This window comes from Polypterus senegalus, chromosome 1, assembly GCF_016835505.1.
Source record: "Polypterus senegalus isolate Bchr_013 chromosome 1, ASM1683550v1, whole genome shotgun sequence".
NCBI classification, from domain to species: domain Eukaryota; kingdom Metazoa; phylum Chordata; class Cladistia; order Polypteriformes; family Polypteridae; genus Polypterus; species Polypterus senegalus.
This window is the reverse complement of record NC_053154.1, coordinates 328688070-328903554: the sequence shown is the minus strand read 5'-3', so window position 1 is coordinate 328903554 and position 215485 is coordinate 328688070. Positions and strand designations below refer to the sequence as shown.

At 40.9% G+C, this 215485-nt stretch overlaps 1 protein-coding gene across 1 annotated transcript; it reads left to right on the top strand.

Moving 5' to 3' along the window:
* Positions 1–2743: 2743 nt before the first annotated feature.
* On the top strand, positions 2744–194750 carry tet1 (tet methylcytosine dioxygenase 1). Its single transcript, XM_039737872.1, has 13 exons — positions 2744–2785; positions 2933–3034; positions 18089–19924; positions 72824–72874; positions 124329–126648; positions 146091–146181; positions 164929–165022; positions 171004–171212; positions 176170–176320; positions 181927–182016; positions 184965–185102; positions 189484–189808; positions 192351–194750. The coding sequence occupies exons 3-13, from the start codon at positions 18404–18406 to the stop codon at positions 193502–193504; spliced, it is 6144 nt and encodes a 2047-aa protein (XP_039593806.1). The 5' UTR covers positions 2744–2785; positions 2933–3034; positions 18089–18403; the 3' UTR covers positions 193505–194750.
* The last annotated feature ends 20735 nt before the right edge of the window (positions 194751–215485 follow it).

Sequence of the window (215485 nt, the reverse complement as noted above, 5' to 3'; positions counted from 1 at the left end):
TGCTCCCGTTAGCTCAACCCTTTAAGTCCATTGCCGTAGTGCCGCCGCCATCCCAGCAAAGTCAGTAGCAGGACAGGATCAAAGTCTGAACAAAGCGCAAGTTTATGGAGGGACCACTCGATTCACCTCATCTGCACGCTTTGGGAGTGATGATGATGATGATGATGATGATGATGACTTGTTAACTTGCAAATATAGAGTTTGCCTGAGTATGTGTATTACAAATGGAGGTCGCTATAAAAAGAGTGACATGGAATACAGGTGCCAGAGAGGCTCTTCAGAGCGATGCCATAAAGGAGCAGTTTTTGGCTCTCAACAGAAAACACCCCATGAAAGTTCTAGAAAGACTCGATATTTATTTAGATTCTTAGATCCTAATGGGATCAGGAATTTAATTTAATAAAAGGACTCTCGCTGCAGACAATGCACACGGGTCAAGTACAGATTTTCTTGATCTATTAGTATCCTCACTCTTAAAAATAACGGTGTCAGAGTGGTCCTTCAAAGCGATGTCAAAGTGAAACTGTTATTGGTTCCCGAAAAATCCAACAAAAATTGACGTTCTAAAAAAGAACTTTGATTTAGACCCGAGGATTCATAAATAACAATAAACAGACGATAACAGAATTGTGAAATACCACCGGGTGAATAATTTTACCGACTCTCGCTGCATACTATAACTCGGAATAAGGTCAGGTTTTCTCGATCTCTTCGTACTTTGCCAGGTAGCCACAATAAACATTAAAGATTAGGAATTTTTTCAAAGCCCAAAGAACCAACTTCATATGCGAGGGACACTTTCTACAATGAAATGTTTTGTTTTGTCAAGCAATGGGTCAGCGAGGAACCACAACACTACAAACTGCTATTATAGGACCGTTACTTTTAAGAATGTGGTCAACGCTGCTGCTTCGCGAACCCCGAGTTCAAGACACCGCGCGGTCTTTGTCCATATGGAGTTCGCACGTTTTCCAGATATCTACCCAGCTTGTCTTCCAGGTACTCGTGAGTTGGTGACCTGTGCGGACCCCGGATGTTTGACACTGCCTCTCGCTCTGGACCCCAGCGACAGCGACCAGGAACCAGCTTAAGCGAGTTTCACAATGTTATATCATAATTATGTACGGTTTGGACAAGCTTGCACTGTGAGGTTTAATTCTGTTAGGTATTTTGGAAGGGTGATTTACATGGATGGCATTATATATAAATATACAGGGTGACACAGAAAAACGGGAACTTTTGAAATGCGTAGTGGCAGCCATGTACAGTTGGCAGCACTGCGGGACAGGGACCTTGAGCTGTAAACAATCTCGGCATTTAGTAATTTAGTAATCAATTGCAAGGCAATCAATGGCAGCTGTGCGAGAATAGTTCGGTAACCGTGTCATCTCAAGATTCGGTGACATTCCCTGGCCCTCAAGATCACCGGATTTGTCCGTTTGTTATTTTTTCTTGTGGGGCTACCTTAAGAGTCAGGTCTACACGACTCGGCCAAGGACACTGAATAAACTGAAACAAAGAATTCAAGACGAAATGCATGGTATGAGATGAGATGTTGCAGCGATCAATGGGATGGGGAACCTCAACAGCAGATTGGAAGAATACATACGTACAGGAGGACGCCATCTACAGGACGTAATTTTCGGACATTAATAATTTGGATTACTGTCTCTTAAAAGGCAAGTTGTAGTGGTTCATTTGCTGTCAATAAATTTTTTTGTTGGATTTCTTCAATTTTTATTGGGTTTTTCAAGTATATATCAAAACGGAGGTTTATTCGATATACTCGTGTTGTTGTTTATTTCGTCTGTAATACACTGAGTGTGATAAACATTTGGAAGAATGTAAATTAGCAAAGTGTTCCCCAATCTTAGTGTGGTCATGACCCCCTGGATAGGGGCGGGATTTGGTCCCCCACCATGACTTTAGCGTGATCGTCTTAGCGGGTGGTTTGTTGTGGTGGGGTATGGGGTCCAGCACGATCATCAGAGCCAAAGAGCGTTAGAGGAATCAAGCGCGATCCACCTGCAATGTCGCCGCCTTGAATCGAGCGCGATTATCGGACCGTTGGATGGGGCTTAGTTGGGCTGAGTAATGCGGAATTAGTATAAGCGCTATATAAAGCAAAGTTTCACTTGGACAGATTTTTTTTTATTCAGAACACATAAAAAGGGTAGGTGGCCAGGTGGCTGAGGTCTTCGGGACTGTGACTTTGTCTTTTACAATTTAAATCTCTGTTATCAACTGGCCGCAGTTCGTGAATGAATTAATGGACAAGTACTGCTGATTTCTGTTTAACCAGATTCCACCTTGTTCTCTGTGTGTTTAAACAAGTCTGTATTTTTATGTGTACCAGTCCTGTATTTAGTAATCGGTATAATCTATACTTGTACTTTAATTGAAAATCGTTCACTCGTTGAAGAGTGCTATACAAGAATAAGTAAGTTGTATTGTATTCCCAGGGTGATGTGTTTTCTGTAAGGGGCGCATGTAAACGTCCATATATCAATCACCGATTGGTTCATTTAGTTCGCTAGATAATCACGTGCCTTTGTAAAACTTTTTTTTGGCCCGCGTGCCAGCGCGACTCCCGCGACCACAGATGCACTTACTTAGCTTCACGTGTCAGCGGTCGCCGCTCCGCAGATCCACGCCGGGATTTCCCCGTCTCTTTTAAACCTCCATTAAAGAGCCGAGCTGACTTGGTTCGAGGTTGTAAGGGCTCGCTCGCCCGTCTGGGAGAGGCACAGTTTTGAAGGGACAGAGGCGGGGAGCTATAATCAATGTGTATATACATATATTTGTAATTTCTTGACGCTTTACGCTCGCGATTTTACTTGGCGAGCGTCTTCTAAGTGTTTTTCATTCGGATCGGACTTCTTCTTTTATTTTTCAGTTTCGATTTTTGTTTTGCATTCATGTATTGCCTTAGAGAAGAGGTGCAAGCACATTTTGGACTAAGCCAGAAGAAGGATCTGAGCATTTCAAGCGTGAGCTGTGCGGCTCGGCGGCGCTCCGGGCGAGGGCTTCACGGGTAGGTAGCCGGCTTTACTCGATGTCTGCGATTACATATTTATTAAACTCGCGAGTGGCACGTGGCTGGCTGTTTTCTTTTTGATTGCGGAAAAGAAAGAAACCACAACTAGTTTCATTTGTATTTACTCTTTAAAGAAAAGAATCCGCACCCCCACCACGCACACACACACATCCGCACACAAACACACACACACCCGCCCCAAAAGTGATCGCTCCTTGAATGACAGGCTCGACAGCGCAACTTGTTTCAAGAAATCGAGAGTCGAGAAAAGCCGCTCCTCCGAGTCGGGAGTTCCACTTGTAGTTTGTTTTCTTGAAAGTTTGCGTGGGCGCCGCACACTCCCCGATGTCTCGTGTAGTTGAAAAGAAATGAGCAGAAACGCGACTTGCTGGAAGGCGTTGGGCGCGAGGCACGAAGGGAGCGGCGCGGTACGGCGCAGTCCGAAAGGCACCACGAGCCGCTGCTTGCGCGGGGGAGGGGAGTCGGATGGGCGAGCGGGGCGGACAGGCTCGCTTCACTGGGATGCCGCTCTGGGCCGCGATCCCCACTTTTTTTTTTAATCTCATTGCTTTGCGCTGTTGAGCGCTGTCGTTGGATGACGGGATCGCGTTTTTTGACAGGGCGCTGCCGTGCCCGCGTGCGCTTTGTGTGAAGGGGGTCACGATCTGCACGCTTTCCGCTACTTTGCAGTTCAAAGCTCACCGAAGTGGCCGCGAAGAAAAAGAAAGCCTGCCTGCGAATGGACGGCATTCCAGATGCAGTATCTGAGCAGACTTTAGGATAAAGAGACGTTCGACTTACTTCTCGGAGAACAATGAAGCGCATTTTCAAAGCATGTTGACGGCACGACTGTCCCAACGCGCTTTGTGTGAAGGGAACCGTCAATCTGGAGCCACTATAGCCGTGGCAGGCTAATCTGGCAAAGAGCGCAAGTTTGAAACTCGTTTGAATTTATAGAACGTCCCGCACTGAGCTCACCATTAAAGCAAAGACGACTACAGTTGACAAGAGTCCCGGATAAACTACAAGAAAACAAAATGTGACGAGCACACGAGCAAATATTAATCGACTCTAGTGTAGGGTGGCATGTAATATGAATTGTGTGCCTTCAAATATGGGAGTGTCAGATGCGCATTATAATCAAAAGCGCGTTTTATTATTTTGATTTTTCTAATTTCATCTGCCAGCTTAGCATCAACTCAGGTCACGGTTTGTGGGCTAAGCCCTCTGCTCCGGCCTCCTGCTAAGCGTAACCATCCAGCCGTCCATTTCCCTGAGGACACTTGCTATGTAACAGTGTCACAGAAAACAAAAAGTGATATTCCAGGGAGGAGAAAAATCTGTGTTGCAAAAATAATCATCATCGACATCATCTAGTAGCAAGTATACACAAATATGTGTGTGCGTGTGTGAGCATGTTTGAGAACATAAGAAAAAGTGTGAGGAGAACGGGCCATTCAGCCCAACAAGCTCATCCATCCTTTTCGACCAGAGTGTCCAAAATCTGAAGGTCTCTCAAGTTCTGCTCTCCACCACATGTTAATTTATTCTCTGTGTCTGTGGTTCTTTGCATCTATAAAAGCTTTCAAACATTTGTTGGAAATCTGCCCTTAACAAGTTTCCAACTGTGTCTCAGTGTTCTGGTTGCATTTTATAGTAAAAGCAGTGATCGACTGTATTGCTTTCATAATATTAAAACACTTCAATGATGTCCCCTTTTAATCTCCATTTTCGTTAAGTCCTGGAGCCTTGTCACTCTTCTCTGGACTTTCTCGCACTCTGCTGCTTTTTCTTTTTTTTTTGAAATATTGAGACCACAACTGCACACAATCAGGGCTGTCTTAACATACGGGCAAAATGGGCACTGGTCAGAGGTCCCAGGAAAATAAGGGCCCGCAATGTTTCTGATGCCTATGCATGTTTCTGCTTTGCTATCAGAACAGGGGACCCCAGCATACTATTTTGCCCAGTGGGCCTGTGATGGTGTTAAGATGGCCTGGAGTGCAACCCCACCAGCGCACTCTGTAGTTTCAACATAACCTCCTTGACTTGTACTCCACAAATCACGCTACGTAACCTAATATCCTGTTAGCCGTCTTGATCACTTCTGAGCATCACCTGGACGTAGACAGTGAGGAGCCTCGATACTCGTGCCAGTGGGATATATTTGAGTTTATTTTTAATAAATTTGCAATAATTCCTAAAATCCTGTTTTTTTTGCTTTGTCTTTCTGAGATTTTGAGCATTGCTTGATAAGGGGAAAAATGAATTTAAATGATTTTAGTACAAGGCTGCAATGTAACAAAATGTGAAAAAAGTGAAGACATCAAAATATTCTGCGAATCCACTATATATATATATATATATATATATATATATATATATATATATATATATATATATATATATATATATATATGGTTGAAATAGTTTACTGTCAAATAATGCAACGAGTATGCGACACGTGTTTCGCCATACAAACAGATTTGTGAGTCAGACTATGAATGCCATGAATATATATATATATATATACTGTATATATAATTTATATATATAGTGTATATACACTAGCTGTGTAAGCCTGTGTTGTAAAATGCCTGGGGTCCTAGAAACCATTGAAATCGACAGAAGAAAAAACTGAAATGTAGAGATGTCAGGTAATTGAAAGGAGCTACCCTGTGCATCTCTCTCCAAGGAGGATTCATTTTGCTGATGTGCTCACGTCACTTGTACATTAGCGGGAGGAAAAGTAAAAGGGATGCTGTTTTGCCAATGTTAGTGGCTAAGCAACTTTGTCTTTCTTCAGAGGTTTCGTTTTGCTGACGTGCTGGTCTCGCTTGTGTTATTAGCAGCTAAGCGAGTTTTCTGTTTTCTCCAAGGTGGAGCTCTTACACCGACTCCATGTCTCACTTCTGGGCCAGACAGACAGACAGACACACTTCCACGTGCAGATGTTTATATATAAGATGTGAAGGGGGACGCAATTATCATGCTTTCTGCTACTTTGTAGTTCAGAGTTTCCCGAAGTGGGGAGCTTTGTATATATATATATATTCATGGCATTCATAGTCTGAATCACAATCTGATTGTATGGGTAGCTACCTACCAGGTAACGCTTGTGGTTGGTCTGCAAGTCGGCTAACATCCGCCATGGTGCCCTCTTTCAGTTGCGAGAAGCAGATCATAGAATGGTTGAATAGTTTTACTGTCAAATAACGCAAAGAGTACGCGGCACGTGTTTCGCCCTAATTCTGGGCTCATCAGGCGTACACACTCACTGCATCCCCTCTCGGGAAATCGAACCTCAGACGTCAGAGGTGAAGCCTCTTTACGTTGCGTCATGGCTTGTAGTTTGTTTATTTGACAGCATGTAGATCAGGGTAATTACAATCATGGCATTCATAGTCCGAATCACGATATATATACTCAGCAAAAAAAGAAACTTCCCTTTTTCAGGACTGTGTATTTCAACAATAATGTTTTAAAAATCCAAATAACTTTACAGATCTTCATTGTGAAGGGTTTAAACAATGTTTTCCATGCATGTTCAATTAACCCTTTTTCAATTAATTAACATGCACCTGTGGAATGGTCGTTAACACCTTAACAGCCTATAGAAAGTAGGCATTTAAGGTCACGGTTCTAAAAACTCAGGACACTAAAGAGACTTGTCTACCGACTGTGAAAAACACCCATAGAAAGATGCCCAGGGTCCCTGCTCATCTGCGTGAACGTGCATTAGGCATGCTGCAGGGAGGCATGAGGACTGCTGATGTGGCTAGGGCAATAAATTGCCATGTCCGCACTGTGAGACGCCTAAGACAGCGCTACAGGGAGACAGGAAGGACAGCTGATCATCCTCGCAGTGGAAGACCACGTGTAACAACACCTGCACAGGATCGGTACATCCGAATATCACACCTGCGTGACAGGTACAGGATGGCCACAACAACTGCCCGAGTCACACCAGGAACACACAATCCCTCCATCAGTGCTCAGACTGTCCGCAATAGGCTGAGAGAGGCTGGACTGAGGGCTTGATGGCCTGTTGTAAGGCAGGTCCTTACCAGACATCACCAGCAACGACGCCGCCTATGGGCACAAACCCACCTTCGCTGGACCAGACAGGAGTGGCAAAAAGTGCTCTTCACTGATGAGTCACGGTTTTGTCTCACCAGGGGTGATGGACGGATTCGTGTTTATCGTCGAAAGGAATTAAGCACGTCTGGGACCTGTTGGATCGCAGGGTGAGGGCTAGGGCCATTCCCCCCAGAAATGTCCAGGAACTTGCAGGTGCCTTGGTGGAAGAGTGGGGTAACATCTCACAGCAAGAACTGACAAATCTGGTCCAGTCCATGAGGAGGAGATGCACTGCAGGACTTCAAGCAGCTGGTGGCCACACCAGATACTGACTGGTACTTTTGATTTTGAGCCTCCCTTCATTCAGGGTCACATTGTGAAACATTTTTAGTTTATGTCTTATGGTGTTGACTCTTTTAGTGTTCATACAAATATTTACACATTAAGTTTACTGAAAGTAAAAACAGTTGAAAGTCAAAGGACGTTTCTTTTTTTGCTTTTTTTGTTGAACCGTCAACCTTTCCTGGAAACCAGCGCAGATCCTTAGCCTTAGAGAGGCACAGGCCACACTTGGTGAGTTTGTTGTGCATTCCACAAGGGAGAGGACCACTGGCATACAGCAGGCAGCTTTATCGTGTGCCAGTGTCACTCCACACTATGGACTAAGCCACTCCATCATGCATTAGAGGCTCCAGCAGATCTTGAGGGTCCAAGATGTGATTGCCTTTGACTGACTAAACGCAGAGCAGGGTGGACATATCAGACTGGTCCATCTGAGAGATCTTTCGGATGTGAAACAGCAGTGGTTAGGAAAAGATTTCATGCTGCTGACTTTGAGCAAAGTGACCTACCAGAGTCCCTCTGCTCTCACCCTACAGCAGGACAATACCAGGCCACATGAGCAATGCATGTTGGAGAGGAGATCTTGCCTTGTCCAGTCGTCTCTCCTGACCTCAACACCTCTGCTATGCCCTACGTCACAACGGTCAGGGTTGTGAACTTCTGCCTGCCAATGGCCAGCAACTTCATCAGGCCCTTCTGCAGGATAAAATCGGACAAGTGCTGATTCAGGGACTCTTTGGCTTAGTGAGCCAGTGGTGTCTGTGGTGGTCAAGGTTCTGAATGGCGACTGTTGTTCATGTTCACATTTGATGTTGTCATCCAGCTTTGTCGTTGTTGCACTGTTTTGTTCTCCTATTATTCTCTTTGCTTGTTTCAACAATGGAGGTTGTGTTGTGTTCCTTTTCCATCTGTATATCCTACTTATCTATCAGCTAGCATGTGGTTGACTAATGGAAATCCTTCATTCAGAAAGTTTCCTCCAGTATGTTAGCAGGCCCCTTTGGTGACTTCTTCCACGGAGACAGACATTTTAGCTCTCGTTCCCTCAAAGTTTCATCCCACCCTGTCTGCTGTCTCGCAGAATTTTTAATCCTGTTGCACAGTGTGTTCTTGTTCTTGCGGTGATCTCCACAGGTAACAGTGACGTTCGTGTAGGTGCTGATCAAAGGCCTTGTCACATTATGTGTCTTTCCAGTGACGTTCAGTCATAGCCTTCATTTGCATAATCTTAGTGAGTCGGAGGCAGTTGGTGGCACATTCCCATGATGCCTAACATAACATGCCCAGCAACTCATTCCAACTAGTGCACAACTGGCTTTGATAAACTCAAGCAGGTTTGATCTTATCATTAGTCGTAGGGGTGGCACTGTGTGCGTGACAGCTGACAACCAATGAATGCTCATCTGGAACTGCAGTGCATAAAGGGGTGAAGAATGTACCACTGGTTTGACTTTGTGTTGCTCATGGAGTCCCGAATGAGGCACATCACCTGCATTGTGAGGGAGCATCAGTTATGGCACTACAGCCATGTGGCGCCATTACCTGAGGGTGACCCGGCTCACAGGACCCTCATTGCCTGGCTGCAGCAGATTGAGGGTCATTTCTGGTGGGTGGGACTGGACTTTGTGTCTGCCTGGGGTGTTACCAACCGGAATCCCAAGCTGTTTTATCGTTCGGTGGGTGCGGCAACCCGCTGTACCAGTGCACGCTCCCGAACCTGACCTGACATAGCAGAAAAATAAAACTTAGTTGTTCCAAATTGATGAATCATTCACGATGTATTTAACTATTTTAATACAGAAATCACTTTCAACTATTCTTGAGAAGAAAAAACACACAATTAGGAGAATGCCCTGAATTTACAAATTGAAAATGCAACTTTTTCCGGATCCTTACTAGAAATACGAAAAACATACATTTTATTGTCAATGAGAAACGTTGCAGAATAAGAAAACGTCTTTCTGTCCAGATTTTTTTATCTGTAATTTTTTTTTTCTTGGCACTGGTCAGCACTTGCGATTCATGGGTTTACAATTCACAGATCCAACATTTCAAGACTTTGTTATCGAAAATGAAATGGAAATTATTTCTCGGGTTTTGTGAAAACTGCAGAGGAAGTAGTCCTGCTATTTAAATGGACTGCAAATCCCAGCAACCCCCCAGAGCACTGCGTCATTGGGCAGCTACTGCGGTTGCCGTGAGGGCTGCTAGGTGAAAGCGTAGGAGTCCAGTCAGTGGTGTCTTTTTGTTTCAACACTTAACTGCACAATTAAACCCACTGGATTAGATTTCTCTGGATTTACGGTCTCGTCTTGTGCCCACTTGTTCATGTGAGTTCGTCTGGGTTGGAAATCGTCTTCGTCCAGCTTCTACAAATCTTCACTTTACATGAGCGTCATGGTAGGACAAAACTTAAAATAACTTTCAGACGGCGGGTCACTGGGGATTTCACTTCATAACTACACCTCCATCATCAGCATCTGCGAAACTGCCCAGTGGCGTCAGTGCTTATCGGTCATCGTTTTGTGCTTGATGTTTTGTTGGACTTCCTTTGTATCAGTAGTGTTAGTCATTTTGGTCATTTACTACCATAAATATACACATTCATTTATTGTAATAATTAAAATTTTGTAAAAACTTACAGTTCACTAAAGAGCTCCTGAGTTACACTCTTTGTCTCGGAGACGCCACACATGGGTAGCCAGTCTCACATATGGGATTTGATTGTGCGGGGATCGTTCCATCTTGCGTTTCTCACAGACTTTTTGCATCGTAGTTAGAGTATACAGTAATCATAGGCTTAAAATGTATTCATGGAATTTCGTATTCATGGGGGTCCTGCGCCCCTAACCCCCCGCTTGAATCGCAAAGAATTACTGTACTTGGATTATGCATTTGCAGGCCTTGTTCTTCCTCCCTGTGGCCTCCATACTTCTTTCACATCACTTACAGGGGTCTTTCTTTTAACTCTGCAGTTTTCTTTATGACTTTTTCTTTTTTTTTGCAGCCCCCACTGCTTTTTCTTATACCTCAGACCGCCATACTGCAGGTGATTTTTCTATTTTGTTTTTTTTCTTCAAACAGTTTATCTTGCAGAGCACACCAGCCAACGTCTTCCCAGTATAATAACTACAGGTCTCCAGAGTGCCCACCGACAGAGGAGTCCCTTCCTCCAAGTGCCCTCTGATAGCCCTCCAGCTGTCTGCTACAGCCAGCCTGCTCCTTCTTCTCCCCCACCGTAGCGTAGCCACCATGTCAGGGTAAGAAGGCGTGGTGGACAGCTCCGGCGTATTCTTCCCTCAGCCCCAGACATGGCACGCTGTGCTCCTCATGTAATCTAATGGGATGTATGACTGAGAGGGTGCCATGTGTGGGTCATTCTGAAGCAGGGCAAAGAAGATTCTGGAGCTGTCGGTTTCGTCCCGTGCTTTCTTTCATTAGTTCCATTCTGCCTTTTCGGTTTTAAGTGCTGAAACAAGCTGGATGTTCCTTTCTTTTGGAAAACTTTTGTTTGTTTGACATCCGATCTTTCATATCCCAATCAATTCCAGACAGCCAACATAATGTTACTGCCTTTCTCAGGAACGAGCTCATTCATGTGAGAAGCACCATTCATCTTATTCTTTGCTTTAATATTATAATTCCTCTTCCCAGGCACAAGGAACAAAACCACACTGCCAGCTCACTGTGCAGAAATCAAGCAATACCAGTAAAAACACTTAAAGAAACACACAATCAGAAACTATTTACAGCCCTCCCATTGTTACAGCCATGGAAGACGCCATCACATTTTGGTCTCGACTCTTTCAGGTTTTGTTTTTTAGCGATTTGTTTCAAAGTCTGCGAGACTTTCACGTGTCGTTGTCCTGCAGGCCCTGGCGCACACACAGATTCACCGTCCAGCTTGGTGTATTATCACCATCCTCACTTGGCACCCCGTTCTCATTCCCCAATCCCTGCCCCTTGGCATCGCGGCTGCTGCTTTGCATTGAGAGTGGGCTGACCAAGCAACACTGGGCATCAGGCTGACACAGATCCTGGACCAGCACCTCCTGAAAACAATGAAAAAGCAGTGCCACTAACTGATGGCAGTTTCAGCACAAAACTAATTTTTTCTCAGTCTCACTCTCTCAGTTGCTCTTGCTCTCCAGGTAACTGTCTCTCTTTCGTTACTCTCTCACTCTCTTGGTGTCTCTTTCACTTTCTAACTCACTCCCTGTCTCTCTCTCCCTTGCTCAATCACTCTTTCTTCTCTCACTATCTTGCTCACTTTTTCTCAGTCTTGCTCTCACTTTCTGTGTCTCTCTTTACTCTCTCACTCCACACTCTCTCTCTCTTACTTTTTCTCAATCTTACTGTCTCACTCTCAGTGCTTCTCTCACTAACACTGTTTCTCTTTCTCACTTACTCTCGCTTGCTCACTTGCTGTTTATTCTCTCACTCAGTTGCTCACTTTCTCTCCCACTTATTTTTTACTGTCTCGCTCTCACTTCCTGAGTTGCTCTCACTCTCAGTATCTCTTTCACAGACACGGTTTCTCTTTCTCACTCACTCTCTCTCACTCTTGCTCACTTTCTCTCTCACTCATTTTTTTCAGCATCACTCACTTTCTCAGTTGCTCTTATTCTCACAAGTTCACTGTCTTTCTTTCCTTACTTTCTCACTCTCAGTGTCTCTCTCACTGACATTGTTTCTCTCACTCACTCTCGCTCACTCGCTCTTTTTACTCTCACTCTCTTGCTCACTTTTTCTCAGTCTCGCTCTCACTCTCTGTGTCTCTCTTTACTCTCTCACTCCCTCTCACTTTTCTCACTCTCTCAGTATCCCTCACACTCACGCTGTTTCACTTTCTCACTTACTTCACACTGTCTCACACTGTTTTTCAGTTGTCCTGTGACAAACAAAACAAAACTGAACCTAAAATCTCCAATCCTCACACTCTCTGGAAAAAAAATAGAATGTTCAGAGAAAAGACAAGATTCTTCTCCTGGAAAAACAAACAAAACATAAGCAGAATCATAACAGAGTTAACTCTTTGGACGAAACAAATCAAAATGGCGGGGCATCTGTGTAAGTAAATTTTGAAAACATACCCCTTACCGGGTTTGTGAGAAAGTGTCATAGCAGCATCCCTTGTGACAAGGAGGGAGTGCACATCCTGGGGGCTGAGACGTTCAGAGAAAACACAAGTTCAGGTAGGAGCTGCACGGTGGTCTTAGTGCTTACTTGGATCACAGTGACGATGAAGAAAGTCACGGTGGTAAAAGAAGGCGATGGAGACCACGATATGCCACGATAATCAGCTGCTTCTGCAGTCCATGCTCTTCATTAACAGAAGTACAGTGGAACCTCGGGTCACGACCGTAATTCGTTCCAAAACTCTGGTTGCAACCCGATTTGGTCGTGACCCAAACTAATTTTCCCCATAGGATTGTATGTAAATTCAATGAATCTGTTCCGGACCGTAAGAACTGTATGTAAATATTTTTTTTAAAGATTTTTAAGCACAAAATTAGTTAATTATACCATAGAATGCACAGTGTAATAGTAAACTAAGTGTAAAAACATTGAATAACACTGAGAAAACCTTGAACAGAGAAAACTAACATTGCAAGAGTTCACACTACAGCTTTATGAACTGTTCGCTGTAAACACTTTTTATTAATGAGTTTTAAGTACAAGGAAAAAAATGAAAATTTGAAAAATCCGTAATTTATACAAAAACTAACCATAAACAACCAAGAAAACTAACCTTGCATGAGTCAAGTTCTGGCATGAAGGAAGTAAGCAGGAAGCTGGGTGGAGAGGAGATTACAGTTTTGAAGGAGAGTCCCTCTGTGCAATGGAGGGATGTTCTCCTTCAGGTGTTTTCTCTCTTGTGATTTCTTGGGTTTCTGGTGTTTTTAGCTGTTTAGTTGGTGGATCAGACTTCGCGAAATAGCGGTCTAATGTGATTTGCCTTTTCCTACGCATTAAAATTTTTCGGAATTGTGAGATAACATGGTCGTTCATCATATTTATCACTCTGTTCACAACCACTTTATCAGGGTGGTTCTCCTCGAAAAGATCCTGGCACCTGTTCCATTTTTCCATGACAGCTTTTATTCCATCACTTTTTATAACCGCCCTTTCCTCTTCTTCCCCTGAGGACTGCTCCTCGGTGAGCAACTTATGCTGCTCCTGCTGGAGTTCAGAGAGTTCCTCCATCGTCAGCTCCTCCTTGTGATCCAAGACCAGCTCCTCAATGTCCTCATTGTCCACTTCAAGACCAATGCTCTTGCCCATGGACATAATCTCATCCACAACAGGAGGCTTAAATTTTTCTAAATCCTGTTCAGGAACGCATTCAGGCCAAAGTTTTTTTCCTGGCCTAGTTCAAGGTCTGGTATGTGACGTCTTCCCAGGCTTTATCGACAAGGTTGATTCAATGAATGATATTAAAATGGTTCTTCCAGAACTCTTTCATGGTCAAAGACGTCTCCTCAGTCACATTGAAACACCTGGCAAGTAGTCCTTTGGTGTACAGCTTCTTAAAATTTGAGATAACCTGCTGGTCCATGAACTGCAGAAGAGGAGTTGTGATGGGGAGGAGGAACACGACCGTGATAAAGTCATACTCCTCGACCATATAATCAACCAAATTTGGAGGGTGTGCCAGTGCATTGTCCATCAGAAGAAGGCATTTTTCAGGCAGATTATTCTCTTCAAGATATCGCTTCATGGCGGGAGCAAAAGCCTTGTGCAGCCATTCCAAAAACAAGGTCCTTGTGACCCAACCCTTTATGTTTGCCCTCCACATCACGGGCAGTCTGGGCTTTGTTTACATTCTGCTGCTTGAAAGCACGTGGGTTCTCAAATTGGTAAACGACTAGCAGCTTGATTTTTACATCGCTACTAGCGTTAGCACACAGCAAAACGGTTAACCTGTCCTTCATTGGTTTAAGGCCGGACATAGCCTTCTCTTCCTTGGTAATGTAGGTCCTCTTCGGCATCCTCTTCGAGAACAATCCGGTCTTGTCGCAGTTGAACACTTGTTGCGGGATGTAGTCTTCGTCCTCCACGAATTTTGTGAAATTTTTCACGAATTCTTTCGCAGCTTCAGCGTTGGAACTAGCAGCCTCTCCATGCCTTACCACACTATAAATGCCATTTCTCTTGCGAAACTGGCTTTAAATTCCTCACCTTCGCCACTCGTAGAAGGATAGTTTTGCAGCAGATTGCCATGAATCTTCCTGGCTTTCTTGCATAACATCGCCTCGCTTACTCTATCCCCTGCAAGGTGCTTCTTGTTCAGCCACACTAGCAACAGTTTTTCCACCTCTTCCAGCACTTGAGGCCTCTGCTTGGTTAACACTGTAATTCCTTTTGCAACATCAGCTTCTTTAATGGCCTCTTTCTGCTTTAGAAAAGTCAGAATCATAGACTTCTTGTATTTGGCGGCAAGATCAGTAACATGAACGCCACGCTCATACTTTTCAATAATTTCTTTCTTTAATTCGATTTCAGTTTTCTTTGAACCTTTCTTCTCACCAACACTACCACTCTTCACTTGCTTAGAGGCCATAGTTAACTGCAAATTTAATGCAAAAGCACATGTGTTTTAAAAATTATATCTTCAAGGTGGAGGCCATCATTAGCGATACACTCTGTGAGACGTTTTCTGAACACTCGCATGACTCTTTCAAGGTGGAATGGCGGCGATTTCATGGTGAATATCATCCTTGAGGACTTCAAGGTTTTGAGGTCGGTGTGTGAATACCTTTGACTTGAGAAAGACCCACAAGAAGAAATTACACAGAGTGAGATCAGGTGAAAAGTGAAGGCCACCCAACATCGCCATGCAGGGAGATCAGCTTCCCCGTAAAGTAAACTTCTCTCGCAAAACTTGCATGGATCTCCACACCATATGAGCTGTTGCTCCATCCTGTTGACACCGGACATCCACCACATCCATTTCTTCCAGTTGGGCCGGCAAAAAGTTCTCTTAGCATTTCAATGTAATATTCTGAAGTGATGGTGACCATTGCTTCTCCCTCCTCAAAAAAGTAAGGGCCTACAATGCCAAATTCTGCAATGACGTACCAAACTGTAACACGCTTACTGTGCAGGGGTCTCTGATGAAGTTCACGAGGGTTGGCTTCAGCCCAATAGCTAAAGTTTGCTTATTTACGCAACCATTTAAATGGAAATGTGCCTCATCACTGCACATGACGATTGCATCTCAATGAACGGTTTCAGAATGTTCACACACAACTCTCTATGGCTCTCCCAGTCTCTCTCAGTAAGTTTCTGCACTACCATCATTTTGTATGAATGGAAATTAAGTTCCTCATACAAAATTCTCCTCAAAGACGTGATGGAATTCCTAAGGCAGAAGTGCCTTGAATGTCTAGGAGGCTGCAAAATTGATTCCCTTACAGCTTGGATGATTTCAGGTGTTCGTACAGTCCGAGGATAGCCTTGCGATTTTCTGTTCAATTTTGTACCCGTCTGTCTAAACTTAGCCACCCACTGAAGAACTGTTTTCTGATGTGGGATGTCACCGTTGGGAAGAATGCTGAAGTGCGTTCTGGAGGCGCGTTGCCACACTCAGGCTATGTCAGGACTACAGCGTTTTTAAACAACTTGATCTCCGGCCACACTTGTGTTTTCACGTCATTTGTCATTTGTTCAAGTATGTCTGTCCACACTAAAATGTCAGAAAACGCATTTGACGAAGACGTTCATCTGCACTGGACTTGTGCACAGCGGATGAAAAATATCCTTGAAGGGACAGTAATGCCACCAGCCACAGGATTTATCACAAAACTGTAGGGACCAAAAGATTATTGGCCTTTTTTTCAGCATTCAAACTGTACAAAACACAGATTAGATGCGTCCAGGTAGGCAACACAACAAGAACCATGGAAAGGAAGACTTCTGTGTCCACTGGGTTGGAATCTTCTGTTCAGGGTGACCATTCAGGGAATGAGATGTGACAATACAATTATAATACAATACAATTTATTTTTGTATCGCCCCAAATCACACAAGAAGTGCCACAATGGGCTTTAACAGGCCCTGCCTCTCGACAGCCCCCCAGCCTTGACTGTCTAAGAAGACAAGAGAAAAAAACCCTTGTAGGGAAAAAAAAGGAAGAAACCTTGGGAAAGGCAGTTCAAAGAGAGACCCCATTCCAGGTGGGTTGGGCGTGCAGTGGGTGTCAAGAAAAAGGGGGTATATACAACACAATGCACAGAACAGAACACAAGTAACCCTCAATACAATACAACAATGCAATAGAATTAATTACAAGTACAGAGCGGAATTCAACAGTAGATGATATCACATAATACGATTTGGATTTGTTCAAAGTCCTGGAGACGTCGGCCATCAAGCTGCCTCCCCCAATTGGCCATTCCACAGCTGAGACAGCGCTGGTCCAGCCAATCCGATGAAAGGAACCCTGATGATTCCTGCTATCCTCTGTCAGAAATGACTTTTACTTAGGCAGGGAAAACAACTTGGCAGGTGGGCCGTGGCAACAAGTGCCACATTTGAGTACAGAGAAGAGAAACTGAATAGGTGAGGGTTAGTAACAATTACAACAATCGTATTACTTATGTTTTAATGCTAATTACTAACAACAGATATGCAGTCTGTACAGTTAATCAGCAGCTCTAGTCAGGGTGTGCTAAACTGAAGTAGTGAGTCTTCAGCCGGGATTTAAAAGCTGAGATTGAAGGGGCATCTCTTGTAGTAGCAGACAGACCACTCCACAGTTTAGGGGCCCTGTAACTAAAAGCTCGACCTCCCACTGTTATTTTATTAATCCTTGGAATCCTAAGCAGACCGGTATCTTGAGATCTTAATGTGTGCTCTGGTTTGTAAGTCATGATAAGTTCAGACAAGTAAGTCGGATTTTGGCCATTAAATGCTCTATATGTTAAAAGGAGGATTTTGAAATCTGCCCTAAACTTAACCGGGAGCCAGTGTAAGGATTTAAGAACTGGAGTTATGTGTTCATATTTTCTTGTAATAATTCTTGCAGCAGCATTTTGGATTAACTGGTAGCTGTATAAAGAACAGCTCAAGCATCCAGTGACCACCACATTGCAGTGAGCAGGATCCAATCAGGAAGGGACTATCTAATAAACATGGACAAATCAGAGCACGGTTAGAGTCTGCATTTCTGAGAGTCTATGCTTTCGACCAGCCACATGGCATGGCCGAGCATCCGTTTTCAGGAATTTATGGCTGCGGAGAGCATTTTCAGAAGTCTCCATTTTCAGAGGTTTGTAATGTCAGGCTAGTGTGGCCAAAAGGTGAAAAACATAAACTACATTTTAAAACGAACGTCTAGTGTTGTGGACGCGGCCTAAGGTGTCAGGGTTCAGCCAGCACTGATGCACTGATTACGATGTGGTTTCTCGCATACCCAGGAGTAGAAGTTAAAGAGGAGGTGGGCAGTTCTGTTCTGGTGAAGACCCTTCAACACCTTCCGTGTTCCAAACACTTTTTTCTTTCATGATCTTCGTTTAGTTTGTTTGTCGGTTGCTCTGAGCTGTTTTTGTCTCTGCGCTTCAGCGGATGAGATGCGTAATCACACGTTGGCTCCTTTAGAGTTAACCTCATTTTCTTTAATTGCAGGTCTGCCACACACACGGTCACCAAAGCCTAAAGGATGAAGCAGTAAGGATGTCGGCTTTGTTTTGACTTTGGACCAAGACGGCGGTCCCATCAGACAGACGACTTCTCCTCCTCCTCCTCCTCCTCCTCTTCATGGTAATCCAGAAAGAAGAGCACAAGGCAGAAGTAAGCAGCTTTCCATTACCAGGCAGCTAACCTCCTCTTCACTATGCCCACCTCTCCCAGCCTGCACCTTCTTGTCTTGGCCCCCTGAATTTGCTGCGCCCATGCCTGTGCCCTTAACTCTTTCCCCTTTCATTTCTTTTGAGTGCAACTATGCCTCGTTCTACCAAAAATTCCAATAAAACGGAACCCAGGGCTAGATCAGATGCCAAGAGAGATGTTTGCACAGTCAAGAGGCAGACCTTTAACTCAAATAGACATCAGGGCAAAGCATCCCTTCAGAGGAACGAAGACAAATGGAGGTCTAAACCATCGGCACAGAGCAGAAGTCAGGCGACTAAGGAGGTGAAGAAAGTCAACCGAGCTCCCAGTGCGGCTCTGCAGGAGTTATACGGCACCATCACAAACACCTCACCTGCATTGGGGGCGGTAAGGACGAGGCAGTCCGCTAACCGGGAGCGCTTTGCCAACTTTCCTTGCTTGAGGAGGTCATGGTGCTTCTCTCCGCTCCTTCAAGGCCTCCCAGATTTGCCAGAGCCTAGCAGAAGGCAACCCTCTAAAGTGAAAAGCAACCTCAAGGCCGAAGAGAAAGCACAAGAGGATTGGGACCTTGCTGCCACAGTTAACGAAGGACAATGTGAGCGGGCTGAAGTGGCACCCTGTGAAGCAGAATCTGGCGCTAAACAAAAGGAAAATGGAGGCACTGGCACAGGCTCTGGAGCCGTCACCATCGTCCACACCCTGGTCGCTGGTTCAAGTCCCTGCTCTCCGCAGACTGGGCCGAGCACCGATGAAGAGCACCAGAAAAGTCAGGCAGCACCCAAGCCAGAAAATGCAGACCAGAGTGACGCTTTCCTTCCAGGCGTATCCTCTGAACAAAAAGAAGACGGTGCCAGAAATGTGGACTTTGGCATTCAGGTGTCCATCAGCACAACCAACACATCAGAATCTCCTCATTTAAGCTCAATGAGCAACGACAGTGATGTCAAAGAGGAGCGTCCCACTGAGGAAGCGGACCCCCGCACAACCTCTTGCTGCACTGACGATGCGTCACAGAGCCATTTGCCTTCTGTGCTAAGCTTCCAGAAGTGGGCGGATGGCGGTGGCACTGAGCCCCCCAACGTGAAAGGAAACCCACCTCCCGGTTCAGAGAGCCAAAGCCCAGTAAAAATGTTGGAAAAATTGAGCAACGCCTTCACACATGTGGCCAGCAACCTGCAGACCTGGCCGATGCAAACGGGTCTTCGCAAGTCAGTGTTAACCTTTGAAAGCGCAACAGAATCGACTGTTCTCCATGCCAAAGCAGATTCCATTTCCAAAACGGGCATTGAAACAAAACCCTTCTTGGGCTTGGAAAGCCCTCTATCCCAGCTCGAGGACAACCAAAGATCTCTGGGCACAGACATCGGGGCATCGGTGGTTTCCTCCTGCTCTTCCTCACGCCCCATGTCTCCTGTGACAGCCTGCAATTCTACTTCTAACCCAACCCCTCCTCATCCTCACGGTCTGGTGAAGAAGAAACGGCGGCGGTGTGGAGCTTGTGAGCCCTGCCTCAGGAAGGTTAACTGCGGGGAATGTAGCTGCTGTCGCAACCGCAAAACTGGACACCAGATATGCAAGCTGAGGAAATGTAATGAGCTGAAGAAGAAGCCGGCACCGTGCTCAGCCGATGAGGTAGGACTCGCCCGACGCTCCGAGGCCGAGTTAGGAGGGGTCGTCCTCAGTGTTGACCCAGGGTCTTGCTTCATTTGCCGTCGATCGGACTCAAAGGTCCTGTTAGCAGCCTAATGTCGCCTCGGGTGGAGATACAGCCCACAGGGTTTTGCTTACTTTTCACTTTGGTTTTCTCCTGTTTCCTCGTTTTTATCCCTAATTGTCCCTCCCTTGTGTAAATGTATACCGTATAGACTCACGTATAAGTCGGGTCTTGAAACCCGAAAAATCGATCATAAAATCAAACCCGAGTTATACGCCCGTTCAAAAATGTGACACATTTTTTTTACGTTTTCTTGCCTCCTCCAATCTTGCACCAGTTTCTCAGACACATTGAATTTTGTTGCAGCAGCAGCTCAATTACCAATTTCTTTTGCTACTTCAATGACTTTTAATTTAAAACCAGCTTCATATTTTCTTCTGATCGAATGCTCCATCGTAGATAAGCGATGCTCTTATGATAAAGGTATATGAGGGGGTGAGTTACAAAAAACACAAAACAGTGCAAACGTTGCTTGGGAATAGTTCAGGTATTACCGTGTGGTCACGTAGGCACAATAGAGAGAAAAACAAGGCTGTGCGCTCTGTGGTTACTCTCTCAGTTGGCCGTTAGCATATCATAATCTATTGGACCAATAGCGTGAGTTTTCCGCATTTGACTTATACAACCGACAAATAGCAGAAATTAATACGGTAAAATCAAGCCCTGAATTATCCACGGGAGAACTTAAACACGAGTATATACGGTTTATATACTAGCCGTCCCCATTGGCTCCGCCCATGTAGTAGTGTAACAGGACAAACTTTAAAAATCAATAAACAAACAGGTATCGCTTACTAAGCAGAGGCAAGTTACACTCCAAAACATGGCGAGAGGTAGAGCGACTCGATTGGAGGCTGGCGCGTGAGTGAGGTGGACCCTGCCCAGTTCCCAAATCCTGACGTCACACTTCCGCCTCCCCTCGGCCCGCAGCCTCTGTCTCGGATTAGCGCGAATATATAATGAACTCTGATATTTAGCACGATGAGAGAAGTCGCAAAATCAACCGGAATGTTCAAGAAAATTCTAGAAAAAAACAGATCGAAATCCGTTAAGTAGTTCTCTCGTGAAAAGAAGACAGACAGACAGACAGACATACGTTGGATTTTATATATTATAGAGGTATTATATTCATTGCATTTGTAGTCTGAGTCCCGACCTGAATTGATATAGAGGTATGTATCTCTCTATTATATAAAAAAAAAACTTGGGACGAGACGTGACCTTCTCAGAGAGACACTTTCACGTCCCGCGAGATAAGACGTTGTGCCAAGAGTTTTGACCACGCACGGGGCCAGAAAAAGACAGAGTAGATGACAAAGTAGAACGTCGTAAAGAATTCAAAAATGTTGGCGATACACATGCAGATTATAGGTTAGAGATGATGAAGATAATAAAATTCGAAAGTCTCAATAAAATGAGAGTAAAAGATCGCATTAATGCAAACAAATGGAAAATATTACTCGGTGAAATAAAGGAACAGCGAAAAGAGATCGAATAGTGTTTGAGGATGTCTGGGGGAGGGCAGCACGGTGGCGCAGTGGTAGCGCTGCTGCCTCGCGGTTAGGAGACCCGGGTTCGCTTCCGGGGGTCCTCCCTGCGTGGAGTTTGCATGTTCTCCCCGTGTCTGCGTGGGTTTCCTCCCACAATCCAAAGACATGCAGGTTAGGTGAATTGGCGATTCTAAATTGGCCCTAGTGTGTGTTTGTGTGTGTCCTGCGGTGGGTTGGCACCCTGCCCAGGATTGGTTCCTGCCTTGTGCCCTGTGTTGGCTGGGATTGGCTCCAGCAGACCCCCGTGACCCTGTGTTCGGATTCAGCGGGTTAGAAAATGGATGGATGGATGGATGTCTGGGGGAGAAGAGAGACAAAGCAGTGAGACAAAAGCAAAGCAAGCAGGGGGCGGAGCCCCCTAATGTTATGTAAAAAACAAATGCATACTTTTCTGAGGTTAAAGACTACTTGACACACTGCTTGAGGAGAGATTTCAGGAGGACACACTCCATTTGCGACCCTAAACAATATTCTGGCCCTTGTTCGTAATCTGCAGAAAGAAGGAAGGGAGCGAGTTGAATGGGTTGATGGTCTGAGGAGGAGAAGAGTGCCGTTTGAAAAGCGTTAGAATTGTTCTTTGTAAAGGTTTTAATATTGAAAGAAGATTGGAGTAGTGGAGGCTGGCGCAGCACATAAAGCGGAGAACATTTTATAACTAAAGTTTATAAATCACATAAAGTAAGAAACACAAAAGGTCATGAACCAGTATAGGAAAGAAGTCAGGACTCTCCATTTATTTTCATGGGGCAAGGAATAAAAATTGTGCGCATCAGTCACGTCTGTGAGATACAGTATCTGTCTCACCAGAACAATAAACGAGTCCAGATTTCAATTCGTTAAGTAACTTCATAAATTGGCAAAGGTGCACACAAGTCAGCCTTCACTGTTTGTGGTTCAGATGTGATGACGGGCTGTGTTTCAACAAATAACTCACACATGCCGGCTCCAATTTATTAAAAGTGCTATGTGAAACAGTTTATTTATAGCATGAGGATAATAAAAGATGGATACTTACAAACAGGTCTACAGTATGCACAGACGTAGGAACCTCACCCTTGGGCTGAAGTGCTAAGTATCACCGTAGCTGCAGCTGTATGTCTCATGTGCCATGCCAAAGAAAAGAAGGCAGCACCACTTTGTCCTGCACACCGATGCACCTTCATCATTAGCCGGTCCCAGTGGGCACCATTGTGGCATTTCTTCTGGGTTGTAAAGCCAAGATAACCAGAGGGCGTGGTGTCATAGACAGGCCAGAAACGGGCGCACAACTTTAGAATTTTCAACCTCAAAATCCTTCGTTTGTGTTCTCTGTAAATTGATCTCCATACGGCTTGCAACCCCTTCACAAGTTTAAGAAACACTAAGTGTTGTGATTTATCTCACAATCTGCCAAGATGTGGTGAGGCTTCCAAAAAACACTCAGGAGAGCAGACCAGAAGAAGAGCAGCCTAGCCTCAGAGTTCAAATCTATATTCTGTAAAGTCCCAAAAAACACTCAAAGTGCCCCACAAAGCAAAGGATCACCGTTAACCCCCTCAGCTTACACTTGATAAAAATTTGGGCAATACTCAAAGTTCACATATATATTCTGTAAAGTCCCAAAACACAATCAAAATGCTCCCCAAGAGAGAGGATTACCATGAACCCCTGGCTTGTACAGAGCAGGGCAACAAGGAATCTTTATAAAGGAGGATGTATTGCATGAAAAGGAAAAATACCAGAAAGGGTTTAAAATAAAAAGGGACTTGCCTAACATTCTATCCAAAGCAAAAAAAAAAATTCAAAAAACACAATCCATAAGAGAACCCAAATTCCAGAGCAAAAAAGGACTAAAGGCAATGAACAAAATCCAAAAAAGGAGCAAAAGCCTTAATAACAGAGGACATTCAACATTAACCATGCTGGACTTTATGTGTCTGGGGCGGTCCCTTAGCAATGATGGACAGGTGGCTCCGCCTCTTGACTAATCCACATCCTTATATATAATTTGATACTATCCGTATGTATGGTGTTTGGGTCAATACCGCGACTCGATACAAGTTAGAGCCATGCAATGGGACTCTGCCTTTGCAGTTAGAACATAACGTAGCATAACATTTAGAATGAGCGTGTTAGCACCGTTATAGGCCCCCTGGCAAAGCAGTGCACTGGGGTCCCTACCTACACAACCGCTCAGCAAGTCACAACATACATAGATTAGCACGGGGCACCCCAGACAACTGCCCAGCAGGCCCATGCATTAAGACGGCCCTGTCCTGGAGCTCCCCATGAGACTTCTGCAAATGTCCACAGGTTGTTTGGCCCACTCTTCCTTAGCAAACTGTTCCAGCTGTGTCAGGTTTGAAGGGGGTCTTCTCCAGACTGCACGGTTCACTTCTTTCCACAGATGTTTGATAGGAAAGGCAACTTTAGAACAGTCCAATGTTTTGTTCCTAGCCACTCTTTGGTGCTTTTAGCTTTGAGTTTTGGCTCATTATACTGATGAAGGGTCCATGACCGGTGACTGACACCTGGGCAGTACGTTTCACTCCAGAATGTCTTGACAGTCTTCAGATTTCATTGTTTCCTGCACAGATTCAAGGCACACTATGCCAGACACAGCAAAGCAGCCCCAAAACATAACCGAGCCTCCTCCATGTTTCACTGTAGTTCTGATGTTCTTTTCTTTGAAGCTTCGTTTTTTCACCTGTGGACACAGAGCTGATGTGACTTGACAGTTTTATCTCATCTGTCCAAAGGGTATTCCTCCCAGAAACATTGTGGCTCGTCAATATGCATTTTAGCAAATTCTAGTCTGACTTTTTTATGGGGGGTGCTCCTGGGTCTTCTGCCATTAGCCCCCTGTCAATCAAAAAGCGGTGGATGGTGTGATCAGACACTGATGGACTTTGACTTTGGAGTTCATCGTGTATCTCTTTGGATTTTTGTCTGCCATTCTCACAATCCCGGCCGCGTCCAAAGAGGTTGGCTACAGTCCCGTCCACCTTATACTTCTTCATAATATTTTTAACTGTCGTCACAGGAACATCAAGCTGCATGGTGGTGGTCTTCTAGCCTTTGTCTTTAACATACCCGTCTATCATTTTCTTTCGATCTCCTCAGACGACTCTCTTTTGCTTTCTCTGGGCCATGTTCAGTGTGGGACACAAACAGCAGAATGACGACTTGTCTCCATTTAAATCGCCTGAATGTCTGACTGCACTATTGGAGACCTCTGTGATATTAATTAAAGAAAACATCTTGTTTGAAAAAAATCCCTCAAATCCAATTCTTTAGGATCTTTTCTAGGGGTACCAAGCAATGTGCCCAGGCCATTTTAGAGTATCTTTGTAGAATAAGCAGTTCTTGATCCCTTGTCACACTCGCTTTGCTTTCCTCTTGACACATCCAAGGCATGCTGGTCTACAGGGGACAATCGCTCTTCACTTCATCAATTTTCAGGGGGCATATGGCACTTTTTCAATGAGCTGTAAGGAGGCCACGTCTCTAAGTGATAAATAAATATAATGGAGGCCAGAATAGCAGTGCGCCATCTCGTAGTCCTGTTCATATTGGGGCGTCAGCACCGAGTGCCACAATGGACCCTCTAGCTCTTTACGTGGCTATTTTAGTTGACTCTCTTTGTCCTTAAAGGATAAGTTTAGCATTTTTCAAGTGAAGGTTATTTCTTCCCGAACATGCCATATATGCATTTGCAACTTGAAATTGTGTTCTAAAGTTAAGCATTTTCTATAATTTTTCAAAAATATCTTGCCCACACTCGCACTTTACAATAAAAGCTAAAGGGGCAACCCCAGAAAATAAATAAACATGGTGGTGGCACCCAAAGAACGAACTCGAGGAATAGAAAGAATGTGAATATAAAATAAAAATAAAACAAATCTGTAGAAGAAGAAAATACGAAGCAACGCAGATGGAAGGTCCCAGCAAGTCAGAATCTGCACAGAATGCAAGCCGAGGTTTGAACGTGGCATTAGAAAGGACCGAGACTCAAACCAGCGATGTCTGCTCATCAAAGCAGAGGGCAAAATGAAAGGTTTGCCATCCACAGTTGGGCTTACCTGATTTGAGCAGAAGTGCAGAATTGTGTTTGGACAACACACAAAAGCCCAGCAAGGTGGTGGAGCATCTGGCGTCTTTACTTCCTCACCAGCATCGCTGGAACCGTCAGGGGAGTCAGGGTGTGCGGAGAACATGGAGTAAGTCAGGGTGTCATGGACCTTCTTCTGAGCTATGGATGAAGCAGACAGGTATGTGATTCCCAACCGGTAGGACACCCTTGCCTTGCTGTGAATAACACTGGTATAAATGCAGGGTGGTCCTAACTCAAAGTCCCAACTGTCCTGCATCAATCTCAGGATCGTTCTGTGGGCAGATGATGCCAAGTTAGTTTGGTCTGTCACGAGTGATATTGTATGCACTCCAAGGGTGTGTCATATTACAGATGACCTCTCTGACAGCCTGTCTAGTAAAGAAAGCCCACCAATGCCTCTAACGTCTTGAGGAGGCTGAAGCGGGGAAGTCTGTGCCCCTTTATTCTGACCTCTTTTTACAAGTGCATGGCGGAGACCATCCTTACCTCCTGTACTGCGGTGTGAGACAGCAGCTGACCGGCCTTAGACAGGAGGGCACTGCAGTGGGTGGTTAAGTCCACCTAGTGGCCCACCCACTGTCCAGGACATTTACACCAGCAGGGGCAAAAGTAAAGCCTCGTCCATCATGGAAGACACCGCATACACTTGACTTGAGCATTGCTAGTTTTCATCTTCCTTCTCTGTACGTTTAGCATTTGTTTGCTCAGAGGTTGATGTGCTTGCTGATTCCTAAGTAGCTCTTCTTTTCTCCACCGTAGCAGCCTACTTCTTCTGTTTTTTCGTCGGCATCTTTTGCGCGTTAAAACTGATTAAGTCCATGTTTGTTGTTGCAATTGCTTAGTATGTTTCCCTTCAATTTTAACTTAAGCCTTCAGTCTGCCTCAAGAATGATTTAAGATATGAAGAGGTAGGGGAAGTGACGGCAAAAGTGGTAGGAATGAGAACGGATCCCATATGCATGCGACACACAGCCACCCTGCTGCCCGCTGCTGAGAGTTGAATCTACAATAAAATAAAAAGAGGAAAAACCTTTGCAGTCAATCATCACCCCAAAAGCAGATAGTAGAGGTCACATAGTATATGAGTACCAAATTTCAGGTCAATAGTTCAAACGGTTTGTGAGCTACAGGTGATTTAAAAAGCTAGACAGACAAACGGACAGCCAATGTAGCGTATCTATATATACAGTACCAGTAACGGCAGACTGCATGATGACGTTCAATGAATACGCTTGACTTGAGCGTTCCTAGTTTTCATCTCCTTTCTCAGTTTAGCATTCGTTTGCTTCCTGAGCAGCTCTTCTTTTCTCCACCCTAGAGGCCCTCTGCTTTTCTTCTTTCGTCGGCATCTTTTCGCATTAAAACTGATTGAGTTCGTTTTTGTGTTGCAATTACTTAGTACGTTTTCTTTAATTTTTAACTTAAGTTGGCACTTACATCTTCAATCTGCCTCAAGAATGATTAGCGAAGGTGGTAGGGAATGAGAACGGCACTCATAACGCATGCGCCGTACGGCCGCCCTGCTGCGCGCTTCCGAGGGGTGATTCTACAATAAAATAAAATAAAAATAATAAGTAAAACCATCACCCCGAAAGCGGAAAATGTGACGTCACGTAGTATATGTGTTCCAAATTTCAGGTTAATAGTTCAAACGGTTTGCCAGCTACAGGTGATTTAAAATCCTGGACAGATAAACGAACAGCCAGGGTAGCGTATTATATAGAAAGATATAAAAGCCAAATACCACTGACTCACTCATCACGAAACCCCCCGAACCATGAGGACTTGGGACTTGAAATTTGGATCGTAGGTTACTCTTGGCCCACAGGTGCTCGCTAAGAAATGGTTTTAAAAATTTCGTGGTCCAAACGCAAAATTTCTTTTTTAGACCCGTTTGTATGCATGTCCGCTTTTCACGAGAGAACTGCTTAACGGATTTAGATTATTTTTTTCTATAATTTGCTCGAACATTCCGGTTGATTTTGCTACTTCTCTCATTGCGCTAAGAATCATAATGTTCTCTTGCAGGAGCGATGTAACCACACTAATCCGAGACAGAGGCTACCGGCCGAGGGGAGCGGGATGACGTCAGGAGTAGAGAGCTGGGCGGGGCCCTCCTCATTGCCCTATTTCACTAATACGCGGGCGAAGCCGCGGGGGACGGCTAGTTATATATAAAGATGTCACTCATCCTGCGCATTTACTGTGTGCCCCCCTTCTGTCATGCTGGAGGTTGCGTAGTTTACGGGTTTAAAATGCCAGATTGAGAAGCGACTTCTTCTTGGATGCTATCAGATTAATGAATACAGCATCACGAAATCTAACTGCACACTCTGCGTGACTTACACTGCATTTTGCATTTTCACTTTCAGTAGCCTCATGAACTAAACTATCTGCTGCTACCTCTTTTATGCTACCTCTCATCTTAGCTACCAAACAGTCGGTTGGCACACTGATATGACTCAGGCGCCGCCTTGAGTGGCAGCCTTTCCAGCAGCTCCGTGTACGACTTTTATCTTTCTACCTTTGTCACTATTTCACTGATCACTCCTACCACTTTCTTTTATGTGGACTCGTTCCCTGGACACTTTTTACTAATTTTGTGAATTTCTCCTTGGGATTAATAAAGTATCTATCTATCTATCTATCTATCTATCTATCTATCTATCTATCTATCTATCTATCTATCTATCTATCTATCTATAGGGTGGTTCAGATCTAATCATGCAATTTTTCATTATGCTATAACTTAATAAGTTTATTACATAGAAAATCACCCAAAAAAAATCCCAGACCATCGAGAAATGTGCGAACTGACGACATGAAGAATCGTCTTTGTGCCGAACTGGAATCGTACCCCCATAAATAAAAGTCATCCAGACGATCTGGATCTGCATAATTAGATCTGGACCACCCTGTATCTATCTTTATGTGCTGCTAATTACTGTACAGGGCGAACTGCAATAATATTTATTTTAACCATAATTATCTTGCTGAGTTTACGTATAGATGTAATTTCGTTCTAATTATCGTTTCTCTGTATCACACAGTCTATCGGGATAAGGAGCTACTTTTTATTATGTAGTTTTTTTGGTGGGGTTATCGTGGGTATTGTTACCGGGACCCGAGTACCGAATTTTGTTTGTGCACACGGATATTGGAATGACAATTAAAGATCCTCGAGAGAGATGGAAAATTAACGTGCAAATCAAAAGCAATGGCTGGCTTCCACCAGGGTCTCCAAGGTCCCCAGATGCGCTGACAAAAGTGTGCCTGGCAGTGGACTCGTATCCTGTCCTGGTCAGATTACTGGCAAAACTGATAAGAAGGGAGTTCTAAAAAATGAATAGCTAGATAATGAAAAAAAAAAAAAGTTTGCGCAAAGGAAGGATGTACAAGTTCAGATGTGTTAAAGAGTGAGGCGAGGGCCGAGCACATCGTGCACCTCCATTATCTAATCACGTCCCCAGTCTGCTGTTTACTACTATAAAAAGAGCATTTGAGGATACGCGGTGAAAGAGAGCCAGTGAAGTCAGGTGAGTTCAAATGAGGCCGGAATGTACCACCTTGACAGGAAGCCGGGGTGGTTTGTGGACGGAATGCTACGTGCAGCTCCTGCTTTTAAATATTTGCTGCCGTTCCTCCCATTTTGTACTTCAGCTGTGCAAACTTGCTTCTGGCTATCAGTGAAGTGGGGCCGGCTGGTTGGGCAGTGCTGGTGCACAGTTTGAACGCTGCATTCCTGTCTCCGCTGAAATCAGAAACTTTTAAGCCCTGGAGTCGCGGCAGGATAACGTTACCCCTTCAGTTGTATCTCAGGCACCTTTTTTTGTGCCGAAAAAATCAAAGCATTCTAAGTAAAGTGTCATCAGATCCAAAAAAATGCGAGCGCAGAAAGGGTGGAGAGAGGCATGGAGGGAGGCGGCCGGCCGTGTATCACCTGTGAGGGGTGAGCAGCGTCGGTGTAGCGGCGTACACATGGAATGCGGTCTGACAGCCTGTGGGATGTTCTGTTTTGGTGTTTTTGTGTTTATTGTTTTCTATATAAATATTCGTAACAGCATAAGTAAGGCACTACCCGCACATGAAGTACATGATGATGGTGGTGTTGTAAACAGGCCTGCGTGACTCGGCACCACATCTTTTAGCAAGTGAACTAAAAATGCAGGGCAGGTTTTAAAATCTCCAATGGTGACTCCGGGGTGAGTCGCTGAGTGAGCATCAATTTTTGCTGCCCTAGGCGAAGCTGTAAATGGCGGCCGGCCTCCCTCCCTCCCTTTGCTTTGAGAACATAGAAAACCTGGAGAGGCGAGAGATGAGCCAGGACTGCAGAGATGTGGAGGTTCTGGAAACAAAACTGTGGACTGACATTTGTGAGAATGTCGAGGTTGCAGCATTTGATTGCTTATCGCAGTGTCTGTGGAATTGGGCTACGTTTATTTATTCAATTACTGTTAATACTCAACCCTCGAAGAAGACGGTGAATGCCCCTCTCATGAAACATGGCACCCTAAGTCACTCTGCCGTGGTTGCTGCGATGACCTTCACTGCCACCTGATGTCACCGCAGCTCTTTTCCTGATAGACATGCTGAATGCACACATGTGGCCATTGTTTTCTTGTCTGTCCCTAAGAACTCGATGCCCAGTAACGTGGTAGAGGAGACCTGCACTTCCAGTTCTCTGGCCATGTATGACTTTGGGTTACATTTGGAGTGCGTGACTGGCGCTTGTGATGAAAGTGGTCAGTCAGCCAGTGCAATGTGCTTCACTCTCAGCAGAGCTCGCTGCGGTTGTTTTCCTGTCAACAATGGCGTGTGCCTGTGCTACCGATGTTTTCCTGCGGTGCCACCTATCATGAGATGGACCTGAAGTGCAAGATCATGGAGGAGTTGGTCCGCATGACCAATCTGTGGATCACATAACGTGTATCACGGCATAAGTTCTTGACTGAGACCACGACCAAGGTTCAAGGCTCGGGGCGCTTAAGTTTATGCGTGACAGACAGAGACCTCCTGCCATTTTATATGTAAAGATTACTTTGCAATTAATGTCTCTAAGGGAAAAAATCAGTTTGTTTCACAAAGTCAGATTACTGCTTAAATCCAGAAGTACTATTTATTTAAAATACTAGCCAAGCAGATGCCTTACAATGGCTTTGGCAGTTTAGTTATCATCTTATAAAAGGCAAGTTACATAGACATAATCATTTCATCTAAATTACTGAAATAAACTGACAACCTTAATATAACCACATAATTCAATAAAACTGAAGTATGATTATTTTCACCCATCATTCCATGCTACCATCCACCTTAAGTGAAGGACAAGTGTCTGTGTATCTGTGTGTTCATCCAGTTGCTATTCTGTTTCTGTTATATGCCATTTGTAAAAGCAGTGCTAATGTTTGCGATGCACCATCTGTTGGAATTACAAATGCAATTTGCATTTAATTACTGCAAATGCTTGTGATGTGCCGTCTGTTGGAATGAAAAATGCAATTCATTCCATTACTACAGATGTTTGTGATGTGCCATCTGTTAGAATGACAAACGCAATGCATTTTGTTACAATAAATGTTTGTGATGCACCGTCTGTTGAAATGATGAATGCATTGCATTTGTTTACTACACGTATTTGTGATGCGGCATTTTTTTCAGTGATAAATGCAATGTAGTTAATTACTGCAAAAGTTTACGATGCATCAACAGTTGGAATGACAAATCCAATGCATTTTATTAGAACAAATGTTAGTGATGTGTCATCTGTTGAAATAACAAGTGCATTGCATTTTGTTACTACAAATATTTGTGATGCGCCATTTTTGGAACAACAAATGCAATACATTTTATTACTCTGAATATTTAATGATGTGCCATCTGTTGGAATGACAAAATGTATTTTATTACTCCAAATATTTGATGCGCCATCTGTTGGAATGACAAATGCAATGCTTTTTATTACTACATGCATTACAAAGTACATTCCAATAGATTTCCCTGAGGTCAACATTGATTACTGTGATTTTAACTCATCTTAGACGGGTAGCACTGCTAGTGTATAAATAATGTAATTTAACTATTCAATCAATGCACGACTTCAGAGTGGTTTTCCTGGGACAGCCTATGCAGAACTGTTTAGCGTGCCAAGAAAGAATGTCATAGATGGTATTACAAGTTTTAATGGAAGCCCACTTGGGAGGAGATTATAGTTTGAATGAAGTCAGCTTTTAACAAGACGTTCAAGGGCTGCAGCCCTGTTGTCATTCTGATTGTTTCATTTTGTTTTGCTTGGTTTGTGTCTTCTGTGTTATGCCAGTTTAAAGATTATTATTATTACTGTTATTATTGCACTGTTGTTAGATTATTAACAGTGTTGTAGCCTATGCAGAGGTGGAAAAATGGCTAGATGGATGGTTGGGTTAATATAAAAATTAACGCTCAGGATAAAATCAATGGTGCTTGTGTTCCGTGTGTTGGAAGACATTCTGACCGCACAGCGCACTCCTAAACATTTGCAGTGATGATTTGGTTGGAGTCTTTTTAGCAGGATCCGCTTTTGAAGTTTAGTGTCGGCTTGTGTGGTGTCAGTTAACGACGCTCATTGCGACGCTGACCTCCTGCCACTTGGGGCGCCTGTTGTTGGATGTTACTGAATTGAACACGCAGGGTCAGGCAGACTTGTCTTCTTACTGCTTCTCCTTGAAAGATGTCAATTCAAACCTTCAGAACTATTTCGATTGCCCAACCTTTTCATTCATGCGTCCTGTCGCCGTCTAGATGACGAGCCGCTCTCTACTCCGCTTGTCCACTTCTGTAAGCTCTGTCTTGTACAGTTGTTTCCAGACACCTGAGGTCACTTCTGGAGTGGCACATGAGAGAAGGACCAGGCCAAGAGAAGGACTAACTGTCATTAGATTTGTAATACATATTGTGGGGAACAGAAGGGGCAGGATGGCCTTGAGGAGTCAAGTCCCACAGCCCAATGGTCTTGTTGTGATATGCACGGCCCACCACTCAGTATTACACCATTAAAACCAGTGACTGTTGAAGTGAATAATGCTGATCATCTTGTTCCAATGGCACCTGCCACGAGCTGGGCTGTGACGTAGCAATGGATTGTGCAAATTGTGCAAAGCACAAGGGCCTACGAATAACTGAAATCACTTGCACAGTTCATTGCATTAATAATTCATAATTTCAACGTCATGTTTGCACCATCACCAGCCAAGTCCAATCTAATCCATGATGATATTATGTATTCGGCAGGCCTACAGTTTACACGAATTTAGACTTAGGGAGTTGGGAGGTTCGGAGGTACAACACGGTGTCACACAAACAGACCACAGACATAAGAAGGTTTGGGGCAGCCACCCATGTAATATATCGTGGCTTCAAAAAAGGTTGAAACGATTGAGTTGTTTACAAGACTGAGTCCAAAACAGAACTGACAAGGCGGATGTAAGATGGCGGCTTTAAAGGGCTGGTGGAGGAAGTGATGTCATTTAAGGCAGAACTGGAAGTGACGTCATCAGAGCTGCCAGAACCCGACAGGATTTCCCGGGAATGGTCTGCAAGGAACTGAGAGAGGCAGTCAGCACATTCCGCCACCCCCTGGTCTGATGTAGAATTACAGTTACTCGAGCCCTTTGGCTGCCTCCTATTCGCATGTGTGTTACAACAGCCTAGTCTGGCTTACAGTGGAGTGCACATTCCCAAATTTGGTGACTTTTGGTGTGCCGTAGTGGAAGAAGTTTTGAAGGACGTCACATGAATAGTGTAAATTGTTCATTATTATTGTAAACTAGCCAACCTGCGGCTTATCAGGCCGGTTTTTTAATGAATTTTAAGCACAGGGAGAAAATCAACATTTGAAAAATCGGTAATGTAATAAATCAGCAAGAAAAGCAACATTGTAACAATGCAAGGAACGAACCAACACACAATCGTCCGTGACTGAAAACTGGCGGAACGTCATCGCTCATGTGCCCACCTCCAACTCGTCGCTTGAGTCGTTGTCGTCTTTGTACAGTCCAGATGCACCAGTGACTCACGCAGACTTTCCGTGTTCCTGCAGGAGCATCTAAAATGACGCACGTTTGTCGCGGATGCGAATTGCTGTATGTAGCATGTAAAACAGTTTGCTATGGTGCACGCGGTCGTGCGTCGTAACCGAAAACTCGTTTTTTAAAGACTGCTCACTTCTTGGAGTTGGTGGGCGTGACTCCTTCCTGCGTGCACCATAGGTGTCTTACTTGTTGGCGGCTTAGTGAATCCACGCCCCTTCCGGTGTGTTTTCCATGGGTGTCTTGCCGTAGTGAATTATATATATATAGATAATTGTTACTTTTTTACTTTGAATTGATGTCAATAGTTTTCAAAATTCGAACTTGTAAATGGTAAATTATAGCAATTCTGTTGTTAAGTTGTGGCCCCCGTTAGTCGGCAAACGCCGAATATTTGAACCATTTGACTCTTTTTATACTCTCGCCATACGAAACCATGTCGTCCAGTAGCAGTGGATCCAGCAAACATTATAAGAGTGGTGCTGCTAAACGTAAGGCTCACCTGAAACATGACTTGAAAAACGCTAAGCTTACCAAGATCTCAACCCTTCTCAAAGCTGAGCAAGCGCCAGCGATAGGAACTGAGAATGCTGATGCTGGTGAATCGTCTCAATGGTCACAAGCAGGTTTTGCAGACAGCGCAGTGAGTGAAATGGTTTCAACTGCCGAGTCTGGAATTATACAACGGCTGCAGATCAGGTGCTATCTGCTGAAACCGTTCAAAATGGAGAAACTAGTAAAGACAAACAAGCAATATGTATGACCAAGCAATTTAATACCGACAAGGCGAATTTCTTGGAGCCATTCACACCTCACTTTATGATGTCCATTTTCTCAGAACTTGTGTAAAACCGGTCGATGGTGTAGTAGTGTCCTGTCAGCCGGTGTTGTCATTTTAATTTGTTACGAACTGAATTGGCTTCATTTTATAGCACTGAACAGTGTCTACTTTCTAGCTTACATTACATTTTAATCGTCTTACATATATTTATGTACTACTACTACTACCCATGCCTTCCACATCCCATTCCCACAATTCACTTTATTTTTGCTAACTTGGAGTTGCTGTAATAAAGAGATTAAAAAGTTATTCCATTTAGAGAGCCAGTTTGTTTGTCACCAGCATGTGATTTGATAGTGACGCGGACACCACTGCCCAGCCGGCCCCTAGGATCTGGTTGTGAATAAATTACTAAGAGTTATGCTAGACAGGTGGTGACCCACCGCAGGGCGCTGCACAGGGGCCTTCATCAAGCTGGCTACGCCACTGGGGCTGGGATGGACTGGGTAGCAGGTGATGAGTGTAAAAGAATACACCAAACAACGTGAAAGGTTTGGGCATCCACGGCGTATACTTGAAATACGGTTGGCGTCTTTACAGACATGAGCTCAAAACAGAACTGAGGACAAAGAGAACAACATGGGGTAACATATATGGCTGGTAGACAGGAAGTGATGTAATGGGTCAGTGGAATTCTGGGCTTGGAAATGATGTCAGATGGAGGTGGGATCTGGAGGACCGGAAGAGGAAGTGATGTGGGCTGTCTTCCGAGGACTGGAAGTGACTTTAGGCTGAGGTTTTGTCGGCTGGTCTGCAGGGAAAGAGGAGAAGGAGATAGAAGGCAGCGCCAACCCCTGGTCTGATGGGAACATGCAGGTTTTTGAGCCCATAAACTGTTTCCGAAATCCGTACATGTGTGACATGAAGTCACCTCTTGAAGGTGATGTGTTGGAAGCAGCAAAAATGGGCAAGTGTAAGGATCTGAGTGACTTTGACAAGGGTCAGGTTGTGATGGCTAGATGACTGGGTCAGAGCATGGCAGGTCTTGGGGGAGTTCCCAGCATGCAGTACTGTAGTTAGTACCTACCAAAAGTGGTTGAAGGGAGTAATGATTGGTGTACCAACGACATGGGCCATGGGTGCCCAAGGCTCACTGATGTGAATGAGGAGTGACGGCTAACCCGTATGGTCCGATTTGGAGCACAAATTGCTCAGAAGCTTAATGCTGGCCATGAGACAAAGGTGTCAGGACACTCCGTTCATTGTAGCCTTCTGCTTCCTCCAGGTAGTTTGAGATCTCCTTCACTGTATGTTGCACCAGAACCATTTCCAGATATCCAAATTACATCTACACATAGGCTGGTGTTGAATCTCCACCCACGTGCGGAGAGGACTTTGTGTGTTCTGTCAAGAGTTTCTGTAGGCTTCCTCACCATCAGACAGCACCTGACCACATTAAACAGTCAGTTCAGATTGTGGTCGGATCTTTCAGTCTGCATTCAGAGCTGGTGAAAAGCAGACGACAACCACAAGTGCGGAGTCAACGTAGATTCTTGTTCTATCTGCATATAACGACCACATAAGCTGAAGCTGACTTGAGTTTTGTGTGGAGAAGGTGACATCAAATCTCTGTCCTTGCACGATGCGAATAATGGAGACGCATTTTAACGGCAAGTGAAGGTGTGATCCATCTGAATTTATGTCGGGGCCCAATCCAGATACGACACACAAATTAATGCCATCTTGTGAAGACGACCTGATTTTTTTCTTCCCATATCCCAGTGACAGGCAGGTTGCGCAGACTGACCACCCTAAACTGGCCCATTGAGAGGGCCATCTGTAGTGGACTGGCACCCCATCCGAGGTCAGTTCTTGCCTGGCATGGGTTTGGCACACCACAAAGGTTAAGCACGTTGTGTACATGGGTGGCTGTGTGTGTGTCAGTATGGTCGCTTAAATCAAGACTGAGCCATTGACGTGAATGGCGTATGTAAAGTAGCTCGAGTTACGACTTTTAACAAGACAACAGCATTTATTTCTCGAGCATTTACTGTACACTCGGGATTTCAAAGGGCCATGAAATAATCTTAGCGTGTCACACTGCCTGTTTGATTTGACTCTCTTTTCTTGGGTTAGAGAAAGAGTGAAAAAAAGAAAGATTTAGGAATTGAGAGACCACCCCCCCCCAGTCAACAAGTGGGTGCCCATCACCTGCACAGGTAGGCATGTACAGGGCTGCTGGGTCTTTTCTTTGTTTCTGGTATCCTTTGTACTTCATCTGCTTCTCCCCTTCTTAACCCCCACCCCCCACTGAAAGGTGAAATAAGAAAGCCCCCACTGCCCCCACAGCAGTTTAAGCCATTGACAAACCCAAACTCTCTCATCATCCTCATCAATGTTATGAGCAAGAGCGACAAAGAAGAAGGTTAATTAAAAAGGGATTTCACTTAGGGGGCACAATTAAAAGCTTAGCTGAAACAAAGCCCAGCAGGCACTGCGGCCCAGTATGGGCAGCGATTGAGACCCCCTCAAACATAAGACTCAGCCTGAAGGAGTTCTCAGGATAGGCAGCCTTAACGTATTTGGACATAGAGTTTGATTTTGATTGGTTGGGACACAATATAAGATAAAGACTGAAGGTTTGATGAGGAATTCTACGACAGCTGCTGTGTCTGCCTCAGTGGTGGGCTGCTGTGTTCTTAAGAGGTCTGAGGTATGTCCTATGAATTGGGTGTTTTATAGCACCTGTTCAGTGCCTTTAAATAGGATTCACATTTTATTGTTATATACAACATTGAATTAATTTGGATGAACTGCAGAAAAAAGGGTCTTCAATGTCAAAGTGAAAAAAGATCCCTGCAGAGTGGTCTAATGAATTACTGTACTACAGAAGCTCTGAACCGCACAGGAAAAAAATGATGGGATAGCCCTTATCTCGTACGGACATGAAAATAGATGGGGGTGACGTCAAACTGAAGCGCCTTAACCTTGGTAAAGGCGTAACTAAGCGACCCCGAAGTGCACTTTTGTGTTTTTTTAGTCTAACTTTATGTCATACATATGTGAAAACATCTCGTGCGTACTAAAAAGTACGGTATTCCCGGACGTACGAGATATTGGCACGTATGTACAAGATAACGGCTATCCCATCATTATATATTATATAAATTATAATATAAATATATAAAATCCAATGTCTGTCTGTCTGTCTGTCCACCTGTCCGCTTTACACGAGAGAACTACTTAATGGATTTAGATTATTTTTTTCTATAATTTGCTCGAACATTCCGGTTGATTTTGCTACTTCTCTCATTGCGCTAAGAATCATAATGTTCTCTTGCAGGAGCGATGTAACCACACTAATCCGAGACAGAGGCTACCGGCCGAGGGGAGCGGGATGACGTCAGGAGTAGAGAGCTGGGCGGGGCCCTCCTCACTGCCCTATTTCACTAATACGCGGGCGAAGCCGCGGGGGACGGCTAGTTATCGGTTGCCATACTGATTTATTTGCGCAAATCTGAGAAACACACAGCGGGCCGAGGGCAGGGGCCTTCCTCACTCACTCACTCGCCAGCTTCAGGGTGTGATCCTTAACTCCACTTAGCTAGCGAACGAGAGAACAATTGAATTCAGCTTTGTTTGATATTTAAAATAAAGTGTTATTTATGTCTTGATGAGTTTGAGTCTGGATATTCTCTTAAGTGTATGCCACACTGAAATATAGATTGCAATTCAGATTGTGGATCGTGATTTTGTGTTAAAAGGGTCGTGGTCCATAAGACTTTGTCCAGTCTGCAGTGGTCCACAGCCGGTATTTCAAGGCCCTTTATTTCCTTTAAGGAATGGCTTTCTTACTGCCACTCGCCCTGTTAAACCCGCAGCACAAAGTCTCTGCTTCACAGTAGAAAGTGACACTTGCTTCCAGCGTTGTGCATGAACTAATTCAAAAGAGTGCATTCATTGGACAAGCTCATTTTTCTAAGAACGGTGAACTTAACGTAACGTATTTGCAAATGACAAGCTTGAACGTGAGCTAGTTCGGTTTTAGGTGACATTCTGGGTCTAGGTCCACATTAAACGTTTTGCCTTACCCTGTAATGTAAGGGTGAAGCCGAATCTGAATACGGTATTCGGAAAAACACAAGTAGTGGATTTTTACAAATATTTATTTCGTACAAATTTTTTGCCATTTATTTGTATTCGGAAAAAATAATATCAAATCAAATCGGCTCTGTGTGTGTCTGCCTGCATGTGCTTACGCTGCACCGCCGCTGACACAAACACACGGTGAAGCTCCGCTTTCACTTTTAGGAAAACGTTGTACTTCGCGAGGCCACTTTATGTTTTTCCCTGTTGGACATGCTATACTGTATGTGACGCGGATTTTGACCAGCAGTGTAATAAGTTAGTTCACCTACACGCTGGTCCCACAGTCACCATTTGTATCACATGGTTGGAAATAGAGCGGTAATTTATATGTATACTTATTTAATTTCTTTTTTGCCTGGGAGGATATTAGCATATATGGTTATACGTGTTTGTTGCTGGGTATAACTGAATAAAGTGTATTTAAATAAAAAAGTCTTCATATTAACTGTATTTTATTCAAGAACACTGTAATAGTCTAATACAGTGGAACCTCGGTTCACGACCATAATTTGTTCCAAAACTCTGGTCGTAAAAAACGATTTGGTCGTGAACAGAAGTAATTTCCCCCATAGGATTGTATGTAAATACAAGTAATCCATTCCAGACCATACAAACTGTATGTAAATATATATTTTTTTAAGCTTTTAAGCACAAATATAGTTAATTACACCATAGAATGCACAGCATAACAGTAAACTAAATGTAAAAACATTGAATAACACTGAGAAAACCTTGAACAACAGAGAAAACTAACACTGCAATAGTTCACGCTATAGCGCTACCAACCGCTGGCTAAAAGCACTTTTTTAAATGAGTTTTAAGCACAGGGAAAAAAATGAACATTTGAAAAAATCTGTAATTTAATAAACTACCAAGAAAAATAATATTGCAACAATGCACGCTACGAACCAATCGCTGGAAACAGAAGTGAAAACAAAATCAAGCCCAGTGCATTCTTTAACTGCCTTCCTACCTTAATGCGTCCAACTCTCTCTCTCTCTGCCTGTGTGTGTGTGTGTCGCAATCTCTTGTACGCTGCTCTCTCTGGCGCTGCCTCTGTGTGTGTGCGTCTCTCTCTTTCTGTGTGTGTGCACGCGCCTCTCTGCGCTGCCTGTGTGTCTGTGCGCTGTCTTTGTGTGTGTGTGTGTTCGCACGCTCTCTCTCCTGCCTATGTGTGTGCCCGCGCTGCCTGTGTGTGTGCGTCTGTCTCTCGCGCGCCGCGCTCTCTCTCTTGCTTGCTGCACAGGAAATGCACAGGGAGAGACTGAGCATGTACAAACCGAAAGGGAAACTGGCTTGTTCGTATGCCGAGTGTGTGGTCGTGAACCGAGGCAAAAGTTTGGCGAACATTTTGATCGTAAACCGAGTTGTACATGTACCGAGACGTTCATAAGGCATGCAAAATTGAAAAAAGTCAACTTATGGGTCAAATGAACTGAACATGAGAGAGAGGTTAGTAGCACAAACTGATACAGCGCATTGCCTCACCCACCACATGACAGACCAACTCAGGATCCAGATTAGGACCTGAGTGCAGCCATACCTCAGCACCACACCAGTTCAAATGGAGTGGAACAGTGTGAGGATTTTATGGTGGCTGGAGTGCCAATTCTGCCACCAACCCCCAAGTTTTTCCCTGGAGGTTCAAGGGCCTACATTCAGGGATGGATGCAGATTAGCGTCATACCCAGGATGGAGCAATTGCAGGGTAAGGGCCTGACTCAAGGGCTCAACAAAGCAGAGTCCCTTTTGGCATTTACGGGATTCAAACCGGCAACCTTCCGATTGCCAGTGCAAATCCCTAACCTCAGAGCCGCCACTCCGGCCATAACTGAACATGAACTAGTTCAAAATTGAAATGGTGAACTATGAACGTGAATTTATTCATTTTAATCTTTGCGTACTGAACTTTGAGCGAGTGCTTGTGAGGTGTGAACTTGCACAACACTGCTGGATTCTGTCCACCTGTGATCACGCATGCTGGTGATCCTCAGAAACTTGTCTTCTGATTGGCTTGTGGCTTTGGGTCTGCCAGATCTCTTCCTATCGGAGTTTCTTCCAGTTTCTAATTGCCTTTGGATTGTGTAGGACACCATTGGACTCATCGACACTTAGATTTTTTTGCAGTTCCTCTACATGAAAGGCCTACATTTCGATGGGTAGCAATGCTCCGTCTCATTTCATATGTCAATTTCCGTTTTCTTGTCTTTATCATTGGAATATTGTCAGAGGGTGTCGTAACACGGTCTGTTCCAGCTCTGCTTTAAGACGCTCAGAAGGTTTTTAAGTAATCAACACAAGTTAGGACACCAGTGCAAATTGCTTCTTTTAACTTGCAAGGCTTAATTTGCTTTAACTGCTGCAGAACATCAGTAGGTCGTAACCTATTAGGCCCATTTCTAATAATTAGAAATTTTCTTTTTTTCAGTTTTTGCTAACCTAAACTTCAAATGTAAACCTCTGGCAGGTTACTGCTCACATTTTCACCATTTTGGGCGATTCAGTGGATTTTTAACTAATGAAATTTGAAGAAAAACTGGAAAAACTGAGGTGTTCTAAAACATTTGACCGGTAGAGCAGGCAGTTTCGACATCATGGAAGTCCCAATCACATGAAAGCAATAATTTCTCTCATCATTGCAGCAATTGAGTAGGTGGAAGCAATCTCCATGAAGTTCTGACCGCGTTGAAGCATGCAGTCTCTGCTTCACGAAACAAGGTTTTTTCACAACTACAATAGTCGGTGGGGAACTGGGTGTAAGCTGATAATTACATCCGATACCGAAAATCCTGAAATGCTGCTATCCTGAAATTTGGGTTTATCGTTACCTTTCCAGTCAGACCGACTCTGCCGTTCAGATGTTCTTCTATGTGTATCGGGGCCCTAATGTCTGCCACTCCAACAGACTGCCTCCACCAACCTGTACTATTGAAACCCGACAGGCTCCATGGACTCATATTGCTTATGCAAAATTCTGTTCCTTTCTCAGCTGGATGCAAAAAGAGCTGAGATTTGTCTGACTAGGCAACTTCTTTTGACTCCTCAACGGTCCAGTTTTGATGTCTGTGTCCACTAGATACACACCGTGAGGTTTGGGGCAACCTCCAATATACTTGGAGTATGGCTGCAAAAATACGAGAAACAAAAAAGATAAATGTGAGCTTGTTACAGATATGAGTCCAAAACAGAAAATGATTGACAGAAGGAATATGGCGGCTTTTAATATCAGGCAGGGGAAATAATAATAATAATAATAATAATAATAATTCAATGATGTCAACTGCACAGGAACCAGAAGTGATGTCATCGAGCCCAGGCAGAATCTCCCCTGTTTGGTCTGCAGGGACAAAAAAGAAGGGTTTAACGCACTCTGCCATCCCCTGGTTTGGCATGGAATCACCTTCTTTCGAGCCCTTTAGCGGCTTCCCATGAGCACGTGTGTGACGACACCTATTACTTGTTTTTCGATGACAACATCAGCACCCACCTAATGTGATCTTCGGCTGCTGTAGCCTATTTGGCACAAAGTCCTCACAGTGCTTGTGTACTGAGATGACAATCTGATATTGAATTATGCGATTCTCCTTCGACCCTCCCACTCACGGGTGGGTTTTTACTTTCTCGTATACGAAGCATAGGGGAATTATTGTAACCGTCCAAAAATTCGATTTCGAGATTTTGGTGAATCTCAACGTTTTAGACTATTTTTGGAATTATGTCTGTGTGTTTGTATGTAAACAGGATATCTTGAGTACGCTTCCACTTGGGTCAACCAAATTTTGCATATAAGTATTAGGTACAAGACGTAGATTTCTATTAACTTTTCAACTATTTCCAGAAGTGGTACTTTACCTTTTATTCATGCAGCTGCAGAGTCCGATTTATTCAATTTTACTTTTGTAATAATTGTTTGATATATTATTAATTTGATTTGATTTGTTGTTGATGGTTCTTTAATGTACATAATCTAGAAATATAATCATTGTCTTGCGGTTTACTCCTCAAATATCTATCCCCATATCCGAGTATATGAGAAAGTCGAGGGGAGAGCCCTCCCAAGTTTTTACTTTCGTCCCCGTTCTCGGTAACCTCTTGACGTGGTTGCGCGTTTAAAGCCTGTGACGGTAACCGTTTGTGAGGTGCTAGAACTGACATGCCTGATGCCAGAGCTCAGAGTCGCCGAAGTCACCATTCACTTGACGCTAGAAGTGCTGGTCTGCCTGACGTTTACGACGCTCTGCTATCACGTGACGAGTGATGTGTGTGAACTGGGGGGTCTACCTAACATACTGGGGTGTTCAGTGTTAATTGTCGGTCCTTGATATTGTAATTTTTTTTCCGTTTAAAGCATGTTGAGCTGCATCCAATATGTGAAATATGCTGTATTAGTAAGTGTATTATTATTATTATTATTACAGCATTCTTGGTTCAGCAAGATCAACTATCATAAAGAGAGCTCTTTCATTTTCTGGAAAAATCAGTGCCAGTAGTCTCATGATGTGCTGCTGGTGACAACCAGGCCTTTGAAGTACAGGAAGGACAATCATCTTTCTGTTGATGCTTTTCCTGCAGATTTGTGAATATGCTGAGGGAATGTGTGAGGATCCTATACGCGACCCCCATATGTGACCGTTCACTTTGAAGAGAATCTAATAATCAGTCTTTATTTTATGTAACGCCTTTCATACACCATTGCATGGCACTTGACAAAGAATTTAACAAAGTATTCAGCAAATTTGTAGATAACAATAAAATTAATAAATTCTCAAACACGCATAGGGTAACCAACATTGTAGCTGAGCGTTTAACACTGACGTGACCTCAAAGCAGAACACCGGACTCCGTAGTTTAGGACTCAGTGCCGCCATCTGCCACTAGATTTTGGATTTCCTAACCCGCACACCCTAGCATGTGCAGATCCTCCATGCTGATTCTCAGTACAGGAACACCACCGACTAGTGTGCTGAGCCCCCTTCTATAAAGCCATCAATACATTTACGGAGGACACGGCCTGATTATCACCAAAGATGAGACGGCGCTCAGAGAAGAGGTCTACCTGCTGAATCGGTGGTGACAATGATCTCGCGCTTAATATCAGCAAAGCCAAGAAGTTGGTCATTGCCTTCAGGCAGCAGAAGTCTGACCACCCTGCCATCTGCCTCAGAGGGGATTCTGTTGAGGGTGAGCAGCTTTAAATTTCTTGGTGTGACAATCACAGATGAGCTGAAGTTGGCACGACACATTCCGGCTCATCAGCACTTCAGCTTCTTCTTCAACAACAACAACAATATTTATTTCTAGAGCACATTTTCATACAAATGATGGAGCTCAAAGTGCTTTACAGGATGAAAAAAGTTTAAAATTAAAATTAGGCAAAGAATAAAAGTAAGGTCCAATGGCCAGGGAGGACAGAAAAAAACAAAACAAAAAAAAAAAACTCCAGACGGCTGGAGAAAAAAATAAAATAAAATCTGCAAGGGTTTCGAGGCCATGAGACCACCCAGCCCACCACTGGACATTCTACCTCACATAAATGATCTCAATCAGTCCTCATGGTTTTCAGGCTTCACTGGAAGAACTTGATGATGACGGTCATGTGGACTTCTGGCCTTTAATCCATCAATGTCATCACGGTGCTTTGAGTAGGTGGTGGTGGTGCAGGTCGCCACCACAGAAAACCAGAAAAAGAACAGCAGAGAAAGTAGGGGTTAGTACGGATTGTGGAGCCACCATGAATGATAATGATAATGAATTTAATATACAGAGCATCAGGATTTAGCTAAGAAGAAGCTGTGAGAAAGCCATGTTAAAGTAAAGTGTTTTCAGCAGCGTTTTAAAGTGCTCCACCGTATCAGCCTGGTAAGCTATTCCAGATTTGAGGTGCATAACAGCAGAAGGTCGCCTCACCACTTCTTTTATGTTTAGCTCTTGGAATTCTAAGCAGACCCTCATTTGAAGATCTAAGGTTATGATTTGGAGTGTAAGATGTAAAACATTCTGAAATATAAGAAATATAAATATAAGATGGAAACATTCGGCAGTAAAGAGGGAGCCAGTGAAGTTGACAGAGAATCGGTGTGATATGTTCAGTGGATTTAGAACAGCAGGTTATTATCCTGGCAGCAGAATTGTGAAGAAATTGTAAGCGATGGATGAATTTTTGTGGGATGCCAGATAGAATATCCATCCATCCATCCAGTATCCAACACGCTATATCCTAACTACAGGGTCACGGGGGTCCACAGGAGCCAATCCCAGCCAACACAGGGCGCAAGGCAGGAAACAAACCCCGGGCAGGGCGCCAGCCCACTGCAGGCCAGATAGAATAGCAGTACAGTAATCTATACTGTATGTGAGGTGACTCGGGCATTAACCGAAACTTCAGTACTGTGTTGTGTAAGAACAGGACGGTCTAGAAATGTTACAGAGATGGAAGAAGGCAGTGCGAGAAATGTTACTTATATGGGAAGGAAAAGAGAGAGTACTGTCAAGAATAACACCCAGGCTCTTAACTTGGGAAGAGATGTTTGTGTTAATATTGTTAATTAAAATAGAAGAATGGCTAACCTTAGCAAGTGTAGATTTAGAGCCAATGAGGAGCACCTCAGTTTTACTGCAGTTTAGTTGGAGAAAATTTTTAGTCATCTTTATGTCTTGGAGTCTTGTCATAAGAGCATCTGGAGGGAACACAAGAGTGGATTTTGTGGAGAAATATAGCTGGGTGTCATCAGCTTAACAATTAAATTAATACCATGGTGCAGGAAGATATTACCTATTGGGAAGATATAAACGAGAAAAAGAAGCGGCCCCAAAACGGAACCCTACGGAACTCCCAGAGTAACGACTGCGTTCTCAGATTTAAAGCCCTTTATTTGAACAAATTGCTTCCTATCGTGAGGCAGGAAGAAAACCCCTGGAGGACAAGGCCAGAGACACCGAAACTAGCTAGTCGTTTCAAAAGTATCTGATGGGATATGGCGTCAAATGCGGAGCTGAGGTCAAGAAGCACAAGAATTGATAAAAGTCCCATGTCAGCTGCCCAGAGAAGATCATTTGTGATTTCGACCAGGACAGTTGCTGTGCTGTGTTTAGGGGGAAACCCAGATTGAAACTGAGGTTCGGCACCTGCTCTGCTGGATGACATCAAGCACTGCAGACGGTGGTGAAACCGTATATTTTCAAATGTAATTCGCACCCGTATCTGATCCACATTTAGTTTTTGCCGATTTCTTAAACGAAAGAAAGTTAGTTTGCGGTTCTAATCCGCACCTTTCCTTCAACCACCCCTTGCCAGTTTGAAAAATCAAACACGCAGCTCCGTCAGAAGTGTGTCGGCTGCATAGAAAGTCTGACGAATAATAAAGACTGATTTTTTCCCTTTTCTATTATTTTTAATTCCATTCCTTTCAGCGAAAGAATTAACCCAAGAGATGTAACAGCTAATAGCTCAAATATAATGTTCTTACGGCGCGTAGAGCTCTCGACTGTGAATCAATTCCACGTGCAATTTCTTAGACCTCTGAAAACGTAAGAAGGGTGCGGATCAGATTTGAAAATATCTGATGTGACCGGCAGCACGCTGCCTTGTATTCATGACATGTTCAACACTCTGTGCCTTAGTGATACGAGGCAGGGTCTGCGAGCTTATCGTGACAGAAAGACGGAGAGAGAGACCGGGAGACAATAACGGAAACCATCTAAAATCTACTGAACAGACAAGGCACTGGGGCCAACCATAATACAAGTCAAAAAATAAATCACCGGACGGGAAGGAACCTCACGCTAGGCCTGCTTGAAAACTTCTGCTAGAGACTGGAGCTTTAGCCAACTGAAGGATACGTTCTTCTTGTGCCGGATTTATACTGGAGCACCCGGTGACGTCACAGCACATCAATAAGAAACAAAATGGAGTAAAACACACCAAGATAACATGTACTGTAAACACTTTCATTAAAGACCTCTGGCATCTTGCACAGCTGCTTTTCTCACGGCTCCCTTCTGAACCTTTGGCACTCACGCCAGTAGATTCGGGAAGCTGTTTTTACCCACAAGGCTGCTGAACACTCAAGCATAAGACCAGCAAGCAGTGTGTATGTATTGTAACAAAGGCGCTATATAGGCGCCTGACCCGACACAGATGGACACGGAGCACGTATAAAAATAAACTAACTTTTACTTACCTTCAGCTGTGGGACACGTCTTCCCCGTGCCACACAGCTCAACACAGTCCCAAAACACACCTGCAACACCAAACACTCTTCTTCTCTCCTCTACTACCACCACCACCACCACCACCACTCCTCCTCCTCCTCCTCCTCCTCCTCCTCCTCCTCTTCCCGACTCTGGCTCCTCGAGTGGTGGTGGCTGGCCCTTTTTATAACCCACCCAGAAGTGTTCCAGGTGCTTGACCACCTGGTCCTAATTGCACCTCCGGGTGGGGCTAGAGATTCGTCCAGCCAGGCTGCTGAGTCCATGCAGCTCCCCCTAGCGGCCATCCGAGCCCCCAACCAGGCTGTGGAGGACTCCATCTCCCATGGCGCCCTGCGGGTGGTTGGGGAATCACCGTCAGCCATGGAGGCTGCCACCAAGCGTCCCGTGGGAGGTACTGGACTGCCCATGGTGGCTCCCCCGGAACATAAGCAGCAGGGGTGTCCCTGCCGGGCATGGAACCCGGCTGTCCTTCACAGTATGTAAGTAATAAGAGGATAAGTGCCTATGTGTCCCTCCGTGTCATTCCAACAGATGACGCATCAGAAACATTTGTAGTAATAGAATGCATTGCAATCCAACAGATGGCACATCATAAACACTAACAGTATTTTTACAAGTCCCATACCACATGGCACGAAACAGAGACATGTTCCTGCAGCACTGGCCTGCTGTGTGAAGGACCTGAAGCTCAATTTGATGGTCGAGGTAGTCCGCCCGATCAATCCGTGGATCGCGTTACGAGTATTACGGTGTAAGCTCTTGACTGAGACCAAGATCAAGGTTCAAGGCATGGAGGTTCACGAGTTTATGCGTGACTGACAATACCAGGCATTTTATTTGTGATGATTGTTTTGTTTTAATTTCTCCATTTGTTTCAAATCATCAACTTACCACTTGGAGCTCCTTATTTAAACTGCTAGCCAAGCTGATGTCTTACAATGACAGTGACGGTCTAATTATCATCTTATCAAGGCAGTTACATAGACATAATCATTTCATCTAAATTACTGAAATAAATTGACAGACTTAATATAATCACAAAATTCAACAAAATTAAGTTATTTTTATTATTCATCCATCCATTCATTATCCAACCCACTATATCCTAACTACAGGGTCACGGAGGTCTGCTGGAGCCAATCCCAGATAACACAGGGTGCAAGGCAGGAAACAAACCCCGAGCAGGGCGCCAGCCCACTGCAGGGCACACACACACACACACCAAGCACACATTAGGGACAATTAAAGATCGCCAATGCACCACCTAACCTGCATGTCTTTGGACTGTGGGTGGAAACCCACGCAGACACGGGGAGAACATGCAAACTCCACGCAGGGAGAACCAGGGAAGCGAACCCGGGTCTCCTTACTGCAAGGGAGCAGCGCCCATTTTTATTATTATTATTATTTTCACCCATTATTCCAATTTCACATCCACCTTTAGGAAAAGAAAAGTGACTGTGTATCTGTGCATCCATCCTGTTACTACATCCCTGTTATATGTCATTTGGTATGGGATTCATAAAAGCAGTGTTAATGTTTGTGATGCGCCATCTGTTGGAGTAACACATGAAACGCATCTTATTACTTCAAATGTTTGTGAAGCGCCATTGGTTGGAATGACAAATGCAATGCATTTTATTACTACATGCATTATATAGCACATTCCAGTATGATTTATTGCAAACGTTAACAGTGAGGTCTACATTGATTACTTAGATTTCAGTTCGTCTTAGATAAGTAGGTGTGCGTATATATAAACACACAGCCAGTCCTCCACTTTCGCCGTGGTGACGTTCCTAGAAAACCACACAATAATCGAATACACAAATGTTAATATATTAAAATATGGAAAATAGGGGTTTAGGTTTCCTCTGCCACTGAAAACTGTAATAATTACTAAAGATATCTTAAAACACACTTTTCTGTATAGAGTTATTTTAGCATGCACTTTTCACAACGCAGTAACCATGAAATAACTCATAAAATGCAATACACAAAATGTAACTGGTGACATGCAAAACGACCTCGATCGTCAGTTCCTAGAAATATGTGAGCTTTTTGTGCTCAGTGAGTGAAAAAAAAATGTATTCGCTGCAGTCGGAAGACACATACACCGCTAAGTCTCAGTCCTTCTCGGCTGGCGGATGCGATTGAAGAGGGTGAAGGATGCACCGGCTTGAAAGTGGACGTCAGCGCCGTGCGCCGCTTGAGAGCCTCAAGAGTCTCGGCATATGGGAGCAAAGCAGAGGCGAGCTGTCTTTTACACTTGAGGCAGCGATCGATGATGGGATCGGCAGCCTCGATGTCTCTAGAGCTGATTGCAGCCGCGAGGGGCTGTCGACATTCCAGCACGAAGTTTATCGAACGCCTTTATAAATTCTCTGTAAGCCGCATCACTGGCTTTGCACGCTTTGGCTTAAAGCACGAAGGACTTGCACTACGCTTTGGGGACATCATTAGAAGACAAACACGAGGAGCACTTTACTCAACAACGGCACAGTGAACAAGACCCGTGAAGCGCCTAGTGGGGTACTCGCTGCCAGAACCACAGCCGACTTACCGTATCGCGCCTATCGTTTGTTTCTGTACTGCGCATAGCCGTGAAGTCCGCGAATGTGTTTTGTCGGTAACGCGAAAGTAAAAATGAGGACACAAATAAAACATCACGTCAATAGTTGAAGTTGCGAAAGTTAAACACGCGAATGTTGAGGATTAACTTGCCTGACAGACCCTTAGCCTCAGGGCCACCACTCCTCCCATAGATAGATAAGGCGCTATACTGTATGATCGATAGATAGATAGATAGATAGATATGGCACTATACTGTATGATAGATAGATAGATAGATAGATAGATAGGACACTATACTGTATAATAGATAGATAGATAATGTAAGGCACTATATAATAGATAGATAGATAGATAGATAGATAGGACACTATACTGTATAATAGATAGATAGATAGATAGATAGATAGATAGATAGATAGATAGATAGATATGGCACTATACTGTAAGATAGATAGATAGATAGGACACTATACTGTATAATAGATAGATAGATAGATAGATAGATAGATAGATAGATAGATAGATATGGCACTATACAGGACACTATACTTTATGATAGATAGATAGATAGATAGATAGATAGATAGATAGATAGATAGATAGATAGATAGATAGGACACTATACTGTATGATTGATAGATAGATAGATAGATAGATAGATAGATAGATATGGCACTATACTGTATGATAGATAGATAGATATGGCACTATACTGTATAATAGATAGATAGATAGATAGATAGATAGATAGATAGATAGATAGATAGATGGATAGATAAAGGCACTATATAATAGATAGATAGATAGGACACTATACTGTATAATAGATTTTTTTAGGTGCCATTCCTGTCCGTGTCCATTGTTTCTTAATGTCATAAGCTATTTCTCTTCTGGACACTCATACATTGCTTCATCTACAACAGTTTAGCTTTCTTCTAACTCTGCCTTTAAAAATCAGCGCAATAAGAGTAACAGAAACATTTATTTATGTTGAAGTCTTCATATGCTTTTCATTTATTTTATTAGGGAGAAGTCCAAATATAAGCTTCATTGTACCATGTGCACATGAAACCAACCCTGGACAGGTCACCTGTCCACCAGAGCACACACACACACTCACACGGCAGCGAATTTAGAGTTTCTTGATTACTTTCCATGGACATCTTTAGGGATGTGGGAGGAACACCAGAATACCTGAAGGAGAAGCCGCACAGCAACAAAGGGAGGGCCTGCCAATGTCAGACCCCACCAGTGGGCCTTGTTAGTAGCTAACCTGAGCAACTCTGAGCCGTGGAGGGAGCTATGAATAAAGCCTCACACACATGTGACGTTGGTTATAATAATTCAATAATATTTTTCATAATGATATAAATATTGCTATTTTAAATTACATAAAGGTTAAAAAATATTTTTATTCTGTATAACAGCAATCTTGTTAAAGTTTTGGTTTAAATTTTTTTTATAAAAACAATGGGTACGAAAATCTGTTGTTTAAAATGGAGTTCCAATAAAACCAGATCATACAGTTTTACATTAAAATATTAGTATAATCTTTAAAATAGGCATTAAAATAAGTAAATAAAATAAGCATAAAACTATATCTAAGTATAAACTCTTTTTTTTAAATTAGGTGTTTTAGAGCATAAATAAATACATTAATTAATAGATAAATGAATATATAAATAAATCAATAAGGTTGGCAGTAGTAGGTGTTGTTCCATGTTAGCCATTATGGGTGCAATAACAAGTCAAGCAGTGCCACCTTTAATTGGTTAACTGAACTGATTACAAGATGCCAGTTTTAGAGGGCAGCTCACATCTTTCCTGATGAAGGGCCCTCAGTTGCCTCGAAAGCTGGCATGTTGCAATCTGTTCAGTGAGCCAATTCAAGGTGTCACTTTGCTTGACTTGTTATTAAATAAAGTTATAAATGGGTAAAATGGGGTTAAATTAGACCCAAAGTATAACTTTTTAAACCTAAAGACCCAAGAATAAGAATTTAAGTTTAGGGCTAAATAGGTTACTGACTTTAAGATTAGGGTTGGGGAGGGAAAGAAGGGTGTGAAAGATTAAAAGATGTAAGACAGCGGTACTTTCCCAATTTTAGAAAGCCAGTCACACATCACAAAACTTACCAGTCGCCAATCAATACCAACAGTAAAGTGCCAGGCTGTGTTGGAGGTTCATGAGAAGGAACACTCAGGGTCTCCTTATGAGACTGAAAGTCTGTACTGAAGGCCACCATCCTGTGAATTCTGGGTTCATTCGGCGACACAACAACTTGAGTTTAGGATTCCACTTGGTTAGGTTAGGGAAAATAGCGAGTCCCCATGAGCTCCATCCACATCGCTGCAATCTGAGCAGTTTGCTGAAGGTCCCATGGCTGCTCAGAAATGCATGAGCCATCAACACTAGTTTTTTAGTAGATTTTTATACCGAGGTCCCCTCAAAAATAACCCCTGTTGTAAACTGTGGTTTAGCTGTTGTTTCCTGTTCCTTTCTGCCTGATTTCTCTCCTTACTTTGTTAAGGTTTGCCCTTCTTCACATGTGACGATGAAGCTGATGATCACGTCAGGCTGTCTGGATGGTGTCTCATGATGAAGAGTTGCAATAGAAAATGAAAAGGTCACAGGCTCAGACCAAACAGTCCTAACCCTTAGTGAGATACTTCAGGGTCCACACTGTGGGATTATGGGAACATTTCTACTAGAATAACCGTGTCAAGATGTCAGGATGGTGGTTGACTATGGGGAGGCGCCATACAAATTTGCGACGTATCTCTGCCTGCTTTGTAAGTTATGAGAGCCCCTGCTGTTGTAACAATGGAGGCCTACCTCTGCACGCACACTGAGATGTGTTTTCGCTGTAGGATGGCACATTAAAACAAAAGCAGATAAGGCGAAAGACGACCCTAAGAGATTCTTTCAGTATTTTAGTAGTAAAAGAACAGTTAAGGAGGAGGTCAAGTTCATCAGGAATAGTAAAGGGGAATTAAAGAATACAGACAGTGAAATAGCGGATGTCCTAAACTTACATTTTTCTGAGGTGTTCACAAGTGAGCAAGTGGACAACCTCCCAGAGGTAAACGCGACTACTAAGGAGGTACTGAGGGATTTGGAAATTGTAGAGAGAGAAGTGCTGCTCAGATTAAATAAGATAAAATCAAACAAACCACCAGGAACAGATAATATTTATCCTTGAGCTATTAAGGTGGTTAGCGAGTATATATATAAAACCCTTGACACATATTTTTAGGAAGTCACTGTGCACTGGAGAGATTCCGAAGGACTGGAAAATGGCAAATATCATTCCCTTATTATAAAAATGGTGACAGGGCAGATCCAAGCAACTATAGGCCAGTAAGCTTAACATGCATCACAGGAAAATTAATGGAAGGAATTATTAAGGATAAGATTGAGCAACACATGACAAGGACAGGAGTTATTAGGAACAGTCAGCATGGGTTCAGAAGAGGGAGGTCGTGTTTTACTAACATGTTGGAATTCTATGAGATTACAACAAAAGCATACAATCAAAGTGGAGCTTATGATATTATTTATCTGGACTTTCAGAAAGCATTTGATAAGGTGCCACATGAGAGGTTGGGCATCAAGTTAAAAGAAGTGGGAGTTCAGGGTGATGTTTTTAGTTGGGTGCAGAATTGGCTCAGAAACAGGAAGCAGAGGGTGATGGTGCGAGAATCCTCATCAGGACTGGCCGATGTTAACAGTGGTGACCAGCAGGGGGCATTGCTGGGGCTGCTGCTATTTTTAATATATATAAATGATTTAGATAGGAATATAAGTAACAAGCTGGTTAAGTTTGCAGATGATACCAAGATAGGCGGATTAGCAGATAATTTGGAATCCGTTATATAATGTCTGAAACTCGACTTAAAGTCATAAAAAGTTTTGGGGCAGCCACCCATGTGTTTGGTATCCTGACTGCAAAGTCGTAAAATTGTATACAGCACTGATGTGCACAAAACCGAGTCCAAAACAGAACTGAGGGGATAGGGAAAAGGTGGAGGCTTTTAAGGGGAAGACAGGAAGTGAGATCAAAGGGGTCGGGCTCATGAAGGTCTTCAGCCATAGGTTCGAGGCCAGACGTGACATCACAGGGGCCAGAGCTGGCAAGGTCTCCTTCCATAGGCTCGATCCCGGAAGGTGGAATCTCCCGTCAATTGTCTGCAGGAAAGGGAGAAAAAGAGTCAGTGGACTCTGCCACATCCCGGTATGACTCGGAACTGCTCTTCCTCAAGCCCTTTAGCTGCCTCCCATGCACACGTGTGTGACAATCATTACAGAAGGACTCGGATAGCATACAGGCTTGGGCAGATTTGTGGCAGATGATATTTAATGTCAGTAAATGTAAAGTATTACACATAGGAAGTCAAAATATTAGGTTTGAATACACAATGGGCGGTCGGAAAATCGAGAGTACACCTTATGAGAAGGACTTAGGAGTCATAGTGGACTCTAAGCTATCAACTTCCAAACAGTGTTCAGAAGCCATTAAGAAGGATAACAGAATGTCAGGTTATATAGCGCCTTGACATGTGGAGTACAAGTCACAGGAGGTTCTGCTCAAGCTTTATAACACACTGGTGAGGCCTCAGCTGGAGTACGGGGTGCAGTTTTGGTCTCCAGGGTACAAAAAGGACACAGCAGCACAAGAAAAGGTCCAGAGAAGAGCGACTAGGCTGAGTTGAGTACTACAGAGGATGAGTTACGAGGAAAGATTCAAAGAGCTGAGCCTTCACTATAAGAAAAAGAAGATTAAGAGGAGACCTGACTGAAGTGTTTAAAAGTAGGGAAGGGAATTAGTACAGTTGATCGAGACGGTGACTTTAAAATGAGTTCAACAAGAACGCAGAGACACAGTTGGAAACTTGTTAAGAGTAGATTTCACAAAAACATTAGGAAGTTTTTCTTTACACAAAGAACGATAGACACTTGGAATAAGCGACCAAGTTGTGTGGTAGACAGTAAGACGTTAGGGACTTTCAAAACTCGACTTGATGTTATTTTAGAAGAATGAAGTGGGTAGGACTGGCAAGGTTTGTTGGGCTGAATGGCCTGTTCTCATCTCGATTGTTCTAATGTTCTAAAAACATCACCTGATTTAACAGAGACAGGTATCCATGAATGATGTCTGACTTCCTATCCGGGGCCGTGACCAGCGGAGCTCCAATATTTTTGTCCTTGACTCATTCACTGTATACAGCTGGCCCCCAACCATAAGACCCCACATTCAGGTCCCCGTCCACACTCTCCGCAAGCCTGCCCTGTGCCATCATTTTATTTTCAGTAGTCCATCTGAGTCTAAAATCTCCACCACAAGGAGTGACCGCCTTTCTTCAGGTTTCAGGCTCGGCTGCCACCAGATGGTTTCTGTTAGGCGCCTCTCCTTTGAAACTCGTAGCGCTTGTGGATTAAACGGTAAAACAAGCGTTTCAATTCATCAGAGGGAAAATAAAACAAGTTTTCTTAACAGGTCCACTTGAAGCACGGTGTGCAGAGTGAAGGTTCAGTTCATTTTTTTTTTTCTCGGATGGGATCATATAGCGCTTCTGTTTATTTATGAAATCTGGCGTGCTTGTCTAACTCCTGGTTGCTTCCTGGGAAAACTGCGGCCCCCAGAATTTCTCTGCAGCCGCTGCAAGACGGGCACAGACAGGGAGTGTGAAAGCCCGACAGCCATCACCTAGTAAAAGCTGCACGCCTGGCCGCGCGCTAACTCCATAGTCTGGAGCTTGGCAGATGATTTCCAGACAGGCTCTGGTGCTTGGAATGCAAAGCAAATGTTTGGGGACTGGGAAGGATTAAAGAAACAAAAGTGATGTTTTTATGCAAAGCTGAGATAGTACAGCGTCAACTACGTCCAGTTTATCAATGAGCTCACGTTGACGTGACATACTGTGGCACCTTCTGCAGCAAACACCTTCATAAGTTGCTTTACAGAGCAAACGATGAAACATTCAAGAAGTAACGGGGGAGCCTTCCATGAATTATTCGCTTCTTGTTTAAATGGATGAATTTGGCTGACACTTTAATCCACAGAGACAGCGAAAACACAAACACACTGACGAGATAAGCGAGTCCCTCGAGGAAACACACCGGGAGCCAGCGACCATTTGTGGCTTCATAACCACTAGGGGGAGACAGACCCAGAAAACAATAGCATAGGGCAGACAGTACGGTGAGTGCTAAAATAAAACACAAGGCACAGCCTTTATTTCACAGTATACACTCACCGGCCACTTTATTAGGTACACCTGATTTGGAGCCCCGATTGCCATGAGAACTGCAGTGATTCTTCATTTCATCGACTCAACAAGGTGCTGGAAACATTCCTCAGGGATTTTGGTCCATATTGACATGATAGCATCACACACTTGCTGCAGATTTGTCGGCTGCACACCCTTGATGTGAATCTCCTGTTCCACCACATCCCAAAGGTGCTCTATTTGGATTAAGATCTGGTGACTTGGAGGCCATTTGTGTACGGTGAACTCATTGTGACGTTCAGGAAACCAGTCTGAGATGATTTGAGCTTTGTGACATGAAGTGTTATCCTGCTGGAAGTGGCCATCAGAAGATGGGGACACTGCGGTCATAAATAATGTTTGTTTTAGTGACTGGTTCGATAATTTTTTCATTTCAGACAGGTTACCAGCTCTTCTCCTCTACTGCTGTTAAAACCCTCTGACAATTTGTTCAGAATGTGTAAGTCCACTTCCGCTCCAGCCGTCCACTTCTGCAGTTTAGTTCCAGCCCCCTCCAGTAGGGATGGCCGATACCACTATTTTTGAAATTCCAATTTTCCAATTTTTTAAGGAGTATAGGAATTTGCATCTTTTTGATGTTTTAAAGCTGTTGATCCGCGCGTGTGCTTTCTGAACGTTCAAATGCGCTGCTTGTTTGGCCACTGGCCTGCCTCTTCTTCTCTCCAATGTGACATCAGGGTTGCTGTATTCTTTTCCACCTGTGAAAGTAGCAACATACAACGCAATGCTTTCAGTCCGCCATTGTCGCAGGGCCGTCTTAGTAGTATTATAGGCAGTAATGTAATAAAACATAATAAAAAGTAAAAAAAATGAAATTACATTAATGCCTCATCAAAAACAATATTATGAATTATTTTATCCACTAACTTACATTCTATAAATTTTGCTTTTTTGCATTTCTGTTCGCATATTATTCGAGATATTTGTCTCTCTTTCATTTATTTGACGGTTCTCCTTGTTCTTGATTTTTATTATATTATATTATATGCAGCTCTTTTTTGTTCATTTTCTTTTTCTCGATGTTCATTATCAACTCTTGCCGCTCTTTCTCTATCACAATCTAAAATTCAATGTTCTTCAATAGATCATTTGCTTCTCTGCCCTGCCATTATAACCGAGTATACTGAAGGTTGAGTTAGCACCGAGAGTGTCACGGGGTGTGACAGACAGAGGATGTGCGCAGCAGGAGTGACGATTGGGCGAGCCGTGTGGAGGGGAGTGGTCAGGGCTGAATAACGCGGACACGACGGATATCTTTTGGAATATAATAGAGAGATTCTTCAAGGTCACTTTTGTTTCTAGCTGGGGTTTTGACAGTAATCCCCCCTAGAGGGCAATTTTTGAAAGTGTTTGTGGGACTTTTGGGGCTCCCAGATCACGACAGCGGGTGGGCAGGCCTGCTTTGTTAGGAGCGTGTCACGGAAGTCACGTCAGGTGATGTCATTGGCACAACATTTTATAAGCCGACTCCACGGGGCTCTCAACGCCCTGGTTTGTGGATATTTAGTGAATGCGCTGTTACACTTTTTCTAATTTTTTTTAGCAAACAATCTAACACTCTGCTCCTATAACTTGGACAGAAAAATAACTTGAACCTTAAAATGTGGGATCCTGACGTTGAATTGCTGTATTTCAGACCAGATCCGTTAGATTCTGAAATTCTGGCACGAAGAGGAGAGATTACAGATCTTGCTACAGTTCTCTATGCCAGGATCAATGATTCAATAATGTTATTAGCAGCAGCACTTATGATAAAGAGTAAGGGCACGTTAAGGGGAAACTCAGAAAACTCAAGAAGTTTTCCCAAAATGCATTAAAAGGAAATACGGACAGCTACAGGTGGAGAACAAGGTAATTTGGTAAAATAATTTCAGTAATCTGAAGAGCCTCCATATGGTATAAATTACTCAAATAGGCCTTAAAGGAACACTCCACCCAAAAATTATCATTTTGTTCCTCTGTTGTTTGCCCTGTGTTGCTTGAAGGTATGGCCGAAAAAAAACTTTAATGTCATGTTTTCATACAGAAGGGAGGTATGCTATGGCCACTTGTAATGCGGGGAGTTTGCTGTGTTCCTCGTATGTATGTGTGGGTTTAGTGCCCACATCCTCTGAGATCATCCGATAGCATGACGGGTCGAAAGGCAAGATAAATGTTGGCTTTCCCTGTTTAGATAGATAGATAGATAGATAGATAGATAGATAGATAGATAGATAGATAGATAGATAGATAGATAGATAGATAGATAGATAAAGAACAATATTAAATTAAAGAGTGATAACAATACAGGTAATAACAGACAATAACTTTGTATAATGTTAACGTTTACCCCGCCGGGTGGAACTGAAGAGTCGCATAGTGTGAGGTCTCCTCAGTCTGTCAGTGGAGTAGGACGGTGACAGCAGTCTGTTGCTGAAGCTGCTCCTCTGTCTGGAGATGATCCTGTTCAGTTGATGCAGTGGATTCTCCATGATTGACAGGAGCCTGCTCAGTGCCCGTCGCTCTGCCACGGATGTCAAACTGTCCAGCTCCGTGCCTACAATAGAGCCTGCCTTCCTCACCAGTTTGGCCAGGCGAGAGGTGTTCCTCTTCTTTATGCTGCCTCCCCAGCACACCACCATGTAGAAGAGGGCGCTCGCCACAACCGTCTGATAGAACATCTGCAGCATTTTATTGCAGATGTTGAAGGACGCCAGTCTTCTAAGGAAGTATAGTTGGCTCTGACCTCTCTTACACAGAGCATCAGTATTGGCAGTCCAGTCCAATTTATCATCCAGCTGCACTCCCAGGTATTTATAGGTCTGTACCCTCTGCACATAGTCACCTCTGATGATCACGGAGTCCATGAGGGGCCTGGGCCTCCTAAAATCCACCACCAGCTCATTGGTTTTGCTGGTGTTCAGTTGTAGGTGGTTTGAGTCGCACCATTTAACAAAGTCCTTGATTAGTTTCCTATACTCCTCCTCCTGCCCACTCCTGATGCAGCCCACGATAACAGTGTCGTCAGTGAACTTTTGCACGTGGCAGGACTCTGAGTTGTATTGGAAGTCCGATATATATAGGCTGAACAGGACCGGAGAAAGTACAGTCCCCTGCGCCGCTCCTGTGCTGCTGACCACAATGTCAGGCCTGCAGTACCCAAGATGAAGACAAGTTTACTTGGAAAAACAAAATTCAATGGCGCGCGGAGGTATTTGGTATTTCTAACAAATAAAGACTCTGCCTACCAAGGCTTCTTTCAGGCTTTTTCGTTGGGATTACAAGAGCTCCGTCTCCTCTGCTCTTCAGTTAACAAATGACGCCTTCTTCTGGTCAGCTGGGCTTTTAAGGTCCTGGGACCAGAAGGGGTGAAGTCAGCTGCCCTCACTGGGTGGTTTCTTAGCACTCCGGAGGCAAAGGAAGATGATAGAGTTAGCGGAAACTCCCCCTCTCGGCCTGCACCCAGATGATGACCCTCTGGTGTGCCTGCATGACCCACAAAAGACCTGAGCTAGTGACCCCAAACTGATCCCACCCACAGGCCCTTGTAGTGGAATGGCACCCTGTCCAGCGGGGCCAGCTCTAGCATTCTGGCTACTGTAGGTGAGGCAAAATCATGCCCAAACCTTATATATCATCATACTGTACATATACGTTATTAACACTAGAATCCCTGAAGACTACGAAAAAACTCGTAATGCTGGCCCACCTTAAATCCGTTCGTACCTCTCCATCAGTGTCTTTTGTTTTGTGTCGATCAGCACAAGCAGCCAGCAGCCTGTCATCCCATCCACCCCCTCAATGGAGGTCAACTTCAGGCAAAACGTTCGCTCAGCTCAAGTCTTGTTTATTTGCGTGTGGGGTGCCAGGAGTTGTAGAGGGTAAATAATAGAGTAGATCGTTATTTGAAATACTTGCACTTCATGTGTGTTCCGTGAATACAAAAACTGGGTAAGTGTAGGATGAAAGGAAATGCGAAAAATGCAAGAAATGCAGAACACATACCTAAAGCAGGAACTTTTTCCATGTTATACTAATAATGACATGAAGTGTATGATGTGGGAAGACTTAAGTACAAATATCAAATAAATGCAAGAATATTACCAAAGAAAAAAAAAATCATTCAATTTACATGTGGCAGTCATTGAGTTATAAACCCAAGCTCAAATGTCAATCGACAGAAAGCTAATACGTATTCTTGGATGGTGCAGAGGTAAGAGCTGCTGAAAGGTCGCAGGTTTGAGTCCCAGCACTTTGTGTTTTGAGTAGTGAGCTGCTAATATTATTATTACTATACTACAATAAAAAGATACATTTGATTTCAATCTGTAACAACCGGTGTAAATTTTGGCTACTTGTAAAAGTTAGCGTTTGTTTTATTCAAGTTTGTTCTCTCAGTGACGTTCGTGTGGTACAACGAACTTGCCTCTCTGAGTTGATGGCATTTATCTCCATTCTTTTCACAAGAGCAGCGCCTTGGCCAATGCCTGCTCAGAAATGTTTGTTGTACCGGCAATCAAAGATATGATGTCTGGTGACGACTATCAGACAGGACAAAGGCAGGACCGTAACACCAGACAGCTTCTTCACAGTGCATTCGCCGGCTAATAGGCTGCTCTGCACCACAACACTACTCTGCTTGGCACCATAAAGTAAAATGGGACTTCCACCTGCAGCTAAAGTCACTTCAGTACACGAGGCGGTGTTTGGAGTGTGGAGATACCTCCTTGCTGATCTTTCACTTGACCAGTAGTCTCGCGGGGAACATTGTATTGGGTCTCAGTGTTTACAAGTCAGCATCTGTAATGGTTAAAGATTGCTGCCTGCCCACATTTAGATGCCTTAGATGACCACCTCGCTTGTCTAAATGGTACAGCCAGCCCTGCTGTCCAGGTTAGGGTCCTGCCTTGGGTCAGACTGTGGTCTTCTGCCTTCTTTGAACTACAATAAGTAGGTCTGATAATCTATGTATGTGTATGTGTGCTCATTTTTCATTTTATGAAAATTCTTTGTAAAGTCCCTTGCAGTGGGATGAAAGGCACTATATGAAATAAAGGCTTACCGAGTATTCATCCCTCGCCTAAGTGGGCATACGTCACATTAACATTGCTCTACTTTTCCAAATGAGTTTGCCACTAATGATGGACGCTTTAATGAACAGCCTTTATTATATGAAAGTGTACATCACGGGTGTCAAACTCCGGTCCTGGAGGGCCGCAGTGGCTGCAGGTTTTCATTCTAACCATCTTCTTCATTAGTGACCAGGTTTTGCTGCTAATTAACTTTCTTTGTCTTCATTTTAATTAACTTGACTCAGGCCACTTAGTTGTCTCTTTTTCCTTAATTAGCAGCCAAACAACAATGAGACACAAAACAAGTCGCCACATAACCAGCTCACCTGTGCCCATCGCACAATATCTGAAAATAAAGAGAGGTGAAGGACTCAGCAAGGTTCATCTCTTAGGTCTTCAGATGGTGTTCTTGGAAAAAAAAAACAGAAAATCTACAGTCTGCTGTATGGATGAGGGCAGCAACAAGCCATGGAATTAAATAACAGGTTTAAATAACAACAAGAATCAGCTTCTCATTAAGGGATTGGTTGGAGTTTGGAAATCCCAGTTTAGCTGGTCATCTGTTTCACATCTCATTTCTGTTTGGCTGTCATTTAACGAAGAAAGGAATCAATTCAGAGGACTGAATCCTTAAAAACAGTGCTATTAAAATGAAGGGAAAAGAAGTTAACCAGCAGCAAAAACAGCTCACCGATTAGGGAAAGGGTTAGAATGAAAACCTGCAGTCACTGCGGCCCTCCAGGCCCGGAGTTCGACACCCCTGGTGTACATTAAGACAAAGTGGTTTACAGAGCAGTCAGCCTTTCTTTTATCTAGTGCCTTTCACAGAGGGTTTGCCATGAAGGAATCGTTCTGATGTGAGCCCATATGGCGGCTCCATCCAACAACACCTTCGCTATGAATGAATCTTTCTGCTGTGTGTTGGTATCTATTCACCAACACCTTTACCATAAACAGATCTTTCTGCTTTGTGCCCGTGTCTGTTCACCAACATCTTACCATGAATGTCTTTCTGCTGTGTGCCCGTATGGCGGCTCTGTTCACCAACACATTTGCCATGAACGCGTCTTTCTGCTTTGTGCCCGTGTCTGTTCACCAACATCTTACCATGAATGTCTTTCTGCTGTGTGCCCGTATGGCAGCTCTGTCCTCCAACACCTTTGAGATGAACGCGTCTTTCTGCTTTGTACCTGTGTCTGTTCACCAACATCTTACCATGAATGTCTTTCTGCTGTGTGCCCGTATGGCGGCTCTGTCCAACATTCACCGAGTGCCACGCTGTATCAGAGATTCTCCAGATGCCCTTGTGCTTTTGAAGAAGTGTGTGCTACAGCGGGGTCAGTCCAACGAGGAGCGAGCGAAAGCGTGTTGTCTAGCAGTGCCCGGGGCTCAGCGATGGCTTTGACGGAGTGTCTTGAGAGCAGGTGGGGAAGCAGTAGGCAGGCAGGCAGGCGAGACGGCACTGAAATGTCCGGATGACCGCGTGGCATCTTCAGGGATCCCAGCCATCCATTTTCTTATTGAATTTATCCATTTCAGGGGCAGCCACAGAACATGCCAGTACTCGGGGGCACAAATGCAGGGATAGTGTAGAAGATGGGTTTTATGAGGACCAGTAAAGAGTTTCAGACTCTTCAGACACTTTCAGAGGCAGTCGGACATTAATCTGTCTTTAAGGTGGCGACTGCAGGTACCCTGCTGACTGAGGTACTTTACTAGAGGGCCCCTGCAAGATTCAGTGGATTAAAATCAGGAATCTGACCGGGATAGCATGCCAGCGTATCAGTGAACTGTGCCAGGTATGTCAGCAGCTGCACATTTTGCTGTCAAATGAAAAAAGAAAAAGAGTTTATAACATGAATTTTGCAGAGTCTATAAAAATATTCAGCAATTTGAACGTTCCACATTTTGTTCTTATTGATTATTAAATCACAGTGGATTTGATTTAGCTTTTTTGACAATGACTCCTTAGTGTAGCTTCAGGTACAAGGCAGGTGGACGGGGTGCCAGTCCCTCACAGTGCCCGTTTAGAGTCACCAGTTAATGTAACTTGCAGGTCTTAAAAGATGTGGGAAGAAAATAAAAGTACATGGAAAAAACAAAATCAGACACAGAGAGAAGGTGCAAAATCCACACCGAGAGAGAAGGGGTGCAGGTTTCACACCCAAGACACTGGACCTGGCAGTCAGCAGCAGCACTAACTGCTCTGCCGCCTTACTACTCTGCCCGACCGTGAATCTCCAACTGTAACACTGTGCTGTAATAAGTAACGAATCGCATCTGCGCGCTCACCCTCACACTCTTTATTGTTAAACTTTAACTTTATGAATAAGGCACTGTTGATTTGCTGATCGGCTTTCATTTCAGTTTTCCTGATATCCCTAACAAAAAGAGGACCGTGCCCTCGCCTCGCCCTGGGGGCCTCATCCCCCAACGCCAACTGCATTTTGAAAAGCGTCCATAAATACCAGATGCCTAATTCATCCCCTCATCATTTATTCATTAAGTCGGCATGGTTTGCATTTGTTCTTAAGTTCAGTGAGTCTGCCTCTCCAGATGGTGCGTTTCAATGTGAAAGGGGCCGAGTCACAGGCAGAGCAGGGCAGCACGTGTGATGGCGGGGGTTTGGGGGGACGTGGCTCCTTGTACTGTAGAAAGTGGGACTGTGGAGTCAGAGCCTGCAATCGGAAAGGAGGACAATTGGGGTCGAGCTACCCTGAAGTGGTCACTTGTGGAAGTCACAGCAGTCGGCGCAGTAACAGCTTGGACCTTCAGTTCAGGCCTCTGTTTCAAGATGAAGTCACTTAACCTGCCGTAAAAGTAACTGGAAACAACTGTACTGTGTTCAGAACCAGCATGGATTTAAGCGTCAGTAAAACAACAGTCAGTACTGCAATAAAAGGTACAACACCAACTCCTTTGATTACAAATTTTCAATCTCAGTGACATTTTGTGCTGAGCGTGGTGTCGGGCTATCAAGCAATGCTGCCACCGCCCCGTCATAAACTTCCTTTATTTTAAGATATTCAAGTGAAAATCACTGTAATAAGGCGCTACATATGCGCCCGACCCGACACAGATTGGGCACGGAGGCACACGTATAACATAAATAAACTTTTATTGTTCTTCAGCTGGAGGGCACGTCTTTCCCGTGATCCCCCAGCCTATAGGACCAAAGCATCTGCTTAATTCTTCCAAAATAACATTCAGGTCCATCCATCCATTATCCAACCCGCAATATCCTAACTACAGGGTCACGGGGGTCTGCTGGAGCCAATTCCAGCCAACACAGGGCACAAGGCAGGAAACAAACCCCGGGCGGAGTGCCAGCCCACCGCAGGGTACACACACCCATACACCAAGCACATACTAGGGACAATTTAGGATCGCCAATGCAACTAACCGGCATGTCTTTGGACTGAGGGAGGAAACCCACACAGACACAGGGAACACATGCAAACTCCACACAGGGAGGACCCGGAAAGCGAACCCTGGTCTCCTAACTGCAAGGCAAACATTCAAATCTTTCGACAAAAGATGGGACAATCACTTGGTTTCGGCCTTTGATACTTTTATTTGACTACACCTCTTTTTCTCGGCGTATTCAAACCATCATTTCTGCCTTTATCTCTCTTCGCAGAACGTGAAAGGACCAGGAGGAGGACTAACCAAAAAACTGTTTGGACAGAACAGGCCAGAGTTGAAGCCAAAAGTCAAAAGCTCAGTAAACAAAGGTCAGGGTGTAATCTGAAAACACACGTAGTCTACAGGAGTACTTATTACATTAATCATCACTAAACACCACGTAAACTCTTAATAGTACCAAATAGCATCACGTTGAGTTATGAAGGTCCCTAAAGGCCTACAGTCTACCACACACCACTTGGTAACTTGCCCCATGTGTCTAGGAATCCCAGTGTGTGTCTATGGAATTGGTTTTAACTTGAAGAGAATAATCGACACAACTTATTCTTCTATAATTAGCTCAATGGCAATGATATTTTTCAATTTAGTGCTTCCCTCTGTGCTGCTCATGCATTCGCCAGCAGGTGGCACTCTGTGCACGTCAAAACGAGACTTCATCACATGGCCTTGCTATCCGGCATGTCTTCTGAAATAAAATCAGTGTTGATTCTATTCATATTTTTTGTCAGTTCTCAATGTAGAAAATGGGAGCAAATGAGAAATACTAAAGTTAAGATGCCAAGGGGGCACATCTGTGTGTGTACTGTACACTCACCTAAAGGATTATTAGGACCACCTGTTCAATTTCTCATTAATGCAATTATCTAATCAACCAATCACATGGCAGTTGCTTCAATGCATTTAGGGGTGTGCTCCTGGTCAAGACAATCTCCTGAACTCCAAACTGAATGTCAGAATGGCAAAGAAAGGTGATTTAAGCAATTTTGAGCGTGGCATGGTTGTTGGTGCCAGACGGGCCGGTCTGAGTATTTCACAATCTGCTCGGTTACTGGGATTTTCACGCACAACCATTTCTAGGGTTTATAAAGAATGGTGTGATTAGGGAAAAACATCCAGTATGCGGCAGTCCTGTGGGCGAAAATGCCTTGTTGATGCTAGAGGTCAGAGGAGAATGGGCCAACTGATTCAAGCTGATAGAAGAGCAACTTTGACTGAAATAACCACTCGTTACAACCGAGGTATGCAGCAAAGCATTTGTGAAGCCACAACACGCACAACCTTGAGGCGGATGGACTACAACAGCAGAAGACCCCACCGGGTACCACTCATCTCCACTACAAATAGGAAAAAGAGGCTACAATTTATACGAGCTCACCAAAATTGGACAGTTGAAGACTGGAAAAATGTTGCCTGGTCTGATGAGTCTCGATTTCTGTTGAGACATTCAAATGGTAGAGTCAGAATTTGGCATAAACAGAATGAGAACATGGATCCATCATGCCTTGTTACCACTGTGCAGGCTGGTGGTGGTGGTGTAAAGGTGTGGGGGATGTTTTCTTGGCACACTTTAGGCCCCTTAGTGCCAATTGGGCATCGTTTAAATGCCACGGGCTACCTGAGCATTGTTTCTGACCATGTCCATCCCTTTATGACCACCATGTACCCATCCTCTGATGGCTACTTCCAGCAGGATAATGCACCATGTCACAAAGCTCGAATCATTTCAAATTGGTTTCTTGAACATGACAATGAGTTCACTGTACTAAAATGGCCCCCACAGTCACCAGATCTCAACCCAATAGAGCATCTTTGGGATGTGGTGGAGCAGGAGCCGTGCCCTGGATGTGCATCCCACAAATCTCCATCAACTGCAAGATGCTATCCTATCAATATGGGCCAACATTTCTAAAGAATGCTTTCAGCACCTTGTTGAATCAATGCCACGTAGAATTAAGGCAGTTCTGAAGGCGAAAGGGGGTCAAACACCGTATTAGTATGGTGTTCCTAATAATCCTTTAGGTGAGTGTATGTTTACAGCTGTATCGGTGATGATTTCAAAATGTCTTATCAAAAAGTATTCATCTTTGAAAAGCATGTCAGAGTTAAACGCCATCAGCTGGAGTGTTTAGTTCTTTTGCCGTTCCCGACTGGCTCTTGACGTGTCTATGCTACAAGCTCTTGTGAATGTTAACCCCAGAATGAGAATTGAAACTAAAGCCTGGCAGGCTGAAGACTGCTGTTTACGTCATAGTGCAGGACGTGCTGCTGGCATAGCCACTGTGTGTCACAGAAACCTTGGGGTCACACCTACTGTACACTTCAGTTAGAAGCGGGTGACAGGAAGAGAGATGGCTGCTGGCCAGGATGTGGGACGGTAAAACAGCCGCTCAGTGTATCTAAAGCCTTGACTAAGGACCCCTAGTGGCCGAGGTGCAGAACTGTGATCTACCCCTGAGCCAGCAGGAGAGCTTCACTTTGTCTGGCTGGACTTTAACTTTGCTTTTCCTTATTTAAGCTAACATCACATGCTGACAGGAAACAGAAAAATGAATATAAAAATGAAACAGACTTTTCTCACAATTTAGCAGACATTTAATAGGGGATATTAGTCACTGCAGTTTCTATTAGAAATGCTTCTATGGTGGAGCACAACCTGTCAACTAAAGGGCCGCGTCACATTAGCTGTCTTTTCATGTGATTTCTGGCCTTAATCTCCATTTACATAATCGTAGCGAGCCCCGTGATGGGCAGTAACGTAATGTGACACACCCAGCGACTCACTCCAACTAACCTGCAACTGGATTGTGTCTCTAGTCCTAGGGGCGGGGATGAGACCTGACAGCCAATGAGGGCTCAGCCAGAAGTACAGTGCATAGAATGCAGCAACGAGGAATAAAGGATGAGTGTGTTTTGGACCTCGCATACAGAAGAGAAGCTCGTCTGTCTGATGTCTCTTGGTTTACCTGTCACAACTAAATGGAAATAAGAAGAAAAAGGGCAGAGATTCTGGCTGAAGCTGCCATACTTGTTAACCCTTCACATAGCAATGGCCCTGTCAGGATAGTACTGGAAGGTTGTCACACAGTCGTTACATTTGATGTGCCCAGCGATTTTCAGATGTGTAAATTGACTAAAGCAGCAACAAGATCAGCAGCTGCAGTTGGCAAGTCTGACATACACTGTGACTAGGCGTCATGTAATGTGACATCGGCTTTAGGTGGTAGTTGTGATTTTATTCTTGGAAAAGAAATAACTATTGAAAAGGGCAAAGAATGTTAATTCCTGTCGCTTATCTTTACCTGTAAAAATTGTAGTTATTGTGTCCTGATGAAATGAGCCACAAGTTTAGAAAATTCAAAGGGATTGTGACAAAGAGAAGGTTTCTTTTTTACTTAATCTATAGATTTATTAGTGTTCTTTTATATTGTAATAAATTTTTATTTTGTTGTTACTTCCATGATGCCATTCTTTTGCTATAGATGCTCTCATTTTGTATAATATTTTCATGAGTGATATTGATAACATCAACAATCCCATTTACTTACCACAGAACCAGACATAGATATAGGGTTGGACTGGTACTAAAATTTTGACATTGGTATTGATACCAGCTTTCAGACCTCAGTAGCAATGTCAAAATGGTTCTGAAGCAAATAACAAAAAACTCCAAACCTCCTGTCTTACTCCAGCCCCCCGGTATCGTTAAACTACGGGAATCCCAAAAGCACAAGTTCAAAAAAACACTTTCAAAAGTTGCCCACTAGAGGGGTAAACACGATCAAAAAACCCTGACTAGAAACCAAAAAAGGGCTGAGAGAGATCTTAATAAAATAAAAGGTTTATTTTTCCGAAGGCTATGAAGGCAGAAGCTCCAAATAGTACAAAAGAATTGCCTGAAAGGGAAGACAAAACACAGCAAAACAAAGTCCCAATAGGGAATCCAAAAACCGTAGACTAAATACAGAGCAGAAGTTCAAAAATCATAAAACACAGCCACCACAAAATTCAAAAAATGTTTTTGAAAAACAGAGCACAGGGTAGAAAATCCTGGATAAGCGATAAGCAATAGCACAAAGCACAGAAAACAAAATGAACCGCCAGGAACTATGGGAGGACTGTTCTTGGTGGTGATTGGCAGGTGGCCCCGCCCCTTGGGGAGCCACCCACAAAACACAGGGCTTATAACCTAGCCATGCCTCTTTTCCAACACACACATAGACAAACGTACATTATACTGTAAATAAAATAAACCTTAATAGAAATAAATGGCATAAAAGTTAACAAACAAGAAGCACTGCTTTAGAACACCAACCAAGTGGAAATGCTGGCTAAAACACGGCACCTGTTGCACCACACAATTGCTCTCCTCTCTACTACGCCATCACGCTGCATTATGCACTACTTCCCTTTTGATAGTCGTGAAGCCCCAGTTGAGTCCAAGCAGTAACAACGATGGTTCCTTGTGAAGTTCCCATTGTGTTGAAACATGTAGTTTCGTTTCATGAAGTCTATGAGATCAATGTTTTTTCACAACTGTAATGGCGAGTGTTGAGGGAATGTGAGTATGGTGGATTGAGAGGAGACCGAAAATCATGAAATGTTGGTAAAGCGCAGTTTTAAAAGCGGGGTTTTCTAGTACTTTTCCAGTACCAGTATACAGCACAACCCTACGCAGATGTGATATAATGTGCGGCATCATCACACCACACCCTATAAAAGATGGTGACCAAACAAAACCTCATTCTCGATACTTTGGATCATCCAAATAAAGACTGGCAATAGTTGAACATTAAGGAAATCAGAGAAGACGCCGGCTTACGTTTGGTTCTGATTTTGTTTTGACTTGATGAATTTTTAATAACGTTTTTCGTTGCGGTAAATGATGCTTTAAACTTCCACAACTGTGCTTTCAGCTACTCTAAAGACCAACCATGGAGCTCAGGGTAAGAATCAAAGATTGAAGTCGGGATACAGTGTGGGTTTTTTGTAGCCGAAAGGGGATATGTAGTCAGTGCCAAATCAAGCAGAAGTTTAACAAAGCCAAAGAACGAAAGAAGAACAGGAGTCTGAAACATCAGACGATCAGAGGACTGCACACACTGACTTTTATACAGTCCCATTAGGGATGTGTCGTGTCGGACGATTGTCTTTCCAGGTAACTGCATCGCAACTGTCGAGAAAAATGGCTGGCGACACCCATCAGAAAACAATACAGCATTGCGAGGGAACATAATTCATTTTCAATCACAGTTAATAAAAAATAGATAAAACCAATGGATTTGAAACCCTGGGAATGATATTCTAATATAACTAAAAAGACCAAGGAACAGTCAGAAAAAAAATCAGACGTGAGCGTCAGTAGGCTTTGGGCCTAAGGAACCAAGTTACCCAAACTATTCTACAATGTTTCAGTAATTATTTTACCGCTCTGATGCTGATCTTTCTGATCATAAAATAGGTCATTACGATAGCAATTGACAAGAAGAATTCATACTTAATTGCAGAATTACTGTATTTGAGGGCTCCTCTAGAGTGCTGCCTCTTTCTCTTGAACGACTTGGCTCAGAAACTAATCAACACATCGTCATCTCATAACAGGCTTACTCTTCGAGTTTGGTATTTTTCTGTCCAGCCATTTTTGGACTGTCCTCAAGAAACTGTAACACACAGACAGACAAACACCCATCATCGAGATATTGATGTTTGTGGTATCAGGGTACCCTAAAACGTCGCAATCCGTCGAAAACCAGAGATCCAAATTTTTGACGAATCTAAAGCTTTCGCTCCTCCCCCACAGGCGAAAGGTTATGGCGGGGAGCAAAAAAAAACAAAGCAAAAATGAAAGTTGACCAGTGAATGGCTTCCTATCACAAAGTCAGACATTTGGGAGAGCCTTTTGCATGAAGTTTTTATGTTTTTTAGTGATCTGCTTTTAGTTAGATGGCCCACACTGGTGAGGCATCTGCTTGAATTTCCTTGAGTGTATTCTGCCAATCATTGTACCTGATACTGCCAGGATTGGCTCCATCTCCACGGATCCTGAACTGAAATATTTACGTCTGAGAATGTGGATTAGAGTTGTTTCACTACTGGGATTGGTTCTTGACCCTGACTTATATCAAGTGGGTTTGAGACAGTATATATTGTGGCCACCAATGGGCACTCCAGCTCCCCAGATACCAAACCCAAGCAGGCCCAGGCACAGATTTAAAAGTAAAAGAGAGTTTTTTATTGTGGGAAACTCTTCATTATAAGCGTTTCCCACCACCACTAAGACAAGTATAACAACATAGCACAGTACACAACAATACTTTGTATTCTCTCTCTCTCTCTTATTCCATTGGTCACTACATCCACTCCTCCTCGCAAGCTTCGTCTTCTTTCCACCCGACTCTGGCTTGTCCATGTGTGGCAGGCAGCTCCTTTTATCCAATCCCTGGGAGTGCTTCCGGTGATATGAAGCTACAGCTCCGAAACACTTCCTGGTGCGGTTGGACTCCCAATTCCCTCAGCTCCTCGTGGAAGCCCCCACGACTCCCGACAGGGCTGTCCTCTGGGACTACAATACCCGGTATGCCTTGTGGGTACTCATGCGGGGAGCCAAATCTGGGTTTGAGTCCTGGGGGAGACAAAACCCTGTATGTAAGCTGTCTCCCCCTGTCCTTCCATCTTGAGGACATCCCTCACAGTATATTAGAAGGATGCAATATACCATCATTCCTAGGCAGAATAGCTTGTAAAGATCAAGATCAATTGAATAGGTGATTGAGTCATGTGATCTTCCAGTGCCCCTAAAACAAAATTCAGACAGATTATACTGGGTAGGAGTCCCACATTGGAATCTCGCCGTTTATTGTTAGGGTGACCGTCTATGGTTGGCAAGCACTGTTGCTCCCATTTGGTCACTGAAAGGCAACATGATGGAGCAGTAATTCTTTTATCCTGAAAACTGGTGGGCATGACAAAAAATGAATGTTGGGCAGGTCAAAAAGTGGTTGCTGTTCTTCCTCCAGGTCAGTGGGACTTCATGAAACTGATATACGAGTGTTTTCCATATTCTCCACATTTTAGTCCCCACAGACCTAGCCAAGTGAACACACTGATCTGACAACTGACTGTACCAGTTACTATACTAAACTTATTGAACTGAAAGTGACTTGAGATGGACACTGCATAAAACGTGCCGCTCATTTCTAATCATTGAATTAACTTTGGGACCCCTGATTCATCTGCCAGGACTCATACTGAATAGTGGAAATGTGGGAAGAGCTGCACTGCACTAGCAGTTTGTACTGTAAGTCACTTTTAGTAAAAGCATCAGCTAAACAAATAAAGTTAGTAATGACAAATCAGTGAATTGAAGTGACGCACAACGTGAGGGACAATAAGGGCCACCAGACAGAGTACATTCACAGGGGGCTGTGCATTCTGTGCTTTTCCCGACTGCCTAATTATCACCCAAGCGGCACGACTTGTTAAGCCGTCGCTGCACCTGTAACAACGCGGCCAGTGGGAAGAAAGGGAACAAGAGGAGGAGGAGGAGGAGGAGGAGGCAGTGGCGGCGGCGCACACGTGTGTGTCTGCGTGGAGAGAGGTTGTGATTTGTGTGCCACGTCTGGCAGACGCTGACGGCATCTGAAGGTGGTTGCACATCACGCCAAATGAGGTGTGGGGGTGTTGGGGGATGACAAGTCGAGAGTGAGGGGGTCCTCACGCCTTAACCCTTGAGTTGCTGTTGTCAAGCAGATATTGCAGTGGCTTTGTTGCTCTTGTCCCACTGGCTACCTTTCTTGTACAGTCCGATTGTGGCACTTCTTCTGTGATTTGCTGGCATCTTTTAAAATGAAGCGCAGGCAAGATGGGCACTGAGAGGTTGGACAAGCCGACAGCTGGGGGGCAGCTAAAGCGTGTCCTCGCTTGAACTTTGGCAGCACATGTTTCAGTTTCAAAGTGAGATGCTAGTGTGTGGATTTGAAAATCAAAAACTACGCCGGCTTGAAGCGTGAGCAGTAAAACTCAGCGCTGTGGTGTCCAGCTCCTAGTGGGCGTCAGGGGCCGTGCATTTGCTCTCCGGTGTCAGAGAGCAGTCCGGGTCCAGGCAGGGGAGGAAGTCCATGACACAGATTAAGTGTGCACTTTCCATGCAGCCTTCTGTTGTGGAGTAAAACCCACATAGGGGATCCTTTGTTTAGGAGGGTCTAGGCATGGAAGATAATTTACAAGCGACCAAAGTCCTCCTGCGATTGGCTGTCTTGGCCGTGGCTGCTTTAGCAAAGAGGCATGCCCAGCACGTCTGCAGGAGCAGAGCAGCAGCGTCTTTTGAGCGTTATGATAATGACACCAAAAGCTGTCTCGAGACTGAACTACTGTAGCCACTTATTCTTTTGAAGCGGAACAAGGCAAGATGGCCACCCTATAGGTTAGGCTGCACAAAGCGGACCCTGTGCTTCTGTCAAAGTGGACCCAAAGGTAACCCGGCATAGCTGCTGTTTGGGTGCTGGATGAACAACTTTCATTTTTGGAAAATTCTACTGCTGTGATTTGTGCGTGTGTGTGTGTATCTGTGTGTGTGTGTGTGTGTGTGTACACATGGAGGACTACACTAATGTATCTCAACATCTTCTTGCAGGTGGGATGCAAGGATGCAGCCAAGACGGCGAAAAGAAAGAGACCTGCCCAGGTAGGCTAGCCGTCGTCCGATCGTTGCTGTGACTGTTGTCTCCCGTGCTGCTTGTCCGACCGCGTGTTGACGGCTTACAAACCGACAGCTGGTCTGTCGCAGAGGGGGGGCACTTGGGGAACTTCAAAGGGGGGTCCCGTACTACCACCCCATCTGCACTCTCATTAAGCCTTTGCATTCAAGCAGATGTGGCACAGCATTCGAAAACAGAAACAGGAAATTCCCCCTGAATGATAACTGCAGCCTCAGGAAGGAAGTTCTTTTCAGGGTTTTTTAGAGTTACCAGCAGAACTGCATCGGCTGGCGAGAAGTTGTGTTTTCACTTGTGAGGCTAATCTCGTGGTGCTGGGTCCCCTTTTTCAGTTCCTCAGGGGTGCCTTCTGCAAGTGGTCCTGGTGGTCAGTTGTATTTCTTCCTACACAGCTCGTGTAAGCCTGGTCAGGAGAAAGCGCATATTGGAAATGGATGGATGGATTATTGGATGGATGGATGGAGGGAGTGTTCATTTTGACACACACATGGTGACTCTAAATGAGCCCAGTGCTTGTGCTGTAACCCATAAAGAGTCCATTGCTGCCTAGCTTCCTAAAGACGTGCCATTAGGTTTGAGGTGGGCATGGCCTTTACGTTACATTTACTTATTTGGCTGATGTCTCTATCCACGGTGACTTACAGCTGCAACAACAATAGTCAAGTCAAGTCAGGTTGGGGAGCATGCACTGGTACAGAGCGTTGCCGCACCCACTACACGACGAAACAACTCGGGACCCCAATTGGCGACCAACCCCCAGGCATACACGCGGTCCAGTCCCACCCTCCGGAAATGACCCTCTATCTGCCGCAGCCAGGTGTTACATGGGCATCCCCTTGGCCTGGTCCAGCCACTTGGGTCTTCAACAAAGAGGATCTTACAAGTCGGATCACCCTCGGAGAAACGCGCCACATGGTCGTAGTGCCGTATCTGATGCTCCCTCACAATGCAGGTAATGTGCCTCATTCGGAACTCCATGAGCAACCGCTCATTCAACACAAAGTCAAACCAACGGTACCCAAGGATTTTCCAGAGAGACACAGTACCAAAGGAGTTCAGTCTTCATCTCAGGTCACTGGATAGCGTCCATGTCTCACAACAATATAGCAAGACAGGAAGCACCAGGACTGTAAAGACTTGGACCTTCATCCTTTTGCATAGATATCAGGAGCGTCACACACCCCTTTCCAGTGACCTCATGACCCCTCCATGCTCTCCCAATCCATCTACTGACTTCATAAGAAGAGTCACCAGAGACATGAATGTCACTGTCAAGGTAAGTAAACCTCTCGACGAGGTCGACACTCTCTCTGCAGACAGACACACTGCTGATGGCCGTGCCCAAGAGGTCACTAAAGGCCTGGCTTTTGGTTTTTATCAGGACACTCACAAGCTGAGACACTCAGACTCCTCACTCAGTCTCTCGAGCACCACAATCAGAGCCTCCATTGACTCCGCGAAGATCACAGCATCATCAGCAAAGTTGAGATCAGTGAATCTTTCTTCACCAACAGATGTTCCACAGCCGCTGGACCTCACGACCTTGCCCAACACTCAGTCCATACAAGCACTGAACAGAGTAGGAGCAGAACTCACCCCTGATGAACCCCAGAATCAACTGGGAAAAACGCAGAGGTCCTGCCTCCACTCTGCACAGCACTCACAGTACTAGTGTACAGGCCAGCCATGATATCCAGCAACAACATTTACCTCTATAGCACATTGTCATACAAATGGTGTAGCTCAATGTGCTTTACAAGATGAAGAAAGAAAAATTTATAAAAAATAGAAATATAAAAATAAGATTAGGCAATAAAATTAATAAATTCTCAAACACGCATAGGGTAACCAGCATTGTAGCTGAGCGTTTAACACTAAAGCAGAACACCTAACTCCTTAGTTTAGGACTCAGTGCCGTCATCTGCCACTAGATTTTGGATTTCCTAACCCGCACACCCTAGCATGTGCAGATCCTCCATGCTGATTCTCAGTACAGGAACACCACCGACTAGTGTGCTGAGCCCCCTTCTATAAACCCATCAATACATTTACGATGAGACGGCGCTCAGAGAAGAGGTCTACCTGCTGAATCGGTGGTGACAATGATCTCGCGCTTAATATCAGCAAAGCCAAGAAGTTGGTCATTGCCATCAGGCAGCAGAAGTCTGACCACCCTGCCATCTGCATCAGAGGGGATTCTGTTGAGGGTGAGCAGCTTTAAATTTCTTGGTGTGACAATCACAGATGAGCTGAAGTTGGCACGACACATTCTGGTTCATCAGCACCTCAGCTTCTTCTTCAACAACAACAACAACAATATTTATTTCTAGAGCACATTTTCATACAAACGATGGAGCTCAAAGTGCTTTACAGGATGAAGAAAAGAGTAAAAGACAAAATTAAAAAATACAATTAGGAAATACTAAATAACATAGAGTAAAAGTAAGGTCTGATGGCCAGGGATGACAGAAAAAAAAAAACCAGGGGGTCCGAAGCCACAAGACCACCCAGGCATTCTACCTAACATCAGTGATCTAAGTCAGTACCATTTCCTTTTTGGTTCTCCAATTGGAGCACAGGCAGGTTAAGAGACTTGTTCATGGGCACACAGTGTCAGTAGTGGGATTTGAACCAACAACCTCAGGGATTGAAGTCCAAAGTCTTAACCACTGTGCCACACTGCCCAAGTGAGTGCGTGCGTGTGCCCTCTGACGGACTGACATGCCATACAGGCCTTGCACCCACCTTCCTTTGACAATAAGACATCCAGTTAGCTTGGCTCAGAGTAAATGAGGATGTGTACTCCATGACGGGCCCAAGCCCCTCACAAGAATGGTTCGTGTTTGGCATCCAACTTCCACCGTATTTAAACAGGTATTTAAACTGGAAGTTACTATTGAAGGCACACTGTTGGGTTAATTGGTGATACTAAATGGGCACCGTGCAAGGGAGTGCCACATGTACCCATTATTGCTTTACTAGCAACTTGCGCGTTGGATGACCACAGTTGAAGGACTCAATCGTAAGGACCTCTCGTCGGGTGTCTCATTGGCACGCTTTTGCCTCTTTCTTTCGCGATCACGGCGTAATCTGTGTTCTCTCTCTGTAGGGGTTTCAGTCGCCTTTCGTTGTGCGGCAGAGACGCGTCGTTGAGCTAATCTGTGTGAATGCTGAGTGTCCGTTTCTAGCGAGCGACTGTCACGCCTTTGCCTCTTTGCTTCGTGATCACGCTGTAATGTGTCCTCTCTCGCAGCAGCAGGTTTAGTTGCGTTTCGTTTCGGCCTTGTTCCGTAAGGTCTCCTCCGTACAAGTGCACATGGGTAGCTGAAGACGGAAAGGCATAGTGGGCATAGTGAAACACACGAATTGGTGACCAGGGGAACCATCCGACTCAGACGCGGGGCTCAAAATACTCAAGTGCACATGTTATTTATAATTTAATTTTTTTTTTGTTATGAACTTCCCCAAAAGAGTTGATCTCTGTAAATAGTTAATAGTATATGAACAATATAATCTGTTGTAGTACGGGCGTTAATTAGCGTCACACCTCATAACCTGCATACACCACGTGTTTGGCTGTAACGCCAGAAGCGCGGTGGACGCTGTAAGGGTAGGTTGTGGTTTCTGTTTCTTTCGTGATTTTTTTATTTCATTTTATTGATTATTTAATAGGCAGAGGGGAGAAGACGTTAATGTGACGCTCTGTCTATTTCTTTACTTTTGTTTTGAAAACATTTTCGGGAACAGGAAAAATTAAAGCAAAGGGGAAAGAACGGAGGGGGCTAAGCAGGAATTCTGAGAGGGGACGGACTGGGGCTTTTCTACGAGGCGGCTATACAGCCAAAAGGAACGCGGACACGGACACCGCGCTGGGCTTTTATTATATAGATTAATGATCCAAAGACATGACATCTCTAAATCAGCCCCTTACAGGACTTGCTACTTATTTCCTTGAGACCCCCACCAGAAATGCAGACATTAAAAATGCAAAGATGAATGTTTTACCCCAAGGGTGCTGGTTTCAGTCTCATCTCTCATTGTTACCATCTAGAAAGAAGTAGAAAGTCCAAAACTACGAGAGACGTTCAGAAAGTTTCCACACGGTTTTTTTCACTCTATTTATTAAGAATTTCAAAAACAAATGACATCGCTTTCTATACAGTCACCTTCGTTTGCGACGCAATTTTCCCAGCATCGTACCAACTTTTTAATGCCCAATTACTGCTCCTTCCGTCTTCACCATTACTGACGAAGATATAAAAGTGCGGAAACATTTTGAACGGCCACCATATAACATAACGTTCTCCAACTCACATGATCCACATCAGGGTTACAGCATAAGGCACAAGGGCAGAACTAGTTCTGGACAGAGGACCAGTTCACCACAGTAGGGACACTCGCGAAGGCCTGATTTGGATCCACGAGTTAACCTTGCTCACGTACTGTAGGTCTTTAGGAAGGAAAACAAGGAGGACTTGTTAACTCCACACAGGAGACTGGACACAGGACTGCAACTCAGGTCACTGCACCACTCTACTGCCCAGTAAATGATAAGACGTCTCTAAATTATCCTGGAGTGAAGCCATTTCAGGGATACATCCTGGCGCTTGACCCCCCAAAGAGAATCCAGGATCTGGAAATGGAATGACAGATGTTTTGTATTTACTGACTAAACTGATTAAATTGTGAAAAGGCCCAGTGTGAGTGAGTGTGCCCTGTGACAGGCTGGCATTCTATCCTGTGTTGGCTCCAGCTTTATGCCATCTATATCTGGGGAAATCCCAAGCAAATCTTTAATCTGTTTAAAAACTAGATGAACTGTAACAAGCAACCTTCCATTTTCTATTCCTGCATTTTCCATTACTGGGTCCCAGTGAGCTGGACTCCATCCCAGTAGCACTGAATACTAAGCCTTAATAGAACTCCTGTCCACAACAAATAATTTAACACACAGTCCTTCCACAAATGCACGGTAATGAGTTTTACTTTGGGTGTTCACATTTATATTTTTTACACTTGAAACACATACAGGTTAAGGGGGCTCAGTTAGTGTCACACAGTGGGGCAGATGCTGGCATTTAACATGGCAGTCTTGTTGTGCCTTACCCACTAGGCCAACAGGGTGCCAGAGAAGACACACACTTCTTTGGAATGTGAGACAACTGCTGGAAATGAAGAGAACGTTCAGTCTCCTCCTGAGCAGTGAGCTGTCCAGGGAGCTAAGCCAACGGCAGTGGTGTCCATGATGAAAAGTGCTGCACTTACTCATTTACTGTGTATGAGGCACCGCCACGTGGCCTCTGATTAGGTAAATTGGCGCACTGCACAAAGTACAGAAAGTGGGACATCAGACCAGGGTGGCATTTCATACGTTACTTTGTGTGACTTTCGGTTTCTTTGCTTTGAAGTGATACATAAAAGTAATACGGTGCTGAGGTTAGGGCTGCTTGTTATAGATCCAGCATACTGCGTCTCCAGCCCTAAAACTGACTGCACTTTCTTTTTGTGTGTGTGTTTGTGTGTGTTTGTGCTTTTCACTTCATGTTCTGTACTTTTCCTCAAACATTCTTAAGGATGTGCATTTCAGGTTGATTAGCCATTTCAAAGTGGCCTTGTGTGAGTGTGTGTGAAATGTATTCTGAGGTCGACTGGCACCCTCTACAGTGCTGGCGCCTGCCATGTGTCTGATGCTGCTGGAATAGGCTCCGGCCTGCCAAGGCCCTGCATTTAAATTTGCAGATTTGGCTATAACATGTCTTTTGGTATTGCACCGTTGGCACTCAGGCAGATGGTGGGAGATCTAAAGCGTTGCAGAGAATGTAGAGTCTTGGACGTTCCATACTCACTCATAGTTCGGAGTATTATCTTAAAATGGTAACTTAGCTATTCTGCAACTGTAAAAATATATACTGTATGGAAACGTTGTACTGCTACCTGTTTTTGTGTCAATTGCCTTGGGTAACAATGTCTGCCATATAAACAATAGTGATCACATTTTATGAACAACAATATTAGAAGCTTGTATTCTCAGATTTATCCTACCCAGGGTGGTTCTGCTTCCTCTGTCACTAGTGTAGCTTTGCTGAAAAACTCACACAGACACACACACACACTTTGATATAATTCAGGGGCGTCAGTGAGCCGCAAACTCCCAAACACGAACACACAAAGAATCAAACAATGGGAGGTTTATTCAAATCTCTTCCACAAAATATCACAAGCAGAAGTAATCTCTCCCTCCACAATCCACAATTCCTCTCTCCACCACACTGCCAGCTGAGTGTTGCTTTCCTTTCTCCCACCTCTGACTCACCTGGACAAGGGAGTGCGGTCCCTTTTATTGAGGACCCGGAAGAACTTCCGGTGCCAGGGCGACTACCAGATGGATCCTACAGAAGTCCTACTGTACGGAGTGCATCACTCTGCAGCACCCTAGGACCCCAGCTGGGCTGTGCTGCCAGACTATACTTCCCAGCATGCCCTATCGGTTCCATACTGGGCACCAATATTCAGGACCGCTGCCATCTAGCGCCCTGGGGGAATAAAGAGTCCCCAACGACGTCTTCTTTCTTCATTCCTTCTTCTCATTTCCAGGTTTGGCTCCTTCGTCTATCCTGGTTGGAATGTCCATCTGTCTGTTTGGAGCCTCCCGTCCAGATAAGGAACCATCCCCTCCTCTGGTCGGGATGCCCATCCAACCCCTGTGGCATTTACAACACACATATATACATATTGTAGTGACCCGTGGTTGAGCCTTAAAGTTTTTAGAGCCGTACTCTGCCGTGCACCTCTCCCAAGCTGTAGGCTAGCGGACTGCCAACGTTATGCACGCAGCTGCACCCAGCTCTTTAGGTAGCGAGCACTCGTGTCCCATACACCGCACGTCTCCGAGTGTCTCGGTAATAATTGCTTCGATAGAAATCTTAGCAATACACAGCTCTGTCCTGTTGTATCTCTTTATTAGAGCAGATAGTCAGCAAAAACAAAGCTTAACTCATTTGCTTAGCCATTGCCAAGGTCATTAATGAAGCCATCTTTCTTATCGATGGTAATTATTTACATTTAAATAACCCCCGGACGGCAATAACCCAACCCACCCCACCAGTTGAGCACAAACACATACAATAATTACAACAGGAAACACACTTAGATTACTTTGTTAATTTAACGAAACAATAATCTCTTACATAAATTACCCACAATGCTATTTACATAAATTACCCATAATGCAACACGCCGCCAGCGCTGCTACCGGGTTGCTACAATATATATACAGTCATGGCCGAAATTATCGGCACCACTGGAATTTTCCCAGAACATGCACCATTTCTCCCAGAAAACTGTTGCAATTACAAATGTTTTGGTATACACGTTTATTTCCTTTATGTGCATTGGAACAACACAAAAATACAGAGGAAAAAGGCCAAATCTGACATCATGTCACAGAGAACTCCAAAAATGGGCCGGACTGAATTATTGGCACCCTTTTCAAAATTGTGGGTAAACCGTTTTATGTCAAGCATATGATGCTCGTTTGAATTCACCTGTGGCAAGAAACAGGAGCTGGCAATATAGCAATCACACCTGAAGTCAGTTAAAATGGAGAAAAGTTGACTCAACCTTTCTGTTGTGTGTCTGAGTGGGCCACACTAAGTATGGAGAACAGAAAGTTGTCTGAGGACTTGAGAACAAAAAGTGTGGAAAAATATCTACAATCTCAAGGCTACAAGTCCATCTCCAGAGATCTTCATGTTCCTTTGTCCACTGTGTGCAACATAATCAAGAAGTTCACAGCATATGGCACTGTAGTTAATCTCCCTGGACGTGTACGGAAGAGAAAAATTGATAAAAGACTGCAACGAAGGATAGTCCGAATGGTGGATAAACAGCCTGAATCAACTTCAAAACACATTCAAGCTGTTCTGCAGACTCAGGGTGCAACAGTGTCAGCTCAAACTATCCATCGACATCTAATGAGATGAAACACTATGGCAGGAGATGAAACGAAGGCGGACATTTCAGCAAGAGAAGGATCCCAAACACACAGCCAAGGAAACTCTCAATTGGTGTCAGAGAAAGAAAATAAAGCTGCTAGAATGGCCAGGTCAGTCAATCAGCCAACTTGAATACAATTGAAAATCTATGAAGATCTGAGTTCATAGATGAAAACCCCGGAAACTTCAAGATTTTAAGTCAGTTTGGGTGTAAGAATGGGCCAAAAATCACACCTGAGTAATGCATGTGACTTGTTTCTCCACACAGAAGACGTCTTGAAGCTGTCATTATCAACAAAGGCTTTTCGACTAAGTATTAAATAAATTTCAGTAAGCGTGTTCAATACTTATACCCTGTGTTATTCCACTTTATTACACATAATTTAATTTATGGACTTATTTGTTTTGATTTCTTTGCATGTGTGGACTACTTGGATTGTTACCGATCATCTGGTGAAAATTTCACGTCAACAGCCCCACATTTACTGCGAAAAACGTTGATGAATTCTATACTTATTTTCTCCGCTGTACATATATACAGGGTGGTGCAGGGAAACGGGAAATTTTCAAATGACAATCAATGCACAAGTGTTTTATAAAATACATTTTGTTACAGGATATGCAATTAATGATGGTAATCAATATTCATTCAATATTCATTTTATGCTTTGAAGAAAACATCATGAAGGTGCCCTCCATTTCTCCGTACACATTCTGCGAGCATGTTGTGGAAATTCTGTATTGCTCGACGTAACATGTCAAGAGGAGTGCCAGCGATTTCCTCTTCAATCCTCCTTTTTAGTTCAGCAATGTTTTCAGGACGTGTGCGTCACACTTGGCTTTTAAGATGTCGCCACGGGAATAAATCACAAACAGTGAGATCTGGGGATCTCGGAGGCCATGGAATGTCACCGTTGAGTTGACGCGACCTCCAAACAATCATCGAATAACTGCCATCGATTGTCGGGCAGTATGCGAAGTGTCTCCACGTGGGGACTTCTTTTTAAAGGCTGAACCCGTTTCTTTGAAATTACGCACCCATGTTGTTATCGCATGAGCAGACAGGACTCGATCGTGAAATACTAACTGGTAATGACGCCGAAATTCCCTTTGCGCAGCAGTGACACTATCACCATTCTTATAGAAGGCTTTCACAGCGAACACTCGGTGCACACCACTCCACTGCTCCATTACAACTAATGGCAAGGAGTTCTAAACGAGGTTACATTGTCCACAAACAACTGCCGAATCCTCTGGGTCGCCAACACCTAGTTCCAAAGTTTCCTGTTTCCCTGTGCCACATATTTTATATGCAGTGCTGATAATACATATACATTTTACTGTTGTACTGTTGTATTGAATCACAGAGGACTTACTGTAATTTAGCATTTTTGATACTGGCAAACTGAAGAAATACTCTTTAATGTCAAAGTAAAAAACGAATCTCTGCAAAGTGGTCTAAATTAATGACAAATATGAAACACCAAATAATCGATGTCATAAGGTTTCACCCCCTTAACATTATCACTGGTGCAGCCAATTAGTGTTAGAAGTTGCTCACCTGTCTGGTTTTTCACTCAATTGCAGTATAAATGCCCATCTTTGTGGAAGGGTGAACTTGTGGTGAGTCAGTATGGTGGTCTAATCTACACAATGAAGACAAAAAGAGCACTCCAGGGAACTCCATGAAAAACATAAGTCAGGGGATTGGAGATAAGAAAATATCTGAAGTCATTGAGTTTCCCCTGAAGAAATGGAGTTTGGCACACGTGCCTAGAGCAGGTTGGCCACAAAAACTGAGTAATTGTAGGAGAAGAAGAGACCATTAAGAGACTTATAGGAACTCTAGAGTTACAAGCTACAGTGGCTGAGAACAACTGTGCTTCACCAGTCATAGCTTTATGGAAGTGTGGCAAGGAGAAAACCACTGTTAAAAAAAAAAAAATGTAGACATCATCTTGGCTAGAGTTTGCCAGAAGGCACCATGGGTGATTCTGAAGTAAACTGGAAGAAAGGTCAATGGTCTAATGAGACCAAAATTGAGCTTTTTTGTAATGAGACTAAACACAGTATTTGAACACAGTGCCCATTATTAAAAACGCACAAACGCCAGCAATGGTTGTGGGCCAGCCCTCCCGTGAGGAGGCTTCTCTGCAGCAGACCCTGGAAGGTTTGTAAGTGCAAAATGAATGCAGCAAAATACGAAAAAAACCTAGAGGAAAACCTGTCATAGTCTGTGAGAAACCTGCGTCTTAAGAGATTTATTTTCCAGCAAGAAAACAACCCTAAGCACAAAGCCAAAACTACAAAGGGATGGCTTAAAAACAGCAATGAGAATGTCCTGGAGTGGCTGAGTCAGAGTCCAGGAGCCTCATGTATAAACAGTGCGTACGCACAAAAATGTTGCGTAAGAACGTTTCCACGTTCAAATCGCGACGTATAAAACCTAAACTTGGCATAAAGCCATGCACATTTCCTTACCCACATTTCGTACCCTGGCGTACTCAAGTTCTCTGCTCGGTTTTGCAGACTGGTGGCACCCAGCATCAAAGAAGTGCTACTGTTCCAGTGTGGTTTCCTTTTCTTTTCAGATTCACATCCCTGACGCGGCTTTATAAATACACTGAAATTAACTGCATGTCGTTTATTAGTTTAATGCATCTGATTGTAATTAACCAGTAACAATATAATAGTCCACAGAATGGCCAAACTATTCTAAATACCATAGCTGCTTTAGCGTTGTTACTCTCACTGCACCTTCTTCTTCTATTTCTTTCAGCTGCTCCTGTTAGGAGTTGCCACAGCGGATCATCTTTTTCCATATTACTCTCACTGCACCACTCAGAGTATTTATATCACTGTATCAAAGTGTGAATCAAAGATCTGCCAAAGCTGAGAAAGAGAATTATCGGTATACAGCATCAAGCACACACTGCCTCAGTCATGCTGTCCATTGAACTGCTCCTCACACAGCAAACGCTTCAGAGCCTTTCCTGTACGGACCTCGCGGTTCAGAAACAGTTTCATCCCAAGAACTCTAAACGCACTCAATCAGTCATCAAGTGCTCCTTGTAGAACTGTTTGTATTTAGAAGTACAATCACCTCACTGTGAACTTGTGATACAGTTATAATATTGCACAACTTGAGCCACTTTATAAAGTGCGTATTTAAATATAATGAAGATATCATTTTTAAGATCAAAAATGCAGCAAAATATGTTCATTATATTATACAGATAAAACTTTAACTTTATTTAAATAATCTATATTGTTAATAATTAAACATGTGAGGGCACAGTGTCATTGCGCTAGCAAGGAGCTGGCGCTCCATTCACGGATTGTTTCTGCCTCACGCTGTATTCTTGCTGTGGCTGGCGCGACACTGGAATGATAGACGGATAGAATAATTAAACACGTACTACGATGATATTTCAATGTTCCTTAAAAGTTTTGAAGAATCTGCGTTCTAAGCTTACAGATGGGTTAACATCTATTACAGAGCTGATTGTATGGCGATTGGGTATTTGGAGAAAGAAAAGTAAGGACAGAAATTGGAGGTTAGTACGTTTGAAAGAGACAGTACTGCTACAATAAAGTATTTCAGCGGGTGTCGTGCACGGCACAGCAAGCATCTTGTGTGAGACATGAATAATCACTGCGCCACCATGTTCCCATGTTTAATAACTTGCTTTAAATCCTATCATCATGAAAATGATATCACATATACTTCTCAGTATTTGAATTATTCTGAGAGCTGTAATATCACGAATGTAATGGATTCTGTGTGCTGTCGAAAGAAGAGAAAGCCCATAAGCACGTAGTAATTCACACACATAAAGCACATAGAAGAGCAAATACAAAGCAAAGCATTTAATGTGCTACTTTAGTTACAATGGAATTTGAGAAACTAGTAAATTAAATGATTTTAAGATGAAGTTTATGATGTTCTACTTTAATGACAAAATAAACTACGTGATTAAAGTGGAAATTAAAGTTGACATTTCATGCTTTTTTCTCACTGTGTGCCTATTTTTTTTCATATGACATTCAGACTTTGGGCTAAGACTTGCCTTTTCACGGCCGACTTTGATATCTGACAACTTCTTTTTTGTTTTGGGCACTGTGCGACTTTGTGAACTTGAGCTTTCGAATTCCTCCGACACTATGCCACTCGATCAACTTCCTTTTGTTGATCATACCACCGTTTAAACCAACAAATAGTACGTTTTTCTTTGCCTCCACTTGGTATTCGCTGAAATTCTTCTATTTTCCCTTGTGCTTTTGCCATTGCCTTTTCACGGAATGCTGAGCTTAAGGGCTATTTATATTGATTTGCATATTCAAAGAGGCGTAACTCTGGGAGGTGTTGGGGTGGGACAGCAGGCGTGTGCACGTGCGTTACTTTTCACGCTGACTGGGATTTATGGAGCAGAAGAACGTAGAAGCTTGTGTACGCACAGATTTATGCATCTGGAATTTTTTGTGCGTAAGCACATTTCCGCTTTTGTCCGTATGCCATGTTATAGTGTGACTTCTACGCACAGCGTTATACATGAGGCCCCAGATCTCAATCCAACTAACAACCTGTGGTTGGATTTGACAAAATCTGTTCACTCGCCATCCCCATGTAACCTCAAGGAGCTTGAGTAGTTCTGCATGGACTTACTTAGACTTAGTGTTTCCTGTACCGTGCAACGCTTTGGGCAACAACTGTTTTCCATCAGGTCCAGTCCCTATCTACAGCTGCCGCATCATTCCATTCTATGTTGAGGGCTTGATAGATCTTCATGAAAAGGTCTTCAATAGACACTCTTTCTTCCATTTACCATTCCTTGATTTCCAATCGATTGGCATTCAGTGAACGGGCAGATGTTAATACATGACCTGTTTGCCACATGTGGTGAGCAGTGACGACGTCTTCCAGCTTCTGTAAACCACTTCGCTGCAGCACTTCTTCATTCGTGGTTTGATTGGGGTAAGTGATACCCAAGATCCACCACACCTGCGCTGAAGAATGGTGAAAAACGGTAGTGATGTAGAGATGTGCAAAACTGATAGAGAGACCTGTGCATACAGACTGAAGGCTGTCATGGCTGGCAAAGATGTATCTAATATACACTGACCTGAAGAGAGTGAATAGTTATGCAATCATATATTTCTGCTCTGTGTGTCATTAATTTTGATCTCTTTGCAGAAATCTCTTTTCATGTTGATACTAAAGAGTCTTTTTGCATTAATCAAATTAATTGCTAACACCCACCAGGTTCACGCTGTAAAACATTCACAAGATCAGGCCCTACAAGATCAGGCCCTATCAGACAACAGTTTGCCACACTGCTTCTGGTTCAGGCTTTGGTCTCTGGACAACTGCAACTCCAGAATGCAGAAGCCTGTCTTGTATTTAACTGGCCGAGACAGACTCATGGCGCTCCTCTCCGCTACATTGGCTCCCTGTCGTAGTATGCATGAAGTACAAATCCCTCATGCTTGCCTACAGAGTAGTCAGTGGGCCAGCACCTGAGTTTATGGAGACACTGGTGAGGTGCTACATGTCTGCTGGCCCACTCAGGTCTGTCGGTGAACAGTTCCTGGTGTTGTCACCTCTGCATGGTATCAAGTCTCAATCCTTTTCCTGTGTAGTTCCCAGTTGGTGGAATGGTCTGCCCACCTCCATCTGAACGGCTGACTCCTTCAATGTATTTAAGAAGCAATTCTGTGAATTTCTGCCAAATTGACAAAAAAATCCTTTGCTCTGTGATCCTTTATATTGTTGGTTAATTTGTTGTCAGTCAGTCAGTCATTGTCCAACCCACTCTGTCCTAACACAGGGTCATGGGGGTCTGCTGGAGCCAATCCCAGCCAACACAGGACGCAAGGAAGGAACAAATCCTGGGCAGGGCGCCAACCCACCACTTAATTTGTTGTTTTAAGTTTAATTGCTTTATCAATTATAATCTATAATTGTAAATTATTAGTTATCACATCTTTTCACTTTTTTGTTACCTGTCCTACTATACTTGCTGAATTAACAGGCCCCAGCCTAATGTTACTCCATTATGTTTACCTCCTGTGTAAGTCACTTTGACTAAAAGCATCTGCCCGGCAAATAAATGTACATGTAAATCCGCTGTGATTTAATGTGGTATAACAATGAAATGGGTGAATGTTTTTTTAGGCACTTTGTAATGTACAGTATATGTACTCTCTGTGCAGAAACATCTTAAGGTGCACTGGGTGTAAGGCAAGCAGCTGATGGGCTTTAGCAGCTCGGGGGAACACATCTGAAGTTCTCTAGCTGTAAGTGCTGTGTCTGCGCCCCCCTCCACTGCTTTTTATAGCTGGTGTCTCTGGGTGTCCGCTCACACATACAGGTCTCGGCCACCAGAGGAGTGTGTCCCGCACTGGACCCCGGGGCGCTACAGTATTTATAAAACACAAGGAAATGACCTGTGTTTCTGACCTGCTTCATTAAGGTTCGTGAGTTTAGGACTTAGTAACAAATGCTGGCCTGTGAATTGTACACATAAAAGAAGAAAAAGTAACATAAGCGCATTACATTTTATAATAAATAACAATGTGACACATTTCGTACTGTTTTGTATTAAAGCAGTAGTGTAAATAAGTTCTTTTTAAGAAGAAGTAAAACTTGTAGTAAGATGTGAGGTTCATTCAAGATGAAATGAACTTATATATTATGTAACAGCAGACCATGTCACTTGCAGAAATTCTCAAGTAGTTCTGCACTTATGGGCTTTACTGATAAGGGGGATGAGACAGGAGAGGAGTTGGGTGGTGCAGAAAGGATTGTCTGCAACTCAACATCAGCAAAACCAAGGAACTGCTTACTGACTTTCACCGCACCAAAGAGCCTCTGTGTCCAGGTCACTAGTCAAGGAGTGGATGTAGAGGTGGTCCGGTCCTACAGTTACTTGGTGGTCCACTTTAATGACAGGTTGGACTGGTCTCAGAACACAGAGGAACGACATAAGAAAAGGCAAAGGAGACTGCATTCCTTTAATGTGGGTAGTGACATCCTTCACATCTTCTATAACTCTGTGATGGCCTGTGGGATTTTCTGCACTGTGGTGTGCTTGGCTAGTAACATAACTTCAATAGAGGACCATCGTATCAAGAAGCTAATTAAAAGGGTAGGTTCAGTTATGGGAGACACTGTGGACACCTTAGAATTCATAGCAAATAAGAGAATTAAAACAAAACTGAGCACCATTATGACCAGTGCTGGCCATCCTCTCTGTGACACCCAAACACGGGACTTTCAGCTAACGAATCCTTTAGCAGAAGTGTGTCAGTAAACATGATGGTAGCTCCTTTATAGCAACAGCAATACGGCTGTACAATGAACACCTCACTGGGACTTTGACTGACAAGTCAGAGGTTGTCTGTCTATTTAAATTCTTTCTTTTTAGTCATTTGGGTGTGTGTTCAGACCATAGTGTGTGTTTATATCTATACTAATAAAAGGCAAAGCCCTTACTGACTCACTCACTCACTCACTCATAACTAATTCTCCAACTTCCCGTGTAGGTAGAAAGCTGAAATTTGGCAGACTTATTCTTTACATGTTACTTACAATAGTTAAGCAGGTTTCATTTCGAAATTCTACGCGTAATGGTCATAACTGAATCCTACTTACGTACATATATACGTCCATAGCCTGCAGCTCGGTCGCCGTGTGAGGTGGCGTTGGGTCCCCCATCCCAACGCCTCCCACGTTGTTGGCTGCCTTCCTATATAAGGCCATCCGTCGCTCCAGTCTCTACATTCCCTTCCTTGCTTCGCCACGGGATTCACGTCTCCCTACTGATAACTGCAGCCTTTTTATTTAATCCACGGCTTCTCCGCTGTTTTATTGTTCGTTTATTACCCTTATAGTTATTGTGTAGGTATTTTAGACTTACTTTACATTGTTCAGGTACCAATTTCCTTTATCGGTCCAACCCCCATTAACATGTATATTGAGGTGATCACCATCGATCAAAGAACTGTCACTTACCGAGTGGTTTCCATGCCCAGAGATGGCACCTGCCTTTTACATTCTCTGTGTTACATATTGCACGGCCATATCAGGCTCACTCTTGATATCCAGAGGAACATTGTGTCTTATGTATTGAATGACTGGGACAGGTTCAAGGTGTGGACTGATGACGGTACAGGAGATAATTATACTACACAGGAGCACTAGAAGAGTGAAATGCTTAAGCCCTTCACCTATGGTTCTGCATGTGAGTTGATGGCTGCCGCTGAATTGTTCGGTTGTCACGTTCAAGTGTACTGAAATGGCCAAATATTTTACACCTTTGGACAACCGCCAATGCCTCTTAAACATCTTAGATTGACAGGTGACGATTTCAGTAGTGGACACTTTGATGTTTATGAATGTTTAAACTCTCAAACACTGGATGCAAAGTTATCGATGAAACCGGTTGTATACTTACAACGCTTGACAGATGCCGAATGTCACTTCAACACAAGTCCTACAAATACTGTCGTAATTGAAACAAACCATGAAACTCAAACCGATTATGACAGCAGCAATCCAAGCTGTGAGAAAACAGTAAAAAGGAGCAGCTAGACGGAAACAACTTTGTGACACTGCCGCCAAATACTCGCAGAAAAATCCACAAGTTAATATAGACACGCTGTCACTAAATATTCACAGGCAAACCCACAACTTACCGGGAATGCCTGTTAAACATCTTAGATTCACGAGTACCGATATGGTTAGTGATCACTTCAATGAATGAAACCTGTTCAAAAAACGTATTACACAATTGAGAAGGCAGCAAAAGAATATGAAGCGAGTGACGCATACAAGCATATTCATAAGTGCAGCTAATGCGGAATCAAAGCACACGGTGGAAAAAGTCAATGTCCAGCTAAAGGAAGACAGTGTAAAAAAAACACATGCATGCAGTTTGTGATGTCTCAAATAACGAGGAAGACAAGCTGTTTATTGATGCAGTAAGAAAGGAATCGATGAATGAAACCTGTTATCTTTACAACGGTTGACAAAGGCGGAATGTAACTTGAACACAACACATCCTCCAAATACGAACCTGATTGAAAGACATAATGATAATCAAATCCTTGATGACAGCAACACTCATAACAGTCACAAAACAATTACATTGACAATCATGTTACGTTATTTTTAAAATGTTTCCTTTTCTTTTTCATAACTTCTTTAACACACTACTTCTCCGCTGCGAAGTGCGGGTATTTTGCTAGTGCATATATATATATATATATACAGGGTGCGCACAAAGTCCATATACCCCTTTCTTTTGGAGGATTTTGAAAGCTAAAGGTTACCTCTTAGGAATCCAAAACATTTGTATGGGTCCCTCCATGATCTCTGCATAACCGAATGCGCCGCCAGGTTCTCCTGCTCATGTTCTGCAACATTTGCGGGGTGACTTTCTGGAATGCTGCGCGAACCGCATGTTTCAGTTCATCGTTCAATGAATAACTGCGCTTCCACACGTCTACTTTGATAAACCCCCAGAGTGCATTATCTGGAGTTGTGAGATCAGGGCTTCTTGGAGGCCACGGAAGAGGAGCGGGATTGTTGTTTGATCCTCGTCCGATCCAACGATTCCCAAAAACTTTGTTGAGGCGATCACGCACGGTGATTGTGAAATAGGCAAACCAAACACTGTCAAGGACGCCCTGGTTTCTCAGTTGCGAGATGAGCCAGCCATTCAGCATTTCCAGATAACTGATTTGGTTAACAGAACCATCAAAAAAATAAGGGCCAAACAAATGCTGTGCTGTCATTCCTGCCCAGATCATCACATGTGGTGGGTTATGCTCAATTTCTTCAAAGAAATGTGGATTTTCTTTTCCCCAGAAAAATATGTTTCGACTGCGGGAGCTGCGATAAATTGTGAACTCGTCAGAGAACATAACCTTTTCCTTCTCAGCATTTGTTGGAAATTGGTGCAGCATCAGATCACAAGCTTCCTGACGTCTGTCCAAGTCAGCATCCAAACGCTCCGCGATCGTGAAAACACTTGTGTCACCTATCACTTCGTCTTGAAACGACTGCCACGTTGTTGCAATTTCTTGAGTGGCAGCAGGTGGCAGCACCAGACAGGATGTCAGACCTCAAAATAACGGGAAGACTTGGGCTGATGTCCACAGGAACCAAATTGTCATGGTTATTCCTGTAAATGCTCCTAAAGATAAGGGTATATGGACTTTGTGCACACCCTGTACTAGGGGGCTTTGCCCTCGCTCGCTTTGCTCTCCCACCCCCTCCCCCCCCAGGGGGGCACTATGTGCCAGCCACTTCACATCTCTGCCACTCGCATTGTGAAGGGGCTGGGGGGCTCAATGCACACTAAGGAGATGCGGTCAGATCAACTGCTGGCTTTATGCTGCTGCTGCTGAGCTGCGTGTTCTGCTTGACGTGCTGCATGTCAATCATTTAAAAGCCTGTACAGCAGCTGTCCTTTTGTCTCACTGCCTTGCCTCGCAGGACGTTAAACTGTCTTTTAATTTATTTAATTAGCTTCTTTAAAAAGTCACATTTGCACAAGGGGATAAATAAAGTTCTATTTGTCGGTCTATTTGGAAGAGACACTTTTACCAGTGAACAAGCCTGCTTTACTTGGCACCTCGGGCTGAAGCTTACATCAGCTTCACTCGATGTTATTTTGAAGGAATTAAGTGGACAGAACTGGCAAAATTTGTTGAGGTGAATGGCAAGTCTTCTTCTACATCTTTCTAATGTTCACAACTTTTCAGAGTGCGCTTTAAGGTAAACTTTTACCAGTGTGGAGTTCTTCACAAAGCCCCACTCATTAAGAAACAAACACAGTGTGCCGGTTGTCACACTCCCTCGGGACATGTTTTAGTGCCGATGAAAATCTGCCTAGCTCTGACTTTTGACACATAACAAGTAACTTTCAAAACTTTAAATAATTCTCATTAAAGTTAAATTGGTTGCAAGCAAGATTTCTACAGCATGAATGAGTGTTAGTTTCTTTGATGTTCTCCTCATCAGTGTGGTGTTTTTTCTCATCAGGTGCTCCACTGCCATGTAAAACACAAAGTTAGAGAGAGACTTTTTCTATTTATTTCTTTTCTTTTTTTTCATACTGTACAAAAGGCAAACCTTCTACTACAAAAAGCCCTAAATCTAATAAAAATCAAGACTTTTATCCCATCCTTTTTCCTACCTAGGGTTGATGAAAGCTGGAGAAGTACACTGCTCAGCCTTGGATGGGGTGCACATCTATTGCTGTGAACCCTCATAAACACCCACACACTCACAGGGCAAGTTTAAAGCTGCCAGCGCATTTGAGGAAAAGAGAGGAAATGTGAATGCTACAGACAGAGCAGGCGCCACCATTAAGGTGAATTAGGCATTCGCCTGGGACGCAAATCATAGGGGGTGGAAAAACCGAGCCACGTGGGTTAGCTACTGAACAGTCAGTTGGTGTACTAATAAGCTTGGCATGAAGTGTGAAATAACCTGGCACTGGCTACAGAGACATGGGAAGAACATGGAAACTCATAGAGGCAGTGACTTTTCAAGATTTGAAACCAGAACTGTAGACAAGACATTCTTAACCTTTTACTTGCTCCACATTTACAGTATCATCATTAATATATGTTATATATTGTAATGGAGTTCAAATTTGAGATGTTCACTGTGTTTACACATTTAAGAATCTTTTAGTTCAAATTCTGAGCATGGCTACAAAATGAATTGGATACACATGTATTTTTTGCACATTTAGACTATTTTCTACAGCCATATTTCAATAAATAGGAGGGTCATGGGAGGCTGAACCCTATCAAGGCAGCACTGGGCACAGGACCGGAAAAAGCACTGGACACAATGCCAGTCCATCACAGAGCACAATCATGAACATCCTTGCACCCACTCAAACAGGGCCAGATATGGAGTCACAATTTAACATTACATGCATGTCTTCACAAACATAGGTGGAAAACACGAGTACCCATGCAGACACTTGAAGAATTATCTTCTTTGCTGGTAATAAGATGGTTCTTCATCCATCCATGACCTCATGTCATTTTCTAACCTGCTTATTCCAGACCATGTTCAGGGAGTAAGGAGCTTATCCCAGTAGGCATTGGGTGCAAAGCAAGGAACAAACCCTGGACAGGGTGCCAGCCCATCACAGGGCAAACACCCACACACCATTAGAACATTAGAACAATCCAGACAAGAACAGGCCATTCAGCACAACAAAGCTCGCCAGTCCTATCCACTTGATTCTTATTAAAAAACATCAAGTCTAGTATTGAAAGTTCATAAAGTGTTACTGTCTACTGCACTAATTCGTCTCCTATTCCACGTATCTGTGGTTCTCTGTGTGAAGAAAAACTTCCTAATGTTTGTGTGAAATTTCCCCTTAACAAGTTTCCAACTGTGTCCCCGTGTTCTTGCTGAACACATTTTAAAGTCACTGTCTCGATCCACTGGACTAATTCCTTTCATACTTTGACTCCTAAATCCTTCTCATAAGGTGTACTCTCGATTTTCAGATCTCCCATTGTGTATTCAAACCTCACATTTTTACTTCCTATGTGTAATATTTTACATTTACTGACATTAAATTTCATCTGCCACAAATCTGCCCAAGCCTGTATGCTGTTCAAGTCCCTCTGTAGTGATTTAACAGATTCCAGATTATCTTGGTATCATCTGCAAACTTTTTACTTATATTCCCATCTAAGTCATTTGACTACACAGACAAAGGGCCAGTTTAGCGTTGCTTGAACCTGAATGTCTTTAGGCAGTGGGATGAAACTGGACCCTCCTTAGGAAATCCACACAGACACAGAGGGAACATGCAAACTCCACATGGACCATCCTCTAACTTCAAAGTATACACAGAATCCTGGGGTGGGCATGCAAAATAGACTTTTTTATTGCAAAGCCGTCTCAGTTCAATGAAGTGAGCGTCTTTTGTTGGGCGAATCTTACATTTATTACAGATCTTATCAGTATCTCTTTTGCACTTGAACATCATTATCTGACTCCAAAAACACAAATCCCTCATTCCTGAAATGTACCCATACCACCAATATTTTCTCATGCTTTATCAGAAATAATTGCGTTTCTGCCCCCTTACTTTGTTACCAAATGGCCTTACTAGAATGTCCTTTCCTCATTTGTCCACTAAATCACTGCTCACATTGCTGACCTAGGGATGGTGGGTAAGGGTGACTTCTCCATGAATTAAGAAAAGTTAAGAAGTACATGCATGAGCCTTTAATGGTTTGTAACTCTTTCACAACTTGAGGCTAGCTAATACAACATGTTCGATTTGAATATGGATTGCGATTACATTATTACAAATGCAATCCTAGGTCTCCCCATACTGCAAAGCAGTGATGTTACCATTGTGCCACCTCCTTCCATTATCAGAAAACAATGTATTTTCTTTTGCCTGTTTGCTGTGAAGGATAAAGAAACTGAGTGTGCACACCTGGCTGCCAAAGCTGCTGACAAAACAACAAAAAGCTCCACAGCAGCCACTCGTGCAGGTTTGGTGGATTGTCAGATCCCAACTGGCCCTGTGTCAGTGTGGGTTTGTGTGTGAGTGGGCCCTGAAATGAACTGGCACCTTGCCCAGGACTACTTTGTGTCTTACACCTATAATGACATATAGTAGTGTCTTCATGCAGCTGCTGGCCACTACATGAATGAATTCAGCACTACGATCGGCTGGGGAACGATCAGCTGATGCTGGTACACTACTTTTGTTTTTTGATTGCCAGATCACTTACATCAGAAATGGCGTAGGAAAAGTCAGAGTTCGATTCAGTAATCTATATATACGGTATAAAAGCCAAATACCACTGACTCTCTCATCACGAAATCTCCCGAACCATGAGGACTTGGGACTTGAAATTTTGAATGTAGGTTACCCTTGGCCCATAGGTGCTTGCTAAGAAACGGTTTTATAAATTTCTTGGTCCAAGCGTGAAATTTCTTATAGTTTTTTAGACCCGTTTCTATGTCTGTCTGCTTTTCACGAGAGAACTACTAACAAATTTTGATTGGGGTTTTTTTTTTTTTTAATTTGCTTGAACATTCTGTTGATTTTGCTACTTTCTCATCGTGCAAAGTATCATAGTTCACTTGCGGTAACGATTTATTAGTGCGAATTCGAAAGAGACTCATCGGGGGCGGGGCCCTCCTCACTCACGTGTCTGCGTCTGGGCGTAACCTTAACTCCGCTTAGTTAGCGAACGAGTGAACTACTTAACGGATTTAGAATTTTGTTTCTATAATTTGCTTGAACGTTCCAGTTGATTTTGCGACTTCTCTTATTGCACTAAGAATCATGGTTCACTTGCGGGAGCGTTATAACCGCGCCAATCCAAGACAGAGGCTGCGGGCCGAGGCGAGGGGGAGAGAGTGACGTTAGGAGGAGAGAGCTGTGCGGAGCCTTCCTCACTGTCCTGTTTCACTAATAAGCGGGCGAAGCCGCGGGGAATGGCTAGTAATACATTAAACATTGAAACATTGTCTAAAGAGTATTTTACTTTGCTCATTCGCTTTACTCTCTCGCCAGATCCACCTTTAGCAGCTGCCTTGCTGCATATTCTTACCCGCCGCCGCAAAAGTATTCATCCTTCAAAGAGTTAGGTGGTTTGGAGAATGTTATGCTTCACCAAGGGCAGTACAAACAGTGGAGTTTGCAGGTTCTCCCCGTGTCCCCATGGGTTTTCTTTGGGTGCTCTGGTTTCTTTCCACAGCCTAAAGAAATACAGGTTAGGTGGATTGGTGACACTATATGTACCCTAATATGGGTGTGTGTGTTTACCCTACGATGGACAGGTGACCTGTCCAGGCATTGCTCCTGCCTTGTGCCCTGTGCATGCTGGGATAGGCTTCAGTTACCCTGCAATCCTGCTCAGGCTGTAGTGGGTTAGAAAATGGACAGATGGATGTTTCACTATGACATCTGCATCCTTTCAGTTGGTATTACTGGCACAACCCTACTTTAAAATAGGGGATATTTGTTTTTTTTAATTTGAACAGCGGATTTAGAAATTGTGATGAATGCTTAAACTCACTTATCTCAAAGTATTTCTTCAGTATGCACATTTCAGAATGCCAACGTCAAAAGAACCTGATTGAACTGAATAATGGGCCTGAAGTGTGCCCCTCTTACTAGTCAAACAACCCCAAGACTATCACATTCACATGCCAATCAGCCAGTGGCTCATCTGGCTAACTGACGTGCCCCTTCTTTAACACAGATGGCTGTCTGCTTGGCATGCCCTTGCAGGAAACCCGTTCCACACTGTGACATATGTGGGACAGGAAATAAAAATAAAATCCCCCTCACTCAGAGCTCTTTGTTAGTGAAGCAAAACCAGCGTACAGTAGTCTGGTCCTAAGGAGCTTTCCCGTTTTGTAGTCTCCTTTACGTGAGAGCAAATGGAAATCCAATCAGACAGAAATGCTTAGATGGAAGAGGAAAAAAAAAAAAAGGGAGAGCCAAAAATAGCAAGTGTTTTTAAAAATAAATCCTGGCACATGCTGCTACAGAGGGAAGACATTGTTGTTTGTTTCAGAGCAGGCTTTTCCTTTTTTAGCAGTTAGAAAAAAAAATAGCTTGCTTCGTTTGAAGGAAAAAAAATCAAATGAGAAAATGGTCATTATTAGAAATGACATTGTACTTGGGAGCATCTATTTTAAAGATGTATTTAGCAAGGTTTTGTTTCTTAACATTCTTACAAATACAGTCTTGGGTAAAATTAATTTTAAAAGGACCTTAGCTACACCACTCTTTACATACAAAAACTGTAACGAAATGTTACATAGTTACTCGTTATAAAAAGTAATTTGTTGCAAACAGTGCATTACTTTTCTTCTGTATATGAAAAACTGTACGATTCAGCATTTGTTATTAGGTCCTAAACACAAAAACCTTCATGAAACTGACCAGAAACGCGGCCACGTTTGATCATTTTCTTGTGTTTTATAAATACAGTAGCACCCCTGGGTCGGGACAGGTGGCAGAGACCGGTCTGAGGGGAGCAAATATCTCGAGAATCCAGCTATTAAAGGCAGCCCCCCGAGCAGAGCAGCACAGACACAGCACTTAGAGAACATATAGGGAGCACTTCAATCGCATCCACCGGCTGTTAAAGCCCATCGGTTGCTTGCCTTACACTCAGTGCCGCTGCAATGAGCACTAGCCCTGTGACCCTAAACTGGCCGGATTAAATCTACCTGGCACATTTAGGACTAAATTTACATTTGTAATGTCTGTTCAGTCAATTTTTTCACTAGATTGTATGCTACACATGTGATTAACCTGCTTTTTCACTTAACTGTCACCAGACAACCGGAGTGTTTGTGCAAAATGTTATGTTTCAGCAACAGCAGCCAATGTCTTTACGAAAAAAGGCAATACTTCTTCAAGATGACGCAGTAACTTTTTTATTTTTGTAGTGGTAACACATAGCAGTAGAGTGTTGTACCGTGGTAGCCATACACCTTGCCTGATGAAGGGGCCTGAGTTGCCTCGAAAGCTTGCATTTGTAATCTGTTTAGTTAGCCAATAAAAGGGGTCATTTCACCCTACTTTCTTCTGTAGTAACACAGTAAAGCATATCTGCTATTTTTTTTTTAAAGTGTGTCATCGACTGAGGAAATGTTGGGGCACCAACCAGGGTGACCTTTTTAATATTTACAAGGTACAAAAAAAAAACAGGCGGTTGATGGCGTGTCAAATGAAGGTAAATCAAAACCCGTGAATACAGAAGGTGATTTCAGCGTCAGTATTCGGTTGGGAGCTTCTCTCTCTGGTCTGCTCACTCCAGAATGAGATAAGCCATGCCAGGAGTGCCTCGGCTTAATAGCCAAGGCACTTGAAGGGGCAAAGTCAGGTCCCTTGGTAGGTGGATTCTCAGGGCTGTGGAATCCCCTCATGTCTTACTTCCAATGAGCCCAGAGCCGGGAAGACGAACCTCAGACGTGCATGCATGACAAGGAATGCATGTAGTTTTACTTCAAGAAAACAAGTATTGTGTTACATTACTAGGATCTTTACCACACATTACTTTTAACACATTACCCCCAACACTGCTACTGAAAGTGTTTTCAGGTCCTGGGGTCCTAAGCCTATCTCCCTGGCATCGATGAAGGTCATGTCTTAAGAAATCACCAATGTTAGCAGTAGTGACGGCATGAGAGGAGATATGCAATGCTGTTGAGTGTAAAATGATGATGCAAAGGTGTGTTATCTCTTTTCATCAGGTGCCCTTTATGGTAAATGCCATCTAAAAGTGCAGTCCATTTTACTCTTGTGATACTCAACTGTGATGCAGACTAAGATGAAGTGCTGTATCTGTTCTTGTCAGGATGGAAGACTCGCTCGTGTCTTGGTTTGGCTGGGACCCCCCTTGTAGATTAGTGTCCCACTGGGGCATTAGCACTTGGAGTAGCCCAATCAAGTTCTCAGGCCTTGTGGTATTATGGTTCAGTTCTAATTTACTTACTGTATTATTATATATGTTGCGATGTTGGATGTATGGAGTAAGAAAGCTCAATTAGATCAGGAAGGAGAGAATCACAGGTACCATTGAAGTTGGACAAATCTCAAAGGAAAATACAGGAAAGAAGGTTAAAGTGTTATGGGTATGTCATGAGAAGAGAGGTAAGCAATGTGGGGAGAAGAATCATGGATATGGAGAAGAGAAAGTAGATGGACTGTGCGAAGGGGGATCCAAGGGAGAAAGTAGTGTCTGGTGAGGAAGTGTACAACAGATGAGAATGGAGGAGCCTGGTCAAAAATAGGGACTCCATAAGAAAGAGGGAAAGCTTTAGATGAAGAAGAAGAGGATCATTATGTACTTCAACAGACTGTTGTGCAACAGTTTACTGCAAATTTAGACTTTTCACCAACTACATAAATTAAACGGAACTTCAAAAAGGCAAGAAGATGTTACAGGAGGAGTGCTGTAGGGAAGAAGACACAAAAGAAATAATAACCACATCAATTTATTCTACTTGATATTGCACCCTTTGGCTTCAGCATTCAACCCAACAAGATTTGTTTTATACCACGTCTTTAACAGTGTGAGCATCATTAACAAAACTTCACATGATAAAGCAAGTAGTTAGTAGTCTCACTTTGTGGTTTATGCAATCCATTTTTACTTTCTCGTATACAAGTACAAGTAAAGTATCGTAATCCTCCAAAAACTCCATTTCGAGATTTTGATGAATCTTGATGTTTTTGACCTCTCCGAGTCTGAAAATACTGTTTTTGGAATTATGTCTGTGTGTGTGTGTGTGTGTAAACATGATAACTTGAGGACGCTTTCACTTACGTCAACCAAATTTTGCATACAAGTAGATTTCTATCAACTTTCGGGCTATTTCCACTAACCGGAAGTGGTACTTTACCTGTTATTCATACTCCTGTATACAGTGAACCCTCGTTTATCACGGTTAATCTGTTCCAGACTCTACCGTGATAAATGAATTTTCACGAAGTAGGTTTCTTTATTTATAAATCAAATATTTTCGCACAGAAAACCTGTTTACGACCTTCTAAATACGTTTTTTAACATTATTAGAGCCCTCTAGACATGAAATAACACCCTTTAGTCACCATTACACTTGTATTACCCAATATATTAGACAAAATAAGAGAAAATAAGACATATTAGACGTTACAAATATCATATTACTAGGCACACTCGCCTTTTAAGGCCACCGACTTTTATCCTCAATTTTTGTGCACTCCATGTGTACATCAGGCATGTAAGTGTAGGGAATGAGAACATCAAAGTGCCCATTCATAACATCTCCCGAAAACCTACGTTTTTTTTTATCCCTTCAAGTGCCTGTCCAAAGTCGTACAATATCAGCCCGAATCTGTACCGCTAAAGACAGAGTTTCATGCACTAAATAAGCTATAGATGAGAATAAGCAAGCACCATCTCCCCTGATATTTACTACGCGGTGAGGCATTTGTACTCCATCAACATTAATTATTTCCAGAGACATAATTTAGTCTATTTTTCCAGTGCATCGTGCACAAAAGCAAGGGAACGATGAGAGCAGCAGAACTCTGCTCACATCGCGTCGCTTCGTACCTCAAGCCGCAAGTAGTAAGTCTATAATAAGCGGAATACTGCTACGCTTTCCACTCACGGGACAGAAGGACAATCCCGTACGCTTTTATATAGTAGATTATTGTACTGTACATTTAATTGCACACAACCACTAACCTATGAAGGCACGACCTCAGTAGGAGTCTTCAGAGATGGTGCAGTATCTTCAGCAGGTGTGTTGTTTTCTTCTTCTGCTGAAGGAGTAGGCAGTGGGTGTCTGGGTGCGCGGCTGAAGAACATCTTGATAGGCAGTTGCTGGTGCTGTCTTTTCATATGCGTGAGGAGGCTTTTGTAGGGTATTGCCATCTTTAATCATATCCAAGAGTTTCACATTCTCCTGGATTGTAAGCATCTTCCTCCAGCACATAGTTTTATTGTCAAAAGGCTTAGAAAAAGCAGCACGTTTAGGAGCCATCGTAGGGCTTAGATAAAAGTTCTCAGAAAGCGCATGCATAGTGACGTAAGCGTATATGAGAAAAAAATTTATTATACCATAGAATGCACAGTGTAATAGTAAACTAAATGTAAAAACAATGAGTAATACTGAGAAAACCTCGAACAGAGAAAACTAACATTGCAGGAGTTAGTTAGTTAGTTAGTTATAGCCTTATGAATTGCTCTCTGTAAACTTTTTTTTAAATGAGTTTTAAGCACAGGGAAAAAAATGAACCTTTGAAAAATCCGTAATTTATACAAAAACTAACCATAAACAACCAAGAAAATTAACCTTGCATGAGACGAGTTCTGGCATGAAGGAAGTGAGGGGGAACTGGGTGGAGAGGAGATTACAGTTTTGAGGTAAAGTCTGTGACGATGCGGGTTCGCTGCATGCTCCCATCTCTCTTCCGGGAGTCCTTAAACCCGTCACCGATGAGCACGACAGTGAGGCACTACAATGGAGCAAGGGGATGGTGCAAAAAGTGCCAAGTGCTTTTTTTAAAATCAAAACAACAATCAAAAAGAAAGTCCAAATTAAATAAAGTGCAGTGCTTTCAGAATCCTTCAATAAATAAATGCTCCCATAAAAACAGAAGTGAAGTGGAGGTTAAAATCCAATAGAAAAAAGTCTTCATTAAATACAACAAGATTTAAACAATGCTTGAAGCAGTCTCTTTAAAAATAAGCCTGATGCATTCTTTAACTGCCTTCTCGGCCTTACTGCCTTCTGTAACTGCCTTCTCTCTCTCTCTCTCGCTCGCTCTCTCGCACTCTCTCTCTCGCTCGCTGCACAGGGAATGCACAGGCTGAACACGTGCGGAAATCATCGGCGCGTACGAACCGGAAGGGAAACTGGCCTGTTCGTCACCCGAGTGTGTGGTCGTGAACAGATGCAAAAGTTTGGCGAACTTTTTGGTCATAACCCGATTTGTACGTGGTCCGAGATGTTCCTGACCCGAGGTTCCACTGTATTCAACTTTACTTTTATAATAATTGTTCAATATGTTATAATTTTTAATTTGATTTGTTGTTGATGGTTCTTAAATGTACATAATATAAAAATATAATCATTGTCTTCCGGTTTACTCCTCATATGTTCATCCCCATATCTGAGTATATGAGAAAGTCGAGGGGAGAGCACTCTAGACTTTTTTTAATCTGCTTAGTGTGATACAGGGTCTTGAGAAGCCAGGGCCCATCGTGGCAGCATCAGCTGAAAGGCACTAATCAACCCTGGATGTGCTGTCTATTCAATTCACTGTCTTCTGTCCAAATGAGACTATAATCATGAACTTTTTCAGAGTTCAAATGACCAAAGACAGTTACTTGTAGAATCAGGGTACAAAACCACTCTGTTTATTCCAAGTAGTAATATAGAATACCGCAATTCTTATTTACATGTCCAACTAACACACAATACATCAGCACTCGCCTGGACTGTGAACAACAAGAATGTGTTAAAATGTATAACTTCATCTTATCTAATAAAAAACACAAATCAACTTACCCCTGCTCCCTTTAAGCCTCTTTCCTTATGTTCACTTATATTCACAGTTTTAAACTTTGTGGAAAAAACCCTGAAGAAAACAAAAACAAAACCAAACAGTATAGTTATGACTATTTTACCTAAAACTTTATGCTGCCTCTCCAGCACACCACCGCGTAGAAGAGGGCACTAGCAACAACCATCTGATAGAACATCAGCAGCATCTTATTGCAGATGTTGAAGGACGCCAACCTTCTAAGAAAGTATAGTCTGCTCTGACCTTTCTTACACAGAACATCAGTATTGGCAGTCCAGTCCAATTTGTCATCCAGCTGCACTCCCAGATATTTATAGGTCTGCACCCTCTGCACACAGTCACCTCTGATGATCACGGGGTCCATGAGGGGCCTGGGCCTCCTAAAATCCACCACCAGCTCCTTGGTTTTGCTGGTGTTAAGGTGTAAGTGGTTTGAGTCGCACCATTTAACAAAGTCTTTGATTAGCTTCCTGTACACCTCCTGCTGCCCACTCCTGATGCAGCCCACGATAGCAGTGTCGTCAGCGAACTTTTGCACGTGGCAGGACTCCGAGTCGTATTGGAAGTCTGATGTATGTTAGCTGAACAGGACTGCAGAAAGCACAGTCTCCTGTGGTGCTCCTGTGCTGCTGACCACAATGTCAGACCTGCAGATCCTGAGATGCACATACTGAGGTCTGTCTGTAAGATAGTCCATGATCCATGCCACCAGGTGTGAATCTACTCCCATCTCAGTCAGCTTGTCTCTAAGGAGCAGAGGTTGGATGGTGTTGAAGGTGCTAGAGAAGTCCAAAAACATAATTCTTACAGCACCACTGCCTCTGTCCAAGTGGTGTAGCATATAGATGATGGCATCCTCCGCTCCCACCTTCTCCTGGTATGCGAACTGCAGAGGGTCGAGGGAGTGGCGGACCTGTGGCATCAGGTGGTGAAGCAGCAGCCGCTCCATGGTCTTCATCAGATGTGACGTCAGAGCAACAGGCCGGAAGTCATTCAGCTCACTAGTACGTGATATCTTTGGGACTGGGGTGATACAAGATGTTTTCCAAAGCCTCGGGACTCTCCCCTGTTCCAGGCTTTAGGCTAGAAATGTAATTGGCACAGTGGTCAGAACTGCTGGCTCAAAGATCCAACATCCAGGGTTCAAATCCTGTTCCTGTTCTAGCTATCATGCATTATGTTTGTCGACTTCTTGTTCAGCGTCTGTGCCGCCCGCACTGTTCTAGTTTACAAAGCAGATGTTCGTGGTAGTTTTTGGCACAAATGTCTGTCTTGCTTCACCTGTCAGCCCTCCAGCCATATGCATATGCAATCTCCACATTTCCTTTATAAAGGTTACACAGGTGGGTGGCATCACATCAGCCTTCTTCTAGGTCAGTAACTTCAGGGCCTTTGGAAAAACAGACAGACATTAGTGATGGGCATTTTGAGTCATTTTACTGAGTTAATTCTTTCAAACAGCTTCTTTAAGTGAATCAATTTGTTTCATGCATTAGCGGTATACTGGAATTCTGGGGGACTGATCACATCATAAATGTATAATTGAATAATTTGTACATTATTGTGATATACATTACTAGCTGTGTAAGCCTGTGCTGTAAAAAGCCCGAGCTCCTAGAAACCATAGATTCTGGCACTTCAATCAATCAATTGCATCGATTGTGCATTAGCAGCTAAGCAAGGTTCTCTTTCCTCAGTGGCTTAGTTTTGCCAACATGCTCACCTCTGTTGTCTATTAGCGGCTAAGCGAGTTTCTGTCTCCTCAGAGGTTTCGTTTTGCCGATGTGCTTGCCACGCTTGTGTATTAGCGGCTAAGGGAGTTTCTCTTTTCTAGGCAGTTTTACTTTGACGACAGGGTCGCTTTCTTTGAGCATCATGCTGTAGTCTCGCACTTCTGGTCCGGACAGACAGATACATGCACTTCCATGTATATACATTTATATATAAGATATTTGTGTGTTGTAAGAGACAGCTGGCAGCCCAAACTGGCCGGGATGCCCAAGAAGTGGAAGAATGGGGGATGGCAGCCTCCTCACTTCACAACACAGTACAATACAGTACACAAGCACCAAATAATATGTTGCTTATTTGGTCCTTTCTCTCTCATCTTCACCTCCACTCCTCCTCACAAGCTTTTTCCTTCACCTCCCAACTCTGGCTTCTTGCAGCAAGGCTGGCAAGTCCTCTTACAGTCGCCAACCTGGAGGTGGAAACCCCATGCAATATTGCTCCTCCATTTTTACAGCAACCCCTGGCGGTACCCATAATACCCAACAGGGCTGAGATAAAGAAGTCCAAGTCCTATAGTGCCCTTTGGGAATACGGGGCACCACTGCAATCCAAAGGGAGCTGCTATCTAGCATTCTGGGGGAAGCAGTGCCCTAAGGAGGCTGCCTTCCCCAATTATTCCACTTCTTGGGTATCCAGGTTGGGCTGCCGGCTGTCTCTTACAATGTATATAAATAATGTTATTGTTTCTTAATTTAAATATAACTAATAATATATAATTATTTATATATAAACAATTATATATAAATATACAGTGTGTATAATTAATGAGTGAGAACTGTTAAGGCTGAATGTCGGGTATTGACTTATTAGCAAATCAGATGGACAGGAATCGTCAGGCTGATTCTCGGATAGTGATTTGTTTGTGAATCAAATAAACGAGGATCGTTAGACTGATTCTAGAGTAGAGACTTGTTTGTGAAACAAATGAACAAGACTTGCTAGACTGATCCTTGGGTAAAGACTCATTTACGAATCAAATGGACGAGAATCAGACTGGTTCTCAGGTAGTGATTCCTTCACGAATCAGATGAACGAGAATTGTTAGACTGATTCTCAGTTAGTGACATGTTCACAAATTAAATGAACGAAAATTGTTAAGACTGATTCTAATGTACTGACTTGTTCACAAATCAAATGAAGGAGAATCATTAGACTGGTGCTCGAGTAGTGATTTGTTCGTGGTTCAAATCAACGAGGATCATTAGATCGATTCGGGAAGAGACTCATTCATAAATCAAATGAACAAGAATCATTAGATGGATTCTGGGGTAGTGACTTGCTCACAAATCGAATGAGTCAAGACTCATGATTCAAGTGGGTCTTGCACATTCACTTGAAGAGTTTTCGGCAAAAGACTGAGACTGCAGTGATTTGCTTAAGTAAAGTCTCAGGTGACTACCATTATTGGCAGAGCACTTGAGGGACAAAACAGCATATTAATTCCCTTTGACCAGGAGTGTGAACATAAAGCCAATATCGTATTACACAACTTTTTGTTGAGGGGCATATTACATTTGTCAGTTGCAGTTGCTGATGTCATCATTTCACCATGTCAGATTACACAACTGAAAACCGCAGCCCATATCACATTTACCAAATGAGCGCTGATCTTCCACAGCAGTCATACTCTCCCCTTTTTATGACAGCCAATAGCGTGTTGCCTGATAAAGTTGTGCTTTACAAAGCTATGGCGAGTTTAGCAGCAATCTCATCCCTTTATTTATTTTTTCCATTCTATTATGGTATGTAACACTCAAGAAATCACACAGACAGGCTTCTGTTTTGTTTGTGAGATTCAGCACACACACACTCCTAATTCCTCATTACTACAATGTATGAATTGTACTTCCTGATGAGCATTCATTGGTTCATTTGGTTGTCAGTTCTCCTCCATATAAAGCCCATCCCTCCAACTAACGAAAAAAAATCAAACCTTAGGCGAACATTTTTTTTCCAAGCACCCCATAATGCTTTGCAAGGCCAGTCTGACATCACAGAGCTGTAGTAGCCATGTGCAGAACTTTGGCTGTTGCTGGGTAACAAGCACTCAAGGAAAAAAAAAAAGGAAACCACACTCTACACACTCTAACCACACTCATTTCACCAAGGGGAAGCCGAGCCCACTGTTTCAATCTTAGCTTGTTTCAACCCACTTGGATTTACAACGCACATACATGTGTATGTTTAAAAAAATAAATACAAACTTTTCATTTGAGTGGTACACTAGCTGACCATAATGAGAATATTATGAATACTGCCACCTAATATATACTGTGGTACTGATCCCTGGCTGGCAGCACAGCAATGCATGGCTAATTATGCATGCAAACTAGCCTAGTGCCCAGGTACTGACCCAGCACAAGTCCTCCCTCTCCCCTCATCAGAGAACACAGGACATCCTATGAAATAATAAAAACAAAAGATACATTACAATTTACAAGGTGCTTGGACATTGAGCATTTATCAGTTCCAGTTTTGGTGCTGCAGATCAGCTTTACTTTTACCTTTCTATTCTAAGATTGCAAAAGTCTTTACATAATTACAGTAGTGTTAGCCAAAAGTTTTGGCAGCAACACAAATTCTGTATTTTGCAAACTTTGCTGCTTTAGCACTTTCAGGTTATTTTTTACATGTTTCTATGGGATACTGAAGAACAATTATAAACATTTCATAAGTTTTAAAGGCTTTTATTGCCAAATACATTACAATATCTATATGTAAGCAGCCAATATTTACAGTGTTGACCCTTCTTCTTCATAACTTCTGCAGTTTGCTCTGGCCTGCTGGATATCAGCTTCTGGGCCAAAGCCTGACTAGTCGTGATTTTTCTTGCCTTTTTGGTGCTTAGAGTTGATCACAATTTAGTGGCCTTCTGCTTGTCCACCCACGTTTTGACAACTGAAAGCAGGTTCTCAATGGGATTAAGATCTGGGGAGTTTCCTGGCCATGGGTCCAAACTTTCAATGTTATGATCTCTGAGCCACTTCGTTGTCACTTTTGCCTTGTGACATGGTGCACCATCATGCTGGAAAATACACAGGAGATCATCACCAAATTGCGCTTGGATTGTTGGGAGAAGTTGCTCTTGGAAGATGTTTTGATACCCTTCTTTACTTATGGCTGAAATGTGAGTGGGCCCACTACCTTGGATGAGAAGCAACCTCACACATGGATTGTCTCAGGATGATGTTTTTACGACACAGAACTCATGGTAGCCTTCACCTTTTCCTTCTCCGGACAATCAACTTTCCAGATGTCCCTAACAGTCGCAAGGAGGATTCATCTGAAAAACTAACTTTTCACCAGTCTTCTGCTGCCCAATCCTTGTACTTCCAGCAGAATTTCAGTCTGTTCTTGATGTTTTCTTGGAAAGAAGTCACTTCTTTGCTGCCCTTCTTGACACAAGGCCATTGTCCAAAAGTCTTTGCTTCCCTGTACAGATGCACTCACACCCACCTGCTGCCAATACTGAGCAAGCTCTGCACATGTGGCGACACGATTCTGTAGCGGATTCCTCAGGAGGAGACGGTCCTGGAGCTTGTTGGACACTTTTAGCTGATCATTTTATGCCAGGGCCAGAATAAGTGAAAATGGGTTTTTGTGATAAAGTGAACTTTTTACGCTAATAAAGCTCTTTGCAATGAATTAAAATGTGTCTGATCACTCTGAACAATAATATAAAAACAATGTGATGTGCCACCACAAAAACTGAAGCTGAAAATTTTGCAAAACACAACATTTGTGTCACTGCTAAAACTTTTGGCCACTACTGTACATAATTTCCAGTACATTCCATCACCAGAAAGGATTATTTTTGTTATCCCTTATGAGAAAGTGCTTTTTGAGCATTAGTATCCCTCTGTTTTCAGACCACAAAGTGCACCATCATATTTTTTAAATTTTAGGATTAGGGCAAAGAAGCAACATCGGGTTTGCTACATCTCGGCACTCCCATTCTTAGAAGGATTATCAGTGGTAAACTCTTATTATTGTGTATTTTGCAGGTTCCTGTAGCCAAGACAATACTAAAATCATGGAACATTGCAGCTGTTTCATTGTGTTTATTATGTGTGCACACGTTGGTTAAGTGACTTGCTTATGGTCACTTAGTGAATTAGAGGCAGGGATTGAACTGACAGGCCAGTATTCAAGCCATTATGTCACACTGCCAGGCTGCTGCAGGATGTGATGTGACATCTGTCTATAAGTCCACTAGACTCTCCAGTGGTGGAAGGTAGAGGGTCAGGAATGGAAGACCATAGACTTGGTGCATTTCTGTATTCCTAGTGTTGGATAAGACATTATGGGACTCCCACTATAGACAAATTACAGTAGTCGGACATAAAAAATTGTTTGAAACTAAAGTCAAGGATGTGGTCAGACAGAAAAAAATGGCAATCTCATAAAACAGGTAGTTAAGGCATTTCTGAGGATGAAGGTATGGCAGCCATCAAAGATAATGCATCGGACGCGTGACCACGGAGGGGCTGGGGTGGGCACTGCACCCCCAGAGACAAGCCGTGTCCACCCTGCGAAATGCTCTGTCTGTCCAATGAAAACTCTGGAGAAGAATAACATTTGATTTTCACAGTTCACTTCGCCGCACATTTTGCAGCACGTTTTGAACCTGTTGACCGCATTCTTTAATTAAAACAGCGTATACGTTCCATTCTTCTTTTATTTTCTGGTTGGTAACACCAAAGGCTATGCATAGGTGGCTTATTAAAAAGCAGACATCTTCAACCTCTGTCCCTCCGCAAGCTGCTGGCTCCACGGTTGAGCCCAGCACCACTGCTACCAACACGGAGCACAGCGCACCCACGTCAGGAACTGAAACTCCAAAAGATGTAGATAAGCCTACACAATCCTCCAGCTCTGCGCCCGTGTCGGGTACTCCAAACCTCTGCCTTCAACAAAATATACAGTCCGGTCTGCCTGACTTAAATATGGATAGCCCATCCCAGCCCATTTTAATTAATTATCCCAAGCGCATTCGGAAAGACACTCAGATGTTTTAGTGCAAGCTGGTATCAGTCTCGACCATGGCTTGAATATTCTGTTGTCCGTGATGCCAGCCTTTGCTTTGCCTGCCGCAAATCTAGTGTTTCCAATTCAGACTGCGAGGACATATTCACCAAACACGGCTACACTAATTGAAAAAAAAGCTCTAGAAAAAGACTTTGGCATCTTCCACAAACACGCGTCTAGTATCCCGCACGACAGAGCCATGTCTGCATGGCAAGAGTATCGGTGCCGGGCAGAGATGGGTGAAAGCATAGTTCAACTACTGGGTCCAACCCAGATAACAAAAGAATAGATATTATGTGAAAAGCATTGGGGAGGCCGTTCAGTTCCTTGCAGTCAATGAACTGGCTCTGCGTGGTCACAATCACGAAGGTGGGGAGGAGGGACTTTTCCTTAAGTTCTTTGATTACACAATCAAAAAAGATGCCAAACTTGCAGAAATTGTAAAATACATCCCAGACAACGCAAAATACACATCCAATGTAATTCAAAATGAAATAATTGAGACTCTTGCCAAAATGGTGGTAAAAGATATCAGGACCAAATATGAAAAAGCTGACTCTCCTGGACTTTGCATTAAAAGTGATGGTACCAGGGATCGCTGTAACATTGAGAATTTGTCTGTAGTGATTAGATTTGTCCAGAACTCCATCCCTGAAGAACACCTGATTGGCTTAATTGAACTGAATCAGCTTGATGCTGAATATATTTGTAACCAAATTCTGTCACATCTCTCTGAGCTAGGTTACAGCCCAGACAATTTAGTGTGTCAGTGTTTTGATGGTGCTTCTGTCATGTCAGGGCAAGGCGTGGTGTCCAGGCTTTGTTACAAAACAAAGTTGGTAAGTACATACCTTATGTACACTGCTACAACCACCAGCTCCATTTAGCAGTGATATATGCAATGGAATCGGAACCACTGGCTAAGAAGTTCTTTGACTTTTCAAATTCATTGAACACATTTTGTCACAGACATTATGTTTCACACACATACAATATACCCACACTGAAAAGACTTCTAGAAATACGATGGACCAGTCATTATGATGTCACAAAGTCCATTGTCAACAATGAGGAAGCTATAAGGGGGCTTCTCTCAGAGGTAGCAGAGGCTGACACTGCCCCTTTGACATTTGCATAGAGGCATGTGGTCTTTTGACCCAATTAAAAAAGCAGAATTTCTTCAATACAGGAAAATTCCTCCTTCATGTGCTTGGTGTGCTGAAACCAGCCAATGCAATTCTACAGGCACATGCAGTGGATTTGTGCACTGCTGTTGTTGGTGGTGACAGCTTCACTGGCCACATTGAAGGAGATGAGATGCCACTCATTCTGGGAGGAGCATTTCTCTCAGTGTGAAAGTAGGTCTACCAATTTGCTCAAAAGGAAACGGAAAGTTAATTCACAGCTTGATGATAGTATTGTCGTGTCTACACTTGGGCATGGTGACTCTGATGAACAAATTGCTCCTAATCAGACTTTTAAAAGGGCTATGTTCAGCATTCTTGATAGAGCTATTGTGGAAATGGAGACAAGATTCTCTCAGAGAAATGTTGAATTATTGAGGGCCACATCACTTCTCCTGCCAAAATCAGAATTATTTCTTGATCATTCTCTCCTGAAACCACTTCAGGCACTTGCAGGCACAGAGCAAAACAGCATGAGCTTGCAAAATGAAATTGCTGTGGCAAAAGCAATGTTGATCAATAAACTGCCAGCTGATGCTAATCTCTCTGAAGCATGCAAATGCATTCAGCAGTACAAAGAGGCCTTCCCTATGTTGCATTCGCTATATGTCACAGCACTCATCATTGGTGTGTCTTCAGCTGCATGTGAAAGCTCTTTCTCTACTTTGAACCGCATTCTCACTCCACTCCGCTGAACAATGCTGCATTCAAGGAAGAGAAATTTAGTCATTCTGGCACATGAGAAAAACATCACAGAAAATCTAGACATGAATGAATTTATTTCAGAATTTGCCAAGAGTAACCGCAGACTGGTCCTGTAGATAATATCCAGGTTAAACACTGGAAACTGATATCCTATAGCCTCCTTAATGACTACAATGAGCCACATTTCTGTTCTTGCTCTCATATGTTGTATACATTTGACTTTATTGATATTTACCTTGTATATGTAGTTCTATATTTGTTCACAAAAAATAATAATACAAGTTCCATTGCCTCTGTTAATTTTATTGAACAATAGGTTATGATTTATGCCACAATTTTTGCTTTTATATGTTATATAAAACTATGTTGTTATTATTATTTGACCCCCCTACAAAAATGGGGATGGATGGATGGATATTTTTGCCCCCCCCAGACAAGCCAAATGCCCACCCACACATGATGTTCTGGTCACACCTCTGTAATGCATACATTTTTTAAGTGCTTCACTTTTCACTCTGGGGTCTCTGGACATTTTTTATCACCTTTACTACCATATCTGTACTGCCCAGGTTCTGAATGTTTAGACAAGCATGTCGGGATGTTTTTGCCACAGCTGGTGGTTTTGGAATGGAAGCCTGCGTCATTGCACTAATAACATCTACCATGTATCATCAATATTTAAGCCTCATTGTTACTTATTATTCTTTTAACAAGTGGGCTTTTTTATATGTACAAGCCCAAAATGAATAAGTAGCCACTCACCGGAAATCCTTAATATGGAACATATGTTTCCTGTGTGCTTTTTCTTCATAGACTTTAAAAACCATAAAGCTTTCGCACTGTGACCTATTTACAGGACTTAATGTTTAGCCATCAAACAAGCAAAAACAGCAGAGATGTTGGCAATGCTAGTTTATTGAAAATCTTGTATATTTTTAGATTATTACTTCAATAAACACAAATTAAAAGCAGTTTTGTTTGTAGCACTGTTGGAAGATAAAGCACCCATTTGTTGGTATATCAATATTCCATTTTGAGGTTTGTTAAATAAGAAAAAAAATGCAGTTGTATGAGATTTTCCTGTTGAAGTGTGAATAAAACAAAACTTTAATTTGTTCTAAAAAATACTATGTGGTATTGATAATCCTTTCAGTTTTATATAACCCCATATCAGAAAAAGATTTGACATTATGGCCATCTTTATTGCATTTGTTAATGTACATCCATTTGTGCATTTCAGGCTGTAACACTTTCCAAAAAATACATTTCCTGCCAAAAATACAGGAATGGATGTACAGTAACAAATGAAATGAGGATGACCAGAAAAAAACATGACATACTTAGGTTCATACTGTCTGCAATGAAATAAAAGTCAAAGGAAATTTAAGAATTACAGTACTGCATTTTTTTCCATACTGTTTCATCTTTTGCTGGTTTGGGGTTGTAATACACTGATTTCACATATTTACTGTTATATACTATATTACCTATCTATCTATTATATAGAGCCTTTACTAATCATCTATTAATTATACAGCACTATCTAGCTATCTATTATATAGTACCTTTCACATCTATCTATCTATCTATCTATCTATCTATCTATCTATCTATCTATCTATCTATCTATCTATCTATCTATCTATCTATCTATCTATCTATCTATCTATCTATCTATCTATCATATAGTGCCTTTCATATCTATCTATCTAATAATTTCTTATCTCTCTAATTTTCTCCATCATATAGTTTCTTTCATATCTGTGTGTTTACCATTGTTACAGTTCACATTGATATCACTTATACTTACAACAGGAGAAATAAAGTAAAGCAATCTGAGTGTAAATGTAATGATTCATTATTTCAGAAGATGGTCCCAATGCAGTACATACACTTCTCCTAAATAGCTGTAAAAGTTTTTTGCCAGCACCTTGGTGTTAGAATTTATTGTTAAGTAAAATGCAAAGTGCTGTCACTGCTTATTTGGTGCATTTCTTTATCTATCAACAAAACAATAAAACACTTATATTTTTTAATTGACTCACTATAGCTACATACATTTGGTGGACACTTTGGTAGGATTCTAGAAAGAAAAATAAAGTAAAATCCTTTGACTTGTTATCCTGCTGGGTCAGGACAGTGAGACTCCAATCCCCAGTGTTTATAGTGAACTTAAATGCTCGTCTTGCTGTCCGTCATCATCTTAGCCGCACTAAGTTACTTTAGTCAGGGAGCTTTGGCAAAATTGAAGTGCTGACCTTTAATTCATCGGACTACCAGTTCAATAATGCCAATACTCAGATAATAACAATTACAATTCATATGTAAAGCAACTGTGGATGATGTTATGTATAGAAAGGCGCTATATAAGATCAAGTCTGCATTTAACCTCAGTTGTAGTTTCCATTACTTATTAATTTTTTTCTACAACCCTTGCATGCTTGGACAACAATATTCATTTTGCTGGCATCGCACATGTCACTGCTCACCCAATGCATTTGCCTTTTTAAGAACCCTTATCTTACCCTGCAATTTTTAATTTAGTGTTTTCCCAAAATACTTTATGCATACAGAAATTATTTTTTTTTACAGACATGTTTCTTGTGTAAAGAAGAGGCCTATAAGCTTGTCCATCCTATCTGCCTAGATTGTCTAAAATAACATCAAGTTGTGATTTAAAGGTCCCTAAAGTCCTGCTCTCCACCACACTTCTTTGTAATTTATTCCATGTGCCTGTGGTTCTTTGCAAGAAGTAAAACATTTTAGCATTTGTGTAAAATCTGCCCTTACCAAGTTTCCAACCGTGTCCCCATGAACTGGTCAGTCTTGTGTGTTTTGCAGTTGGTGGTTGACTGTAATACAACAAAAGCAGATGAAAGAGCACATGTCTAGTGCAGCACAGTCACCTCTCTGGATAAGTTACAGTTTGTTTGTTCTCTAAACCATTGGAGGTGCTCTCTGTCAGCTCCTCTTCACATGTATCACTCACTATAAGGCAGTAGGACCTGACGTCTTTAATAGAAACTGCCACACTGTAGCGTGAAGACAGACCCTCTGCTGACTTCCTGAACTGGAATGGATTAAGTCCTGTCTTTTAAAAATTGAAAGTGATATTCGGGGCTGCCATTTTTGGGGGTTCCTTGCATGTTTTTAAGTTTTTAAATTGATTACATTTTCAAGGCAGCAGCTTGTAGGATTGTATTTTATCACACCTATATTATATTTAAAGAAAAGAAACAAGATAACAAGATATCCCACCGCCTGCCAAGATCACCATAATTAGTTTTCCGTAAAGCTGTCACATAACCTGTCATATGAGCAGAACTGAGGGTTCAATTCATCTGCAAGTTATTTGTATAAATACATCCAATTTACCAACATGCATACAAAATTAATATATAACAGTATAAGGTGGCCCAGTGGTTAGCCAACTGACTGAGTCCCCTGAATCCCCCAATAACTCTGCTGCTGTCTATTCAAAGTTTACAGGTTCTCCCAGTGTCTGAATGGATTTTGTTTCTGTTCAGATACTATCATTTTCTTCCCACATCCTAAACATAGCCTAATGTCCCATCGAAGTATGTGAGTGAGTGTACGCTGCTGCTAGAACAGGCCCCAGCTCCCTGTGATCCTACAGTGCAAATACGCTGATTCAGTCAATGGATGAATGATACAGACATACAGTAATATCATCTCTTTGCACAGTTTCCCTTTCCAGACGGTTACATAGAAGTGACTAACCATAGACTTACAACAAAGGATGGTGGAGTAGAAAATGTTTCCTTTGAAGTCAATGTGGGTTAAACGTATGGAGCAGGACGGCTCAAACTGGGACCTGAAAGTCCACAATAACTGCAGGTTTTTCTTCCATTTTCTTGACAACAATGGAAGCCCTGAAACAAATAGCTTTAAAAAAAAAGTAGGGTATACAAAAAAAACTCTCAAACAAGATCAGTCTTTTAACTTCCAGTAACCTGTCCATAAAGACAGAAATTTCTATGTTTTATCAGATATTGGTACTTTATTTTTATCAAGGTACCGTTAAATTGGTTCAGAAATGTATCTTAAACCCCTAAACATGTGAAGTTTTGGTTAGCTGGGGATTCTAAAACGGGCTGTGCGAGTGTGGATGTGGGCATGAGGGCCCTCCTGATAGACTGAGGCTCCATTCACAGTGGGTTCCTGCCTTGTGCCCAAAGCTATGATAGGCTGCACCCCTTATGACCATAAAATCGATGAAGCAAGTTTGAGAATGTTTATGTGTGAACTAGCTGTGCTACCCATCCCAGATGGACTGTAATCTAAATAATGAACATAGACCTCATGAATTTTTTATTTGATAAATGGATTGTCTGTTTGGTCTGGTATAATAAGATAGATAGATAGATAGATAGATAGATAGATAGATAGATAGATAGATAGATAGATAGATAGATAGATAGATAGATAGATAGATAGATAGATACTTTATTATATTCACACAATCCCTTTCCCAAGCTTTGTCCTATTCGGATAGAGTCACCTGCTTTTGCTGCCTCCTCTCTTGTGTTATTCATCGAATCGCCACTCTTATGAAGTGGTGTTCTCTACTTCATTGGCCTGTTTTAGCGACTCCAGCTTGGTTGGCTTCTCAAAATGTGCATTGATTTATTGTTATTTTCCGTCATCCATTAACCACCTTTCAAAATTATAAATCAGTCGCATTACAGCTAAAAACCTCATTGGCATGGCAGTCGCTACCACACTACTATTGCGTCGGACAACAGAACAGGCCAGTAAGAGCCATTTTCTTACTTTTAGACCCTTCTTCTACATGTTATACCTATTTTTTTCCTAACCCTAGCATCCAGATGGATACACAGACACTTGTTCTTTTATTAGGATTAGGGTTGCCAGATTAGAAAATTAGAAATACGGGACACTCTTAAAATCTCTCTCTATATTACTGTATATATAAATTTATACATGCCCCCTACACACCCAGACCAATATATTATATAAAAGTAGAGACATAAGTTAAAAACATAAAGCAAGGGTTTTAATGGGTTATGAGGAAAACAAAAGTAAAATCATTTGAAAATTATTTAATACAAGCTAAACAAAATTCTATGAAAGTGAAATCATTTGAAAATCTAGATATATAATTCACTAAGGGCACGCAAGACAGTGAGCGCAAGCAAAACAGAGAGCCACGCCCACCAACTCACAGAGCCCCGCCCACCAACTCTAAGACCATGGGATACGCTCGACAGAGCCCTGCCCACCAACTCTAACCCTCCTACCGTGTCATGGGATACGCACGACAGAGCCACGCACACCAACTGTAACTGTCCACCCGCGTCCAGCGTCGCTCTCGAGGCATGTGCACTGCCTGCTCATGTGCCCGCACGCAACAACTCACCAAACACAGCCTCAGTTGCTTTCGTCTGTGCAAAAGTCCACATGCACCTCTGAGCCACATTGACTTTTCACCGCATGCAAGACAGAGAGCCACGACCGCCAACTCACAGAGCCCCGCCCGCCAACTCTAACAGAGCCCCACCCATGGGTTACGCACGAAAGAGCCACGAACGCCCACTCTAACCCTCCTCCCACGTCATGGGGAACGCACGACAAGGCCCCACCTGCCAACTCTCACCCTCCACAGGCTTCCAACATCGCTCTCGAGGCAATTATATGGCAACATCGACTTCTCAACTGTCACTCTGGAACAACTCATTACGCAAGCTATATTAAGCATCACCAACGAAGACTCACTACACCTTAATGAACAGGTGCTGAAACTTATCCCTAACGACGAAGTAACTTTCACCAGCGTTGACTCCATCGTCACAAACGATCCTGCAGATCAACTTGCATTCCCCGAAGAATGTCTTAATAGTCTTACTCCCACTGGCATGCCTCCGCAGAAACTCAAAATTAAAATTGGTTCAATCATCATGCTTCTCAGGAACCTCATTCCAGCAAAAGGTCTCTGTAATGGCACTAGACTTTCTGTTACAAGCATTCATCGCAATTCACTGGAGCGTAAGACTATCATATCTGCTACCTAACAAACTGTCCTTATTCCCCGGATTTCCCTGACCCCATCAAATTCTAATTTGCCTTTTACTTTTACACGCAAACAATTTCCTGTTAGATTGGCGTTTGGAATGACTATTAATAAAGCACAGGGCCAAACTTTCAAAAAAATATGCCTGTATCTGCCAAAACCTGTTTCCATTCACGGACAATTGTATCCTCAAACCCTCCCCATTTGGACAACTGTGTCTTTCAGGAAGTGTTCACTTATCAATAAATAATTATATGCGGCTGGCTAGTATTTATTTAATACAGACAACAGAGAAATATTATTATTATTTAATACAGGTAGTGGGCCGTGGCAAGTAGTAACAACCCACTTTGTTGACAGTCACTGTATGTTGCAATGCTGATATAGAACTGCACAGCAGCGTGGCTGGAGAGCAAAACGGTAAGAGTGTCACTGTCCTGAGCCAACCATAGGAACTGAACAAGGTGCAGACAGGCAGCAAACACGAGTTTCCTCGTTACATTTGGGTTATTTTCATCAAGAGAATCTGAGTAACGAAAGTATAATCTATACTAATAAAAGGAAAAGCCCTCACTGACACACTCACTCACTCACTCACTCACTCACTCACTCATCACTAATTCTCCAACTTCCTGTGTAGGTAGAAGGCTGAAATTTGGCAGGCTTATTCCTTACAGCTTACTTACAAAAGTTAAGCAGGTTTCATTTCGAAATTCTACACGTAACGGTCATAACGGTCGACAACGTCCGCCATGTGAACTCTCTTATTTATGGCCCCATCTTCACGAAATTTGGTAGGCGGCTTCCCTGCACTAACCGAAACCAATGTACGTACTAATTTCGATGGTATGACGCCACTGTCGACCGCCATATTGAACTTTCCAACGTCACTAATTCTCCAACTTCCCGTGTAGGTAGAAGGCTGAAATTTGGCAGGCTCATTCCTTACAGCTTACTTACAAAAGTTAAGCAGGTTTCATTCTGAAATTCTACGCATAACGGTCATAACGGTCAACAACGTCCGCCATGTTGAACTTTCTTATTCATGGCCCCATCTTCACGAAATGTGGTAGGCGGCTCCCCTGCGCTAACCAAAACCAATGTACGTACTTATTTCAGTGGTATGACGCCACTGTCAGCCCCATATTGAACTTTCCAATGTCACTAATTCTCCAACTTCCCGTGTAGGTAGAAGGCTGAAATTTGGTACTTATTTCGGTGGTATGATGCCACTGTCGGCCGCCATATTGAACTTTTCAACGGTCTTTGTTACTTATGGGCCCATCTTCAAGAAATTTGGTACACGGGTTCCCAACGCTAACTGAATCCTACTTACGTACATATATACGTCCATAGCTTGCAGCTCGGTCACCATGTGAGGCGGCGTTGGGTCCCCCATTCCAATGCCTCCCACGTTGTTGGCTGCCTGCCTATATAAGGCCGTCCGTGACTCCAGTCTCTACATTCCTTTCATCGCTTCGCCACGGGATTCACGTCTCCCTGATGATAACTACAGCCTTTTTATTTAATCCACGGCTTCTCCGCTGTTTTATTGTTCATTTATTACGATTATAGTTATTGTTTAGGTATTTTAGACTTACTTTACATTGTTCAGGTACCCATTTCCTTTATCATTCCAACCGCATTCCCCATTAACATGTCTATCGAGGTGATCACCATCGATCAAAGAACTGTCACTTACCGAGTGGTTTCCATGCCCGGAGATGGCACCTGCCTTTTCCATCTTTGTTACATATTGCACGGCCATATCAGGCTCACACTTGATATCCGGAGGAACATTGTGTCTTATGTATTGAATGACTGGGACAGGTTCAAGGTGTGGACTGATGACGGTACAGGAGATAATTATACTACATAGGAGCACTATAAGAGTGAAATGCTTAAGCCCTTCACCTATGGTTCTGCATGTGAGTTGATGGCTGTCGGTGAATTGTTCGGTTGTCGCTTTCAAGTGTACCAAAATGGCCAAATATTTTACACCTTTCGACAACCACCAATGCCTCTTAAACATCTTAGATTGACAGGTGACGATTTGAGTAGTGGACACTTTGATGTTTATGAATGTTTAAACTCTCAAAAGCTGGATGTGAAGTTATCGATGAAACCGGTTGTATACTTACAGCGCTTGACAGATGCCGAATGTCTCTTCAACACAAGTCCTACAAATACTGTCGTAATTGAAACAAACCATGAAACTCAAACCGGTTATGACAGCAGCAATCCAAGCTGTGAGATTTGAAACAAGATTACTGTTCACATTGCCAACTATATGTTGCATGCTTAAGAGTAAGCTCAGCGCACAGCTTGGTCATGTTACAACCAGAGGGCCGAACTGACAACATGGTATACAAAGAGATCCTTAACAAATAATTATTGGTATATTTTCTCTCAGTTTAAAAAGGTTTAATTTTCTTCTTAATAAAAATTTTAAGGCAGTGCTGCGAAGCGCCGGTATTTTGCTAGTTACCTATAAAGTTACAACTAAGTACCGTAAGAAAGTAGTAAACATTTCAGGGTGTCCCTGAAAGGTCAGTACGGGACTGGGGACAAAATGACCATATATAATGGATGTCTGGCAACCCTAATTAGGATGGGTGTTTTTTTATTTCTGTAGCTCTATCCATCTCAGCAAAGCCAGTGTGCATCTCCTGGCAAGACAAAGCAATCAAAATAAGAAATCAGTATTTAACTTTGGCAGTACCTTTTGTTTAGAAGCTAATGGTGCATTACATTGTCTTTTATTGCTTCTTTTTACTGTTTTTCATACAATAAGTGTGCATTTATTATATAAATAACTCTATAAAATTAAAAGTATTATAAAAAATTATGAGATAATGGGGTGGACTTTTGTAGCAAAAAAGTGTGGTATAGGGGCTAAGGCACTGAACTTTAAATCACAAGGTCGCTGGCTGTATCTCTGACTACTGGCCAACTCTGTAACTCTTAGCAAGCAAACAATTTTAATGTATACTGATCTTGTCGATCTGGTTTGAATGAAAATATCTGATAAATGCAGGAAACACAGCATAGTATTTGCATACCCTAGAATCTCCATAGATTTCTAAATATCCTAAATCAAGTGAAAGTGCTATGGACTGTTTTGTTTGCTTTTGTATCTTTTCATTAACTTTAATAACATCAGACTGTTTCTGCTAAATGGGTTGTCTAGGTAAAATTGAGATACATACTATATATATTTATATATATATATATATATATTAATTAGATCTGGGTTTTTTTGTCAACATTAATGTATAAATGTATAAATATTTTAATGAGAAAATCTTTTTTCTGATAATAGTGAAGGATTTTTTTCACTTTAGTGGTTAAATTTTGCTTGACAATACCTGGTTGATTTTGTATTTAGTATGCTTACATTTATAAGAAATTATCATAGTATTAATTAATGAAGTTATATTAAGAGTGGTGTGATGTGATGTTACGAGTGGTGTTCCACAGGGGTCAGTGCTAGGGCCGCTGCTATTTTTAATATATATATATAAATGATATAGAGAGGCGTTGGTTTGGACATGTGCAGAGGAGAGCTGCTGGGTATATTGGGAGAAGGATGTTAAGATAGAGCTGCCAGATAAGAGGAAATGAGGAAGGCCTAAGAGAAGGTTTATGGATGTGGTGAGAGAGGACATGCAGGTGATGGGTGTGACAGAACAAGATGGAGAGGACAGAAAGAAAAGATATGGAAGAAGATGATCCGCTGTGGAAGAAGAAAAAGAAGAAGATAGGAATATAAGTAACACGCTGATTAAGTTTGCAGATGATACCAAGCTAGGTGGATTGGCAGATTTGGAATCTGTCGAATCATCACAGAAGGACTTGGACAGCAGGCAGGCTTGGGCAGATTTGAGGCAGATGAAATTTAATGTCAGTAAATTATTATATCATTGTATTATTATATGATGGTATATCTTTGTTTTTGTTGATTAATCTGCGGAAAGTACCTTGAGTTGCATGTAAATGTATGATAAGGTGATATATAAATAAAGTAATTATTAGTGTTAATCCACTCAATGTAAATCTTGGCTGTGGAGTACTGTAGTCTGTCTTGGAAGCCCCAGGCACCAGCCTGGGATGCCAGCCCATCAGAGGGCGCAGTTTGGAGTCACCAGTTAACGTATCTTGTGCGTCTTTGGGGATGTGCGGGGAAAACTGAAGTAGCCAGAAGAAAGCCCACAAAATCAGGGGTTGAAGCGAACACCTCCATCCGGGCAACAATCAGGTGTGGGATTCAAACATGTTATATTGAATACAGAAAATTCTTTTAACCATAGTACTAATTAAGTTTTTATCACTTTGTTCTTAAGCAGCTACTGTGCTTTCTTAATTTATGCTAAATTTGGTACAGTTTTGTGAGCCTGGTGGTGCTTTAATTTTTAACGCATTCTTGATAATAACATTTATTTCTATAGCACACTTTCATGCAAGCGGTGTAGCTCAAAGTGCTTTACAAAATGTCAACGAAATAGTTACATGCAAAGAGAAACAAATTAAAATTAGATAACAAGACTGCATACATAGTATACAAAAAAAATAATGCACACTTACATAAAACTATCCTCTTTACCTGGGTGATAGTGCAAATTTAAAAATATATGATGTCTTTTGCCTTCAGTATGTACCATCAATGTATTCTCATGTGTTTAAATCTGTCTTGTCCAGCTGCTTTTGAATTTCTGTCATTTCAAGGCGCCTTGCTTGCCTCCTGCCCCCTTTTATACTTCCCATCGTTGAAGATGACTGTCAACATGCCTAATATACCTTTAATCCTCCCCTTAAGGTGTCACACTTGCACTTCCTCTTTTGATTGCATCAAAGGCAAACTGCCTAATCAGATTACTCAGAGGAATTAGGTACACAGATCCTCTGATGGGTCCATGGTTCATTAAACGTCAGACATAATCAAAGTTCTGAGGTGCCAAGCCACCTGGCCAGCCACCCTCTCCAGGCATTCCACAGTATTATACGAGTTGGTGCCCAGTGGTCTAATAAAAATTCGAATGTGTCAATATGCTTTGTGTCCTAGGAACCAAGTCACGCAAACTATTCTATAACATTTCAGTAATTATTTACCGCTCTGATGCTGATCTTTCTGATCATAAAATAGGTCATTACAATAGCAATAAACAAGAAGAATTCATAATTCATTGCAGAATGACGGCATTTGAGGGTTTCTCTAGAGCACCTCTTTCTCTTGAACGATTTGGCTCAAAAACTAATCAGCACATTGTCATCTCATACCAGGCTTAAGTTTTGAGTTTGCTATTTTTCTGTCCAGCTATTTTAGCTCTAGACCGTCCTCAAGAAACTGCAACACACAGACAGAAACATACCCATCATAGAGATACAGATGTTTTTGGTATCGGGGGACGCCGAAAGCCAAAGATCTAAATTTGTGACGAATCAAAACCTTTGCTGCTCCCCACCATAACCTATCGTCAAAGCACAAAATCTCTCATTCTTGGATTCCTAGAGTCCAGTATCTCCAAATGAAAGCTTAACAGTATAGCAGAACCATGGAAGGATGCCAAGAAGAGACAACAATAGAGGGTTTGTTGAATGTGAATGACAGTCCTGGAGTATCAGTTCTGATGTTGTTCCAGAAACAGCTAACACCTGACAATGACAGATCATCCATGCACCCACACTATGTTTAATTCTGTGATTACAGTGTAAGTAGGCATTGCTATTGTCTTCATACTTTATCTCGAGTAAGTTGTAGAATAAGCACAAAAATTATTTACTCATCTACAGTGGTGTGAAAAACTATTTGCCCCCTTCCTGATTTCTTATTCTTTTGCATGTTTGTTACACAAAATGTTTCTGATCATCAAACACATTTAACCATTAGTCAAATATAACACAAGTAAACACAAAATGCAGTTTTTAAATGATGGTTTTTATTCTTTAGGGAGAAAAAAAATCCAAACCTACATGGCCCTGTGTGAAAAGTAATTGCCCCTTGTTAAAAATAACCTAACTGTGGTGTATCACACCCGAGTTCAATTTCCGTAGCCACCCCCAGGCCTGATTACTGCCACACCTGTTTCAGTCAAGAAATCACTTAAATAGGAGCTGCCTGACACAGAGAAGTAGACAAAAAGCACCTCAAAAGCTAGACATCATGCCAAGATCCAAAGAAATTCAGGAACAAATGAGAACAGAAGTAATTGAGATCTATCAGTCTGGTAAAGGTTATAAAGCCATTTCTAAAGCTTTGGGACTCCAGCGAACCACAGTGAGAGCCATTATCCACAAATGGCAAAAACATGGAACAGTGGTGAACCTTCCCAGGAGTGGCCGGCCGACCAAAATTACCCTAAGAGCAGAGACGACTCATCCGAGAGGTCACAAAAGACCCCAGGACAACGTCTAAAGAACTGCAGGCCTCACTTGCCTCAATTAAGGTCAGTGTTCACGACTCCACCATAAGAAAGAGACTGGGCAAAAACGGCCTGCATGGCAGATTTCCAAGACGCAAACCACTGTTAAGCAAAAGAACATTAGGGCTTGTCTCAGTTTTGCTAAGAAACATCTCAATGATTGCCAAGACTTTTGGGAAAATACCTTGTGGACTGATGAGACAAAAGTTGAACTTTTTGGAAGGCAAATGTCCCGTTACATCTGCCGTAAAAGGAACACAGCATTTCAGAAAAAGAACATCATACCAACAGTAAAATATGGTGGTGGTAGTGTGATGGTCTGGGGATGTTTTGCTGCTTCAGGACCTGGAAGGCTTGCTGTGATAGATGGAACCATGAATTCTACTGTCTACCAAAAAATCCTGAAGGAGAATGTCCGCCATCTGTTCGTCAACTCAAGCTGAAGCGATCTTGGGTGCTGCAACAGGACAATGACCCAAAACACACCAGCAAATCCACCTCTGAATGGCTGAAGAAAAACAAAATGAAGACTTTGGAGTGGCCTAGTCAAAGTCCTGACCTAAATCCAATTGAGATGCTATGGCATGACCTTAAAAAGGCGGTTCATGCTAGAAAACCCTCAAACAAAGCTGAATTACAACAATTCTGCAAAGATGAATGGGCCAAAATTCCTCCAGAGCGCTGTAAAAGACTCATTGCAAGTTATCGCAAACGCTTGATTGCAGTTATTGCTGCTAAGGGTGGCCCAACCAGTTATTAGGTTCAGGGGGCAATTACCTTTTCACACAGGGCCATGTAGGTTTGGATTTTTTCTCCCTAAAGAATAAAAACCATCATTTAAAAACTGCATTTTGTGTTTACTTGTGTTATATTTGACTAATGGTTAAATGTGTTTGATGATCAGAAACATTTTGTGTGACAAACATGCAAAAGAAAAAGAAATCAGGAAGGAGGCAAATAGTTTTTCACACCACTGTATACCATTATTTGAATTACTTATGTCAAGTGATGCTAAAACTTTCCAGCATTTGTCAGAAATGTATTCATTACCAGCTTCAGTCTGTGCTTCTGTGTTCTTGTGAAGGAACCCATTTATTTCTGGTTTTCCTAAAATGTCTTCTTCACTGTGTTTTTTTTTTTCAGGTAGAACACAATGGAGAATTATTAAATGGCTCAAAGTCAGTTCAGATGGAAGAAGGTCCCATTGTCCAAACAGAGGAATCGAGCTTGCAGCTTACTCGCATCCCACCCTTGGAAGAGGACAGTGTGACTACTGTAATAGATAGCCAGAGCAAAGAGGATGAGGATCAGAAACCTTCTTGTAATAACAATGAAGACGTTGACACTTCTAAAGATGCCCCATCATCTTTGGATCAGACTGATAAAAAACATGGCACTAATACATGCAATCCATTACCTGAAAAGGAGGAGTCATTTGCACTCTCCCCCATACAAGGTGGTGCTATATCAGAATTTTCTGTTCCCTTTAAAAAAGTGAAGCTTGAAGACCATTCAGATGGGCCCCTCGAGAACAACCCTCTGAACTTATCCACTCATAAAGTGAATGCTAGCGGGGGTGATGCCTTAAGCACTTTGACCACAGCTCCAAGCTACTTGAGCTCTGAAAAACAGGAGGACCACCCAACAGCGCAACCATATGCTACCAAGAAAGGTGCTTCTACAAACGGCTGCAAAAGACATTTTTTGGTAATTAAAGGCTGTGGCAGAAAGCGGGAGGACTTGGTCTTTTCAGACGATGAAGAACTTTATTCAGAAAACGGTGCTTTAAGTTTACTTAAATCAGATGCCTCTTCCAGCTGCGGTAGTACTTCTTTCAAGCTTTCTCAGCCCTGCCTTTTATCCTTGGTGGAGAATAACAATCTAAGTATTGAGCAGGCGATAGCAGTTGAGGCCTTAACTGAGTTATCAGTTGTGAAAAAAAATACAGCCCAGGACTGGTCGGTGACTTCAGATGCTGCTTTGGGCACATGCAGTGCACACCAGCCAAATGGAGAGCCACTGGAAAGAGACATCTCATCAGAGGAGAAACTGTCAGTCTGTCCGAGGGTGTATCAAGGGGCAGATGTTCCACAGGAACAATCCAGCCAAACCAGACTAGAACCCAAGTCTGCTGGCACACAATTAGAGGAACGTCTTTCTCTGCAGGATCTGATTGATGCAAGCTGCTGTGTAATTAGAAACAGTGGGCAATCAGAATGTGTGGGTGGAAGCTCCCATGGCTCCCCAGCAATTGTATCTTTAAAAAACTGGCAACATAACACTTCCGATGTAAACAAACAAGCTGAAGAAGTTAAGACATGCACCAGTTCAGATGGCAATGTTCGTGTTAGGCCCAGAAATAAGGATGAAGAGGATGCAGCAGCACAGCTAGCTCAGTTAGCCTTTATCATCAAAGCAAAACCACCAGCCCAAGATACTTCACTAAACGCTTCCACCCTTGACGGTCAAACCCATCAGCAGCCAGTGCATCAACAAGAGTACAAGATTCCACAAGGTATTCCCGTTCCTGCTATCAGGAGCAATCCGTTTCAAAACTCCAAAAAAGTGGAAGCAGGTTCTCCCCCAGCTCCCCCAATAAAGTCGAATACACCCAAGAAGTCACCAGTGCCACCAGAAAACCAGACAGACAGAAAAAGAAAAGGCCAAAGCATTTGGACTGAGTCTCATCTAAAACATGTTAGTCTTCAGAAAAGTCTCAACTCAAAGCTTCTGCCTGCACAGAATAAGAGAGCTAAAGTGCAAAAGGCACAAACAACGCAGCAGATGGGGCAACGCAAACCCCTTCTTTTTCTTCCGCAAACACAAATCCAGTTCCCATCCAGCATATCCAGAAATGCTCAGGTAGCACAGTCTCAGTTCCCTGCCAGCAACGCCCTGTCCATGCTGCCCTATCCAGTTAAATCTGAATGCGCCAATGATCAGAATCCCAACAAGGAGGCAGGATGCTACTACTCTTTATCTGAAGAAGTAAGTGACAAAAACACAGAGCTGTCTCTTTCCAATGGATATCCTGACTTTAAATCTAATGAGCTGTTGAAGCAAAGCACTACAGGCCTCACTGCTAATGCCGTGCCGAAAGAGGAAGGCATCTCACGTACTCAGGAATCGCCAGCCTCTGACCAGCCTTATGGTGCTACAACAACTGACCACTTGATGAGTGACCCACTGTCCTGTAAAGAAGTATGGCAGCAAAATGGCAACACTGCTGTCAAGGCTGAGAGATGGATCAAGGTGGAAACCTCTGGTGCTGTTACAGTTCTTTCAACCTCCAACTTGTCACCTTCAGAGTCCGAAGCTAATCAAAATGGAGGACTGACTCCATCTAAAACAACCCTGAACAGTTTTCTGGATTCACCAATGAAGTTCCTGGATACGCCAACTAAAAACCTTCTTGACACCCCCTCTAAGAAGGGGCTCGAGGTTCCAACCTGCAACTGCGTAGGTAAGTTAGTTTAAAAATTCACCATTCTGCCTGTCACTTTGAATTAGTGCCTTCTTATAGAAGATGCCTTATTTGACTCTCACACATTAAGACCTTGAAAGTTTTCCTACCAATTGACATGAGTATGAAGGTTTATTCTGTTTTATTTTTCTACATACTAATGTGTTGTTTTCTTCTTTTGAGGGGTTTTGGAATATGTGGAATCAATTTCTGTAATTAGTTTTGTAACTTGGGCTCGATTGCAGTTCATTTTAAATGTTTCACATCACATCCATTTAATGTCCTTTACTACCACAGGAGGTTGTGACATGTGATGTCACTTGTGCATTGATATAAAGGTTGGTATTACACATCTCCTTTTGTCAAAGTTTATGGATAACAAAAAAGAGTTTATGTGGTGTTTTGTCAATGTCAGTGTCAATTTATTTATATAGCACATTTAAAACAACATAGGAATGATGTGGCCAAAGTGCTTTACAACAATAGAATAAAAGAAAACATACAAATAACATAAATAACATAAATAGAAATAAAATATATGAACATGAATAAAATAAGTAATAAATAGAAGTAATGTTACATAATCACAATGAGGAGACCATCAGTATTACTGAAGGTCACGTGATGCAAGTGAATAGAAATGAGTCTTTAATCTCGTTTTGAACAGTTCATTTGTAGACGACTCCTTTATGTGATGAGGTAAAGAGTTCCACAGACGAGGAACAGCAGCTGCAAACGCTCTGTCCCCCTTAGTTTTACACTTAGTACGAGGGACAACAAGAGACAACTGACCAGAAGATCTAAGCACTCTAGATGGCTGGTGTAAAGCACACAATTCAGATAAATAGACAGGAGTAAGCCCATGTAAAGATTTAAAAACTAGCAACAAGATTTTAAAATCAATTTGAAAACTGACAGGCAGCCAGTGTAAAGAAGCTAATATTGGAGAAACAGAGTCAGACTTTCTTGCCCCAAACAGAAAGCGAGCGGCAGCATTCTGGACCAACTGTAACCTGCATATCAGGGATTTGCTAATCCCAGAGTACAGCGAGTTGCAGTAATCAAGGCGAGAAAAGATAAAAGCATGAGTAGCTTTCTCAAGATCCCTAGAAGGTAAAAAAAAGGCTTGATCTTATCTAATAGACAAAGCTGGAAAAGCAACTCTTGACTACTGAATTAACTTGTTCCTCAATAGAGAGGTTACAGTCAAAGATAACACCAAGATTGCAGACTTGAGGTTTGCAAAAGCCAGAGAAAGAGCCGAGAAGTCCAAGACCAATTTGGGCTTTAGCTGATGGACCCACTATAAGCACCTCTGTTTTATTTTGATTCAGATCAAGAAAATTATTAGCCATCCAGGATCTTAGTTCAGAAAGACAGTTGTGCAGTTGATTTATGGCAGAGTTGAAGACAGGAATGTAAACCTGAGTATCATCAGCATAGTAGTGAAAAGAAATGTTAAATTTCCTAAAAATAGCTCCAATAGGGTGAAGGTATATAGAGAATAAGATAGGACCCAAAATGGATCCCTGAGGAACACCACATTTAAGAGGAGCAGTAGATGAAAAAGAGGAATTTAAAGTTCCTGAAAAATGTCTACCAGTTGGATATGACCTGAACCAGTTCAGAGCAGCCCCTTTGAGCCCAACAAGATGTTCAAGCCGGAACAGCAGTATCTCGTGGTCAATTGTGATAATTAATGTCTGTTGGCTTGATTAATTACTACTCTTGTAGACTACTTTTTCATATTACATCTTGAGCTTTGTTTACTGAGCTTTTGACTTTTGGTTTCAAGTCCTTTCATGTTCTGCAAAGAGATATAAAGGCAGAAATGATAGTTTGAATACACCAAGAAAAAGAGGTGTAGTCAAATAAAAGTAGCAAAGATTGAAACCAAGTAATTGTCTGATCTTTTGTCAAAAGGCTTAATGTTGTTTTGGAAAAATTAAGTGGATAGGACTGGGGAGCCTTATTGGGCTGAATGGCCTACTCTTGTCTAGATTGTTTAAATGCTCTAAAATACACAAATGTAAGTCGGAGATACAAAATACAAAATTTGTCAGCAAAGAAAACTAAGGATCGAAGAGAATTGCTAGCTAAGTGTTGAGGTATATCCACAAGCTCGGTGATTACATAATGTTCACCTTTTATACCATACTGGCATTGACATCGCTCACAGTGCAATACCCATGAGAAACAAAATGGTGTCTAAATAAGTAATAAATTATTTTGTACAACTTAAACTTAAGTAAATTCATAAAATTAAACATTAAATTTGAATTCCTATGAAAAAGGAAAAATTGAATTAATTGACAACAACGTTTATTTATATAGCACATTTTCATACAAATGATGTCACTCAAAGTGCTTTACATGATGAAGAAAGAGAAAAAGACAAAATAAGATAATAGAATTAGGGAACACTAATTAACATAGAATAAAAGAGAAAAATAGTAAAAAAACTGAATTATATTACTTTCATGTCTTTTCTAATCTGTTTTTCCATCTCAACAGTACACTCATACAAAAGTTTTCAATTATGGCTGTATCCTTAATGTTATTCTCACCAAACTTGACAAACAAGAGGGGACCATTCAGTCCATCATGCCCGTTTCTTCAGCTAATAGCTAAGCTGTCCTAATATCTCATTCAGATTTTTCTTAAAGGCTATTAAGGTTTCTGCTTCAACTACATGTCCCAGTTTGTTCCACAACTCTTTGTGTAAAGAAGTGCTTCCTGGCTTCAGTCCTAAACTCACAAACCCCTGGCGAGAACCCACTCTGAGACCCCTGCTCCAAAGTAGGAGCGACATTGAGACCATGGCACAAGGCTGTGCAATATTCCTTATTTCACATATAGCGCTCCTAGATTTGCTAGATACATCCACAGTGGTGGTGTACAGAATCCACACCACCAACTGCAAACTGAATATCCAGTGAGCTGCAGTTCTTGGGTGAAAAGACCACATTGTTAAGGGAGGTCAGGGGAGAAAGACCAGACTTATTCAAGAAAAGCCACAAACCTTAAACAATGGTGGTGTTCAGAAAGGTACCACTGAACACACAATCCTGTGAGACTTTGAAACAAATGGGCTACAGCAGTAGAATATCATGCCAGGGTCAGTCCTGCCAGCTCATGCTACAATGCACATGAGCTCACCAAATCTCAGCAGTTACCAAAATTCTACAAATGTCATCTGGTCCTACAGATCTTAATTTCTGAAGCAGTAAGCAGATGTTTGTGTCAGAATTTAAATAAAACAGCATGAAACCATCCTGCTTTATATCAACAGTACAGCATGATGAGAGAGAGAGAGGTTAGGAGCATGCGCTGATACTACGCATTGCCGCACCCACCACACGACAAACCAACGTGGGGCCCGAGTGCAGCCATGCAACCACACTAGTTCAGATGTAATGGAACAGTGAGGGATGGATGCAGTTTAATGTCATACCCAGGACAGAACAATTGCAGGTTAAGGGCCTTGCTCAAGCACAGAGCAACAGAGCAGAGTCCCTTTTGGCATTTATGGGATTTGAACCGGCAACCTTCCGATTGCCAGTGCAGATCCCTACCCTCAGAGCCAACACTCTGCCCGCACAGCATGATGATGGACTTGTAATGTTTTCTTAAGCATGTAAAGCTACTTCACTACATTCACTTTACCAGGCTGAAGTGACTCAAATCCGATTATTTTGCCTTATTTTGGTACATATCTGATGTTTTCAGGGCTGTGTGGACACAGAAATCCAGTCTTTTCAAATCAGATTTGAGTCACTTTCATATGTGGTCCTATATACGTATCCGAGTCATGGTGAAGCAACATGAATGAGAGCGTTGAGATCGGAATTCGTGTATTATTTTTTGCCTGTACGCATGGGCTGAGCACTGGTGTCATCAGTCAGCACCAATGTTGTGGCAAAACAACAATGGAGAAGAGCTACAGCTACAACAATACTGCTGGCTCCATTCTCATATCCACACATCTCTTGGTGCAGCAGTGCCAGCAATTTCTGGGAAAACAGTAAAAGTTAGCTGTCTAGCTTTATTCTGCCTTCTCGACCTAATCATGTACAGCTGACGAACTGTTTGCTATCCTTCAGAGCAAAATGCAATGCATACACTAGCTAAAGCTCGTCCATTCTGTCAGTTTTAATACCATGAGTCGCCTCACAAATATGTTTTTGTTATTGGTAATACAGATCACTCGTACACAAACGTATTAATGTGTGCATGTTTGCCGTTTTTGGAGGACAGATGTGTTCACATTACAGTTAGGTGTAGGTCACCTGTACTCATGATTGCAAACGATCTGAGTAAAAAATTGGAATTGAGCTTGTGATGAGAACGCAACTCAAAGAACAACTGAGCATCATTTAAGAGCCTCAATGTTTAGTTTAGTTCCTTCTGCACCATTCAGCACATTGGGCAGCAAGTTGTGTCCAATGCCTTCAGTCAGTCTCAATAAGTGGAGCATCTTCCCACTCAATATGAATGACTTTGAGATCTTCTTGACAGATTGCTCGCCAGGTCTTAAATGGGCATCCCTGCTTTCTCTTGCCATTTCTGGATTTCCAGTTCATTGTAGTCTTAGGGATTTGGTGGTCCAGTAGCCGGAACACATGGCCCACAGTGACAGTGTCTTCCAATTTAGGCTTGCCGCTCCTCTGCAGCACTTCCTTATTGGTAATGTTATCACACTATCCGTAGTAGGCATCGTTGGTAACATACGTTAAGGTGTCAGGTGACACTTTTCATCGCTCTCCACGTCGCTAACATATATGGCAGTTGACACCATGATGCTATTGTAGAGTTAAATCTTCACCACCCTGTTGTTCGATGATGTTGACCAGATTTGGCGCATGCATTGCAATACTTTTCCTTTTCCGCACCACCTGGATCTTCAGTCAGTGCCATGATGGTTGTTGTCATATGCCTCAATTTGAACTGTGCTGTAGCGATGGACTCATTGACAGATTTCCATCCAAGGAGCGCACTGGCCGCCTCTTTGCTCAGAACCATGCTGTTACTTCACTGTACCTAAGCATAATTGCTGACCATGTAGATCCTTTCAGTTTACTCCAATGGCTTGCTCAGTCTCCAGACCTCAATCTGAGTGCCTTTGGGATAGGGTAGAGTGTGAGTTTTATGGCTGAAACATCTGACATGGATTTGCTTCCTTAGATGTGGGCAAGCATAAAGCCATCCAGCCTTTGTATAAAGAAGTGAAAATCAATTTAAATGAACAGTAATGGTAAAGACTGGATGTACAGTAGTTTGGCATGGCATGCTGTGTCACTCTGGGTTTAGATCTTGCACATTTCTGTTGTTGATGAGGGTGTCATTAGCTTAACCAACTAAAAACTTGTCCCTGTGTGGGTGCGTGTGACAGCAGGCACTGCAATGGATTGGCACTGCATCCAGGGAAAGGTCCTACTTTGTGTGAAATGTGCTGGAATAATTGGTAGTTCCTTAATAAGTCTGAATTAGATTAAGTTGATTTGAGAATGTTATGTAATAGAGGGACCTTTAATGTTTCACCAAAATGTAACAAAAATAATACTAAAAGAAGATGTAGCTAAAAAAGTGTGGTTCAGATGGCAGTGTTAATTATTAATGATTGTAGTACAACTGCGTATTTGTATGGAGCCTTATCCTGATGTTTACTAGGATAAAAATGTAAGATGAGGTAAAGTTTGTGTGTCTTTTGTGCTGTCAGATTTGCATTCTTGTCTAGTGGAGCATTGGATATTGATAGTGTGTTGTCGTCGGAACACAAAAATCATCAGGCATACAATACGTTTCAGTGTCCTGACTGCCTCTTAAATCAGAACAGCTTAGACCATAATGCTGGGGCAATTCCCTCATGAATGCAAAGAAAATGTAGGCAGCGTAAAATGTTGTGACAGGATGGCGCGTCGCCTGCAATCTACTCTATACTGTACAGTATATATAAAATCCTAAGCCTAAAAGTGCAACAATTTTATGTGACTTTTTATGTCACGCTTTGATTCAGACTTATTTTAAAAACTACATATATATGTTTGGTATTATTCTTTTCAAAATTTATAAGACTTTAATGTGATGTTGTTCGATTTTCAGATTCTAATTCTGCTTTTAAATTATAAACTAAAAAAATATCAAGAAGTGACGTCCCGCGAGACAAGACTTTGTGCCAAGAGATAATAATGCCCAGGGCATGAAATAAAAGACAAAGAGTAGGACAGCTGCTGTACAGAATTTTAAATGTTTGAAGCGCTGCACAAGATGCAGATCACACGGCACAGCAACAAGCCAGCATCTGATCGAGCAAAAAGGAGGTAAAAAAAGCTATTTGTTTCCCATTGTATCACCGCTTAAGAGGGGGTTTCGAAGGAGCCCCCCTCTTCACAACGTGAGCAGCAGAGAGACGAAGTGGCTGGCACGTAGTGCAGGCCGGGGTTGGCGAAGCGAGCAGGGGCGAACCCCCTACTTCTACAATAATAATAGTGCATTTTATTTATATAGCGTCTTTCCCATGCTCAATGCGTTTAACCAGTGAATTTGTATTCTGCCTTCATAAGGCAGTCTTATCCAGATACTTGGGTAAACATTTTGGTACATTTACATTGCAGTCAGAAATGCCTTTTGACCCAATAGCTTTTCAAATAACTTTTTGCAGCCCTTTTTTAAATATGATTCTAAATATTTCTTTAACATTTCTTTGGGTAATGAGATGTAGTATTAATTATACTGAATGTATACAAATATAAAATATAAAAAGGGAGTAGTTTACCTACTCAATATAACAGATAAATGACTGCAGTTCATTATCATTATCATTTCATCCAACAAGCTAATTATCAAAATGATACATAACATTTTAACAGTTTTATGAGAACATTCAGCATGCGTAATCTGAAAATAAGAAGTGCACTTTGTGCTATACAGGCACCATTTCAAAGAACATGCTGTCTGTATAACACCAATTAGTAACACAAGCTCTGTCCAAAAAGTTGAATTTATTCAAAAAATAAAATGTTCTAACATAAATAAGCCTCAAAAACGTCTGTAATTAGATATTTGCTTGACCCCCTTGGTATTTCTGTAGGTTCACCTCACATATTATCAAATTTATGGGTTCAGATCTCAGCCCAGCCATTGCCTGTCTGGAGTCTGCATATTTTGCCTGGGGTTTTCAGCAGGTACTTCCAGGATTTCCTCCTACATTTTATAATGGTACACATTAGGTTCATGGTAAATCGGCTTGACATGAGTTAGTGTGCCCAGTGATGGACTGAAGTCCTGTCCTGTGCTGATGCAACTCGGATGGACCTACACCTTTTTTAGATCCTGAAATTAGATCAAGCAGGATCAGTAAATGGATGGATATTGTGTTATTAAAAACATGTGTGACTTCTTATGGCCTTAAGTTGTCACACAATTTTGAAAGTACTGTCTGGGGATTTGTACAATCTGTTCATAGCTCAAGTTAAAGGTTATTGTCATGTGTCTACAGTACAATAAGATTTGTACTTGCATGTCTCCTGCGGAATACTGACAGCAATGCACTACAAACAGCAGACATTGAATACAACACCAGATGATCTTTAAGCACACACTATATAGGGCCATTATTAACATTAGGTCAGTATGAGTAGCTGTGGGCTAGTCTTATAACCTGTAGATACAAAATGTCTGGGAATTATAGTGAATTATATCTATGAAGGGGACAGCATAGTAGCTTAGTGGTTAGTACTTCTGCTTCATGGATCTGTGCAAATCCTGTGTCCTGTCATTGCCCATACGGAGTTTACATGTTCTTTCCATTTCTGCATGGATATTCCTTTGGATACTCCACTTTCCTCTCACATTCCTGAAGACATCCAAGCTAATTACCAACCCTAAATTGACTCTGTGGTGTGCATGCAAGTTCACCCTATAACGGACTCGCAACCTGTCCAGAGTTCCAGCCTTGGTGCCCATTGCTCCCAGGATTGGCTCTGGTTCCACTAAAGGATCGAGGATGTATGTATATATTATAATATTATGTGGTACAACAACAATTAATTTTTTGTATAGCGCTCATAATAACTGAGTGCAGACACAAACCACTGTGAACAGTTCTCATTTAAAATATAAGTATAGATTATTCTAATTGCTAAATACAGAACTGAAACACACATATATATACAGATTTATTAAAACACAGAAAACAAGGTAGAAACTAATTAAACATAAACAGAAACCAACAGTATCTGTCCATTAATTAAATGATGATTTATGGCCGATTGACAACGGAGGAGATCAAAATTGTACAAAAGAACAAAGTCACAGTCCTGGAGACCTTGGCCAACTGGCCACCTACCCCTTCTTTGTTTCCTATAATAGAGTTTGTGCTGGCAGTCCATTCTAATGAGAGAATCTTTCCATCTGATAATTCCAATGCTCTTTTAGGTGAGGCGACTTTTCCATTTGCATTAGAGCAGCCTGACAGTAGAGCAGTGGCACCAAGTGCTACATCCTGATACCAAGAAAAGAAACAGAATAGAGAAGGTGTAGTAATTGTTTAAAAATATTGTATTACTTATATGTATGTACAAATCACTATGAAACAGAGTTGCAGTATGCACAGCATTTCAGCAGCACTAGTCAGGGTATGCTAAACTAAAGTCATGAGTCTTCAGCCAGGATTTAAAAGCAACGACTCTTATAGTAGCAGGCAGATCATTCCACAGCTTCAACGCCCTGTAACTAAAAGCTCAACCTCTCACTGTTATTTTATTAATCCTTGGAATATTAAGCAGACTAGAATCTTGAGATTTCAATGTGCGCTTTGTTTTCTAAGTAATGATAAGGTCAGATAAGTAAGCAGGGCCTTGGCCATTTAAGGCTTTATATGTTAAATGGAGGATCATAAAATCAGCCCAAAACTTAAGGGAAGCCAGTGTAAGGACTTGAGAACTGGAGTTATGTGTTCGTATTTTCTGTTTTGTGTAATAATTACTGCAGCAGAATTTTGAATTAACTGAAAGCTGAATAAAGAAGAATTAGAACATCCAGTGAATAACCCTTTGCATTAGTAAATTCTAAATCAAATAAATGCATAAATTAATTTCTCAGAATCTTGCATATTTAAAGAAATGTGTTAATCATCCAACGTTTTTTGGATAATTTTGTAATGTGTCTTTTAAATGAGACGCTAACGTCAAAGATAATTCCAACAATCGTTTGATGACTGTATGAAACAAATGGTGATTTCAACTGAGTTTAACATTGAGAGAATGTTCAGCATCATTCATTCAAACAACCAACACTTCTGTGTTTTCTATATTCAGCCACTCCTTTAACTTACTGACACAATTAATTAAGGATACCATTGGAGAAAAGCCATTTGATCTTAAAGAAATATATAACTGGGTGTCATCAATCTGCACTGGTATCTGGAAGGTGGCCAGTTCAAATCCCATTACTGCAGAAGGGACCCTACTCCACTGGACCATTGAGCAAGGCCCTATACTTGAAAATTGTTCCAGGGGCACTGTACCCTGGCAGAGCCTGCGCTCTAACAACAACAATAACAATAATAACAACATTTATTTATATAACACATTTTCATACAACAATGTAGCTTTACAAGACGACAAAAAAGAAAGTTACAAGAAAAGAAAAGCAATTAAGATTAGGCAATACTATTAAAGAGTTAAGTAACAACAAAACAAGGTAAGGTCAGATGGCCAGGAGGACAGAAGAAAACAAAACTCCAGTTAGGCTGGAGAATAAAACAAAATCTGCAGGGGTCCACACAGCCCCCACTGGGCATTTGACCTAACATAAATGTTCCTAAATCAAACCTCTCAGTTTTCAGGCTTCACACGATAGGATTTTCTGAAGCTGGCCTTGTGGACAGCTGAGACATCATTCCAGCATCTCAGGGGGCTGCATGGTGCCTTGATCAGATGGTGATGTCGCAAATCGCCAAAACAAAAGAACCAGCAGAGAATAGTGGGGATTAGTACAAAAGGTCCTCCAAAGGTCACGAGAAAAGACAATTTCCCTTCAGGGATTAAGTGTATCAAATAAAATCAAAAACCTACATATGAGTGAAAATTAATGTTATGATATCTAATGATGGTACTTTACCACCATTATGCTAATTTTGGTACTGAACGTAAATGGTTGTGTTCCTGGCAACCACCCTTAATTCTCAATATAACATAGATATATTATTCTTCTTGAAATTCAAAAAAGAAGTACTTGCACAATGAAAATGCCAAGAGTTACCCACAGTCCTTGATATGATATGCAGAGTCCAGCGGCACAAGGAAGTATTTGCGTATGCATGCTGGGGGGTGAAGTTATCCTTTATTTGTTTTGGCATCGTTCTCGTACTGGTACTGAGGTGCAAAAGCTGGTACCAATGCCAAAGTCTAACTTTTAGAATTGATCCAATACTGATCTACAGTACTATAATGAATTCCTCAGACTTTTTTTTAATACTAAAGGTATCAGGTCCAGAGTAAAGAAAAGTGAAAAATTAAAAAGGAGATTGAAAAGCTTGAATTATTATTGTCCACAGAGATATCATGCAACCAAACATTTTTAGTGGACTTTTCCTTGGAATCTCAGCTGTCTCTGCTGGACAATCCATACCTGTTCAAAATAAGCAAACCTGCTGTCATGCTTGTCTTTAAATTGGTCAATGGTGTTTGAAAAATAGACTCAGGGCGCAGATCATAAGGGGTGGAAAAACCCAGCCGAATGGGTTAGCTACTGAACAGTTGGATGGTCCAACAAATAAATTTGGCCTAGGGTGGAAAATTACCTAGCACCGGCACTGATGTGACTTTATAATAATTGCACCCCTGGAGCAATTGCAGGTTAAGGCTGTTACTCAAGGTATCAATGGAGTAGAATCCCTACTGGCAGTAACAGGTTTCGAACCAGCAACCTTCTGGACAATACCAGCTAATCAGTTACCAAAGAAATCAAGATAATCAACTGTAACACTCAGTTCTGGCAATTCAACCCCACCACTGCTTCAATGTGTGATCCTGAGGAAGCAAAAGTGGCTGACACAGGCATCTCTGTAAGTAAATAACCAGTATCATAGGAAGTAACAGAAACAATGATTCCTTATTGGGGGAAAAAAGCAGTTGCTAACTTTAAAGCAGTAAAATAAAAGACTCTACGACATGTAGGCAGGTAGTTAACGTTAAGGTGCCGATCAGGCACAAATGGCTGTAGGAGCAGACAAGACAGTAAGAAATTAACCAGCAGCAGATATCCAGTAAGCAAGCTTTAATAGATTGAACAGTTCTTAGCGGTCAGGAAAGTACAGCAGTTAAGAGGGCAACAGCCTAACAGTTGATTAATACGATGTAGTACAAACGGTGTGATGGGACAGCTTTTAAGTAAGGAATAAGAGGAGTGCAAAGTTAGGAAAGCTGAAGAAAGCTTAGGAAAGCCTAAGAATCTTGGTGTCATTTTTGATTCCTCCCTTTCTTACTCCGGCCACATAAATCACATTAAGAAACTTTCTTACTTTCACCTCCGTCACATATCCCGTGTTTGCTCCTTCCTCTCCTTTTCTAATGATGAGAAACTTGTCCAAGCTTTTTTCACATCCCACATAGGTTATTGTAACTCGCTGCTGGCAGGTGCCCCTTCTAATCTTATATCAAAGCTCCAACTTATTCAAAACTCAGCTGTAAGAGTCCTCACTCGAACCAGCAGCAGCGAGCACATCACACCCATCCTGCTCCATCTTCACTGGCTCCCTGTGTCTTACAGAATCGAATATAAAATCCTACTAATAACCTACAAAGGCTTAAATAACCTCACGCCAAACTACATCAGTGACCTTCTCCATCACTATGTGCCTGTCCGCCCGCTAAGGTCCTCTGATTCTGGCAATCTTGTTGTGCCCCACACTAATCTACACTCCATGGGTGACACGGCCTTCAGCTGTATAGCGCCCAGACTCTGGAATGACCTACCGAAATTTATCAAGTCAGCTGACTCCATGAATTCTTTTAAAAAACAACTCCAAACTCATCTGTTCAGGAAGGCTTTTAGCTCTACTTGACTTTATTACCCTTCTCTCAGTTTACCTCTCTGTCAAGATGCCCATGTAACCTGTATGTGCTAGACCATTAATTATGTTATTTGTTAGGCTTTCTCTGAATTTACTATCTTAATCTTCTTTATTTGTTTATTTGGTTTGTACAATGCTATATACTGTATACCCTGTCATTCTTTCTTATATTCTGTAAGTGACTTGAGCATGGGAAAGGAGCTATATAAATAAAATGTATTATCATTATTATTATTATTATTATTATTATTATTATTATTATTATTATTATTATTATTAAAGCAGTCAGAGAAAAGTAAACCTCATAGAAGGACAAACAGCAGGCAGTCAAGGAGGAGAACATTACAGGTGCTTAAGGAGCCAGAACGTGTAAAATTACTTTAGCAGTTCTTTAATCTAATTTCTTTGGTTTAATTTTTTTTTTAGTTGTACCATTTAAGTTAAATAATTTAATTTTAATAAAATAAATAGTTAAGGCAGTAAGCTTAACTCAAATTTTAATAATGAGGTCAGTGCAATACAAGTCATGTTGGAGTTAGACATTTTAGAGGATGGCTTGGAAGAGCCAGTCTTCTATGAGAGCTACATCAGCAGGAGATGCTAGCTGATCCAGCACCTCTAGGTCAGGATCAGTGAACTGGAGAAGGAGTTGGTGGGCCTGCGTTATAGTAGTGAATTGGAAGACCTGGCCCAGGTGTCCTTTAGACAGATAGTGTGCACCCCTTAGGTGGCGCAGGAGGAGATTATAGATCAGACTGGTGGGTCACAAAGTGTAAGGTAAAGGGTACAAACTGTTCGGGGACATTGACCCCAGAACTGGAAGTGTCAAACCTTTTTCAGGTCCTTGTAGAGTTGGATGGTGTCTCTGAAGATTCTGAGGTGGTAGGCATGAGGAGCCCCAACAGGTCATCTCAAAACCAGTTCCCAGAAACAGAGAGGAAGTGATAGTTGGGGCATTCAATCATTACAGGGATTGAAGTGCATGTTTGCTCCAGAGACAGAGAGTCCCACATGGCATGTTGTTTTCCCGGTGCACAGGTGTGAGACCTACCTGAAAGAGTTGATAGGCTCTTGGCCAGAGATGAAGTGGATCCAGTTGTCATTGTCTATTTTGGAAAAAATGACATACGTAAGGGTGGTGTATCGGTTCTACAATCTAAATTTAAAGAGTTAGGTGCCAGGCTGAGGAGAAGAACTGTCAAGGTAGTCTTTTCTGAAGTTCTGCCTGTGTTACCAGTTCAGGTATGACTGAGGAGGTCAGAAGGTTTAACATGTGGCTCAGATCTTGGTGTAGTGTAGAAAGGTATAGGTTTATGGGACACTGGGACTCCTTTTGGAACAGATGGGACCTGTTCTGCTACAATGGGTTATACTTGAACCGTGGGGCACCAATTTGTTGGAGTGGTGTATGAGAAGGTTAGTCAAGGATTGTTTAAACTAGAGCATGTGGGGAGCAGGGAGTTTAGGGCAGGCCAGGTTTAGAACTCTACATGAAGAAGCAATTTTGTAAAAATAAAAATGCATAGTAATGTAAAATCTAACCCAATGTTTAAATACAGAAGTAAAATTAGAAACAAGTTAAAATAGTTTGCCTTGATGCTAGAAGTATCAAAAATAAAAAAGTGACTTGGAGTTGTATGTAAAGGAGCATAATTATGATATTATAGTAATAACAGAAACCTGGCAAGGTAACAATGATAGGGATGAGTATAACATATAGGGATACACATTTTTTAGGAAAGAGGGACAGAACAGAAAAGGAGGTGGGGTTGTTGTTTGTGTCAAACAGGGTTTAAACGTAAGTCCTGTTCAGTTGGACAATGAGCCCCATCTTAACACATGAATTACCAAAGCCTATAAAAAAACCTCTCCGTCAGCGTCTTTTGTGTTTTAAATGTGTCGATCAACACAAGTAGCAAGCAGCCTGCTATCCCATTCCCCCACCACTGCAGGAAGGGCTAAAAGCTCTCCCAGCTCAAGACTTGTTTATCTGGGAGTGAGGTACTGGGAGCTGTATGGGGTAAATAATATATTGTTATTTGGAACACATGCATTTCATGTGTGTTCCATGTCTAAAAAGATCTATGTAAGTGTAGCATGACAGTAATGTTGAACACATATCTAAAAGACAAACTTTTTTCATGTTTTAGTACTAATGACAACATTTTGACATTGTCACAAAGATGAGACATACTCAAGATGAAGGTTTGGGGCAGCCAACCGTATATTCTGGTATCCTGGCTGCAAAAGTCGTTATTTCTCACAATAAACAGCACTGATGTGCATACAATTGAGTCCAAAACAGAACCGAGGGAACAGGGGAAAAGGGCAGGCTTTTAAAGGGGAAGACAGGAAGTGAGGTCATAAGGATCGGGCGCTTGTTCTTCAATCATTGGCTCAGTCCCAGAAGTGACATCAAGAGAGCCAGGTGGAATCTCCCGGGAATGGTCTACAGGAAAGGGAGAAAAAGAGTCAGTGCACTCTACCACATCCCGGCATGCCTCAGAACTGCTTTCACTCAAGCCCTTTAGCTGCCTCCCATGCACACGTGTGTGACAACATGAAGTATATAATGTGTGAAGTCTGTAGTCCAAATATCAAATAAGCACTTTCACAATAGGTACAAATATAACAGAACAAGTGCACTTTTATTCAAGACAATAACCGAAGAAAAAGAAATCAGATTAGTGTATTTCGTTGTCACGACTGCTTTGGTAGTACATCAGTAAGAACTGCTAAATCATAATCAAGAGGTCGTGGGTTTGAGCCCTCCTGTGTCACAAACTAAACTTTTTGAATAGTGAGCTGCTCTTATTGTTACTATTATACAACAAAACCATACATTTAATTTGACTCCATAACAGCCAGTGTAAATGTATGGTACTTGTAACCCTAACCCTAACCCTAAATCCAAACCAGGGGCGCGGAGTGTGCCGGAGCTTATCCCAGCTAACACAAGGTGCAAGACAGGAACAAACCTCGGACAGGATTCCAGTCCACTGCAGGGTGAACAAACACACACAAACCACACAGAGCACCCGGAGGACACCCATGCAGACACAGGGAGAACAAGCAGACTATTGAAATGCACAATATAAAACTGTTTAAATGCCTCTTTCAATGAGCAGACATAAGACTCATTTAAAGTGGACATTTCTTTAAAGATCAATAGCTTTAAATGAATAAATGGCATTTTTTAAAGTAACAGATAACTGTGTTGTTCACCTTATCTTGGCTTTGTGTGTGCATGTAATTGCATTTACTGCACTAACGACCACCCCGTTTATGGCCATTCTGCAGTATTAATGTATATACAATAACTTTGTTCTGTGCAGTCTAATAAGAAGGCAGAATCCTTTCAAGTTTGGATTCCTCTGGTGTCTTTCTCATGGGCAGGAGTAATAGTGGATACTGAGGAGGCAAACACTGATAAATAATGGTTTACTTTATGTATATCTGAAAGATTACTTTCAGTTGAAGTTTTGTTGCAAGAGAATGCACAAACAATCAAAAGATTCCATCAAGGCTTGAATTTTACTTTTAAACAAATAAATGAAAAAAATACACATTTCTTAAAAATCTTGCAATATTTATATCTTTAACCTAACCATATTTTACTGTAACATTACCTGTAAATAGCTTAAATGCAATGTGGTGAAACTTAACTATGAAGTGGCAATGTTATACATAAATAAAGAGCTGCATTACCTGTGATATTACATGAGGAGAATTACAAAAAGAACTGGAACTGCGTTTTTAGGTGAGTCATGACAGAATGAGTAAGTAAACAGTGCATTTTCACTTGCTGGTTTGAACTTGGCTGTTCTCCACGATTGGGAGCAGTATGGAAGTGCTCACCAGAACCCACACATCTAATACAGAAGGCGTGGGAGATGTCACTCCTTGGGAGACTGGATGCACTAACAGATGGTGGTTCCTGGGTTATGCAGGTTTCAATTTCCCATGGTCCAGAATTTGGCAGCTCAAATAACGGCACTGTATGATCAGATTGTTGAAACGCTGGAAAATTACAACTTGCTGGAAATTTTAGAAAGGCCAAATTACCATGTGGCTTTAAAATAGTTTCCAATGGTGCATGTTACCTTTTATTAAATATGACAGCCAATGACGCATTCAAAGGAGGGAAACCCAATTTGGGGCCAAAGCTGCATCATCCATTTCATGTTTTAAGTTTTTATTTAAGGCAGTAACATCATTTGGAAAGGGTTCGCTTAGGAAGAGCTATATCTGTTCTAATCTTACAGTTTAAAACAATAGTATTAAAGTAAAGCTAGAAACATTACAAGAATGAAAAAGCAAAAAAAATTGTAAATTTATAAGTGTAATGTTTTCAAAGCCTGGGTCTTGACTGAACTAACCTGTTTAGTGACTACAATTGATAGCACAAATACAAAATTGAGGTTCCTCCACATGGGCTTTGAACTTCAGGATCTGAACCCAGAATTCGACAGATTAAAGGATATAGGAGGTATCCACTTTTTCTCAATTTTTTGTGCTACTGTATAGAATCCATTCATACTTCCAACCAATGTCAAATATGCTTAATCTGATTTAGCGTTTTAAAGAACTGGAGCTTATTACTACAATGGATGTAACACCAGTCTTCTGCTGGTCACACTCACAAACAGGCCCACACTTACTCATATCAAACCAATTTTCGAACCTGCACTTCTTCATAATATGTGTCGAAAGAACAATTTATATAGACACATGGCTAGCATGCAAACTCTGTAAAGACTGTAATTGAGCTGACATTCATAGCCTATGGTCCCCCACTCCCTATAAATCTCTCCCTCATTTTTCTCATCTTAGTGCTTTCAAACTTTGTTCATCATGTTCTTCCTTCACCAGCCTCACAGCTGGAAAAAACTTTCTGTAACACGTAGGAAAAGCGTCTGTAGAAGTCAGAATGTGAGACACCTTTCTATATTATTTCCCAGCTCACAACTTGCCTTGGCGAAATAAAAACCTGGATGGAATATAACTCTTTAAAATTAAACTGTAACAAATCCAAAGTCATGCTAATTGGTACTAAAGCTTTGCTTAACAACATGAGCTCATCCTCACTCACCCTTTGTAATGATTTCATCAGACTGACTTCTGCTGGGAATCTTGGTGTCTTTATTGATTCCTCCCTTTAGTCTTCTACCCACATTCGTCACATTAAGAAACTTTCTTACTTCCACCTCCATAACAGATCCTGTGTACGTTCATCCCTCTCCTTCTCTGATGTTGAGAAACTTGTCCGTGCTTTTATTATATCCACCATTGACTACTGGAACTCCCTACTGGCAGTTTCCCCTTCTATAAGATTCTACTAGCCGACACCCACCTTAGCACACGGCGGTGTAAGAATAGGAACGGAAAACGGTGAGAAAGGAATTCAGAAATCAAGAAGAAAGAAATACTTCTTGAAAGACGTAGTTGTGAATAGGTGTTTTATTGGAGATGATTTGTGTCAAGAAATAACCCACTGATAGGAACAGGCAGTTGCCGGATCCTAGAATAGAGATGACATTGTACAAAACCCGTTGACAGAGAAGATACTGTCGTTCATTTTATAATAAAGGCTTAGGAAACAACCATCGGAGTATAACGAAAATAGCAAGGAGTGAAACCAATAGCAAGGAGCGAAACCAATGCCAATGGTCGAGAGCATAGACATATAGATAGATGCCGCATTCACTGTGTTGCCCAGTCAACATGATACGTCAGCACGTCCGCCCTATTGCGAGTCGCAAAAGTGCCATTTAAACTAATACAGGTAGACGTGGAAACCGGGTTTTCTGATGAAAAAACAATAACGTTTAAAACAGTATCATTTACATACAACAGATTTTGGCGAATCATTTACATGCAATTATTTATATCCATTTATACACTAATAATGGCAATTATTAAATAATAATAATTATTATTATTAAATAATTCCTCCCATATAAGTAAACATTTCTAGACTTCGTCCTGTTCTTACGCAACACAGTACTGAAGTATTGGTTAATCCCCAAGTCACCTCACATATAGATTACTGTAATGCTATTCTATCTGGTATCCCACAAAAACTTATCCATCACTTACAACTTCTTCAAAATTTTGCTGCCAGGATAATAACCTGCTGTTCTAAATCCACTGAACATATTACACGTACTCTCTCTCAACTTCACTGGCTCCCTGTGAAGTTGTGAATAGATGTTTTGTTGGAGACGACAGTTGCCAGATCCCGGAATAGAGATGACGTTGTACAAAAACCCGTCGACAGAAAAGATTCTGTTGTTCATTTTATAACAAAGGCTTAGGAAACAACCATCGCAATATAACGTAAATAGTAAGGTCTATGGGAGGCCGCAGGCAGCACGGGGAAGGGTTTGGAAGAGGAGTTGAGAAATGCTGTGTTGGCTGCATGTGGGCGGGACCGGTTTTGAAGTGGAAGCAGGATGAACCAGAAGAGAAATATATATAAGAGATTAACAACTTACAAAGCTTTCAATGGCCTTGTACCAAACTACATCAGTAATCTCCTGCATCACTCTTCTCCTGTCCTCCCACAAATTCTGGCAATGTCATTGTGCCTCAAACGAACCTGCACTCCATGAGTAACACAGCCTTCAGCTCTGTAGTGCCCAGACTTTGAAACAACTTTCCAAAATTAATGAGATCAGCTGACTCAATTCATTTATTCAAAAAACAACTTAAATCTCAATTGTTCAGGAAGACATTGAACTTATCCTGACATTCTGGCCCTTCTTTCAGTTTAGCCTGTCTGTCTAGATGCCCAGGGAGATTTATGTTTGCACCACAAATTATGTTTCTTGTTAAGGGTTTTCTTGTATGTTTGTATTTTATTCTGGTTTATTGTTTCTTATTTTGTGTCAGTGCTTTGTGTATCTTGTATTTATCTTGATTTAGTGTTTCATGAGGACATTATTTGTTGTATATGCCCTGTTGTTCATTCTTAATTTCTGTAAGACACTTTAGGTATGGGAAAGGCATTTTATAAATAAAATGTATTATTATTATTTTATTTTTCTATGATTACTACAGTCAGATCTACAGCTCATTACATGTTCAACATCTTACCCAAACAGTTGAACTCATCAGGGCCACATATATCATTTTGCATTTTGGACATCATTCTGGTTGATATTTGTTTGGATAGTAAAGGGACATGGACTCCTCAAGTGTTTACAAGGAAAAATGTGTGGTAGACAATAGGACATTATAGACTTGACTTCATTTATTTTGGAGGAATTAAGATAGGACTGGCAAACTTTGTTGAGCTGAATGGCCTGTTGTCGTTTATCCTTGTCAGAATGCTAAATACCCTTCTTTTTTTTTTTTTGTTCAGAACAATTTATTGAAAAAGATGAAGGTCCATATTACACACACCTTGGATCAGGACCAAGTGTTGCAGCTGTGAGAAAAATCATGGAAGAAAGGTAAGATCCTAGATTGTCTTACATTGTTATGTTTTAGTTTGTTTTCTACAAGAAAAAAAAATATTCGGGCAAATAGAAGATATTACGCCATGACTGGCCGAATATGTGTCAGCTTTGAGTAATTGTGTTGCTTTAAATGTGTAATTTAATCCAGCCCATTTAAAGTGTGTCTCATATTTTACTTGCACACCAGATGTGTCATTGCTATTTTGCTCAATTCTGTAACAAATTGCTACAACAGGAACTAATACTAACTTTATAGCAGGGTTACTTGGTTATTTTAATTATTCAAGCCATTTGAAAGAATTATGAGAAGTCAGAGGCCAAATACCTCCAGAGTCACCAAATTAGTCTTCGTTTACTATTAATTCTGATTTTTCGGTAACCAAACCTTTGCCTGAAATCTTTCTGCCATCTCCCAGAAATATCTCTTTTGTTTACTTGAGTTGTTTCTTTATCAAAAAAGTTCAGGCTGCCTGCTGCTCTGTTCATAACAAATACAAATCCAATGTAAGATGAAATATCACACTGTAAAATAACAAACAAAGCACACATGAATGACTTTTCTGGAACAACAACCTTGATGTGGCACCAGGAATAACACAAACCCTACAACATCAATTGTTAACTAAACCATACTAGATAAGGTACATTTTGTAACTCATATTTTGATTGTTATCATTTCAATTGCAATGTTTTACCATGCACACATACTGTATGTAGCCAGTACATGCTTGAATATAAAATTATTAAGTTGTGGCCTTCAGGGGGCACTCCAGCTCCTCACACCCGACACAAGCAGACACAGATGCAAATTCAGCACAACACACAGGCTTTTATTCAGCTAGGGGAAACTTTTCCTTAAGCATTTCCCATAATTCAGCCACAGTACAATAAAGCACCAATGACAAAGCACAAGAAATCAGTACACAGCACTTTGTCTTCCTCATCTCTTTTTGCCTCCTCCACTCCTCCTCCAGAAAGCTTCGGCCCTCTTCCTCCCGACTCTGGCTACTGGGGCAGTGGCAGCTGGCTCCTTTTATACAGTATAATCCCCAGGAGTACTTTGAGTGTCCCAAAAGAAGCACTTCTGGGTAAAGTGGGAGCTTGATGACACAGGGCTCAAGATCTCTGCAGCAATCCCCTGGTGGCACCCCTGGGACCCAACAGGGCTAAGCCACCAAACTCCAACTCCCAGTATGCCTTGTGGGAATTCATGGTGCTGCCACCTAGCCATCTGTTGGAGATAATGCCCTGAGCATACACTCTCCCCTGGTGCTCCCAAGTTTGAAGGTGTCCCGGCTGGGTAAGGGCATTGCCCACCATAAAGTGCACAAAAAATTGTTAGAGTTATTTTACAAAAATGAATGTTTATTGCTCCTCAATGCCAATCCCACTCTTTACAACATTTTAATGCTCTTAGTTCGGTATGTATTTTATTATTATTACTAACCACGGTACCTGTCAAAAAGAGGCAATGGAATAATTTAAAACTACTTGCTATCTCTTGCCCTATGTGTATCTTCAGTGCCTTTCATCTGTTTTTAAGTGTGTGAACATCTCTTCACTGGCACTCCCTCTGTCAAGCGCAATCTCGTAAAGCTTGCTTCTCAGACTGTGTCATCATTTTTTAGGCACCGTTCTCACCTCCTGTCCAGTTTTATACTTTTCATCTTTGAAGGCGACTCTCTCAGCATGCGCCTTTACTCCTCCTCATGCATCTCACATTCGAACTTCCTTTTTCGTCGCGTCAATCACACCAAAGCCTGACTATTCAGATTACTCAGATGGACTGGACACACAGACCTTAGTGTTTTATTATATAGTAGATTGCTTTATTAACAATTTTGTCTTGCAAGTGATGAGCAAGGCATATTTCTTCCAGGCATACTGTATGCATATGTATATGCCTGGTGTTATTAGGGTTGGTGGATGATATCATAGGACATGTGCATGCAGGTCTGCTTTAACAACAAACCCCTTTAAAACATAATCATATGCAAATGTCAGACTCACATACAAAATAACCTTTGAGAACTTATTTTTATCCTCCAATTCAATAATTTTCTAAACATTACTTTTCAAGAACCAGGCTGCTGTGAGTCTAGTGTATTCTAACAGAAACCAATCATACAGCTTCATTACAGTGTATACTCACACTCACTCTCACTCATAATGGTCCGATTCAGATTTTCCAGTTAATCTGGCTGCAAGTGTCTGGGATGTTGGAAAAAAGAAACTGCCCAGTGAAAAACTACACAGACATGGAACAACCTTTCAGCTGCATAAAGAGGTTACCAAGGCTTGTAAATCCTGAAAAATAATCGTGTTTCTGTTTGCTTAGATGACTACTAGTTAAATATAACTAACTGAATATTTTTAAGAACTACATACCAGTAAATGTTTGTTAGAGAATTGTGAGTTGGAAATGCAAGGCTTTTTGTTGCTCAGTTAAGTTTATTGTTTTTATTCTACCCCCTTTAGTCATTAAATGAATGTGAATCCACATTGATAGATTAACTGTCCACAGCCTTCCCAAAAATATACGCAGTTCCGCAAGAACGAAAGGATACTCAGTCTTTCCCAGGATCTTCATTAACCTCCTTGGCGTTAGACCCGAGCGTTACTCAGACTGCAAAAACCGAGCTAAAAGCATTAGTCCCAAGTGTCACTTAGGCAACTGCACAGATGCGTCTTGCATAAGCAATAGACCCGAGAATCGCTTGGGCTGTAAAAGTGCCGCCATTCTTTGGAGAAATTATTATATCTGAGTTCAGGTTTTTTAGTAATTATAAAATATCTCCACTTTACCAACAATGAAGACTTTGATGAGAATACCCATCCAGCACCCAAAATGAAGAAAATTTGGGAGAAATACCAGGTGATTGTAGTAATATTTCAGAGCTTTTTACATTCTGAACCGTGATGTCAGCATCGATGAAAGTCTCATGGTTTATAAGGGCAGACTGATATGGATATAGTACATCGCATCAAAAGAGCAAGATTCGGCATAAAGCTTTATGAGCTTTGTGAATCTAAAATGAGATACATTTGGAATTTGGTTCTGTACATAGGGAAAAGGACAATGTTTAATCCGAAATACAATCAGTACAGTGCTGCTATGTCATAGCTGCCACTTTGGTAGATGCTCTGCTGGATCAAGGTTACTGTGTAACCATGGACAATTTTTATACTTCACCAGAGCTATCTGACATACAGTGGGTACGGAAAGTATTCAGACCCCCTTCAATTTTTCACTCTTTGTTATATTGCAGCCATTTGCTAAAATCATTTAAATTTTTTTCCTCCTTAATGTACACACAGCACCCCATATTGACAGACAAAAAAAATAATTTTTGAAATTGTTGCAGATTTATTAAAAAAGAAAAACTGAAATATCACATGGTCCTAAGTATTCAGACCCTTTGCTCAGTATTTAGTAGAAGCACCCTTTTGAGCTAATACAGCCATGCGTCTTCTTGGGAAAGATGCAACAAGTTTTTCACACCTGGATTTGGGGACATTTTCTTGTTAGAAGTTAAACCTTCGGCCCAGTCTGAGGTCCTTAGCACTCTGGAGAAGGTTTTTGTCCAGGATATCCCTGTACTTGGCCGCATTCATCTTTCCCGCGATTGCAACCAGTCGTCCTGTCCCTGCAGCTGAAAAACACCCCCACAGCATGATGCTGCCACCGCCATGCTTCACTGTGGGGACTGTATTGGACAAGTGATGAGCAGTGCCTGGTTGTTGTCTCCACACATACCGCTTAGAATTCAGGTCAAAAAGTTCTATCTTGGAGTTTGCTAAAAGACACCTGAAGGACTCTGAGATGGTGAGAAATAAGATTCTCTGGTCTGATGAGACCAAGATAGAACTTTTTGGCCTTAATTCTAAGCGGTAGACACAACTGTCATGGCATGCTTGAAGACTTTGGCAGAGCTAAATCACAGCAAGGTGCACTTGTAGCTTAGCAAAAGCTGAAATGGAAAGAGGAGGAAGATGTTTGTCTTCTTAGCACTGTACATAATGCAGCTATAGTCACTGTACAGGCAAAAGGCAACAAGCAGGTTAAGAAGCCATTTGTGCTGTGGTCGACTACAATAGCACGATGGGCAGCGTAAATTACGTGGGTCAATCTTTTCTATCCCGTCATGCGGAGGCAACAAAATATATACTATAAAAAGATATTTCATCATCTGGTGGAACAGTGCATTTGGAATGCATTCGTGTTATACAACTAAAAAGCTGGCAAAACTATATCTCATGCAAACTTTACATGCCTGCTTGTAGAGCAAGTCATTGTCGTACATCCACTGTCAACACTACTGCTAAAGAGACACAGTCAAGCCATCACATCACGGATCAATCCAGAGAGTCGTATTGGTAGACATTTTATTAATTAATACCTCCAACAGAAAAAAAAAACAGAATCTGACTTGTACCTGAGCAATGTGCTGTTCAAAAACTGACAAATCTGGAAAGAAAATCAAAAAGAAACACGCTATTATTGTCCCGACTGTGATGTTAGATTGTGTCTTTCACTGTGTCACTTTAAGATTTACCACACAGAGGACTCATTTTGAGATTATATACTGTTTTGGCATCATTAACAATATTATTATTACTATTATTATTATTCTTGCTATTAGTGTTAATTTCATATTATTATTTTTATTCATCATTACAGTTATTGTTTGTATCATTGTTATACTTTTAAGATTTAGTAAACATGTAATTTTTCATGCCAAAAAATGCCATGCATTTTACAAGTTTTATTGGAATAAAATACAACGCTGAGGAGGTTAATGCTTGAGTAGAGAGAAAAGCATCATATAAATGTAAAGAATTATTATTATTATTATTAATGTCAATAGGCATATGACCCCTTCAAGTCTCCTGAGGTTCATTTTAGGGTAGATTAACTTCCTCCCTATTGGCTGTCTCACTGATGTTTGTGTTCTGGTTACTTAGAGAATCCTTCTTATCATATCACAATGGCAATGTAAATTTTAATGTTTAGTCATTTGTTTCTGTTTTTAGGTTTTATTTAGATTTTGTTATTGCTCAGGCGGACCTCGGTGATGTCATTAAGTATCGCCATTTTGAAACAGTCTACGGTGACACTATGCATCACAAAATGAGCTTGACACATACATGTGATGTTGTGCTTTTTCTATGTGCTCAGAAAGTGTCTAGAGTTGGTTTCTTATAAATGAAAAATGCTTTCTTCTGGGTTTTGGTTTTGAAGACCATACAGTACTTGTCACCATTTGGTTGAATGTTTCTTCAGTGGCTGTTGCCATTTTCTGACCTGCTTTAACATGTGATGCCAGGTATGCCCACTGCTTGCACCATGGATGGTTCGACAGTGACACAATATGTTACAAAAATGCAATGATGACACACAATCAAAAAGTCATGCCCAGACTTTGCATTAAAACAAGGAAGGGACTCTTATTAAACAAAAGAAATATTTACAGGGTTGAGACCTTAATGGAGGCCTAAATCTTTGTGAAATGATCTTTAGTGTGTATCCTGACTGCTATTCTGATTTTCTCCTTACAAATGACTACAGTTTCACTGTTGCCATTATCTCTTCCAAGTCTGTTTGGACATGTACTGTAAGTCCTTATTCCAAACAGACAATACAGTATTACTCTGTTTATTGTTTAGAGATTTCAGCTATTGACAAACAAAGTCACTGCCTTCCTTCTGTCTTGGCGCTCTGAAATGTATCACTGCTGCTCTTATAAAATAAAAACAGCTATTGTATTTGGAAAAACAACCAATACATATTTCTTCAAAGAGTATAAAAATGTCAGCATTACAGCAGTACAAAAACAAATATTCAATATGAGGAGATTAAACTTCATATTTATTATTATGGGAAAATGTGCTGCAGCAACCATAGGCAGCCTGATTGATTAACTGTCTATTTTAGAAGACTTTTTCTGTCATTTTCAAGTTACTAGAGAATTTCAGTAACATTATTATACTATCCATTAACCTGTGGAGGCACAGAGTGAAATGAAGGATCTGTCACTGAACATTCACAGTCAGTGAGAAAAAGAAAAAAAACAAAAAAAAGAAATCTCTAGATGTTTCTCAAATGCTGTGAAATTGTTTAGATCTATGTAAGCCGTGACTGGGCTGAACATGAAGTCCAGTGCTAAACAGAGGCGTCATCGTAATTGTGGTCTTTATGCCTTTTTTAGCCTGCTCTGCTCACACATTAGGTGACCACTGCTGCCAGCTCACATCTCTGTGAAGGTGAGTCACTGCATTCAGACTCTCTTGTATATCAGTAAGGCTGAGTAATCTGCCTGGACTGTTTTTTTTTTTTTGTTTTTTTATTACTCATTCAACACAAATATGCGAATGATGCAGTAGTTAATCCTTTTTGAGTCTGTCAGTGTCCGCATTATCTTACTGTGTAGTTACTTCATCTGAGATGCTCAAACTCTTTAACAGGCAGCAGGGTGCTGGTTGTGCCAATTATCATGTTATGTGGCCAAATGCCATGTGATCTCACAGTTTAGAAAGTGCCGTTAACTTAGCCTGGCCCTGTTGGTGTCCTGGTGGTTGGTGTTGCTTGTATTAACTCAGATTACATATTTTAATAAGATATCCAGAAATTTTATGTCTCCAATTAATTACAGCCTACACTAAAGTTGAGCTAGTTTTAGAGCGTGAGAGTACATGTTGTTCTAGTACAAGTAGTGCAATTGCAATTTGTGTGGAAATTCTTTGCCACAAAGTTCACTATGAAAGTTGCTATATAAAATTGAAGGTAACAAACTGAATTTTAAAAACTGTTAAATAGTTGGAGGTGAACAATACAATGCAGTGATTATTCTTTTTAACAATAACAGGTGACAAATCAGTGAAACAACCAGAATAAATAAATGACACATCACAAAAGTAAACATTAGGGTATAAAATTAAATAGAGAACAAACAATACAACAAAATAAAGCATTTAACAGACATTCTGAGCTTCCCTAAACAACAATGTTAGGAGTCTGCTTATTGTGGAACATAGGTGGTGTCACGTGCCGCAAACCCTGGACACAAATGACACAAACACAATCATGGGTTCAAATATAATGATTTTATTCTATCCAGTTCCTTTACAGGCCCTTCTACAGTAGAATCTTCCACATAACACAGTATACCATAACAATAAAGAATGTCCTCCTTCTTTGTCCTACTCCTCATCCTCCAAGCAAGTGTTGTCAACTGCCTCCCGACACCAACTCCCACAAGCCAGACCCTGGAAGTACTTTCGGTGTTTGGGCAAAGTCCTGAGAGGGTACTTCAGGGTCAGGTGATATTGTCATAAAGTAGGGGTGGTCTATCCTTGCTGCTCCCCCTGGTGGCATCCACAACAACCAGCAGGGCTGTTCCACGGGACTACAATTCACAGCCTGTCCTATGGTTCCCCTAATCCTTGAAATTATTCTGGCCTCCCTTCCAGGTAAAGGATCAATTTCCAACCTGGTCGGGACACCAGTCCATCATTGTTCTTCACCCCATCCTCCCTCCTTGGCAAGGGGCCATCTTTCTTTCTATACAGGATTCCAGACAATCCTATTATGACACTTATACTATATATATTATATGCTAGCAAAATACCCGCGCTTCACAGCGGAGAAGTAGTGTGTTAATGAAGTAAAGAAAAAGAAAAGGAAACATTTTGAAAATAACGTAACATGATTGTCAAAGTAATTGTTTTGTGTATTTGGCCGCAGCGTCACAAAGTTGTTTTTGTCTAGCTGCATCAGAAAATGTACCACGACGTCTGACACGCCTCCTTTTTAGTGTTTTCTCACAGCTTGGAATGCTGCTGTTATAATCGGTTTGAGTCTACATATATATATATATATATATATATATATATACTGTATATATATATATATATATATATACTGTATATATTGTGGTAACGCGCTCTCGCTCCCTTGAACCCCTGTCCACGTCTCCAGACACCAGGTAAAAGTCCTCAAGTTGACTTTATTTTTATGCCACCGTGCACAAAGCACACTCTCCACCACAATACTCATAAACAATCACAATAATAACTACAAATACAATCCTCCAGCTCCCAGACGCATTGCCGCCCTTCCACCCAGCTCAGCTCGCCGTCTGGGAGCTCCCACAGTCCTTTTATATTCCCTGACCCGGAAGTGTTCCCTATCCCCAGTCCATGTGATTCTCAATCACTTCCGGGTCAGGTAAAGTTCTTTCTTCAACCCGAAGTCCGTCGCTCTTCCTATGACGAACCTCCGGGTCACAGGGCACGAAGAAGCCCTAGGTCCTCCCTGCAGCTCCCTCATGTGACCCCCATGGCATCCAGCAGGGCTGTGCATAAAAACATTGTCCATGATGCCCTGCTGGTCTTCTGGGGACCTCCATGCTGCAAGGAGGGCTCCACCTGGTGGCTTGGGGGTATTGGCCAGGATAAATGGCCAGCCATCCTTCACAATATATATATATATACATACATACATATATACATATATATATACACATACATATCTTCATATATATACACATATATATATATATACATACCTATCAACATCATATATACAGACACATACATATATACATACACACACACAGATTATATATGTGTGTGTGTGTATATGTATGTATGTGTGTGTATATATAATGTAGATAGGTGTGTGTATATATATATATATATATACAGTATCTATACTAATAAAAGGCAAAGCCCTCACTCACTCACTCACTCACTCACTCACTCATCACTAAGTCTCCAACTTCCTGTGTAGGTAGAAGGCTGAAATTTGGCAGGCTCATTCCTTACAGCTTACTTACAAAAGTTGGGCAGGTTTCATTTCGAAATTCTACGCCTAATGGTCATAACTGGAAGGTATTTTTCTCCATTAACTGTAATGGAGTTGAGCTGGAATGACGTGGGGGGGCGGAGTTTTGTGTGACATCATCACGCCTCACACGTAATCACGTGAACTGACTGTCAACGCAGTGCGTAGAAAACCATGAAGACCTCCAAAAAGCGCTTAAGAAAACATGCATTATATAATTGAGAAGGCAGCGAAACAATAAGAAGTGAGCGAGTGACATATACTACCATATTCATGAGTGCTGCTACCTCGGAAAGAAAGCAAGGTGTAAACCTAAACTTTAAACTAAGTTCATAGACAGGCTACCGCTGGCGTTTCACATACCCACAGGTAATGCGGGATACAAGTTTAATGAGAGGACGCAGGATATAAACGAGAGTTTTGATCACTTTGTAACTAAGTTAAAATTGTAGGTGAAGGGGCGTGCTTATGCAAATTCCGACAGACTGTGTTTGTGGGGGATTGACAGTTAAGGCGGGTGGGGGAGTCACGTCATCATCTCCCCTCCCACCTCATTTTGCTCTGAGCTGAGCTCAGTTAACGCTGTCTTCCGAAGCAACTTCGTCAGACTGCCACCAAATACTCACAGAAAAATCCACAAGTTAATACACACGCTGTCTCTATAGGGTTTCTCCACACTGAATCCTCCAGACACTACTTACAAAAGGTCACATTGACAATCGTGTTACGTTATTTTTAAAATCTTTCCTTTTCTTAGCACAAGCACAGCCGAGAAGCTTCGATGCATGTGCTCCATAACGCGTTAAAAAATAATGCATTTAATCACACTTTGCATTACAAGCAAAGGGGAGCTTTTGTCAATGCATGATTTCCTGGTACACGGATTACATTGATCAGCGCATCACGATTCATTTTATCCTCGCACCACCTTAGTTTGAGAAGAAGTATGAAAAATATGAGGTTAACACAGAAAAACAGATCACCAATTCAAGCTTTATGAATAATCGATTCGCCATCAATAATTGTTTTGGTAAAGCCATCCTCCTTCCATTTTATAATTTTTCCGCCACTAGCCATGATTAAATGAACGGTAAAAAAGTAAGAGCAAAGCAAGGGTGACTTATTTAGGCAGGCATATATATGACAGCAACACTCATGACAATGTCAATCACATGACATACATATATATAATATATATATACATATATATAGTCGCGGTGGGTCTTGTGTAGACTGGTGAGACGTCCCTGCCATTAATCGGCTGTGATGGCACTGTTGGTCCTCCACTCCTGTGCGTGTCTTCATAATCCGAGCTGACAACCTCATAATCATATACGTGCAAAAGAAAGTGTGAATCGCCTTAATATTATTTTGCCGCGGTGTAGAAAAGGGGCCCCGTGTTTGCACTTGTCTGGGCTATAGCTCAGGGGGAGGAGGAAAAAAATGAAAAGTGCTCACTTTGACTTAAGGCAGAAGCGCAGTCAGCATCTCAAAGGCCAGCACAGCTATGCACGCACGCCGGCTGCTCGAGTTTTGGCAGGAGACGCCACTTTTTGCAGACACATTCACGTGATCAAAAGTCTCCGCGCTCTTTGGAGGTCATTCATATATATATATATATATATAACTGATCACCCATTGGCCTCGCTCACTGAGTGCAAGGAAAAAAAATAAAATGTAGTCTATAAGCTATTAAACAGTAAAACATTAACGTTTTAAGAAGTAAAGATACACTGAGCACCAGTGGGGTGGTTTCGGGTAAGCTACATTTTAAAGCCGGTATAACATAACAGGTAAGTAGTACTAACAGCAGCTAAAGTGTATATGGATCATCTCTTGGTAGTTGATCCCTTTTGAAAGGTGCTACACGACGGCTGTGGTATAGAAATTACATTTTCTATGTGAACGTCCGAATTTCTGCCTGTGGTAATGTGCCTTACCGGCATTATCAACAATTAAAAGAAAATCATTTTTGTGTCCTCTGCAGTGTTAAGAGAGAAAGGTTTTGGTTGGAGATAAAAGGAAAAAAGGTGTAAAGAAAAGAAACTTGCCATTTTCTTTAATATAGTGTACAGAGAGGTCTTCGCTGATGATATGAGCGTTGCGGTGGGTCTCGTGTAGACTGGAGAGACGGCCCTGCCATTAACTGTCTGGGATGGCACTGTTGGTCCTCCACTCCTGTGCGTGTCTTCATAACCCGACCTGATGACCTCATAATCGTATACGTGTAAAAGAAAGTGCGAAGCGCCTTAATATTAGTTTGCCGCGGTCTAGAAATGGGATCCTGTGTTTACAGTTGTCTGGGCTATAGCTCATGGGAAGAGGGAAAAAAATTTAAAGTGTTTACTTTCACTTAAGGCAGAAGCGCAGTCAGCATCTCAAAGGCCGGCACAGCTATGCACGCGCGTGCGCATGCGCCAGCTGGCCGACTTTTATAGTATTTTTGCAGTGCAGGAAACGCCACTTCTTGCAAACACATTTACGTGAGCAAAACTCTCCGCGCTCTTTAGCGGTCTTGCTTTCTCTGCCTACTGCGTTCATAGTCATTTCACGTGAGCCGCTCGGAGTACATGCATCGAAGCTTCTGAGCTGTGCCTGTGCTATCTCGTGCGATCTCGCGATGTCCATGACATTATTTAATGTTAGCTAAGACCCAGCACTTAAAATTTTCTCGCTACAGCAATTTTAACTCCGTTACAAAGTGATCCAAAGTCTCATTTATACCTTGTGTCTTCTCATTAAACTTGTATCTCGCGAATAAAGTATTCGGCGTTTTTCTTCATCGCTCTTTGGGGGCTCTTCCTTCTTTTCTATGTATTACGGTCATAGTCAGTTCACGTGATTACGTGGGAGGCGTGATGATGTCACACGCACCTCCACCCTCCACGGCCATCGGGCTAACGTCCATTACAGTATATGGAGAAAAATAGGTTCCAGTTATGACCAATAGCGTAGAATTTCGAAATGAAACCTGCCCAACTTTTGTAAGTAAGCTGTAAGGAATGAGCCTGCCAAATTTCAGCCTTCCACCTATACGGGAAGTTGTAGAAATTAGTGATGAGTGAGTGAGTGAGTGAGTGAATGAATGAGTCAGTGAGGGCTTTGCCTTTTATTAGTATAGATGTATGATATAGGGCGGCACGGTGGCGCAGTGGTAGCGCTGCTGCTTCTCAGTTAGGAGATCCGGGTTCACTTCGCGGGTCCTCCCCGTATGGAGTTTGCATGTTCTCCCCGTGTCTGTGTGGGTTTCCTCCGGGCACACCGGTTTCCTCCCACAATCCAAAGACATGCAGGTTAGGTGGATTGGTATTTCTAAATTGGCCCTAGTGTGAGCTTGGTGTGTGGGCGTGTTTGTGTGTGTCCTGCGGTGGGTTGGTACCCTGCCCAGGATTGGTTCCTGTGTTGGCTGGGATTGGCTCCAGCAGACCCCCGTGACCCTGTGTTTGGATTCAGCAGGTTAGAAAATGGATGGATGGATGGATGTATGATACAGTACCTGCCAAAGAATTCACAAAAACTGTTTTGCCATAATTGGATCTCATTAGGTGTATACACCTTTGCTTTCCCTTACAAATCCCCAAACCTTATGATCATGAACCTCAGATGTCCACTGCACCATGGCAGGAGGTTTGCTTACTTGACAGGGTGAAGATCAGAGTATTACATTCATAGGTCTGAATCACAACTAATTATTTGGATGGTTGCCTACCACACTTGTGGTTGTTACATTACTATCGATGTGGCATTCCTACTAGCAGCACACCTAAAGTAAATAGACGCACTACACGCACTAGTATTAGCACGGTGAACGAGAGACAGAGCAAGTCTCCACCTAGGTAATGTTACATACCTTGGTAAGATGGCGAGCTTCTAGACCCCTCTTCAGGTTTGTGGTGTTCTTTCCTGTGAGCTTCATTCCACATGGCTTACACTGGGTTTTATTTTCGTCAGCGTTGTAATTAAAGATGGTCTGTATGTCTGACCGCTTTCTTCACCCGAGAATCACGCTGACCGACATAGCGGAGTGGACTAGGATTCTGGCTGACGTAATGATTTCCTGATGAGTTTTTAAAATTGCAACATTGCATTGAAGATTACTTGTTGGCTATCCACATCATGTGTAATAGAGATTTGCAAAGAGCTTAGAATTATTCACTGTCTAGTTGTCTCTTTGTAACGGTTTCGTTTTTAGTCAACAATAATTTTAAAAGTATTCGTCATAGTTTTCATCATTAATGGCGCATTTTTATTTAGTTTTGGTACCGTTTTCGTTACATAAAAAATGTCGTTGAATAGTATTTTTCGTCATAGTTTTTATCAACAAAATTCACACTGGTATGAAAGTAAGGGGTGCTCAGTCCATAGGGGTGTGCAGGGCCTAAGGCTGACCAAACTCAAGCAGGGCCCCAGTTACGTCAAACGCTGTTACAGGTATGTGTGGACTGTATAAACGTGTGTGCGAATTTAATAAAAATAATGTTAACATACACCGGATTTTCTCATTACAGTATTCAGCTAAAATTAAATATTCAGCAAGATAATATGTGGACTTTATCAAAATATAATGATATAATCTATTAAAAAGTGCAATTCATAATTCATGACAGTACCACAACAGTGTGAAATGCGATGTCATGCTGAAATTAGCAGGTCCTTCTCTAGAAAATTACTCAAATTGCAAGTATACCCTGAGTCTCGATATGCAGGATGTTATAGTCATAACTCACGTTGATGTCATGTCAGCCGGTTATCATTAGCGATACATGTTTTTGTGCATTCATATTCGGACATGTTTATGGCCTATAAATAAAATGTGAGTTTTCAGTGTTTCAACATCAACAGGAAGTGTGAAATTAATGTAGAGGTATCATCATGAAATCTCTTACCAGTTTCCAGGTTCACAGACGAAAATCCACTTTTCTTGCCTTCTGATTGAAAAAGTCAATGATGACATTTTTGTAGTCTAATCTGTATGCAGAGTCTTTTTTTTATAGATAGGAGAAGCCAACCCAGCGACTAATGGGTCATACCTATTTTAGGGAGGGATTATACTGGCGACCCTTTTCTGGCGATGAAGGTGGACTATGGAATGTTTTCAAAGACATACATGTACGGAATTTGACTTTGAAGAGGGATTTTAAAAAAGTTCCTCTTAGAAGCATCACAAATATATTTATATATTGGAGAATATAACTTGACAAATCCGCTCACAGACCTCAAAAGCAGGGCCCCCTTAGTCGCGGTTGCCCCACTTGTCACCCCCAAACACCGTTCTTGACTCAGTTTCAGTCTGCCTGCATTCAATGTCAAAAGCAGCAATGGGGAGGCCGAGATGAAGGGATTGGGAATGAAAAGAGGTGCGCCAAACAGAACGAGCGCCCTTTTACTTTAACCAGCACCGGTTGTCCAAGTGCTGGGGGCTCGGCTGCGTGTGTGCAGGACAGCGAACTTGTCGGCTGCTATGCTTGCACTTGCCAACAGCAGCAGCATCTTGCTTAGAGAACCTCATGCGGGCCTGATCTATGTCAATGATGGTAGATGTTTGGAAAATGGGAGTGAACCAATAGTACTGTAGCGACCTCCACGTCACTCAGAAACCCGGAAGGGCGAAGTAGGGCTCAGAGAACAGTTCACTGTCTGGAACAAAAAAAAATAGGAATTATAGCACCAAAAAAAAAACCATATGTCTTAAGAACTTGAACTGTTTACAATTGCCTATAACTCTCATTGTTTTGGCCCTGAGAGATGCTGTTAATCAATATCGAAAAAAACTCAGACTCCGTAAAGCAACAACACTTTCCTTCTTGAATCCTCTCCATCGAGACCACTCCCCCCACAAAAAAGACTCTGCCTCTGTTTCGGGTCCTGCTGTCTTTCAGCATCAGCCGAGGCCAAAAGTCACTTCCAAAAGGCCTTCAACCTGGCCGGGATGTTACAGTACCAGCCAAAAAGAAAGAAATCAGAAATGTAAATGTAACAAATTCATTTGTGGAAAAGTGACATCTAATGCCATATTTATTAATAATTTTATTTATTATTACTATTGTATAACAATAAAGGTACTGGTACTGTGTGCCGTTGCGTAACATCAGACAAAAAGGTACTGTGCCAAACCAAATTGTTATTCTGTACTCACAAGTGGAGTAATATATAAATGCAAAGCATACAATATGATTTACCTAGAACTTTCAAAAAGCCTTAGATATAGTTCCACATCAAATATTAATTCTGAAAGTACAGGCACCAAAGTTAATTTAAGAATCTGGATTCCATTCCCACAATCCAGTCAGAGGCAGAAATTATTTCTTCATTTTGTTATTGACTAAGCAATGTTCACATACAAACAATAATACATTTCTAAAGTTATGTGGTAGATTGCTTTTTGGTTATAGTACTGTTTTAGGTGAAATAAATAAAAATGTAACTGGCTTGGTAAATAAACACTGTCACTGGCTTCATTAAAATATGAACAGATGGATGATTGTGTAGAAAAAGAATCCTCTGCTGTGATGTGCGTGTTGAATTGCAGGAAAGATATTCTAATACAATAACCAGCAATGAGCTGTTTGCTTAATTCGTAGAGAGTTTTCTGCAGTATTAGAAAGATGTGTGTGATCTAGATTTATAAAAGCATAACCTGTCAAGTAAGTCTCATACAATTTATTCAAACATTCAAATAAAACTTCCTCTTTACCAGTATGAGTACTTATAAAGGTGTTAGAAAAAAGCTGTCTGAAAAAGAGAACAGGCAAGATGACTGTAAGCACAAATCTTCAAAGCAAAAAGAGATCAAGTATTCGACATAAGGCAGGAATCAATTGTTGATGGCATGCCAGTCCATCGCAAGGCACTCATTCACACTTCAGAGCCACCAGTTAGTCTGACAGGAACATGTTAGACAGTGGGAGGAAAGCAAGTTATGTTTTGAAATATCTCACTGTTACCAACATTGAACAAAATAATATTGGTTTATTTTTAATGGGTAAAAGCCAAAAATAGCCATGAAAAATTACAAGACAGATTGTATTTTCTAAGTCAAGTGTTTCATATTTGAGCCATTGGTTTATAAGTAAATAGGCCTACTGAAAGAGCTGAGCTGTTGTGTGCCTAACTGTGACTTCACAGGACTTACAGAGTTGCTAAACAGGCCTGGCTCCAGGAGGTCATTTAGCTGATTTAACACCCCCCATAATTATTATCATGTCAAGCCTCACCACCCACACTATTGTGTATACTGGTACTTGTGGAACTTTATCATACCATGCCCCACCTAGTATTTAAGACACCCATTTTACAATATTAGTCTGAAGCTGGGGCAGGGGCTGCATCAACATGCATCTACAAAAGAAAACAAAAAACTGGTAAAGGTTAGATTATATCTGAAAAAAAAAAAAAACAGGCAAAAAACATAACCTCTGACTGTTGAAACTGAAATAATTTTTGTCTATATTTTCCTTACTGTAGTGTCATGCACCTTTGCTTAGCTCTGCACAATTTGCAATTCTGCTTTTTTCGTCCCTAGTTTTATGGTCATTCCAGAGCTTCTGTCATACTTTAGAAATATGAGTGTAAACTAGAATACCTAAAGGATAGATAGATAGATAGATAGATAGATAGATAGATAGATAGATAGATAGGGCTCATTATAATAGATAGATAAGGCACTATTATAATAGATAGATACAGTAAAAGGCTTGGGAGCATGTGCTGATAGTACGTTGCCACATGATGACCCACCTGGATTGGGACCCAAGTTCAGCGAGTGACACTTCAGCACCAAGTTTTTTTTTTGTTTTTTTTTTTTACAGTGTTTGGAGTACTGGCCCCCAAATTTTCCCTGTAAGTTGGAGAACCTGCTTGTAGAGCTGGATGCAGATTAATGTCATATCCGTTACAAAGTAATTGCAGGTTATGGGGCTTGCTCAAGGGCCCAGTGGAGTAGAATCACTTCTGGCATTTACAGGATTTGAACCAGCAACCTTCAGATTGCTGGCACAGATCCCTAGCCTCAGGGCCACCACTCCTCCTATAGATAGATAGATAGATAGATAGATAGATAGGTAGATAGATAGATAGGTAGATAGATAGATAGATAGATAGATAGATAGATAGATAGATAGATAGATAGATAGATAGATAGATAGATAGATAGATAGATAGATAGATAGATAGATATGTTTTACAAAAGCTCAAAAGTTACACACAAGAATTATGACAAAAAATTAAACATCTGACTTGGCTACAGTAGATCACAGTGATGCAAACTTGAGGGCAATGTTTAAAGAGCCAGTTATTTGTTGAATGCTTGCATAGCACCACACTCATTTGTACCATGGTTTTGAACCATTACACAGGTGGATGTTTTTGCACACAATGTATCAAAAATTAGAGGTATCATAGGTTAATATCAGTGGTCATCACATCATTATCTACTATTATAACTCTTAAGTATTAACGTATGTGAAGCTCACTGAAATTAAAGTTGATTTTTCCTCTAATGTTCACTAATTAACAGCCTCAGCTACTAGTGTTGCCCTTTAAATGAAAAATAAATAAATCCTACTCTACGCAAATTACATAAAGAAGCAATAAGGTCAGTTTTGTTGCATTTTGGACGAATCAGAGTCTGAGACAGAGGAGGCCGATATCTCAAACCACTAGGCAAACAAAATAAAGATCTCTTGTATCATGTGTGCTAACCTGCACACCAAATAGTATGATGGAATGAGGAACACTGGGATTCAACTTCATTTTTAAATTAATTGCCATTTCTACAAGGTATTGTACTGCTATCAATACTAACAACAGACAATGAGTACAACACCATATATTAAATATAAACTCAGATAATACAGTATGTGTATATAAGAAACTGTCATGCTGGTGTCAATATCATTGGATGGTAAGCAACATTATGACTTGAAGTTAAAATAAACTGACCTTGGATCTAATGGTGTGAATGCTTCTCTCCAAACAGCATCCCCATTGTTGTTGATCAAGAGTACTCTATGATGGTGGTAACATCAGCAAATCTAATGATGGTTTTGAAGCTATGTTGACCACACAGTCACAGATGTAAAAAACGGTACAATGGGTGTGTTCCGCACAGTACCCTGTGTTGCTGCCAGTTCACATATGTTGGGGTGTGCCAGCTAATAAATACAACATTTTTTGTTGAGGAAGTCACAAGTCTGATAGTTTGCTGATCAGCTCTGATGGTACAACAGTGTTAGATGCTGAGGTGAAGTCTATAAACAGTACTGTGACATAGTTTGGTTTTCTAATTTGTGTATCCACTTCAGGGTTGGGGGACCCTGTGCCCATCTGGAGAAAGATGGGAACTGATGTTTAACACTTAGTCCATCCCAGGAGACAGTCACACACATTCACTCATACAGGTCCAATGTATGATTGCCAATTAACCTAACACACAAATCTCTGGGATGTAAGATAAAAACCAGAGTGGCGGAAGGGAAATCCATATGGACATGGAGAGGACATGCCAACAGGCGATGACTGGTCAGAGATACAACCCCTAGAATCATGAGACTGCAGTGCTATCAACTATACCCCAGTGCCACATAACTTTAGTTTTACATTAAAGTCTTGTTTAAAGTAATCTCAAATAAACCTATTATTGCATTACAGTTAGTTTTGATATGATTTCAATTAAAGTTCCAACACTAAAATTACATGGCTTTCCATTCAGGACCACTGCCTTGTGCCCAAATCAGCCAGGCTCAGCCATGGTTCACTGTCACCCTGGATTGAACTAAGCAGATGCATCAGGCAATGAAGAATGATTACTGAATTATAATATAGAATATTTATTTTACAGGTATGGAGAAAAAACTGATTACTGAATTATCATATACTGTTAAATATTTATTTTACAGGTATGGAGAGAAAGGGAAAGCTGTCAGAATTGAAGTAGTGATTTATACTGGGAAAGAAGGGAAAAGTTCTCAGGGATGCCCAATTGCAAAATGGGTAAGTGTATAAACAACTATGATTCTACAACATAAAGGTGTTTTCGAAAAGCTTCATAAGAGATGCCCATGCATTATGTTTACCTGCCAGTCTTATAGCCATCAAAGTACTTTTTGCAGAGCGCTTTGAGTAGTGAGTAAAGCGCTATATAAATGCAAAGAATTATTATTATTATTACTTTATCCATCAGATGTTAACATTTGATGAAGCTTAGTGAAAGTGTGTTTTATATCCAGAATGTATCTGTTTAATTTGTTATGTACATAGGACAGAATGGTATGGGTTATGGCGTAATGATGGCAGCTTTCTTTTTGCATGTGCCATAATTTAATATTGCACATTTTATAGGGTGTTGGGATTTCATTGTGGCACAATTTCACATGGTGCAAGGTGACAGATGTTTACAAATGAGTTAGGAATTCTGAGCAAGAAAGAAAACGAATCCTGCCCAAACTTTCATAAACACATGGCTGTCTGACTTAATTTGAAGTGATATATTTTTTCCATTCACTTCTATTTATTTACTTATTCATTTAGACAAAAAAAATTTCTCCCTGTTCCCTTTCACTGTTTTATTTGACCAAGGTATGATCTGTGAGCTTTAGTTACCCCCCAATTCACATCACTTGTATCTTGTAATCATCTTAGGTTTCACTATGACTTTTAAGCTGGCAGCTTTTAGCTGTGTCAGTTTTTTCCTGATTAATATAATTGAAAAAGCTTGTGGACTTACCTTTTATTATTCATATTAAACTACTCACAGTTGCCATCTGACTCATTTCTCTATTCAAATATACTGGGGTCATTTAGTGTGAATCACCAAGTCAGCATTCTCTCATTATTTGGCTCAAGGTAACATTTAACATTCATTTTCTGCTGCTGCCTAATTGAATTTTAGAGTCAAGGAGGCTGAAGCATTGGGTGCAAGAAGAGAAAAGAGCTCTAGATGGGGTGCCAGTCCATTTCAGGCCATACTTTTGGATGTACCCACACTGACTTGTACTGGGCCATCTCAAAAGAAACTGGAGTACCATTAGAACATGAATGCACAAGCAGGAAGATGGGATTACAAGTCCATTCTTTGAGTTGTGAACTTAAAGAAAATGCTGGAAACATCGCTTAGGGATTTAGTAGGCTCAAACAATTCCTGCAGAATTTTTAGCAACTTGTTCATGCTGCAAACTTCCTGTTCCACCTCGACCCAAAAAGTCTTCATTAGATTGAGGACTGAGGATTGTAAAGTAATTTATAGTAAATTAAAGTCACTGTCATATTCATGGAGTCATCTTAAGATTACATATTTGTTTGTAACACAATGCATCATCCATTTGAAAAAGGCTAGACTGTGGCCATAAAGTGACACACACGTGCAGCAACAGTGCTTAAGTGCGCTGTGCTATTCAAATGGCATTCATTGTTGATGTCGATTTTCTATATTTTCCTTATACTGACTTGTTTTTTTTTAATAGCAGTAATATTAATTTCTCACATCCCAAAGATGAGCATGGTAATTTTGTCAGGAAGCCAATAGCATTAGTAACTTCAAAGACGTCAGCATTCAAAAGGCTTTAACACTGTAATAGATGTATACATGTAGCAAGCACCATAAAAAGGAATCTTGTTTTACTGGAGCAGAATGTGCAAGCTAATAACAGAGCTTTGAAGAAGACGACTTTGTATCAAGTGACACAGTCAATGCTGCCTCACAAGACTCACAAGCCAGACATCCTGGGTTTGAATCCTCTGTCCTCTCATTGTCTGCATTCAGTCTGCTTGCTCTCTCCATGTCTCGGTGGGTTTTTCTCTTGATACTCCACAATTTTTCACCCAGTTCCCAGTTAAAATTTGTGATTTTAAACTGTTTGGAAAGTGTGTGTATGTGTGCGTAAGCAGACCCTGTAAATGACTGACATACCACCCAGTTGCTTGTCCCTGCCTTGTGCCAGATGTTTCCGGGATAGGTTGTGGGCCCAGAAATCACAAGCTGGATCAATGAGTTTTAACAAGTTTTGATTATTGTTTGATATTAAACAGGATCAGAGCTGTCATAGTCTGAAACAAACTACCAGGCACCTAATAGGCTATATGCACACTCTCTTCCAGATTCCGTGTCAGCCAGCTTCTTCACTTCCGGTGCTAATATCAAAACAGACTAGTTATGGCATTTTTCACCTGATTAAGATGTGCCCAGACTTATGGTAAATGACAGAAGTGGCATTATTCAAACATTGTGCCAAGCATCAGGAGCTAAAAAGGAGAAGGGCTTCAAATTATATTTATAGTATAAAAGCTACATCCACAATTACAAAGATAAGAGCTGGACGTATTAAATTTTTGTCTACTATGAAGTTACATGGAAAAAAATATGTGATTACATTAGGCTTCTTTAAAAACAATAGAATTTCAATAATTAGACATTAAACTTTATTCAGGGACAGGTGAATATGTATGTAAGCTTAATACATAATAACATGAGTTTGCTGGACATCCAACCTGTATTAAAAAGCAAATGTCTCTGTCAGAGCCAGAAAAAAGTGAATGCCAAACTGCTGCTTCATTGTAAGGGTCTCAGTTTCTTACCTCAGCTGGAGGATCTCCTTTCTGAGAGACATGAGCTAGGTCAACAACCACTGGAACTGGAAAAGAAGCACAGTCATGTTCCTTGAGGATTTTATCATCCTCCTCATCGCCTAGTGTGTCATCCTCCATCGGTTGCTTTCTCCTCTCCCAAAACCTCCGTTCTTGAAAGTGGAACAGAGAAATTGTTTCTCTCAAACAACACAGGGATCGTTCCCTTCTTCAACAGCGCCACCCTGTCTCAGACCTGGCCTGTGAAAATCCTCTTTTTTAAAATGCCAGCTACAAACTCGGGTATGGGGACTAACTGTAAAGCTCCCTCTTTCCGGATAGCGATGATCCATTTAGATCAGGATTCTGCATTGAAGGGAAATGTATGAAAACTGAGTACCTTTGTTTTACTTACTGGAAGCTGAACATAAAGATACAGAACCGTGTTCAGCTGTAGAGCTACCAGTACGCTGAAACTTAACCTTCTTTTTCTCAGACATTCTCTCCACTAAACAAAAATCACAACTGCAGTATGGACAACGGAAGTGACTGAGCTGGCTGAGACCTCACTGGAAGTACGTCAGCACGACCATGTACATATAGCCTATTGCAGCAAAATAGTTAATACCTTTAAAAGTGCTATGCTCTCAAACCAGACAAACATAAATTCTAACAAATGCATTTGCTGATGACTTGAAATGCTTCTTTTTAAAATAAAAACACTGAGACTTACTAGGCAGCACTTTAATGTGATGTATGGCATAGAAAACTAAAACTTAGAGCACATGGAACTTGGCTGTAAACTATAAGGCTTGGCTTTAATTCATACCATTGGCTCTGTATGTGACCCAGAGTAATTTAACCTGCAATTTGGAAATGTCAAAACAGTGATACCATTCGCTTTGATGTGATAATTGTACAGTAAGTATATTAAAAGGATTTAAATATTGTCAACAGGAAACACTTTTTGCATATGCCAATGTGCTCTTTAATTAAAGCTGTTTAATGTCATATTATTCCATTTAGTGCAGCCTTACACAGCTTAAACAATCTCCTGAACATCCTTATAGGGTTTGTTGGGCTACTGCAGTTTATCCAGTGGCGTAGCTAGAGTTCGTGCCGCTCAGGGCGGGGCTTCAATTTGCCGCCCTCCAACATATTTGAATATGTTAACCTATTTAATTAGAAAATTAAAATGATGTATAGAGAAAAATTAAGATACATTTTGTATAGATTTATTCATATATAGAGAGAAACAGCAATATTTTTTCACATATAATTATTTATAAGCATCAACTAGACAAGAATATAGTATAGACGCACTAATAAGCCGTGTGCAAATCATTAGTTTAATATAAATACGCGCCGAAAACCAGAACCAGTGTATTGTAAAAGTGATAGGTGAGGATGTTTTCTGTGCAGAGCAGAAACGCATTCGGATTGATAATGAAATGAAATTATAATTTGGTTGTTTATCTTCCTAGAAATTATTATCGGTGTAATGTTTATGTTTATTTTTGTTATTGCCTCATAAATTTCAACTGCTGTATCTGATGCCGTCACAGAAGGACAGTCTGAAAATTATTTTTGAAGCATTTGTGGGTAAAAATCAAAGAATTTTTGTTTTTTTATTCATGAACCCTGCTGCTTACACACGAATTGTACTGAGCCTCTTGGCCAATAATGGCGCCCACCCCTAGCTACGCCACAGAGTTTATCCCACATCATTAATGCGTGTATTTTAATTTAACTGATGGCTCATATAATGCCAGTATGAAAGTGTAAGTGTGCTTTATGATAGAACAGCATTGCATTCAGGATTGACTTTTGCCTTGCAACCTACTCAATAATGAAACATGCACATTCAGCAAGGGATGGATGAATGAGTAGATCACCTTGTTGATTAGCATCTGTAAGATGCAGTATTTCAAATATTATCATGCCTATCAGAGAATTATACAGTAATCCCTCCTCGATCGCGGGGGTTGTGTTCCAGAACCCCCCTCGATAGATGGAAATCCGCGAAGTAGAAACCATATGTTTGTATGGTTATTTTTATATATTTTAAGCCCTTATAAACTCTCCCACACTGTTAACATTATTAGAGCCCTCTAGACATGAAATAACACCTTTTAGTCAAAAGTTTAAACTATGCTCCATGAGAAGACAGAGATAACAATCCTTTCTCACAATTAAAAGTATGCAAATAGATCTTCTCTTCAAAGGAATGCGTGTCAGGAGCAGAGAATGTCAGAGAGAGAGAGAGAGAGCACAAAAGCAAACAATCAAAAAATCAATACGTCCTTTTGGGCTTTTAAGTATGCCGAAGCACCGCGATAAAGCAGCATCCTTATCCTCTAGGCAAACAGCCTCTGTGCAAACAGCCCCTCTGCTCACACCCCCTCCGTCAAGCAGAAAGAGTGAGAGAGACAGAGAAAAGCAAACAATCAAGCACCGCGCTGGAAGAATATCGCATATCATTGAGGAGTTTTAGTTAATACGTAATACATGCTCTGATTGGGTAGCTTCTAATCCATCCGCCAATAGCGTCCCTTGTATAAAATCAACTGGGCAAATAAACTGAGGAAGCATGTCCCATAAATTGAAAGACCCATTGTCCGCAGAAATCCGCGAACAAGTGAAAAATCTGTGACATATATTTAGATATGCTTACATTTAAAATCCGCGATGGAGTGAAGCCGCGAAAGTCGAAGCGCGATATAGTGAGGGATCACTGTATATAAATAGCCATGTTACCTGCCAAAAACAGGCAATAGAATTCATTTTATAATGTTTGATATGTCTTACTGTACGTGTACCATCAGTGCCTTTCCTCGGTATCCTTATTTGTCTGAACCTCTTTTGCCAGGCGCTCCCTCTGTCAGGCGCGTTCCTGTAAAGCTTTCTTTTTAGAGTTGAAGCGCCTTGCTAGCCTCCTTTACATCTTTAAAGTTGCTGTGTTTGAAAGTGGCTCTCAGCTTGCCTACTATGCTTTTACTCCTCTTCATATGTCTCTCATTTGCACTTCCTCTTTCAATCGCATCACCAAAGCCAAATTGGCCAATCAGATTGTTCGGTGGGACCAGACACACACGCACACACACACAAATCAGCATTCTATTACATAGGAGATAATACAAATTAACTAAACAATGTGCATAATATCTTTCAAGTCACACCAGATGCTAGCCTATCTTTTTCAGTTTGGACATTGATTTGATGATAGGACAACATTTTACAAATGCTGACAAAAATGTCTATTTTGAAACCAACACAAGAATTATTTAAAAGCAAAACGTTGATTTACGTTTTTCTAAGAATCAAAGATATCTTTCATTGTGTGTTGGGACTATTAAAAAAGCTTCATTTTGTGATACAAAGAAATTTTTACCCCTTTCTGTTTTTTCCCTCAGGTAATCAGACGTGGCAGCGATGAGGAAAAACTTCTGTGTCTGGTTAGGCAGAGAGCTGGTCACCACTGCCAGAATGCTGTGGTTGTCATTCTTATTCTGGCATGGGAGGGAATACCTCAAGTCGTTGCTGACACTCTTTACAAAGAGCTGACTGAGACTTTGCGGAAGTACGGCTCTCCCACAAGCAGACGGTGTGCACTAAATGAAGAGTAAGTTGCATAATTAAGCTTTTTCTAACTACTTATCTCGCAGAAATATTGCTTAGTAGTCTGTGTTTTGTGAAGGTTTTATACTGAGTGGCATGTTGACACCGTTAGTAGCTTTTGATGACAACGTAATCACCCATCTTCAGGGAACAAGGATTGAGGCTATAGTATGCAAATGGGAGCAGAAGCGTCTTACAGAATATGGCTATGAGAATCTTTTTCTGAATTGATGTACAGCAAACATGGTGTCTTAAAAGACTGGGTATTGAAGCCACTGCTATGTTTAACTTTTATAGATGATTTAGAGAAAAATGTGTCAAACACGTTAAATACATTTTCCAAAGAAACTAAATTAAGCGGATCAGCAGATACTCTAAAGTCATTTAAATATTTGCAAAGGTACCTATGCAAAATGTAAATAAGTGCTAAATAAAGTTTGATGTAAATTTCTCCACATAGAAAGTAAAACCTGTACACCTGCATACACAATTTTAGTGTAGAGTTAGAAAAAAGGACTTATTTGTCTTCTGAACTGGTCAATTTACAACTTTGATTAAAAAGTCTAACAGGCTTCTGCATTATATAGGACCCCTGCTGTGTGTCTTGCATATCAAGAAGTGTGGCATAGCATAGCAGTCCTGGAAAAGTACTGAAAAACCCAAATTTAAAATGGTACGGTATTAGCATTTTGGGATTTTCGGTGCTGAAAGTAAACGCCAGTTTTCTTCTTAAAACCCTCATCTCATCCCCCCTCATGATTTGACACTTATTATTGCAGTACCTCAGTTTTGTAGACTTCATGAAACAAAACTACTCGTTCGATGTGGTCGGGCCTACACAGGGGATCCCCTCTTATTGCTTCGATGCAATCGGGACTTCATGGCTAAGGGAGGGAAGCTCTGCATAGTGCAGTGCAAACAGGGAGGTGAGCCATTGTATGGCACATCCAAGGAGGCTGGAGTAAGGTGGGAGGTTTTGGGGTTATCTGTTATTTGCTTCAGGACTGTTTTGATGCCATATGGTACTGAGGTCTGAAAGCTGGTATTAATATCAAAGTCAAAATTTTAACACAGACCTAACACTAGTCAAATTGGTTTATATTTAAGCTGTAGAACTCCCTAGGTGATTGCTATATCTGGGATATTGTCTATTGATTTGTTGTCCATATTGAAAGAATGCTACAACAGCAGTAAATTAAGCCTGGAGTAGGGGTACTAGACAGACTTTAGGCTTGTGGGGCATAATGGAAAGACTAACTGTGTTGGTTGGGTTTGCCCCAGGACATTTTCTCAGTCACTGGTCCTCAGTTATAGTGCTGTTGGTTATTTGGATCTATCAGAAGTACAGCATACTATGTAACTAACTGAATACTTTACTGTATACAATATTTGTATTTTTTATACCAGGGGCTAATATTTTTAGTTCAATTGAGCTGCTTACTGTAGAACATACTACATACAACTACATAATAGTCCTTGTTTGAAAAACAGCATTAGTTTTAGAAAAAAATCACACTTCATACTGTTCAGTCATGGCTTGGCTTCACTGGTTAATTTCTGATGTTGTTTTTTTCCTCTTTGTTTTTCGTAAATGCTAATCTGTGATTAACAGATGAACTTAATGATGACATGCAGGTGGGCAACAGTTTTGGCTTTTTCAAAAACGAAAGGCTATGCACTGATTCAAAATGTAGTGTAATCGGTTTAGCTCAAATTTATTATTACATATGGTTGACACAGTAAAATGAAGCACACACTTGACCAAGTGCATCACACCACCACTGTCTGACTACAAAAATCTCGATATGTAGGTTATGTCAAATATAACATCAAAACTAGGTAATGATAAGCAAAAAAAATTAGTTTCCTTTTGAAGATGTTATGTTTCATGTGCGAGTTTGCAATATTGAAACTTACTAAAAACAGGTATTTGGGTTTGGGAGTTTTTTGTAATTTTTGGAACGGGGGTTGTAGAAAGAAAGGAAGGAAGATTGCTCCTTATGGGTTTGGAAACACATTTAAAGGTCCAGATTAAAATAAACAGGCGAGGTGTCTTTTGTAAATGTAAGAGACATAATCCAAGATGAGACAAAAAGATAAACAATGTAATCAAGCAAGACAATGAAATTGCTATCCCAAAGTGGTTGAGGAAAAAAGTGCGCAGTTGCTACCTACCTCAGTTATGAAGGGGATAAGGAAGGCACCTGTCACATGTTATTTTAAAAATAAATTCATTAGCAAGAAGATAGGTTCACAATGAAAGAAGATCAAGAGTATTTCAGAAATAAAAGAAATATTTCTTCACACATAGATTACTTCTTTATGGCTAAAACTAGCACCTAGCATAATAAATGACATAAATGTTGATATGGCTTTTGTTGGGTCATTTTATGTTTAAAGGAAGTTTTGGACCTGCTTTTTCAGTACGTTGTTTTCAGGCTGGGGTGCCATCTTTGCAGATTTTAGATTTTTTCCCTTTGCTTTTGTGGGGTTTACATTGCCTAGCACAAGTATATCATACCAGGTTGAATGGTAGCTGTGAACTCTCCTGATGGGGATGCAGGCATGAATGAGCCCCCCGGCTGACTGGTATCTTTGCGGTCAGTTACTACCTACAACTGCTAAGAAAATGTCTTGTAATTCTGTATTGGAAAATCCATATTCAGATTGATGAATTGTTTTACAATAGCATATTCCATAATAAAGACTATTTGTTTAGAAGTGTTTTCAAGTGCTGTTTTTTGATGTTAACTATGGACACTCTTAGATGCACACCAGTTCTCATTTTGGTTATTTATTCCATTCTGTCAACCTTCACCCCTCGATCATGGCAGAGAAAATTATAAGGGGGCCCAAACCCCTCCAACATTAATCCCCCGCCCCTTCCCAGGCTCTTCAATCACAACATGTAAATAGCAGAATAACTCAACGTCTGTTTCAAATAGTGGCTGTTGAATTTCTAGTGAGAAAGCTGCATACTGTGCTTGGCTAAATGGTATAAACGAATAAAAATTGTAAACATCCAATAATTATAATAATATATCCTCAAATTTCACTTTATTCCTACTGATTACTGGTTTCATTTCAAAAGAATGCACTTACCAGTAAAATTGTGTTTTGCAATGACGATCATCCAAAGCCAAGTCACTAGGAAAAGCAGAAGAAAGCAGGAATTAATGTAATATAGGAATGTTTCACTTGTGGACAATTGTGTATAGAATTGTTCAAGAGTAAGCCGCTACAGTAACCTAATAATATTATTATCACTTGATCCCTTTATCAAAGGCACTTATAACATTTGTGATACAATTAGTAACATTTGTTTTATTTTTCCAGTTGGAGTACAGGCAGGTGAAGTGACATGCTCATGGGCACATAGTGGCAGTAGTAGGATTGGAATCCACAACCTCAAGGTTGTCCAAGGTCCAGAACCTTAACGCCTACACCACACTTCCTGCAAATAATATTAGTAAAACAAAAAAAACGAAAAAAAAACTCCAAATGCTTTATACAGAAAAGTACTAAGTTAAGTTCTGCAAACCTTGGTCTACTCTATTCTCTTTTAGTTCCTAATAGAAACTAGGCTTTCTAACATATCTTACTTGTTTTTTATTTTGGTTGAATTCTGTTTATTTCAAGTCATTGATTATTCTAACCAGGTTCTATTACTGAAAAAAAATTATAGGAAATGGATAATTTTAAATGTCAGAGACTGATATACTCAATAATAAAAAACGAGTTTGTTTGGGAATAAAAGTATATGGACTGAAATTTAAATTTGCCAACAAACACTGAAAGTACTGTACGCGTATATGCAAAAAAGGTCCAGAAACAGCTATATTTTCTAAGGAAGCCCAGTACTTCAGCATTGTTGGAACATTTCTGCCTATTTCTATAAATATCTATTGTTATTATTATTGTAAGACCGTTAATTGTTGTTACAGTGTCTGTTAATTATCATGCATGCTCCGTTAAATGAGAAAGAGAGAAAAAAAAGTCCAGATATGGTTCCTTTCCGGAAGAGGAAAGTGGGGGATGTGATTTTTTTTTTTTCTCTCTCTGGCTGTTCTCTGAAGGAGTGTGAATACAACGCTAGTGTTGATTTTTATATTTGGACTCTTACTATTCTCAAGTCCAGTTGCCTCAGGCATACTTACATTATGAATAGTAAACGTGACACCATAGATTCCCCATGGATTCAAGAAAATATCTATCTATGTATCTGTTGTAATGGGAAAATGTGTGAATGTGAAAGTGTTTTGAAGCCGGCCTGGAACCCCATTGAATTTATACAAAAAAATGACACAAATATGAAACAAAAAGGATGAATCAGTAGACCAGTAAACATAAAGGGATCTCTGTTAAAAACTCCATCCTGAAGCAGAGTGTAAAATGAAAGGCGACTTCCAGTCTGCATGTTCTTTAAATAGTGGAAAGACCGGAAAGGGCAGAACTTCCACTGATGTGGTGGAAGTGACATCAGGTAGCACCAAGGTTTACGTTCTTCACTCTAAAGGAAAACGGAAAGGTGGTTACTGACTATGTCGACTCTTGACCAGAGCTAGTGATGTGCTTCCTTTGCTTGTGTGTTTGACACTATCTATCTATCTATCTATCTATCTATCTATCTATCTATCTATCTATCTATCTATCTATCTATCTATCTATCTATCTATCTATCTATCTATCTATCTATCTATCTATCTATCTATCATCAAACTTATACTAAACTATACACTGCAGGTTCAAAAGAAATTTAATTAAAACCAAAAAGGAAACAATGCATTATGTCTACAAGTGCAATATATATGCACCCTGTGAAGAAAATACAATCTGTTATCATAAAGTAAGGTAAATGCTTTGTGTAATTGATAATCACAATGCTGTTTATTCATAAACCATGTCAGTTATCTCCTTTTGAAATTTGGTATATATTAATGCGCTTATATATTTAATTTTAGTCGCACTTGTGCCTGCCAGGGCCTTGATCCAGAGACTTGTGGCGCATCCTTCTCATTTGGTTGCTCATGGAGTATGTACTTCAATGGCTGTAAGTTTGCTCGCAGCAAAATCCCTCGTAGGTTCAGGCTTCTGGGAGATGATCCAAAACAGGTGAGTTGAATTGAATTAAATTGAATAAATATCAATACAAAAGTTAAAGGAAATATAAATACTAGTAACCACATATTGCTGCACGTTGCGCACGATGTATCACTTCAACAGCTGCAAATTGTTTTTCTTGTGCTTTTAAAGAATCATCTTTATTTAACACTGTACAATCTTCTAATTTGAGTGCAGATGAAATCTTCAGCCAGTTTGAACGTACATGCACGACTATTTAGGACTCTGTTGCTCCATTTAAGAGTAAGCGCTGCAAACATTAGTCAGAACCTTGGCTTAACAAAACCCCCTGTGCTCTTAGACGTGCATGTACTGTAGATGTGCTGAATGAAGGTGGAAGAAAGACAACTGGCATATTTCTCGAGGCACTTTATTCAATTGTTTAAGAGAATATCAAAAAGCAGTCAAAGATGTAAAGTCACATTAACTCACCATGCTAGTCTCAAATAATTCTCATAGGCCACAGGCTTTATTCAACACCATTAACTCTTAAGTCAGGCAGTTTCTCAGCATCTCCTAATATTTATGAAGACTTTTAAAACTTTTTTGGTAAACAAGATCACTGCCATTCAATTATCTATTATTTTACCTGTATATGATCCTTCTGGACCTCTTGTCCAGCCTGAAGATTTTTTAAATGAAAATGGTATTTTAGATGATTTTCAGTCTGGTTTTAGAGCTCGTCATAGCACAGAAACTGCAGTTTAAAGGTTTATAATGAACTTCTTTTATTAACTGACGCTGGTGTTGTTGCGATTTTGATTACGTTGGATCTTACTGCAGCATTTGATACTGTGGATCACACAATTCTCTGATCACGTTGGAGGCAGTTTGTGGGAGTTCAAGGTACTGCCCTTGAATGGCTTAAGTCCTATTTAACAAATCATAGTCTTTCTGTATGCCTTGCTGATTCTTCTTCCTCCTCATCCCCTCTTAGCTGTGGTGTTTCACAAGGCCCCATTCTTGGTCCTGTACTTTTACATGCGGCCTCTTGGTTCCATAATTAGGAAATATGATTTTTCTTTTCAGCTTTACTTGCCATTTAAAACACTGCAGGGCAGTTCAGCGCCCCGGTTACACAAGTGTTTAAATGAAATAAAATCCTTGATACCAATACATTTTCTTCAGCTCAATGAAAAGAAAACAGAAATATTGGTTTTCAGAAATGATGAAATTTCATCTTCTCTAAACAATGCTCTTGGTTCTCTGGTATCATATTAGAGGCCTTATACCCAGAACTTGGGAGTTATTTTTGAGAAAACTTTTAAATTCGACAAACAGATCAATGCTGTGGTTAGATCCTGTTTTTATCAGTTGAGACATTTATCAAAGGTCAGGGCCTTTTTATCTCAAAATAATCTTGTAAAAGCAGTTCACGCATTTATACCCACCAGGTTAGATTACTGTAATAGTCTGTACCTAGGGGTTGATCTGGGATCTTTACATCACCTACAGATGGTGCAGAATGCTGCGGACAGTTTTTTAACTCGCACTCGTAAACGTGACTATATTTGTCCAGTACTCGCCTCACGTCATTGGCGTCAAGTTCATTTTTGAATTGATTTTAAAATTGTTTTATTGGTTTCTAAATGCCTAACTGGACTTGCGCCTTTTTACCTCTCAGATCTTCTAAAAATTTACACCCCAAAGAGGGCACTTACAGTAGGTCGTCTAGCCAGTATAAACAGAGAGGAGAGAGGGCTTTTTCAGCAGCTGCTCCTTCTCAGTTTACCAGAGTATATCAGAGCGGCCCCCTCTTTAGTCACATTTAAGTCATTACTGAAGACACGCTTCTTCATGCTGGCATTTGAATCAATGGGGAGTGAGTGAGACATCCTTGTACTTTCTTTTATTGTCATGTTCATGCTAATATTTTAATTTGTTTTATTTTATTTATATTTTATGTGATAAAATGTATGATTGTACAACACTTTGGTCAGAATTGACTGTTTTTTAAATGTGCTTTATAAATAAACTTGATTTGACTTGACTTGACTAATCCAGTCACACAGGCCATGTTTTCACCCATTACATCTATGGAGAGGTGTAGCGCTTTTGAAATGTAATTTAAGGAAGTAGTTTGATTGTGTAAAATTATTTCAGAGCCATTGACTTTTGTTTACAGTCCTTTGTGAAATTCATATACACATTAAGTTTCCATGTCTAAATGCTTTATGAATTATTTCTACAGTATTTTAGTGCAGTTAATGCAAAAAAATGTACTGAAAAATGATGTATGTTGCTTTCGCCAAGACATATAAAATATTTAGTGAAAGCGATAAATAAGTATACTCACAATTAAAATATTTTCAAACTGATCTTGAATAATAAAAATAAATAAGAGATTTGTAAATAAAATACTGTCAGAATTAGGACAAGAACCAGAGTAACTGTGTGAACATAAAATCTGAAAATTAATAAAGAGACAATTAAGAATATTGGCAAATATGCACCATAAAGGTTGGCACATTGGGGTAATGGTTAGCCCTACTGCCTTTCAGCCATTATTGCCTGGGTCCCATTTGCAGTCCAGTAACTATCAATATTAGGTGTGCACATATGTGCCAGAGGATTTCTAAAGATACTCTTCTAATGAATCCCAAATGTTGTAATTGGCATCCTTAAAAGCAGCTCAATATGAGGGAGTAAGGATGCATTGCTGAATATGAATGCAGAGGACAGACATCATATCTGCCATCCATTAGGTGCTGCTAAGAGAACACCAGCAGCCATACCACCTGCATTTCAGAACAGGTAAAGCACATGAAGTTAAGCATGTTTGGTTCCTGCCAGTACTTGGATGGGAGACCATCTAGGAAAAAGTTTAGACTGTTGCTGGAAGAGATGTTGGTGAGTCCAGAAGGGGGCTCTTACCCTGTGGTCTGTGTGCGGATCCCCATGCCACAGTGCAGTGACAGAGAAATTGTGCCACAAAAATGGCACCTGCCTTCAGATGTGTCTTAAAATTGAAGTCCTGATTTTCTGTGGACATAAAAAAACCCTGGGCACAAACAGAGTAGGGCGTTTCTTGATGTTATTAGTAAATTTCCCACCATGTCCTGGTCATACTGCCCCCTTAATCATCCCCTGCCCCTTATTATCTCTCTCATCCCTTCAAAACTTAATAGCTAATGTGTGGTGAATGGCTGCCGTTACATCATCCAGGTGGATGCTACATATTGGTGGTGGTTAAAGTGGCCTATGAAGCACTTTTCATAGATTAGAAAAGATCTATATAAATGTAATTAGCTGCTTTGAGACTCTGTAGTAGGCAAAGATAGCTGGACAGGGCAGAATAAATTGTAAAAGGAATATAGTGCTGCACTGTGGATCATCTCCAGAATAACTGGAAATTGATATGGTGGGAGAAGCACTTCTGTGTTTTTTTAATCATATTCACCAATATTCAGCAATTGCACATATGCTGTTAGACTAATGTCCACTGACAGAGCGTGCACAGCTTCACAGTGGACATTTATACACAGAGTTCTGGCTGTGATGAGCTTTAATGGCCTGTTCTCCTAATTTGCTAAAGGTAAGAGTTTAAAAAGTCATATTCATAAAAGGGAACATAATAACTGAGTCAGTGTGTGGCTGTGCTTAGTAAGATGAGGAGGTGGTTATTTTATTTAAAAACGTATGTGTGTAATTTACATTTATGAATAATGATACAGAAGTTTTCTTTGTTAAGAGTCTCTTACTTTTCTTATGGATACAGCATTTTGTTCTGTACTATTAAGAAATACTAACCGTTGCATTCAAAGACAGTCCTTGATATTGTGAAAAGAATTTTTTTATTATTATTATTGCGCTTGTCCATGTAGTGGGTGCAGTGGGTGTTGTGCTTAATCTTGTGTCATGCTATGCAAATAAGAACACATACAATATTAAGAACTCCTGTGCAATGCCCTCAAACAGCAGAAAGATTAAAACAAAATGAATCTACTGTAATTTTTTTGCATAAAAATCGACCCATTTAGAAATACAGGCCAGTCTCTTGAAGAAGCTGTGAGATACCAATGTACAGTATTTGCAGCAGTCTTTTCTCAATTGATATTCATCCCAGGCCAGACAAATGCTAAGTGGATTCAAGGTTCACATAGTTAGACAATACCACAAGCTTACCACTATGATAAGTGACGCCAAGCTCAGTTTACATCTTCTATTGTCCTCATTTGGTATAGGATATGATTACCATAATCAACACAATAGGGAAACACACAAAATGTGTGTGTGAATATTGTAAGCTATACTCGGGTTTGCTTATTCTCTAAATGTAAGAACTGAATTAATGTCAAAATCAGGAATTTGGCTTTTTAATAAAAATTGCAGGATGACTAAAATTGCTAGATAAGTTCTTTCATTGATTTGTTTGATGATTATGTCCATCCACTAATTTACTGAACACACTTATTTTATAATAATAATAACAATAATAATAAATGTTATTTATATAGCACCTTTCTCATTCTCAAAGTGATTAATTCAGGCGTTTAAGGAACTGGAGTGAATTTTGGAAGCATGGGGAACAAGGCAGGAACAAATACTAAAAGAAAAACTCCAATGCAGGGCAAATTTTGTTATTGTATATAGTTCTTTTTATGATGAGAATCACTGTGAATCCTTTACAAAACAAGTTATATTTTAACTTCATCTTCAGTTGGAGTGTGTACTGTCACAGGGTACTTTGTACACACTGTACAAAGCATAAGTGTAGGAATACCAACAATGGTCTGTACAAAACAATGCAGTTTGACAATGCCCTATGATTGGTTGGTATCCTATATGGAGTTGATCTCTGCTTTGCTCCAACTGCTGCCTGAAATAAGCAGGTATGACGGCTTCTAGTATCCCATAGACAGTTCTTTGCTGTTTTGTGCCTGGTGGTGTTGAATTAAGTTCCTGTTCCCGTGACTTTTTAATGAATGGGTAATTCTTTCATAGTAGGCACAATTAGAGTGTTTCAGACAACAGCCATTTTTTAATTACCCTGTATATATAATGTGTTTTATGTACTGTACTATTCTGAAGCAACTTACTAAACAATCTTTATTTTCTGCAACATTTTCCAATAGAAGCTACTGTATGTCAATATTAGTTCAAAGAACACTTCAGTAAGGCTTCCTTTGTTGAAGGGATACAAATACAGTATATGACAATTCTTAAATGTTAGCATTAATGACTTTATAAGCAGTAATTAACAGAATAATTTATTTTCATTTTAAACTATAACCTAGACTGTACATTGTGTTTTAAAATGAACATACAATTGTTCTGTTGATTCTAGAGTTCCACTATATGAATCATAGAGATATGTTTCAAAATAAAAAATGTAAACAACTATGGCAATAAAGCTGAAACTATGAAGGGGTTTCAAGTATTAATGCTTCAGCTAATAAACTGTAGTAAAGTTAGTATAAGCTGTTAATGATTGTAATAACATAGAGGCCGAAGTACCCTTATTTTAAAAGAGAAATTACAAGGCCACATATTATTTGAAACATATTCTATTTAATTTTTTTTTTATCATATTCCTTAAATCAACTCTTATTTATTAATATTCGTGACTATAATAATTGTGTATATTTTTTTTTAAGGAAGAGAAGCTTGAAGGTAATTTGCAGACCTTAGCCTCAGATGTGGCACCAATTTATAAAAAGCTGGCTCCACAAGCATTTCAGAATCAGGTAATGATATGTGTTGAATTCATTTTACAAGTTATTTAAAATGTGTAAAGTTATCCCCATGTATTTGTGTGTATATATTATAAAAAGTAAAATCAGACGTAACACAGTAGCTGCTTTTTTTATGAGCTTTTCCACAATAACTTGCATGCATCTTAACTGCTTTCATGGGGCCAGTGACTTTTTGTCTCTGTTTTCTGCTCAGTAACTCCTAGTGAATTCCAGCCCGTCTTTGCCTGCCCCCTGAGGGGTCCACACAGATCCTAAATCAAATCTTAAAGTGGCCATTTATATCTTTGTGGGCGGGTACTTATCAGTACAAATTTCTAGAATGAAACTCAATTCATTCTTAATTAAGGAGAATAAATAAGTCCTTGTTTAAAACTATGTTAATAAAGTATTGTCATGAAAAGAATTTAAATGTAAAGAACAGTGTCAGCACTGTCACTATATCAATTAAGCAACAGATTGAAGATATGATACAGAGCAAGACTTGAATAGCAGTATGGTCAGATATCCTATACTCCAGCAGACAAACTGACATCAACAGGACAGACCTTTTGGTCAGGAGCCACACCAGAATTAACCAAAAAGCAGCACAGAAATGCATCCAGACAGTAAATACATTAAGCATTTTGAACACCACAATGAGCACTGTAGGCATAATATAAAAATAAAAGAATCAAATATTAAGTTAATTAAATGTCATTCTGTACAATAATTTTGTATTCAAGATCAGAATAGAGCATCACTAAGGCAGACAAAGCCTGCACGTACAGTATAAGCAGAACAAACATCGCGGTGGCTGTAGGATGTACACACAGCTGACAGAGATGAAATGACAACTCACCACATCTGGAGTTCCCTGTGTATTTAGTATATAACTTGTTCAGGATTGCCTGTGCAGTGTGCCCACACCTAAATTCAAAAGCATAGAAGGTCAAACACAAAAATAAAATTGTAAACTAAAAAGCCTACAGCTTATCAGCAAGAAAGGAAAAAGAATAAAAAGCATGACCCAACTTATTTTGACGAATTAACTCTTGTTGGCCCATAGGCTTTTGTTATACATGGCTGGTTACCTTGTCCATTCTGATTAGACACTGACTGCACTTTTCTCCCTGATATATCAGTGACTGCATGCATGTTGTATCCAAGAGTAAAACCAGTAAATGAGTATAAGCTAACCTCTTTATTGCTGCGCTGTATTGTTAAATCTATGAACATATCTAACACAGTTCCATTTTTGTTTCAAATTTGCCACCAATAAACAATATATACCATGTTATACTTTGGACAGTTTTTGATGCAGTATATTAAAAGACATTAATGTGGCATTATTTTATCTGACTTGATTTCTTAAAGAATATACTGTATTGTACATATGTACATATATATTTATAAATGTGACATCCATGTGATTGATTGACGACCTGACCTGATCTCCAGTACCCCCTGACTCTGAAATGGATTGAGCAGGTTTGGAAATGTTATGTTTCTAAAAATGTATAATTCCATTGTTTGGAAAAAATATTTTTGGTAACAATTTAGTTTGGGTACTATTACTGATTTACTCTTATGTAACAAGACCTTAACAAAGGCCTTCATAACACTTATAAAACATTGCTTTGGAGAGAAGAGACAGCTAATTTAGTAGATGGGGTATTCATCTCTGTGCTGTGTGGTGTATTGAAATGATGGTAAAATGACTTGTGAGAAATGTGTCTCAGTTACACCATCTCAGACCACTCCTAAATGACATTTTGTTAGCAGTTCACATTGCAGAGATGAATAAACACTTTACTGATGCTTTGTAAGTGTTATGAAGACCCAAAGGGTTTGTTTAGGTCTTGTTACATAAGAATAAATAAATAAATAACAGATGCATTTTTGCAGTACCTAAGGTATTATCAATGTTTTTATTTTGGAACTTAAAAATAACACCCATCATATTGCAACTTTGACAATATTTAGTAAGGTTTGGTCTAATCTTGCAGAAATCTTCTTTGCCTATGTTTACAACATGCATATCTTTCTCAAACCTGCTGGATCCTATTTAGTAAATGTCAATGTATACAAGTCAAAACACTTTTAAATACATTTTAGTCACATGAATAATGAAATGTTGATCAAGTATTTCATGTTGCAGCCATCTGTATTTGGAGAGCCGATGTACAGTATTTTTGCCAAGCAGCTTTCTAAGGCATCAGTCTACAGTATAAAGCTCAAGTTCAGTCTCCACCACTGACTAACTGTGCAACCCTGAGTGAGTTGCTTCACCTGCAAAAGTTCACACTGCATGAATGAAGGAAACAAACAAACTGATCATAGATCTCTACATACAAACATTTGACAATAAATGCAATGCATGCGTAGTGCAGAATTCTAAAAAATCATACATTTTAAACTGACTTTCAGAAGTAAAAAGGACAGTTTTCTTAAACATGCAGTATTCTCCATTTAAACATTAATGTTTTTGAGTCTGTGGTATGCCTGGCTTGAGAATTATAATTTCAGGGCTGGCTGTTTATCAGCTCTATATAATTACTTTCTTGTCATTTCATTCTTTGAGTTTCCACTATTTCCTCATAGAGTGCTTAGATTTGGGAGTTTTAACATATTTCAGCTAGCAGTTCAACCAGCACCAGACTTAATACAGAAAAAATAAAAGTGATGGAAAGATTAAAATCTCCTTAAATATCCAAAAGGAGACAAAAAAGCAAGCCAAGCGTTTCATTTAAGTGTTTATTTCATATTGACAAATGTCTTCTTTTTTTCTACCTTTTATTTAAAACTTGAAGCTGTGTGTCCAACATTAAGCAGATTATCATCGTAATTAACTCAGTGTCAGTTATTACACTCCGCCTTATACGCTGCACATACTAACTCATAGTAAAAATGTACAGTTCTCTGCAGTTCATATTGATTTCTCACTATGTGCTTTTTTTCAGGTTGAGTATGAAAACATTGGATCAGACTGCAGGCTCGGTTTGAAAGAAGGCAGGCCGTTCTCAGGTGTCACCGCTTGTGTTGACTTCTGTGCTCATGCTCACAGAGACACCCACAACATGAACAATGGCAGCACTGTCGTATGTATTTTCTTTATGGTTAGATGAATTTTGCTGCTTCCACCATAGATGTTTTATGGTTTTGAAGAGTTTTCTTCGTATGTATATAGTCCCTGATTTATGAGAAGTAAGAGTAGTTAAAGTTTTTTTATAGGGAAAACACAATTCTAGCATTTTTCAAGGGAGCTTTATAGCATGATTGAGGCATATAAATTATTTAGTTAGATAGATAGATAGATAGATAGATAGATAGATAGATAGATAGATAGATAGATAGATAGATAGTAAAGGCACTATATAATAGATAGATAGATAGATAGATAGATAGATAGATAGATAGATAGATAGATAGATAGATAGATAGATAGATAGATAGTAAAGGCACTATATAATAGATAGATAGATAGATAGATAGATAGATAGATAGATATGAAAGGCACTATATAATAGATAGATAGATAGATAGATAGATAGATAGATAGATAGATAGATAGATAGATAGATAGATAGATAGATAGTAAAGGCACTATATAATAGATAGATAGATAGATAGATAGATAGATAGATAGATAGATAGATAGATAGATAGATAGATAGATAGATAGATAAAACTTTATTTGTTCCTGGGGAGATATTAAAATTTTTTACAGAAGCTCGAGAATGCACTGTATCAGTGCGTACTCTCAACCTCCTCCTCCTCCTTCTTCTCTTTAAATAAATAAATACATAAATAGACAAATATGTAAATGAAAAAATAAGTAAATAGCAGATGCAATAAAACGTTAAAAAGTAGATGCAATGTGAAAGAAATCAGACACTGTAAGGTGGTAGCAGGTGATCGTATACCTAGACATCATCGATTGGTGGTATGCACATGCACAGAAGAGATGAGGGGTACATAAGGAAAAAAATGTTGAGGATCATAACGCCAGGCAAGAGGAAAAAGGAAGGCCAAAGAGAAGGTTTATGGATGTGGTGAGGCAGGACATGAATGTAGTCAGTGTGACAGAAAATAATGTATGTTGTAAAAGACAGGGATAGATAGGGACAGAGGATCCACTCTGGCGACCCCTTCTTAATGGAAGCAGCTGAAAGAAGAAAAAGACAGATAAGTAAAAAAATAAATATACATACACACTTTGGTCTGAACACACACCAGAATAACCATCAACCAAGAAAAATAAAAAGAAAGAAATTTCTCAACTGGCTGTCACAGTCATGGTGAGGCATTATGCAGATGTATTGCTGTTGGTATAAAGGAGCCCAAATAGTGTTTCTTGACACAATTCTGCTGAATAATTCATTAGCTGAAAGCCCTCAGTGTTAGTGTGTCAGAGAGAGGATGTGCAGGTTTGTTCACAATGGTACTCAGTCTTGTCTTCATTCTCCCCTCCACTATGACCTCAAGGGGGTCCAGACTGCATCCTATAACTGAGCTCTCCCTTTTAATTAGCTTGTAAATTTGGTGGGCGTCTCTTGAAGTGATGTTACCAGAGCAGCACGCCACAGTGTAGACAATCACATTGGCCATCACAGAGTTATAGAAGATGTGAAGGTTGTCAGTCCTCACATTAAAGGAGCGCAGTCTCTTAAGGAAAATGAGCCTGCTCTGCCCTTTCTTCTCTAGGTCCTCTGTGTCCTAAGACCAGTCCAATTTGTCAGTAATGTGGACCCCCAAGTACCTCTTCTACATCCATTCCTTGAACAGTGACCGGACATAGAGGCTCTTTGGTTTTGCTGATGTTAAGTTGCAGACAATTCTCTTTGCACCAAGAAACAAAGTTCTCCATCTGACTCCTCTCCTGTGTCTCATCTCCCTTATCATTACACCGTATAAGTGCAGAATCATCTGAGAATTTCTGCAAGTGACCTGAGCTGGTATTATATTTGTAGTGGGAGATGTACAGAGAAAAGGAGACTGTTCTTTGTGGTGCTCTAGTTTTGTTCACATCCGTGTCAGAAACAATGTGTTAAATGTTCTTCTTATTCAACTAACTTGAAACAGTTTCATAGCCTATTACTGTTACACTATTTTCTGGCCAAATACTTGGTAGTATATGGTAATGTATGCAGTAAATTAATTACATACTTCTATAGCGGTCATAGGCTGCAGTTCTAGAATTTCCACACCCTACCCTGTCTGTAGTTTTCATGATAACCCATTCAGGCAATTAGAGCGACTTTATAAAAAAACTGGGCTCGCGGTTCACAAAGATATGTATTTCCACCATCTTTCACATTATAAGGATTGTATTAATCAAACTAAATCTGCCTACTATTCTAATATAATCAGCATGAATGAAGGCAACACTAAATCATTGTTCTCACTCCGCAAACGTGTCACCCAACCCCCTGGTTTGTGGCCATCACATCTCTACTCTTATGCCTTTTGTAATTCTCTGATGTCATTTTTTATGAACAAAATCGAGAGTATCCACCACTACCTTGCTTTGCAATCCGCTCACACTACTCCTTCTGAATTCTTCCCATCTACTCACCCTTTTTCTTTCTTTCAACTTCCCTCCATCTTAGAAATATCAGATATAATCCTTCATTCTAAGTCATCCACCTGTCTGCTTGACCCCTTACCTACATCACTTGTCAAAGCCTGCCTTCCATCTCTGCTCCATATTATATCTGCTATTATCCATTCTTCTCTTTCAACTGGAATTGTTCCTGCTTCATTCAAAACTGCTGTAGTAACCCCAATTTAAAAAAAAATCTGCGCCGATCCATCTAATTTTAACAACCTGCATCCGATCTCTAACCTACCTTTCTTATCCAAAATCCTAGAAAAAGTGGTAGCCAAACAGCTCCACTCTCACTTATCCCTGAATAACCTGTATGAACAATTCCAGTCTGGTTTCCGCCCACTCCATAGTACAGAAACTGCATTAATCAAAATAACTAACAATCTTCTCATGGCAGCAGACTCCGGCTTACTCTCTATCCTCATACTACTTGATTTGAGTGCGGCTTTTGACTCCATTTCTCATTCCATTCTTCTCAATAGACTATCTTCCATTGGTGTCACCCATAATGTCTATAACTGGTTCACATCCTACCTTTCTGGCCGCTCCCAATTCATACAGCTCAAATCATTTTCATCTCACTCTGTATCCGTTACCTCAGGAGTGCCTTAAGGCTCTGTCCTGGGCCCCCTTCTGTTCACCATCTATCTCCTTCCTCTGGGCAGTATTTTCAGGAAATATAATATCCATTTCCACTGTTATGCAGATGACACCCAGCTTTATTTTTCAACTTCACCCACAATCACCCTCCCACCTACCACCCTTACTGACTGTCTGGCGAAATCAAAAACTGGTTTACATTTAATTTTCTTAAACTCAACAGTGATAAAACAGAGATCCTTCTTATTGGTACAAAATCCACATTATCCAAATCCCATAACTTCCCTATTATAATTGATAACTGTACTCTATCCCCCTCCTCTCAGGCCAAAAGTCTTGGTGTCATCTTGGATAATAATCTCTCCTTTCTTTCACACATCAATACTATTACACGATCTGCCTACTTCCACCTACGTAATATCAACCGTCTCCGCCCCTCTCTCACCCCTCACTCTGCTGCAGTTCTTGTTCATAGCCTTGTCACCTCTCGCCTTGACTATTGTAACTCTCTTCTTTTTGGTCTCCCTCAAAAAACTCTTCACAAACTTCAATTAGTCCAGAACTCAGCCGCCCGTATTATCACGAGATCTCCTTCTACTCACCACATCACTCCTGTTCTGCATCAACTTCACTGGCTCCCTGTCAAGTTCCGCATCGAGTTTAAAATCCTTCTGCTAACCTTTAAAGCTATTCATGATTTAGCCCCCCCATACCTGTCTAACCTTCTCCATATCGTCACCCCTTCCCGTACTCTTAGATCATCCTCCTCAATTAAATTGACTGTTCCTTCCGCTTGTCTTTCCACAATGGGGAACAGAGCTTTCAGTCGTTCTGCCCCCCGACTTTGGAATGCACTGCCTCCTGAGATTAGAAACATTAATTCATTCTCTCTGTTTAAGTCTTCAGTTAAAACTCATCTTTTTAAACTTGCCTTCTCTATGTAAACACTGTACTGTATTGTGTGTTGGGTGTTGTGTAAAGTGTACGGTGTCCTTGAGTGTTGAAAGGTGCCTATAAATAAAATGTATTATTATTATTATTAGTTGTGCTAAGTATAGTTTAAAGTTTTTTTCAGCATCACTTCTATTACAGCTTTTTCACTATTAAATAGCTTTAAGAAGAGACATTGCTGGTTTGTCGACGCAATTAGCATAGAGTCAGAAAAACTGTAGGAAGGCTCATAACTCCTAGAAATGAGAAAATGTCCAAGTTGGTGTTACTACTGTTAAGACTTTTTGTTCATCACAATCACTGCAATGTTCTTCACCTAGGTTTGCACTTTAACAAAAGAGGATAATCGATCAATTGGGAACACCCCTGATGATGAGCAGCTACATGTCCTCCCTCTGTACAAAATATCTCCTACTGATGAATTTGGCAATGAGGAACAACAGAGGGATAAAATGCGAAATGGAGCAATCCAAGTTCTGTCTGCGTTTCCGCGGGAAGTGCGCCTGCTAGCAGAACCCATGAAATCAGCCAAGAGAAAAAAACTGGAAGCAAAGAGAGCAGCAGCTGAGAAACAGGAGAGGAAAGCAGCAACACCCATGAAGCAAAAAGATGACAGAGTGAACAGCATCCCTCACAGTCTAAATGGTAGAAGCTATCTTACTTATTTTTGCAACATCTAAAAATTTTGTAAACAATAGATGGTGTTAATTGTGCACACTGAAAGCTTTTTTCCTTGCAGACGGGCAGTAATGGGCTGAATTGCTTTGTATGTAAATGACTCAAGTAAAACATAGAACAACAATTTGTTTTATTTGACATTTCAACAAAAATCAGCGTCGTACATATTACTGAAGACATATGTTATATATGTAAAGAGAGTCACACTATACACTATTGGATAAATTCATGTAGAAGACTAACATCTGCTTTTAAAAGTCACAAATGATGTATGCCTTTACTGATTACTGAACTTCTAGAAAGAATATCTGCATAGCTTACTACTAATGGACAGAAAAGGACTCATCATGCTTAGTTAAGCTTAGCATTGAGATCAGAAATTCTATGCTGTGCTGTCAGCCATGGAACATTGCTGCAAAATACCTGTTTGCAAAGTGTATAAAGTACTGTATGCATGTACAACCTATGGGGACAGTAATGATGAACATTTTCTTTATCACTGGTGACTTGAAAACAAACTTAAAGTCTCATATTTTGTGCTGAAGTTTTTGTTGTTAAAAAACACCAAGTTACTATACTCTATGATTACACAACAAAATCCCCATCTATAGAATGTCACTGTACACCATGCTTATTTAACAAAATCCCTAACACGGGCCATACTCAACAAGGCTCACTGCAGACAAGTAACTCTGCTGCCCAAGTCTCAACTGTGCTCATACGGCATTGCGAAGCTTAATTATCACTACCTGAACCTTTTCAGAAGTGGCTAACTCAATATTTAAAAAAAAAAGGCTATGACTTTTTAAATTATGTTTCTGGTGAAAGACACTGTATAATAAATGAAAATGTCATCATTACAAACAAGCAGGAAAGGAATGTGAAAGTTACGTTAATGTCTAATTTCTATAAGCCTTGTCAGTATCACTCTGTTGGAACAAATTCTCATATTATTCATTTTTACACCAGTAGATAATATAGCAATATGCAGAGTGCTCCAAAAACGTCAATACTTTTGAGAACTCTTTTCTTTCCTCTGACGTTAACAGTGATGGAACTGGGATTGATTTTAGAGTAAATGAAAAAGGTAGCTGCATGGATGGAGGTTGTTCACTTTTCAGTCTTATATTATTTCAGTCAACTGCAAACCTTTTTGAAACATCCTGTAAATTATGTTGAAAAGAGAGTATATTCACCTAAAATGTTCTTAAAACGTATAAACTTATTTAAACTTTGTTTTGTTGGACTTAATAGTAGATTACAGTAACCCCTTTTTCACAAATAACAAACATTTCTATTTTTTGTCTTTTTACATTTAAAAAAATACAAAGTACAAAAAAGTTCTGAATTCACTTGTTTATTAGATTACGGTAAATTTAGAGTGTACTTACAATAAGGATGTAATACATCAAGTTCAGGGCAGAAAATCCTCTGGTAGTCTTGTGTAGTTTGTACATGGGATGCACGGGCATCCCATCAAGGAGATACCTTATCCAGACGGGAGGCCCCAAGTGGACATCCCAGGCGTCCCGACCAGACATATGTGTAGCCCCATCCTTGGCCGGGATAGAAGAGGTGGACAGGGAAGGACTGTCTCTTGAGGGTGCTAATTCCCCCCAGTCACTAGGTGGCAGCAGCCCACGATATCTGCGCATAGATGGGAATAACCAGAATGCCGGGAACTGTAGTCAGGATCCTGCTGGGATCCATGGGTGCCACAAAAGGGTGCTTCAGGGAGATGTTCTCGCAGTTATGTGTGACTTCCTTGTGACCCGGAACTGCTTCCAGCAGGCAACAGCCCTGGCACCAATAGTACTCCCGGGTCCTCAATAAAAGGGTCAGAGCTGGGAAGAGGATGAGCAACATTCAACGGGAGGAGAGCAATGCAGTGGAGACGTGTGGTGTTTGGAGGAGAGAAAACTTGTGCTTTGGTGCTTTTTGTGAGGTATTTGTGGGTTATACACCCATTTGTTTAAACCCAGAACAGTCTTGGAGAGTCCGTGTTGGGGTTTGGGGCTCTCTGGTGCCCCCAAGCTTTCACACTTGGGATAAAATACTGGATATCGATTGGGGGCAGGTTGTTAATTTGGAAATAAAAATTCATCCTGTTATACTAATGTATAAATAACAATAAAATCTCAAGACTTTTGTCAATCTACGTAATAGTGGCTTTCCTCTTACAAACTGTCAATGTTCTAACCATAAGACATTACGCAAATTCTCTCAAAAGCAGTTAAATTAGTTCTATTAGTTCTGGACTAGGGGTTTGAACTTCAATTCCGGGGTACCACTGTGGCTGCAAGTTTTTATCCCAATCATTGAGTTAGCCTCACCTCTAAATGTTTAATTAACTAGCCTTTTTTCAAGGCTAGTTAGTTTGATTTCTGACTGGCTCTTTCTTGGGTGCTCCTTTTAGTGCAGCAACTGAAATGTTACTTTAGATCTAGAAATAATGCAAGACTTAAGCTACAATTACAGATTTACAATAGTACCTTATGTTTTCTGGCAGGTTTCAAAGAAGACTCATCGGATAAACCAGCATCATTCCAAATAGACCCTCAGGACTACTACAGTTCTTTCAGAGTACAGCGACATGGAAAACTTCTTCCCGGAAATTGCAGTCCTACCCCATCTTATGAAGCAAATAAGGTGTATCCTTACTCTTCTGTAATGCCTAATTCTGGTATGGAACCGCTTCCTGGCTTACATCAAAGATTTCCTGCTCAGTATGGGTACATGGGCCTCTCTGGTAATTCAAATTATACCCCTCCCTATGTTAAATATGGTGATTTGGATGTAGCTGTGAATGGCTATGCCTGTGCCATACCAGAAGAGAAGTCTTTGAAGTCATGTTTAGTTTCTAATGATTCTCCTGGTAAGCTTGGCTCAATGAATCCTCTCACCAAAGTCGGTAAGAATGAGAAGTTGCCATTAAGGCAACCACCCAATGTTAATAGCAAAGTGGACATGAGTGAATCACGCACATCAACTCCTCTTCCTGAAAGGGTGTCTCTGCTGTTTCACTCAGAGTCACCTGAGGTGCATGTAAACAGACCAAATGGGTTTCACAAAATGCAGCTAGGTAAAGAATACCCTCTGCCACAACTTGAACCAGTAGATAATACCAGCAAAATACACAATGGGCTAATCCCTGACCCAGATGTTCATGAAAACGTTGGAGATAAAGCAGAAGTGTGGTCAGACAGTGAACACAATTTCCTTGATGGAAATATTGGTGGGGTGGCTGTTGCACCATCCCATGGTTCAATCCTTATTGAATGTGCCAGGCGGGAACTTCATGCAACTACTCCAATCAAAAAACCAAACAGAAACCACCCAACCCGAATTTCCTTAGTCTTTTACCAGCACAAGAGCTTGAATGAACCCAAACACGGGCTGGCCCTTTGGGAAGCCAAAATGGCAGAAAGAGCAAGGGAGAGAGAAGAAGCCGAAAGACTGGGCATCAATGATGTCAACAGCTCTAAGCCTCCTAACAAAAAGGTGAAACTGGGCATCAGGGACAAGGAGGACATTGTGCAAGAGGATCATGAATTGGTGCAAATTCCTACTCGTAGGGCATTGGCAATAAGTAGGGATGGAGTAATTACTGTATCTTCATATGCCCTGACTCAAGTCACAGGCCCATACAATCGCTGGATTTGACTTTTAAGTGGTATTCTTGCTGCCTTACCTCAATGCTTTAGTTCATATCTTGTGGTGCTGTTCACTTTTTTTTTTTTTACAATTTTTTTTTTCTTTTATGGTTTTATATGGTTTTCATCTCAACTGTCATTAGGCTGAGGTTTCATTTTTTGTGGATTTTTAACTGTGACAACTGAAAAATGATGTATACTTTTAAGGAATGGTGCTGAACGCACATTTTTTAAAATGTGATTTTAACTATTTTATATAAAGGTCAAAAAAATCATGAACAAATGCAAAAAATATATATATTTATTATGGCAACCTGGTTTCTTCAAGGTTAGTCTTTTAAATCATTGAGTTTAATATCCAAGGATTTCATTTCTGGTGCTTTTGAAAGGGCCTGTTTACTGCAAATGTACATTACAGTGATCTATATTCACTTTGTAAATGGTGAATCTTAATTTTAAGCTACTATATATATTTTATGGATTTTGTTTCTCACCTCCTCAGGTTGAGTAACAACTGTTTTTTGAATGACTTTTAGTTAAGTCATGAAATGAACGTTTTTACATAACACAAGTGTTATTTAAAATAGTGATCTGCTGCCACCTTTTTTCCCAGGAATTACCAAGATATTTTGTGCCAATGTTTTAGTAGCTTTCAGTCCTTGCCAATTTCTTTCACACCTGCATTGGAACCTGGGCCTTAATCCACATTTTTCTAACCTGGGCTCTATGTAGTGTGGCATCCCTTATGTGGGTGGAAGTCATCCCACATTAGTTTATGGGTTGACCTACGTAGAGCAGTGGTTTACACCCGCAGACAGCCCATCATTTGTTTACATATTATTTGTCATCTTTCTAATCAGTCAAACAACAACCTTGGGAAGCATATGTGACATAGAACTCGTCAGAAATGCACTAATAATTGCTGAGGGTTCATTTTAAAAATAATTATCCATTTATCCCTGAAGCACATCAGAAATACATTCTAGTTGCTAGGCATTTTTTGGAGCCTGTGCATGTGCTCTTATCTTAATGTGAAACATTTCACCAATGTGGTTTGCACCTGGGTTGAAAAAAGGTGCATTATAATCTGGGTTGGAGTGGAGTGCTAGGGTGAAAGCATCATCACATGAAATGACTCCTTTCATCCTCTGTGTCGACTTCAAAAGGAATATTCAATATGTTGGTTTTAATTTAATTTCAGTAATGAAGGAAAGGTACATGTTTTCATGCATTTTTTATTTTATTTTTTCTCTTTGTGGAGGTGGTGTAAAATATTTCTGTTCTATACATGTATATACAAACAATATATCTGAAAAGCACTTTCATTTTTTAATAACTTGAAATAGCTCTGAATCTGATTTAAGTATACCTTAATTGTGAATATGTTGGTCATTTTTAAGTTAAATATCTCTTAGCAAATTTTACATGTTTTGCTATTTTCAGCACAATTTTAAGTTTTATCAAATAATGTGGATTTTGTTTTCCAGAATCATTGTAACTGGCCTGTAGGACATGGTGATAGGTATAGATATTTATGTCCTTCAAGGTTAATCGATGGTATATGATCCATTTTATGAATGTTAGCAGAATATCTTTAAGGTAACATTGGCAAAAAACTAAACAAACAAAATGTATCTAATGAATGAATTATACAAACTTGGGCTTTATTCATTATGGCAGATAAGACATGAATAGCTTAAAAAATCAAGAAAAAGATTACTGTGATATCAAGTATGCCCTCTGCAAAGTATTTTAAAGAATAAGCTTAAAATTAAGAGTGACTCAGCAGTGACAGTCACCGATTAATGGCCTACTTGTATTTTTGTTTTTGCACATCTCTCTTGATTTTCCAGTTAGTTAACGTCTATTTTTATGTCACTTTGCCAGTGATTACTTGCACCTTAATTACTGTGTACCTAAAAGAGAAGAAACAGTGAAATACTGTATATTGTAATGTACGATTCCTACTGTTAGAAAATGTAACACTCTGTGCAGTAATAGGTCGAATAAATATGTTGTGATAATGGCACATTCTGTAGTACCACAAGTAAGTAGTTCACGTGAATTCAAACTTATTTTCCTTCAGAAACCAATTTTGCTTATAGCCTTACTGCACCGTACTCTACAATATTGATAACAAAAAACTATTTGTAAACCATGTGTAAAATATTTCAGTTTTTGCTGTTCTGTCTGATTTTGTTCATTTGATTATCCGAGGGCTAAGGGGGGATCTCTCATAGAGAGCAGCAGTGGCTGCGTTGTACCTTTAATTTCATATGTGTTTTGTTGATTGGCAAAACCAGTTGACAAATACCTCCTGCTATCTGATTTCCAGTCATATAAAAAGAAACATGTAACCAGTAGCCATTGCTTAAACTTTGAGCTCTGTTCTGGTATTCTTTTTAATCTTCCCAGTTTCTTCTGAACCAAACCTTTGCCTTAATTTTCTGGACTTTAATATTAGTTTACACAACAACATCCTCATCACAAAAATTCATTTATTTAAACATGCCCAGTAGAGATTAGCAATCTGTTGTGTGTATGGATAAGCCAGGCAAGGTAATATTGGCCAACGTGAACAAACAATAGCTTGTTAAATACATTTTTTCTCTTTTTTTTTTAACAAATATTAGTATCTGTCAGAACTAGCAGGCATACAAAAATAAATACTTGTTTTGTGGGGGCACACTTTTGAGTCTTCTGAATTTAATAGGCAACAAATGAAACAACAAGAGGTGTTAGAAAAATATAACAGCTCCAAATACTAATTTGAAAAAAGAGCTGAGAACAAGAGACCTTATGGTGGAATTTGCTTTGCTCACCCATCCTTATACAGAGTACAATATGATTTTTTTCCCCAAAAAAAGATGAAAAAGCAAGAAAAAAAGTAATTGTTATAGAAAAAAACAGCAAACACGATTCAGAACCTAGTGAAACTTTTTTTTTCCAGTCAAAACCTGAATTTTTGAACAACTGAGTTAGAGCTGAATATCTTACCATGCTTCCCGACTGCTTTTTATAGATGGGGAAGCGGCTGCTGTGATGGAACAGAGAAACTCACATTGCCACACTACGCATCACAGCCGTCTTGGATACCTGGACATGGAAAATCTGCTAGTGAAGCAATACACAATGGAAAAGATGGTAAATAATTCATAAAAGGCATAAAATTGAGCTAATCTGGCTATAAAACCCAGCAGAATCATTTGATTTAATTTTCTGATTAGTCATTTGAGTTTGAGCTTTACCTAATGGGTCTCTAATAAACAGTAAATTTCTGATTAGTAGGTACCAGTATGAATGATCAAGCATTAAACAGTAAATGTCATTTTCAAAAGCCCTTTTTTACATATTAAGTAATTTGGCTGAAACCGAGATGAATGAATATCGTAACCCCCGTCAATGATACTTGCAGAAAGCTAGAAAGCCCCCTCCTAAATCCTATTAAATGTAAGACTATTAGGTAAAAACTGACAGCAAAAAAACACACGCAGTAGCTGTAACCTCAAGGACTGAACTTGCTCATCCATGCTATACAGTATGTAATGAAATGTATACAGCCATCATGAAAACAACAGGAATTTGTTGTGTTTCATATTTAGCACCTGAGAGACTTACGTAAAGTTAAAAAGAAAGATTGTTAAATATGTTCAAAGTCAAGTCAAAGGAATGTAAAATATTGTATATTTTTTCTTTTTCTGAATATATTTTTTTCTAGTCTGAATTTTAAACAAAATCTAGCAAATATGGGTATATTATGTAGACGCACATTCAAAGTAGTTTGTGGAGATTTAGCCAAGTCTTTACAACTGGCAATGTAAAATGGCACCTTCCCTCTTTACACAGAAAATGATGTTGTACTGTATTTCAGCTTTACTCTTCTTTTGGTATTGTTATTATGCTCTGGCTCAAGGTTGCAGGTGCTTGAGAGCAGAGTTTCCACATGTGATTCCTGGATTCTGGCCTGGACGTCTTATTTAAAAGAACATATTAGAATCAGTCTTCTGTAGCTCAATTGCTAGCATTCCTGGAATCACAGACCTTTCACTTACCAGGCCCCTTTGCTTTGTTCTCTTAAGTCTTTTGTTACTCACTTGTCAGAGTTTTCAGCCCAGCCTGTGATTTTGCCTCACTTCTTTATAAACTTCTATTTTGATCCAAAGATTCCAGAAGCTTCTAGATGTACAAGTCCGCCATCCTGTTAAAACAAAACCAGGAGGCTGTCTTCAACAAGAAGAGTTCAATTCGGTGTGCAAATATAAGTAACTCTTGTATATTACAAAAATGGTGGATAAATCGACTTTTTGGAGTGCTACAGCTGTAGGTTTGAATCCTGTAAAGAACTGAAGGTCATGATTTTGGTTTTATTTATTTACTTAATTATTTTTAGTTCAAAAAATGTTTAGTAATATTTTCAGTCTGTATAAGCTATGTCATAAATAAATAAATCTGTAATTTCTTCCATCAGAACAAAATATCAAAGTAAAGGCAACTTTCAAAATAAAATATCAAAATTGTCTTACTGTGAATAAGTATGGACTTCTGTGCCAATTAGTTTGGGCTCCTCCTTGTGCCCCATGCCCCGGGATATCCTCTGTATCCTTTTGGCTCTGTAATGGAAAAAGCAAGTCAAAAATACGAATGAATGGATGAACGAATAAATGTAGGAAATGTGCCATTTAAGTTTCCGGACACTTCCTGTAAATTGCATTTCATTTTACAAGAGTTGATTTCCTCCTGTTTTTGGGTGTGTACTTGAGCCTGTGCATAATTTATGTTGCATAGATTATCAAATATTGGCTGATTTTCAGTCAGTCAAAAATATATATACAGACCAGCAGTTTCTGTACGCTGTATCAACATTAAACAGCTCAACCCTAACCTTTACAGTAGAGCCTGCTGTAGGTCCTATCATTACATTCAAAACACAAATGGCATGATCAAGGTTATCATAAAGGAATGGTATTATGAATTTGTAGAAAATAAAACTCACATAGGAAGCTATTGTTAGATTATTAGATAAAAAACTAATTTTGTTTGTTAATTTCCCCTTAATTGAACAAATAAAAGGATTCTTTGCAATATGACATCATTTCCATTTTGATATTTTTTCTCAGGAACACGCAGATAAATATACAGTATGGGAAGTGAAATGTAGTAATTAATCATCCATGTTTATAATTAGTGCCATTTTTTGGTTCATTCAGATTTGCTTGATGCTGATCCCACTAGAAGTTGCTGAAGTATACCATATTAGTATATTACATGCAGGTTAGGTGGACTGATGATGCTAAATTGGCCTCTGATGTGTGTGTGTGTGTGTGTGTGTTCACCCTACGATAACAGATAGGCTCCAATTTCCCTGTAACTTTGCGCTGAATAAGCAGGTATAGAAAATGGAGGGAGGGACAGAACTATAAGAATATTAATAATCTGTAATGGTGTAGCAGGTGTGATGTATGCACTTATAAACTGAGAACACAGACTATGCAAACTACATACAGGAAGTGCCAGGGGCCAGGAATTGAGCCAAGCATCTTGAACCTATAGCGCCAGTAGTGCCAACCACCACACCAACTATTATTATTATTATACACAAGAGCAAGAGCAAGGCTGAATAAAGGAGGATGGGACTGAATGCTGATCTGCCACTAATATCAATGTAAACTCAATATTTTCAGACTGATGATCAAAAATCTAGCAACTTAAGAATTGCACTACACATTTCAACACAGTTGTACGCATCAGAGATGAATCCACTTGCATTTATGCTAAGGGCACTGAACAACAACAACAACAACAACAACATTTATTTATATAGCACATTTTCCTACAAACAGTAGCTCAAAGTGCTTTACATATTAAAGAATAGAAAAATCAATTATAAAACAAAATAAATCAACATTAACATCGAATAAGAGTAAGGTTCAATGGCCAGGGGGGACAGAAAAAACAAAAAAACTCCAGACGGCTGGAGAAAAAATAAAAATAAAAAATATAAAATCTGTAGGGATTACAGAACATGCTATTGAGTTCATGTAACATTTATTTTCAGTACGTTTAGAGGGAAGTGTAACACCATACCCAAGAACCCTCTTCAAAGAGTTCTGTTGAAATCTTTTCTTTACTTTTGAAACAGCTTTTTTACATGTATTGAAAATCATTAATATTAAATATTAGCGCCCTAGAAATAAAAGAAGCAAAATACATACGGCAATACATGTCAGGTGCAATCATGTGTGATCTGTCCCTTCTGTTCTGACAATGACTAGACATACACAATAATTTGTCACACATTGCCACTACCCCACTCACACTCTGCATAACTAACTTGTAAACTAGACAGTTAATAATCATACAGTATTCTCATTCTTCATGCTTAGCAATCCAAAAAAGAGCATCACTGGATAAAATGATTGTTGAAATGTTTGAAAATACTCCTAACATTAAATACAAAAAATGTAACTTTCTACATTTTAATGTAGTTGCACTTCCATTTGCAAGCCCAGATCAATGAATATATTTGCAAAAATAATTGAAAGTCATACACAAAATAACACAACACTCACAAAACATGAAATAAAATGCAGCTCTTCCAGTGAAGTATGCATACAACCCATATATTTCTTAAATTACATTTTAAATATTAATAAATACTGGCACCCTGCCCGGGGTTTGTTTCCTGCCTTGCGCCCTGTGTTGGCTGAGATTGGCTCCAGGAGACCCCCGTGACACTGTAGTTAGGATATAGCGGGTTGGATAATGGATGGATGAATATTAATAAATACATTTATATATATATATATTTCTTCAGTAGTGGCTTTATACTCAAAAATCATAAATGTGCATATTGTTTTTTATCTTTTCCTAACCTTCAAATTTCCCCAAACTTTTTTTAAAGTATAACAAAATATTGGAAGTATCATTTTACACAACATTTAATGTTCACATAATGGCAACAGTGATATTGTTGTGACAATTTTGAAATGCATTTATTTTAGTTATTCCATTGTAAATCACAAAGTCCTTATAATAATGATGTCATACATAAATAATTATTTGAAGTTTCTGCTGCCTTTAAATGATTGCTGCCATTAAACATTAGAATATCAGAAAAATTTTGAGAACAAGCCATTCAGCCCAACAAAGCTCGCCAGTCCTATCCACTTAATTCCTCCAAATTCCAAAAGTCAGGTTGTGAAGGTCCCTAAAGTCCTACTGTCTACCGCACTACTTGGCCACTTATTCATTGTATCTGTAGTTCTCTGTGTAAAGAAAAACTTCTTAATGTTTATGTGAAATTTACCCTTAACAAGTTTCTAATTGTGTTCTTGATGAACTCATTTTAAAGTCATAGTCTCGATCCACTGGACTAATTCCTTTCATAATTTTAAACACTTCATTCATGTCACGTTTTAATCTTCTTTTGCTTAAACTGTAAAGGCTCAGCTCTTTTAATCTTTCCTCATAACTCATCCCCTGTAGCCCTGGAATCAGCCCAGTCGCTCTTCGCTGGATGTTATCAGTCAAAATGTGCTTGATCAGGATCCTTACTGTACTTGTGCAGGATTGCTACTAATTATTTAGAGCTCGTCATCTAAACTACAGTATGTTAATGATACCTGATATAAGCTACTGCACTGTCATTGGTATGTGTGCCCATCATTTACGTTGTAGATAAAAGCAAAATGTTTTTGTACACTACGTTTTTTAAATCTTACAGATGCCATGATACATTAAGACAATTATGTGTGTGTCTTTGTTTTGTTTTTATTAATGAACCATATTCCTTACCTGCATGACAAGAATCCTACGCCAGGCTTGTTCTTTCCTTCTCCATCGTTATTTGTACCAACCTTGGCTTGTCAATTTTCTGAATTGGCAAAAAGAAAGAAGTGAATACAGATAGATGTGTATTACTTTGCTACTTTGCCTTAGTTTACCTTCTCTGGCTATAAAGTCAAGCTTAATTTTTAAACAAAATTTTGTTGATTTTGTTTTGAAAAGATTTATAAATTAAGTACGGTGGACCTACATATTTTGGTCCTCCTTTTCTTCTTACATGAATATATTCCAGGAATAGATGACCAAATAAAGAGTTCTGACCATTTTTTTTCCAAAGTTACAGAAAATGTACAATAGCAGAGAATATGAGATGTTGCCAGTCAGCTGTCCACAGTTTGGCTCCCAGGTACCTCTCTGTATTGTCTTAGTCTGAATTTTGCATCCAAATGTATGTGGTACAATACAAGATAGAAGAGTCCCCAATCACAATGCTCTTTGTGACATTTAAGACACATTTCTTCTACTCAACCTGAATATTTATGAAATAGTGCTGCTCTGTTGATTTAGAACATATTTAACAACTCTATTAGGAGGCAGTCGTATGATGATACATACCAGTGGAAGGAGACATTAACTGCATATTACAAATGTTCCACTAGCCTGCAAAGGCTTGTTAAATGAGGCATCTTTGATGGTGTCAGTTGTAGTTGAATCCTGATTTGCCTGTTATATGATTTTACATAGCACCAATTATATAAATACATTATTAAATAAATTAATTTAAATATAAAATCAGTACTTTTACACCGTCGCAGTAAAGCTATAAAATATTAGCACTCTCAGAAAGAATGTGCAAAATTGAGAAATCTCTTAAATCACCATGTTTTGCAATTCATAACTCTCAATGCCTTCACTTTGAGCTAAAGCCCAAAACAGCAAAAAAAATGGAATATTTCCTTCTTCTCCGTTAGTAGTTTTTGCACAAACTCTGCACTTGATCACACATTAGCCTACTCTTTGCTTCTTGGTTTTGCTTGTTTCAAGTAATAATTGTTGTTCTTCTGATGATGTCTGTCTGTGTTCCAGCCACTTGTCTGACCATATAACATTCACATGTCACCCCATGCTGCTCTAATTACGCACTGATAATGGAATTATAATAGGCTCCTTCAGCAAGGAGGTATCAACTACTCAATAGTTGGTAGGAAGAAGATTTCAGCTTAGGACACAGTCATGGTTGTGCTTAAACCACAAAGTGACACGAAAAGACCGGGTTTATGCTGTGCTACTGCTAGACACCCTACAATGGGACCCATGCGCAGACCAGTTCCAACCATTTTACAAACAGAAAAATAAAGTGGGGCGGCACGGTGGCATAGTGGGTAGCACTGCTGCCTCGCAGTTAGGAGACCTGGGTTCGTTTCCCGGGTCCTCCCTGCGTGGAGTTTGCATGTTCTCCCGTGTCTGCGTGGGTTTCCTCCGGGCGCTCCGGTTTCCTCCCACAATCCAAAGACATGCAGGTTAGGTGGATTGGCGATTCTAAATTGGCCCTAGTGTGTGCTGGGTGTGTTTGTGTGTGTCCTGCGGTGGGTTGGCACCCTGCCCAGGATTGGTTCCTGCCTTGTGCCCTGTGTTGGCTGGGATTGGCTCCAGCAGACCCCCGTGACCCTGTATTCGGATTCAGCGGGTTAGAAAATGGATGGATGGATGGAAAAATAAAGTGGGGCGGCACGGTGGCATAGTGGGTAGCACTGCTGCCTCGCAGTTAGGAGACCTGGGTTCGTTTCCCGGGTCCTCCCTGCGTGGAGTTTGCATGTTCTCCCCGTGTCTGCGTGGGTTTCCTCTGGGCGCTCCGGTTTCCTCCCACAGACCAAAGACATGCAGGTTAGGTGGATTGGCGATTCTAAATTGGCCCTAGTGTGTGGGGGTGTGTTTGTGTGTGTCCTGCGGTGGGTTGGCACCCTGCCCAGGATTGGTTCCTGCCTTGTGCCCTGTGTTGGCTGGGATTGGCTCTAGCAGACCCCCGTGACCCTGTAGTTAGGATTCAGTGGGTTGGAAAATGGATGGATGGAAAAATAAAGTGGCTTCACTTGATGAAAATGAAGAAGTGTTTAGTTAACTATCTGGGTCACATTAGCTACTTAATGTGGAGTGTTGACACTGCTGCATCTCTTGTAACAAGCAATTTGTTTATTAGATCATTAGAAAAAATATGTTGAGAATTGGCCATTCAACCCAACAAGTGTATCCATCCTTTTCATACAGATTGTCTAACATAGCATCAAGTTCATGTTTGAAGGTCCTTGCCACTTAATAATTTATTTCATGTGTTTATGATACTATGTGTGAAGAAAATCTTTCTAACATTTTTGTGATTTCTGCCATTAACAATTTTCTAACCATGTCCATGTGTTCCTGTAGCAGAGTTTATTTTAAGTAACAACTGAGGTCTGCTGTACTAATTCCTTTCATAATTTTAAACACTTTGATCATGTCCACTCTTACCTTTAATTTTTTTTTTAAACTGAAAAGATTGAACTTCTTCAGTCTATCCTCATGGTTCATTCCTTTTAGTCTCAGAATCAGTCTTTTTGCTCTTCTCTAAACTTTCTGTAGTGCTGCTATTTCTTTTTTGTAATATGGAGACCAAAACTGAACACTTGTGTATGTACCCTGCTTGATAGTGTTGCTCAAAGAATGTGAGTTATTCTGTTAAGCTAATAAATGTTTGCATTATCTATTATGGCACACTGGCGGCTAAAGGTGGTTGTAACACTATTGGCATCAGCAGTCAGCAGTTGACTTTGATAAATAAGGTCTCATGTTACTGTCACCATATTAATTGTTTCTATATTAGTCTTAAACTGTAAAAGCTCACAGAGACTTGATTAAACACCATACATAAGCATGTATTCCAACATAAACATTTCTGTAATAAACAATATTAAATATAACAGTTAAGGATAGTTGCACAGTTTTTATGACATTATTACATTTGGGATTTTTACTACTGTAAATAAAACTGGAGAAAATAAAATATAGGGCTCAGACATTAGCTAAACGAATGAGCTTGATGGACTGAATGGTTTCCTCTCATATGTTAAATGTTCTTAAACATAAGATCGTTTTCTATATCAATATGTGGGTTCCAGCTGTGATACATAAGCTCACTATGTACACAAATTTTATGACCATTGCCTTGAATTCACGTTCATTTGGTAATATTTTAAAACCACCATGAAATACAAGGAGCCTTTCTTCTAGCTTTGTTTATCTGTCACATTGAATTTCTGACTTTAATATTTAATCACCCTTTGAGAGGGCTGTTTGCCACTGGCATACACTGTTTTAGTATACTAATATCATTAGCCACAAATTATTTTCGGTTTCATAGTCAAATATATAATGTGAAACAGCAGTGGGCCCAGTTTTGAACCATTGCTTAGTAATATGTCTACCCACTGTGTGAACTGGAGGAGATCTGCTTAAGCAGACCCGGGACTTAAATGAAGCCAAGGAGGAGGCCGAATATTTTAAAACAAAAGGATCTGTTATAGCAAAGTAAAACACAAAGAAGAACAATGAAAAAGTTTGGTCTTTACCACTACTGCCTTTTGTTTTTCTTGACACATTATTGTAAGCCTTGTTTCATACTGCGTTTCATGTTCTTCTTTTTCCGTACTGCAACTTTAATGTTGGTGGAGCAGTACAGGACTCAGCCTTATCCAACCTGCTGACATGCTAATGTAAAAGAGAACAGATTAATAAAGAAATACAAATATTTCATTGGGTGTTTGGATCAAATCTACATGTCAAATTACTTAAAACTCACTGAATTTATTTTTCACAGGGTGCTATATTGTGGTGCATTGTGTCATATTGTGCATTTATTTTGATCACAATACAGTAAATAAATGTGCGGTACAAACGGGTTCTCAAGGAATATAGACTTGAATTGATGGTGCTGCTGTTTTCAGATATTTCAGGCAAATCCCTGATTCCAAGCACTGGTCATATTCAGCAGTTTGATCTTTCATTATTCAACAACTTTTATTTTAGATTTGAACAGAGCAGTGGCTAAATATCATAATTAAAATAAACAGAATTCAAAAGTAGTTTCTTTTTTATAATGAATGTACATTAGTGGTAGTGCTGCTGCCTCACAGTTAGGAGACCCGGGTTCGCTTCCTGGGTCATCCCTGCGTGGAGTTTGCATGTTCTCCCCATGTCTGTGTGGGTTTCCTCTGGGTGCTCCGGTTTCCTCCCACAGTACAAGGACATGTAGGTTAGGTGCATTGGTGATTCTAAATTGGCCCTAGTGTGTGCTTGGTGTGTGTGTGTGCCCTGCGGTGGGCTGGCACCCTGCCTGGGGTTTGTTTCCTGCCTTGCGCCTTGTGTTGGCTGGGATTGGCTCCAGCAGACCCCCGTGACCCTATACTTAGGATATAGTGGGTTGGATACTGGATGGATGGATGTACATTATAGAAAAGCATGATCAGAAAGTGAATGGATGAACTGAAACAATTCCAGTTATGAGGTTTATTTTAATTTGTTATAAAAACCCAAATTTTGATCTTTTGTCAATAGGTTTTTGGATACATTAAGAAATCTGTATCAAATTTGTTAACAGGCTTTGGGATACTTTACGAAATCTAATCTACAGGAAATCTATTTTGTTCATTCCAAACTTTTATTTATATATTGTAAGAAAGGAGTGCAATACAGAAAATGTTTTGGAGAACATCAGTGATCCCGTATAATGAAAACAAATAAAAATGAATTCTTCTTTTTACAAAGATGCTGATAATGACTTCTCGGACACCCAATATAGAACTTCGTAAATATGGCTGAACTTCCAGTCATATGATTTAGCAGTGAAGTGGCTGTCAGCCTTCTGCTCTACAGTGGGAGGAAGAGAGAAGGCATTAGAACACAGCACCACCCCCTGGTCTGGATGGTAACCACCATCACTTGAATCTTAACCTAAGCTGAATCCCAACTTAAGCTGAATCCCAGTGCACACAAGTGATAATAGAGCACCTCTTAACTTTAATTTGAGGGAAGGCATCCATTAAGTGCCTCTTATAAGGAATTTAATGGACCTCAACACATTTTTCTTATATCTTCCTAAAGCCTGGCACAGTTACAGAGTGGTCAGCACTGCTGCCTCATTGTTCCACTGTTCTGTGTTCGAATTACACATTCAGTTGCTGTTCGTATGGAGCTTGCACTCCTCCCCATGTCTGCCTGGCCTTTCCACTGGGTGCCATGCTTTCGCTCACTCTTCTTTACCCAAAGATGCATGTGTTAGGTTAAATGGGGTTAAGTGGAATTGTGCTGTGTGGTAGACTCGTGCCCTGTCCAGAGCAGTTTCTTGCCTGCCATCTAGTGCTGCCAATATAGATTCTGGCTCATACCACACTGAATTTAGATTAAATGGTTTTGAGAATGTTAGTTTATGTCATATTGCAATATTATAGAATATCCTGCAGTCAAAAAGTGGCAGCCAGTTCTGAAATATGACTTTATATATTCTGATAAAATTTACATTGGTGTTTTTCATTATTTATGGCAACTGCAGTATAAGCTATTTATTTAGGTTAGCAAAAATGACTGACAAGGTAAATGTATTACGATTTTCTGAGCAGTTGACAAATATAATTTTTGTAAACTTTTGGCTAGTGCACAGTTCCCGATGTACTGTACTTGTCACTACTAGACAATTTGAGTATGCTTGCTAGACTCATGTACTAATGAGAATGAGAACATTGCCTGCAACCCTAAAATTAAAGAATCGTGTGTCAAAAGTAAAAATAAACAAGATTTTCTGGTTATAGTAGTTCAGATGCTGAAAGGTAAACTCAATAACGAAAATATGCAATGCAAATGTTAAAGCCTTCCCTGCTATTTGTGACTTTGAAAAAGGAATGCTCCCAGCTTCTGATAAAGAACTACCAATGCTGCAAATTGCTATTTGGCATCTCCCAATTTTACCCTGACCTGCATTAACTACAAAAGTCCAGTTGGTCCTACAGTTTCTCCCAGTGTTGAATAACCATGAATACCGTCCAATTTCCTGTTCACATTTCAATTAAAAAGACTGAATTGTGGGCATCCTTTCATTTTATTGTAAATGTTCTATAAATGCTTGTACATAGTAACTTGTATGATAAATGTGACAAATACATGTGTTCATATATTCTTATTTTTCTACATTTTTTCTCTAACTAAAGCTAATTTTCCCCTGGGACTGCGTCAAGCCCATTTCCCAATAGTTGTCTTTATTTTTGTTAACTGCACAACTTATTACAAACACATTGTATTAACTAGAGATTTATCATCTCCAAAATTACAAGAATACATTCAGCCAGAGGTACATTTGTAGATCAATTTATGACATTGGTGCATTGTATCAGTTGCAATTTGACAGCCCTTCTTTTAAACAAATAAATTATCCACTGGTTTACAAGACCTGTCTGAGATGGCAAAGTTACTCTCTTCCTGTGTTTGAGCATAAAGAGTTAACAATGGGGCTAATATTTAATCTAGTGGTTTAGTAATGCAGGAAATAAAAGTGCAAGTACCAAAGCAGTTTTACATGAAAAAAAATGTAGCCCCAGTAAATAAAGTAAATGTTCTTAATGGTTATTTTTTATGGCCAAGTGTGACATAAACTATATCTGGCTGAGCCATTAGTGCAATGCTGTCTTGCCAATGCCTAGTCTCACTAAATATTAAAAAAAATCACTCACATATTTTGTATTCTTATAAATATACAGAACCAATCTTCAAGTCAATAATGAACCAATACTAGTGTTATAATTACTTACTTTAAATGAATGCATTTTATAAAGTAGCTGATATATTCAGACAGCAGAATCCAGCACTTTAACTACGCTGCACTCCCTTTGCTTGATGCGACACACGCCACCCTGCAGTGTCTTTCAGAAGTCTTCATTCTAAGGTATTGTGGTCAAGCATAGGTTTACCAGTTTTGTAAACTGTGATGAATGAATGGACAGCTTTAGCAAGTGTGGGATAACTCTTTTTTAATTTGATATAAATAAAATGAAAATTTAAATTATATTAAAAGCTATTGATGGCTGAGCTTAATGAAGCTCAGAAGGTGCTGTCATTGTGTCAAAGACAAATGAAATGATTACTTTATAACCAATTTTCATTTAATCAATCTATTACTAGAAATTAGTGATGTGATGCAGATCCTTTGGTCAAGCTTTTCTGTAGTAGTAGGGTGTTGTACTGTGTTAGCCAGAATGGATGCATTGAGAAGTCAAGCAAAATGATACCTTTTATTGGCTAACTGAACAGTTTACAAGATGCCTAAAGAAGCTGGCATATTGTAATCTGTTCAGTTAGCCAATCAAAAGGCGTCAACCTTTTCTGAAAAGAGCGGCTGCATTTAGTACATTGGCCACTGCTCAGTTCATGAATCTATCAAGGAGAGTACAACTCTCTCCAGTAACTGCTGAATCAGGGATACTTGTAAATTTCTTTTAAATATTAGCTAATTATTTTTTCATTAATCTTTCAGGGAGTTTTGTATTTTTCTTATATGATACAATTGTGTGATCACACACTGTCTTGTAAGATTACAAACAAAATGTGTACAATTAAAATATATTTGATGGTTAACATAACATTCATGTAAATATTGTGCATTTTTTTCTGGGATCTGTTCTGTATTTAAACCAACATAGCTAGCAACAAGTGACTTAATTAGACAAAGTGAGTAACCATTCCCTCAATTGAAGCTGTTCTTGTCCAGAAAAATTACAAAAGTTTGCCGTCTTACCACCGATATACTTGAAAATTGCACCTGTTTACTGTAAGTTGCAGCGAATGAGTCACAAATTCCGTAGATTTAATATACAATACATTTGGAAATACATGCCTATGGGGTTCTTGTAATGAAACTCTTGGAAATGTACATTAGAAGGGCAAAGTAAATTATTTTTTTTCCCTTGATGAATGACAGTTGTATTTCTGTGAGGTCTGCATTGTCCTGTTGTGTAGTCAGCGATTAACATGTTTTCAAAAGAATTGGGATAAAAATTAAATGTACATGTTAGTGATATTTTAGTTTTGAAGACATCTTAAAAGAAAAAAAAAATAAAAGATTTTCCTGTTCCAAATGTTGCCTACATTAAGCCTTTGTAGGTGATTTTAAAAATAAATCTTTATATATTTATATTTTGCACTTGGACTGTTTTGGTTGTGGTTTTCTTATCATGATCATTCTTGTATTCTGCTGTCAGTTCAAGTAACTGCATTTTACAGTAGAAGCAAGGAACCCAACAACATTTGGCAAGGTTTTGTCAGGCATGAAATGAAGAGAGCTTCCTTAGTTTGGAGCTTGGAGCTCTCACAGTGCCTGGTATCTCCTACACTCTCTGTTTCTGTGTTTAGGCTTCCTTGAACAGCTTGCTGACTTGTTTGTCACATTCATTCTTCTGATTGCTCTCTCATGTCTGCACCCATTCCCCTTTTTGATTCTGAGCGTGTTTGTCAGATTCAACTACTGTGAATCTTTTGCAATTTGACATCTCGGTATGTAGCTAACTAGAGGATTTTTTTCAAACACAGACTTCATCTATTTCATCAGTATTACTTGGCATTTGGATCAGATATGAAGATTACAGCGTAAAATATAAAGCTGAAACATCAACATTTGATGTGCCAAAATGTAAGTCAGAATAAACCAGAGTAACCCAGAATTTAAGCCCATAAACAATACCGAGATTTGAACATGAAGAAGCCCTTTTGTAGAGATGTTAGAGATAGACTTAATGTCAAAGCAGCAACAACTGCCAACACTCTTCCTTTTAAGGGACCGAAAGTCACATGGAAGGTAATTCTTGGCTAGCAGTGTAATTTACAGGGGAACAAAAGCAGGACAAATTTAACTTTACTTAGACAATCTGGGTACCTGCAGTGTAACCACAATGCCGAGTGTACTTCCCTACCTGACACCTGGCTTCTTCTTTTCAGTTAGCCTAGGGAATAGATATGAAATTGTAAACAACAAGGTTTTACATTTATATTTATTCACTTAGTAGATGCTTTTATCCAAAATGACTTATAATAACAAGGTTTCTGGCTCATTCCCATCCTGTGACTCACTGTGAGACTCTTAGTGATTTTATAAACATATACTTGACTACATGAGGGTGATGGGAAATTAAAACAATTTGGCAACATAGTGACACTGTTTTGTCTTGGTAGAGTGCTATGTGACTCTACTTTCCCCTTTTGTACTCTTTATTGTGTAGACCAGGGACGTGCAATCAGGGGAAGCAGGTGAGTAAAAAAACTAATAATGATAACATTAAATAAATTTATCCACTGGTCTGTGCTATAAATTTGTTTTCTGTATGATTCCAATAACTTTGATCATTTTTATACTCAAAATCGCTGAATTGGCGAATTAATTGTTCAAATACAGGAGAGAAACGCGAGGTGCGGCAGAGACGAGCCTCACCTCACTTAGACTGCGCTCTCCCTCACACACGGGGTTGATGCCTGCAGTTGGCACGTGCCTGTTGTCTCTCTATATGTCGCCAAAATAATGTTGGCAGACACATTTGTTATGCACCCTGACTTTCCACAGTCTGGCTGATATCTTTAATGAATGTGTGTGACATATTTAGTGTTGCTGATCGGACATAAAACCGCAGTGAAAAGGCTCAAGGTGAGGCAGACAGTACCATGCCGCCCTGAAGTTGGCGGATGTGAGCCAAACAGGTGCTTGTTACTGCTGTTCTTCTACGCAGAGGCACCAATAAGTTAGCGATTTCAGAAAGTCAGGTACACTGCAGCGGTCCATCCATCCATCCATGCATTATTCAACCCGCTGTATCCTAACTACAGGGTCACAGGGGTCTGCTGGAGCCAATCCCAGCCAACACAGGGTGCAAGGCAGGAAACAAACCCCGTGCAGGGCACACACACACACAATCCCCACACACCAAGCACACACTAGGGACAATTTAGGATTGCCAATGCACCTAACCTGCATGTCTTTGGACTGTGGGAGGAAACCGGAGCACCCGGAGGAAACCAAATGGAAGATTAAGATTTTTAAAACTAAAGAAAAATAAGTAGGACTTTTACAAAAAAGTGACAGAGATTTTCGTGGAGAAGGATAGGTGCATGGACTTTATTTACAAATAAATATAAGACTATAAATGGTTTTCAATTTTATAAAAAAAATGAGATCAGACTAAGAAAAAAAAAAATCCAATATTTAAAAACTAAATGTTGACCTTAAATAAAATATTCTTTTGTTTTTCTTGTTATGCTTTGGTTGAACAGTCTGTATTAAAATTAAAACCTCAGAATTAAAAGCTTTTAAAAACAAGTAAATATTTCACCACTCTATACTTTCATTTGTATTGAATGAGTATGAATTGTGGAATTGCAACAGCAAATTTAGAACACATGGATGGTGCAGAGCAAATGCGCTCTCTCCACTCTCTCTTACCGCTAGAAGCGTAACGTTCTTTCTTAGCCAAATGTGTGTGTAAAGAATGCTGATGAGTTGTGGAACATAACCAGTAGTCAATGTGCATGTTGCCAATTGAATAGTGAATAAGCTACTCTTTTGGGTTCATATATTTGTAAACCTGACTCTGAAAGAGTCAGTGCCTCACCAGCCATGAACCTCACCGCACGTCACTGGTGTAGACTTTATCAGAATTCTTCAAATCCCATAGACTGTACTTTTTTTATTACCGTGACGGAAGATGGAAAACTTACAATTAGGCACCTAATAGGAATTTTAAGATTAGGCATCCAAAGGGGACATTAACATTAGGGACCTATAGGTGACTATGCTCCACCATTACTAACTTTAAGGTTAGTATTTGAAGTAGGGGTAGGCCAGTATTTGCGCCATGATAATAGAAAAGTACCATATATTGTTCTTTAACAAAGGAGTTAAATTACACATTCTAATAATGTATTTTTGATAATATTCATAAAATAATAATAATTAAGTACAGTACATGTTAATATTGGCCAATATACAACCTGATAAATGCTAGATGTATAATTTCAGATGGCACACAGACTTGAGGTTACTCAAATGTCTCTGGTCATGTCATCCTTTCTAGTCAACTTTCTTCAGGACAGGCCACAATCCTGTCTCAATATGGCTGCCGAGATGTGCTTCTCATTGTGTTCACTTCATGACCATGGTGTATAAAGCGACCAACTTTATACATCTCTGTCCAAATCCTTACGCCAATAGCACTCTGTAGTACAGAATGGCCTCTGATTCAAAACCAATCCCAAACTGCCATACTTCACCCCAATGGGTGCACATAGTGCCTATTTACTCCTGCCCTCAAATAGTGGATACCATTTTTTTAGCTGAAGCTTGCCGGCTAGATAGTTTTCTGGCCTTCCTGATGGGTACGTTTCATAGAATGTCCTGCACAGCATTGCCCATTGCCAAACCGATTTCAAGCATCCTCCTAACTCAGCAATATGTTTCACATCCTGAGTTGATCCTAAAGACTCAGTGGTTGGTTAGTTCAACATGAAAGTACACCAAGCCTAACAAAACACTAATATTACAACAGGTATATCTAGCTTATTATATATAAAATATCACTCCACCACAGACACTTTAAAAACTTTTAAAAACCATCTGTATAAAATATAAAAACACAATAAACTCACTAAGTAAATTATTAGGAGCATTATGCTAATACTGAGTAGGGCCTCATTCTGTTCTCAATACAGCCTCAGTTCTTCATGCCATGGATTCCACAAGATATTGGAAATATTACTATGAGATTCTGGTCCATGTTGACATGATTCCATCATGTAGTTTCTGCTGATTTTGTCAGCAGTTCATTCTATGAGTTTCCTGTTCTACCACATCCCGAAGGTGTTCTATTGGACCAGTTTGAGATGATTTTGGCTTTGAGATATGGTACATTATCAAGCTGGAAGTAGCCATTAGAAAATACAGTGTAAATTGTGACCAGTTGGTCTGCATCAACACTCGAATTCGCTGTGGCATTCAAATGATGATTGATTGGTATTAATGTGCCCAAAGTGTGCCAAGAAAAAATTCTCCACACCATTACACCACCATCACCAGCCTAGACTGTTGAAATAAGAAGGTACAGGGCATGTATTCATGCAGTTGATGCCAAATTCTGATCCTACCATCAGTGTGTCACAGCAGAAATCAAGATTCATCAGACCAGGCTACATTTCTCCAGTCTTCAACTGTCCAATTTTGTGAAACTGTGCCCAATGAAGACTGAGCTTTCTGTTCTCAACTGACAGAAGTGTAACCGGACCTGGTCTTCTGCTGTTGTAGCCCATCCGCCTCAAGGGTTGGATATGCTGTATATTCTGAGGTGTCTTTTTTTCTCACCACATTTGTACAGAGTGGTTATCTGAGTTACTGTAGCCTTTCTGTTAGTTTGCCCAATTTGGCCATTCTTCTCTGACTTCTCTCATCAATAAGGCTTTTCCATTCAGAGAACTGCCACTCACTGGATGTTTTTTCTTTGTTGCACTATTCAGAGTAAACTCTGCAGACATTTATGGATGAAAATTCCAGGAGATCAGCCTTTATGGAAATACTCAAATCAGTCTGTCTGGCACCAACAATCTTAGGCGCAGCCATCAGCAGTGTGTCTGTTTGTAGAGAGAGTGTCGACCTTGTTAAGAGGTTTACTTACCTTGGCAGTGACATTCATGTCTCTGGTGACTCTTTCTATGAAGTCAGTAGACGGATTGGGAGAGCATGGGGGTCACTGGAAAGGGATGTGTGGCACTCCCGATATCTATGCAAAAGGACAAAGGTCCAAGTCGTTAGAGTCCTGGGGCCTCATGTATAACGCCGTGCGTAGAACTCGCACTATAACATGGCGTAAGCACAAAAGCCGAAATGTGCTTATGCACAGAAAAATCCAGATGCAGGAATCTGCGCGTACTCCAACTTCCACGTTCTTCCGCTACATAAATCCAGATCAGCGTGAAAACTAACGCTCGTGCACACGCTTTATGTAACGCCCCAACTCCTCCCAGAATTACGCCTCTTTGAATATGCAAATCAATATAAATCGCCCTTAAGCGCAGCCTTCTGTGAAAAGACAATGGTCAAAGCACGGGGGAAAATATAAGAATTTCAGCGAATACCAAGTGGAGGCAAAGGAAAAACATACTATTTGTTCAAATAAACCGTGATATAATCAACAAAAGGAAGTTGATCGAGTGACATAGCGTGTTGGAGAAACTTGAAAGCTCACATTCACAAAATCGCACAGTGCCGGAAATAAAAAAGAAGTCACATATCAAAGTCGCCGTGAAAAGCCGAGTTGTAGCCCACTGTCTGAGTGTCATATGAAAGTTTATTAGGGTACAGAGAAAAAAGGCACACAGTGGGGAAAAAGCACGAAATGTCAACTTCAATCTCGAAATTTCCACTTTAATCACGTAGTTTATTTTATCATTAAAGTAGAACATCATAAACTTCATCTTAAAATCGTTTAATTAACCAGTTTCTCAAATCACATCGTAATTAAAGTAGCACTTTAAATGCTTTGTTTTGTATTTGATCTTCTGTGTGCTCTATGTGTGTGAATCACTACTTGCTTCTTAAACCGGCTCTCTTCCTCCAACTGGACACAGAGTCCATTACATTCATGATATTACAGCTCTCTGAATAACTAAAATACTGAGATGTATACGTGATATCATTTTCATGATGATAGGAGTTAAAGCACGTTATTAAACATGTGTTTCACTTCGATGAAATAATTTATTGCAGCAGTACTCAGGGGCGGCTCTAGGCTTGTGGTGGCACTGGGCAGAGGAAGAATCGGTGGCTCCTTCGCCCGTCCGTCAGTAAGGTAGCTTATGCACGGTGGATGGCCACGTCCGTTGCAGACACTGCATAGCCGCTCGTGCTCATGACACAAGCATTTAACTTTGCGAAATTTGTCGCTGCTTTTAGCTGTGTTGTTATTTTCTCTTTCTGTTTTATATTCAATATATATTGGCGTAGCCGTCACTGCAGTCAGTGCTTTTCTTTCCCCAAGTAACCGATCGCCATACAATCAGCTCTGTAATAGAAGTTAAGCCATCTGTAAGCTTAGCGCCGATTCTTCAAAACGTTTAAAGAACATTGAAATATCTTCGTAGTACATGTTTAATTATTCTA

Excerpts from the sequence above, each read along its gene's own strand:
- tet1 (XM_039737872.1), top strand. The coding sequence starts at position 18,404 with ATGCCTCGTTCTACCAAAAATTCCAATAAAACGGAACCCAGGGCTAGA. Across the intron at positions 72,875-124,328 it reads AAAGAAAGAGACCTGCCCAG|GTAGAACACAATGGAGAATT; the intron begins GTAGGCTAGCCG and ends TTTTTTTTTCAG. Across the intron at positions 189,809-192,350 it reads CATCCCTCACAGTCTAAATG|GTTTCAAAGAAGACTCATCG; the intron begins GTAGAAGCTATC and ends GTTTTCTGGCAG.